General features: G+C 39.2%; 3 protein-coding genes across 9 annotated transcripts in view; 2 read left to right on the forward strand and 1 right to left on the reverse strand.

Moving 5' to 3' along the window:
* Positions 1-50971, forward strand: part of LOC135714821 (uncharacterized) — a 464202-nt gene extending 413231 nt beyond the window's left edge. The window contains exons 10-16 of the mRNA XM_065238233.1: positions 10675-11260; positions 11360-11536; positions 29010-29374; positions 29463-29555; positions 49308-49485; positions 49580-49591; positions 49663-50971. Of these exons, the coding sequence (XP_065094305.1) occupies positions 10675-11260; positions 11360-11536; positions 29010-29374; positions 29463-29555; positions 49308-49485; positions 49580-49591; positions 49663-50638 (2387 nt within the window). The 3' untranslated portion in view covers positions 50639-50971. The remainder of the gene's footprint in view (positions 1-10674; positions 11261-11359; positions 11537-29009; positions 29375-29462; positions 29556-49307; positions 49486-49579; positions 49592-49662) is intronic.
* Positions 50972-94636: 43665 nt separating this feature from the next.
* Hr83 (Hormone receptor 83) lies at positions 94637-95618 on the forward strand (the record flags this gene model as incomplete). The annotated part of the gene is made up of 3 exons (XM_065238520.1): positions 94637-94842; positions 94950-95053; positions 95231-95618. Coding segments are annotated over 3 exons (687 nt in total), but the record flags the coding sequence as incomplete, so codon positions are not given.
* A 60-nt stretch (positions 95619-95678) lies between these two features.
* loco (locomotion defects) lies at positions 95679-243553 on the reverse strand. 7 transcript variants are annotated; one of them, XM_065236791.1, is made up of 7 exons: positions 188059-189958; positions 165457-165486; positions 106070-106411; positions 105375-106000; positions 104217-105310; positions 103665-104153; positions 95679-96649 (listed from the first exon to the last, which is right to left on the reverse strand). In XM_065236791.1, exons 1-7 carry the CDS (start codon positions 189811-189813, stop codon positions 95928-95930), a joined length of 5058 nt encoding a protein of 1685 aa, XP_065092863.1. In that variant the 5' UTR covers positions 189814-189958; the 3' UTR covers positions 95679-95927. The 7 variants fall into 7 exon arrangements, 6 of the variants coding, with proteins under 6 accessions (XP_065092863.1, XP_065093102.1, XP_065093152.1 ...); XM_065237030.1 differs by lacking the exons at positions 165457-165486; positions 188059-189958 and adding exons at positions 122688-123612; positions 150305-150443; XM_065237080.1 differs by lacking the exons at positions 165457-165486; positions 188059-189958 and adding exons at positions 122688-123612; positions 149911-150217.
* Between the last annotated feature and the right edge of the window lie 240 nt (positions 243554-243793).

A 243793-nucleotide genomic window follows, 5' to 3' on the forward strand; every position in this document is an offset into this window, starting at 1 on the left:
ACGGCTGCAGCACTGCCATTCGAGTAACATATGCCACCTACACATAAACCCGAGGCGGACACTCGCATCTTCCTCGTCGCATATGTTTATAGGGACGTCAAAGTTGTCGAATGTGCTGCTGCCTAGTACCTATAAAGTCCGTAGAGATGGAATTTACTTTCAGCTTCATTATCGTCGTCAACCACAGCCGCACCAGTAGACCGCATCACTGCAATCATGTCGTAATCATTACGCAGCTTCGTCATTCATGTGCCTTGGTGATGACGTCTGCCGATGTCTATCGAAAAGTGCAATTACCATACTTTCATGATATACATTCTGCTGCCCAGGGCTGATCTCCTGTGAATTTTCATGAAAGACGAGTTCATGTGCAAAGGATTATTTTTTCCAGCATATGTATATCGGAAAAACGGAATTACATCTTGAATTTGTAGAGCGTTGAGATGGTCGACTACCTATTCATATGGCAACTAAAATAGGTACGCAACTGCTCGTTCTACTGATTCCTCATAAGGAGAGACATTTTCGTTATTTTCTCTTCCTGTCGTAATTCACGTGAGTGCTTCGATGAAAGTTGCATGTACCGGAAACGACGAAATTTGCTTTTCGTTGACGGAATATGAATTACTTACCTACTCGCAAGGTGGTGCTTATTCAACTGTGAACAGCAGTTCCAAAAATGTGCCAAGCTTGAGGAATAGATCCGAATGGGAATTTATTGTGCACATTGTGCATTAGAAACCGAACAGTGTTATTTTTTTATCTTTATTTTAGAAAACCCAACAGAGTGTTATTCATCAATAATTTACTTTCATTGTATATTTTCGACACAAACGAAATCATACTTGGTTTGGTTATCTTATTAAAAAGATTTGCAGCCGTAGGCTGGTTCATCTCTGTTGGAATCATACTTACCAGAACTATGTAAAGAGTCCCTTAACCCTCAATTGCCAAAGCTCTTCTTTGAAAATAAAAGAATAGTGACACAAATAACTGAATTTTTCAACAAATGCTGTCAATGTATGGAAAAGCACACAAATTATGTGCCATTGCAGATTGTCTGGAGCAGGACTCTACATTTTCGAAGTTCTGAAATGAACTCGAGTATTCTTTCATTCATGCAACGTGTGCGTAAATCATTTCCATAACTCCTACCTGGACTATCAGCACAAACGAAAATGACAAATAAGCTCGCTTAGAACGAAAGGCTGGCTGTGGATTTTCTCTCTAAATCCCTTTCACCGACACTGTAACCTATTTTGTGTTTTTATGCGATATGTCGATATTTAAGATTTTTTTTTTTTTTTGATATATATGTGGATGGAAGGTAAATTAAAAATACTACGTGTAAGCTTCAAGTTCACCAAACAGCTCAAAACGGCGGCGTCTGTTCTCCATGTTAGGAGCGGCTGATCACCGTCCTAGTGCCAGCGTGGGACTCTAAACAGAGCTGTCCACGATGGGGTCCCGGCAAGACAGGGAGTTGGGGTAGGCCCAACAAGCCGCCCTGGACAAAAAATGAAGTTGCAAATACTGAAGAAAGAAATACGGATCGGAACAATCGGCACAGACCTACGCGACGAAATAATGACTACGATTGGAAACTCGGAACATGGAACTGCAAATCGCTTGGCTTCCCGGGCTGCGATAGGTTAATCTATGACGAACTTCAACCACGCAATTTCGAAGTCGTAGCACTGCAGGAACTTTGCTGGACGGGACAAAAGGTATGGAAAAGCGGGCATCGAGCGGCTACTTTCTACCAGAGCTGTGGCACCACCAACGAGCTGGGAACCGGCTTAGATGCGCCAACGCGTGATTGGTTGGCAGCCGATCAACGCGAGGATGTGCAAGTTGAGGATTAAAGGCCGTTTCTTCAACTACAGTAACATCAACGTGCACTGCCTACACGAAGGGAGACCCGACGACGAGAAAGAAGCGTTCTATGCGCAGCTGGAGCAGGTGTACGACGGCTGTTCGCAACGAGACGTCAAAATTGTCTTCGGTGACATGAACGCTCAGGTAGGGCGGGAGGCAATGTATAGCCCGGCAATCGGGCCAAACAGCCTGCATGTCGTATCGAACGACAACGGCCAACGATGAGTGAACTTTGCAGCCTCTCGGGGTATGGTAGTTCTAAGTACCTTTTCCCCCCACAAAGATATCCACAAAGCCACCTGGAGATCACCTGACCAACACACAGATAACCAAATCGATCACGTTCTAATCGATGGGAAATTCTTCTCCGACATTATCAACGTCCGCACGTACCGCAGTGTGAACATAGATTCGGACCACTACCTAGTTGCAGTATGCATGCGCTCAAAAATCTCGACGGTGCATAACACACGTCGAAGTAGAAAGCCGCGACCCAACATTGAGCCACTATGGGATGCCGGAGTTGCCCAGGACTACGCACAGCAGCTGGAAGTTGCACTACCCACGGAAGAGCAGCTTGGCGCAGCTTCTCTTGAAGATGGCTGGAGGGAAATCCGTTCCGCCATAGGTAGTACTGCTGCAGTGGCATTAGGTACTTCAATCCCGGACCGAAGAAATGACTGGTTTGACGGCGAATTCAAACTGTTAGTAGAGGAGAAGAATGCAGCACGGGCGAGAATGCTGCAACACCGCACGAGATTGAATGTGGAGCGATACAGACAAGCGCGGAACAGACAAAACTCGTGTTTTTCAGAAGGAAGAAGCGTCAGCAGGAAGACCGAGATCGCAAGCCGATGGAAAATCTGTACCGCGTAAACGACACACGGAAGTTCTATGAGAAGCTAAATAGTTCTCGCAAAGGCTACGTGCTGCAAGCCGATATGTGCAAGGACTTGGACTGTAAACTTCTCACGACCGAGTGTGAGGTGATTGAGAGGTGGAAGCAGTACTATGACGAGCACCTCAACGGTGAAGCAGCAGAAAACGAAGGTGGCACGGCAACAGACCTTGGAGCACGCCCCTGATCTTCAAGAAGTTGAGGAGGAGATCGGTCGGCTGAAGAACAACAAAGCAACTGGTGTAGATCAACTACCAAGTGAGCTATTAAAATACGGTAGTGAAGCACTGGCTAGAGCGCTGCACTGGGTAATTGCCAAGATTTTGGAGGAAGACATATTACCGGAGGACTGGATGGAAGGTGTCGTATACCCAATCTACAAAAAGGGCGACAAGTTGGATTGCTGCAACTACCGCGCGATCACACTGCTGAGCGCCGCCTACAAGGTACTCTCCCAAATTCTATGCCGCCGCCTGTCACCATTTGCAAGAGAGTTCGTGGGGCAATACCAGGCGGGATTCATGGGTGCCCGCACTACCACGGACCAAATTTTCGCAATTCGACAGGTTCTGCAGAAATGCCGCGAATACAACGTGCCCACACATCATTTGTTCATCGATTCCAAATCCGCATACGACACAATCGATCGAGATCAGCTATGGCAGATTATGCACGAGTACGGATTTCCGGATAAACTGACGCGATTGGTCAAGGCGACGATGGATCGAGTGATGTACGTTGTTCAAATATCGGGGACACTCTCGAGTCCCTTTGAATCTCGTGTCTGCTATTCAACATCGCGTTAGAAGGTGTCATCAGAAAAGCTGGGATAGACACGATTGGCACGATAATCAGGAAGTCCATCCAGCTCCTTGGCATCACCGATGACATTTGAGATGATGGCGGAAACGTACATCAGACTGAAGGCTGAAGCTAGACGGATTGGACTTGCCATCAACGCATCAAAGACAAAATACATGAAAGGAAGAGGTTCTATGGAAGACAATGTTAACCTCCCACCCCGAGTTCAGATTGACGGTGACGAGGTAGTCGATGAGTTCGTATATTTGGACCACCGAAAATGATACCAGCAGACAAATTCAAAGACGCATTATGGCAGGGAATCGTGCCTACTTTGGACTCCGGAGCACGCTCCGGTCTAATCAAATTCGCCGCCGCACGAAGTTGACTGTCTACAAGACGCTGATTAGACCGGTGGTTATTAACGGCCACGAGACCTGGACTATCCTCGTGACCAACGCGCCTTTGGTGTTTTCGAACGGAAGGTGTTCTACGATGTTCTACTAGGCGAATGAATAAACGAAATGCACAAGCTGCAGGGAGAACCATCCATCGTCCACATTGCAAAAATTGGGCGACTACGGTGGGCTGGGCACGTCATAAGAATGCCGCACGACGACCCAGTGAAAATGGTTCTAGAAAGCGACCCAACAGGAACAAGAAGAAGAGGTGCGGAACGGGCAAGGTGGATCGACCAAGTAGAAGGTGACCTGCGGACCCTTCGCAGACTACGAGGCTGGCAAACTGTGGCCATGGATCGAGTAGAGTGGAGACGACTTCTTCGGACAGCAGTGTAGTGGTAAGCGTGATTACCTCTCACCCCAGCAGGAGGATTTAATCCCAGTCGGCGCCACCGGGATGTTCTGAGGCATAACATCTCTGATCATGCCTTCCTTCGGAAGGGAAGTAAAGCCGTTGGTCTCCGGTTCATGAGGTGATGAGTCGATAGGTAGGATCCAGGTGTGGGAGCTGCCTCCCTGGCATCGGTAGCATTGATGATCAGCACGGAAAACAAGATCGACGGAAAACAAATCAAGTAAAATAAATGTCCAACTCGAAACTTTCACAAAAGGTTGCATTTTTCATAAGCTTTTAAAGAAAATATTTAGAAGGGTTCATTTCTGGATAAAGTTTTCATCTCTTTATTTAATTTTTTACACAAAATTATCCGAATTTTGCAATTTTCCAAAAAGCAAAAATGTGAATGACTGTCCATGACAACATTTCAAAAGGGCAACATTTTTTTAGTAAACATTGGCTTTAGCAGTCGATTTATCGCGATTAAAAGCACACACACATGCAAATTAACGACACCAACATGTAGAGGAGTCCTGGTGAATGTGCGAGACTTATAGCGAATCCGAACTTTTTGTCAGTGCGAACCTCGACCCGTGCCAGGTTTTAAAAACAAACGATCAAACTGACGTTTGCTAGAAAACAAGCAGACCCAATCTTGATACCCGATCCAGGTTGGAACTGAATAATAAACGAATTCGCTATTAGTGGAATACCTATAAGGTATAAAGAAAGAGTACACTAATGTCGTTTTCGTTTTTGTGGTGTAGCTACACCGGTGCTACACTGCCGTACACCGAAATATTTTAGGGTGTAGGTATAGGATGCACCTTTGTTTACAAATAAATGATGTTGAGCTGTCAAAGACTCGCGCTTATTCCTGCTTACACTACATCAGTGCTACGCCGCAAAAACGAAAACGACATAAGTATATTCGGAAAGTTGCGATGGTTTCTTCAGTCCAGTCTTAGTACAAGACTCTGAAGAAGTGTGCACATTTTAGACGAAACACGTGTAGTGGAAAGTAGATGAAGACGGACACAGTAGGAAAAATGGAGTCTTCTAATAATTTATGAATAAAAATATTATGTAATAATTAAATGATGCAGCATCGACATCAAACAAGCAAACTGTCAAATTTTTTAAACAAAAACACAAAAGTTTTCTTCGTAGGCACACTAGTGAATGTAATTTTGCGGCTTCGGATATTTAGTTATACATCTTGAAGTGTTTGTTTTTCCTTCTTTTTCCTATGTGAACGAGTTGTTGGGATTGTCAAGCACACATCTGGTGAAAGAACGGTAATTATTTTAATTAATTCTCAATAATTATGAATGTTTAAAAAATAGCTATGCAGTGAGGCATAAAATCTCTGATCAGGGAAGTAAAGCCGTTGGTGCCCGGTTCATGAATTGATGGGTCGATAGGTAGGGTCCAGGTGTGGGAGCTGCCTCCCTGGCGTCGGTAGCATTGGTGCTCAAAACAAGATCGACGGAAAACAAATCATGGAAAAAAAGTTAAATTAAAGGTAAGTCAAAGTTATGTTAAAGTTAAAGTTTAGTTAAAGGAATGTTAAATGTATGTTAAAAATAAGTAAAAATTAAGTTAAAGCGATATTAAAGTTATGTTGAAGTTATGTTAAAGTTAAAGGTAAGTTAAAGTTAAGCTAAAGTTAAGGTAAAGTTAAGTGAAAGTCCATCTGAGGTAACCGATCAACCTGCACGTAGAAGCACTACCTCGTAAGGATCCAGAGGTAATGATTCAACAGCTAAACCGACGTTCAAAGTATCACCAGTAGAGATACTGCCGTTGCCTAAAATTGCAACCCCGAGGGTCAGCAAATGAAAACGGCAAACAGAGAAACCAGCAAATCTGATCAATATGCCGTTACTTTGAGAAATGCAAATGCTTCCAAAGACATCCAATCCATTAAAAAGGAGCGAAAGCGATCGTCGAAATCCAACCAAAAGTAATGCAAGACCGACACTTTATTTGATAGCCTGTGTGACATCCAGTGTATCTCAAAATTTAGCGTTCAGCTGTCCGTACATTTCATAAAAACAGTTGTTCGAGCAAAACTTAAAAAGATAGATTTCTAAGATTTTGGCTGCTGGCTCATCAACTATTAAGTGGTTATCGGTATAGTATTGGGCTTATTTGGATGAGTGTGTAAGAAGTTAGAGTTATTTTAGAAAAACTAGATTTCCCAAGGGGTAAGTCACTCAGCACATTGTGCCAAAATTAAATTCGGCACAGTTCAGGCACATCCATCGGCACACCTTCGGCACAATCTCGTAGGCATTGGATTGTTGTAAATAAAATGGGAGCATTGCTGGGCAACTGTCATTGAAGTTGTTCACAGCATTACGTGCTGTTTTTATATTCAGGAGCATCTTCTAATTGAATATACCAGATTAACTCATACCAGGTGTTCACTTATAGATCTAAATACGAAATGTAGGTTCTAGAGTGGGCTCAAGAGAAAGTGGCAGTTAATCAGACCCATTAGTATCTTTTATTCAAATAACGCAGCAACTCACACAAAACAAACTACAGAAGTCTATTCATCATCCTCTATAGTCGGTTTCCAACAATGTTCCCCACCGGTTCCAACTCTTTCCGGCCACTGATAGACCGTTGCTTTCATATCACGAAAGACCTAGGTCTCTGGTCTGCATTTGAAGGCATAATAAAACCCTAAAACACAGGACTTTTATTATCCTATGCACAAAACACCAAAATTTCGAACACCCGCCACTTCCCGCGTCATCCTCAATCCGATTTATCCTTGCGATTTCAAACCAAAACATTCAAAGTTCAGAAATTCCGGGTTGCTGGGATGGATATTTTACAAACAATCGGCACACTTGCGGCCCACTGACAAAAAAGATGACCCAAGATTGGTGTGCGGAGTGACCTACCCCTTGAGATTTCCTAAACAAAAAACTCATTTTCCTGAAATACAATGAGCCACACATATTGAAACTTTGCTAATCTGTTGTCACACTAAGATTTTGTTTTCGTGTAAATTTTACCAGCTAAACGTTCGGTAAAACTTCAACCTTCATTTTAAAGTCCATTGAATTAAAAAAAAACGATCAAATCTTGTAATTTTAGAGTAGATTTAGTTTCAAAGTAACTGAAAATCAATTGAATTAAATTGCATACATTTTATCGAACAGTTCAGCTGTTCAGATTTCAGTAAAAATTACCGAACCGGGTAGATCTTTAAAATGCCGCTAATTTTACTAAAATCCGCCTACTATATAAAAAAAAAGGTTGAAAATCGACCGTTTTACTGAAATTATTCAAACTTCATACATACTGTGCCAATAAAGTCCAAAGCTTTACTGATAAATAAATAAATAGCTGTTCAACCACTAGCCAAGTCTTTCAAAAAATTGCCCATTCAGATGTACGCTCAATTTTGAGATACACTGTATGTGGTTGCCAATTTTCGGATTAGAATGCAAGAACGGGATGGGAAATGTGTTTGCAATGCTTTTCTTGGTTCCACACTCAATGCCGCTACTACAGTTTGCCGAAATTGTTCCTAACTTGCAATGATTTTCTCATATGTATATGAATTGCTTTTATTTCTGGCCGTGTCTGTTTTTATCATTTACCATCACACGCAAGGAGTAGCGCTTCAACCCAGTGTAGATGAATTGCGTTTGCTTTGAATTGAGTTTGTTCAGTGTAGATGAATTGGGTTTGTTTTCGCTGTTACGTACGAGTGAAATGAACAAATAAGTACATTATGCAACAACGAATACGCGTTTGTTGATATTCTCCAGTGCTTGATTATCCAACCCAAAAAAGTGAAAATCATATATGTATTCACCAGTTTCGTCTCAGACACAGGTACAGTCGGATTTTGCTTGTTGGGCTAACTTCAAGGGGGCTAAGTTTCAGTTGGGCTCCCAAGCCAAGCGTCACTTCTAACAGTGCTGATTCCTTTTCGAAATTTTAACTGGTTTCATGCAAAAACCGGTAGACGAGTGGAGTAATGATACAGATTATTTCAATGCGATACAACGAGTTGCTTTCTTGATGGTTGTCAACGATATGGTGAAGCTAATTTCTGACTTATCTAGAAATCCACCCGAGACCTAGTTCAACAGCAATATTTGCTTCAAAGGATAGAACAGCATCGAAAAGAGTACCCTGAGAAATCGTAGAATATATTAAAATGAAATATAGTCATTACAATCCAATGACATTTGTGTGAATATATCTGACTTTGTATATTGCACCAAAAGAGTAGGGAATAGAATGGGAGTACTCGCTTTACAACTGCTCTTATGAGATTGAGCAAATGTTTTTAAATAACCCATCCGAACAACTCGAGCAATGGGAAACTCTGAAGTTATTTTAGTCTTTATCTATACTTTCATTGATATAAGTGAGGGCCGGAAGGCATACAGTAACCCCCCCCCCCCCCTATATCTAACTACGCCTATTAAATGGAGCACATGTTTTTGAATACATCTGAACATTCCAACATGATAAGATCAGAATCACCGAAGCTATTGCAGTTTGAAGCTTTGCTTCCATTTATATGAGTGATGGGGGCGGGGGTATAGTTAGCCGTCTCCCATCTCTTAATATGCCTATGAGATTGAAAAATTGTTTTTGAACCTACCAAATCGATAGAATAAGAAATTCCGCAGTTATTTCAGTTAGAAACTTTACTTAACCTTACGATGTTATCTATTTTACCACAGTATTAGGAAACGATACTTATGTACAGCAAACTGGTCTGCTATATAGAGTATTTCATGAGACGTCTTGAAAACCATCACGGCAACCGAATTCATGTAGGGAAAGTTATGGTTTTAAATACTGCACCCCATACGGACCACTAGTGCTATAACTGATGTACTTTCCATGTATCAAGATCGTTCAGCGATTTTGGTGTATTTTCACAAAGTTTAACGCGCCTTTATTCTAGTTAAACAACGCACCGTGTTATTTTGTCCACTGAAACTTACAATATATGAACATATTTAATATTCCACCAAATAAATCGATTAAAATAGCAACAAAAAATTGCATACATGAAAAATGTGGAGACCGTTTACCAACAAATTTAAATTATTTTTTTTTTCTTTATTTAAGAGGTTTTCAGCCTAATGGCTGGTTCACCTCGGAGTATTTAAATTAATTATAGATACAATTTTGAATGGCAATTAAAAAGAGCATATTTGGAAGGATATTAAGATTGCTAAAACATTCAAAGCATCAAAAATATACTGTAACGACGCGTTAAAAAAACGAAAATGCACTGTACGAATCCTTATAAGAGGATCTAACATGACACCAGTCTCTTAAAGAATATTTTAAGGTTTGTTTTTCTTTGCCAAGTTTTAGAGAATAACATCACACACATAATCGAAAAATAATGTGATTATAAAAAAAAACTTTTTTTAACTTATTTTCGATACAGTCCCTAGTAAAAAGATTATAGGCTATCAAATTAGCAGTAAGATACAAATATGATTTATGTATTGATATAGTAATTTACGCATGATATAGTAATTTACGATTCTATCTGTGGATGACTTGGAGAGTGAATCCGGCAAAGTTGTAAGTGTTGAATCACATTATATTTGCTCTAAAGAGAATGGATCGAAAAATAACATCTCTTAACTCGTTACTTGTTCACCTAGCCTAGTGAGTCTACCCACATAAACTAAAACGAAAGAAGAAACATCGTATTGTAGCCACGCATTAAATCAAAACAACCCAGAATAACACAATTCCGAGTATCCATCACAAAACCGAAAATCTCTGTTTCACAAATCCCACAAGCAAAGACGAACTCGGCTTTCCGATCGGGTTCCATGAATTTTTCCCGAAATCCTCCAGCACGTCTCGTATCATCACGATGCGGGTCACCACAATCACACATGTGTTACCACAAAACGAAAAATAGGCCACAAGCCAAAGCAAATGCAATTTCCCCAGTGTGTACACTATGATTATTAAATTCAATATGCTCACCACTCACAGAACTTGCATGTTTATGGGACCTGGTGAACCGTATCCAGGACCCACTGCATTCGGTGAAAGCTTTCAACAGGCATTATTGTACAATGTGCTCATGCAGCAACTGTTTTTTTTTTCTCACGGAGGCTTTGCTAGGATATTGGAAATTCGTGCACAGCAGGGATGTGCACCACCAGCAAATTCATAACAATCGACATTAGAAAATTGATCACCACTACCAGCCGTTGTCGTTCATTGTTCGTTCGTTAAAAATTCATTCCTATTCTTTGGATATTATTTCCCATTTTCAGGTTGGCTGAATGAGCCCACCCGGACGGCCCTGGTGTTCGAACATTGCTCCCGTGGTTCGTTGCAGGACGTGCTCGTCATGGACGAAATTAAGCTCGATTGGTCCTTTCGACTGAGCCTGCTGACTGATCTGGTGCGTGGGATGCGTTACCTTCACGGCTCACCGATCCGGATCCATGGGTCGCTCTCTTCCCGAAACTGTATCGTGGACGCACGCTGGGTGTTGAAAATCACCGACTATGCTATATTGAGCTTCTACGACACGCAAGGCATTACGCCTCCGCCGAAAAGTGCCAAAGATCTCCTCTGGACCGCACCAGAGGCACTGCGAGCCACCAAGGGCTACCCCAAGGGAGGAACGCAGGCTGCCGACGTGTACGCGTTCGGAATCATCATGCAGGAGGTGGTTGTCCGAGGGGAACCGTACTGCATGCTGTCGCTTTCACCCGAGGAAATTATAGTGAAAATCAAAAAACCACCCCCACTCATACGCCCGTCCGTGTCAAAAGGGGCCGCCCCACCGGAAGCCATCAACATCATGCGACAGTGCTGGGCTGAGAACCCCGAGATGAGACCCGATTTCGTAATGTAGGAATAATGCACTGGAGTGTTTCGAATTACCTTTAGTTTGGCGTGTTTGATTGTGATTGTTCATTCATGTATTTTCTTCTCTCATTGTTCAACCAGGATCTGCGAACGTTTCAAGCAACTGAACCATGGCCGAAAGGTTAACTTTGTGGATACCATGTTTCAAATGTTGGAGAAATATTCAAACAACCTGGAGGAGCTTATCCGGGAACGAACCGATCAGCTCGATATGGAACGCAAAAAGACTGAACAACTGCTTAACCGGATGCTTCCGAGGTAGGTATATGACACATACAGGTATATGGTTAAAAATATCATTCTCATTCGATTTTAAATCATTCTCCCGAAATTTGAGCTCATTTGGATGCGAACTACACTGGCCCTTTGAAGTTTATATGGGAAATGTGAACTTTTCGTTTTCAACGTCCTACCACTTCGCCATAATGATCTACGGAAAAGTGTGCAATCAGCTACAACCAAGACCACTTTTTGATTAAACATTAAGCGACTACATTCATGGCAACACTGCATCTTGCACTTATGACATAGTAGCTTAGATGTTTTGCCCTATTCTGCGCTCCAACCACACCAATGTTGCCTGCTGAGCAGTTTATGGAGCATGTCAGAATAATCTCATTTTTCTAATAAGTCAATTAGTCAATAACTTATGATCCTCAATTCAAATTCGCTCTTCAGCAAAGTTGAAAAAATTTCACATTAGTACAAATAGCAAACTTTCCCGTAGATCACTTCAAACTTCAAAGGGTGAGTAGTGCAGTATGAGTTCTCATCCAAATGAGCTCAAATTTTGGAAGAACTACCAGGACCTGATTTAAAATCGATTGAGTTTGGTAGAGCAAAATCGATATTTTGAACCGCTCTAATACATATAGTGCCGGTACTCGTATATCTGTTCCATTTAGAAAAAAAAAACGTTTGGAGAAAATTACGACTAAGCGTTTTTGAATAATTTGTTATTTAGCTGCTACGTGATTAATGCAACATAAATGTATCGCTGGTAACTTTAATTTCATATATAGCAGCTGTCTTTCGATAGGATACACTCCTGATCATAAGCTTGGGGTCACCCTAAAAAAACAAGCAAATGTGTTATGTTCATGTCTCGATCAGTTTACGTCCTATTGACGTTCTCTTTATGTCATTTGAAAGGTAATGAATAAAACTTTCTTTGTAGGTAAATGGGTCAACATAATTTTTTTCAATATTTGTATACACCTAAAGTTACAAAAAATTTCAAAACTTACTCTGAAGAATCATTATCTATTTTTCATAACTGGGTTGGCCAAATTTTGAAACAAAAGTAGTAGTAGAACCCTTATTCTAATCCCAGTGGGCAACTTTTGTGAAAAAAAATGGAGCAATTATAGTGATTCACTATAGTAAGTTATCAGTCCACATCGTACTTACCGTGCGGATCTGTTTGCTTTTTACTGAAAGAAGATTAAGTGCTACCTAAAGCCTACAACAAATTGGACAGCACAGCACTTTTCAGTACTCAAAATTACCTGTAAATTTTCTAACTTGTTCGACTCTGCGATCCTTGTTTGAACCCTATCCGAGGTAATCCCGCTTGCCCATCAACTGAGAAAATTTCTCTTCGATCTGTAATCTGCTTGGAAGTCGCAGGCGCCTTAGCGCAAAATAAATGGGCAATCTCTTGATCCCCCTTCTGATGAAATTTATTTGAGCAAACAATTTGATATGCTCACGGATGATGAGAATGATCCACCATCCAGGCAACATTCCAATAAACTTTCCCATCCAATTGCCAAGAAGGAAAAGATTCCCCCTATTGTGATAACCACTTCCGATTTCCATGCTCTTCGCATGGAACTTTTGAATTTCGTGAAAGTTAAGTTTTCACTACAAATTGGACGTCGGGGTGAATGCCGTGTATTGGCTGAAACCTTGGACGGATTTAAATGTCTTCTCAAGATCTTACTGAGAAGCAGCACACATTTTTTACTAACGACACCAACACTGAACGTCTGTTCAAGGAAGTCATGAAAGGACTGCCCAGTGGTGAATCCCTGGATCAGATCCACGATGAACTGAAAAATTACCTGGAATTATTCCAGCCCAAGAAGCCAAAATGCAATCCCGTCCTGGCGATTCACGCAACGGGATTTCTAATGATTTTATTTAGTTCGCTTCAATTAAAGTGAACTAAACAACCAAGCCTTATGCTCCATGTCCGAGTGAAGAAGGAATACTTCAGGAAGACTGAAGGAGATTTCCCAAAACCGCACCCAGTGCCGAAAGTGCCAGGGAAACCAATTGCTACGTATGCCAGCTAAATGCATGAATTATGGTGATTCCTCTCAGGCAATGAACGACTATCCTATGAAGGAAGATCCTATGCAATTGAACTGTTCAAATTTTCGTGAAAACCACAAAACGAATTTTTGGGAATGTAAGACCCTCAAAGCGATCCTTCAATCTCGTTCTAAGTGACCGATGGGAAACGCTCCACGTTCCCGACCAGCTATTAATTTTTCTTCTGGAACAAATTTTAAATTTTTAATTATGCTCTTGAATATTTGACTACTTCTAAAGTTGAAGCAAGAGCTGCCTCAGTACCAAAATGCGAGGTTAAATTCGATTCAATTATAATAGACGACGATTTTCAGCTCTTGATCCGTCTTAAAAATGTCCGTAGGAGACAATATCAAAGAACACGCGATCCTGCCATGAAAGTGATCTGGCGGGATTTGCAAAAACAAATTAAAAAGCGATTCTCTGTGCTGAGGATCAAAACTTTTGAAAGAAATGTGTATAAACTAGACCAGAGTTCCAAACACTTTTGGAAACTCACAAAAAAAATTAAAAAAAAAACCTCAAAAGCCTATTCCAGCGCTTAGAAAAGGTAGTGACATTTTGATCATTAATTCGGAAAAAGCCCAGAAACTTGCTAGGCAATGCTAGAGTTCCCATAATTTTATTTTTGGTCTTACGAGTCCTATTGATAATCAGGTTGCTCGGGAACATTTGAATATTTTTTCGTGGGAAAATATTTTTGATGATTCCTGAGGGACTGATTTGTTTAATGTCCTCATCAAAAACTCACAGAGAGTACCTTGTCCTTCTTGGTAAAATTATTTAACAGATGTTTCCATTTTAAAATACCTTCATAATAAATGGAAAAATGCAAAAGTTGTTCCAGTTTTCAAGCCAGATTTCAGTCCAATAATTTTGCTTTCTTTAATGAGTAAAATTAAAAAAAAAATATAATTTTGAATAGAATGATGGTTCATATCAATACAAAATCGATTTTTGCAGATAAGCAGTTTGGATTTTGCCATGGGCATTCAACCATTCATCAACTCTTAAGAGTTACCAATTCAATTCATTCAAATATATCTGAAGGTTGCTCAACTGGATTTGCTAATTCTAGACATAGAAAAAGCATTTGACAGTGTTTCGCATGAGGGTTTGATTGCTTAATTAAAGAAGCTTAATTTTCCACTCTACATTATGAAATTAGGTCAGCATTATTTAACTGATAGAACTCAGCAGGTAAATAATCAAAATTTGAAATCTGAACGACTATCTGTTAGAGCAGGAGTTCCTCTGGGTAGCATTCTATGGCCTATATTGTATAACATTTTCACTTTGGTCCTCCCTGATTTGCCTCAGGGTTGCCACAAATCTTTGTTCGCCAATGACACAGGCATTTCCGCTAAAGAAAGAAGTCGTCGTGTAATTTGCAGCAGACAACAGAAAAGTTTAGATATTTTCGCTGACTACGAGTAACCAAGGATTTCAGATAATTAAAAAAACTTTTTTCTATAAGAAACAAATTTTCTTGAAACACAATGAACCAAACTTTTTGAAATCTTGCTCATTTGTAGTTATGGTCTTTCATACGCCGCTAATTTTACTAAAATACGTTCTCTACCAAAACAGATTCAAACTGAGCGTTTTACTAAAATAACTCAAACTTCACACAGGCTCTGCCAATAAAGTCAAAAGGAACACTATTAAATCAATAAATAGTTAAATAAAAGATTGACCAAAAGTTGTTCTTGTATGATGTTTTTATGTGTTCAAGATTTTCAATTTGTCAAAAGTTTGCGTTTTTCAGAAGCTTTGTTAACAAAAAAAAATAAAAAAAATTAACAAGATAATTTTATGTAAATTTTCAACTCTGTTTTTGATTCTTTCCTTAAAATTACTACAAAAAATTTACCGTGTATATTTTTCCTAAGACCCACCGGTGAAAACTAACGGTTTTAATTTGGCTCACACTTGACTAGCCTATCGGCCCCAAGTACATCGATTAATGTACCCCTTTCTAGTTGAAATTCTAGTACTATGTTTGTTTTGATTCGCTATGAAATTTTGACAGATAAAATGAGGGGTTCGTGAATTTTTCTATATACGAAATACGCTATCAAGGATCAGCAAATAAGGTAGTGGAATTAAATGAAAATTACCAATAATTCTCTCTCTCTCTCTCTTCACATATGGGACTGATTTGCGAGTATCGGCAGTTTCTGGGGATTTCATATTATAGGTCAAATGAGGCTCAGCCGTATCGATAAATGTCATGTTGTGTCGTGCACAGAATAATACAATAATGAATAATTGGAAATAAATGTATTGAACAACTCCATACAGGAAACAGATAGACAATTATGCCTGCGGTGAAATTAATATTCAACCCACACAGTCGTGCAACCTGTTGACATTGTAGACGCTTGCATGAAGATTTATTGACCTGTGCAGAAATGTATACGTCTCTCATACACAATTGACGTCAATAAATAAATAAATTTTCGCGTAACATTTTAAAAGGGCCAATCAGCTTTTTTAAACGAAACTCGCAATCCCCTGTTCGCGTGAATCGAAGCATACCTATGCAAACCAACAACACCCTCGGGTAAACTCTCCCCTTTCCGATAGTTCAATTTAACCAAATCTATGCAAAATTTCAGCAATATATTAAGTCAATATTTATCTTCACAGTATTGTACATAGCTACATTGATTTTCATGAAATGTGTGGATTGTTTTTCGTTCAATCCTATTGTATGAAAAATTTGTTTGTTCCGTTGTTTCCGTCAACTGCATGTGTCAGTATACCTCGTCAGATGCGTATAGTCGTAAGGTCTGTAAACCACATTAATCCGGACACCTTCAAATCACTGTAACTTTTAAAATATTGCACGTAGAGTGGACCCCACACGATTGCATTTATTTACAATAATCGTATTGTCAATACATTCTATATTGACGTCAATACATCGATATTGACAATATTTTTGAATTCACATCTTCAATATTATTTTCAATAATTTGCCTTATCGTCTATATATGGTACGTGTGAGGTTCGCTTAGGAGTGAAAAATTTTGCTGACCTATAGCAAATTGTCATTGATGAAAAAGACTATGATTGGTGTTTACATCAGCGTTGCCAGATATGCTATTTATCGGTATTTAAACCGATTTCCGAAATAGATATCGATATACAGATAAGGTTCCACAGAATACCGATTTTTGAGATTTTATACCGATTTACACCGATTTTTTTTTAAATAATCAAAATTATTATTGCCTGCCCATGCTCGAAATTCGGAGAAAATTTTTGTGATAGACTTGTATCTTTTTGAATACCTCATATTTTTGAGCCACTTGTGATAACCACTTCCAATTTCCATGCTCTTCGCACGGAGCTTTGAACTTCGTTAAATTCAAGTTTTCACTTCAAATTGGCCGTCGGGGTTAATGCCGTGTATTGGCTGAAACCTTGGCAGGATTCAAACGTCTTCTCAAGTATCTTACTGAGAAGCAGCACACATTTTTTTACTAACGACACCAAAACTGAACGTGTGTTCAACGTGTGAAAGGATTGCGCAGTGGTAAATCTCTGGATCAGATCAACGATGAACTAAAAAAAAAATACTTGGAATTGTTCCAGTCCAAGTAGCCAAAATGAAAATGAAATCCCGTCCTGGCGATTCGACCAAGCCTTATGCTCCATGTCCGAGTGAAGAAGGAATACTTCAGGAAGACTGGAGGAGATTTCCAAAACCTCACCTAGTGCCAAAAGTGCCAGGGAAACCTATTGCTACGTATGCCAACTAAATGCAAGAATTATGGTGATTCCTCTCAGGCAATGTGAAGGAAGATCCTATGAAATTTAAGTGTCCAAATATTGGTGAGATTTTATACCAATTTATACCGTTTTTTTTTTTTAGTAATTAAAATTGTTATCGCCTGCCCGCGCTCGAATTTCGAAAAAAAAAAATTTGTGAGAGGCTTGTCTCTTTTTGAATACCTCATATTTTTTGAGCCTTCAAAATTCTAAACAATCATCTCCAAAGATGCCTCATGCTTGATACTCTTTCGACTAATGTTTGCATTTTCTCATCGTTTTTGTCTATCCATCAATCGAGAAATAGTCGGTAATTCCTAGGGAATCGAGAAATATTTTTAAACATTATTTAACTTCCGGAAGTTTTTATTCATTTTTAATCTTCCTGCAGTTTCATCCAACTTTTCCTGGAATTTTCTTCCACCTTACCTTGGAAGCTTCTTCAGCCTTCGCTCGAATGATTCTTTCATCTTCTCGCGCCAGTTTTTTCAACTTTCACGGAACTTCAAGGATGCTATCAGATTTTTATTTCTGATACACACTAGCTGCAGGAACATTTAAGAAGCTCTGAAACTTCAGTAAAGTTCAGACTTTTGTGTAAGTTTCGATAAAATAAAGGCAGTTTCATTAACTTCTGTTAATATTCGAAAACCCGGAAATTTCAGCATAGTCCAGCAAACTCCAAGGTTTTTCCGAGCTTCTTCTGGCTTTTCCTGGAAATGGCTACTTCTTGAAATTTACTTCCGGTTTCCGAAACTTCCTTTGGATGTGACATCCGATTTTTTCCGATAGTTTATTTAAATTTTCGCCACAAGTTTCTCAATTCGTGTCTTGGAAGTTTCCCGGATGTTTTTCCAGTTTTTCTCGAACTTCATCCAGGAGAGCTTCGTTCGTCTTTTTCTGAATGTTTTTTCAACTCCATTCAGAAGCTAATTCAAACATTCCCCAAAGTTTTCTTCCGGAATTTTCCGATCATAGTTCAAAAGTTAAAATTTTGCTTTGATTAACGGCTTTCTCAGTCTTAAAACACTGAAACGATAAGGATGTAATCTACCGGACATTTCGGCCATTGGTTGTGCTTTTTTCAAGGGAAAAAATTGTTTGTCGTTTTTTCAATAGTTTAGTCGTTGTTGTGGCTGATTTTCCATATTTTTTTAAAGAGTGTTTTAAGACTGCGAAAGCCTACTCAAAGCAAAGCAATTCAGCTCAAATCCCAGTCGCAAACATCGTTAAAATTTTTGCTTTCAAAAACGGCAAAAATATAAAATCATATAAATAGTAAATACCGATAAATACCGATTTTTTAATACCTTTGATACCGATAAGCTTTGAAACAATCTGGCAACGCTGGTTTACATTCCATGTTTAGTGTTCAAGATGGCGACAAATGAAAAACACATGCGCGAGTGGATTTTGTACGGACGTAATGCAATTCCTAGCTTGTCAATACGGGAACTTGCAAAAACATTGGATTTACCTTAAACTACTGTTAACGGTGTATTCAAATCATTTTGGGAACGTTTGATGGTCGAGAGGAAACCGATAAGTGATAAAACCATTGGACGAGCTGATCCTGTCATGGACCGAAAGGTGAAGAGGATATTGAAGGAAAACCCGAATCTCTCTGTTCGAACGGTCGCTCGTAAAATAGGAATGGCACCTGGTTTTGACAAAAACTCAAAACAGTATTTGGGGCTGAAGTCGAATGAAGTAAAAACAGTTCCAAATCGCAACAAAAACAGAATTTGACAGCAAAATCACGGGATCGACGTTTGTACTCTGAATATTTAACGAAGTTTGCATGCGTTGTTCTGGACGATGAAACTTATGGCTTTCTATTCTGCTATGGCCAAAAATGCTACAGCTGAGTATTCCAGGACGACATTTCCTAAAAAAAATACCTACCTACGTGTCACCAAAAGAGTAAATCTTTCGGGTCACAGGCACAATCAACAAGGAGATTTACCAGAAAGAGTGTCTACAGAAGCGATTGCTACCCTTCATCAAAAGCCACAAAGAAAACCCTTTGTTCTGGCCAGATGTGGCATCATGCCATTATGCTAAAACTGTGATGGAGTGGTACGAAGCAAATCAAGTGAATATTGTACCAAAAACCGCAAATCCGCCAAATTGTCCAGAGTTACATCCAATCGGAAGCTTTCTGGAAAGAAACAAGTAATCAAAGATATTAAACACTTACATCAAATTTCGACAAAGACGGCCACCACGGTATCTGAGGAGTCATCATTACTGATGGTGTTCCACTTTTAGGATACCATTTTACTCGATATGACGTGCATTTAGATGATGGATAGTATCATGGATACCAATCGATGGGCAAGCAGAATTACCTCGGGTAGGGTCTAAACAAGGATCGAAGAGGAATGATAGTCGAACAAGGTAGAAAATATGCAGGAAGTATTGAGCACTGAAAAGTGCTGTTTAAATTTGTTGTAGCAGTAATACTTCCTGAGCGGCGCCGGTAGTGTATTGGTAAGCGTGATTACCTCTCACCCCAGCAGGCCTGGGTTCAATCCCAGTCGGCGCCGCCTGGATGTTCTGAGACATAAAATCTCTGATCACGCCTTCCTTCGGAAGGGAAGTAAATGCGTTAGGAAGGGAAGTTAAGCCGTTGGGGAGGTAAAGGCTTTGGGACTAAACCAAAACCGGATGCGTATCAATCCTGTATTCGAGAGGATCATCAAAACAACCGTCATCTGGTTGCAGCTGTCATTCGAAGAAGCGTTTGCTTTTGACGGGGCACGCTATGTCTGAAAGCACTTTTTTGCAACTATTAAGTAACTCATTTTTTCTTCAAAGGAATTTAGTATTGATCATAACAATCAAATCTGTGAAGGTTTTAAAATATTCCATCTTGGGTTTTTTGAGAAAAAGTGTTTTGAAGTACACTTAGCCATTTATTAAGGCGTATATGGACTATTGAATATACAAAACTGTTACGGATCGAAACAAATTCAGCTGAAAATGATTCAAAAGAGATTAAAGTAGTCAAAATACTATGTTTCAACGGTATAGTAAGATTCCTTTTTCGGTACCATAAGATATCGTAGACTTGTTATGATCTCATAATGTTTGTATTAATAAAATAATTAAACTCTTGCAAAAATCTATGTTTTCATATTTTACAATATGGTCTACCGGAGGTTTCGATAAACCAAAAAAAAAACCTATGCACTCAGCCATGAGTTTATCACCGAAACAATGTCTCATAGTAGCATCCATATTGTCCAAAACCTTTAGTTGATGATCAAAATTGCATCCTTCCAAAACTACACATTTATCAAGCAATGGCGTTTATCAAGTACCAACAATGGCAACCAGCGAATCCAAATTGCGCATGCTGAGTTGCATTTGCGGCAGCCACCCAATTTGAAGCGTTATTGGGATCATTTTTGGCCGCGTTGTCTATCCTCATAGCTGATATGAGGCCTGGCTGGATAGTTATTAAATGCTGGCCTTATCAACACTCAGATTAAGATCTTTCTTATAGCTGAGTAAATCTTCGTGAGAAATCTAAAACAAAAATCTGACTGTTTCAAATTTAAACCCACTGGTCTTCCTGCGACGTTTTAAAAACTAACCTCGGCTTGTTTTTTTTTTGTCATAACTGCAGCGGTTCTCAAGCTTTTTTCGATTGCGACCCACTTTTAGAAATTGTATAAGCTCGTGACCCACCAATATTATAAGGAGATGTAATTAGGCTAAAATGATGTTTAAAATCCATGATACCCCAAAAGATAAAATGACAAGAATCGACAAATTTGTGGTAAATCGGTAAAACCATCCAAACATTATCTGAAGACTCTGAAAGAGCTATCTAAACTCATGAGTAACATAAAAAAAAATCAAGTATCAAACTACAGTCAACTCTCCACAACTCAATGTCCGCTAACTCGATTTTGAGTTTTAGAACCATAGTAAACATTATTTTCATGGCTACTGTAATAGCGATTTTGTATGGCATTGTTATTCTATAACTCGATAATTCTATAACTCGATGGTCCCTTGAATATCGAGCTGTATAAAGTGCAATGTAATCAGAAAACCACCTAATAACGATGTTAAAAAACAGAGTCAAGACCTTCTTTTAACTCCAGACTGATTATTAAAAAAAAGCAAAATAAAGGCTTTCAATCGCGAAAAAGGCCTCAAAACGCTAACATGACTTCTACAAATCTTATCAACAGCATGAAAATGACAACTCCTATAATAATCATGACACGTTAGAATACCCAAAAATGGTCCAAATAAGTCAAAATGGCCTAGGCTTTCCAAACTGGCTGTATTATGCCAAAATGGCTTTTAATTTGATTACCCCTGCATAATTTCAAAATCAGAATTATTCTACATGCTAGTTAAAAAACCTATGATCAACAATCTGGATTTCTGCGACCCACCTGAGGGTAGCTTGCGACCCACTGATGGGTCGCGACCCATAGATTGAGAAACGCTGCTCTAATGCAAAGTGATCCTTAATTTCGTCAGCCAATTCGGAGAGATTCTGAAGTTTCCGATTTTCACTACATGCATGACGTTTCTTAGGAGAAACCTGCGTCAGACATGATTTGCAAATGTCTACACACCTCGGCAGTTAAAATGTTTTAAACTTCTTGTTAACATCTTTCTCCTGGATATTTGTGAACCTCCATTTCCATAAACTTATTGTTTATACAGGTAAATGGCAATGTAACATGCGTGAGCCGTAATCACGATATTTTTTTAGGTGGTGAACTCTCATTTTTTACGCCCTTCCACCCTGCTCATGCCGTTGATCACATTTCATAAGGGACGCGTAAAAGAGAAAGATATATATCGCAACAAATTCTTTCTATTATACCTGTTTTCAAAGACATGGAGTGGAAGTTGTTCCCGATGAGACAGTTTATAGAAGCTACATTCAAATTCAAATCCCTATTCAGAAGTTTTTCCTTGATTTCGATGAACTTCGATGAAATTCTTCAAACTTTCCTGATGATCTTAGAACGTGTGTGTTGTGTGAGTTTGTCATTTTTTTTTTTTTCCTGGATTTCTCAGATATTTCTTTAAGTTCACAGTACTTTCCTAATGTAAGTAAATATTCCCTGTAGTTCACAGACCATCCTAAAATTTGCAAAAAAAATCCTGGAGTTTAAAGAACTTTTTGCTGAGCATCATTAAAATTCAAATAATGTTGCTACAGTTCACAAAACTCTCTTATCTTCGTAGAACTTACCAGGAAGACAATAAACTCATCTGAAGCTCACAAAACGTCCCTGAATTTGGCAGAATTTTCCTGAAGTGCATAGAACTTCTCTGAAGATCGAAGCACATCTTGAAAGTTTGAATAATTTTCCTGAAGTTTGTAGAACTTCCCAAAAGTTGCTCTGATTCTTTGGAGGAGCGTCTTTAAAGTTTGCAGAACTTTCCTTAAATTAATCACAGTCCCCTATAGTTCGCGGAGTTTCCTAGAAAGTTGCTGAACCTTCCTGAAAGTTGCCTTAGATAAAATAAGGGAACTGCAAGAAGCTCTAAAAAAGCTGTAGTAATTCAAGATAAGGGCTACTTAAACATACTGGGCAAGAGTAGCTAACCTCGTGTGGGTTTCATTCCTTTATTATGGGCATTATCGGTAAAACGATTTTTAAACAAATTTGTCATGGTTACCAGAATTTATTTTCGATCTATTTATTTTTAAAAATCTAAGCAAATTTTCCACCCGTCAGGATTGCAAACGCCACTTTCGCCACTTAGTGAATACGGGACACAAAAATTTCGGATACTTACTATCTCCTTTATTGAGCTCCGATAAAAATGTTTCGACGATCGTCACTAAGCGGCGTGAATTATTTTTTTACGGGGTCGCTTTTCCGAAGTACAGCAAGCGAATACTCTATTTTCTTCGTGAGATCATTTTAATTTTTCCAGATAAATGATTGATAAATTGTAGATAAATCTCAAAAAAAAAACACTCGACACAGGACGAAAATCAATGCCTACTATGATAACGTGGCTGTCTTGAATTGTCCTGCTCGTTTTCTCTCTCTTTTACTCTTATGAGGGAAGAGAAATCATACAAGAAGTTGTTCTAGCAACATATATTAATTGATTTTGTGCACACTCGTCATAACCAATACGGATCTTACTTGCGAGTCAAAGAGAGCTCTTTAACGCCATTTGGATTATTTAAATCAACTATTGAACCTTGCTTGACTGCATTTGTTCAATTCGTAATAGTTTGGTATCGGCAATAGTCGATATATGCTTTTATAATCGGCGTTGTAAATTTAAAAACACTCTTTTTCAAAAAACCCAAGATGAAATATTTTAAAACCAGCACAGATTTGCTTGTAAGGATCAATACAAACACCCTGTGAAGAAAAAACTGAGGTACATAATATTGCAAAAAAGATGTCTTCAGCGTGCATAGCGTGCGGGGTGTAGTCAACATGACCTTTCCTAAAGATTTGGGATTTTTTATGAAGATTCGTTAAGTTCTTTTTCTAGTTCTTGAAATTAATCTGAAGCTAATGAAATTGTAGTGAAGTTTTCTGATCTTCATCTAAGTTCCTGAATTTAGTGGAACTATCCTGAAGATCTCGAAACTTACCCTTAGAGATATATGGACTTCTCAACGTTCTGAACTTTTCTGTAGCTCTTGGATCTTCCAGAAGTATTTGAAACTTCTTTAAATGTTTTGAATGTTGCCTAAAATTATTGGAACATCTCTGAAGTTTTTAAAATTGCTATAAGAGCTCTTAACTTCTCTGAATTACTTAGAACTTCTATGAAGTTTCTGTTATTTTTCATGTTAACATGTTAAAATATGTTTAGCATTTTTTTTTTTTTTTGAGTTAATCTTCCAATTTATTAAGCGTTTGTTTTAATCACTAGGGCGAAGAAATATGTTTTCACTTCGAGAGCACCTAGTAAAAATTTGATAAAAAAAAGCTTAATGTCTTTGGAAATGTAGGTACCTGTTTTCACCGGAGCACCTGACCATAACATAAGGTGGCCCAAATAAAAATAAACTGTTAGTATCTGATTAGCGCAACAAGTTGTATTTCTAATGACAATAGATCATTTTTCAATGCGCATCTGTAGGTATATAGATGAATTTCCAGCATTTTAATTTGACATTAAATGGCGCTGATTCAATCTTTGATCCCCGTCCAAAAATTCCCACAGCTTGTAAAAGAGAAGCACATGTAGATCGATATTTCTGCACCCAGTTAGCTTTAATTACTAATAACAGATCGATTTTTGGAGCTGTTTTTTCCCCTATGTTGGGGACATAATACCACCGTTACCATTACTTTGATATATTGTGGTGTATCCTCTTTTTATTTATGCCATAACGTAATGGTAAGCCACTATTGTTTGAGTAACTACCACTACTGTTGTAAGCAATTATCCCAACCAGGTAATACATTCCTTATGAAATTTATTACCTGATTGGGAGCAGCAGCCCAGATTTTCCAAGACCCTCATCAAGATATCTGCATCGTTTATGAAATAGTGCAACACAGTCACACGGCAAATGTTCAGAGCTTTCGCTTTTTAAGTTACAAAAGCGACATTTATCTTCATGAAGTTTACCAATGATTTTCAGGTGATATTTACAGTGTCCTGTTATCGAACCAGCATATGTACTCAAATCTTTTTTAGAAAGATTGTGTAATTTTTGTGTATGAAAAGTGTTCGGCTTTATAAAACGTTTAGATTGGCGAGAATTTAAGGTACTGGCTCAGTTGTACTGTACCTTTGTTTTTTCCTAGTTTTCCATTTTTAAAGCACAAAATGAAAGTCCAATAAAAAGGTTCAGGGCCAATGAATTTCGTGGATGACCCTATTTTTGCCAATTGATTAGCTTTTTCGTTTCCTTCGATTGCACAATGATCAGGAACCCAATAATGGTTAACCGTGTTTCATCAGGACAGTTGCTGTAATAGTTTAGTACATTCCCATATCAGTTTTGACGTGTAAATTTTTGATTTCTAAGCATTCAGCGCCGATTGAACGCTAATCTAAGATGGCATATATTTCAGCTTGAAAAACTGTCGGCCATTTTCCCATGAAAACCGAGAAGTTAACCCCAGGGCCCGATATTACCACCAAACAATATTATCCATTATGTTTAAAAAATAATTATCCAGGACTAATATTCAGTGTTCCTGCATCCCAGTCAACGTGAGTCACATCAGGAACTTGGAAAATATTTTGTAGGATTGACATTCAATCCCTCTTCTTTGCACCACGATAGTGTGACTTTTAATGCTATTTGCATTATGTCGAAAACAACTTTATCGAATTTTGCACGGACTATAATGATAATGTTATCCGCAAACCCAATTATTTCGAAACCTTGATGCTTTAGTTTTAAAAAAAAGGTCATCAACAACTAGATACCACAGAAGGGGATGAAGAATACCTCCTTGAGGACAGCCTTTTACAGTTGCTATTTTCACTACTGAATCTCCTAAATTAGCTGATATTTATCTTTTGGATAGCATTTCTACAATCCAGTTTATTATGTTTTTTTTTTTTAATTATTATTAAAACCACGATTTCTCATAGCGCTTATCATCGACGTAAAAGATGTATATTCATTATCAAGAAACGTTGCTGGTAGAATAAGAGTATGAAGAGCTGTTATTGTTGACTTGCCTGACTAGTGAGCAAATTGTGTCTTACATAATGGTTTATTAAGAAGTATTTCTGATTAAACAAATTCATCTATGAGTTTTTTCCATTAATTTCAAAAATATTGATGAAAGGCTTATTGGTCTAAATGATTTTGGTTAAGATTTGTCTCTTTTTTTGGCCTTTGGTATGAATACCACTCGGGCTTGCCTCCATTTTTTTTTTTTTTTGGGTGTGTTGCCAGATATACCGATTTGTCGGTATTTATACCGATTTCCGAACTAGATACCGATATACAGATAAGGTTCCTCAGAATACCAATTTTTGAGGTTTTATACCGATTTATACCGTTTTTTTTTTTTTAATAATCAATTGCCTGCCCACGCTCAAATTTCTGAGAAAATTATTGTAAGAGACTTGTATCTTTTTGAATAACTAAAATTTTGTAGGCCTTTAAAATTCTAAAAAAAATCATCTTCAAAAATGTCTTATGGATACTCTTTCGATTAATGTTTCAATTTCCTCGCCGTTTTTGGCTACCCATGAATCGATAAAAAGTCGATGGCTCTTTCTGGTAATTCCGATTCCTCTCGGAAACTTATTTCGACTTCCTTTGGAAACTTCTTCAGCCTTCGCTCGAATCATTCTTCCATCTTCTCCCGCCAGTTTTTTCAACTTTCCCGAAACTTCAGGGATGCTTCCAGATTTTGATTGCAGATCCACACTAGCTGCATCAACTTTTAAGAAGTTCTGAAACTTCGGAAAAGTTCAGACGTTTTAGTAAGTTTCGATAAATTAAAGAATGTTTCAATAACTTCTGTTAAAATTCTAAATCCCGATCCGGCGAATTCCAGTGAACTTAAGGATACATCATAAATATTTTGTCATCAATCAATCTCCGAAAACTTCAGCAATGTTCCGAGGGGTTCATGCAAATTTAAGAAACGTAAGGGAAGTTACATGAACATAAGCACATTGTGAGACCATTTTATGGGAAGTTCCGTGCTTATTAATGGCAGTGCACTGCAGTGTTGATAACTTTTTAAAAATTAGAAAAATCGGGAAGATCAGAGAACTTTAATGCTGATGTTACAATAAATTCAAGAAAATTGTGCGCTTAAGAAATTTCGTAGTCTTCAAGAAAGTCTAGAGACCTTTAAAGTTAATTGGAGATATTCCGGTAGTCTCTTTATAATTAGGGAATTTCCAAGTATTTCAAAAATGATCAGAGTACTCCAAAACAGCATAAAATCCCTAAGTACATTTCAGGAATGTTCCAAAAACTTCAGAGGCATTGCGGGGTCTTCAGGGATGTTTATGACCATTTGGAAAATTTCTGGATCACTAGAACATCCCCCAGGAACTCTTTCTTACGGAATTATCTTCTTGTTTATTTTGACTGTTCCGTAAGCGCTATAGCTTCCAACTTTCTCCAGAATTTTTTTCCAATCTACCTTAGGAATTTTCTGCCTGCGTCTCCAGGAAGTTTCTTCCATCTTCTCCTGGAAGTTCAATTAAACTTCTTCCAGAAATTTCTTTCGCCTAGTTCTGGAATTTTGTCCAGTTGGTTTTTCTTTTTTTTACTTCTATTGGAAGGTTTTTCCGAGCTTCTTCTGGCTTCCCTTGGAAATGGCTATTTCTGGAATTTACTTCCAATTTCCGAAACTTTTCTGCCTTCCTTTGAATGGGAAATCCATTTTTTTCTGAAAGTTTCTTAAAATTTTCGCCAGCAGCTTCTCAATTTATGTCTCAGAAGTTCCGCTGAAGTTTTTCCGACTTCTCTCAGAACTTTCCTCAAATTTCCTTTAGGAAAACTTCTTTCTTCTTTCTCTGGATATTTTTCAGCTTCCTTCAGAAGCTAATTCAAACATTCCCCGGAGTTTTCTTCCGGAGTTTTCCGATCATAGTCCAAAAGTTTAAAATTTTCGCTTTCAAAAACGGCAAAAATATAAAATTAATTAAAATCGCAAATACCGACAAAAACCGATTTTTTAAAACCTTTGATACCGATAAGCTTTATAACATAAACATTTCCCAATAAGAAACTAGACTTGATTAATTCAACTAAACCAGAAATTATTATAGATTTACAATTTTAAATATGTGCTGGAAAAATTCAATCTGAGCCAGGGGATTTAAAAGAACTAAAAGAATCTATCGCCCATTCAATTCTAGAGCTTGTAAATATTCTAATGGCAAAGTTTTCAGCCTCTTCATTTGAAATTTCTAGCCCACATAGCGAGACATTTGTTTTGGTAGATCTATCACGTTCACCACAGTCTGAAGTTGGATGGGACCCTGGAAAATGGGTTTGCATCATCAGTTCCAGAGTTTCATTTGAGTTTTCAGTAAAATGTTCGTCAGTCTTTTTTAGAGTTCCAAAACCGTTACAATGATCTTTTGAGAGAACTTTTTGAAGTCTTTCAAGAGTGTTTCCTATGTTTTCACACATGTTTCTCCAATCTTTCTGCTTGGATCTTCTTATTTCTCTGTTATATTCAGTTAACGCCTTTTTATATTGAGACCAGTCTAAAGTAAATTTTGCACGGTTGAATAGTTTCCTAGCTTTTTCCGTAGTTTTTATAATCTGTCATTCCACCAGCAAACATCTCTATTAGTCGAGCGCTCCTTTGTAGGACAACTGGCATTGTAAGCCTGATTCATATTAGTTATTAAGTCATTAGCAACTTTTTCTAGCTGCTGGAGCGGAGCTGGTTACTCATGGAGCAACGGAGTGACAGGGCTGTTACTCACAAATATAATAAAAAACGCAAAACTACTAAAGTGAGCGAAATTAGACAACGCGTGTAATCATAACACTTCGCGGTAAATCAATTTCATATCAGGTGCAATACACATAAGTTCAGAAACTCTATTTGGTCCCCTTGTGATTTGACTTATTTGATGATCAACCGAATATATATATATATAACTGAATTTCGATTTAGTAGTAGATTGAAAATGTTAATCAATATTTACCGCCACTCCACAGCTCCGTTGCCGACCGACTCAAGCTGGGCCTCGCCGTCGAGCCGGAAGAGTTCTCCGAAGTCACAATTTACTTCAGCGACATCGTTGGCTTCACGACGATATCTGCCCACTGTACGCCCGTGCAGGTGGTGGACCTGTTGAATGACCTGTATACCTGCTTCGATGCCACCATAAACGCCTATAACGTGTACAAAGTGGAAACGATTGGCGATGCATACATGGTCGTGGGAGGTCTGCCCGTACGAACGCCAGACCATGCTGAGCAGATTGCTACCATGGCACTGGACCTGTTGCACCAGAGTGGCAATTTCAAGGTTCGCCACCTACCGGGTGTCCCACTGCAGCTCCGCATCGGACTACACACAGGTAAGACCTATTGATTCGATTGGGTGAAAGCAAGCGTTTTTCTTCTGTTGTTACAAAAAAGTAAATTTTTTTAACCGACCGTCAACAGGTCCATGCTGTGCCGGTGTCGTCGGATTGACAATGCCTCGATACTGTCTGTTTGGCGACACGGTCAACACGGCTTCCCGCATGGAGTCTACAGGTATGAAGGAGTTCAGTCACCCCATCGCACGCTAAGATGGTTCATGATTTGCGGTATCAGCTCTCGGAAATGAAAGGCATATTTTTAACGACTTTGCAAATCTGACCTTTCTGGAGAGTGTTGAAAATTACCTCAAATTTCGGTACCATTCCAGCACCAGCTGCCATAAATCATTCACCGCCATTATTCATCCCACTCATCTTCGTCATCATCGTAAAATTCAGCACGCACTTGATTTTCCTTTACGCTTTTGTCGCTGCCAGACCCGGCCAAGGCCGGGGCCAAATATTTTCCCAATCCGATGTAAACAATTTTTCAACCCAATATACCCATCGAATCCAGAGCGTTGTTGTCTCGGTGAAACAAAGTAATCAATCTCGCTGGCATCGCACCGTCACCGTCGATGGTGGTTGTTTTTCGAGGGTGCTCTCTTAAACATAGGCCTTCTAGGAAAACGCGAGAGTAACGTTCCTAAACAATTCATCTTAACCTGTCCCAACAGCGGACTCGTACTGTGCAGAGAAGTTTACCGACTCACCCATAAGTGGAATATTGTTTAGACTTGTGAGTCAGAGCGTACACAAATCTGTAAAGTGGTGAATGACCCTTCGAGGTATCTGGAAAATTTCCAGTTCCTGTAGAAACCATAAGTACCAGAAGAGGTTGGCGCAACATGGAATTTCAATAGTTGTTGGAGGCATTTCAAGAGGTAGAAAATTTTGTGATTCCAGTCAAGTTTGCAAGTGAAGTTTTCTGTACTGTGATTGTTGGCGATAAATGAAGAAAAAATCGTCGTAGGCGATTTGTCGATCGTAAATATCGCCTTCCATAGTGCCCACCTTTGCAAGCGAGTCCGCCTTCTCATTGCCCGGAATCGAGCAATGAGTTTACATTTATCTGCTGCTTGCTATTCTATCCATTCCAATCGACATAATTGCCCTACACGGTTTGAAAACGTTTTTACAACGCTCGAAACTTTTGTGAGTGTGAGTGTGACTTTTGTTGGCAGCTTACTTTTCTTCGTCAACCTTTCCATTTGAACTGCGTGTTAATTAACTGTTCTATTATCGGCAACTCGAAATCAGCCGTATTTTGTAGTGCGTATATTTCATTTGAAGACAAACCAGGTTTGGTCAGTCTTAAAAATGTAATCAGATTGAAGCTGAAGGACTAAGGAATCGTTTGAACAAAATCAGCCATGTGTTTTGTTGGGGAAATACAGTGAAATCAACGTTTAAATTGTATATGCCATTTTTTTCCGTACAACGCTTGCAAAAATACCGTTCATTTTTGATGATTTGACACGATTGCTCTTGGGCTAAGAAACAAACGAACGATAATAGATTATAATGTTCCCTATTTGAGAGGTAATAACCATTATCCAAACAGCTTGTCACAAAGAATCAAGCGAGCCAATAAAACCCTCCACTGAACGCCTACATTGTAGTTATGTGTTTCAATATGAGCGAACAAAGATTCAAGTATCTGTCAACATGCGAACTGACGGCGGCGGCGGATCGATAATTAATTTTATCTTGTTAATTATTTCCGGTCGCGTGATTTATATCGTTAGGAACAAGCGTTGCTCCTGATAAGACAGATAACATTCAATGCCGCCTTATCGGTACCGTTCACGTTGTTACTCATCCACCATGGGACCGTCAACAGATGTGATAGTCACACTTCAAAATAACCGAAGGGAGGAAGAGTTGTTTCCGCTCGGTTGGTTCATCCCTCACAACGATATCAGAGTGATTATAATGCTAATTGGATCTAATTGACTGTTTTGAAATAACCGCGATTTTACTGATCACAGTTGTTCCCGGTAGCAATTTAATCCCATCCAATTGGCTTCTTGACTGCTCGGAAGATCAAATTGTCAGGTGTACACATCCATCATCGACCTCATCCCGATAACGGATCTACCGGGTCACTCTGGGAAACGAACGTAGGTACGAGCACGGTTGGAAAAATGATTGATGAAAGTAGCGAAATCAAATTCTGACTTCACTTCTTGTTCCGTTCAGAGATCGGAAGATGTGTAGTTCCTCGGAAAGGTAAAATGTTGCACTGAAAAGGAAGAAGAAGAATAACCATTCCCCGACAGGTTCAGCTCCGATTGATATCTGTTATCCGAAGTTCGATTTCCGTTTGTTCCACTTTTCTGCGCTTGAATGGGAATCGAAACGTTCGAGAGCAGAATAAAAAGCCTAGCTAGACGGTTACCTGGAAACCAAAAGTGCCGGTACATGGCACGTGAGCCAAAACAGCCCACCGGACTGGAAAGAAGGATTCGAAGCGGAACAGTGAGCTTTTTACTGTTCTGTTGAATTCTGTGTTGAACGAATCAATCAAATATATGGCGTTAAGGAGCTTTAAATATTCCTTTAAGAGTGAAATTTACGCCAGTCGTTTGTAAGCTACATCTGTGATGTCACGTTATTATCCAGGGTAAAATTATACTTCAGCCTCTCTGCGAGAAAATAAGATTTGAACCTGGAAAAAATAATCAAGACCCTTGGAATGAGCTAGATTTTCACAATACAGTCACTTTGAAAAACAGGGAAGTCACTTTAAGGATCGTAGTGCAAATTTTTTGATTTGCAGCGGTATTTTTTTGGAGTTAATTTCTATGATTTTATGTACTTTTCAAGTGGTTTTAGTTAGACCAGTCCATTCATCGGTGGCGGCGGCGTGAAAACCATTTTTGCCTCGACGGCGGCGTGCATCGGCGTATTAAGACTCTTCCATACTGACGCAATTTATTCGCGGCTGAAAATTCGCTGATCAACCCAACGCGGCTTAGTTTATGCAGCATTTTTCGCAGGTTCGCTTTCAATTCAAGAGCAAATTTTCATTACGTCGAATGTAACAAAGGTAAACAAAGTCGAGCTATCAGTGTCAATCGATGCTCCTGCTATTACACTATATACTGTCTGAATATAGGATCACATCCCATTTTTAAATTTATTTACCAGTCGAATTGCTTTTTGACGTAATCACCTTCCGATCAAAATAGTTTTCGATGTTACTTAAGTCACCCGATTTCTATGGAGATGCCGTTTGCCTTAAGTAACAGCACTGAGAAACCCGTGAAAAGTGTACTTTCGTCGTTTTGCTTTCTCATTATTAAAGTGAATAAATCGAACTGTTTGTTGCTAAGATGATTTCGGTGGTCCTAAAATGATGAATGGGCTGCACGTAAGGAGACGTAATTGATAATTCTCCCGAATATCCTGGTAAATACACTTTGACTTAAGTAACAATAGGGGCCACCAAACGACGTATAATAACTTTTGACTCAAAAACCAGTATTTCTTAGCATGAACGCTAGCGATTTGCCTTTGTATGATTAAAACCCGGCTAAATATGTTAAACATTGCTATCACTATGAGATTATATGTGTTTAATTGGAAATAGGAATAACTTTTCGGTCATCAAAACAAAACTTTATTTTTCTCGGATCGGTGCGAATGTTACTTACGACATAATGAAAATTTGCTCTTGAATTCGTCTGCAGCGTTTTTGCCGCCGAAGAAATCAAGAGCGACATGTGAAAAGGGCATACAAGCTTTTTGTAAACAAACCTTGGTAGGCCCTCTTCTCGCTAACCGAGGCACGCCCACGCAAACTAACAACATCATCGGGAAGGGGAAACCTTCCCCTATCCGGCGATGTTGATGGTTTGCGTTGGTGTCATATGGGTGGCTAGAAAAGGGCTTAAGAATGTTTGTTTACAAAAAGTTTGTATGCCCTTTTCACATGTTGTTCTTGAAATGCAGTATCCGTTCTGATTTTTTTTTTTCTTTGATTTGTTTTCCGTCGATCTTGTTTTCCGTGCTGAGCACCAATGCTACCGACGCCAGGGAGGCAGCTCCCATACCTGGATCCTACCTATCGACCCATCAACTCATAAACCGGGGACCAACGGCTTTACTTCCCTTCTGAAGGAAGGCGTGATCAGAGATGTTATGCCTCAGAAAATCCCGGCGGCGCCGACTGGGATTGAACCCAAGCCTGCTGGGGTGAGAGGTAATCACGTTTACCACTGCACCACTGACGCCGCTTTCCTTTCTGATGTTTTGATGATTTGCATTGCCGAAAAAGCGTGCCAATCTGTGATTTCTTATGACAAAAATTATAATTGGAAGAAGAGAACCTCTGCGTACTTCGGGAAGTTCAATGAACTTCAGAATAGTTTTGTTAACCTCAGAAAAGGTCCATATATTTCCTTCTAACCCTTCTTACTTCAGAGTACTTCGAGGTATGTTATAAGATATTCTAAAATGTTTTACGAACTTCATAAAAATTCTACGAAATGTTAAAAACATATCCAATGGTCTTTTCTAAAATAATCGATTAGCTGAAAAACCTTTGAATAAGTTCTAATCAACAAGCAAAGTCGAAAAGAATATCTAAGAGACTTTATTTTAATTTTGATCAATTCAGGATCTTCAGAGAAGTACTAGTTCAACGTGAATAAATGAAAAACTTCCCTATGGACTTAACTGAAATCTTCGACTAGATAATTTTGGTTTTTTATTGCTTCTTAATAAGCCTGTCATATTAGAAGAATATCAGAAAGACAACATTTGAAATTTTGAATACTTGGAGATCTGCACAATGAAAGGTGATCTTTCTAGACCTTCACAGTTCGAAGAGTAGTGTAAATTTCTGTTCAATATGATGCACATTATTGGAGCATCATAAATCATATAAGTTTACATTATATTACATGTAAAGTTCTGGCACATTTCATGCAATGTAGCAAATATTGTATACAAAAGCCCATCTTTGTAAACAACATTGTTTAGAAGTTGCTCGGTTGCGTGAAATTAAATTTAAGTTTACGTGACTGAATGTTTGCATCACAATTAAAATTAAGAATTTTTATCTGTGTTGCTGCATTATAGAGATCTTTGATCAACTGAAGGCCTTTGGAATAACTCCAGATCAACCCTTTAACTTGACATAATTTTTACGATACATCATTTGAATAACTGGATGGATGTAGATCTTCAGAATATTATGTTATCAATCCGAATTATGTGATTATTCAAAGTACTTTATGGAAATGTTTGATCAATTAAACTGCCGGTAATCGCAAGTCAGTCCCATCTGCATTTTTATCAATTTTGAGTAAGCATCATCATTCAGTTTATCTCTCTATTTTTTTGGGGATGTGCAATTCAAAAAAGGTTGTTTGTTCAAGAAAAATGAAAAACAATACCAAGTCAAATTTTCCCACAGCGAAAAGTAACCGCAAGTCAGTCCCATTAAAAAAAAGGCTTTCATTATCTAAACTATAAAACAACGTCACAGATATATTTTAGGATCGCATCATGAGATTTGTCTCAAGACAGGTTATGTCCACTTCCCCTAGGGTATCTGGAACATGTCCGGATGTGGCCACTATAGTTCTTACAATACTCAGTTTGACCGCCAACGGATATGGCTTTGAATTCTCATGTGATTTGATGTATCGCTTGATGAATTTTTAAAAGGAATTACCACTTCCCCGGGGATACCCGGAACATGTCCGGGTGTGTCCAACATGGCGCTGGTTTCTCATCATGACTCTTGTTGATCTTATTTTCGAATTCTCATGTGAATTGATTTATCGCATGGTTAGTTTGGCACGTTTATGAAAAGCTCTGGTCTGATGCTCACCGGAATATGTTCCGGCCATTGCTCTGGAACCAGAAGAACAAATCCAGAAACATTCCATAACGTTCTATGGGACCATGGTATCTTTCTACTGTTCAATACTGTGCTAAACTAATGTAGCATCGTCATGGAATTGTGACTGACTTGCGGTTATTCTTCACATTGACGTTAAATGTAATCGCAAATCAGTCCCACTCCGTCTTTGTCCATAAAATAAAAATTTCACGATATTTCATCCAATATTTTTTGGTAAACATATATGCATTTTATAACATTGTACGTTTATTTTTAAATTTACCCCTCCAAAATAAGTTTGGAATCAGAAAACTTGTAAAATTTTTGAACGCCGTTTTCTCATTTTCAGTTTTTTATAAATGGGACTGACTTGCGATTATGGGCAGTAAAGGTCTGTCAAACAATTATTGATCAATCTGCAATCTTCACAGAATATGTTGAATCGTGATCTGAGTTATTGGGCAATAGAGACTTTCAGAATATTGTCTGATCAACAACAAGACTTAGCACCTTCAACTAAACAAGACTTCATTTGTCTGCCGTAATATATAGAGGACTTTATAAAGGGTTTTTGATGTAGTATTACGTCTTTCGGCAAAATATTGGGGGTGCAATTTAAAAAAACCAAAATCGACCGCGTTACGAAAAGTAGTCAGGATATAGGATATATCCTGATATGATATGATAGATAAAGTAGTCAGGATATAGGATATAGGATATAGGATAGAAGATATAGGGTATTATAACTCTGTAAATAGCGAATGAATATTAATTCTAAACAAGGCAATCGATTGGAATGTCATCTACGAATCTGATAATATGAACACTTAAGCAATTTTCAAAAGATTACTATTGAAAATTGCACGAATGTGCAACTGTTGCTTTAATAATGAAAATTGTTACAGATTGACTGCGAAAAGCGCTTTCCCTAACACAGATTTAAAAATCGAATTCATTTCGATCTCACCGGTGGTATCCAGTGATTATCATCAGCAGCAGCAAAAGCTGCCCGCAAGCGCGAGCTGCAGCCCAGAAGAAGTTGCACCGCTACTGATCGGGTTTCAGTTGCTTATCGTGAGTCGCTGTGGGCCAAGTGCGTCACCGTTCGAAACAGCATACAGCTGGCCAGCTTCATCTGTGTTGAACACCTTAATAGCTCAGCATTACTCAACCATCACGACAAAACGGTCCTTTCCAGGACCATTAAATAGTATTTTCTGGACACTTCTCGCATTAACTTTCAAATAGATCAATCTCGATTCTCTTCATCGACTCCCTCTCTCTCTCTCTCTCTCGCTTTCGTTAATAACTAGGCTCCAAAAACATGTGCAGCTGTAATTATCGTCTAAAATGCTTAATACAAGTTTTTAATTCTTAATACGCCAATCGATAGGAAATTTTATCTGGGAATCTGTTAAAATTAAGGCTTTATCACTTTTCAAGATATCACCGATTGCCTGCAAAAATCGCTTTCCCTAACACAAATTTCAAAATTGAATTCCATCCGGTCTCACCGAACGGTGTTCTTTCAATTACCGCGTGTGGTGAGTGGAGGTGATCTCCAGTACACAAAGAAAAGCTCCACGCAAGCAGCTAGCTATCAAGGCTGCCCTCAACCGCTGATCGGATTCAGTTGCTCGTCGTGAGTCGCTGTGGGCCATCTATGCCAACCGCGTAACCCTCGTTCCAAACAACATACAGCTCGTCAGCCTCATCCGTGTTGAACACCCTAATAGTTCAGCATTACTAAACCATCACGAATAAACGGACCTTTTCAGGACCACCACAAATTATTGTTGTTTATGAGTTAATTTGCGTTCGCCTTGGTGCCAGCCACATCACCCTCAAAGCTCTTGCATCATGTATTGAAGTGGTACTTACAAATTATCGCAATGACCGAATACCACATGACCATATCAATTAGCCAGAAACACTGCAAATTAACGTAAGGCTTTCTCTGGAGAAAAGCAAAAAAACTCGAATTTACAAATTTTTAGCCCCTCCTATTAAGAGAAATATGCCAAAAAGATCTTTCTGAATTATGTTAATATAAGGGGCTTAAAATCTGAATCAAAAAGCATAAACGTAGGTACTGTCCAGTATGCTGAGTTCTGTGATTGATGTGTTTTCCCTAATACATATTTCATTTCCGCATCACTATCATCTCCAAGAACATCGATGAAAAATTCCACAGCATTGTTCTAAACTGGCTTCCAAGCTTCCAACTCATCAATGCTTTCAAGACCACAATAAACACTGACTGATAAAAGAGTTAACTAAAGAGTTCAAGTAAGAGCTTGTATCCAAGACATATCGTCCAGGACACCGACAGAGGACCTCAAAAACAAGCTCACAAATTGTTTTTGATTTTCAACCTTTCGAACTTTTTTCACTGATAAAGAATTAAGAAATCAATTTAATATTTACTATACTTTTGCTGTAACATCAGAAGTACCTTTCGTAATCCTACGTAAATCTACGGTCGTGCCTTGGATACAACCTTATACATTTTTTTTTAACCAAAAGTTGGTCTCTGCAAAAAAAAATCCTGATTAACCTTCTCTCTGAAAGAAATTTCTTAGGCGCATTATTTGAATAGCTGACCTAAATTCCTGATAAATCTGATGTCATGAAAAAATATCCAATATACTTATTGTAGGTATTTGATCAATTGAAAGTTTTATAAATACTTACTAATTAGCCTGCTATGTTGTGAAACTATCTTGGAGACATGATTTGATATGTTTAATAATTCAAGATCTTCAGATTGAAATATGATCAACCAAAAGTATTCGCAAAGTATCAAAAAGGCTTTATGCAAGTATTTGATCAACTAAAGGTCTGTGAAAAGATTGCTGTTATAAATTTTCTGAGAAACATGGTTGGAATTATTGACCACTTTTAGATCGTGAGAATAATACCTGGTCATTGTCTTGACAAAATATACAAAGTAACTTATGATGGTCTTTGAAAAATTGAAAGGTTTTGGAATACTATCTGACTATCCTGCTATTTTTAAAAATACATTATTTGATGTATCGAACAATTGGAGATTTTCAGAATAATTTCTCATCAGCCTGAAGCCTTGAGAAATTAACCAGAAAAAAATATGGAGACCTCAAGTCATGATAAAATATACAGAGAACATGATGCATGATGGTCTCTGGAATAATTCCTGATGCTATGATACGAGAATATCGAACGGACATGATTTAATGAACAATTGAATATCTTCAGAAAAATATCTTATCACCATATGAATTATCCAGAAACATTACGCACGTCCTCGATCATCTTAAGGCCTTTGCAATAATTCTATATCAACCTACTTTTTTGCGACAATATCTTTTAGACATGATTTGATTTATTAAACAATTAAAGGTCTTCAGAATAGTAGACAGAATATTTGGAATATTTTTTGAGCCACCTGGAAACACGAGAAAATATCCAAGAGGCAGTAATTGAAATGTTGGGCAGTTGACGATCTACAAAATAATACCAGATCACCCTGAAAACTTCCAGTGGTCTTCATCAATGTCTTTGATCACTTTAAGGTCTTTAGGATAATTTCTGAAGAAACTTTGTATCATAACAGAAAATTTTCGAGGCGTGGAAATTAGTCCAAAGACTTTCGAGTGAGTAAGGATATTGAAGAGAGATCAGGTATTATTCGGAAGATCTTCATCTGTCCAACAATTCAGACTAATTTGTGAGTTAGCTAGTACCATATGAGAAAAAAAGTGATTTTGATTGATGGATAGCCAGATATCTCCAGGATACCTTATAATAATAGAATGGTATCATATGAGAATATCTGAAGAGTCTGGTGAGTTCATGTCTTTTGGCACAAAATTGACTCCGTTGGCTCGGGACCACTTCAACTCGTTTCGAGCGTAGTAGCAGGATGCTAGATCAGGCCAAAAGAGAGTTGATTCTTTGTGCTTCCTTATGAATGGCAAGAGACGTTGATTGTTCCGGAAGAGATGAAGGGAGCGCTTCCAAACTAACATTTGTAACCGTTTGGTCACAAATTCATAGGTTTTTGTCATTTATGTTATATATTCAGAACCTTCACGTTTCTTGTGCAAAAACAGCAGTATACCACAGAAGTGATAGGGTTCTGTACCGCTGTAAAAATGTTGTGCCGTTACGTTATGTCCACCATAGAGCTTCAAACAACTATACAAAACAAGGATGACGGGATGAAGGAAAATTGGAAGAAAAGAACGGCCATTGCCCAAAATCGGCCTCTTTCAATATCAGGCGTCCGTGTGCTAAGACGCATTTCAATTAGCTAAGTGCAGTGGTTGGTGTTTTGAACGATAACCAGGAGACCCCCCCCCCTCCCCGACTCCTCCCCCCCCGCCCCCCCCCCCTAGCAGCAGCTAGTGTGCGCTAGGGAAATTTAACGTTCAGGTAACTAAATACACTGCAACAAAAACCGTAGATTAATTATGCATTCGTCCGATAGGACCTCTTTTATGTTGGACCTTAAAAAGGTCATCCGTCAGCACACGGCCGGCTCGGGACACTAGAAACAGTTTCCGAGCCTAATTTTTAAGGACCTAAACACTATTATCTGGCCAAACGTAGGCCATAATCGCAAAGGAGTTTTCCCTTCTCGGCTTGACCAAGGTGGCCTTGCCACGGTCGACCGATCGTGCCAACGAAGGACGACGCTTGCCATCCCACCGTCCAGCAACACCCGCTGGCCCGTAATCCGCTCACTTCGCCAATCTGGCGAGAGTTCCGGCTGCACAGTAGGACAGGAGTCACTGTGTCGGCCATACCGATTCACCATCAACAGCAGCAGTGGTATGCACCGGTACAGTAAACAACGCGATTAGGCTATACGACACATATTACACGAAATTGTGAACACAGAACAACACGCACAAAATACAGAAAGTGGCGAATAAATGCGTTTAATGAAAAGTGAAAGTTCTTCGTTTTTGTATCGCGAAACCCTCTGATTACCCGGTAGCTAGCCGACCCTGGGTGTTCCGGAGCTTGCTCTTGTCGCCTGAGTCGACCGGGTGCTGTATGTTTGATCTCCGAGTTGGTAGTTGTACATTTTCAGCTTTATAAGCCAACTTTTCCAGCGTTGTGCTGTAAAGTAGCTGAAAAAAAGCTGCAGCTTCTGGCTAGCTTCTGCTTGTATACAGCTACAAGCAGAAGCTAGCCAAATAGTTTTGGAGAGCGTTTACTCAACTTTTTTACAACCATTATTCAGTTTGTCAGTAGCACTGAATAACAGCAGCCAATAAACGCTAATGTCACTTCTATCAACATTCAACTTGTAGCTGCCAAACAAAGCTAATAAAGTGAAAACATTACTCACTTGATGGCTGCTACACAACCAACCACGCTTACTCAATAACATAAACATCAAAAGTGCTTTTTCAACACAGTTCGAAAAAGTAGTGTAAAATTCTGTTCAGTATGATGCACATAAATGGAGCGTCACATATCATATAAGTTTACATTATATATCATGTAAAGTTCTGAGACATTTCATGCAATGTAGCAAATATTGTATACAAAATCCCATTGTTGTAAACAACATTGTTTACAAGTAGCTCGGTTGCGTGAAATGAAATACAAGTTTACGTGAATGAATGTTTACATCACTATTAAAATTCAGAATTTTTATCTGTGAATAACTAAACACCTGTATTCAGCTAATAAACTGTGTTTCTACTACTTTGGAAGCATTTTTATAGTCAACTAGGTTTACTCTGCTCCTTTACAAAGCTGAAGTAACTAGTCGAGAAAAGTGATTCATGTGCACTATTATAAATCATCCACTCAACGGTATTATTGTACAAAGTCATGTATATTTGTTTACGGCAATTCAAAGTATTGGCGTAGCAAAGTTGGTAGTGTCAAGATTTGCCAATACGGTCGTCTCAAGTTCGATTCCAGGTTTCGGTGCAGGGTTAATAATTTGGTGGTGTGCTTATAACTAATTTCGGTTAATTTCAATCTCACAGCAAAATAATCTCAATCAATTCCTCCAACGAAAAAAACTTAAATAATATTTAAGGCTTCAAGAGAAAGCTGTGTGGTGATTATTGGATAACCAGGAAAAGGTTGAATAAGCACCTTTCAAGTTCGCACACAGCTAAACAGCAGGATAACAACTATTTTTTATATAAATGAAAATCAACATACATATGACCGATTTTACGTGAGTTTGAATGTTTACTTCTCATTTCTGAAGAATCCTCGGACTTTTCTCTTGATACCGCCCATTAGATTCTGTACAACTTTCTTTTTAACTTTTCGTTGTGCTGCAGACCAAATTTTCTTGAAGCAGTCAACAGAGCTTGCTTCTCTTCCATCTAGCTTAAGATGCCGTTTAATTATCGCCCAGTATCTTTCGATAGGACGCAGTTCAGGGCAGTTTGGGCCACAAAATCGACAAAATCGATCTCCCGTTTTGAAATTCGAAGAACTCTTCAAGCCACAGGAGCAAATGACTTGCCACACCAAATTTTTTTTTTCCAAACTTTTCGGTTTGGATGTATAGCAGATCATCAGGCACATCTGTCCTCTGCTCAGCGTTGAAAAATTGCGACCCGAGAAGTGTACTTGTATCCAATTTGATGTACGTCTCGTCGTCCATCAAAGGATAACGTCATACAAGTTCCGTGACCATATTTTCGAAGAAGCTTTCTGTGAATCCGTCCTTTTGTGTGCTTTTTGCTTCTAGTAGGTTCTGATATTGTTACGTTTTTTTGTTATATTCTGAACGCTAATGTCCAATTTTTTGGCAATTTCACAAACGGAACACGGTTTATGCGATTTCAAAAGGGGTACTGCTGCCAGCTTCTTTTTCTGGTCCGATGCCCCCTTTTTGCGCCCAGCTTTCGGTAAGTCCTCAAGAAAACACGTTTCTCTAAACATCTTAACAATCTTGAACACTGTAGATTTACTGCACTTCACGCTTTTTGCCAATTCGCGAAACGACAATTTTTCTGAAAACCATTTGTGCAGAATTGATCTGCAAGTTGATGCTGATCGGACCCATTGTTCGAAATTTCTCACTTTTTTTATGTTTTAGGTGTTTTTCCAAAATAAACAATGTTTTACACACTAAGCGTTCACAACTTTTCGTTCGAGAGGCAAAAAGAACGGGTTTTTCTCCTCCGTCCACAATGTGAGATAGAACAGCGCCCACACCATAAGGGCTAGCATCTGCCGCGACCACTATTGGTTTTTGAGGATCATAGAGCTGTAACAGATTATTCTTCAAAAAAGCTTCTTGAAAAGCACTCTTCAAAATCTCTATCCCAGACAAAATTTAAATTTTTCCGAAGCAATCTGTGCATAACTTTTAGTTCTGCTGAGATGTTAGGTATAAATTTAGAATAGTTATTTAACAACCCAAGGTATGATTGCATTTCACTAATATTTTTCGAAGATGGAGCGTTCACAATTGCATCTTCTTTAGATTGGTTTGGTCTTATGCCATCTTTGCGAATAGTGTGACCCAAATAATCCACTGATTCTAGGAAAAACTTTTTTCAACGTTTATCTTCACGTTATACTGACTCAAGAGTTCTAGAACATGATCTAAAATACGTCTACACTCCTCTAATGTTCTTGCTCCAATTAGCACATCGTCTGCGTCGCAACCCTCTACTTTCCCCAAAATCTGATCCATTATGCTTTGGAAGATCGATGGTGCAGTTGCCACACCGAAAGGCAATCGAACATATTGAAAAAGTCCAATGTGTGTATTAATTGTGAAATATTGCTGAGAATTCTTTAAAACATTCAGCATTCAGCCCCACGAAGGTCAATCACGCAAAAGAATTTACAATTCGCCAATTGCGCGAAAATTTCGTCAATTCTCGGTAACGAGTAATGTTCCGATCGTATATAAGGATTAATTGTCACTTTGCAATCAATGCACAACCTCAAACTCCCATTGGATTTGGGTACAACCACTATAGGAGAAGCCCACTTTCTATGTGATACTCTCTTTAAAATATTCTCCTCACAAAGTCTGTTCAACTCGGCTTCAATGGCAGAGCATTGTTGAAAAGGAGGCGAATAAGCCACGTGGCAGATAGGACTCACGTTATTTTCTATGATAACCTCCACTTCGAAATCTCGAATGAAAGTATTGTCGTTACAAATTACATTTGGTAGTTTTTTTTTACGCGGCACGTATCCTCCGCGTAAAAAACGACTCCAGTGTATTTCAATCGCATGGAATGAATAAGGGAACATTCAACATGGTTCATACTAACGATGCTCTCCTTGAACTTAATCCTACATCCGGGCCAGATAATATCCATCCATGTGCGTCCAAGCAGCGGTCTGAAAGCCTTGTTACTTTCAATCACTACTAGCGCTAGCTTTATGCCCGGACCACGTTGGTTTTTAGATACATTTGCACTAAATCCCCCGATTACCTTGATTCCCTGTCCCGTTATGATTGAAAATTCATCGTTAATCTTGAAGAACGGAATGTTCGAAAACACTTTTTATACAAGCAATCGTTTATTCCCGTTGTACAGGCTCCACTATCTATTTCAAATTCAGCTGGTCGACCTTCGACGTATAACACTTCCGTTACCACTCTGCTTTTTCTCAATGGAGTTTCATTTTCCACCGAGTTCAGCTGCACCCGGAGGTTAGCGATTTCTTACACTAGGTCCTCGCCAGCATCAACCGTACCTACGGGTTGGTTTCTCCTGGATTCTTGACTATAACTACGATACTGCTTCGAACTTTTGCTGTAACACACGTTTGCCGTATGGCCCTTCTTACCACACGCGAAGCACTTCCAACTTCTCGCTGAACACTTTCTCTGTTCATGGTCGCACCCACATTTCTCACAGACTTTTCTCGGACATTTTGATTTTTCAACTAACAAATTTTGACCGACTTTTGCTTCTGCTTCGGTTTGGTTTACCGTATTGCACCACGTGCGTACTCAACACGTTTTCGCGCACCTTATTATCCTTTTCCGCCAATTCCCAAGCCTGCTATCGTACACACCGAACACGAACCTATCACGTAGCGCTTCTTGCAAACACGCATTGAACTCACACTTTTCCGCGAGAGCTTTAAGCTCCACTACACATTCTGCAACTGATTGACCCACTTTTTAATCTGCCTGATGAAAATGGTAGCGCTCGGAAATCTTATTCACATCTAGCCTGAAGTGTTTTTTCAGTGACTTCACTAAATCACTAGGATTCACTGGTTGCAAGAGTTTCTTTAGAATGGCATAAGTGTCCATTGCTAAATGCGTCAAAAGGAACGCCACTTTTCTATCTTCCGGGACATCATGTAGAGGAAAGTGTTGAATCATCTTTTCCTCATACACCTCAAAGTCGTCACCCGTTACGTAATTTTCAAACGATCCGAAATTCATCGATACTCTGTTTGTACCAGACGCTCCAGCCACGTCACCTTTACCTTCTCCGGTCATTTTTAACCTCACTATATACTGATAAGACCTCAACTAGCCAAACCGGAAATACAATGGTTGTTTCGTTAACAGATATATTAGAGGTACCTGTGCGAATTTCGCTGCCGCGGTAAACTCCATTCATTCGCTACCGCTGCCGCTGCGAATAAATTGCGCTAGTTTGAAGGTGGCTGTCACATGTTAAACTTCAATTCATACCAGAGTATTGTATAACTTTATATGTGACTTGTTAAAGATAACACAGATATAAAAATTGATGCCGAAAACATCGTTGTAACGTTTTGGAACACTATCGGAACTAGTGATTTTTACAATAATTATAACTAATATTCCTGAATTGGATTTAATTAACAGCCATCGAACGCCAAATTCAATTTATGAATTTACTACAATATTATTTAGGGAGTCTGAACACTTGCTCAGGGATACCAGGGATTTTGTATTTGTATTCTCACGTGATATATTATAGTCTTTTGATACATACTAACCTGAACATGTTCTGTTTGCATCTCCGGAACCAGCTGACGATTCATAAAATCTGGTCAATAGTAAAAATTAATTTGATCCTTTTTGTATAGTTCTGTGCAGTGTTTTGCAAAAAGCAGTCTTCTAAAATTTAAAAGTACATAACAGATATTTATATTTTCAAAAATGTTAAAGGCGGCGTATCAAAATTCATCACGGCGGCACATCGAGTCAAAAACTTCAGCAGCGGCAGCGTGTGAAAAAGTATCGGTGGCGGCGGCGTAGCGCGGCGGCGCACAGGTCTAGTTGTAGTGCTCGTGATTCAGGCAAAAAGCTTTAAAAATGTGTCCTAGTCGAGAGGAACCGATTCCGAAAAATAAAGTTTTAAAGTACCCTGTTGTGTTTTTTGAGGAGAAGGGGTAATCAACCTCTGCACACCGGCACACAATGACAAGTATGACACAAAATATAATATAAAACGACATCACTTTTTTCTGTTGACATTTTGCCAATCGTTGCTAAGGTTTACTACTTTGTTTACTTCAAAGTAAGGGGGAAAAGAAAATGTTTTTGTCAGTGCCATTTTTATATTTTTGTCGATTTTTCAGCGAAATGGTCTTCAATGGTAATCGGAGATTGTATAATTGACGAGATTCTCCGTGTCCTTTTGCTTTTAACGGGATGAATCTCTACAGAAAGTCCACACGGCTTTTGAAAAAAAAAACTACAAGGGACAGCCCTATGTGGTTGTAAGCAATGGTGACATAGGACTACGTGGTCTTACAATAAATCTTATTTGTTAACTGCAGCAGAAGCTTGTGTTTTGTGAAGAAATAGGAATTTGAGCGGGGTTCTCTCTGTTTACACTCTTTAGTATCACGCACTGACATAGATGGCCCACAGCGACTCACGAAGAGCTACTGATTCCGATCAATAGCTGTGCGGCTTCTTCCTCCTTCTGTGGATGGTCATGTGGTCTGCAGCTCGCTGTGTGCAGGCAACCTTTCGTTGTGTACTGGAGAACACCACCGCTCACCATGCGGTGAGTGAATAAACACCGTTTGGTGAGAGTGGATACAATTCAACTTTGAAATCTGTGTTAGGGAAATCGCTTTTTGCAGGCAATCAGTGATAATTTTCAAAGCAACAGTTGCTCATTCGTGCAATTTTCAATAGTGACATTTAAAAAAAATTAAGTCTTAAATTTAACAGATGTGTAGAAATATATCTGATCGATTGGTGATACAATTATTGAAATTAGTCATGGGGCAGCTGAGTTATTAACGTTCAAAATCTTTCATTTTTTTGTTACATGTTCCATTTTCGGTTTTCACAAAGTGTACCCCCATATAGAAATCATAGACGTAGTCCTACGTCAAAAATTGTTTTTGGGGAAGTCCAAACGTCCAAAAGTCAGAGTCACCACGTCACGTAAAATAGGCCAGAATACGTGTTACCCCCAGATGGCCATAGGATCCGGACCAAGAGCCAATTGTATGGATAAGGATCATTGCAGCATGCAGTTCCGATTGCAGCACTAATGTACGATATCAACTACAGTCCAGTGAGGAACGATGACTGTGGAAGCTGATGGAGTCAGTGAATCCCATATTACTGGTTCGCAGTCTCTCTACACTCATTGGCAATTGGCTTCGCTGACGGCAACAGGAATATTAAGAAAGATGCTGCTAACATAATTGTTAAGGTAACCACACAGGAGGTAACGGAGACAATCTGATGCACGGTTTTCTTGAACGCAATCGGAACCACCAGCAGTTTCAGGGCGATTAATATGCGATTCCGGCATGACCAACCAAGGATACTAAATATGAAGGAACAACAAGCAGATACAATGAGCAGTTAGTCATCAAACAACTGCAACCAGCATTAAGATCCTAGACTGACATTTGGATACTGTTGGGAATTATTGGATGGAAGATGCTGATGAACGTATTAGAAGTAACAAGTTGAGAGCCATGCATGATCAAAAAAAAGGGGATTTACAGTTTTTTGTAAATGACCAATCTCTGCGGTTTCATGGAGACAGGAGACCCTCCTGTTCAAAAGTTCTAAACCATGGACGAAGTAGTTTTATTCCACCATAAAAAAGTAAGAAGTTGTATCCAAGACACGACCGTTGATTTGACTTAGGATTACGTGCTTGGAATGAATATTCGGTGACTGTGCTAGGGAAACCACTTTTCCCCATAACGTTTTCTGATGACAAAACTATGCATTTTCTTGCACAAAATGCACCGTATTTTTGGTTAATTTAATAGATTATAGTAAAAAATCAAAAATTCATTGGAGAAATTTCTTGCTAAAATTTTGCAATCGCAAGATATTCGCGATCAATCATATAAATTCGAGATTTGTTTGCTTTTTTCCAGCGTCCTGGAGAAAACCTTACCTTAATTCGAAGTGTTTCTGGTTAGTTGACAAGGTCATGTGGTATTCGGTCATTGCGAGAATTTTTATGTACCACTTCAATACTTTAGCGCATTTGACCACAAACGTTTAATTGCTGGATACATGAAATTTTATTCTTAAACAACAGGTGGTCCTGAGAATAACCGTTTTGTCGTTATGGTTGAGTATTGCTGAGCTATTAAGGTGTTCAACACGAATGAGGCTGGCGAGCTGTATGTTGTTTGAAACGAGGGTGATGTGCTTGACATAGATGGCTCACAGCGGAATCTAATCAGTAGCGGTGCGGTTTCTTCCTCTTTCTTCGGTGAATGGACGTTCACTGTAGCTCGTTGCTTGCGGGCATCCTTTCGTTGTGTACTGGAAAACGATGTTCAACGCCACGCGTCAAAAGCATTGCTGCTGCTGCTGCTGCTGTTGCTGATGACGACCGACCGGACACCACCACACACGGTGATTGAATAAGCACCGTTCGTCGAGACCGGATGGAATTCGATTTTGAAATCTGTGTTGGGGAAAGTGCTTTTTGCAGGCAATCGGTGATAATTTTGATCTCCGCTGCAACAGTTGGAATTTTGTGTTATTTCCAATAGCGACCTGTTGAAAATTGATAAAGTGTTTTTTTAGCAGATTTGTAGATGACATTCATATCGATTGGCTTATTTAGAATTAAAATCCATTCGCTATTGACAGAGTTATAAGTGTTCAAAACCTGATCACTGTTCGCTACGCGGTCGATTTTCGTTTTTTGAAATTGCACCCCCAATATGTTGCCGAAAAATGTAATCCTTCGTCAAAAAAACGTATTAATTTTTCCCTGAACCACAAAAGCAATAACCAGAGTCGGACTTGATTTTAGAGTAGAGTTCTAGCGTTCAGAATCATAAGGGCCTAACTGTGATGATCAATTCTGTTCAACGGTTTTCTCTTTGTATTACTACAGTTAAGTTAACTAATTTTCCGATTTTTTCTAATGGAATATAGTAAATAGCTGTATTAGCTAGCAAAAGCAACATCAAACGCACCCATGTCAAATTCAACTGAGTTATTAACAAAAGAGAAAATCAATAATTGCTCTTAGGCCCTTATGATTTTGAGCGCTATAGTTCTAAGATTAATATGAAGATAATTCCGCGAATTCATATAATTACCAGTATAATTCTAAAGATAATTGCAAAGAGTTTCTTTAAAGTATGCAAAGTAATTCTGAGTAGAGACCTGTCGACAGTTTCAGTAAGCATTTTGTCATAATTCTGAAAATAATCAACCGGAAATTCTCAACAGAACCTCAAAGAAATTCATAGCATAATTCTAAATTAATCCTGATTGAACTCGAGAAAAAAAAAACTTTAAATGATATGTGGGATTATGGCAGCACAAAAAACTACCACTAGATAAAAGTTCATTATTCAAGCATGGTATAATGGAGGGAATGCTTTATGATATATGTAAAGTTTCATTATTCGTAAACCAACAAGAGTTTGTAGGGAAATAGAACCTGGATCACGCCATTTTAATGATCTAATTAATTATAGACATCGAATCAATGCATCATTTCATTAAACTGACCAAAACACCCATTGCACGATTGATTGCTCCTTTTCTATAATAAATCATTAAAATAAAGATTGTTTGCTCCATTCTCACGCATTCGTCAAATCATTTCACGTTTCAAACATGATAAACGTAATCGATGTTTATTCGCTTTATCCGTTCTGTTCCAACAGGTTCTTCGTGGCGCATCCATATGTCCCAGCAAACGTGCAACCTGTTGGAGCAGGCCGGCAGTTACATCATTGAACCACGTGGACCAATCGAGATAAAGGGGAAAGGCAAAATGCACACCTACTGGTTGCTGGGCAAAAAGGGCTTCGACAAAGTGCTTCCGACACCACCGCCAATAGGGTAAGTCCGATTGAATGAAAGTTCATTCTTCCCATTGGGATTATTTTTTTTTACAATTTGAAATCGTAAATTTTTCCATGCTGCCATTTGACAGGGAATCACATGGGTAAGCTCCTGACCACCACACTTAATTTCAATTGCATTTTAATATATAAATAACGTAATCGCCTTTTTCAGCCTCGACATTGCAATACTTCGAAAATCACTCTTTCAATCGGAACAGAACAATCAACAACAGTACACGATTGCCTCCGGTAGCCACAATGGCTCCACCGCCAATCATTCATCCAGCCATTCACCGTCGGTGACGGGTGAATCGATAGATGTGAAGGTGGAAATCACACCACCCGTAGCAAGCGACAACCCGCATCTAGCTCAGTCGATTTCGATTGACTCGAACTCGAGTAACGCCAACAACTACACACTGAATATGACCGATTTCCAATCGAAAACGGCCATGCCAAGTCCTCAGGCACGGAAATTGTCCGAGATCGTATCGGAAACGACATTCCTCAGTGCGACCTCCAGCTTCAATCGACTGAATCCATCTCCACCAGGCACGACCTCGACTCGGTTGATCAAACGAATCGAAGAACTGATGGACCTAAGCTCACCGTACAACTACTACAAGTGTCTCAGTCCCAGCGAAAGCAATCTGTCCCAGTGCACGGAGAACAGATTTCACGGATACCAAATCAATCGATTAGATTGCTCCAGCAAACCGGGATCAACGCGCTTCCTAAGGCGACAGTTTAGTCTGGACAAAGACGACGTTTCTTCATCGATGCATACCAGCCAAAAAGCCACACTGGACACAATCTCCTCCATATCGATCGACCGGGAACAGCTAGCCCGGATGGGAACCCTATCGTCGATTCCATCCATCAGTTCCACGACTTCCGTATCACTCGGAACCAAACAGCAGCGCACTATCCACAAGCAACAGTCGGCCAGCGTTGCCCAGGACTTGGAGAAAATCGAAGAGATCCCCATTTCTCCACAGTCGTATCTGCTGAACCACACCACCAGTAGCAATAGCACTTCGAGTCTAACTTCGGATGTGAACGATAAGACGCGGACACGGTCCACCGAGCGGACCGTTCAGAATGGCAAAGAACTCTGTCTTAGCATCGAAGCCCTCGGACTGAGGTGAGCGTAGCTGAACTTATTGCGGTCTGGTCATCCTTGGTTATCCAGTAGTCTGGAGCGATGAAATATGTTCATATGCATTTCGATTCAGGGTATCACAAATCAAATGGCGAATACAAGGCTGATTGTTTCCTAGAGATTCCTTAGTGCTGTCCCTTGAGCAATAGAAAACTAAAATGCAAACTAAAATCGTTGAAAAGTTTGATATCTGCTGTTGTAAACACACTGTATCGTCGGATGAGACGGCTCGATTCCAGCCCCAAGCGGATGGCGTAAATATCAATTATATTATACACATTGGCATTCTCTCCCAGTTCGTTGATTTGTTTGTACATACATTTACAACATGTTTCGAAGATTTTATTTTAATTTAATTTCCCACGCCTTTCAAAATGAGCGCAAACCAAACAGTGCGGCATGGACTGGTTCAAAAAGTGCTCCGTACCGTGTTTGAACCGTCATTTGGATTGTTGAAAACAATCCACAGTGAATTAGGTATCAACCGGAGTTACGATGCAGCACAGTCAGTACAGACGGTAAGTGATCAAAGAGTGTAGTGAACTTACCGAAGCAGTACCTACACTGTTTATTTTATCTGCCACCGGAATAGGTTTAGATTAATTTTTACGTTACAGCTAATAATAATAATAATAAAAAAATATCTTACGGTTGGCCTCTCCGGCCAGCATGGATCAGCAGACAGCGCAGAGTGGTGCTGGTGGGTGGATGCTTCGATTGCAATCAAGAAATGCTATTGAGCTAAGTTAAAGTAAAGATATGTAAACAGTACTCATTGGCAAATTTTATAAGTAATGAGGTGAAGTGTAGCAAATTCTTTGGTATTTTATAATACGGCTCACATGAGGCATGCAAATTCTTATTCTCAGTCTAATTGCTTTTATTATATCATGTCTCCTTTTTCTTAACGCCGACTCTCAACAAAGTGTTCTTTTAGCAGCTTAGAGCTTACTAAGCCTGTGCCGTTTTTACATTTGCTATATTCTGTGGCAAGTACAATGATAATATATCATGAAGGGTGATACGGTCAAAATTTGGTCAATATCAACTTGACGTATTTCTTTCAATTTTGCATTTAAAAAACCAGAACACCCCTCATTTTGAAGGTGTGTGTGTGTAGAATGTTGCTCCTATTTTGATTTTGGAATTCACTCTTCAGTTGTCAAAATGCCGTCCAAGCAAGAAGAGCAGCGTATCAAAATTTTGCTCGCGCATCGCGAAAATCCGAGCTACTCGCACGCAAAGTTGGCAAAATCGCTAAAAGTTGCCAAATCAACCGTTACAAATGTAATTAAAGTGTTTGGGAAACGTTTGTCGACAGCCAGGAAGTCTGAATCGGGGGGAAATCGAAAACCGGAAGCCGCTGAGACGACAAAGAGAGTTGCCGGTAGTTTCAAGCGAAACTCTAACCTCTCTCTCCGAGATGCCGCAAATAAGCTGGGTGTATCGTCTACAACCGTGCATCGAGCCAAAAAACGAGCCGGACTATCGACTTACAAGAAGGTAGTGACTCCAAATCGCGATGATAAACAAAATACGACGGCCAAAGCGCGATCCCGGAGGCTGTACACAACGATGCTGACGAAGTTTGACTGCGTGGTAATGGACGACGAAACCTACGTCAAAGCCGACTACAAGCAGCTTCCGGGACAGGAGTTTTATACGGCAAAAGGAAGGGGAAAGGTAGCAGATGTTTTCAAGCACATGAAACTGTCAAAGTTCGCAAAGAAATATCTGGTTTGGCAAGCCAACTGTACCTGTGGCTTGAAAAGCAGCATTTTTATAGCTTGCGGGACTGTCAACCAAGAAATTACGTGAAAGAGTGTTTGAATAAACGTCTGCTGCCTTTCCTGAAGAAACACGGTTGTTCCGTACTGTTTTGGCCGGATTTGGCATCTTGCCATTACGGTAAAAAGGCGATGGAGTGGTACGCCGCCAACAACGTGCAGTTGGTTCCCAAGGACAAGAACCCTCCCAACACGCCAGAGCTCCGCCCAATTGAGAAATGCTGGGCTATTGTCAAGCGGAACCTAAAGAAGACCAAAAAAACTGCTAAGGGCGAGCAGCAGTTCAAGGCAAACTGGCTTTCTGCGGCGAAGAAGGTGGACAAGGTGGCTGTACAAAATCTGATGGCAGGGGTCAAGCGTAAGGCCCGGCAATTCGGATTTGGAAAAGCGGAAGCCTAACTGAATATTTTTCCTGAATTTTATACTAATTGAACTTGAAAAAGGAATTTAATTTGATTTTTTAAATAAACGATTTCACCGATTTACACGCGTTTTCCCTTGACCAAATTTTGACCGTATCACCCTTTATGATGAATATGAGCCATTTATGACTTTTCCAAACATTGAAAAATATTGTTTCACGCATCATAGCGTTGAAAAAGGTCACCAACAATCATTCAATTACAACAGAGGGGTGAGAATGGAGTACTGATTACAAAAATAAAAGTAAAATTGTTTTCATTAATTACATTTTGTATATTACATAAAAAAATTTATGACGGTCACTGCTATTTTACTTTGGTTTGTTTTTTCCGTCGATCTTGTTTTCCGTACTGAGCACCAATGCTACCGACGTGCCAGGAAGGCAGCTCTCACACCTGGACCCTACCTATCGACCCATCAACTCATGAACCGGGGACCAACGCACAGTGGTCGGAAATGCCAATTTGGTGAACTTAATTGTTTTGTGGTCAAACCGTTGACTTAATCCAAAAACTGTCTTCAAAAGAATTGTTTACAAAAACATTGCGCATATTATGACGATTTTCAATATTTATCATGGCACACTAGGAAAAAATTAAGAAAAATAACTTTTTTTGCAAAAGAGATAGAAGGGTAATTTTTTAGGCAAAGTTGTAGTACTTACAAAAATATGAAACTTTGTTGAAGACATCAAATTTGTATGACGAATACTTGTGAAGATATGAAGCGTTTTTGATGGAAACCCCATTAAATTCAGTTTTTTATGTATAACTTTTTTATAACAGTTTTTTTAAGTAAACAATGTTGTAAAAATGTAAACAACATACAAATAAAGGGTGTCCACGATGAAATTGCCACACACAAAATTGATTCGCAAAATTCGAGTTTTCATCCGATTGCCATCAAATTTTCAGGGATTGAGAAATAATTATTAAACTTCATTTTACCATTTTACTCGTATTTTATCTACAGTCCATACGCAAATGCCCGCACCTTGGCCTTAAACCCGGCCATAAGATTCTGCACAACCTGTGAATCAACCGTTTTTTGCATGTAAACCCATACTTTCTTCAGTTCCTCGACTGTCTTCACTACCTTAGGTCGTTTAAGAAGGTGCTGCTTCATAATCGCTCAGTACTTCTCGATGGGGCGGAGCTCCGGAGTGTTGGGAGCGTTGAACATTTTCGGCACGAAATTGACCTTATTGTCCGCATACCACTTCAGCACGTCCTTGGAGTAGTGGCATGAGGCCAAATCCGGCCAGAAGATTGTTGGGACGTTGTGGGCCTTCAGGAGAGGAAGCAGCCGCTTCTGGAGGCACTCTTTTATGTACACCTGTCCGTTCATCGTGTCCTGGGTCACGAAGGGTGCACTCCGCTTCCCGCACGTACAGATGGCTTGCCAAACCAGGAATTTCTTCGCAAATTTGGACATCTTCTGAGTGCGGACATGCTCCGGAACGCTGAACTTATCCTTGGCCGTGAAAAACAGGTTGCCGGGGATCTGTTTGAAGTCGGCCTTCACATATGTTTCGTCGTCCATGATGCAGCATTCAACTTTCGTCAGCATGTTGAGGTACAACTTCCTGGCACGGGTTTTGGCGGACTTGTTCTGCTTCTCGTCGCGATAAGGGGCCTTTTGTACCTTGAACGTTCGAAGCTCAGCCTTAGTTTTGGCCTTCTGGACAAAACTTCGGCTTAGGTGCAGCTTCTTAGCCACATCCCTAACGGAGGCGTTCGGATTTCGGTTGAAGGCCCCAACTACGCGGTTGTGATTTTTGGTGTTGTACGGAATACTTTTTCCTTCACTTCTGGGCTTCCGATCGGTGGTCAACCGTTCCTCGAACCGCTTAATCACTCGCGACATCGTGGAATTCGCGATTCCCAACGTTTTAGCGATGGAACGATGCGAGAGATCCTTGTTCTCGTGATGAATGCGCAAGATTTTATCACGCACGAGCTGTTCTTTCGACTCCATTTCCGCGAGTTTTGATCACAGGACTTTAAAACTTGTAGGATGTAAATAATGCACTATGAACTAAATCCACCCAAATTTTCATTAAATTCTACCCAACGGTTAAAAAGTTAGAGCAATTTCATAGTGTGGCAATTTCATCGTGGACACCCTTTACATATTTTTACTCAAGACAGTATGTCGCTAAAATCATTCCTTTCAATGTTATAGTACTTTTTACATTTATTTTTCCTTAACTTCAGCTGCATATAGGGAAGAAGGTGGCAAACCGGGACACAGCACCAATTGCTCTTTTTAAAGCTTAGACTCTCTACTACAAAGTAGTGAAGGTTTGGTTAGCGCCAATTCATAAGTGAGTGAATAAGGTCACGTTGAATGTTCACGTGTTTGGCCTTTTTCTATATAAACATAACCCTCTCTCCTCATTTATGAACGGTAAATTACGGATTATAGAAACAGATATTATCAAACTAATCCGTGAACAACAAGGAAATTTTCTGTATGCATGCATTAACAAAAGATTTTCTAAGCCAAGCACTTTGTGTACACTAACTCCAGTTGTCAATATATATTTTGGTTAGAAAAGAGTGAAATTAAAGCGGTGGTGCAAAACCCTATACCATCCTCAACAAGATACTGCTGACTCGTGCGAATTCAGTTGGTTAGTGAGACAAACCGTTCCAATGCTCTTTACTCACAAAGCGAAGGCCACCCACGCAAACCAACACCATCATAGGATAGGGGAAACTTCTACCTACACGATGATGGTGTTGGTTTGTGTAAGCGGCCTTCGATTTGTGAGAAATGGGCTTTGGAACGGTTTGTTTACAAATGCTGATGGGTCCTTTTCTATTGTTGATCCAGAACGATTAAGATTGTAAGTGAAATCCTTCTACGTTTTGAGTTAGTCTCAACGCCCATGCATGCAAACATCAGAAAACAGATTTGATAGTTACACGGTAATACGCAAAATACTCAATAATGACTATAAAGGACTCAATAATGACTAAATACGCTCGTTTTATTTTATTCTAGAGTAAGTAACTTTTACTCAGTTTCGTATTTGTATGCTAAATGGCAAAAACTGACTAAAATCAATATTGAAAAGTGAGTAACATGTACTCTTATTAAATAAATATCGAACTTTAATATTTTGATTAAGATCAAATGTAATAAACGTCCAAAAAAATTTGAAATCCGGAGCTCAAAGTAAATTCCCCGTTAAATTACCACAAAGTTTTTAAAGAATTAAAGTTCAGAAGAGTGTTCAGCGAAACTGGTCTGGACTAAAGGGTTTCCCACATCAAATTGCATCACGGAAAAAAACGCTGTAGAAAATTATTCATTTGGCATTTTCTCTTGAAAATTTGGGTAGAAGTAGATTAGAGAGTATTGTTTACACTGTCGAAAGTTGGAAAAAATGGCGTCACCCGAAAAGCAACGTCGCGAATTGATTTTGCGCAAGCACCTGGAAAATCCTCAACTCTCTCATCAGGATATCGGAAAACAACTCGGAATCGTGCAGTCAACGGTGAGTCGTTTGATTAAACGTTACTACGAAATTCTGAGCATCGAACGGAAGGAAAATTGCGGTCATAATGGATCTTCTATTAATGATCAGGAACGTGGCGTTAAAGCATTTAAGCGGAATCCCAATGCTTCGGTCAAGGATGTTCAAAAAAGTTGAATCTGTCCAAGTCTTTCGTTCAGAGAGCCAAGGACCGGGAGGGACTGCATACGTACAAAGTGCAGAAGGCTCCACATCGTGACGAAAGGCATTATACGGTGCGAAAGTCACGGGCCCCGAAACTGTACACCCAGATGCTGACGAAGCCTCATTGTATCATCATGGATGATGAGACTTACGTCAAGGCGGACTTCCAGCAGCTTCCAGGGCTACCTACTGTTCTTCACCAGCACCAGCACAAGTTTGAATTTCCGCATGAAGGAAGGAAGCAGAAACTATCAAAGTTTGCCAAGAAATACATGATTTGGTAAGTGATCTGCTCATGTGGCAAACGGAGTGCGTCGTTCGTGACTACCGGGACTTTAAACGGGGAGATCTACCTCAAGGAGTGTCTACAGAACCGTCTGCTTCCTCTGTTGAAGCAACACGAAGGCCTTATGATCTTCTGGTCGGATCTAGCTTCGTGCCACTATTCAAATGTTGTCCTGGAGTGGTACGAAGTCAACGGGGTCACTTTCGTACCCAAGGACATGAACTCCCACAACGCACCGGAACTAAGGCCCATCGAAAAATATTGGGCTATTATGAAGCAGGCACTATGAAAGCATCCCAAGGAGGTCGAATCTGAGGAAGACATGAAGAAAAAGTGGGTTTCCGTACAGAAGAAGCTGCAGCCAGATGTTGAACAGAACCTAATGAGTGGAGTTAAGCGCAAGGTGCGAGCATACGGTTATAGTATTGAAGTTGAACAAAATAAATATGTCAAAAGCTTACTCATGGGATATATTTTATTTTCTGAAACTTTGAAAATGATCGGTCAACTAGATAGTTTTCTAAAGCTTTTTTTGCGTGATGCAATTTGATGTGGGACTTCCTTTAGTAACTGCCTTAAGTAGAAGTTGGTAAGCTTGATTCCGTCCAAATTTACCCAGGTCACGATTTTCTGAACCTCTGCAACAACTTTTTTGTTGCGAATTTCAGAATCTCAAGCTCAATCCCAAGGAAAGATCACTATGAGAGGATTTTAGGAGAAAATTGGGGAAGAATTTTATTTTATGAAAAAAAAAATGCTGCTAAATTGATACGTCAGTTGTGCCAGGAAGCAGCTCAGTCCATATAGAGATGTAAAATGTGTTACTTTTCGGATAAATAAAAAAGCAGCTGCAGTGGCCTTTCGGTAAACTTGCTTAATAAGCAGATTTACTACCAGTATGTTAGATAGTGTTTATAAAATTGAATATTTTTAACAATTTTGTTGGAATGAAATTAACGGATTTTATTTTGCTGCACAAAAATGTCGATAAAATAACTTCCTGTCAAAATGTCAAATTTACAAATCTGAGTAACTTTTACTCAGTGGAGCTTATATTGCGAAAACCGGAACTGAGTAAATACTACTCAGATTTTGACAAATGCATACATTACTCAAAAGTGAGTAAACATGCGGTTACTCACTTTAGGGAAGTTCCATTTTTAACGAAAGTGAGTGGAATTTTACTCACTTTGGATTAAATTTGAACGAGCGTGTAAAGTAAGCATTTTTAAGGAAAACGGGATTACCGAGCAAAGTCGGATGCCAAAATGTTATCAAATTGATTTCAAATTATGTTTTTTAAATCACATTGATAACATATTTTGATTTTCTTGTTTTTATATTTCATTGCAGTTGAGTTCATATATCTCACAAATTTCCGCTGCACTGATTCGATTCGTGAAATCCACACAGCATCGTACGGAGACCAAACGGCAGAAGCAAATTCAAGAATTGACCTAACTAGCGAGCAATACAGAGATCGCAAACACAGAGGGTCATCAAAATCGTTCGCTATCTTGAGAATAAATCCAAGTTGACGATTTGCTTTATCAACTATTTCCGAATAGTGCATTTTGAATTTGAGTTGATAATCCAGTACCACACCCAAGTCTTTAACATGATCAACCCGATTCAGTACAGTGCCATTGATAGTTTAGTCATGTAGGATAGGATTTCTCGTTCTTCGAAAGGATATGATACAGCATTTGGACACACTGACTGCTAGATGATCCAGTGCACACCAATTGACAAACAAATCTAGGTGTTGTTGCAATTAACGGCAATCATTGGTGCTCCTAACAACCAGGTAGATTTTCAAATCTTCTGCGTAGAACATTAGGCAGCAATTCAGAAGAACGTAGGACACATCATTGAAGAACAACGCGAATAACAGCGGCCCCAAGTTGCTCCCTTCCGGCACCCCACATCGAGGAGTGAAAGGTGCAGACACGGCTGATCCAATTTTCACGAACAATTGACGGCCAGTCAAATATGATCTCAGCCAACTACAAATTCTCGAAGATGCTCCTAGTCGCTCCAGCTTAGCCAACAGAATATCGTGATTAACTGAGTCGAACGCAGCCTTTATGTCAGTGTATATGCTGTCGATTTGACCTCCTTGCTCCATTTCGCTGATGCAAAACGACGAAACGACTGAACGTTGCGGAAAAAATCCATGCTGAGATTTTGAAATGTACGTTTTACAAGCCTGGAACATAACATCATTGAGAATTTTCTCAAAGCATTTGGATCCGGCAGGCAACGAAGTTATTCCACGATAGTTCGACACACCCACTTTACTGTCTTTCTTGAAGATAAGCTACATGTATGACATCTTCCAATCGATTGGAAACTGCTGGCTTCGAAGAGAGAGGTTGAATATAGCTTGTAGAGGTGTAATCAACATGCCACCACATTTTTTCAATATGCACGCAGGAATACCGTCCGGTCCAGGTGATACAGATGATTTCAGCTTCTTCAGCGCATTCTCCACCATCGTCTGATTAACATCGAAAATATCAATGTCGAATGCGTCCACAGGCAGGGACCTTATCGCAGTTTCAACATCCGATAGAGACGCAGTTGATGCCTGAAAAGCACTCGCAAATCGTGCAGCAAATAGTTCGCATTTGGCTTCTGCGGTGGAGGCAGATTGATCTTCCATGCGCATGGTAGAGGGAAAGCCGCTTTCATTTCACATAGTGTTTACAAAATTCCAGAACTGTTTAGGATTTCTTCGCAGATTGTCCTAAACACGTCTTACGTATCTACCGTACAAGTAACGGTTATAGCTCCGATAGTTGCGACTAGCTCGTGCAAACGCCAGTTTGGTGATGCCATTTTTGCGTGCCGAGAAGCGTTTAAGCATTTTAGATCGAGAATTGGACCCAGCAGGTTTTCTTCGAGGTCTTGACAACTGAACACAGAATGTGAAACAATCGCGCAGTATACTGTTGAAGCAACTAACAGCATCATCTACGTTGCTACACCGACAAACAGTAGACCAATCAACTTGAGAAAGCATAGAGTTGAGTGCGTCATAATCAACTTTACTAAAGTCACGATCATGTTCATCGACGTTCTCAACAAATGGAAAAAATTGCTGAACAATATACCGTGAAAACAAGAGCTGGATGATGAGGATCGATATCCACAACCGACTCCGGGGCCTCATCAACTGAACTGCAATCTGCACACGACTCGGCTTTGTCCACCGAGGATAATCTTGAATCAAGGAAAAAAGTTGTTAGGCAGTCATTTTTTAACTACGTGATTCTTTATCTTTTATTCGTTTTTCTCTAGTTTGAAATGGTTAAGACTAGGATTCTGATGCATAGTCATTATCGGTATTATTGCTTGATTTTGTTGCGAAGGAATACGTTTTTTACTGACAAAGAGGCACGCCTTGGAAGGGTTTTCCTGCACTCCGAAGTGTGTAAAGAGCGGGACGTTACAATTACAGTCAGATCCTTGCGATAAAAGCAAGAATGACAAGTGTGACAATGAGCGTCTTTCTAAGAAGGGTATATTGAATGAATAGTAATTTGTATTATATCATAGCAAAATCAATGATCTAAGTTGACGTCATCTAAGAACCAAATTTTAAAGAACCAGCAGCTAAAGAATGGAAAACTATTATAAAATCATATTTTACTTTTGAGAATTTGTTTGAAGCCATAACAAATCAGTTCCACAATAATTACACCAGCTTTTGGCATTTCGACCATTTGTCCTTTCGAATTGTTGTCCCTTTCGATCTTTTGTCGCTTTCATCCTTTTGTCTTTCGACCTTTTGTCTTTTCGACCTTCTGTCTGTAGACTATAGACAGTATTGGAAATGATTTGGAAAATTATTTGATACTTTTACATACTTTTAACGTATGATTACATCTAAGGCAAAAATGCAAATGATTGTTCCCGAGCATTAATTTTATTTTAAATCCTAGACATGAAATTAAATTTTTCATAACCTTGGAAAATTCCTGCAGATTTTTTTCAAGATCTCTGCCCTAGGCACAATAAGGCATAATAGAAACTTTTTTTGAACATGCAGACATGCTCTTTCTCCATTTATGCTGTAGCTTATTCAAACAATGACAATATGAAATCTAAAAATCTATAATAATCACAGTAATCAAGAGCACGCCAATGAACTTGAACTACAATCAGATAGGAAAACACAAGTTTTTCCGTTTTCCCTGGGGGAGGGTACAAGAATCTCAACAAAACAAACCAAGAATACAAACAAACCCAAGGAATACTGGTGGGAGACGTGAGATGAAACAAATCGAAATCAATATCCATACCACAACCGCTCAGCGCCTGTCCATGAGCTGGTCCATGCATCACCAAGTTCCGAATGGCATCAACACAGCACATCCAAACATCACCATCAACCTATCGACCGGTCGGCCAGTTGTGGGTAGGAGGATTGTGCGCTTCTGTCGAGAATAAATATATTGATTTCCCGTTGCGGCAGGAGGCGGCTATTGATAATGTAAAATAGAAAGCAAATATTGACATTCCCCGCCATCAAGGACTGGGCAGCAACAGTCGACGATGCTTAGTTTATCAATCAGAAGCAACCAGTCGAACACCGTTCGTTGTTGGTCGATTGGCGGCCAAAAATGCGAAGCAATTTGACAATCCCACACATCAGAATACAATTGGATGAGTTTTTGTTTTTTTTTATATTAATAGAGAAAATTATGTGAAGGGTAATAGCGCTAGGTCAATGAACCGACGAATGGTATTACGGCTAGTAGGGGTACCTGGGGTAGTATGCATCGTTTGAAGCCGATGGATTTTTTGGCGATTCAAACATGATTAGGCATCGGTAAAAGATATTACCCATTTGATTGAAATCAGAGCAAAATTTTCTGATAAAATTCTGGTAAGTTCTTATATGAATTTTTATTTTATGATCAAAAACATTTCCCTTATGCATTCAGGGCAAAATGCACTCCTAAGGTCGGGGCAAAATGATCCTTTTGTAAACAAGCTTTGTTTACGTTATATTCCGTCTTCAGAAACGGTCCGCAACGTTCCGAAATCTATTAATCGGTCGTGGACCTTTGTTACTTTACTTTACTTTTCCTGGTCCGACGTCCCTCAGGATTGCACCTGCGTCACAGTGTTACGCCAACTAACTCGGTTCGTGGCTGCTTGTATCCAATTTCTTGACCGTCCCACACTTCCTAGATCTTGCTCCACTTGGTCTAACCACATTGCTCGCAGTGCTCCTCTGCGTCATGTACCAGCCGGATTCGAGGCAAACACCATTTTTGCGGGATTGTTGTCCGGCATTCTTACAACGTGTCCCGCCTATCATACCCGTCCAGCTTTCACGACTTTCTGAATGCTGGGTTCGCTATAAAGTTGCACCAGCTCGTTGTTCATCCTTCTCCTCCATACACCGTACTCACATACCCCGCCAAAGATGGTCCTAAGCACTCGTCGTTCGAAAACACCCAGTTCACATCTCGTGCCCGTAGAGAATTACCGGTCTTATCAGCGTCTTGTAGGTACATGGTACATTTAGTACGGGGGTGAAGTTTACCCGACTTTAGGTCTTGTGGAGTCCGTAGTAAGCACGACTTCCGGAAATTATGCTTCTACGAATTTCTCTGTTGCAGTTGTCATCCGACGTCACCAATGATCCGAGGTACACAAATTCATCCACCACCTCAAACTTATCCCCGTCGATTGTCACGCTTCTGTCTGTGTGAGCCCTATCGCGCTCGGTTCCTCCAGCTAACAGATTCTTTGTCTTCGACGTATTTATCTTTAATCCAACCTTCTCTGCTTCACGTTTCAGCCTGATATATTGCTCCACCACGGCCTGAAACGTTCTTCCGACAATGTTCTCGTCGTCAGCGAAGTAGATGACTTATTGAAGATCGTGCCCGCATGTTAAAGACCGCACGTTTCATAATACCTTCTAGCGCAATGTTGAACAGGAGGCAGGAAAGACCATCGCCTTGTCGAAGTCCTTTGCGAGTTTCAAACGGGTCCGATAACACACCCGACCTTCACGCAGCACTGTACACCATCCATCGTAGCCCTGATCAGTCTGGTCAGCTTCCCGGGAAAATCGTTCACGTCCATAGCTCTTCACGGTCAATAGTATCATAAGCGGCCTTGAAATCGATGAATAGGTGAAGCGTAGTAACTTGATATTCACGACACTTTTGGAGGATCTACCGCAACGTAAAGATTTAGTCCGTTACCGATCGTCCGTCCACTAAACCGACTTGATAACTTCCCACAAATCTGCTTGCTAGCGGCGATAGACGACGAAAGATGATCTGGGAAAGCACTTTGTAGGCCGCGTTGAGAATAGTGATCGCTCGATAGTTTTCACATTCTAGCTTGTCGCCTTTTTATATATTGGGCATATTGCTTCCTCCTTCCACTCCTCCGGTAGCCGTTCTGTATTCCAGATCCTGGCTATCAGTCAGTGGAGACAAGTGGCCAACTTATCCGGGCCCATTTTAATAAGTTCCGCTCCGATACCATCTTTACCAGCTACTTTGTTATTCTTAAGCTTCTCTCTGTATCGCTCCACATTTTGACGGGTTCCTTGGTGCAGCATCCTCGCCCACGCTGCGTTCTTCTCGTCCAAAACCGTCTGACACTCCTCGTCGAACCAATCGTTCCGTCGATCCCGCTCCACAATCCCATTGGCACCTTCAGCAGCGCCGGTAATGGCTGCTTTCACGTTGTTCCAGCAGTCCTCAAGAGGGGCTTCGGTGAGCTCTCCTTCATCCGGCAACGCTGCGTCGAGACATTGCACGTAATAAGTTGCGACTTCGGGCAGCTTCAGTCGCTCCCGATTGTACCGTGGCGGGCGTCAGTACCGAATGTTGTTGGCAACGGAAAGTTTTTGGCGCACCTTAACCATTATAAGGTAGTGGGTCGAATCTATGTTTGCGACGCGATAGGCCCTGACGTCGATAATGTCCGAGAAGTAACTTCCGTCGATTAAAATGTGGTCGATTTGCGATTCTGTCTGCTGCGGTGATCTCCAGGTGTACCGGCCATATGTTCTTAGAGGTGGCGAAATCGATGAGTCTGAGGCCGTTGGTGTTCGTTAGCTGGTGAGCGCTGACCTTTCCTATAACCGGTCTGAATTCCTCCTCCTGGCCGACCTGAGCGTTACGATCTCCGATAACGATTTTGACTTCATGGCTTGGGCAGCTGCCGTATTTCCGTTCCAACTGTGCGTAAAAAGCGTCTTTATCGTCATCGTCACTTGCTAAGTGAGGGCTGTGCACGTTGATTATGCTGACATTGAAGAAACGGCTTTTGATCATCAACTTTCACATTCTGCTATCGATTAGCCACCACCCAATCACGCGCTTCTGCATTTCGCCCATCACTATGATTGCTGTATCCAGCTCATGTGTATTACCGCAGCTGTGGTAGATGGTATAACCATCCCAATACGTATGTACCAACGATCCCTTCCAGCAAATCTCTTGCAGCGCTAAAATGTCGCGGACCCTCAATAAATCGGAAAGAATGCGGGTACTTCCCAATAAATTGAGAGAATTGCAGTCCCATGTTCCGACTTTTTAATCGTTAGTCCGTTTTTGGTGCCTAGGTTTATGCCGATTGTTCCGGTCCGTATTTACATTGCTTGCTTCCTGTACTGTAGTTTTTTTACGGCTGGCTTGTAGGGCCTGCAAAAACCACCATTGTCTTGCCAGAGGACCATCGTGGACAGCACTGTTTAGAGTCCCACGCTGGCACGAGGACGTTGATAAGCCGCTCCTAACATGGATAGCAGACGTCGTTTTGAGCCGCACCTCCATGGTGAACAGACGCTTGAAGACTGCACTCTCCCGAGAGAGGAGTCTCCCCCCACCCCCACCCCCCCCTTCCCTTTCAGTATACGACCAAGGTCCCACCGGGGTTGGTTACCCGATCTTTCCTATGGTTACTCGTACCCCAGCCGGCACCGTGGGGAGATAGGGATAGGAGTAACTGGACAAGAGGCTAAGTGACCACGCCCACAGAGGTGTTGGGGTCTATGTTATAGCTGCAGATACGCGAAGTATCGATGGTACGCATTGTCCAGCCGTTTACCAGCCAAGTGGACCTTTGTACAATAACGATCGGAACTGGAGGCTGTCAAAAACGAAGACGTTCTTTTGCCTCAATTGGTCATCATCATTAACCCCGACTAGTGACATTTCCAGATTGTTTTATCAATTTCTTAAATCATGTTTTAAGGTATTTTATCATAGTTTTCATGTGTGTTGCGAATATAAACAACTTAAGAATGCTTAAGAGAATTTAGGCAATACATGACATTCCCTGTTGATTCTAGTTTTATCGAGAAATCACCTTGGTTTCCTTAACTGGTGCCTTTTACTCCAGGAACCCCTACGATTATTATTTTGTGTGCTCATTTCCCTATGAATTTGCCGGAGAAACTTTAATGTGATAAATGTGCGTACTCGTAAGTTCACGAGGAAGAGATGATAACCCCCTTAAATGTAATATAAAAAAGAATACATAAGCTCTGTAATCAAGGTCACAACCGACTGCATAAAATAACAACTAATGAATGTAATGATGATAGTTTCTTCGGCTAGATGTAATAGCTCTTCAGTTTAGTTCTGTAACCTAGTTCCATTATTCCCTTTTGGATGTTACTGTGCGTCATAAACGTGACTAAGAGCAATTTGCTGTAAATGTCGTATCGCACTGCAAGGTGGGCGGAGCTAACAAAATCGTGATCATTAGGGATTAGTAAGTAGTCTTCAGTATGAGATTTATCTTTTTTTTTCAATCAGTTCCTTTTTTCATTTATTTTAGGCTCAAATGTGTCAAAATGCTCTACGGAGCCGAGTGATTTAAGTTGATTTTTTTTTTAATATTTGAAAGTAAGAAAGGTTGTGATTAATGTCACTATAATCATAGTCTGGTGGATACAACGACGGGAGTCAATTTGAACTGTCACTTGCCGAAGTCAATCAAGCATGGCATTTTCTAATTTGAACAATGTGTTGAAAGTATTGTGATCGTGCTATAATTAAATCAAACAAAGATGAAATCATTTTAATTTATCATTGCATTCCTGAATGCACTATTATTCTACTAAAACAATCATCAATCAATTTAGATTATTTTTGCGTTTTTCGCTGCGAACATCGACGCGGTTAATGCAAAGGCAACAACAAATATACTGATCTTTTATTTTTTAAGAATAAAAGGCAGTTTGGCAAATGCATTGCAATTACGTGTTGATGGGTGTAAATTTAAAGATATTTTGTTTAAACATTTCCTTCAATTCCGTATAAAATTGTTGATATTGATATTGATGCTGTGCAGACAAAATATGATTATGTTGCTCAAAAAGAAAACGTTCTGCAAAGGCTTGAACATTTTCACAGGATGCCCGTTATTTATTTAAAAAATCAAAGATTCCAGTTTGCCGGATTTTGTATCCGTCGTGATTAGTTCACGAGAAAATTTCATTAGGTCGCAAGCAACAAATGTAAGCAATGGCTTTCAACGTTCTTCTTCTTCCTCCTCGCATGTCAAGCGTATTACTTATCGCATATTACCTTATTGCGTGCTCTCAACTTAGTGTTCAAGATGCACTTTCACAATTATTAATTGAGAGCTTTCGATGCTTGTACCATTTTTTGCATTAGTATAATTGTCATACTCTATTATGCCCAGGAAAATCGAGAAATTTGCGAACCCGCAAAATTCCTAGACCGGACCGGGAATCGAACCCAGTCACCTCCAGCATGATCTTGCTTTATAGCTGCGCCTTTACCGACTGAGCTAAGGAAGGCCTTTTAACGTGTTTTCCGAAACTGCTAGCTCGGCCATGTAGACTAATAGCATTATCAAGTAGAGACATATTTCACCTTCCTGAAGGTAGTGCTAGCGGCGTAGTCGTGCTATAAACTCCGTAAAATTTACATTTGTTTTTTCTTGATTTGATTATCGTCGATCTTGTTTTCCGTACTGAGTACCAATGCTACCGACGCACAAAGGCACAAATCTGCATAAAGACGGCCAAAAACATGTTGTACCCCTTTATGACGGTTTAGAGACTAGGTGTCTTCGGAGAAGTTGCGCAACATGATATTCCGCATCTTTTAAAATATGCACATGAATAATCATTAAGCTATTATTACACATCCAAATTCTAACTTTTTGCAGTTACGAGATAACGGGTCCATGTCTTCGACACAGTTGCGGAACAGTTGATATTATAGATGATGATGGTCCCACCTCTTACCCCTACAAAGGTTTGAGCTGGACGATTTATCTTTAAGATAATTGAATATGACATTTTAACCAGGTTGGCAAACAAAATCGAACTGGTTTCAGTTACAGATATAAATTCCCTCTAGAGTTAACAGTTGCTTCACAGCGATATAAATGTGGAAAAGCTCAGGCGTCCACCTCTTAGTTCGCCTTTTTGTCCACCTAAAATATTCATAAGTATTACAAGCAATCAAGAGTTAATGAACAATCAACAAAGCATCCTATTACACTAGTAACCCCGCAATCTGATGCTATCATAATTTTCAGCAATGTCAGGAATGCTCACGAACCCCCAACATTTGCCAGAAAACTTACTACTAACTCAAGGTATCTTCCAAATAAGCTTCAAAATTGCATTTTTTTTTTTTTTATCAAATGTTAAATTCAGTCCTCTATATCCGTAATACGCGCGCGAGGCTCAAACCTTTGTAGACTACTATTTTTTTTACTACTACTATTAAATCATATATCAAAAATCCATCATCACCATCGTGGCGAACAAAATAGTTTTTGCAGTGCTACAATAATTATTAAAAAGTCGTTATAACAGCTATCCATACAAAGTAATCCGTTAAAAATAACTTCGTCAAGATACATAATTTGTCAATTCATAAAAAAAAAAATCACTGGATAACCGTTCAAAAGACAGTTTTAACGTGTGAAATGCAATGTCTCTTAAATTCTGCTTATGTTGTTGAACGTTTAATGTGTCTAGGCATCGAATTGAAAACATTTATTCCTTTAAAAAATAATGAATTCTGTGAAGCACAAGTCAAGAAATGTGGTGTTCTTATTTCATCCGCGTTTCTAGTATTATATCTATGATAGTCACTTCCTCTTTCAATTCGATCACACAAATATCGAGGCAGCAAACCGTTAACTACTTTAAAAATGAACACCATAGTCAAATATACAATTCTTTGCTTCACCGACAACCATTGTAAGGCGTCTAACATCAAAGTTGAGGAAGTGAATCTATTACATCTCAAAATCAAACGGATTATTTTATCCTGCAAGCGCTGTAATCTCGATATTTGTGTTGCATTGGCCAGAAATAAAATGGATGGGCAAACGTCTAGATGAGGAGAGATGATTGATTTGTATAGCTGTATTTTACTGGCAATAGTTAAATCGTTTTTCAGTCGACATAGAATTCCATACTTCTTGGCAATTTTCTTGATGACATTGTCAATGTGAGAGTTGAACTTAAGTGTGTCATCAATAATCACGCCAAGATATTTAATCTCCCGAACGCGATCAATAGTCTCATCATCAATTACAACAGAGACGTTCTCATTTACTCGATTCCGCGAAATTACCATAAATTTAGTTTTACTTGTATTCAATTTTAACTACTTATACTTCAACCATCTACTTAGAGAACACAAATCTTCATTCAAGTGTAAAACGGCATCATCTAAATCCTTAGCTGCAATGAATAACACAGTATCATCTGCAAAAAGATTAATGTCGCAAAATCGTAAAACACGTCGCAAGTCATTAATATACATAATAAATAACAGGGGCCCTAATACACTTCCCTGGGGCACTCCAAGGTTATTCCCCACGGGACTGGAAACAGAATCATTAAAAACAGTCCGTTGAGTTCTGTCGGACAAATAGCTTTATGAAAATTTGCTGATGACACCGGGTTTCTACATCTTAACACTAAAGGGATATAATTGATTTTCTTTTATGTTTACCTTAATATTATTTTTTGAGTAAATTAGTGCTTTTATCAAACTTGATCAATTCATCATGATCTGAGAAATTTTTGACATCATTGTAGTATAAAACTTTGCTGAATACACTAATGCTTTTAATTGGCACCAATGTGATATACAGCCCATCAAGCGTTTTTGTGACGGCATATTTAAAGAGGGTAGGCGGACCTTGTCGGGGTCTAATGCCAATTGTATTTGGAAGATTACCTTATAAAATAGTGCTCCTGGAAATATAAGCATTGGGTACCGAGGGGTACTTAGTTAAATCTCGATATTTTCAGGAGTACTACTTTATACGGTAATCTTCCAAATACAATCGGTCTTAGCCTCGCCAGGTCCCACCTACCCTCTTCTAGGGTTGATGAAAAAAAACAATATTCTGGTAGTCCTAAAAGAAAATCAATTATATCTCTTTAGTGTAAGGATGTTGAAACCTGATGTCTTCAGCTAATGTTCATAAAATCAACTGTTTTGCAACTTTGGCGAAGACATAGACCGGTTACCTCGTAATTGCAAAAGGTTTGAATTTGGATGTGTAATACTAGCTTAATGATTATTCAGGTATGTATTTCGAAAGATGTGGGATATCATTTTGAGCAACTTCTCCGAAGACACCTTGGTCTAAACCCATCAAAAAAAGGTAGACAATGTTTTTGTCCGTCCTATGGAGATTTGTGCCACTGTGCGAGACCAGGGAGGCAAGGACCAACGGCTTTACCATTACGCCATTAAATTGATTCGCTGTGACATCTTTATTCTCGTAACCACTTCTAAACTTCAAGTGCACAAATATCAGCTTCTACGACACGTGCAACATTTAAATTGTTACTCCACGTTTGCTGCACTGCAGCATTCATGAAGTAGCAATCTCAGGTGAAATGGGGCATCGATCTCTGATATTTGTGCAATTGAAAATTCGAAGTGGAAGTGCATATATAGCCTACGTGGCGGCCATTTGTGGACTCAACAAGGAATCACCTTAAGCCATTGTTTACATTTGTTACTAAGCAGCTGTCCATATATCACGTGGGGGTGAGAAGCTGCTATGCCACATGTACAGATTTATCTGTAATCATACAGATTTTTCTCAAAATTTTAGTACGGATATCTGTATATACTGATTACAGATTTTTAGATAAAAATAAAGATTTAACAGATTTTTCTAATCGGTGCTAAATATTTATCATTCTTTATTATATTAATTAATTTCGATAAATAATCGTTTCTTCCTTTTCGGTACCTTGAATTCAATTTTCAAGCACCAAATCTAAATCGGATTTTGAAGTAAATAAAATATTATTGTATTATCTTCGATAATTTTGAAAGCACTTCTCAAGTTCATATGTTCTGTTTTCTGATTTCTCGGTTACGGGATATTAGTTTCCATTTCTTGTTGTTTAATTAACCTTGGTGTCAGGCACATTTTTTGTTTGTCGGCTCGTTGAACAAGCTGTTATAGCATGATTGACCGACGGCGTAGGCTACTCCGTTATTGCCAGATCAATTTTAATTACACAGAGAACCAACAGATGATGCACTTCCACGAGAAATCACTGGGATGTTGGATAAAAGGGTTAGGTATGCAGCGAAGTTCGTTTTGGCAAACGGTACACTGAGTTACAGTGATGGGTTCGAGTAAAGAAAACAAAAAAGGTGACTAACGAATCTTGAATGTGAAGGAGCATGAGATTAAATTCGTTCTGTTCTGCTCAGTTCTTTCCTTTATTTAACGTCGGCCTCTGTTCCGCAATCTAGTGCCAATCACCGACGGACATCGATTGCCGTCTCAAAGATCTGTGCCGTGATGTCGATGTCATTGGCGAAGCCAATAAGCTGGATGGACCTCCTAAAGATCGTGCAACTCGTGTCTATCAAAGCTCTTCTTATCACACTTTCTAACGCAATGTTAAATAGCAGACACGAAAGCCCATCACCTTGCCATAATCCCCTTCGAGATTCAAAGGGACTCGAGAGTGTCAAACCTGCTGAATCCCGAAAATTTGGGCCGTAGTAGCGCGGGCACCCATGAATCCCACCTGGTATTGCCCTACGAACTCTATTGCAAATGAAGACAGGCGGTGGCATAGAATTTGGGAGAGTATCTTGTAGGCGGCACTCAGCAGTATGATCGCGTGGTAGTTGCAGCAATCCAACTTGTCACCCTTTCTGTAGATTGGGCATACGACACCTTCGATCCTCTCCTCCGGTAATATTTGCTCCTTCCAAATCTGAGCAATCACCCAGTGCTGCGCTCTAGCCAGTGTTTAACCATCGTATTTTAATAGCTCACTGGGTAGTTGATCTACACCTGTTGCTTTGTTGTTTTTCAGCCAACCGATCTCCTCCTCAACTTTTTGGAGATCAGGGGCCGGTAGCCTGTCGCCTTCTGCCATGTCACCTTCGTTTTCTGCTGCATTGCCGTTGAGGTGCTCGTCATAGTACTGCTTCCTCCTCTCAATCACCTCACACTCGTTCGTGAGAAGGTTTCCGTCCAAGTCCTTGCACATATCGGCTTGCGACAGCTGCAATAAAACTACACTGGAGTCGCTTTTTACGCGGTTTTTTTTTACACGGTTTTTTTTTACGCGGTTTTTTTTTACGCGGATTTCGGAATTTACGCGGTTTTTTTTTACGCGGATTCCGGAATTTACGCGGTTTTTTTTTACGCGGATTTTAGTTTTTTTTTACGCGGATTTCAGAATTTACGCGGTATATCGCTTTTTACGCGTTTTTTTCTTACACGGTCTTTTTTTACTCGGTTTTTTTTTACGCGGATTTCGGAATTTACGCGGTTTTTTTTTACGCGGATTCCGGAATTTACGCGGTTTTTTTTTACGCGGTTTTTTTTTACGCGGGACGTATCACCCGCGTAAAAAGCGACTCCAGTGTAGTTGGCTATATTCAAAGTGTTTTTTATGTTACTTCATACGCGAAGTTAACGATTTTCAGAGTTGGTTGGAAATGCTAACATGAAGCTTTAGTGTGATGATTTATTAGCTAGAGAATGATCTTTAGAAGAATGTAGGTGGATAGTTCCGTTAGAGTACGGCAGTATGAAAATTGAATAGAAGTTGAAAATGAGCGAAGGGCCATTAAAGCGACAGTTTTTTTCAAGATGACGCACATTTTTGCCTAGCCCGTACGATGTACGCGGGGACTTGAAGTATGTCTCCAAGTCTCTCTCTGAGATGATCACGTTGGTCATGACGAGAGGAGCAACACAATAGTTGGGTAAAGAAGAACTGCATTATAACACACCATCGACTGGAAATGCTCTCGCGACGTGGGGCTTTAGGTAGTGATGAAAACGTCGCTAGAACTATTCCACAGCCGCAGTCAGTTTATGAGCAACAAGAGGGACGCACATTTTTGCCTGTGGACTTGGAGACATACTTCAAGTCCCCGCGTACATCGTACGGGCTAGGCAAAAATGTGCGTCATCTTGAAAAAAACTGTCGCTTTAATGGCCCTTCGCTCATTTTCAACTTCTATTCAATTTTCATACTGCCGTACTCTAACGGAACTATCCACCTACATTCTTCTAAAGATCATTCTCTAGCTAATAAATCATCACACTAAAGCTTCATGTTAGCATTTCCAACCAACTCTAGTTGGCTATGAAACATCCACTATAAAACAGTGATAAGTACTCAGTTTCAACTTGTCAAATTGTTAACAACCAGTGCCACTTTTTCCATCATAGATTCATGAAAAAGAATCTTGGCTTCCGGCACTTCCAAACGAAATGTACAGAAGAATTTCAACCAGCTCCAGAAAGTCTCCCAAGTAGCACACTTCAGTCTCAAAGAGTCGCAGCAACTTGATTGCGACTGAAATAAGTCACATAGAAGTTTCCTCAACCGATTTGCGACATGTGTGCTACTCGGGCTACCACCCCACCACTATTTTGAACTATCTTCAGTTCTTATAAATATACCGGAAGATTAAACATTTGCCAAACTGCGCCTCGAAACTTCTTTGTCCTGGCCAAATTTGCATTCAAGGAGCTTCCATCAATTTTAAACACTCGCCTATCGGACGTTTTGTCTTATTCTTCATCTTCTCTGGTGCAACTCAGTTGAGGTCTAGTCTGTCAGACTATATACCCTGTGAATATTATTTTAAGATTTCCATCCGAGAACATTATTGAAAATCGTTAGTTTTATAGAGGGTTTGCAACGATAATGTCACGACCAAGTAGATTCATTGCTCTTATAACATGGCGCGCCGGTGGTGAAGTTAGAAGCAGGGATCGGGTGCTACTCAATTTTTTGCGAGTAAACACACGCTGTTGCGAGACTGCACTTTCATTTCCAAAGAGACGTGAAAGAGCATTTTAAATCGTGCAGCACACTTCATTCTTCTTGTGTTGGAAAGCTGCCGCCCCAACAATTTTAAGTCTCTTTCTCTCTCTCTTTGTTTCTCCGACAGTGTACTTTCTCTATAACTGTAGCGTTGTAGCCATTCGAACCTCATCGTCACTGTCAATTGAGTCACTCACTTTCATTTGATATTCGACAATGGAGTATGGAAGAAATCCAGCATAATGGTCCCGAACAGACATGTCGACCTGATGTTGGATCAATGTAAGGCAAATTTAAGGGGATGTCGACCCAATTTCGGATTAATGTCGGATCAATTTTGGGTATATTTAGGATCAATGTCGGGTCAATGTCGGGTCAACATCGGGTTGGGGTTTGATAGAAGTCAGGTTGGTGTCGGGTTGGCTTAGATTTTTCGCCGAAATGTTGGCCAGAGCTAACCCCCCCTGTGAAGAAAATTACACATCGATCTTAAAAAATCTCTTTAGGAAAAGCATCAAAATTTGTATTTTCCTACGCTTTTAAATACCATACAGTCACTGCAACATTTATTATATGAGCGTCAACCTCAAATATGCAGCCATTCTTGTAAATCTCTGAATCACATCTCTCCCGATTGAAAAGTGCTAACTAGCACCTGAACTGTCCAACTACTCTCTCCTAAATATGAAATCTCTCTCTCCTTAGTCTCTTTCTCCTTTCAAATATAAGGGGTTGTTCATAAACTACGTCGACAGGTTATGGGGGGGGGGGGTTGACAATTATCCACGGCCCATACAAATTTTAAAAAAAATGTATGGAAAATTGTCTACGCAGGGGGAGGGGGGTCAAGAATCCCAAAAAAAACCGTCCACGTAGTTAATGAACAGCCCCTAAGGGACGCGCTCCCTTATTTTAGAGTAGCACCAGTGTTTTTTGCACCACTCTGAGTTTTTAGTCGATCCCTGGTTTCAAGCGCGATTGCCTCTCAATTCAAAAGGCCTGGTTTCAATCCATTCATCGCCTCCGGGATTTTCTGAGGCATAAAATCTCATCTCTGATGAAAAAATAAAAAAGGATTTATAGCTGATTCTTAGCAAAGCGTTATAAAACTGCATGAATTTAATATTACTCTTAAAGAGGTAATGAGTGCAATTTCACCGTTTCTTTTTTATTTTCAAACTTTATATCCTAATTATATTAACCGGATCTTCAGCATCACTTACAAAAGACACTAAATGAATGATGCCCTAAGGAGATAACTATCTCTAAATTTAAAAAACACAATTGACCCAAAGAATGCGTCTACACATTGTTCCGTGAGATTACAGACAGATAGAAATAATAAATTAATATCAGATCACGATTTTGAAACCGTCCACCGCGGGCAGCAGTATTCATTAGAAATCAAACCTATGCTAACTAATGTAGCTAATATCCACTCATAAAAACGAAAACCCTCTTAAAAGAAAAGCAACCCGTTTCTTTTAAAGCGTGTGTATTCTAACATTTAGAACTTCCTCGTAAAGTGGTGTAACCAAGAAGAACAAAAGGATTCCGATTCTTGATCACTTGTAAAACTACCAAATCGTTAACGTCGATATGATCAACGATGTGCACCTGCAATGCTGTGACGTTTCCTGGAAATGTCACGCCCACGTAAGCCGCATCTTGACTGTTGAAGATTTTTTTCAATGCTAAACCTGATAAATTGTTAAACCTGAATCTAAAATCCAATGCGGATACCGTTGAACTTCAGCAAGTAACCATGTTCCATTCTTTCGAAGAGTTTATATGAAGCTTTATATACACTGGCAGAAGAACGTTTGTTAAAATACTTTATAAGATCTAACGATAATTAAGACGATGATGCATTGTTGTTAGTTTTTATTTTGATAGGCAATAAACAATTGTGTAACCCCCGGTTTTTAAATGTGAAAGCAACGTTGTATACCTTTTGTACAGTAGTTTCCGACACACTCCCTCTAGAATAAAATCTAAAGAAAAAAAATGAATATAAATACCAATATATCATCCCGTGCTGTGTAGAGTATATTTATATGAATGTATTTATTTTTGTGATCTAACAAACCAACAGAATCAAATCAAATGAGAAGGTAAATAAAGCAAACTACTGCTACAGCACTTCACTAAATGGGCCTTTATTTTCTGCCGATTATGAATATCACCAACGTCCGGTCCTCGTCATCGGTCGTGTCCTGTACGAGGTTATCGCACCATCGTCCATAAATACCAATAGGTACTTAATGTCCTCGTTAAATCACTATCATCATAAAGCGCAACACGTCGATTCCGACCCCCCGGCGGAGGTGGCACGCTGTTATGTTTGACACTTCACGACACGGGTCGTTAAAATAATTCGAATCGTACCCAACCCTTTGAACAGCCACACACGTGTTATTTTCCATTCACACCTCCCCTGATCACCACCTCCACTGCAGTCAGACAGTGTAGCTAAACATAAACAAAGCGTGGACGAGGAAGGAAAACAAACACCAACCCCACACTAGCAGCGATGGGGAGCCGTGAAAAAGCCAACGATGACAAGCGCCGATCACCACGGGCAATCTGATCCAACCCGACCGAGCGAAGATCAGATCGTGGCGCTAATAGAATATGAAATGGTGAAAATTGATTGAGACACGCGATTGACTTAATCAAACATTCCCGTGCATTTTTATAGGGGTACAGTAATGTCGCAATTTTGTCAGCCCTTCCGCGCATCATACTTCTATCTTTCAAACCTCTCTCATTCATCTTCAAGATGGATACTTAAGATATCCTTTGGTTTAATAAGACCACAGAAAAAGGGTTGTGTTTCGTAGAACATTGGAAAAAAAATCAAAAAGGAAGCAGACAAAATTGGGTCATTACTGTATTTGAGATTTTCCTTCCAAACAATGCACACTGGGCTAGGGACCGAAATTAGCAAGACAAAACCTCTAGCGCATTGGGTTTGCATTATATTGAAATGGTGTCTTTGGCAAAGTTTCTCGGTTTAACATGCGCCTTCATCTGGTAATGGAAATTAGTTAAAATTTTCTCCGCATAGATGGTGCTGCGATACTCACTTTCTTATTTCACATGATAGAGGTTTTATGTCTTGGAAAAAGTTGAAGAACATTAAAAAATATAAAAAAAAATGCCGAAAAACTCAAAGTTGTAGGTCTGCAAATAACAAAGATATAGTGAATATTGTAAAATTTAACTGAAATTTACGTCTTTAGTACAATTGTCCATACAAACAACAAATCCTTAGTTTTTAACGCCTTGTATCTTTTAAGTTGGATAATTTGCAAGTTTTAAGGAAGAGTTCCCAATGTTTTGGGTCGATACAAGCGAAATAGTAGCCAAAATAGAGAAAATTACCATGATTTTCATAATCCAGTTTCTCGAAAAGTAGCAAGTATTAGCAAAAAGTCATTTACTTTCTTAAATGTACCATTTATCACAAATCAAAGGTGAAAGTTTGCCAGACATATAATTTTATATATTTGAGATATCTGAATTCATAGACTACAATGTTTATTCAAGCAGCTTCGCCAACGCACGGCATGCGATGGAAACGATAGAATTTGTCTCTTATGCTTCGCTAGCTGCACGTTGGCAAACGCTGTACTAATGTATGCACTAAGCTTCTTCATGTATATTCTCGAACATGTGTGCGTGTGAGAAAAATCGATGATGATAGTTGATAGAGCAGAGCACGGTCCCTAACCTCACTTTTTGGTGCCAATAATTTTGACTCTGAGTAAAAGAGATGGCAACAAATGGGAGCCAAAACAGACCACCCAAAACTGTCAAAATTTATGGGCGAGAGAAGAGTGTAGCAAATCTTCGTGCACTGATCTAATGTTGAAATGAGAATACACATGTACTACTTGCTTATTGACTAACTGAAAATGTAAGTACGAAAACGGAAGTTCACAAATCGCTTAGATTTCTAAAAGCAGACTTTGATGCACGTTATGCCAAGTCCTGCCGCAACAAGCGTTTGTTTTTTCCAAAAATATACAAAATGGCTGGATTCCCACTTCAAACTTCAGGACGATAGTCCAAAGAACAATGTAGGTGGAAAACCAAAAAAATCTTTTTGTGAAGATAGCCAAAGAACAAGGTTAAAAAATTGCCTAATCAAGTGCCAAACCAGAGATCGAACGATTTACAGCTGACGATGCTTTGCGATTTTTGTGCAAAAATGATCTTACAATAAAAGAAAATTTCAAGAAAATAGGACTGAGAATAAGTGAACCGTTGCCATCTGGAGGTACGTTCATTTTATCGTCTTGTTAGGATACACATTCGAACACATTTTCATTTCATCAGGTGATAGTAATGATGGCAACACCACCAGAAGATTATTACAGAAACCAGAAATAATGGCAAGAATTACAGGAATTGAGAGGGATATCCTTCGTTGATTCGTTACAATTCTGTGTGCGCTATCAAGCAAGCTTGAAATCGACGTAAAGGGATTCGAAACCTACACAGAAGAGACTAGAAGGTTGTTTGTTCATTATTATAGTTTTTACCCTTTGTCACCTACGGTACACAGGATCTTGGTGCATGGACCGACAATCATAAGCCATTGTGATATTCCGATTGGTTTATTATCCGAAGAGGCGCAAGAGCGACGAAATAAATCCATCAGAAAATATCGGGAGTACCATTCTCGACAATTCAGTCGTCTTGCTAACATCGAGTATTCCATTGCTGACCTCTGACCGGTGATGACAGTGCAGAAACAGTTTCCTTAAACCAAGAAAGAGCAATTTCCAGAACCCGTGCAAATGCTGTTGCAATAATCGACAATGCAAGATAACAGGTAATTGTTAGAATTTAAAAAAAAAATACTTTGAATCTAGATATCTCATCACACAAGCACACATGTTCGAGAATATACATGAAGACGCTTTGTGCATACATTAGTACGCTAACGTGCAGCTAGCGAAGCATAAGAGACAAATTCTATCGTTTCCATCGCATGCCGTGCGTTGGCGAAGCTGCTTGAATAAACATTGTAGTCTATGAATTCAGATATCTCAAATATATATAAAATTATATGTCCGGCAAACTTTCATCTTTCATTGATGATAAATGGTACATTTAAGAAAGTTGATGACTTTTTGCTAATACTTGCTACTTTTCGAGAAACCAGATTATAAAATCATGGTTATTTTCACTATTTTGGCTAATATTTCGCTTGTATCGACCCAAAACATTGGGAACTCTTTCTTAAAACTTACAAATTATCCAACTTAAAAGATACTCGGCGTTAAAAATTAAGAATTTGTCGTTTGTATGGAAAATTGTACTAAAGACGTAAATTTCAGTTAAATTTTACAATATTCACTATATCTTTGTTATTTGAAGACCTAGAACTTTGACTATAGACTATTTTTCAATGTTCTACAACTGCCGAAGACATAAAACCTCTATCATGTGAAATAAGAAAGTGAGTATCGCAGCACCATCTATGCGGAGAAAATTGAAACTAATTTCCATTACCAGATGAAGGCGCATGTTAAACCGAGAAACTTTGCCAAAGACACCATTTCAATATAATGCAAACCCAATGCGCTAGAGGTTTTGTCTTGCTAATTTCGGTCCCTGGCCCAGTGTGCAATGGACATTAGGGTGTTTCATTCTGGAAAAAATATTAATATTTTTGATAGGCCACGCCATAGTTCAGTTCATAACACAAAAACAATCATCTGTGCAAAGAATCAGCTAAATTGGTCAACATTAAGAGGTCGCGCTAACGATTTCAATTTTGTTCGGGATTTTCGTCAAATTTGTATGGGAGAAAATGATGACCAACTAAAATCATGCTAACTTTTTTCCTAATGAACCGATATGCATTAATTCAAAATATTGTATACTTAAAACTATAATGAACAACTTTTTTAAAGGATGCAAGTCAATTTGATGCTTCAGAAAACAGAAATTGGCTTTCGGCACTCAGATTGCAGATAAACCTTGATTTGAGCAGACAATCAGGTATGCTGATAGAGCAAATTTCATAGTATGCTTTGCCAGATTTTTTTACCTCAATGTTTATAAACATATTGTGCTGTCATCTCTGGATAGAATAGTGACATGGAGTTGAGAAGTAATACGGAGAACTGGTTGATCGGTCAGCCCATTACCAGGTTCACCGGTGGAAAACTTCCGAGTAACCGAGAAGTACTGCAGCTCTTCTTTTTTCATCGCGCACAATCTTGCTCCACGATACGACAATGCTGCTGGAAGGTGGTTCAATCGGCAAGAACAAGTTTGGATCAGAGCTCGTAAAACTTCACGATCGGTGGACAAGCATAAAAATATAAAATATTTCTCGCATTGACGAAAAATTTGTTGTTCCTTCACATGGTACATTTGCATGAAGGGCATCATTCTTCGTTTTTGTTCCGAAATTATTCCATTAGCAGTGATGATTCTACTAACTGACGAACTGTTTCCGCATAATTTTAACGACGAAGATTTGTATAGAAACTAACAATTAAACAAATGGTGTTCGTTGCATGAAAATGATTATATATAAGAGAAGGTGTTGAAAATTTAACTAACACCCGAAATAATATTTGGATTTTTTTTTTTTTTCTAAAATAGGGGTTATTCAAAGTTACTGCTGAAAGTTGGTTGTTTTTCAATCATTCCCTCTTTTTTCAACAGTGAACAAAAAAATAACACTTAACAGTTTCAATTTATTTTGGTTTATTTAACAGCCAATGATTATTATAATTAGTTTCGTAACATGTATCATTACCATCTTCCTTTCCTCTCCCCTCTCTCTCTCTATACCATACGCAATTTGTACACGAAGCCGTATATGCATTTGTGAATATAAATTTGTGTAAATGAAGTACCGTTAAACGGGGTATCTTTGATAATCCGGGTAACTTTGATAGTATTATATAATGATTAAATTTACTCTCTGCCCTTTTTCTGAATTAGAAACTTTGGTTCCAAATTGTCGCCTAGGGTATTTCTGTTGATATTGTATATAGTTTTTTATATACTATGTGTTACATATTTTTCAAACATATTAAAAACAATTTTCGTGTTTGTCGCCTGTTTGAAAAAAAACACTCAAACCATCACTTATGAAACGTATTTCCGATATCTTCTTCTTCTCCTTTGCATTTCAAGCTTAATGCATATCGCATATTAGCTTATTGCGTGCTTTCAACTTAGTGTTCTAGATGCACTTACACAGTTATTAATTGAGAGCTTTCGATGCCTGTACCATTTTTGCATTGGTATAATTGTGTGGCAAGTACAATCATACTTCTATGCCCAGGGAAGTCGAGAAAATTTCCAACCCAAAAAATTCCTAGACCGGGAATCGAACCCAGCCACCTCCAGCATGGTCTTGCTTTGTAGCTGCGCCTTTACCAACTGAGCTAAGGGAGGCCCGATATAGCCATCACAAATTCAATGTTGTATTCGTATTGCTTATGATTTTTTCTGATTATATACTCATTCAAAGTTCCATGTTTCAATAACTAAATTGTCAGAGTTTCACGCATTTTTTCCTACATTTTTCGAGCATTATCAAAGTAACCCCAAATAAAAATACTGATGTTCGGTCCAACACTAAAAAATACTGTAAATGCTTTAATTTCCGTTCAACAAATTACCAACGAATTAACTCCTGGATCCTCAGTACATGTATTAAAAATATAAAATTTGAAAAACATTCATTGGTGTAAAAATATTTAGAATATACTTAAAAAAAAAACTATCAATGCTACCCCATTTACGCTGCAATAAAAATATACTGTTGATGATATTCTATGTTTCAGAATGTCGTTCCTCTTAGAGCAATAGATTAATACCGTTCCTTAATTTAGACTATTCTTTGATACTTTTGGGAAATTCATCTTGTCTCGTCGTTGGCTGCTAAGCGCTTGCAATATTTCAAGGTCGTTTCGAGGTGCGGAAAGAGGAGATGGTGCTTGAAACCAGGCTTTGACATAGATTTTCGCAACGAATATGCAAAATTTCGTTATTTGCTTAATTTCGTCCTTTGTGAGACTAGACTGGTCTTTGAAGAGAAAAATCTTCAAGCACTACAAAACTTTGCTCATCCATCGTGCTCTGTGAACAGCTCCAGGCTTCTTCAAGGACACTCTGTCTGCCGGTGTTCCTCCCAAAAACATCATACAGAGCTGTAAAATCTCCCTGTAATCATCTCTGGGTTGGAATTGCTGTAATTAATAAATACAATGTAACGTTCAATATGTTTGTTTTAATTTGCATTGAATATACCGTTAGCTGATCAAAATCAACCACATCGCTAGCATTTTCAAAGAACTTATATATTTTCTTGTTTGCCTTGATTGTCTTGTAATCATCTGAAAACTAATTAGAAAAATGGGTTTTATGAAGGCTATTCGGTAACCAACTGCTCAATTATGTATAAGATCGATTCTTTTGGTTCGATTAATCGATTTTTTGAATCGATCTCAAACACGAAAAAATCGACTGGATCGATCCTTTTCATTCGATTTTTGTTTCCATAAAAAAAAATAGCTGTGCATTTGCATTTGCAATTTAATATTGATTTTGTTTGTCTTCACCTTTGCACATACTTGCCTTGAACATGGACGTTGAGCTGGTGGATACATTTGCTATTTCAACGCTCCTTGATCCCAGTTTCAAGACACTGTAACTGGAGTCTTCAGCTCACGTTCGGGCAGTTAAAATTGTGTCATAGCAGATCTATAGTACCGAAAGAGTATACCATGATATGCACTCATCCGTCCCCCCACCAAAACCAACCAGAGACCTGTGGGATATTCATGACGAAATGGTAAAGAAAATTATTAATCTACATGTGTACAAAACATTCACTTCTTATCCCAAGCAACATTGCGAGTTTTATTGAGTTTTTATAGTATACTACAAGTCTAAATCATGGTCTACAGAACCCTCATGAACAATGTTCACTCGGCTGTCGACAAAAGCAGGCCACTCTCGATGTGTGCTACGCGATCGTCTGTTTTCTCGGCAGCAACCATTGTGTGGTCCTCCTCATTGTTCTTCATCAGCAGTTCTTTCGGTCGATGCGTCGTCGACTTTGGAAATCAACCGTTTCGTGATGAGTGTGTGAGTGCTGACCACGTTTTGCGTCCATTGCTGCAATGGACGCGCTCTGACCCTCGTTGGCGTACAACAATTTGCCATACAATGAAACCACTGGAAGCGGCTCCAGTTCTGATGGAGGAGGCTTTTTGGATAGCGGAAGATAAAGTATTTATTGTGTTGTACCTTTTGACTATAGTTTTAAGATGTATTGTATAGTGACCAAGAATCCTCGGCTCTGTAAAGTTAATTCGGTTAAGCCTTATCAAATAAATTAATAAACAAAAAATTTCTGGCATCAGCATGTTTTCCCACATTTTGCCGATCCTTTTCAAGCATGGGAGAAAATCCGTAGTGAATATCCCCATGTATACCCCATTGCTCGAGACTATTTACCAAGAATGGTAACAAGTGTTCCGTCGGAGAGACTATTCTCTAAAACTGGTGAAACCACACAGAATCGATATCGGCTCAATGCAAAACACATGGTACAATTAAGGCCTATTCTCGAAAAAGATGCACCAGTCAAAAGAGTTCGCCAAAAATTTATTTTATGTCGGATTTTCTTGAAACTTTCAGAGAATGAACTAATACATATGGGTTATGTTTCGGCATAATTACTTTATTCAATTTCCTATCCATCGCTGAAAGCCCGCACCTTTCCCTTAAGACCCCTCATTACATTTTGTGCAATGGTGGAGCCGACCTTTTTGGTCATTTTCATCAATTCTTTCTTCAACTCCAGCTCGTTCTTAAACACCTTGGACGATTTTCGAACTTTGGCCTTCATTATGGCCCAAAATCTTTCCACCGCACGAATCTCCGGTGAATTTGGGGGGTTGGCAGTTTTTGGTACAAAAACAACGTTATTGTCTCTGTACCAATCCAACGTCGATCGCGCGTAATGGCATGATGCCAGGTCCGGCCAAAATAATGTCTCGCCTCCGTGGGACCGCAGGAAGGGCAACAGACGCTTCTGGAGGTACTCGGTGCGGTAAATTTCGCTGTTGATGGTACCCATTGTGATGTACGGTTTACTCAGTTTACCACATTGGCATATGGCCTGCCAGAGCTAGTATTTTTTTTTGGCGAATTTGTCCACTTTCTTCTTCCTTATGTCTTCCAGAGCATCAAACCGTGATTTGGAAACGTATAACTCCAGCCCCGATCTGCTTTGCGTCTACCTTGATGTTGGTTTCGTCATCCATAACCAAACACATCGGTTTCGTTAACCACTCTCGATACAGCTTCCTTGCACGGGATTTGGCCGCCGTGTTTTGTTGATCACGCCGGTTCGGTGCCTTCCGGACCGTGAATACACGAAGCTCAGCTCGTTAAATGGTTTGCTGAACGAACCAAGCTGAACACTTTGCCTTCAGAGCCGCGTCGCGAATCTAAAGATTCGGATTGCGCTTGAAATAATCCAACACCTTCCGGGCCTTCACAGGGTCAGCTGTTTTCGATTTTCTTCCACTTCCAGCCCACCGCTCGGTCTTCTGGGACTCCCTAAACGATTTTACCACACGAGACACAGTTGTATGGGTGATTCCCAGTTGTCTTCCGATCCATCTCATGGTCGCAGTCGGATTTTCCATAACGGCGCGCAAAATTCTCCGGCGATTTTCTTCTTGTTTCGATGACACCTCAATAACCACTGAACCGATTGTTATGAAATTTTGCACATGTAAACAATTCACTCCAAACTGGTTATACCCACATTTTCGTCAATTTTTACCCACGGATAAAAAAGTTACACACGGATAAAAATGGTGCATTTTTTTCGAGTACAAGCCTTAGCTTTCTTGGGATCCTTTTCGGATGAGTTTTGGGATATCTGAATTAAGTACTTTCCGTACTTACCTGCTTTTATACTCCGATCATCTAATTGTTTTGTGTCATATGTTAATCTTTCGTTTTTTTAAATCGGTCATTTAATACCAAAAAAACGAGTAATATAACCTTTTAAATCACTCACCTAACCAAGAGCAAAAACTTCCACATGTTAAATTGTTTTCGTTTTAAAAGCGTGATTCTGTTTTTAAAAATGGTACGCATGGACAGTATTTAAGCATATAAAGTGAATTACAATAGAAACTACGTCTTTAATTTCTATACTGGGGGTCACATAAAACAAATCAAAATTCAGACATATAACGAAAAATCCCAAACACGGACGCAACGATCGAGCGCAAATCGAACAAACGATACATTGGGCATGCTCACATGAGCGAGCTCAATGCTCGGTTGATCGCTCACATTTCACCAATGAAAGGAAGAGAGGAGAAAATCAGCAATAAAAAAACGCTTACCAAATCGTTTTCTTATTCATTTGCTTTCGAGCAACGGATGGATAAGCGTCGGACACGACGTATGAGTGTAACTGAACGCATCGCACCAAGACGAAGACGACACGACGACGAAAGCACCCACATCGACCGGAGGAAAGGCTTCCCGCAATAGGAAACATGGCTAGGCCACCATTAGACTGATGCAAAATTTGACTTTTTCGCTCCACAGTGCTTAAATGGTTTCAAATCGGGTCCTGATTAGCCTCCCAAAGTTACAACTCATTTGGTTAGAAACAGACTTCGCACAAGCCATTTGAAGTTTACATGTAAATTACTATGGGAAAACTCAACTTTTTGTTCATTGCCTTCTAGTCTTTTTCCATATTGAGCTGCAAAACAGTTCGATAGCCATGCTTATAGAAATTTTTTTCAGCTACAACTTTGCTGAAGTTCGTTTCTATGTAAAACGAAACAGGAAAAAGTTATTAATTATTTAAGAGATTGGTAAACTTATGACATGATCAATCAGCTACTCTGTAGGCAATACTGTATTTTGCAGTGTGACATAGTAGCCATGATTTTTGTGTCCTATTCAACGCCCCAGAAACACCAATGTTGCCTGCTGAGCAGTTGATAGAGTATGATCATAAGACATCAGCGCATTGAACCATTGATAACTTTCGATCCTTGCATTTAATCAAAAAGTGGTCTTCAGCAAAGTTATAGCTGGGAAAATATTCCTACAAGTAGAGTTGAAAGTTTTTGAAGCAGACCGATATGGTGAATTATTAGATAGATATGAACAAAAATCTTGGTTTTACCATAGTAATTCCCATACAAACATCAAATGGTTTGTGCCATCTCAGTTTCTCACCAAATGGGTTCAAATTTTTAAAGGAGGTTAGTCGGGATTCTATTTGGAGTCGCTTAAGTATTGTGGAGCGAAAATTTCAAATTTTGCATCACCCTAGCCACCATCATCCGGTCGGCATCGTCTTGCACTGGTGTGCTCATTTGATAAACAACCGGCCCTTTTCAGGACCACCAATTCAAAAACGGAAAGAGTTGAAAACTAAATGATCAACATATTAGTTTCGTCCACTAGCGGTCCTACGTCAAGCTTCCGTTCGTGCCCCTAGGCACCGATCCTTCTCCTTTTTTATTTGCTTGAGCCGTGGGTTGCATTTCAGAACGCCATAAAGGCAAAATCATTCCGTACTTTCAGAATAATTGTTGAAAGTGCTTTCATCGATATAAAAACGTTAAGGGCTGTTCATAAACCACGTGTAACATCTGTTTAGATTTTAGTATAGTTATTTCAAGCTGAACATTGCTTTAGGTCCTAAGTAACATTGACAAATTCTCTTCGTCAACTTTCTCTTTGCATCTCCACGGCCATGTAAAGACATTCCCAGGTATTTTCAGCTCATAGATCGATAAAAGAATCTTTTATATAGCAACTAATACGACAAACACAACAAAAAAACGGTTATATGCTCGAGTTATTAACTAAAGAGAAAGTCGACGAAGAGAATCGATCAATGTTGTTACTTAGGACCTAATGCAACGTCCAGCGTGATTTATGACATAGTGAACATAATGAGCATCCCACACTTCAGCTCCAAACTTTTAATTTTTGAAATCAAATTAATTGGTAGTAGTTAGGTCCAATATCACCATTGCAATGATTATTGACGAATTCATTTGTTTAAAACCATAAGAAATCCAAGGCTAAAGCACAGGAAGCTCACTAAGCCCCACATGTTCACTATGCCCCTCCTTCCCTTACTTACTAGTGGTATTGCATACATCTCTAGAGTCTTAATTGACCATTCCATCTTTTTTAACTTTTTGAAGAACCCTTAAGCATTGTACCAGATTGTGCCATGACAAAATTAATAAGTAAGGGGGAGGCTTGTCTTACTTTGCAGATGGAGGGTACCTCAGCTAAGATATTGCAAGTAAGGATGTTGAAAATAAATTAAGACAAATTATTTAATTATATATTTTGAGCTGTTCATAAACTACGTAGACAGTTTTTTGGGATTTAGGATAATTGCCGATGCATTTTTTTAGTATTTGTATGGGCGGTACACAATCACCAACCCCCTATCCCACAGTCCCTCTAGGAAAAAAAGAGGATAAATCGGAACAAGTTCACGGTTATGTATATGTTATTTATAAACGTCATTATGCACAGAGTAATAAAATAGAAATTTCCCGATCCAGGAATTTAAATATTTTTATTTTAAAACTTAGTCAGGTGTTCGAGGCTCTTCAATTGGGTTCAAGATCTCTAGAAGTCTGAAGTATAGGAAATTTTTCAGGATTATAATTTTAAAGATCCCAAAGCTTGTAAAGTTTTAAATATTCATGTAAACAAGCAAGATAACTATCGCATTGAATTGAAAATCTTCTGTATTTCATAAAGTTCTCTTCAAGGAAATTTATACAATCAAAAATAATAATGTAATGTTACAGGCAAATATTCGAAATTAGATCATTCTCTCAATCATACTATCATTCATGCGAACAAGAACGTCCAAAAATTAAATGTCATCGCCCGAACGACCCATCCCTTCGCCATCCTTGACCGTCTGATCCCCTTCCGGTTTCTCATAATCGTACAATCGTTAAACAAAGTCCCAACCGTGGAGGAATTGTTGTCAATTATGTTTAACATACGACAAGCGTCCCCTTTCTCTGATTGCCGGCATTAGACACGGTGGCGAACGTCTTCTTTGTATGATTGTTAACTGTCACACATGCCTCCGGGCCCCGGGCACTGGGGGCAGCAAAATGACTTGGTCATTTCCCCTATTGTTTGCCCAGGCGCCCATTCCATCCACAATAGTGTGGCTAGAATGCTTTCTCCTTCCTGATACGAAACGTGTCGATGTGTAAACATGCCAGGCATGGTGCTAAGATTTCCAGATTTTCCTTCTCCGATAAGGCGAAACGAATGTGTCGTCAGTTCGAAATAAATAAGTCATGTTAACACATACCTTCAGCAAAAAGGACATCATGGTTCGGTCTAGGTGCATTGGATGAACGATTGGCAGTTTAGTGGGCACTTGAGAATACCGATGAATCTATATAAACGATGGCCAACCGGTCCGGGAATGCCACAACTAGTTTCGCTCGAACGGTGGCTCCGTATTGAACCCAAGTAGGCTGAATGGCATCCGCCATGGTTTGTAGGGTTTGTGGTGATCGAAGCTCCGGCAAGCACTACGGATCCATCTGCTGTGATGGGTGCTCTTGCTTTTTTAAACGGAGCATCAGAAAGCGGGCATTGTATACCTGTATCTGTAAGTAGCGGTTAGTGATTGTTCAGTGAAAGATTTAACCAACGATACATATGTGTTCAAACAGCTGGTCAAGGAGGTTGTTCGGTGGATAAGGCTCGAAGAAATTGGTGTCCTTTTTGTAGACTTCAGAAGTGCTTTCTAGTGGGGATGAACGCAGCAGCCGTGCAGGAAGAACGGGGACCTAGGAAAAGTCGAAAACTGCATCCTCGAATGTTGCTGAGGAAACCTGTGGTGTTCAAACTTTCCACGGAGTTATCAGTAAACGGTAAGTTTGATCATAGTAAAGATACAATTTTTTCACGTTTTATTTTTTTTTTCAACCCTTTTCTTGTTCCAAATTCAAAATAAATTACATTTCATTTTAACCTAGGTGCTCCAGTTACTACAGTAACTTACCAGCCTTAATTGTTATGATATATAGCTAAGTGTTTTTACATTGTTCCTGTCTTGGCAATTCAGTATTTTAAACAGGTTTTTTAAACCTGCATGTCAGTATAACAATTGATATCATAAAACTATAAACTAAAACTAAATCTTATCTAAGTATAAAGGGAATTAATCGTTGCAATTGAGGATTGCAACGATTTTTGCCTGAAATTATTAATTATTTTGTTGGACATTTGTTCTAAGGTCTCAACATTCGAAATTCTATGTACTTCGGTTGTACTGTACCAGGGAGGCAACTTCAAAATCATTTTCAGAATTTTGTTCTGAATCCTTTGAAGTGCTTATTTCCTGGTAGTGCAACAACAAGACCATATTGGCACAGCGTAAAGCATGGCCGGTCTAAAAACTTGTTTAAATATTAGAAGTTTATTCGTCAGGCAAACTTTGGATTTCCTGTTTATAAGAGGATACAAACATTTTATATATTTGTTACATTTGGCTTGAATGCCCTCAATGTGATCTTTAAAAGTTAATTTTTGGTCAAGTATTAATCCAAGATATTTCAATTGGTTTGACCAGGAAATTGGAACTCCGTTCATAGTGACTATGTTACTACTACTAGGTTTCAAAGCTCTAGGCTTATGTGGAAATATTATAAGTTGAGTTTTGGGAGCGTTGGGAGAAATCTTCCATTTTTGTAAATAAGAAGAAAAAATATCTGTGTCATCAGCGAACAAAGATTTGTGCCAACCCTGGGGCAAATCAGGGAGGTTCGAAGTGAAAATGTTATACAATATAGGCCCAAGAATGCTACCCTGAGGAACTCCTGCTCTAACAGGTAGTCGTTCGGATTTGGAATTTTGATAATTTACCTGCAGAGTTCTGTCAGTTAAATAATTTTGAACTAATTTCATGATGTAAAGTGGAAAATTAAACTTTTTCAATTTACCAATCAAACCTTCATGCCAAACACTGTCGAATGCTTTTTCTGTGTCTAGAGAGCAACTCCAGTTGAGTGGCATTCAGATTTGTTTGAACGAATTAAATTGGTAACTCTTAAGAGTTGATGAGTAGTTGAATGCCCATGGCGAAATCCAAACTGCTCATCTGCAAAAATTGAGTTCGTATTGATGTGAAGCATCATTCTATTTAAAATTATCTTTTCAAAAACTTTACTTATTGAAGAAAGCAAACTTATTGGACGGTAGCTAGAAGCTTCAGCTGGATTTTTATCCGGCTTCAAAATTGGAACAACTTTTGCATTTTTCCATTTATCAGGAAAGTATGCCAAATGGAAACATCGGTTAAATAATTTTACCAAGAAAGACAAGGTACTCTCTGGGAGCTTCTTGATAAGGATATAGAAAATTCCATCATCACCTGGAGCTTTCATATTTTGAAACTTTTTAGTTATAGACCTTACTTCGTCCAAATCAGTCCCCCAAGAATCATCAAAAATATTTTCCCGAGAGAAAATATTCAGAAAATCCCGAGCAACCTGATTCTCAATAGGACTAGTAAGACCTAAACTTTAATTATGGGAACTCTCGAATTGCTTAGCAAGCTTCTGAACTTTTTCCAAATTTATGATCAAAATTTTACCACCTTCTTTAAGCGCTGGAATAGGCTTTTGAGGTTTTTTCAAAATACTTGTGAGTTTCCAAAAGGGTTTAGAAACATTATTTTCAAAAGTTTTGTTCCTCAAGGCAGAGAATTGTTTTTAATTTGTTTTTGCAAATCCCTCCAGATAACTTTCATGGCAGGATCGCGTGTTCTTTGATATTGTCTCCTACGGACATTTTTAAGACGGATCAAGAGCTGAAGATCGCCGTCTATTATAATTGAATCGAATTTAACCTCGTATTTTGGAACTGAGGCAGCTCTTGCTTCAACTATAGAAGTAGTCAGAGATTCAAGAGCATAATTAACTTCATCTTTGGTTTGCAAAGGAATGTTTGGATCGAAGTTATATTCCATAAATGTTCGATATTGCTCCCAATCAGCTCTATGGTAATTGAAAGTAGAGCTGTTGGGATTACAAATTATTTCTTGGTATATTTCAAAAGCTACTGGAAGGTGATCAGAACCGAAGTCAGCAAAGGTAACCAATTAGCTACAAAGTTGACATGAATCAGTTAAGACCAAATCAATAGTGGAGGGATTTCTTGCTGAAGAAAAGCATGTTGCGCTGTTTGGATTTCGAATAGTGAAATAACCTGCAGAACAATCATCAAACAGAATATTACCATTGGAATTGCTTTGAGCATTATTCCATGAGCGGTGTTTTGCATTACAATAATAAATAATTTAGCGAGACATACTTCAAGTCTCCGCGTACATCGTACGGGTTAGGCAAAAGATGTGCGTCTATCTTTAAAAACTGTCGCATTAATGGTCCTTCGCTCATTTTCAACTTCTATTCAATTTTCATACTGCCGTACTCTAACGGAACAATCCACCTACTCTCTTCTAAAAAAAGATCATTCTCTAGCTAATAAATTATCACACTAAAGCTTCATGTTAGCATTTCCAACCAACTCTGAAAATCGGTAACTTCGCGTATGAAGTAACATAAAAACACTTTGAAAGAATTGAGACCTATGAAGGGGAAGTTTCTGAAGGTCACCCTTGAGAAAATTCTTTTGCTGGTCTACGCATTGGAATGGCAAATAGGCAGCTATAAACGTAAGTTGTTCAAATTTTGTTTAAACAGAAACATCCAAAGTTTCAAAAACTTTGGTTTCAAATGACGAAAGAATTCTATGTTTGATTCGTCTATGAACAATGATGGCAACTCCACCACAGGGTCCATCAAGACGATCATTTATATAAATCACATAAAATGCGTCCTTCTTAACCTTATGGTCAGGTTTAAGGAACGTTTCAGTTATAACGACAATATGCACGTTATGAACTCTCAAAAAGTTAAATAGCTCGTCTTCATTATCTTTAAGAGATTGAGCATTCCAATTTAAAATATTTAATGCTTTAAAATCCATTACTGAATTTCGAAGTCATGACAATATTATTTGCAAATTTTACTCCAGTTTGAATAGCATCAAACAAGGAGTTAGATTTAAGCATATCAGAAATCATGTCAATTAATGATTTCTGTAAAAATTCCATTTTAGGGGCAGTAATGCTTCTTAAGTCAAAATTGTCAAAATTTCCGTTAGAACGTTGGTTGGTATTTTGATTTCTACCCGCTGCAATAGCAGCATAGGTAGCTCCATTAACTCGCTGAACATTGTTAGCAGCGAGGGGAGTAGGTACAGATAAAAAATTTGAATCAGGGGTGATATTTGTACCTAGGGGTACGAATGTAGAATTTGTTCCTCGCTGACCGTTGTTAACAGCAGACGAATGTGTGTAGGATCGCTTTGCGAGTCTTACATTCCCAAAAATTGGATTTGTGGTTATCACCACAATTTGAACATTTAAATTTCTTAGGATCTTCCTTCACAGGACAGTCGTCCTTTGAATGAGAGGAATCACCACAATTCATGCATTTAGCTGGCATGTAGCAATTTTTAGTTCCGTGACCCCATCCCTGGCACTTACAGCACTGAGTGAAGTTTTGGAAATTTCCTCCAGTCTTCCTGAAGTGTTCCCACTTCACTCGGACATGGAGCGTAAAGCAAGCTTTTTCTAAGGCCTTAAGGTTGTTTAGTTCACTAGACTTGAAGTGAACTAAATAAAAGTCATTAGAAATCCCGTTGCGTGAATCGTCAGGGCAGGATTTCATTTTCATGATTCAACTCCTAGTAATTTTGCCAGTTCATCTTTGATCTGATCCAAGGATTCACCGCTGGGCAGTCCTTTCACGACAACCTCGAACACGTTCAGTTTTGGTGTCGTAAGTTAAAAATTTGTGCTGCTTCTCAGTAAGATACTTGAGAAGACATTTAAATCCGTCCAAGGTTTCAGCCAATACACGGCATTCACCCGACGTCCAATTTGTAGTGAAAACTTAACTTTCACGAAATTCAAAAGTTTCATGCGAAGAGCGGTTATCACAATAGGGGGAATCTTTTCCTTCTTGGCATTAAGCCGGGAAAGTTTACTAGAATTTTTCTTGGATGATGGATCATTCTCATCATCCGTGAGCAAATCAAATTGATTGCTCAAATTAATTTCATCAGAAGGGGGGTCAAGAGTTTGCCCCTTTCTTTTGCGTTTAGGCGCCATGGCGGCAGTAAATTTTTATCCAAATCGACTTCCAAGCAGATTACTATAAGAATCTGAAGGATCGAAGAGGAATTTTCCAAATCGATATCCAAGAAGGATTACCTCGGGTAGGGTCCAAGAAAGAATCGAAGAGGAATAAGAGTTGAACAAGGTAGAAAATTTTTTACAGGTTGAGCACTGAAAAGTGCTGTTTAAATTTGTTGTAGCTTTAGGTAGTAGTAACACTTCCTTAAGCAAAAAGCAAATAGATCCGCACGGCAAGAGAGCACGATGCGGGCTGATTCACGTTTTATTTATTTAAATCAATTACCAGCCCTAATTTTTTTTGTTGATTACTTTATTTCATCGGGCTCACCCAAATTAAGTTTGGGGCTGTTCATTAACTACGTAGACAGTTTTTTTGGGATTCTTGACCAACACACCCCCCCTACCCCCCCTCCCCACCCTGTGTAGACAATTGTCCATACAAAAATTTTAAAAGTTGTATGGGCCGTGGATAATTGTCAACCCCGTCAACCCCTCCGTGAGTTTCAATGTGTTTTCAAAACAGTTCACTTTCCACGCATTAGCTCGTCATCATGCCTTACTTTCAAACATACAGAAAAGGAATATTTTTTACATTTATTTTTATTTTCATGCTGTAAAATACTGCTTTAATGTGTAAACAACACGTTAGTACGCCATTTATCCATTGGTTTCACTAATATGTTTGAATAATTGACGAAATTTGAATAGATAAATATGATCATGGTTGGACCTACGCATGATGATGATTGGACCTATGTGTTTCCTAAGACGGCCACTAGGTGCGCTTCGGTTTGTCTACATCCTTCATGCGCAGCTGATTTGAAATTCGATTTCGTTTTGGCCGAGTGATCAGTTTCTACGATTGAAAAAAATGGCTAAAAAAAAGAGTTATACGGCCGAAAATTTTCAATAGGCTGTTCTTTTAGTAAGAAATAAATCACTTACCGCGTATCAGGCACTGAAAAGGTACAATATAACGAAAACGACACTTCACACAAAAATTAAGGGAAGCCACGGCAAGAAATATGGAAGGGAAATAGTGTAGAGTGTTGATTTAGAGAACCAGCTAGCGGATCTGGTTTGTATGTGCGCTGCTTCTGGTAGTTCCAAGACGACCAAAAAGATCTTGGAAGCTGCTAAAGACCTTGCGTCACTAGTTGAGCGTAAATTTAAATGAGGAATTCCATCGTCAGGTTGGCTGAAAGGGTAACCACCGATTTCCGAACTACCACGAAAGCGCCGAAAGAATCTGTTAATATGAATTTACACTAAGCACTTCTCATACATCTTCTGTGTGTGAATTAACTTGAAATAAAATGTTAACAAACTAAAACTTGCTAACTGAAACTTATTTCCGAAAAAAAACTCCTTGGAGAAAAAGAACTATAAAACCGGAATTAAGTTCTGATATTCTGTCATTTTAAGCCCCTAGCACCCAGAACATGCCCGGTAGTGGCCAATATGGTCCAAGGCACTCAATTTTGTTATTGATCTTGTTATCGAATTTGGAAGTAATGTGAAATGTCGCGTGATAGGTTTTATTCCTTCCATGTCAAAATTAGGTCCATGTTCCATATACACTGGAATTTGTTCCGGCCATATCTTCGAAACCAGTTGACCGATTCCAAAAATATTTGATAGCTTTCAATGGGACCACAATACCTATAGTTTGATGTAAACAATTCTTCAAATCGGGTCAATGATTTTCGAGAAAATGAGCCATGATGAATAGCTAATGCGTGGAAAGTGAACTTTTTTAAAAACGAAGTTAAACTCAAATTTCTTGATTTTTTTAAAAAGCAAATTCATAAAAAAAAAACTGTATGAAAAGGGGTTTTTCATGACACCAATAATCACTAAACAAAGTTTTTGAACAAATATGGGCTAAACTAGCATTTGCAAAAATAGGTCCAACCATCATCATTTTTTAGGTCCAACCAACATCATAATTCTTTGCTGAATAAAAACGTTTAATAAAATCGTTTGTTCATAATATTTAACTTTTAATATTATTATTAGAAACAAGAAAGGTAGATCTGTCCACTAATCACGCATTTTTTATAATTATATGTTGAATTCATAAAAAAAATACGACATGAATGTTGACGTCGTGTGAAACAGGCCTAAATAGATCCAACCATCATCAGTTACCCTATTTTAAATCTTATTCTCTTTCCGACATATAACAGATAACCTTCCGACGCAAATCCTCGTCCAGGTACTGGCGGCATGCATCCGGCAGGCTAGGGCAAATGAAAGTTTCGCCACATTCACCCATGAACAGCAGAATCAAATCCTGCGACACGTTTGGTTCGAATGTTTCATCCTGCGCGTCGCTAACTGGTCCATCGATATCTCCTCCATCGTGGAAAGGTTCGTTTGCATTGATGATAGTTGGAGAACCTCAATAAATTGTTTTATTTTATGATTTTCCTCGCAAAATTTGATAAGTCGACACTTTGTTTTCTTATCACAACCAGATGTGCCGACGAGCAACTTCGAACGATTGTTCAGCACACAAAAGCGCTACAAGTGGATCTAATTGAACTTTCTCTGCTGGAGACGATGATACTTTGCCGGAAAGGTAAACATCTAGTTTTATTGAATAGCTTGTAGCTTGTAGGACTCATCCGATATGGACGTTGTCCACTTTGGTGGCAAAACTTTTCCAAAGTCCCATTTCTTTCCCCTCTATTCTCCCGACTCAACTGGGCAGGGTTAAATCCTTCTAACCCATCGTTTAATCTCTCGTCCCCTCCAGAGTACGCCCTGAGTGCGAAAGAAGCTCAACAACTGGAAAGCACATCCGAGACAGCATTGATCGCCTTAGGCCACTACAGCATGCAACAGATGAGCATCGTTGGTCCTCCGTCTGCAACAGCCGCAGCAGTAGTGTCATCATCGGTATCTTATCCGAGCAAAACAATTGTTGCTGCCACTAGTACTAGTGCGCCGATGCCCAACAGTGGGGCTAGTTGCACCATACCAATGTTCCTACCGTTTTCGTGCTACCGCTTGGGCAGACTGCTGCTCGGGTTAAGAGGTTTATCTATGCACTGCTACGAATCATCGGTACGTGCCATGTTTCATGAGGTCACCGGCGATGGTCTAATGGAACACTTTATAACCAAATTATAGAAAGAGCGAACGATACGTGCGGGGTGTTTGTGACAACGTTTTGTGATATTTCCATGTAAAAACAAATGTACTTTTGAAAATTATGTGTATTTTAAATATATAAATCTTTATACATAGTCAAGGGAAAACTCTCTGAAATAATACAAGACATTCGACAGAAAAATAAATAAAACCAGTTTTATGAAAAAGAATACGCACACAAAGAAGGTTCCACTACAAAATCGCTTCAAAAGCGTTGTTTTTCAAATAAAAAATCTGTTCACATCTGTCAACAATGTAAGAATTCAATTATCCTAAATATATATCTCTTTCCTTCTCTTTTACACGAAGCTGCTTGTTGCGTGATCCAGATAAACGCTTCTCGTCTGTGACTGCTTCTGCTGCTGTGATTGGGACTGCCGTTCCAGCGAGCCCCCCTGCTGCCCGGACGATCGTCTTTCTCTACCACTGCTGTTACTATTGCTACTACTTACACCATTTTGACTACTACTACTATTACCACTAATACCGTTCCCGTTTGAGCTAGTAGATAGGTTACATAAGCTGGTGCTCATAGTGCTACTGCCGTTGTTGGAGCCCGGTGGCGCGTGACCCCAGTTGGACGGTTTGATGGGAAGAATTTTTGGCTTCGGTGGCAAAGGTGGCGGCCCTTTCAGATTATCCGCATCGCTGCTACTACTGCTGCTGGTGCTGGTGCCAGTGTTGCTACTGTTGGTACTGCTACTGCTGGCACTGCTAGTGCTTGCCGTGAGGTTATGATGATGCTGCTGCTGCTGTTGCTGCTGTTGATGATGGTGAGCCATGCCATGATGATGGTGGTGGTGGTGGTGATGATGATACGGATGGTAGTTGCCAGAGGAATTTGTGATGCTGCCATCCGGTAGTTCACTACTGCATCCGTTGGCGGGTAATGATGGATCGTAATGATCACCACTGCCGAGGTGAAAGTTCGATCCTCGATGGTGAGCCGTACGGGAAGATGGTGACAATTCGGGTGAGTTGCATGCATTAGCTGGGCCGTGGGTGAAGACCAAGGTGGTGTCTGGAGGAGAAATAATAGCAGAAGGGAACATTGTTGTAATTCGAGACTTGCTTCTATGGAACATTATAATAGTTTCACATGATGAACAAAGCCAAGCATCCACAATGTGGATTCCACATATAGTGCTACCTCAGCTGCAGCTTCCGTGTTGACTAATGCTATTTACAAGAATTTGAATGAAGCATCTTAAATGTTATTGCATCTTCTCTCTGGCATATTGAATTGCAATTGGAACTTACTTATTTGTCATATGCAATATTAGGCCCTTTGCGATGAGAGGCAATCACGCTGGACACTACACCACCGGCGCCGCTATCGCTTCGACTTGGTTACATAATTTGGCCCCTGGTTTACCTATGTTATTTTATTTTTTTTTCATATAGCTTAAAGTTCAACTTTGAAAAAACCGTTTCAACTAACCCCGGTGTACCTAAATTCCAGAACAACATGTGAAAAGGGCATACAAGCTTTTTGTAAACAAACCTTCTTATGCCCTTTTCTCGCCACCCATATGACACCAACGCAAACCTTTAACATCACCGGGTAGGGGACACTTTCCCCTTCCCGATGATATTGCTGGTTTGCGTGGGCGACCCTCGGTTGGTGAGAAAAGGGCCTACAAATGTTTGTTTACAAAAAGCTTGTATGCCCTTTTCACATGTTGTTCTGGAATTAGAATACCTCATCAAAACAAAAGCGACAATTGGTATAGAGCAGTTCCACGCCAACCGGCGAATCGATTTTATTTTTGATGTAAGATTACGTTTTTCGACAACATATTGGGGGTGCAATTTCAAAAATCCAAAATCGACCGCGTTACGAAAAGTGGTCAGGGTTTGACCACTTATTACTCTGTCAATAGCGGATGGATTTTAATTCTAAAAAAGCCAATCGGTTGGTAATTTTTCTACAAAGCTGCTAAAATGAATACTTTATCAATTTTCAATAAGTCACTTTTGAAAATTACACAAATGTCCAACTGTTGCAATGGTGATCAAAATTAGCACCAATTGCCTGCAAAAAGTGGTTTGCCTAACATAGTCGCCAAACCTTAATAAAAAAATACCATACCCGAAAGATAACCAAAATGGTCGAACTATTGCACAAATGGTTTTGATGATAACCTGAACACGTCGTTAGTCAACATAACCATACAAATTGTATTAGGGAATATTGATACCGAGCACGGTCACTACGGTCAAGTTTTGGATTCAACCTCTTAATTTTCCTCACTGAATTCCATGAAACTTCGCCTAACTGTTCGCCCCCCTCCCATTTTTGTGCCGAAATTTGGCCATTTTGACTATCGCTTAATTTTTCAAAATGGCGTATTTAATATTTTTCAATACATAGCACGAAAACGGCATCATCTAATTGAAATGATGTCTCAGACAAACTTGTAAGAAACTTGTTTGCCTTTAAAAAAAAACATACACACCAAAACAAATCATAAATTTTCATAAAAAATTTAAAAAAAAAACTGACAAAAACTGCAATAACAAAAAAGTACATTTTTAATATTTGAATAGGGTAAGTGTACCAATTGTTTGCCCAAGATGTTTCCATTTAAGCCCTATCTTGAATTTCAATTTTATTCATTTTTCACCAAATTTAATTCTATGCAAGGCGAGAACATAGATTATGACATATATCTATTTATTTTAAATTTGAGTTAGTCACTATGACCATAACTGGTACATTTACCCTACTTTATGTTTATTTGAAAGCTTATCAAAAATGCAAAAACAATTTTCTGGACTAAAAACTATGTTTTCTGCATGAAAATCAATAACAATTATTTGTGGAAATAAAATCAAAAATTGTACTAAAAGTTGATGTTCCACAATTTAGGACAATTTTGAAGTCTAGACTAACATTTGAAAATGGCGTAATTCCATAATGACCATATCGAGAAAGTCACTTCCAAATTTTGACGACCTAAAAATTAATCCTATTTCACGACTTTCCATTTTCTGGATGATTTTATAAGCTTGTCATATAGTCAATAGTGTAATCTATCATCATGCATCACAAAAAATTCAAAACAAAAGCTTTCTTTATCATGAAATTGAGAAGAAAACATCATACCAGGCATAACATTTGATAACGGCACAAAAGCATTTGTAAACAAACATTCTAAGGCCCTTTACACGCGAACCAAAGTATGCCAACGCAAACCAATACCACTTTCGGAAAGGTGATAGTTGTCCCTATCCGATGATGTTATTTGTTTGCGTGGGCGTACTTTGGTTCGCGTGTAAAGGGCCTTAGAAAGTTTGTTTACAAATGCTTTTGTGCCGTTATCAAATGTTATGCCTGATACGCCCTTATAATTACGGATCTTCCGCCCTTTGAACTGCCAACACTGGTAATACGCCAGTACACCCTCGGATTTTTTTTTGTTAGTTGTTCCGCCTTGGTTCTTCATTCGCAAATTTTGTGAGAGTGGAATTACGCCCGGAGATTTTTTTGGTCTTCTTTTATTCGTTGTTTACACGTGCAATATCAATTGGATGCATTCCAAATGAGTCGGGCGTGACTAGATACTACAGAATCAGTACGTTTGGCATATTAAACCAGATGCATCATAGAGTTGAAAGTTGGAAATGCGCCATGTAAGAAGTAACGTTTTTGTTGATTTGAAGTGATATTTCTTCTAATTTTTCGTGTTTATCGCGTAGTTTGTAAACTGTTCTCTCTATATGTGGCAAAATATGGTTTGTTTACATTCTGGCTCTTCCGCCCCTTTCAAATGTTAGTCTAGAAGTGTCCATTTCAGAAAAGTTAGCAATTTTGATAAGCACGCATGATGAACATAAGTTTTTAAATTTGAAAAAAAAAAACAGAGTGGACAGTGAGTTTTCCCGGTTCAAATCACAAAAATGTCCCGATTGTTACTACACTCAAGTATTTTTTTTACACGGAGCCGAAGTAAACTCCAAATAACGAGTTTATTTTTTGCGATCCTGGGAAATACTATCAAATACCCAACAATATATGTATTTTTGGAATCAGGGTGATGTGTAGGGACCGGAAATCCATGTCTGATGCCATTTTGATATCAAGATAGTGGCTTCCGGTTATAGAAAAAATGAAAAATACTGTCAAATACCACACAATATGAGTATTTTTGAAATCTAGGTGACGTGTAGGGACCGGAAAACTATGTCTAACGCCATTTTGAAATCGTTACAATATGCCGGTTGGAGAAAAACTGAAAAATACTGTAAAATACCCCACAATATGGGTATTTTTATAATCGGGGTGACGTGCAGAGTCTGGAAATCGATGTCTGACGCCATTTTGAAATCAAAGATGGCAGCTTCCGGTTTCATAAAAACTTGGAAATTCTGTCAAATGCCCTTCGATATGGGTATTCTTGGAATCAAGGTTACGCGTAGGGACTGGGAAGGCATGTCTGACGCCATTTTGATATCCAAGATGGCGTCTTGCGGTTAGAGAAAAACTGAAAAATACTACCTTATGTGCTTATCCTTGACCGATACGCGTATTTCGTCTACAATGTGCAAAAAATACTGTCAAATACCCCACAATATGGGTATTTTTGGAATCGAGGTGACGTTTAAGGACTGGATGCCATTTTGAAATCCAAGATGGCGGCTTGCAGATACAGAAAAACTTGGAAAAACTGTCAAATACCACACAATATGGGAATTTTTTGGAGCCGTGCTTACGTGTAGAGTCCGGAAATCGATGTCTGACGCAATTTTGAATTTCAAGATGGTGGCTTTCAGTTAGAGAAAAACTTGAAAATTCTATCAAATACCCATCAATAGGTATTTTTGGAATCGGCGTGACGTGTATGGACAGGAAATCCATGTCTGATTCCATGTTGTTATACATTTCCGCGACTTGGTGTCTTCGGCAAAGTTTCTCATTATAATAAGGACCATCTATTGACATAAACAAATAGTTCAAAATTCTTCCGCAAAGATGCCGTAGGCTGTGGAGTTTTGACGCCATTTCAATGTATTAAAAAAAAAATTAGGAAAAAAAACATGTTCCACTGAAATTAAGAAATCTCAAAAACACCAACATATACCTCTCTCACAGACAAACAGACATAACACATTGAATATTTCTCACTGTAAAACATCGTCGCTAAAACATTACCGCCATCTGTTCAATACACTGTGGTGGGTAGTACCATAGAGGTAACTCTAAGACAAGAAGGTCCCGAAATAACGTGCTCAACTTTTTGGCTCAGCTCTGGTTCTCGCTTCGGTCCAAAGCTAATCGATTCACCCCTCGAAACATAGGAAAATCCACTAACCCCTCATTTTATCTGTCAAACTTTCATAGCTAATCAAAACAAACATTGTGTAGTAGTAGAATTTCGACAAGAATGGGGTACGTTAATCGTTTGCTTGGGACCAATAGGCTAGTCAAGTAGTGAGCCAATTTAAAATCGTTAGTTTCGTATTGATTGTTGGTAGTACGCTGAACAGATGGCGGTAGTGTTTAAACGTCAAACGCAAGGGAATTGAATATGCGCGCCACAGGGTGCGGTACTACCAACTACGATACTTTTAAATTGACCGTTAAATGCTTGTTCGATGACAACTTTCGAGTGTTATGTCTGTTTGTCTGTGCCTCTCTCATATTTTGATATCTTTTTTATCGAGTATTGCTTAATTTTTACTGAAAATGTCAGGTTGCTATTTTTTGCGCTTTGGAAGATAATAAAGTTACAAAATTGCTGTATTTTCGTTTTTTCAACAATATCTTTAAAATTTGAAGCTTAAACCGGTATGTTTCTTTACAAAAGTTTTTTTTATATGGATCTGCATAAGAGAAAAATATAACATTATATGGTTGTATGCAAAAAAAACGAAACAGAAAGAAAAAACCATATTTTCGACATTTTTTTTTCTTTGACTCCTTATAACTTGGAACCAGTAGGCTTTTACGTTTTCAAGATAAAAAACTTTGCCGAAGACATCAAATCTCAAAAACGTCAGAGAAAGAAGTTATATTGTGGCTCCATCTATGCGGAAGAGTTTTGAACTATTTGTTTATGTCAATAGGTGGTCATAATTATGATGAGAAACTTTGCCGAAGACACCAAGTCGCGGAAATGCTTCATTTCGAAGTTATTAATTTTGCTCCGATAGATTGCATTCCTGGCCCAGTGTGCAATGTGATCAAGGAAACATTGTTGCAAATCTTGAAGCAGGAGAGGATTTAAGAAAATTTCTATAAGGCTTTTTTTAATTTATGTCTTATACAAAACATTTAGATTTACTTTTAGAAAAACAAAAACGGAATCGTATTTTTTAACAATCTGGGGCTGAGAAAAATCCTCAAAATGAGGGATTTTGAATAATTTCAAGATTCTAGATTTGACCAAATCAATCAAATGGTCAAATTTCAACGCTCTGGAAGTAGTAAGAATGTTCAGGTTTCAAATGTTTTAAAGAATAATCTATTCTATTCTGACGCAAATACCTTAAATTTTTGAGGAAAATTTAAGTGTTTATTTCAAAGATGTGCTGGAAAGGATTCCTTCAAAATTCTCGGAAATATTTTAAGGAGATTTGTCAACCTAATTCTGAAATGATGTCCGATGGAATGCTGAGATGGATTCTTATGGATTTCTGGGGGATAGAAGTTGTGAGGAGAACTTCATGGAGGGCGGGGAGATACTCCTCACCTTCCCTCCAGAAAAGGGAGTTTTTGGTAAAGCAAATGATTAATCCGATTCAAGCTTTCCTCAAAGTTGACCTTTGCTCGCTTTCTACTCTCTGTAAACAATTTTCAAACTGCCGTACTCTAACGGAACTATCAACTCTATACATTCATCTCCTCATCTATCGTATAAAAATAACACTTTAAATCTGATATTTGTCGATAAGCATCTTCAACTATGTAAATCGTTAACTTCACGCATGGAGGAAAACATACCTGATAAGTTAAACAAAATAATTTGTTTTTTACCGTTATCAAAATAAAAGAATTCTCGTATTTTAAAAACATTCCAAAAACTTCAACAGTGCTCCGTTATTTGTGTGACTACGAAATATTATAATATTTCACTACTACTAAATAAGCTTTTTACCGATTTGTGCTAATATGTTTGGTATCTAATTGCTGGCAAACAAAATGAAGTTATTTTTCAATCATCTCATCAACAAACCTGCTGCGAACAGTATTTCTTATTTTAAATACAATTAGGGACATATGAGCAAGGGTAAAAGTTTACCTACATTTTGTTCAAAAACTCAATTTTATATTTGCTTCAAGGCTCAGGGGGAGGGCGCGGTTGAACCCTAACCCCCTCTCTTCACTGCGCCAATGCTTCACACTCTTTGAATAAACCATGTTGGGCTTTCGTACAGTTTTCATGGTGTGAATCGAGCTAATCTGAAACCATGAATACAAACTTAAATGGTTCGTTCATTTTTTCCTCGATTTTTTGTAAAATCATGGGGACATTACTTTGACTGTCCCACACGGGTATTTTTGTGCGTAGAACATGTCCTACCTGTTCCACTCATTTCCAGCGCCTCTGATAGAGCGATTGGAAAAATTACTGGTATTCTATCTCTGACATTTTCAACTCTTCACATACTACGCAAACGTTGTAAATACTACAATTTCTAGCTAATTATTTCTAACTAAACACACGAATACTGAATGATTCCAAATCTGATCTACATGAATGATCAAAACGTTACGCAAAAGGCTAAAATGAAAAGAAACGTAGACTCTACTTCACATACAATGCCTCATAAACGACATATCGAAAGAATAGTGCTACTGATGGCAGTGCAAAACAAAAACAAAAATGACACAGAGTACCCTAGAACCATACTGATAAATACCATATTTTATGTAGGGTATCGTTGTCCGGCCTTACATTTCAAGAAGGCTCCCTCACTTAACACTCATGATCATCTCGATAACACTTGAAAAGCTTCCTGTTTTAACATTGGAAAATTAGAAGAAAATTTCAATAATCTCTCACAATCATCGAACGGTGCGTTCAACCTACCCGCGTAGCTATTCTCCGACTGGGACCCATTTCCATTATCGTCCAGCATCAACGGGGAAGCGTTGCACCGTAGCGAAAGGTTATTCAGATTGCTTTCGCTGGATGCCGACTGAACGGGCCCACAGGGTGACGTTGGACTGCCCCCGCTGCCTGCGCCCAAACCTCTGGTACTGGTGATGGACAACCGTGGTGCCGGTTGAGGTTTATTGATTTGCTGCAGCGATCCACCATTTGTACTGGAACCCAGTGGGAACTCAACTGAAGAGCTGGTAGTGAATTCCGGTCGTTTGACGCCCGGTTTTCGCGAGAGCTTCGAAGGTTGGGGACCTCCGATGGACGCTGAGGTCGTCGTCGTAGCCGGCGTCGACTGGCCACCGGTTGTAAAGTTTTCCTTATCTTTAAGAAAATCGGGCAGCTCAAAGTTGATTTCGGTACCGCGTTGATCCTCCAGGCGGGACCGCTGAGCACGTTTGAGTCCTTCGAGAAGTTCTAGAAAATAAAAACCATTAGAACCGGTTCTGGTTTAACAAATCCAGTAAATAGATAAATTACCATCATTCTGCGATCGCATAGGAATTTGCAGCTTCACACCAGCTTTCAGTTTGGCAATAATAGGCTTCTTGGTGCCAACGTTATTCACACTTTCGCCACCATCATCGGATCCTGCGGTAGAGCATTTCTTGTTTTTCGCTCCTCGACCGCTTTCCGATGGGGCATTTGACCCCCTTCGGCGGAATCGATCCCTTCGCGTCGACGAACTATCCGAGGTGCAGTCTTCCGGGACTTTCCCGTTGACGATTTTCCCATTCATCAGCTCGTTGAATACCTTATTGGTAATTTCATCCAGCATGTTCAGTTCTTGCTTAGTATCATCCTTCGGATCTTCCTTGCTCTTCAATTGCAAGTTGTTATTGTTGTTGTTGTGCGATTGATTCATATACATGTGTTGTGATTTTTTAGCTATATAGTTGGAAGCACCCCCATTAGAGGAAGGCATCGCAAAACTGTGGGGCTGGGATTGTGCCTGCTGATGGTGCAGTTGCTGCTGGAAATGGTTGATAATCTGCTGGTGCTGAGAGGTAGCGATTATAGGAAGCGGAGGTGCTTGATTGACGTATGCTCTTTCCGAACGGGATGCGATGGTTCGCGTTAGATCCTGATGGAATTCACTCTCGTTTCCATTGCGGACCTGCAACCACAGCCCATCGACACTCGTCACCGGATAGGTCATATCCAGATAGGCATCCTTAGAATAGACGTTCATCTGATCCAGTTCGTAGTTGTACTTCAGTAAAATGGGCCGCAACACATCTCCCAGCGGTTTGGTGGCCTTACTTTTGACGGAAATCATTTTTCTATTCGGTAAACTCAACTTGAACACCACCCGTTGATCGATGTTCACTTCCTTTCCGGCAAGACTAGAAGACGGACCGTCCAGATCCAAAGGCTTGTGGTTACCTGCCAGGAACGCTTCGTACGCATTGTACACGATGCCTCGCTTATCGAGCAACCGTTCGACTAGTTCCTTGATGGTTTCATTGGAGCGTGTCTGAACCACCGTCGTTGCTCCATTCGATAATATCACACGGCACAAGGTGTTGCGGGTGTCGTCCTGATCGTACGACTTGCCAATGGCGGCATCAAAACTAAAAGATTTATTCAAACGGCATTAGTAATTGATAGCTAATAGCATATCTTTATCAGACTCACCTGGCTAAGGAACTTCTAGAACTATGAATATCACTAGTAGAATTGGTCGAAAGGACCTTCAACGTATTACTGCTACCTCCGGTTCCACCTCCATTGGAGAGTGAAGATTTTCCGCTTTCCTTCCTCCCCTCCTGGTCCGCACGGTCCTTGGACTTGCACCTCGTTTTGCGGTGCCATGGAAGCAAGGACTTCCGCCGTCGGTCCTCCGCGTTACTCAACGACTTCTTCAGCTTGGTTGTGCTTTGCAGGGCAAAGCCAGTTCGCAGCAGCGGATCCAACTGTTCTCCAGGATAGGGCAACGGATGTCCCTTTGCTTCTGCATCCTGACACGTCTTGTACATGTCCGACTTTATGAAGCGTTGGTAGCTATCGAATTTCATCAGATTGAAAATCTGCTTCTGCGCGGCCGCAAACAGTGTCGGTTCCGCCTGCGGCAAATGTTCCTTGGCGATATTTCGCGCAATCGAATCCACGTTGACTGGTTCACTGCAGCCGGATTCCAGGTGCTTGACAAAGATGGCTTGCGCTTCCTTGGCCCGTTCCTCGCACTCGGTAATCTGTCGGTAGCGCTCACATGCCGTCCAGAAGTAGATGTTTTCAGCGGAGAACTCCTTCTTGAGAAATTCCTGTGGGCACAAAGAGTTTTGTTAGAAATCGCTAGCAAATAATTAATACCTAATTCTATAAACACTCACCGAAAAAGTGTGCAGACCAGCTGCATCCTCCAACAGTTTCTCGAAGGACGTTCCCCACGAAGCAACCCCAGGTGGGCCACTGTAGCCACTGGCCGTACCACCGGTAGTCTGCGTTGAATCCGCGGTCACCGTACTGGCAGCCTCGGCGTACGGATTGTAACCGCTCTTCGTCGAACTGTAGTCATCGTCGATGGACTTGGTGTAGACATCGCTCTCCGAGGCTGCCAACGAAGAGGGCCTTCGGTGGGACGAACCGGGCGTTCGCTGGTCTCCGGACCGGGACCGCAGCGATGATTGACCCCAGCGACGGAATGGGGAAGCATTGTGGTTGATTTGTTTGTTCTGAAATTAATAATTAACGGCGATAAATTAACGCGAGTCGTAATCGGACGAATTTTTTTTAATTTTGAAATGATGGACATTGCATGATGCGCTCCTACATTGGTATTTGGCTAGGACATTTGGTAACGCGAGCAGAGAAATAAAACAAAATTTGATATTTTGATATAAGCGTTCTTAATAACATGATTTGACAACCGTGTGGTCAAGTTAACAGCAATCATAACAAAGCATAGATCTAAATGGTATCTGAAGGATGTTAAAAGAATATTAATCTAGCTTTCATGATCACTAATCAATGTATGCGTTTTATATTGGTGTTTGTGAATAATAAGCAAAAAAGTACAATAACAATATTCGACGATCTATTAGCATACAGTGTATCTCAAAATTGATCGTACAGCAGTACTTAAATTTTAGAAAAACGGCTCTAAAGGCACAAGTTAAAAAGATACGTCTCTGAATGTTTGACAGCTGACTCAGCATATATTTATCAATTATTGGCTCAGTATTCGGCAGTTTTGGTTGAGTTTTCAAAAAGTTAGAGCAATTTAAGGAAAACGCAATTTTCTTGAAAAACTTTTTTTTTTTTAATAAAATGAATGTAACTTCTGGAAATTTTGCTCATTTTTAGTCGTAATAAACATCATTCATCTGCCACTAATTTTACTAAAATTTGTCCACTAGGTAAAAAGTTGTAAATCGAGCGTTTTATTAAAATAAATCTAACTTCTTACAGGCTCCACCAATAAAGACCAAAATTATAGCAATAAATCAATAAGTATCTGCAAGCAGCAAGTATCCTGCTTTATTTTCCCATAGCTATTATTTTATTAAAACCCACTGCAATACTTCTAAGAATTACTTCTAGAAGTTATTTGATAACAAGTTTATTTCGACTTAAACAATAAATGAAAGTTTAAAAATAGCTTTCAGTGGTAAATGTACATGCTCTTTTCATCAAATAGGGGAAATGGCTCTAATGTTGGCCTATGGATCTAAGATTGGGTCCATCGCTAAAAATCTGTTATTTATCAATTTTTTCTAGATGATCGCGTCATTGCAATTGAGACGGTACTAATGGATATTTTTGGTCGCCATTGAAAATTTATTCGATATATATTATTATTTTGAAAATATTATGCTATCCGATTTTACTCGGGAGCCCTACTAGAAAGGTAGCGTTCACGAGCATTGCAAAGCTTGAATTGATGAGCTTGTTACACCGCGCTTGTGAAATATTTTACCATTACACCGTAGAAAGCTCTCCGGATGCTCGAAAGCACCTACAAGCTACACGGTCGTTCAGACCAACTCAATTTCTTCAAATGTGGATTTACTGAAAAGTGAGTTGAATTTTCCAGGCTTTTTTAGGAAAAACCGTGAAAATTTTACTCAGTGGAAGAATACACTAATAGACTGAGTGAAACCTCTATCGATTTTCCTCATATCCGAGAAGTTTTTCCTGGAAAAGCCCGTGAGTCGGTCAGATCATCCGTGCACGCACAAGCTATGCTTCACCCAGAATCAATGAGAAGCATTGCGGAAACCGATGCGATATCATATATCATGTAAGAATGGATTAACCAAGGTTGCAGCTCATTCCGAAGATGTTTCACAAATAAGGTTGGATTACATCGTAAGACTTTTCAAATTGTTACAACAAATTCAATCGTATATGATGTTAATTCAAATCGTTTAAAAATAAATTAAAATTTGCACGTATATGGCCGCCACTTTTGTACGCGTAGGCCATGTTTATGCATTCTTTACGATTTGTTTGTTTGTTTATATGTATGTGTATCACAAAAACAACTTTGAATATATGTGCATTCTGTTTGACTGGGTAGTTTTCAAATGAGACTATTTTGGGGCTCAAATTGGGTTTAAAAATGTGGTTACCTATTTATCAGGGTGGCGACTGAATTTAAGAAATTAAATTCCCGGTTTTCTGCCGGTTACCCATCATATTTTTCCCGGTTTCATACAAGCAGCTAAATATGGTAAAAAAGGATCACCGGATTTATTTCAGCAATTTATGTCACTGAAAAAAAGTAGTGGCATTTTATTTGGAATGCAGAAAATCGGAGAAACCTCCCTCCCTCTATTGATCATCAAAGTAAATTTCCAGAGATTCAAAAATTTCTATGTTTTCAGTTTAGATAGTTCTATCAAGTCAGAAACTAGAAATGTTGCTAAAAGGCTAATTATCATGCAAATTTTTCGAACACCACTAGGCTGTATTGATGGATTGAGCAATTTTTTTTTTAAATCATAAGATCCACGGAATAAGATTTGATTTCTCACAATAGGATTTTTTAACATTACAACATTTTCAATCATTTCAAATATGGTGTATTTTATAGATCTCATATTTAAAAAAAATGCTCTTGGACTTTGCAATATTTAAGGATTCTGACACTCTGAAGCATTGGATAGAGATTTCTGATGGGAATGCCAAAGCAGTTTTGAAGAAAATTGTAGATGAACTCTAGGGATGACGATAAAGGAAGTATGGAGAGACTTTCAATGGAACTTGAACAGAAATTTTAGATAATTTTGAGAATTATTTCACGAAAATTATAAGGTTAACTACATAAGATTTATATTATGGGAATTATGAGTAGTGTTCAAGGGAACACAAAACCATATAGGAAGGGATTTAAAGAAGCATTCCAAGGAAATTCAGCAGGAGATGCAAATGCGGAATGATATGACTACAATCCTGAAACTACACCTAACGATCACCTACGGCTGAAAGTTTCTTAGTGTTGGTTCTTAATATTCTTTGGTCGATGAATCAAAAAGAAATTTTGATGAGAGCTGCAACAAAATATGAATAATAATTCCAAGGGAATCTAAAGCTCAATATAGCGAGAAAAAAATCTGAACAGAAGTTTAAGCTAGTTTGATGATAGTTTCCGGAGTGTTCCTAGAGGATTTAATGACAATTTTGAAGAAATATCAAAAAGGTAGGGAGGATTTGTCTGAAAATTTTGAGCATATTTTCATAAAGACATAAATTCTACGGAGGGATTCCAAGAGATCTTCTTCTTGAGCATTCAAGGAAATTCTGAAGGAAATTTTTATTGAACTCTGAGGTGAAATCCACGAATGTTTTGGGCTAACGCTTTTTTATATTATAAAAGGCACATCACAAAATTTCCAGGAATATTCCAAGCGAATTGTAAAGATGGATGGATGGAGAAAAGTAAAGCAATTTCTCACTTTAAGAATACAAAGACGCATGTAGAGTTAATTCCAAAAACTGTTATGCAATTCCTAAAGTGTTCTGTACCAACTTCTTACTTTTATGGTAGAAATTTATAGGAATTACCGGAAAAAAAAACATAAGAAGATTGAGGTGAATCCAGAATATAAAAGTAATTCTGAAGCCATATTTAAATGATCATATTCCTAACGTGCAAACATATCTTGAGATAAGCTTCAAAGACATAATGTAGTTAAGTTTTCGATTCCATACAAAAATTTAAGATCCAGGATTAACAAAACATGTCAAGATTCAGAGACTTCAACAAATTGCAATTTTAATAAAAATTATATGTTAAAGTTCCAATCAAATTTCCAGTTATTTCCCAGTTTTTCCGGATGATATGGAATCCCGGTTAGTTCCCAGTTCTCCCGATTTACACGATCCTGATTTATGCCTGGAAAGTGCTTGTAATGAACACTCATAACAATTAAACGTATTGTGATTAACTTTTTAAAATACGTAAGCTCCAAGAGGGAATCAACTCTGGACACCTCAATCTGTGCCCATAGTTTTCACTGTGCCGAAAGCTATGCCAAACGCTTTGTCGAAGCTTGTCAATCAAGTATCCCATGAGTTTGGCAAACCTGAAGATTTAATGACTTTTGTGATTGTGCAAGAAAACGAAGCGTGATAAAAAAGATTATGAATGCAGCCTCAAATCACTGCTGCTGCACGGAAATTTCACCAGAATAAGCAAACCACACCAAATCTGTACTAAGAAGACTGATCGTAGCCCTGGTGCATGCCGGTTCCTTAGCTATACCCCGTCGGATGGATTCCAGAGAGCTGAATGTGGTTCTTCATCCGTGGCGTTGACTATGGAACAATATAACAACGATAACAACTGCGAGGTGGAACTGTTCAATCGGCTGCAAGCGGAGGACGGCTACATGAAGATTAGCGGGGATTTTGAAAAAAAAAAGTTTATCGATTTCCTCGAGGTGTCGAATGTGATTCTGTTGTATGCCAAGGGTAAGGTTCGAAGGGGTTAAGGCTCGGGTTTAGGTTGTTGAAATGTATTCAGGTATACCTTGATGTAACGTAACTGTTACTTTTGACTTCCATCGCTGATTTCTAGCTACCAATCTTTAAATCAAGCAATTTAATAACACCATCGAAAATATGAGACAATCATCCATCTTTTGTTCATGCCAATTTGAATAATTGAATTGTTATTTGTGAGATATCCACGATGAAAAAAGGTATCACAAATCTAAAAAAAAATCCTATTTTTTCAAAATTTTCAAGGAAAATTCACGTGCAAAAATATTTTTTTATAAATCATTATGGCGTAAAGTTGGACTCAAAAAACCACAAAACATCGAATTTTCGGTTTTGCTGAGCGTCCAATTTTTTTTCATGATGAGATAGAAAAAAATATTTTACATGTAATTTTTGATAAAAATCTAAGGAAGAAACCGATTTTCTTGGATTTTTGGTAATTTTTATTTTTTTAGAAAAATAAAAACGTACTGATAATTTTTTTTTATTTCCGGTCCGGTAAACATCCCCTTACAGAAAGCCTTTCTATTATGTCGAAGACTGCGCAATAGGGTATCACAATATTTATTGAACAAATCCTGATTACTTAAACAGAGTGAGCTACCGGTGGCTATGAAGATCGCTCATCCGAGGAGGATGATTTGTATGACGCTATGTATTTGGCCACCGTGCCTGTGGAATTGACCCATGTAAACCATGATTTCTGATATTGTCGCTACCGGAAACGACAAGCAATTGTTGCAATCACGTTGGTTGCAAAAGTGGATAACCCTGAGGGTGATCTAGTTATTGCTGTTGCTGGTTATGATCTCGGCGCTGCTATTTATCACCACACTTTAACAACTCTAGCAGGGAATTAGACAAAGTACTGACTACAGGAGAGATCCGTGCAAAGTCCTATACGCACCACGAAAAAGTCATGTAAATTTCGGTTCCCTTTTAACATAAGAATCAGTTGAAAGAAACGAGAAAATCGATTCAATCAAACGTTCTCTTTTTTTTTTTCCTTTGGTTTGTTTTCCGTCGATCTTGTTTTCCGTGCTGAGCACCAATGCTACCGACGTGCCAGGAAGGCAGCTCCCACACCTGTACCCTACCTATCGACTCATCAACTCATGAACCGGGGACCAACGGCTTTACTTCCCTTCCGAAGGAAGGCGTGATCAGAGATGTTATGCCTCAGAAACATCCCGACGGTGCCGACTGGGATTGAACCCAGGCCTGCTGGGGTGAGAGGTAATCACGCTTACCACTACACCACCGGCGCCGCTTGAAATGTTCTCTTCGTCAACTTGCTTATGTTTCGGTTTGAGAACACTTAATTTTACATGAAATGTTTCATTCAAAGTGTTTTTATGTTACTTCATACGCAACACAATAGTTGGGTAAAGAAGAACTGCATTATAACACACCATCGACTGGAAATGCTCTCGCAACGTGGGGCTTTAGGTAGTGATGAAAACGTCGCTAGAACTATTCCACAGCCGCAGTCAGTTTATGAGCAAAAAGAGGGACGCACATTTTTGCCTGTGGACTTGGAGACATACTTCAAGTCCCCGCGTACATCGTACGGGTTAGACAAAAATGTGCGTCTATCTTGAAAAACTGTCGCATTAATGGCCCTTCGCTCATTTTCAACTTCTATTCAATTTTCATACTGCCGTACTCTAACGGAACTATCCACCTACCTTCTTCTAAAGATCATTCTCTAGCTAATAAATCATCACACTAAAGCTTCATGTTAGCATTTCCAACCAACTCTGATGAAATCTCGATGAACATTTCAAATGGTCCTATCTGCTTTGATCGATTCTCTTAATCGACTTTCTCTTTTCATAACCACTGCTATGCAAACAGATTTCGCGTTAATTCTATCACATAGTTTGATAAAGGAGGTTCTTATCTAGCGCCCAAAACGTCAAATACAACAGGGAAAGGTTTTGCAGCTGAGTTATTGACGAAAGAGAAAGTCGATGAAGAGAATCGATCAAAGCAGATAGGACCATTTGAAATGTTCATCGAGAAATGTTTGTTTACGTTCCATGATTTACTTCCAATATGGATTACGTCTCGTGTAAAATAAGTTATTTCTAAGTGTGTAGGTTTGACTTCTGACCCGAGATACGATCGTCTAGTCTGATAGATTTATTAAATTCATCCTGAAGCGAAGATCAGCGATTGTCAAAAAAGTGCGAAACCATTCAAACTATTGGAAAATCGTCAGCAAAAACAGTGATGGCATTTTATATTATATTCTGTGTGATTCTTGTCAATTTGTGCCCTAGATGTGTTTCGTGCCCTGATGTGTTTCGACACAGTGTGCAGAGTTGATTACCCCTTGGTAAGCTCCCATTTTAGCTATTATTCTAAAGAATTGTCCATAAGCCACGTAAACAGTGTGGTAGTGGGAGGAGGGGGTGCCGGAGTGTCTTGGTCTTCTTCTTTTTTGTAAGGACTGAGCATAGAATGGTGAACGAGAAAGTCAAGGCGTGAGAATTGCCGTAGAACCCTATTAGTGTGAATAGCAAAAATTGCAATTAAACGGCGCTCATTTAGAATTTGGTTAACTGGTATCCCTACAAAGAAGCGCAATGCCATTGAGGTAAACCATTTGTTCAAATTTTAAATGAGCGCGGATTAATTGCAATTTCAGCGATTCAAACTAACAGGGTTTTACGATAAGTGAGTGAGTGAGTAGTGAGAAATGTGTTAGTATATTAGTGCAACAAATTTTCCCGGGGGGTATACAGCTAGTTTTAAATAAAAATATATGAACGACTGTCCACGCATAACAGAGAGAAGGGGATCTTAATTCTATCTAAAACTATCAACGTAGGATCAGGTGGTCTTTCTTGAACCAAGAGGGAATTCGGACTCAAATTATAACGTTGTTAAAAGATCAGATTAAAATAAAAAGTCATGGCTCTTTGACTTGGACACAATTTCAGGATTCTGATACTTTGAAGCAGTGGCAAGAGAATTATAATGAGAATGAGAAATTAGTTTTGAGTAGAATATTAGAGGAATTTTTGAGATAATCCTAATGGAAATCTGTGGCAAATTCCTATAGAATTTGAATAGAAATTTTGGGTAGTTTTGAGAAGTTATTCAAGAAAATGGTAAAGAAAGATAAAGGTAATTCCAAGGTAGTTCTCAAGAGACAATTATCGGGATTATGTGAATAATTTCAGAGAACTTTAATGTAAATCGGAAGTACTTTGGGGCCTCTCTTAGCTCAGTCGGTAAAAGCACAGCTACAAAGCAAGATTTCCGGTCCGGTCTAGGAATTTTTTGGGTTGGAAAATTTCACGACTTCCCTGGACATAGAGTATGATTGTACTTGCCACACAATTATACTAATGCAAAAATGGTCAGGCATCGAAAGCTCTCAATTAATAACTGAGGAAGTGCATCTATTATTATTTATCTTTATTAGGGAGGCTTTCAGCCTTGGGCTGGTTCGCCTCCAAGAGAAGTGCATCTAGAACATTAAGTTGAGAGCACGCAACAAGCTAATATGCGATAAGCAATAAGCTTCAAATGCGAAAAGAAGAAGAAGAAGGGGAGGGAATTCGGAAGTGGATTAACGGATTTACCCTGCGGCTAACTTAATGCTGATATGACTACAATCCTGAAACTACGCGTTATGATCACCTCACATACGACTCAAAATCGCTTGAATGTTGATCAATCAAGCACTCAAAAAGAAATTCTGCGCTGCAAGGAAATATGGATAGGCGGCGCCGGTAGTGTAGTGGTTAGCGTGAATACCTCTCACCCCAGCAGGCCTGGGTTCAATCGCAGTCGGCGCCACCGGGATGTTCTGAGGCAGGCAAGTAAAGCCGTTGGTCCCAGGTTCATGAAATATAGGATCCAGGCGTGATAGCTGCCTCCCTGGCGTCGGTAGCATTGGTGCTCAGCACGGAAAATAAGATCGACGGAAAACAAATCAAGGGAAAAGAAATATGGATAGGGTAGAGCGCTACTTCGTCGTAATCGCCCATTCCGTTCTATCGATCAGAAATCATGATTTCACCGTGCACATATCAATAATAGGTTTGTTCCGATGCGTTAGCTCATTAGCTACAACATAAATCCTATTAGATCGCATTGTATGAATATTTACGCTCATTGTTCTCAAAACAAAAGAAGCGCTCCTAACTAAACCCCTTTTTCTACGTTTATCCGTAGGACGAAGAAAATCTAATGGCGTTCAATGCGTTAGGACGGAATTGAAAGTCGTAGGACGAATTTAGAATGAAGAAGCAGTATTAGATTTAAAACAATATTTCAACAATTTGTGACTCTTAATAAAATCCAACGTATGGAAAGGTGAATAAATTTAGAAGTCATCTTTGACAGAAATATTTCATTTTTAGTTCAAACCCGTTCAAAAAAGAGATGTAAAGCGCGGGTTGTGCTTAGTGGGACGGAAGTTAGATCAAAAACCCTAATAGTTCCAAGGAAGATTTTTAATATAGCTCAAAAACCTCATTGCAGAATTTCAAGCTAGTTTGAAGATAGTTTCAGGAAAATTCTTAAGGGGGTACACCTGTTGAGACCAATTCAATCACTTCGGGCTTCAGTATGTAGTTATCCCAAGTGACATTTTAAATTTTATGAAATACTACAAAGCTACTATAGAACAACATTCATAAAACCCTGGTCAAGACTGCTTTGCCATTGATGCATCCACCAAAACCTCATTGATACTAGAATCTGTCTAGTTGGCCCACTCTGGAAAAGGTTCTGAAGGGTATATTTTCGAAGCTCTTCAAGATTGATTTACTGCAAAATGGTTGTACGATAAACGCATTGAGATCCATTTCAAAACCGTATTTAAGCTACAATAAAAGCTATTTGGCAACAATTAAAACCATTATCCGAGCCATTTACCCTAGCTGCTTGCTAAGATCACTAATTCCATCCGATCTTATCAAAATAATTAAAATAAAAACTGATCGTATAAAAATCCTGCCGAATTTAAAAATTATAAAGTAGTTCTCATAAAGTGGCCTAGTTTTAGGTGCCATATAAAATTTGATGTGAAATGTACGTGAAAACATCGAAATACTTGAGTCCGCCCACGGAAAACATCGATTCTACTAATTATTTTACATTAAAAAAAATATATTCTTCAGATCGATCATTCAGCTTAGCCGAAATTTTTATTTCTCATGATTTTTGCATTCCAAATATTTTCTCATTGCTAAATTAACTAAAAAAAAGTTATATCCAATGATATATAGATTGAAAATTGAAGATTGTAAAAAACAAACAAAATAATTGTAATATGGCGGAGGCATAGACGATGATTTTCATGGGCCATTTGTGAAAAAGTTATTTTGCTTTTAAGAAATCCTTAACAAATTCATAGGGTTTTGTCATGGTTTTTGTAAAGAAAACTTGTAGACTGAATTGTATTTATCTAAAGCCAATTTGGTTGATCCTAACCCGTTCAGATTTATGGCAGCATTTATGGCGGCAATGTTGCCTACAAAATGTTAAACGTCAAAGTTTGTTTATCTTTCGATAGTTGCGCTGTGCGATTCAGCGTTCTTCCAGGCGATTCTCTCCCGATGGCTTGGAAGCAGTTACTCATGAAGTGTTCACAACATTTCGCATTTCGCACAGCTGTAACCTCGATCATTCCCGAAAAGATCCCCTTCTTCCGGATGGTTCTGGAAGTGCACCATCAAACGATGCAGAAATGTACGGTTGAATGAATTTTTTCCAAGTGATGACCCTTTCATCAAATAAAATCGCAGCTATGGATCGGAAACCAACTAGTGTCCGCTAACTGAGAGGTTTCAGTGGTTTGCTGTCGGTACTGATGCAAGTTATTCCGATCTTCATCTATTCGCAAGGTCTGGAGAAGGCTGGCCTGTTTTCAGACTGTTTTGACAATGGTTTATTAATTTGAGGACCACGCTCACTTCACTCTTCTCCACCAGATGCTCAGTCGTTGATGGTACCCGTTCCGCTGGACGTGCTAAACTAAATTTTACTGAAATCGATTTCCCTTCGGTCGTTAGCATCGCTTGAATTTTTCCTCCAACTTCGTTTATCCTTCGAGATATCCTTGTCATAAATTTGGTTTTTATTCACTATGAGGATCCATCCTTAACGTTCGATTTGTAAACAGAGGAGATTTTATGATATGCTTTTAAAGGCCTAAAAGGTAACAATATATACATTTTACTCTCATTTAAAACCGAATGGTTTTATGATTGCCTTTATAATGATAGAACAGGTTTATAGAGTATTTTATCAAGACAATAATAAAAAATTGCTAATGAAGTTTATGATTGATTTTTAGAACAGTTTTATGGTGGGATTGAGAACTACTTTAAATTTAATTTTAAAATAAGACAGTTTTTGTCTTCTCGCCAGAGGTTTTTAAAACAGCAAAAAAGTTAAATACTAAGCAGGAACGTTCCGAGCAACTTTGATCATGGTTTCATTCGTACTTGACTGGACGAACTCTTCGAGTACGACTAGGATCTTGTATCTCTTCTAAATACGTTTACCAGCACCTCTGGAGTACCTCAGGGAAGTAACCTGGGTCCACTTTTGTTATTCTTCAACGATGTAACAGCTTTGTTGGGAGTAAAATGCAAACTAGGTTGTCTCTAAGAAAGTTATAGCTATTCAAAGATCAATGTTTCGAAATAAATGTCAAAAATCACTTTTCCTGCCAACACTGCCGGTGTTCCAATGAAAGTCAGACTCCAAACTGAAATAACTTCGAAGTTGATAGTCTTATCGATTTGATATTTTGAGATGAATTATTCAAATACAATAGATCTATCTCATGCGTAGTTGAAGAGGGTTCAGGGGTTACTTCAGGGGTTATTTCAGAAGTAAACTTTCAAATTGAAATAACTTCGGAGTTTCTTATCTTATCGATTTGGTATGTTCAGATGAATTATTTACATTTCTCAATTCTCAATCAATCAATTCAAGCATAAATTTTCAAATCGCCGTATCTGCTTTTGTAAACAATCACTTCAATCGACGATTTGTCTTAACCAGGGTTGCAAATACTCATTTCAGCTAAAACAATGTTTTTTTGAATTTTGAAATAATTAGATGCCTTGGTAAGATAAAAGAAGAGGTTGCAAAAAATGTGTTTGACATATTAAACCTGTTTATTTCACTTCATGAGAGTCACAATCAGCTATTTTTCACACACTCACTCACTCACTCAGCGATCAGCAAATCGCTGATTTTGACTCATGGAAAGCAAAATTTACTGGTTTTATGTTTCAAACGCATACTTTGTAACCTCTTCTTGTAAGTTACAAGTAAAACATGTCATCATACGATCTTTTGGTTTTATTATTTCGAAAAACATTATTTTAGCTGAAATGAGTATTTGCAACCTTGGTCTTTACTGCTAACTCACCCACGCAAGAAAACACCATCATCAGGCAGGGGAATCCCTCTCCTACTAGGCTGGTGTTGCTAGTTTTTGTGAGTGAGCTAGCAGTTGGCACAAATCGTCGACTGAAGTGATTGTTTTCAAAATCAGATACGTCGATTGGAAAAGTTACGCTTGAATTTCTCAACCTCAGCAGAGGGCTCTCTAACTACGCTCATGAAATTGAGCATTTTTTTTTTAGAATAATTCATCTCAACAGACCAAACCGATAAACTTCGAAATTATTTCAGTTTGAAATCTGACTTTCATTGGTACACCGTGATTTTTGGCATTTAATTCAAGCCATAAATATTTAAACAGTTGCAATAACTTTTTTTAGAAATATTCTAGAACGGTTTATCTGTTGGAAAAATTGTTATGTACTTCCTGTACTAAATGTGTACATAGTTAGCAAAAAATTAATTTTGATATCACATCAAAGTGTATGCACTTAAATCGTGTCGAAAATATGGTGTAATATTACTTGCCAAAAGGGACAAAATTATCATTAATACAGTGCATCAACTGACATTACGCTGCTTTTACTTTATTCGTTTATTTTTGTAACCATAAAAATTACATGAGATTTTCGACATGACTGAAATGCATGCTCTTGGATGTAATAATAAAATTTATTTTTTGCTGTGTACGAGATAATCAGTTCCTATAGTACTACTTTTTCACACATCATTGAAAGTCTAAAGTGTGAGGGGGAGGTAGCTCATCGATTCTTCCGGTTCGCCTCCTAGCATCGTGCTATAAGGTACCAGGCGATAACCAGGGTAGTTGATCGATAGCTCGATGACGTCATTTCGTTGGCGTCTGCAATGGAAAATTCTCATAGCAGGCGTTGACGATGGGACGTTGTCGAGTTGTTGAATAGCAACTATCGTGGTAACTCACCGATTACCTGTCGATCTGCCAAATTTGGAAAGACGTCTGCATTGAATTGTCTCATATAATAATATTCCGCCCACTATATCACAAGAAATTGCGAGTAGCTGAGTGGAATGGAGATAAGTTAAGCATTGGGTACAGGACCAAGTCTCCCCTGGGTGGTGCCAGAAGATGAGCGCAATAGAATCATCAAGTTGCCATAAGGCACGGAATGAGACTATTGCATGGCTGGGTAGTCAAAGTCTTTCATTCGTTAGTCATTTCAGGTGGATTAGAACAGGTTTAGGATTAGGGTGGGCGTTGGCCAGATTTGGATTTTTCAGATATAATTTTAAATAGGACCTAGATTATTTAATACACTAGTAACCTCAACTTCTCTCACAATGTTTCATTGTGACTAATCAACACTCAATGGGTAAAATATCAAATTTGCGGTAAATTTGAAAAAAAAAAGGTAACTTGGCGTGTAGAGCGCACTGCCCACTGGACGATTCTGAAGCCTGACCAAGTGAGTGGGTTACGGGTTTATTTGATTGTACGTCATTTCCAAGTTATATATAGATACATTCATACCATTGGCATTTTGTATTTGAGATAAGACAGAGACAGGATGTGGAGGGCCTGCTTAGGGGGAGCGTAACCCATGTTATGGCTTCCATTTATTAAATAGTTCAGATAGGCTGGAAATGATAGGTTCATGGTGAGAAAATGTACCATATGGTGCCCGTTCACTGATAAAAATTAGATTCAAATCGTCAGGCCCTGCCCTGAAATAAGGGGATTGACGATTATTTGTCAAGTTTCATTTTGCATTTGCATATAATTGTAAGTTTAGGTTTGCTTTTGTAATTGTAAGATAGATAGTTTGGCTGAATTGAAACAATGAGTTGTATAAACTTGACGAATCGTACCTGTAAAATAGTAGTAGTTACAGTGCCGCATTATCTAACAACCACTGCCTGCAACTAATGTTGGAGGGGTCAGCAGGGCTAATTACGGATCAAAACTAACATAACTCTAACACTGAAATGATCCCGAAACTAACGCTCATTCATTGCACTTTGAGTCATAAAGTAGTTTTATTTATTTTCCTACTAATCTATCTACACACTTAGTTTTTTCTACCGAGCTCGGCTGTGCGGGTCTCGGCGGGAAGGGGGTTTCGCTGAGATCTCGGCGGGAGTGACATTTGATTGCTGAGTCTCGGATAATGCCTTTTCTAATAATCTGCCTACGTTTCTTTTCTTTGTTATCTACTTTATCCCCTTTTTATTTTTCTGCTTTTCTTTCCTCTTCTCTTCTTTTGTTTTGTTTGTTTACATATAACTAATACTAATACCTCCTTGTTTTCTCTATAATTTGTCTACTAAATATGTCCCACCATCACGATGAGAGATGAGCTACCGTACATGGTACACGCTCATATACACTCCAAAAATAGTATGCCGCAAGTAAGTATATCACAGAGGCAACTAATGATCCAGAAACGCCGATAACGCTGAAGATAATGAGCTGTGGTGATTTATATGACTATATAGTATTATTTATTTATACTAACCTAAACACAACGTGGGGTGACCCAAATCCAAACGATCACTAACCAAAATAATAGACTTATCTTTTTTCAGCAGGTGTAATTTCGTTTAGTTCTGTTTCTCTCTTTTCAGCAAAACAACTACAAAAAAACCTCTATAACTCTTCTTCATTCTTTTAATCCCCTACTATCCCCTATAAATGTATCGGAAACTAGTGGGACAGTCTGTGCAAACAGAAACAGACCTGCTAGTGGAAGAAGGTCGTTATAACTCGCTTAACTCGTACTCGCACTCGCTTAACGGTAGATTGGTTTACAGTGGTCGACCAGGGTGTGTGCTGATAAATTACAAAATAACAATTACATAATTATTTCATACATCAGCTTGAATTGCGTTGATCGATGTTACATTTTTTTTTTGCTGTGCACTACACCAGCCAGCAAAGTTCAACAATCCATCGTTGCTTATGCCTTTGTTGTCGTTTGGAACCAGTTTTGCGAGGTAGGTGACGATTGTGCGTATTTGTCGCGTAACTTTTGAAAAGGGCCTATTTATAGCCTGAACAATACGTAAAGAGCAAATTATTATTATTATTATTTAGCTTTATTAAGGAGGCTTTCAGCCTTGGGCTGGTTCGCCTCCAAAAAAGAGCAAATTGAAACATTGAACGTCGCGTGAAATTGGAACTTAATGAAGGCCTAAGTACTTTTTCGTAGTTTTTAGTTTTCGGATTTGAGAGATCGTCGGTTACAGTGGCCTGCTTACTGAGCAGGAAAACGCGGTCCCAGGTCCTTACATATCAAAGAGATTTATGGTAAAATCGCTTGTGTATCGTGTATTTTGCGAAACTCGTTGTTGTCGTTGATTCCGGGTTTGAATGGATACAAAAATTTGAGCAACGGTATTATGTGATATGAGGGGCTCGGTGGCCTTAGAGCAACCGTTTTTGCTTACTGAGCAGAACATCATGAGTCTAATCTCAGGCCCATCCACATTCAAGATTCGTCAATCGTTTTATTTGTTATTATGACTACATGGTAATAACAGCAACTCGGTGATTAAAAAGGTGCCGTCTGCCTAATGGCAAACGTTTTTGCTTACTGAGCAGAAGACCGTGGGTTTAGTCCCAAGCTCCTTCGCGTTATATGATCGTTAGGACATCAATTCAGCTTATCGTTTACCAAAACGAACCCTGCTGCAAACCCAACCCTCTCATCCAACATCCCAGTGATTCCTCGTGGAAGTGCAGAGGTGTTCTCGGCTTCCATCAAAACGAGTGTCATGTCAACACAATCCTTCCCATTCCTTTCTTGACCTGTGTTCGGGCGTGGCCGGCGCTGGTATTGCCTAATTTAAGATCACCAGTTTTTACACATTGAGGATGATTGCTAGTCCCAAGCATTATCTATTGGTTCTCTGTGTAATTACAGCTGATCTGGCAATAACAGAGTAGCAACCGTGGGCGGTCAATCAAGCTCAAGCTCAAGCTCAAGCATCATTGAAAATCTAAAGTGTGTTAATATTACCTGTATACTGTTGAATTAATCAAATATTAATCATTGAATGCACTTTAAAAACTTACAATGCAGTTTAAAACGGAATAAGGTACACCGGGCAAGTTTAAAAGCACGGGGAAGTTGAAACGGTAAGTGTATCTCTTAGCGGAAGTGAATATGCACTGTAATTATTTTTGAGAGGCATTGTGTTCGACCGCAAACTACTAGATTAGATATAATCTCAGTGATTATTCACTTCCGCTAAGAAATACACCTACCATTTAAACTTCGCCATGCGTTTCAACTTGCCCCGGTGTACGGTAATAAAGTTATCAACGCCAGTAGCTGTAGTTATCGTTTAACCCATGAGAATAAGACTGATGTTTACCAAGTCTGTGATAGGTACGACATTTATATCGTGAACTTAACTACTGCATACGTCTATCGTGTAAAGAAAATTTGCCCTATTTAGCTAAATCACTCCACGGGCCACGCAGTAAACCCACTTCGGGCAATTTCATATTGCTGCAATCTACCATACAATTTACTTAATCCATCACATATTTCAATCAACAATTCATTACGTCCCTTCTATATGCCACAAAACACATCATCAATATACACAAAAACACAACCCAAGTAATTTGCTTACATCATCGTGGTACGATTGAGCTTGTTCCGTCAAAGACGACCCTACCATCGTCATCGAGGGCACCACCAGTGAATTGTCCTCCGACGAGGTATCGGTGGTGGTCGATACAATCGAGGAGGCCGTCGTCGCACCGCCACCACTGGACGATGACGAAGACGTTACACTGTTGTAGATTTCATCCTCCTTGATGAAACCCATCACAAAGTTGAGATGATGATCGTGAGTGCTGCTTGTTAGGAGCATGTTCATGGTCTGTGTGGCTGCTGCTGCTGCGGGGCTCGACAGTGATAGCGGAGGTGGTGGCGAGCTTAGGAAGTTTCGTCTTCGCTGGTACTGCTGGAGTTGCCGCAGAGCACTGCCAAGGCCCCGCAGCGAACCGCCACTACTACCCAACGAGGATGGCGTGGAGGAGGATGATACCGAGAGCGGTGTGGCCGACGACGTCGGAGAGGTTGATGATGAATCGCTGTTATTGTTGTTAATTGTTGTTGCTCTTGCTGCTGCTGTTGAGTGTTGTTCATTCATTCGCATTCACTTGTACACCGGTTTTGCTTTTTTAGTTTCGACTTATTTTGCTTTATTTTTAGAAACGATCACTTTAAGCCTCCTAATCGCGTTTGTTTTCTTGAGCTTTTCGTTTTCTTCTCGCGTGGCAACGGCGGAATGGAACTGGTTTCCAAATTATGCTTTTTTGCACTCCTCCACTACTAGCACTGCGGCTTCTTTTCGCTCTGTTTGCATCTTTTCACTCTACTAATTGTTTTAATTTAGCGTTATTATAATTTAATGCATATTATGCTTCACTTTTTTTCAGTTTCTTCATGTCCTCACCGTTTGACTTCCTTCATTTTGAAACCAACAAAGTCACATTGCTTCCGTGAGCTGCGGGGCTTAGTTTCAAGATAAGCACAAACGCTAAAGAAATCTGCAAATTCAATCCGACATTATTTGGCAATTCACAAGTCAAATGGAAAAGACAGCATTCACTTAACCAGTGGTAGTCCGTTTTTGGCTTCGAAAGATATCGGAAAGAGGATAAAAAGCAGGAGACACTTGGGAAAAAATAATACCCGGGATGCAGGCGATTATTGCGCACGCCAATGTCGATAAAAATCAATTGAATTAACCAACCTAACGGGTGCGGCCGTTGTGCTGTTGTGACGAGGAAGAACCTGTTGGTAAGGTACTTTCGGCAAACGAGGACAAAAATAATAACTGTCACGTTTAATGCGATTCCCGAAACTTACTTCGAGTTCGGAACGTCGAAAACATGTCCAAGAAGTTTTGGGCTTCGATTGGCAGTTTGGAGAGAAAATGTCGTTGAAAAAGTGCACAACCAATGAAGGGGTGCGAAATCCTGGTCCTGACATCGTACAAAGTATCCACCAATAACGGTGAAAAACAATCACCTTTCTCCAAAAATCAATTTGATAAACAAAAAATCTATCAACGTAAATTTTCTTGGACAGATTGATTGGTCACCCCCACTTATTTCATCCACCGTAAAAGAAGCATTGGCATTTTTCCGCATTTTATTAGTCACTTTTTGGTCACTTTCGGAGACTTTGCCATTCCTTCTTTCGACGTGGTACGGTCAATATTTATTTTCACCGCTCTTCAGTCTTCACCACTTTGTAATTTTATGACCTTTGTATTGAATTGCCGTTGTTTTCGGTCCCAGTTTCAAGAAAGTAGCTTTCTAAAAAGTGCACAACTAAATTTATTTTATGCTAAGCTTTCGAATGCAAATTATGCTAATCAACGGGTGGTTAGCCGTAAAATCTAATCTCGTACATGTAAAAGTAGAGAGAGAGAGAGTAAGATCATACAGTAGCGTCTAAGCCGAATCAAATAATAGATCGTTTTGCCCGTGTGCTACTTGCATCAGGCGAGCCATGAGCTCCCACCATAAACCGATGCTAATGGCCAAGGAGACCCCGGCACAGCAGTGGGAAGCGCTCCAGCAATTTTAATGATCGCTATCCAATCATGATAACCGCGCGATCGCTGAGAGGCCGACGACGACGACGATGGTTTTGATTGCCATAATTTTCCGCTACCAGTTTCCTAACATGTGCGAATCCTTCTACTACATTCCGAACAGCCGGTGCACAACGCGGTTATCTACGGTCGGAACTACTAGTAAACGAACGAGGTGGGCAGGTTTTCAGTAGGTTTGTCCTTATTGGACGAATGTTCTGCGGTAGAACGAACGATCCCCTTATTCTGTGAAGCGAGTGATTTGAAGTTAATTCCAACCGTGCACATAATCGAAGAAACTACTGAGGTGCTGTCCATAAACAGGGTGTTTACTCGTTTTGCTTAGTAAGATTCCCTGAGTTTTTCAGGAATTTTATGGACAATGTCCAGGTTTAAAAGAAAGCTTATGAAAACATTATAATTTTGGGAAAACAGCAACTTAAGTGGCACAAAAATTTTTAAGACAGACAGTCATCCCTAAATTCTCTTTGAATTTTTAAAGTTTTTCTAACCAGATCACTGAAGCTTCCATGCATCTCTTTAGAATTTCCATGCAATTCACATCAGAAATGTCTTAAAATTATGCTCAAAGTTATCTTGGAGTTCTCCTACAAATTCTTCTAGAAATTCACTTTCCTAGATTTTTTATAGTTGCCGTTGGAATTGTCCTCGGATTCCCTTAAAACTCTTGAAGATTCATAGGAATTGTACCCTCAAAGTTCAATTATCTTGGTATTTTTCACGGATCCTGGAATACTCTTCACAATAGTCATGGAATTTTCCACGGAGCATTCTTCTCTGAACTCATACAATTGACTTGAAGCTCTAAGCAAAACTCTCTTAGAATTCTTCTCTGGAATACCTTGGTGTTAACCCTGGAATATATTCTAAAATCTTCACAAAGTTCCTTGGAAAAATCTAGAATTCTTTTAATAATTATTCAAAGTGACTGTATGCTGGAAGGCTTGAACATGCTTTTTTTTTCAATTCTTTATTAAAGAGATTCATCTCTCTGGCTTGAACATGCGCATAACAGCTAAAAGGCTTATTTGGGATGTTATGAAACTCTGAGATATTATAATAATAATGTTTATATGTTAGATGGAAGAAGCGGAGGTGAAGTTTGTGTATGACACGTAAAACCTGTCAATTTCGCTTCCGGAGTGTCAAAACTAGCGATTAGCTATAGCAAATAAAGCTTGATCGGAAGCTGCATTTGAAGGTGTTGAGAATGATTAGGGCAAACCCAGGGCTGTAGGATTCTGATATCGCAAATAAATTCAATGCCAGCCAAAACACCGTCAGAAGGATTCGTTAGCGAGAAGTATTTCGGTCTTTTCAGGCCAGTAAACAACCAAAGAGTACACTGAAGAAGAATCTAGTTGCCAAAAAACTTGGATTATGGGCATCTGGGATGGGATCAGCTATGGCAGATTATGCACGAGTACGGATTTCCGGATAAACTGACGCGATTAGTCAAGGCGACGATGGATCGAGTGATGTGCGTTGTTCGAGTATCGGGGAAACTCACGAGTCCCTTTGAATCTCGGAGGGGATACGGCAAGGTGATAGGCTTTCGTGTCTGCTATTCAACATCGCGTTAGATGGTGTGATCAGAAGAGCTGGGATAGACACGAGAGGTACGATCGTCAGGAAGTTCATCCAGCTTCTTGGCTTTGCCAATGACATCGACATCATGCCACCGAACTTTGAGACGATGGCGGAAACGTACATCAGACTGAAGACTGAAGCTAGGCGGATTGGACTTGCCATCAACGCATCAAAGAACAAAGACAAAATACATGAAAGGAAGTGGTTCTACGTAAGACAATGTAAGCCTCCCACCCCGAGTTCAGATTGACGGTGACGAAATCGAGGTGGTCGATGAGTTCGTGTATTTGAGCCCACTGGTGACCGCCGAAAATGATACCAGCAGAGAAATTCAAAGACGCATTATCGCAGCGAATCGTGCCTACTTTGGACTCCGGAGGACGCTTCGGTCGAATAATATTCGACGCTGCACGAAGTTGACTGTTTACAAGACGCTGATGAGACCGGTGGTCATCTACGGTCACAAGACCTGGACTATGCTCGTGGAGGACCAACGTGCCCTTGGTGTTTTCGAACGGAAGGTGTTGCGTACCATCTACGGTGGAGTACAGATGGATGACGGAACGTGGAGGAGGCGAATGAACCACGAATCGTACCAGCTGCTGGGAGAACCATCCATCGTCCACAGTGCAAAAATTGGGCGACTATGGTAGGCTGGGCACGTCGTAAGAATGCCGCCCGACGACCCAGTGAAAATGGTTTCAGAAAGCGACCCAACAGGAACAAGAAGAAGAGGTGCGCAGCGGGCAAGGTGGATCGAGCAAGTAGAAGGCGACCTGCGGACCCTTCGCAGACTACGAGGCTGTCGAAGTGTGGCCATGGATCGAGTAGAGTGGAGACGACTTCTTCGGACAGCAGAGGACAACAAGGCCTTAGCCTGATTGGTAAGGTAAGTAAGGATTATGGGCAGCGTCCCGGACAAAAGTTCTATAAAGCCACTGGTCCAGGTGATGTCCCTAGCAAGTTCAAATTCGTTTTTGCCGATAAATTTGCAAGAAAGTTTATGATCTGCGGACAAAAAACCCAGATTTTCGTGACACACAAGACTATGGATTCCAAAATGTACAAGCAAGAGTGCCTTAAAAAACGTATTCTTCCGTACATTAAGGCTCACGCTGGACCTGTAAAGTTTTGGCCTGATTTGGCAAGCTGCCACTACAGCAGAGAAGTTCTACAGTGGTATCAAGACAACGGGGTTAATTTCTTCGAAAAGGACATTAATCCACCCAACTACCCTCAATTCCGCCCAATTGAGAAATATTTTTCCCTATAAGTCATCTAAATTCACGGGCTTTTCGTTGTATTCTTTCGGTATTTTAGAATGCCCGCCTTCTCCCGGGCTCCCGGTTAAATGTCCGAGCAAAGTCTGAAATCAAATTGAAAACCAAATTTGATGTTGTGATGATTACTCAGGTTGCAGTCGTTTCGGTCGTTTTAACGGTTAACATATTAAAATAAAAAACAACAAAATCTTCCTGTGATGAAAAATCCAGGGCGTCAGAATATCAGCTTCAACCAAAATCGATGCGACGAAGAGACTGCTAGCTTTCTTTTTCTGTTGAAGTCGAACAGCTTCGCAGTAGACTAGAACCTCAGTCGGCGTCTAAAAACAAATTTTCAATCGCTTGTCTCTTTTTCTCCCGTCGCTTCATTGGTCTTTCTTTTAAGCTTAGGTGAAACGGACGAGTGAAATAGCGCTTGACTGTGATAGTTTCGTCTTTCACGAAACAATGTAATGTCAGCATAACTGCTCCTAATTTGGGCCCATACATAAATTCAGGAATGGACTAAATTTTCAATAGCGACCAAAAATATCCATTAGTACCGTCCCAATGACGCGTTCATCTAGATTAAATTGATAAATAGCAGATTTTTAGCGATGGGCCCAATCTTAGAACCATAGGCCAACATTAGAGCCATTTCCCCTATGTTTAATTTTTCTTCCATCCACATAGGGGAAATGGATGTAATATCGGCCTAAATGTCCCTTATTTGGGCCCATACATAAAGTCAGCAATCGACTAAATTTTCAATAGCGACCAAAAATATCCAATAGTACCATCCCAATGACGCGTTCATCTAGATAAAATTGATAAATAGCAACTTTTTAGCGATGAGCCCAATCTTAGATCCATAGGCCAACATTAGAGCCATTTCCCCTATTTATCAAAAAAAAAGTAACGAACACGGGACATAACGCATATTAAACAAATTGCAAGAGTGGTGATAGAGTTTTGGTGAAAGGGATTGGAAGCCAAAAGTAGTTTTCGTTACCTCTCGAAAATCGACATTACTTTCATTGAAAGTGATGAGCAAAGCATCGACGAGGAAATCCACAGCCAGTCTTTCCTTCTGAGCGTGCTTCTTTATCATTTTCGTTTCATGCTGATAGTCTAGCTAGACGTTATAGAAATGATGCGTAGAACACGTTGTATGAAAGAGACAAAACTCAAGTTAATTTTAGAGCTTCGAAAATGTAGAGAAAATGTAATAATTATTCTCCTATCAGTGAGAGCAAACTGAAAACTCAATTTTTCCTGTTAATATCAAAGCAAATGAAAACAGTTTGATGTTGAATTTCCATGTTAAAATTCTAGGTTTTTCCAGGTTTAAAATTTAAAAAAAAAACCTGGTTTTCCAAATCAAGTTTTTAGAAAATAATTTTTTTTTATTCATGGATTTTAAGGAGATTTCTTGTGACATCCTTTTTTTGCATTACAGTTTGCAATTTTACAAGCCAAAATATTAAGATTTTTGTGAATACACATAGCAGGGCTGGAAGCAACCACTGCTGTTAAAAAATATTGATTTTAGTGACCATGTTGATGAAATAGGTGACCAAATAGTGACTTATAGTTGTGAAAATAGTGACTAAAGTGTGACCTAAGAGTAAATTTTTATGAAAACTCTTAGGAATTTCTGAGGAGCACAACTGCTGTGAGCTTCAGAGGAAAATTCCAAGGGCATTCTGAACATAATTTCATAAAGTTTGTGGGAGAAAACGAATCCGGAGTATAAGTCCTTGGGAACATTTTGAAAATACTAAAAGGAGGATTAGAATTAAATTTGAGAATAACTCCAGGATATCTTCAAAGGAATTCGGAAAATGAATTCGAAGAGTTTGCCAAACAAATTATGAGAATAAATCTAAGGAATTTTGAGAAGAAAGCCAATGAATTCTTAGGACACTTTCAATGTGAGTAGAATTCCAAGGGAAGTAGTGAGATTGTAAAGGAAATCTGAAATGATTTCAATGAATATTCGGAGAATATTTCCAAAGGGTTTCTTTTTGTGGAGTATTTCAAGGTAATTCCAAGGAAAACTAAAAGAAAATTGAATTCGGAGGATAGCTTTACCAAAATTTTGAGGAATATTTCAATGGAAATCTCCGTTGAATATGGAATGGACTATTCTGAGGTTTTCAGAACTACTTGAAAGTTCCCAATTTTCTTCCTGCAGTTATTGAAACTGCCTTGAAGTTCTTTTGTAGTTTAAAAAACTAGCCTGAGCCTAACAATCAAACTCTTAAACTTCCCTGAACTTTTTAGGACTTCCTAAAGTTTTCCCGGTGCTTTCCTAAAGCTCTCAATTCTATTGAAGATCTCGGTTCTGCTAGAAAATAAATGGAATTCCCAAAAGCACCTTTAAATTTCCCTTAAATTATCTGGACTTCTGTGAAGTTCCTGAAATATTTTTGAAGTTTTCATAAATTCTCTGAAGGTCTCTGTACTTCCTTAAATTCTCGGAACATCTTATGGGTTCTCGATTTTTTTTTCAGCACATCATGAAACTATCCTAAATGTTTCTAAATTTATGATTATAGATCTTTAAACTGCCCCAAAAGTCTGGGCTAAAGTTACGGAAACTGGTCTTAAGATCTGAAATTCCCTAAAGAGCCGGAGGCGAACCAGCCTCAGGCTGAAAACCTCCCGAATAAATAAAATTTAGCTTAACTTAACTCTCTAGATCTAGCTTTTCTGAGGTGTTTAGAATTTCTTAACAATTTACGCAATACCTCTCAAGTTTTATATATTTCTCAAGTTCACTTGACACCTGTGAAGTTCTCTGAAATTCTAGGAACTTCATAAAAGTTCCTGGAAATTTTCGGATGCAAAAAGAACCGCTTTGAGGTTCTTAAAGCTTCCAGTAAGTTCCCCATATTTTCAGCGTGTTAACTTCCCTTATGTTCCCGCAGTTTGTTTATGATGGAGCTTCACCAAAATTCTCAGCATTTTCTTTCATTCCTCAGAACTTCTCCAAAATTGCTACAATTTTCGTGGGACTGCAATGAAGATTTTTGTGGGACTGCAATGAAGATTTTTGTGGGGCTGCGATGAAGATCTCTAATCTTCCATAAAGTGAATTACGAATTTGAAATAAATAATAAATTGGTTTTCCTTAATTCACACACGTTGAAAATTTTACATATCTTGAACTTGTACTTGGAATACGAAACTTCAAGATATTGAATATTTTTAGATCTTGGACGTTTTTCTTTAACTTTTTAAAGTGAGAAATTAAGTAAGTGCTAAACTTCAACATTCAATGGATTTGATTATAAAGCTGTTTCTTTAAAACTGATTGCCATGTTTGAGTTGATTACTGTTGTTTTTGATCTTCCAAAAAAAGCATATTTTGGACGCATTTTAGAAATAGCTTTCTTATTATAAGTTTGGAATCTAAATATCCATTAAAGTTCTGGAAAAATCTGGAAAACTCAGGAAATTATTTAGAAAAAAAAATAGTCTTTCTCTATCTATGTACAGAGTATAGATAGAGAAAAACGATTAAACGTCACAAAGCAAAGAATGATCAATCTTGAAATAAATTCACGCTAAAAAAGTTAAAAATAGTGACTGATTACAAGAAAAAGTGACTTTAGTGACTTGGGCTTAAAAAAGGAGACTTTGTAGTGACTGGCTTGAAACTAAAAAGTGAATCGCTATCAGTCCTGACATAGCTTCAGCCACTTTTTGCTGTTTGCTGCGGAGAAGCAAGTAATGTCTGAATTGTACAGTACTAAAACCCTCTTAAACCTTGAAATTTGTGTTCTTGAAATTGCGATGCGTGATATGAAAAAGACCTCTACAAGGAAACACCATGATGCTTATATCAATCAAATTGAGAATTCGTTTAAAATTTCCGCAAACTTAGCATTTAGCCTTGTTATAATAAAATCGATCTTATTTAAGCAACACGCATATCATGTTTAACTGCTAAGGCTTGAACAATGTAAACACATCACAAGTAACCCAAAGTTCCGCATTCAACGATTAAAATCACTTCCAAGTTCCATAAAGTTCAAATATAGTTCCTACTAAACCTTCAAGTTCCATTAAGTTCAAATAAAGTTCCGACAGAACTTTCAAGTTCCATCAAGTTCGAATAAAGTTCTGACAGAACTTTCAAGTTCCATAAAGTTCAAATAAAGTTCCGAAAGAACTTTCAAGTTCCATAAAGTTCGAATAAAGTTCTGACAGAACTTTCAAGCCACATGAAGCAATCCGCACAAGTCTTTATTAGTAACAAAATTTAATGTACGTAAATATAAAATGATTAGTGGCTGGAATAAATCATAATTCTTATATTTATGCAACATTCTATCCAAACATAAAAAAATAAAAAGTAATTTCCTGGATTCGAACCCGTGTATTCGGCATGCGATCTACGATTGTTAACCACTACGCCACAAGTGTGTTGGAATACCATGCGGACAAACACCAATTGAAAATTCATTATGGTGTTGTGTTTCGTATTCAAGTCAGTCAGCTGGCACTGAAAACTCCAACATTAGACGGGACAACAGCTCACTTTAATATATCTCAGATGACGTAGCGGTTCGTGCTGGGCTCTCACGCAGAGAAGGACTGCGTTCAATTTTTCAAACAGCTCAAATTCTCTACTACTCTGCTGTGATAAATCAATACAAATTAATACCAAACTAATAACTTTCATAAAAGTGCGAACTTAAATATAGAATTGGTTTAGAGGACAAAAACCTTTTTTAATTTATTTTCTAAAAGTTCCGTTCAAGTTCTGCCAGAGGCTGCTTAGAATGCTCTTTAATGGTGGTACCGGAACTTTCAAGTTCTTATAACGACTTAAAAATGAGGCTGCTTAGAATTCTATAGACCACCTTCAACCAAGCTGCTTAAGCCATAAACAGCCTTTTATCAGAACTTTTGGTTACTTGGGACCTAGATGGAGCACCTAGACTAAAACATGATTATAAATTGGTTTGTGTTTGGAATCGAGTTTGAAACAAATATAGAATTAATATAAACTTATGTAAGCACAATTTTGATCATAACAAGAATTAAAAATCAGGTTTTTAAAGATTGTATGAACAACGCAGGTCTATTAAGCTTGAAAAAACGCTGCAATAAGTATATTGAGCTCCCTTAAATTTGGACGATTTTGTATGATTGTATTTAAACAGATCAAGCCGTTGAGCCCATTTTGTAGTTTTAAAAACATGTAAATTGGAGTCACAATGACGTCATTTATTGACCACTAACGGCAGTCAAGGGATGGTCCATTAGTTATGTCACGCAAAATTGGCCCATTTTCAACACCCCCTCCCCCCTTTGTCACATTTTTTTTTTCCTAGATATGTTTTCCGTCGATCTTGTTTTCCGTGCTGAGCACCAATGCTACCGACGCCAGGAAGGCAGCTCCTACACCTGGACCCTACCTATCGATCCATCAACTCATGAACCGGGGACCAACGGCTTTACTTCCCGTGATGTTATGCCTCAGAACATCCCGGCGGCGCCGACTGGGATTGAACCCAGACCTGCTGGGGTGAGAGGTAATCACGCTTACCACTACACCACCGGCGCCGCTTGTCACATTTTTGGTATGGATCTTAATTTTTTTTTTGTATGGCTCGTCACAGTTTCCAAAACTTTTAGGGTGTGACAACTTTAAAGTGTGGCTAAAAGTGTGACATAATTAATGGACGAACCCCAAGTAGAATCAGAAAGTATTCAAACTTCCTTTCTTACTTCATAGGAGTATTGACACTATTTCTATGAAAGTTGTGAAAATTGTTGCAAAAGCTTGTATTTTGACAGAAAATGCATTTAAAGATTTTGAGTGAATCAATTATTGGTAAATTCATTGACTCAAGCGAGCAGCGAAATAGCTATACGTCAAAGCTAAAAGAAAATTTAATAAGTGTTGATGCTACCAAGCAGATGAATTAGATACTCAGAATTGACAGCAAATGAACGAAATAGGCAAGAAACTGAAAGATTGGGAAAAATGTTCTCACCGACTTAACTTAAGTAAATTTTATTCATCTTGCAGCACATTTCTTGTTGTGTGGATGTCTTAGCTGGAACGAAATTATTAGTTTTGACTAGGTTATTTTTCTGGTACATTTATCAAATTCCTGACTATTTCCCGGATTTTTCAAGCGAAAATAAATTCCCGACGTTTCCCGGTTTTCCTGATTCACTTGTCACCCTCAGAAAAATTAATTTAAAATTGAGGCTGAGATTTTACCATTTAAATTTAAATTTTTCATGAAACATTGTTTCAATTACCTTTCATAACAAGCCCATACAAAACTCATTGATATTTCACTATTGAGCGTTAATGGGTTAGAGGGCTCTAGACGTATATAAGAAAATCAATGTTTATCATATTCTGAGCTGTCCCATATATTGTGAATATGAATAAACTGCGAATCACTCACCGGATGCGAGCAACAATTTTCCGACTGTCAAAATCGTTTCATCCAACAAATTTCAACCGTTTTGTACCTACTTCCGCATCTTTGAAGCTTGTGCACAATGGGAAGTAATTTTTTACGCCAACCACAAAAAATACCGCATGTTTTACAAGCATGGTAGCAGCAGATTGTAGAAACAAAAAAAAACTAACCCGAAGTATCTCGACTCGACGTTTAAACCAGCCGTGACTGTTGTCTGACTGCTGCAGCAGTCAGTGTGCTGGTGTGCTTTTGGCCGATTCAACGAGGGAACCATAATTCAATCAAGGGCACACGTTTAGCTACAGCTTGATAACAGATTTGATTTATAAACGACTGTGATGATGTTGATGATGATGATGCACCAACCAAGTCGGTTGTTCTCACACCAGAATGCATGATGTCAGTTGCCCCAATAGGCTGTCTGCAAGTTGAGCGAGGGGCCTCCAGAGGTTATCAAATGATGCCCCAGCTGTTGTGTAATGCGACAACAAAATAATTTAATTCAATCAAATGGATTTAGAAGAGACATTTTTGACTGCTATGAGCAATAAAAATTCAACTGAGAAATGAATGGTCCACTGGTTATCTGGATTAGGAGAATAAACGAGGTCAGCACTTCAACACTCTTTCAACGCAGAGGTTGATATTCAAACCAGAAACATCGCACGGATCACGATCTAAAAGGCCCGGTCTCAGTCGTTCTATGAAATGAAGAGGTAAACGAAATGCCACAAAACAAATAGCGAAAAAGAAACGACGTATCGTGTATCGCATAGTTAATTACCATACTAACAATGGGCCGAGAGCTTGTCTCAAGATCGCCTGTGCAAAGGCATACTTACATAGACACTTCGTTTGCATTCCAAAATGAATTGGTTTTCTTCGAAGCGCTGTGCGACTTAATTCACAACACCAGAGGAGATTTACCTACAGCGAGAGCAACGACGGAAATCGGCGAGAAATTTCGCAAACAAAAACACAAACACGCTACGTGACATCTTTCCCTGCAGCCACTAGCGCCGACTGCGGCATGGAACAATTAAATCTTTGCGCTACGTACTTTCCATTTGAACATTAAATACATATAGCAGAGGTGAAATTGAGCTTGAAAGTTCATGTACCTGCATTAAATGAACTGGACGGATTAATTTACTACGCAAATCGATGTAGTTTCTACGAATTAATTTCGCAATTGAGCCATCAGCTGATCCATGTCAGATGACATCATTGGTGGCACATGATTAGAATCGTGACGCCGTAACCGCGTCGAGCTTAACAGGGAACGTTTCGTCATAATCTTTTCGCTGTGAATTCAAATGCGATAAGAAATCAATGTTCATTATGTATGTGAGTAAACCGAAAGAATTTCGACCTTGGTTCCATCAACCCAATTTAATATCCCAGAGTTGAACCATTACCAGTGTTCGGAAAATCATTCTCAAATCTCATTAACTGAGCCTCCCTGCGAGAATAAACTCACGTGCGAATGCGGCAAACAAAATTTACGCTTGAGATTCTCATGCATATTCACGCACTCACACTCACAACGCCAAAAAATCATTCCAGCTTTAAACTCATAAACACCACTCAAACGTCAATTGATGTCATGCCTATGCATGTTGTGTTAGTTTTCCAACCCCTGATGCACAAACAAATAGTAATAAAAATGAATAACATCAAAATATAAAGCATAAAGTATACCCAACCTATCACAAAGTGTCGCCTTAAAACGGTTGCACTACACTAAATTGTTGTGACCAGAAAAGCGACGTCAGTAGATAGTCCAGTTATCTTACATTTCAATTATTTCCATTCCGCCTTTCCTGATACGGAATTCCCGAGAACATCAAGGTCTGTGATCGCTGTGCATGATGATGAGTCACAATTTAAAAAAAAAGGTATGATTAGTTCGAAACCGTTTCGTCACTTCGTTTGTTTGGTTGTTTACAGCAATACCTTATGACAATGACCGAGGGGAATGTGCGCTTTATGAAAATGCACACTTTGTACGATATGGTTTGTAAGGATGATTGTACTGCGGGGATATTTGCCATAAAACGATCAGCAAAGGCTACTTCATGTTTATTTTTTTCCTATTGGAACGAAAATGTGATAGCCTTGTTCTCAATTAAACAGCAACACACACCAACTAACTACCAAGCCGGAGGCGGCGGATTCGATTCCCAATCTGGTCAAGAAAATCATTCGGGTTGGAATTTTTTGTTTTACTTCCCAGGGCATTGCACTTGTACATTGCTAGGCAGTTGGTATGGAAAGCAATCAAATAATAATTCTGGAAGTGCTTCAAAGAAAACTAAGTTAAGAGTAGGCATGAGCTACACCCAACCGGTGGATGTAAGATTCGCTTACAATTATGTGGGATTCATCATCAGAGGATGTAAGTGGAGACCGCATGAACCAACGATGCGATATACCTAGCTGCGGTCCAATGCAAGAAAATTGGAGACCGAAAAATGTAGAGTGTATTAGTGAGGTAAATTTATTATGTCGAAAAAAAATAGGAAAAAGATTGCCGACTGGACTCGAAACCACGAACGTTGCGATTATCAGACCTGTGCTTTCTCCACTGCTCTCTCCATGCTCCTGAATATGGATAGCCTAAAAGCAAACATGAAGCGCTCATTTTCTCGCATACTCGACTTCGACTTCTGAATAAGGATAGCCTAAAAGCAAACAAGAAGCGTTCCTTTCCTCTCACACTCGACTTCGTATGCTTTTTCTGCTGGAGAGATTCGCGGCAAGGGTGTGCGTCGTTCTACCATGTTATGCATAAAAATCAAGGCAAATGCTTGCTTGTGTAGGTGAAAGCACAGACAAAACACGAAATAAAAAAGGCATAAAACCATTACATCGCCTGTAAGGTCAACTTCTAACATTCGCTAAGATGTTCATAAACAGAGGATGATAGGAAATGGAACTAACATTCATTGTAATAGATTTTTGGTTTGCATGTAGTGTAAAAGCACGAAAGCCAGGATGGAGAAGAAGAAATGAAACGGTCGTCCAGGTGTTTCTGTCTCGTTCATCCCTAAATCAAACATTTGTTAAAACATTTCAAAGTTATCTGAGCAACGATCAAATTAGTGGATCAGTACATTTGAAACATAAATAGGGGAATTAACGTATTCTCAGCGTCACGCACACATATGACGTGTTTTTTTGTTTGCATTTACAACGTTCCAAGCTTCTCAGGTGAGTGTGACTATTGTCGGCAGTCTCTTTTTCTTCAGCAACCTTTCCATTTGAACTGCGTGTTATTAAGCTGTTCAATTGTCGGCAACTCGAAATCAGCCTAATTTTGAAGTACGTATATAATTTAAAGAAAAATTTGGCATTGCTCTGGCGTAAAAAAATTAATCAGATAGTAAAATTAACGTTTTAATTAAGGATGTCGGAAATAGTCAATGGATACGGAAGCTGACATTTGCCACGGTATCAAACTTGAAAACAACGGAAAGTACTGCCAAAACATGATCAAATTTATGATCTCCCATTTAATTCTCTCGGTCTAACGTTTTAATCCTGATAGGGATTTCCTTCAGTGATGCGCGTTGTTCGAGTATCGGGGACACTCTCGAGTCCGTTCGAATCTCGAAGGGGGTTACGGCAAGGTGATGGACTTTCGTGTCTGCTATTCAACATCGCGTTAGATGGTGTGATCAGAAAAGCAGGGATAGACACGAGTGGAACGATCTTCAGGAAGTCCATCCAGCTTCTTAGCTTCGCCGATGACATCGACATCATGGCACCAAACTTTGAGATGATGGCGGAAACGTACATCAGACTGAAGGCTGAAGCTAGGCGGATTGGACTTGCCATCAACGCATCAAAGAACAAAGACAAAATACATGAAAGGAAGTGGTTCTACGGAAGACAATCCCTCTTATTCTGCGAGTCACGTGACTCTCTCTCACCGGTGAGGTGACAATTGTCACCTCACCGATGACAGAGAGTCACGTGACTCGCAGAATAAGGGGGAATGTTAGCCTCGCACCCCGAGCTCAGATTGACGGTGACGAAATCGAGGTGGTCGATGAGTTCATGTATTTGAGCCCACTGGTGACCGCCGAAAATGATACCAGCGCAGAAATTCAAAGACGCATTATGGCAGGGAATCGTGCCTACTTTGGACTCCGGAGGACGCTTCGGTCGAATAAAATTCGCCGCCGCACGAAGTTGACTATCTACAAGACGCTGATAAGACCAGTGGTCATCTACGGTCACGAGACCTGGACTATGCTCGTGGAGGACTAACGCGCCCTTGGTGTTTTCTACGATTGAGTGCAGATGGATGACGGAACGTGGAGGAGGCGAATGAACCACGAATTGTACCAGCTGCTGGGAGAACCATCCATCGTCCACAGTGCAAAAATTGGGCGACTACGGTGGGCTGGGCACGTCGTAATAATGCCGCACGACGACCCAGTGAAAATGGTTCTAGAAAGCGACCCAACAGGAACAAGAAGAAGAGGCGCGCAGCGGCCAATTGGATCGACCAAGTAGAAGGCGACGTGCGGACCCATCGCAGACTACGAGGCTGGCGAAGTGTGGCCATGGATCGAGTAGAGTGGAGGCGACTTCTTCAGACAGCAGAGGACAACAAAACCTTAGCCTGATTGGTAAGGTAAGTAAGGAATTTCCTTCAGAGGTAAATATTTAAGCATTCTTGTCTAAATTTAGCCTGCCGTGTTGTCTATGCTGGCTGTTGTCATGAAATGTGGTTCTGTGTTGTGAACATGAACAGATTTAGCTACTTAAATTCGACACTGTCCAGAGAGACCTTCCCGGTATCTATTCCGTGGAATTAACAATAGCGTAGTGTGGAAGGCTCATTAATTCGAATAAACCAGGATTCCGTCATTCGCCATGTTCTAACAATATCTGGCACAAACATGTGGTTTCATTGTGTCCTTCACACCATTATGGGGCATTTAAAGATTTGCAGTGGCAAAACTTCTCAAAAACTGCCATTAAGTTTGCTGACAAAAAAAAGAACTTTTGCCCCACCTCATTCTAGTATCAAATTTCTAGAATAACGATGAAGAATTCCGCAAATAAGACTTTAAGAGCACAGTATCAGCTTCTACGATACGTACCACAATGAAACTGTTATTCCACGTTTGCTGTACTGCAGCATACATGAAGTAGCAATTTCTGATGAAATGGGGCATTAATTTCCAAGAGGTGTGTAATTGAAAATTCGAAGTGGAAATGCATGTATAGCCTAGGTGGTGGCCATTTGTGGACTCTACAAGGAATCACCTTAAGCGTTGCCAACTATACGAATCATTTTGTAACGCATCTAAAAAAAACAGCTTGATCTATTTACTGGATTTGAAATCCATTGTGAAAAAAACACTTCAAATTCAAACAAACAACTCATGCATTTCATCACAAAGAGGCAATGAAGACTGAGACTGCTCTAATAAAAAGCAATTATGCACATAATGTTCTTTTTTTTATCATCGCACATTGTTTTGCGTTCTGTCGTGCATTTCATTTAATATCATTCATTTTAATTAAAATACCGCATGGCGATTTGCTTCGTGTGTCGTCTGCATCAGCGCTTTTAATGCCTCATGAGGAGAACTGCACCGTATGCAAAAACAGTATCTCTTTTACAACGGTTGATTTTGAGAAATGTGCACTATTTGGGCATTCAATTTGAGTCTTGAAAATGACACTCGTAAATGTTTAGTCGAAATCAGTTTTAATTACCCTGGAAGTGAAATCTTCCCAAACATCAAAGAAAACAAAACCGATCCGGATCCAGATCGTAAACATCGTCTTGAATGTGTCACTCATGGTGACACTTTTTCATCACAAGCTCGGCATCTCGCTTGACCGAAACTTCAATAAAAATGTTTGATTTACGATCAGTGCTCCGCCGGCAGAGGACCAAAAATGGCATGAAAAGACCCGACTGCTGTCACGTTCGGCGGCGGCAGTCCATAAATTCGGTAGCTTTACTGCTTATGGCAGCAACATGCAACATAGTCTGCTTAAGTGGAGCGGTTTGTAATGTGGCTAAAAGAATGCCCACGAAGGGATTCCACTCCCTTCAATGATTGAAATTTGATTAAAATCGCACTGATCACATTTCGATTCGAATTTATACCGATGTAACAGTTGATGCGGCCAAGAAGCATTTTCGGAGCAAGAAACCAGTTCCCGTTCTCACTTGACTGAGTCTGACTGAAATTTACGTGGGAATCTGAGGGTATGATGGGTGGAAGAATGAAAAGAATGGCCGGAAATGGAGGAGAGACGGCGCACATCAGACGTGTAGTAAAGTCCGCGATCTTTTAGAGTAGTAAATCTAGACAGAAAGCGTCTCGCGTGTGTTTATAAACAATTTAACACGTTATAAAAGATGTGAAAAATAGCCTACAAACACTCGACCGTTGTCTCGACTAAGTCGCGTTTACACGCCATCTGGCGATCCCGTACCTCCGATAGACTCCGAAATAGCAGTTTCCCAAATGGTGGAATTAAGCTAATCGGATAATTTGCCCTTCACCACCGCCACGTCCAAGCAGAACTAATTGGCCCGCTTGAGCATTCTCGATGCGATTAGAATACATGCAACTTCAACTGGGGAACGCTGAACAGCTGAGACCCATTCCGAGGTTGTCGTCGGCCACAGGAAACTCACCCGAAAAGGAAATGGAAAGTGCGACGTATATCTACTTTACACAGCCGTAGACGGCAGCAGCAACAGAGATGAAAATATAGTTGAGAAATGGGTCAATTATCGGATATTTCGTTGCTGAACTCTACGGCGACTGACTCTCGGGACCGTCCGTGCCGATGGCCGTCGAGGCCAATTATGGAACCCCATCCACAACAGAGCGAGAAAGAAAGAGAACCGAGAGTGCCTTCATCGATTGGGGCTTTTCGCCGGGGCCCGGAGGGAGCATCAACCTGCATCCGTTTGCTACACATTCCGAGTCTAACCGAGTGTGCAGCGAACACAGATTGAGGTTATACGCTCTTACTTGCGCCCGTCACTTGAAGTTTGATGCTTGAAAATGAAATGCAAAAAAAACACAGAAACAGAAAATCTTTCTAATTAATGATAATCGATTCAAATTGGTCTCTTGGGATTCACGACTCAGACTGACATTTGAATTGAATTCGCCGAGCTGTGGATCCATGCATCTTTTCCAGCGTCATGAATTTCGTAACAACTGTCCGTAGTTAGATGGTTGGCACTGTGCTCGTTTGGACCTAAGTGCGGAAAGGGCATATACAGCGAAAAAGCATTCATCTTGGGTTGTTAAGTATGCTAATTTTTACCCTCAGCGGTTAATTATAAGTATACCTTTCGGATCCGAGTCTTGTTACGCTGCATCGCTTGGGGCTTCTTGGAGCCTGAGTAGGAGTGTTTGGTGAGTGTGACTGATGGCATCGTGACCTACAAATTCGGTGTGCCCGTGTTCGAAATATTTGAATTCCGCTGGTTGATCAGGTGAATTCTCTCCCGCAGCAAGCAGAGCACGTAACCACAAACATTGGACCGTCGGCTTTGCAGTCAGCCGAAACGAGTCTGTCAATCAACATTTTGCTCATTATTATGATATACTTCATAAGCAGGTTTTACGGCGAGCTTAAAATGAATAAATATTGCGCGGCTTGACGAATGGAACTGATGTCGAATGGGTAATATACGTACGTAATATACGGTGGCGTGTCACTACTAAAAAACTATATAAATAGTTACTTTCCGTTCAGATGAGAGGATGTTGATTTCGTAATCGGAGTGTTCATGTAGTAGCTAAGTCTAGTTACAAGGCAGTTTTGAAAAGCTTTGTTTTAAACCAGGCGCCAAATGGAAGGTACCATGATCACATAGACTGTCATCGAATACGTTTGCCATCGGGAATCTGGCTAGAAAGTATTTTAAAATGAATGCTATATTCCTCGTCATCGTGTGTTTTGTGAAAATTGTCGTCATTTTCGTCGGTCCCGAGTTGAATTGTTAAAACAACAACTCGGTCAAAAGAGGTGTGATTTGATATGAGAGGTTCGGTGGCCTTAAAGCAACTGTTTTTGCTTACTGAGTAGAACTCAGAAGATTCGCCAGCCGCCTTTTTTTCTAAACTCGTACAAATCACTTTGATTCGGCGTACCGTTTGCCAGAAAGAACCTTTCTGCATACCCACCCCTTTTATCCAACATCCCAGTGATTACTCGTGGATGTGCAGAGGATTTATCGGTTTCCAAGAAAGCGAGTATCACGTCAACACATTCCTACCCATTCGTTTCTTGACCTGCATTCGGACGCCAGTTTTTACACATTGATGATGATAGCTAGTCCCAAGCATCGTCTGTTGGTTATCTGTGTAATTATAGGTCATCTGGCAATAATGGAGTAGCAACCGCGGGCGGTCAATCATGGTCATGCTCATGAGCAATAATCTAGGCTAACCTCCCTATGTAACCATACTTTTTCTTGATAAAAACCAATTCGTTCAATGTCAATCGAGATCTTCAAGTTAACGATGACAGGAGCACATACCGTGGTAGAGGTAACAATAGCTGCAATTTGCAAACATACGACTGAATGCTTTCCTTCAGATAACAACTTGAGTGCGATACAATCGATAGAACTGTTTCAAACACATCGGATACACCTCACCATCCCTCTCCAACGCGGGAGTTTGGTAAAGAGAGATGATCAAACCGATTGGTACCTTCCTAAAAAAAATTCCTTGCTCGCTTTCTACTCTCTTAAAAAAATACAATTTTCATACTGCCGTACTCTAACGGAACTATCAACTGTATACTTTGACCTCCTCGTCTATCGTATAAAAAGTACCACTTTAGTCGGCACTAGCGAAAAGAACGACACTATCTAAGCTGCCGGGAGGATTTTTTTTATGGAGCGAGATTAGCGAGATTAGTATTTCCATTTCCGACCACAATTTTTTTTTTTGGAATCAGGAATCAGTTTAATGGCTGATGGCGGAGAATATTTTTACGCAAATATGACGGAAAATATGATTATCAGAATGTTCATTTTTCACTTATGTTGAACGATGCATGAAGAATGTTGGCTTGTCTTTGAATCCCAGGATGGTTTTTCTTTCCCCTGCCAGAAGTTTCTTTTGAAATTTCCCGGGAATATATCCTCTTTTCACAGGATACTTTCAATGATTTGAATTTCTCTCAGATTTTTTTTCTAAAATTTCTTCTGGTTTTCCCTAAAAAAGCGTTTCCTCTGTGTTCTCTCCGTAATTTCATTACATTTCCCTCTGGTATCTTAAACCAACTTCTCCTGGAAGATTCTCCAGATTATCCTAAAAATTTCTTCTGTCAGCTCACGAAAACCCTTCTGGCTTACGTTGGAAGATTCTTCCGACATTCTCCAGAAGTTTCCTTTTATCTCTAGAAGTTCTGCCAGACTTTCCCAAACGATTTTTTTCTTCTACTAACTACTGGAAGCTTATCTCAAGGTTCTACTGGCTTCTGACATCCCAAGAACTTGTAACCGACTTGTTCAGGAAGGTTCTTTTCAGTTCCTTCGGAGAATTCCACCCAACTTCTCTGGGAGCTGCCTTCGGAATTCTTCCAGAAGTCTTTCTGGCAGCCCGTTGGAGTGTCTTCCGACTATTCCCGAACGTTTATATTAACTTCTCTCAAAAATTCAGTTTTCCTGGAAATTTCCTTCGACTTCCTCCAAAAAAAAACATCTACCTTCTATTGAAGAGTATCTGATTTCCTTCTAAAGTTTCCAGAAACATTATTCCAACTTCGTTTTTCCCGCAGAAGCTTCATCAAACATCTCATGGACAGGGTGGCCACTGAATTTAAAAAAAAATAAATTAACAGTTTTTCCCGAGTGCCCAACATATTTTTTCCGGTTTCATATGGTAAAAAAGAAACATGACATGGCTGATTTCAGCAATAGGCGTCACTGAAAAAAGTGGTTAAGGGATTTTCTTTTTTAGGCAAAACCGGAAAATCAACTCAATTGAAAATTATAATTTCATTCTGAAAATGTGTAATGCTTTGCACCCATTGTAGCACAAAAACTCTTGCCTTGATCAAGCTTAATAGCCTCAGATTGTCCTCAACATGTCGCTGCAACGGATTGGGTGGATCGATAGACAAAGTCGCCGTTGCGCATCTACGGGACTGCAAAGAAGCTCCTTCCAGCAACATGATCGCACAATTGATCAAAAGGACGAGCCACTAAACAGGAAGATGCCCCAATGAGCGGGGAGAAGAGCCCGCCCTTTATCCACGAAATGCTACCAACAGGGAGTTGGCATTCCCACTCTCTCCGTCCAAATCACTTCAATCAATTGCCCTGATGCTCCCTTCCAATCTCTGCATTGTTTTGTAAATATATATGAGCAACAATAAAAATTTAAAATTTAAAACGATCTCACCCACTTTTGCTGTTTCTTTATCCTTCTGTCCAATTTCGTGACTATTTGTTAACTCGTTGTTCTTCTCTACATCACTGCCAGTCGCTTCTAGTCTCCCATGTTATTTCTGATAGATCGCAACAGATTGTCAGAAGTAGTGACGAAATTAGAACTACTTTTAAAAGCCTCAGTTACAAGTCAATTTTTTGAAGGCACTAGGCTGAACGCTACTGGGTCGAATAATTGGACCTCTTGTTATACAGTGATCGATTGATAGAAGGAAGTTTTTGAAAATTACATAGGAAAACTAATTTCAAGGGAATTCTGAGGAAACTCCAACGAAATTTGTGGACGAATACTTTCAAAATTCTCAAGGGCATACCAAGAGATTTCCAAGAAATATTTCAAGAGCATTTAAAAAAAAACTTTGAAAAGAAATTAAAGCACATTTTAGCGAGAATAATAAAGAATACGAAGATAAATGTAGAGTGAAAAATCCCTAAATTTTCAGCACAGAATTCCAAATTTACTATGAACAAACTTTCTAGGAAGTACCTGAGAGAATCATAAGATTATTCTGAGGAATTCTGAATGTAACTCTCACACTAAATCACGATCGCAAGTTCAAAAATGTATTAAAGTGACTATAATACAAAGATAATCTTTGAAGTCATTTTGAAAGTATCTTAAGGAAATCTTCAAGAAATGTCCATGAGATCCAAAAGAAGTTAATTAATTCAAACATTGAAAATTGTACAAAATCCCGTACATAGAAAATCAAGTCCAACAAATTTGAAGATCCTGGTCTAAGAAAACTGATTAAGATTATTGGACTATTATTGAGAATTAACCATCAGCCGCTGAAACTATATGAATTATCACGTATCTCTGTTGTTCATTACATAGCAAGTGACAACTTAATCATATTTTGTCGTGGAGTGTTGTGGTTGTGAGATGGTCGGTAACCCTGGAGAGATCGGTTTGGCTTAATGAGCAGAATGTCATTGGTTTAATCCCACGCTCTCTCACAACAGAATAATCCACCATCGATGGGATCATAAATTTCGGAAAGGGTGTATGCGTGATCCAGTTTGGAAGACATTGTTGGCTGCTTTCAGAGACGTCGCTTCATTTGAATAACTTTTCTTGAGTCGGTCGTAGATTGTGGTAATGTAAGAGGAACGGTGGCTATAGAGCAACTGTTTTTGATTAATGAGTAGAAGATCATAGGTTAAAACCCAAGCCTCATTACATTACTAAGTTAATATATCCAGGCCTCTATTGTTGAAATTCGTTAAAAACAGAAATTGGAGGCACGATTCAAAAAAAAATAAGCATATTTAGATAAATGTGACGTACGCCTGAATCGGTTTGGAACACATTGTTAACTACTTTGGATGATTTCATTCTATTGTAATAGCTTCTTGTAACCGATAATGAACGATCGTCGGTCGTAGCTTGTTGTGATGTAAGGGGCACGGTGGCCTTAGAGCGACCGTTTTTTCTTACTGAGCAGAAGATCGTGGGTTAAAACCCAAGCCTCTTTACATTACTGAGTTGATAGGGTCGCGTCATTTGCTTAAAAGGTTTTAAAAGATCGCATCACTTCCAATGTGAATCCAGATCTAATATACCCTTCCCACTAACAACAACGTCCTTCCCGTGACAACCGTGAAGATGCAGAGGTATACTCGGTCTCTAGTAGCAACATTTGTTGAAATAACAATCCTTTCCTTCCCCGATGACCGTAAGGACGGCGCCGTTATTGACCTCAAAAATATGGATATTCCGGATTGTGTACACTGAGAATGGATTGCTAGACCCAAGCCCCATGCATATGGTTCTTTGTGCAAATTTCGCTAAATCTTTTCAATCACGGAGTAGCAAGTACTGAAATGTATGGTCGTTTTTGCTCATGCTCATGCTCACGCGGCAGATCCTGATCCAATGTGGATGGCCCTTTTGGAATGCGATCTTTGGGGGTATTTATAAGAACATTGTAAAGAAATATTCCTAGGACAGTCCTCGATAAATTTTGAAGATAATCTCAATGTTTAGAAGAAATCCAACTGAATTCTGAATAGAATTTAAAATTAATGTTTGGAGAATCCTTTGGGAATGCTATGTTGAGTTTCATGGAAATTTCCTAAAAAAAAATCCTGACGAAAATGCCATGATAAATCTGTTTAGATTTCCAAGATAAACTCCGAAGCAATTCTAAGGGATATTCTAAGCGTAAATTCCGAAAGATTATCTTTTCAAGAGAATTATCACGCAAAATGATGAATCGGAAAAAGTCGACCTTTACCGATTTGCATAAAACTTTGGCTGTTTTGTTAGTTGTATTTTTTTTTTTTTTTTGAATGGCGTTTTTGTAATTTTGCAATAGATTGTAGCATGAAAACGTCACTTCTGATCGAAATGACGTCTGAAACAAAGTTGTAGAAAAAAAGAAAGTCTTCCGGAGAAAAAAATATACACGGTATTTTTTCAAAGTAATTTTGAGAAAAAATCAAAACAAAAATAGTGTTTAAAAGTAAGTGTTTGGGAAAAATTAAAATTAAAATAAAACTCACATATCTCAAAGAATATTAAATAATTATTATTTAAAAAAAGCTTATTAAAAATACAAACTTTTGGGATATTTAAAACTATGGACATTTGGAAATTAACAAAAATCGTTGAACAAGAACTTTTGGTCAAATATTGGAATATTTTGCAAGAACGCTTTTTATGTAATTTCTACACAGGAAACAATATTTGAGACATTCCAAATCGTTATATGTGCACATTAATACATTGAAATTATACGATTGTTGTCAATTTTCAAGTGTTTATTAATTTAAATGTTTCCAAAGTTTGCATATTTTGATAAGCCTTATTTAAAAAATAAATAATAAATATTGAAGATTCACTTTTTGAGATATTTTATTTATTGATTTAAAGATTTATTGAGAATATTATGGGGGAAGTGGGGCACTTTCACCATAGAGGTGCTGTGCCCACCCCCTAAATATCAACTAATGGAATGTATTTCACAAACATATTTTGCAGGTTTAATGCTTGAAGCCTACTGGAAATATTCATTTAATTTTATTCTAAAAAACTACTATTCTCTAGTGCAAATATTCGAGAAGGGTAAAACTAGCTTAAAATTTCAAACTTTTTGCAAGATTTCTGAATCAGAAGATATGGTTTATCAGCAGTTTCTAATTTTTAATCTTATCATCGGGGCAATATGAGCCTTCCTCATTTTTCTACTAAAATTCTCGGATTTTGCATTATACATTCCCGCCATTACATTAAAACTTGAAAATCATCCTCACCGAAAATATTTACTCTGGCAATTTTACCTGTTCATAACAGGCTGTTTCAAGAGCTACCTTATATTACAGTCATTTTGCTTAAATTTTTAGTACATGCCATTTTTGTTTAGCGTGTGCTTAGTCAAAACTGGAAAACATGTACTACCTTTCATTTCTTGCGGGCAAAAAACAAATCAACAAAAGACGCATTCCTGACACACTCTGCTACGTTATAAACTATCTAAAATCTGGCATACCGCAAACACAACTTTCGAGCGAATAGGTAAACTGGCAAACGGAAACCTGTGGAAAACAATATCGTTCATCATCTCCGTGGAAATGCACATTTCCACATTCAAAGCAATCATGGGATACCGGTGAGAAATTGAAGAATGAGACAAAAGACGCACAAAGTAGATTGAACTCCATTGTTGTTCCCAACTCTGCTTTGCCTTGCTCGTCGTGGAGAAATTGATCGCGGTGGCTTATTGTCTTCTTGCGGTTCATTGCAACCAACATCTGACACCTGGCGTGGTCGTCCTACCGTCCCGACGGCCGCTCACAGCTCATTGTTGTCCCCCACCCAATTTGGTTTCACATTCACAAGGGGACCAACAAATACGATGACGACAACGACACGCAATCTAGCGGAACTCAACTTCGGAAGGTACCTATAGCCAGTTGAGCTTGGTGGTGCTGCTGTTGTTTGTGTATCGCTCTTTCACGGTCATCCACCAACAACGTCCACAACGGCTGTATGGGGGTGCGGAAATAATTAGGAAATTTTGTGGTCATTTCCTTTTGAGCACCAATATATAAAAAAAAAACGAAAAAGCACGGTAACGTTAACGGTGACTGACAGAGTGGCTCAAGTTGCGTGCACTAAGGTAATTTACTTTTAACTTCCACCCGTGGAAGGTTTGGCTGGCAGTTGTGTTTTCACACATCTGATCGAGGGTGGGAAGTGGTTTTGCGTGTTCGTTGTGCTTTCTCCGCAGGGAATGTGACAATGGTTGGCAAAGGGGATGTTTGATGAATTGAGATGGATTGTTTAATTCATCAAACATCAGCTTTGCCAAGTAAAAAACTATACTCAATAATATTAAATGTACAATGACATATGCCAAGGTAGACTAAGAAACCTCTTAATTGATAGCTTTGGAAATGTTCAAAAAGCATTTGACACAAGAGTAAAAGTAGGGTAGAGTGTAAAAAGTACAAAGTACTCAAGAACAAAGCATACAAAGAATCAAGATCAAGCATTGTCAGGTTGCAAGGCATTTCAATCAAAATTAAAGTCAGCACATCATAAAAGTAAAAAAAAAGTTGAGTTTTAGCAGATACTAAAAAAGAGAACAGATTCTTCACAGATTATGTCATGTTTCACAGTTGCGGACAGTGAGTTCACATTCACCCATCATATTTCATACTGGCATATAAAACACAATAGAACCACCCGACATCCAACCCGTGAAAAATATCACCCATTATCTTCCTTCTACATTTAACCATTTTGGAAAGTGGTGGTACGCGCTCTCCCACCACAGAGAGAAGCGCCCAATGTTGCAAACAATGCCCTGGACCAAATTTCCCACGCATTCTTCTTCAAATCTTGTCACCGGTGAGCGCCACGGCGCAGCATCGCGCTCATTTGCACAAGCACACAATTTGTTCCGGAAACTTTCCCAACCAACAGCGCGCAGCACACGTTAGTTAGGAGCAGCTCACACGTCCCATTAAATAGACAGCTTTTATTAATCCACTCCACCTCCTCCCCCATCTACCGATTTGAAATTTAATGAGATCTTTTAAATCGCTTTCCCTTCCTACGGTCGATCGTCCTAAAGTCGAGGAAAACCTTCACACGGTCGTTAAGGTTTTCCATTCATTTCTGGCTGCTGCTGCTGCTGCGCCTCTCAAGGTTGTCGATCAAATTATGTTAATTTTTTAATTTTTTCATCACCGCAGCAGCCCGCGCACAGTCAATTTTGGAAATCTGCTCTCCATTCCTCTTCTTCAACCTGCCAGCCGGTATCACCGTGTCTTAATCAAACAGATAGGCTATCAACCGGCCGTGAATCTGATTCCATTTTTACTATACGCGTTTCGTAATAATCAAAACATTGATGGTTTCACTTATTCGCATCCTCTTTCAGTTTTGCTGCTATACTTTTCGACATGATGAACATGTTTTACGGTTTAACACTTGCCAGCTATGTACGAAATGCTTGCAGAGCACGCACATCGTGCTGACAGGCTGCGATGCTTGCTACTCTTGCGAAAAAAAAATATTGCTTCAATCACTGTTATTTGAACGTACACCATCTCACGATCACGATCAGGCCTGATGGCCCAATTTTAAAATAACGTTAAACAATCTACACGCTTCAAGAACATCGCCGCCACTCATCAGAACACAATTTGCTAATCAAAGAACATTCTTCCGTTTGCCTCTGTCATTTCATACGATGCAGTGCACATCACATAGTCAGACAACGACGATCCGTAATTTCCCAGAATCGTTAATTCTTCTCTTTAAAATCAACGAACGAGCATCTAAAATTCTTCCTCGCACATCACAACACATACACTTCAAACACAAACCGGAGATGATCAGCGACCGAAGGCACGATCTCCTCCGCCCGATAATGGTCAACAAACTGTATCCCCCCAAACGCAACGGACAAATCGATACAACCGCGGCACTGCACACAAAACACCCGAAAGGAAAGAGCACGAACCGACCGTCAAGGTTTCTAATGCGAAACTAAATCCCCATCCATGGTCGTGATCGCATTCGAGCCAAGTTTTCGCGTTCCATAGAAATCAAACTCTCTTGTCGCAACAATCTCTTGCTCAGTTCAACTCAGCGAGGTGATTCATTTCTTGTGCTCTCACTGGTAGGCGGCTGACGCTGGCGACGGACCGCGGACGATTCATGCCAAAGCCAGACGGTAGATTCACCACGACCAAAAGGGATATATGAACGAGAGTGGAAAGAGTGAAGTGTATGAAAATGAACATGAGGGGGCCGTGGGAAATGCAAACGGAAGGTCTATAAACTCGTTGTTGGTATGATACAATGAATTTTGAGGCTTGTTTTGGATGAATCAGAGAGCGAATGAATGACGGTAGATAGTGGTGCATGTACTAGGAGCATAACTTGTTAGATTCAAAGCAAAAATTAGCGACCGTTTGAATTTATGCAAAACATAATTACAAAGCGATCAGTATTGTTCGTTTCTATTTAGCATTAGTGCAATGGTGTTTCATCTATGCTACACAGCAAAAACAAATAATTTTGATATCCACATGTGGATGCACTTCAATCGTTTAAAAAAAAAATTATTATACCAGTGTAATATTACTTGCCAAAAAGGACAAAATTATTATTAATACAGTGCATGAACTGACATTACGCTGCTTTTAATGCATTTGTTTATTTTTGTGGCCATAAAAATTACATGAAATTTTCGACATGATTGAAATGCATCCTCTTGGATGAAATATTAAAAGTTATTTTTTGCTGTGTAACCACGATGTAATATGAGCTCGCGAATAACGAGGATTATGCAAATGTGTGCAAAATTCAGGAAAGGTTCACGATAAATTTAAGCAGAAAAGCTGTTGAAATTCCCGAAGAATATTTGGTCTCGCAGGAAATTCACATGTACAGGCTGAAGAGTGTTTTTTTTTTCGTAACAACTGGCACCATCAACCAAAATATGTATTAAACCTGCTCATTTTTACAAAAAACTATTCGGGATCACACCGGTCAACCAAAATTATTGTTTCTCATGTTAAATTGAGCATCTGGACAAGTTTTCAGCAAAATCGGTGATGGTTTAGTGATGTCAATTTCGTGATTTTCAAGTAATTTATGTCTTAAATATGTGTACCTCGTGACTGAAAGCATGTAAACTACTGTAACAACTTACATAGGGTAGGAGTGAATAAAACGCCTCACCGGGGCAAAATCCCCCTTCTTGCATTTCTATGAATATAACGTTTATTTAAATTCAACAAAGATGGAAAATCCAAGTTATTAGTGAAAGCACTGTACTATGCAAGGTTGACAGCTGTCAAGTGTCCGCACAGCAAAAACTTAATTTTAATATCACATCAAAGTGGATGCACTTCAATCGTGTCGAAAATATGATGTAAAATTACTTGTCAGAAAGGACAAAATTATCATTAATACAGTGCATGAACTAACATTACGCTGCTTTTATTGCATTTGTTTATTTTTGTGGCCATACAAATAACATGAGATTTTCGACATGATTGAAGTATATCCTCTTGGATGTAACATCAAAATTTATTTTTTGTTGTGTAGAATAAATAATAAAACCATAATTCTGAAAAGCTTTCTTCCGCTGCAATTTATTGCGTCATTACGATAAGCAGTCAAGCGATATAAAAAAAACTAGTCAGACTGGGTTGTTCTATAGATCAATTCCACGCCAAAACGGTCAGTCACCTAACTCGACTATCTTCGATCCGCATATTTGCAGTATGATAGATTAAATATTTTCCGCAGGTGAGATATAAGTATATTAGTTTTTCGCCTGCTCTCAACTTAGTGCTATTTGAAGCACTTCCACATTTTAATTGAGAGCTTTCTATGCCTGTACCATCCTATGCCCAAGGAAGTTGCAAATGTTTCCATCCCAAAAAATAATAGATCGGAAGGGAATCGAACCCAGCCGCCATGGACTTGCTTCGTAGTTGCGCCTTAACCAACTGAGCTAAGGGAGGCCCCTTTCCCGATTCCCGAGAAGCTGTTCCAATTTCCCGGCAAACAATTTTCAAATGATTTTCGGTGAAAAATACTAGAAATTTCCCAAAGGACTCAAAGGAAACTTCTTAGCAGACAGTTTGAAGAAATTCCAGGTGAATCTGAAAATCGTCTAGGGGAAATCAAAAAAAAAATTCTGGAAGAAGTCGAATGAATTTTCCGAGGGCAGTTAGATGAAATTTCTGGGAGAGGCCAGAAAGAGCTCTAGGGGGAATCAGAAGATATTTCGAAGTTTTCGAAGTAAAGCGATAAATAAATATCAAAGAAATCGGAACAATGACGAAAAAAAAAAATGATTAAATTAAAATTAAATTGAAGTAACATTTTAGCTGATTCTTATTATCTACTCATTGTGCTTCATTAAACTTCCAGGGTTTTCCAGAACTTTTCGGATAATTTCCATGTTTACAAGAAAGTTGTTTTTCTAATTGCCGTAAAAAATATGTTATTTTTTGTAAAACAACAACGAATTCAAAAGTTTAAAGAGATTAATTTTTCAATCAAAACCGCTAAAAGTTGAAGATTAACATTTCCTTATATAATATAATATTAAAGCTTGGGCTTAGAGTATGATTGTACTTGCCACACAATTAAACTAATGCAAAAATGGTACAGACATCGAAAGCTCTCAATTAATAACTGTGGAAGTCCTTCAAGAACACTAAGTTGAGAGCACGCAGTAAGCTAATATGCTATAAGCTTGAAATGCGAAGAAGAAGAAGAAGGTTTTTGGTTAATTTTCCAGGAAAAGTATCCCGGAATGTCCCAGCTAGGGAACACTATATCTGTGACACCCTGCATAAGAACCAGCTAAAATGTTTTAATTCCATTTCAATTTAATAATTTAATAAAGGCATAAGAAACCCCTATAATTTCAAATAATATTGGTATATAAACAACATAGATACTCCCCTTCTTAGATCTTCTCATCATCAGGGAAACGTCTTCGTTCAATTTCGAAATCTATAGGAAACCAACAAACACAAAGAGAGTAATACCAAGCACTTCAAACCATTCCCATCAACACAAAATGGCCGCTTTTCACCACATGGTTCACAGGATGCAAACTCTTCCTCTTAGCGATACAGGCAAATCAAAGGAAATAGCTCACATTTTTGAAATCGCTAGACTTAATGGGTATCAAGAAAAAACAATTCAAGCAGTAATCGATAAAAGAACAAGGGATCATTTTAGGCGTATTTCGACAACTCTTACACCAGTAACTGAGGGTTTAAAACGGGTAGCGGTGAATTTCGACAAAAACATTACCAAACCATTGATTTCAAAGTTTAGAAGTTTTGGCCTCGATTTAGTATTCAGCAGTAGGATAAATCAGCTGAAGTCACTGTTAGGATCAACTAAAGATTCAATAAATGTCTTAGGGAAAGCCGGAGTCTACAAAATCTCTTGTCCAGATTGCAATAAAATCTACATTGGTCAGACGAAAAGGACTTTGGAAACAAGGTTTAAGGAACACATCGCAGAGGTAAAAAAGGCTAACAAAGAGATGGATAAAGGGCTTCATTATGAATTTAAATCCAAGGTTGGAGAACATATCGTTAAAAAGGGGCACAATTTGACTAAGGAAAACATTAATATCCTGCGGACTGTATCTTCACCTTGGAAACTAGACGTAGCCAAAAGTCTAGAAATATTTAAACATAATCCATCAACATTGCTTAAAATAGAGATCAAGGAAACGGATACTCGAGACTCTTTAGCATGCTACCTAAAACAACACATCGTAGCATGCCTCTACCTGTTGGAGACTGAATTTAGGTACCTGTTTAGGTCAATTTTGACATGGCAGTGGATACCTGCTGATTTTTAGTACCTATTGATTAGTATATAACTCGTAGATTAAAGATGGATTCTTCAGTGGTGTTGAGTACTTGGCACTGATGAAGTCTGCAAGTAGTAGACGAAATACGCGTATCTGTCAAAAGATAACGGAATTAAAAGGAAATAAACCAACCCACTCAAAGCTCTTCATAAAGGGATTCCGTTAAGAGGTTCGACACATTTAAAGGATAGATACGTCATTAATATTGACGGCAAGATTTGAGTTGATCCTATTGTTCTGAAACTTACTGATTTGTTACAAGTTCTCAACATCAGTCAGGTTAACTTTGACATAAAGTTATATTAAGATACATGTCGATGGTATGTGGTGTGGGGCATGTTAAAATTTCTTTGTCTGGCATACTATACCTTTAGTATGCTCATTTTTGTGTAGAAGTAAATTATATGATAGATGGAGCATATTGCTCCGCGTAGTTGAAAAACCTAGAATTTTGGGTGTTGCCGAAATATGTTTTCTAGCTTCTACACAGCAAAAAAATAATTTTGATATCACATCAAAGTGGATGCACTACAATCATGTCGAAAATTTCATGTAATTTTTATGACCACATAAATAAACAAATGCAGTAAAAGCCGTAAAAGCGTAATGTCAGTTCATGCATTGTATTAATGATAATTTTGTCCTTTTTAGCCAGTAATATTACACCATATTTTCGACATGATTGTAGTGCATCCACTTTGACGTGATATCAAAATTATTTTTTTACTGTGTATGTAAACTAGCTCCGAAGGAAAAAATCATTACAAATTATTCCTAACTTTTAAAGAAACAGATCAACGTGATTACTCCGTTAATTGAAGTGAAAACGGTACAAATATATCCGTTTTTCCTTAAGGGGATCGTATTATACCTGTTTACCCTGTTTACCCTACTAATGTAATGTAAATATGTTATCTACCAACTCTGTAAGAAAAATGTGTCGATTTAAAATGATTTTATTGCATTTTGACATACACAGTTCGTAGTGTAAATTTCTGTCACTATGATGCACATAAATGGAGCGTCACATATCATACAAATTCACGTTACAGATCGTGTAAACTTATGAGTCATTTAATGAAATATTCTAAATATTGCATGCAACCATCCATCTTTGTAAGCAATTTGCAAGTTGCTAGTTTGCGTGAAAAGGAAGTTTACATGCTTCAATTTTAGCATGCATGTCATTCACAGAATAATTGATAAAAATCTAAAGCCACAGCGGCAATGAGGTAAACAAAGCAAAGTATCATTGCTTTTCACCACTGAGCCACATTTTTAAACCTTCATGTTAATGGAATATCAAAGCAACCTGAATCAGAATATGCCTCAGTATCAGAACGTCAAAATCAAAACATGTTGCTGAATGTAGGGAATCAAAGCTGTAGTAGGGGAAGTGGATGCAATGTCGGCCTGAATGCCCCTTATTTGGGCCCATACATAAATTCAGCAATCGACTTAAATTTTCAATAGCAACCAAAAATATCAATTAGTACCGTCCCAATGACGCGTTCATCTAGATAAAATTGATAAATAGCAGATTTTTAGCGATGGGCCCAATCTTAGATCCATAGGCCAACATTAGAGCCATTTTCCCTATATCCCTACTTTTCACTGACGACTGAATGTTATTTGACTAATGGATGAAAATTGCTCATTGCACCTTTGCCTAGAATTAGATGGTATACCGGATAAATCTCTAGCACGAAGTAAATTTAAGCACGTTAGCTAAAAAAAAGGGCCACGCAATCTAATACCCCGTTCACATAACAGCCTATATCACGTAATATAGGCTGTCTTGCAATGAGCACTCATACATAGGATTTCCAGTGAAAACTAGATGTATGAGTGCTCATTGCAAGACAGCCTATATCACGTGATATACGCTGTAATGTGAACGGGGTATAACGGCTATGAGCTCTACACCAGATTTAATTGTCTGTTTTTGTCAAAGATTGTCCCATTCCTTCCATAATTCCATAATAATCAGCATGAGAATTAATAGGTACCACAATTCAGTTTTGATGTTTATGCAGATGTGGCACGTGGAAAATGTTCAAATAGTTTCGAAAGTATATTCTGCCTTATTACAAGATTGTTGCAACATTATTTATTGTTTCTCTTCAAAACGAGTGAGAATATATTTTTCAAAACAAATATTTCACCATATTCTGTGGTCTCGTTGCTTCATCTTAGCTGCTTCAAATAACATAAATTGTGTTTTAATCAACACGCTACTGATGAATTTTAGACACTCAATAGCCATGGAAATCAATAAAAAAAAGTTCACACCGAAGTAAGGGGTATCATCGAACTCACAACATTCAGATTGCATGCCCCTGCATTCGTTAACGTGTCCAAATTGGCTTCATGTTAGGGATCCATTCGGTGTAACACCTTATTCCAGACAAAGGTGCAATGAGCTATTTTTACCCATCAGTCAAATAATCATCACTGAAAAGCAATGCTACTTTGTTTTGTTGATCTGATTGCCATTCTTCCTGACTGTGTTGTGCAGTGGAAAAAAAAACCTCATATTGGATTTTTATTACTAAATCTGTAAAAGTCTTATTAAAACTATGTTTGATCGAAATGTCGAGAAAAGTGCAAGGAACATTAGAATTTAAAACATGGCGTGTTAAAGGGCAAAAACTATTTTCTATATGCCCAGACATCATATCAAGAAGACTTGCAACACTGCCGTTTTCTCATACGACCACTATGAAACAGGCTCAATCGCGTCATCTACCGTTCAAAGATAACTGCTCTGACCGAATATGATAGCAGAGCCTCCTACCTCAGAATAGAGGTTTGTGTATGTCTAATTTTCCTATCTTTTGACGTAGGACTACGTCTTTGATTTCTATATGGGGGTACACTTTGTGAAAACCGAAAATGGAACATGTAACAAATTAAGAAAGATTTTGAACGTTAATAACTCAGCTGCCCCTGGTCCAATTTCAATAACTTTATCACCAATCGATCAGTAATATGGCTACGCATTGATAAAAATGCTTCCGAATGTTGATTTTCAACAAGAAACTATTGAAAAACTGGTAAATGTTCAGCATTGTCCAAAAGCGTCGAATTAACTAACAAATCCACCAATTACCTACATGCATATGCTGCTTCCCCAGCATAGTCGTCAGAGAGTAGTAAGTAGACGAAACAAGTCGAAGTGGCATTCGCCTCCGATCCTCGGGCGCGTGCGAATAGGGAGCCATGTTCAGAACCAAACGCAAATTCTTCGAGATAACCACCATCCGTCGTCTGGCTCGCCGTGGCGGTGTCTGACGTATCTACGGTTTGATTTACGAGGTGTGCTGAAGGTGTTCCTGAAAAATGAGATCCGTGATGCTGTCACCTACACTAAACACGCCAAGCGTAAGCGGCCATGGATGTCATCTACGTTTTTGAAGTGACAGAGACGCACTCTGTTTGGTTTCGGAGGTAAATCATCACCAACATTGGAAACAAAACGGCTCTTTTCAGGGCCACCAATCTTATTACAGAAAAGAGTAGGAATAGAATTCATCTGCCTGTTTGTCCATATTCAGAACCACCGACCACACAAAATGCTCATGTTATCAAACTGGAAGCAGGGATACAAATTATTTTGATCAACCTTGATCAACTTTTAATCGCCACGGCCGGATATTTTCGATGGAAGAAGCAACAATCTAGCATCTAATTCGACGAAGACGGCAGGAAACATTTCTGGATCAACAATAGAATAGGGCCCATCAGCATATGTAAACAAACCGTTCCAAAGCCTCACAAATCGAAGGCCGCTCACACAAACCAACACCAACATCTTGTAGGTAGAAGTTTCCCCTATCCGATGATGGTGTTGGTTTGTGTGGGTGGCCTTCGCTTTGTGAGTAAAGGGCTTTGGAACGGTTTGTTTACAAATACTGATGGGCTCTTTTCTATTGTTGATCCACATTTGTGAAGCCGAATATTTACGAAAGAGAGTGTCGATGATGAGAATCGATCAATGTAGATAGGACCTATTGAAAAGTGACGTGTTTTCCACTGAGCTCTAATGCTACCGACGCCAGGGAGGCAGCTCCCACACCTGGACCCTACCAATCGACCCATCAACTCAACCGGGGACCCACGGCTTTACTTCCCGAAGGAAGGCGTGATCAGAGATGTTATGCCTTAGAACATGCCGGTGGCGCCGACTGAGATTGGACCCAGGCCTGCTGGGGTGAGAGGTAATCACGCTAACCACCGGCGCCGATATCTTTCAAGGTGATATCACGGTGAATGAGAACGACCCAAATTTGAGTTTAGTTATCTCAGAAATAAGAAATAAAGTGCAGGAACTCAGCGATGAGTAAATTTGCCTCATGTTTTCGCAGGTTTTTCCAGGATTTTCCAGGGAAAAATACCCGAATTTGAGAAGTAAAGATTGGATTCACTCAGTCTATTGGTACTACTACGAGACTGAATAAAATTTTCGTCAATTTCCTCATTTTCTGCCAGATTTTTGAGGTTTTCCACACGAAATCATGAGACAAATTTACTCATCGCTGAGTTCCTACACTTTTGGCGATTATGAGTGAACTAAACTCAAATTTGGGTCGTTCTCATTCGCCGTGTACGCAAAAAGAAAATAGCCAGTGTCGCTACTTGATAGCAAACTACTCATAATGGGAGGAGTCTTTGTAGCTTTTATACCACTTGGTTGCACATTATTCTGCTTTAACCTAAAAAATATAAAGCAACGCTGCTGTCTGGTATCAGCTCATTAGCTGCTTGAACGTCAAGCAGTACAGTTCGGTCTTTGCTCGCTCTGTCGAGTTGTTCGATTAATCTATAGTTTGTTACAAACGTTCGCAGATATACTGCACGTCGCGTCGTCAGTAGTGTCGGTCGCATCGCGTGATGGGAAGACAGCGCTCTCGTAGCAGACTCCGTGAGCAAGCGGAGAAGAAGAACAGTGGTGAGGGTAGCTCGGTACCTACCTCAAATAGGTACGCTACTCTGCCCACCGATGTTGGAAATACCAACCCAGTCCCGGTGAAGCGGACGAAAAAGAGGAAGAAGAACCTAGGACAGTCCGATGGTACGAGCGGACGCGACGATGTTACCGCGACGAACGCCAGCGACATCGGTGATTTCGGCGACGCCGTCGAAACCGAGAATTCTGCCGGCCCGAGTGCGGCGAAAGTCAAGCTTCCTCCACTGGTGGTGAAGGTAGTGCCACTCAAGACGCTCATTGGCGATTTCGCATCGCTGGGCATCGCAGCTGAGTACAAGATCAGCAGGATCGGTACTAAGGTGATGCTCCGGACGAAAGCGGAATACGAAATCGCAGTCAAATTCCTGAAGGATTCCAATGCGGAATACTTCACGCACGACATCCCCGGTGAAAAGCCCTTCAAGGTAGTCATCAGGGGTCTACCGGATGTTGATCCCAAGGCGATCGAAGAAGAACTCAAGGACCGGTACAAGCTGGCCCCAATCGCTGTCTTTCGGATGACGAGGCGAGACGAAAACGTGAAGACGTACCCGGATTGCCTTTTCCTGGTGCACTTCCAGAAGGGAACGGTGACGCTGAATGCGCTGCAGGCTATCCGCTCAATCTACACCATAATCGTACGATGGGAGCCATACCGTGGCGGCCATCGCGATGTGACCCAGTGCCAACGATGTCTGAACTTTGGACACGGCACTCGCAACTGCAACATCAAGCCACGCTGTAGCAACTGCGCTCAAGAACACGCCACTTCCAACTGCCCTGCGGATGGAGCCGTGGCGTTAAAATGCGCCAACTGTGGTGGTGCTCATCAAGGTTCCGACAGACAGTGCTCCAAACGCGAGGACTTCAAACGCATCCGAAAACAGGCGGCAACTAACAACCAACCAGGACGCAAGAAGGACAAAGTCCCGACATTTCGGACGGAGGATTTCCCACCCCTTCGTGCTCCTCAGCAAAGGCAAGTGAATTCGCGGGTGCATTCCACTCAAGCAACTTCCGGTGATTCTGCTGGCCAAAGCTCTCCATCCCCCCCTGGATTCTGGAGACAACCAACAGCGCAAAACAACAACCCCGATCTGTTCTCAGCGGATGAACTGATGGAAATCTTCGTCAACATGTCCGGTGCTCTTCGTAAGTGCCGCAATAAGCCCGAACAGATCCAAGTGCTCGGTAAGTTCATCATCCAGTATGGCGTCTAAACCGCTAAGTATCGTCACCTGGAATGCTTGCTCTGTAAGAGCAAAAGAGATTGAGCTTGCCGACTTCCTCCGCAAGCACAGCATCGACGTGGGCCTTCTAACCGAGACCCATCTAAAGTCCGGCGACAGCTTCTGGTTGCCTGACCACAACATTATCCGGCTTGATCGCACCAGCTCCAGGGGGGATGGTGTTGCGGTCGTCGTCAAGAAAGGAATAAAATACCACACTCTGTCCCATATCCGCACCACTATCATCGAGGCCCTTGGTGTGGAGGTGGAGTCGTCGACTGGATACGTCCAGTTCATCGCCGTCTACTGCCCTCGACAGTGTGCCGCCAGCAGTGGACTAGCGGCTAAATTCAAAAAGGACCTTTCCACCATCACCCGTAACGGTTCCCGCCTCGTAGTAGGAGGAGATCTAAACGCTCGCCATGAGGCCTGGCTTAACTACAGGCAGAACCAGAACGGTCGTCTGCTGTTCGACCACTCACAGCATGGGCTGTACTCCGTTTGGTTTTCGGATGAGCCAACATTTATCTCACCGGCGGGCAACCCATCGACGCTAGACCTGTTCCTGACAAATATCGGCTTGTCCAAGCCGGTAGCCTTGAACGAACTCAGCTCCGACCACCAACCGGTGGTGTCTGAACTGGGCTGCAACGTGGCTCCTGCTTCATGCCTGCGCAAGGACTATCATCGCGTAAACTGGGCCCAGTTTGGACGCGTGGTAGACAGGCACATCATCGACAACCCGCCGCTTGATACCGTGGAGAACATCGACCGAGCGTTGGAGGGACTCCACCAAGCCATAACCGTGGCTGACGAGGCGTGCGTCCAACGAGTTCCTGTGAGGGGTAAGTTTATTGCTATTGATTCCCACACCCAACTCTTAACTCGCCTGAGAAATGTTCGTAGACGCCAGTTTCAGAGGACTGGAGATCAAGCGGTGAAACGTGAAATGGCCGATCTGAACAAGGAGATTGCTTCCAGAATGGTCTCACTCCGGAACGAAAGTTTCGGGCGGCTTGTCCAGAATCTGGACGACCGCTCCAGACCATTCTGGAAAGTTGCCAAGGTCTTAAAGACGCACCCTAAACCCATTCCGCCACTAAAAGATGAAAATGATGACGATCGGCTCATAATAACCCCTCAGGAGAAAGCAAATGCGATTGGTGAGCATATTGCCAAATCGCACTTGCTTGGCTCCAACATCCAAAGTCCGCTCGAAGGTCAGGTTGAGCAATGCGTACTCAACCTCGATTCCTCCCCTTGTGCCATCCCTCCGGAGGATAGAATCACAGTGGAACAGATTTGCTCAGCGCTGAAATGCACCAAAAACATGAAGGCCCCCGGGTTTGACGGAATATTCAACCTAGTGTTGAAAAATCTCAGCATGAAGGTTCACTCTCTGCTGGCTGCTGTCTTCAACAGATGCTTGGAACTGCACTACTATCCAAGTATCTGGAAGACAGCGAAAATCATACCTATCCGCAAACCCGGGAAGGACCCAACGCTAGCTTCAAGCTACAGACCAATCAGCCTCCTTTCAGCGCTGAGCAAATTGTTCGAGAAACTCATTCTCAATCGTTTGCTCAAGTTTGTCGAGGAAAATAACATTCTCCTTCCGGAACAGTTTGGGTTCAGAAAGGGGCACTCCACCAATCACCAGCTAGTGCGGGTGATGAATAACATCCGAAGTAACAAAGCTGTATCCAAGTCCACAGCCATGGCCTTGCTAGACGTTGAGAAAGCGTTTGATAATGTCTGGCACAATGGGCTTGTATACAAGCTCTGTAACTTCAACTTTCCATTACATCTGGTTAAAATCACCCGTAGCTACCTCCAGCAAAGGTCGTTTAAGGTATCGTTGAATGGTTGTCTTTCAGACACGTTTTCCATCCCAGCAGGAGTCCCGCAAGGCAGTCTGCTGGGCCCCTTGCTTTACAGCATTTACACTTCCGACATTCCTCCCCTTGGAGACGGTTGCGTGTTTTTCCTGTTCGCAGATGATACCGCAATAGCCGTCAAAGGAAGGATGCCTCGCGAAATAGCCAACAAACTTCAACGATGCCTTAACGCCTTTGCTGATTATGCCACCACGTGGAAAATCAAAATCAATGCTTCCAAAACACAAACAATCATGTTCCTCCATCGACAATCACCTAAACTAAAACCGGCTCCCTCTTGTACTGTAATCATGGATGGCACAAGGGTTGAGTGGTCCGCCGAAGTAACCTATCTCGGGATGTTGTTTGACGAAAAGCTCCTATTCCGCTCGCATGTGGAGAAAACCGTAGTCAAGTGTTCCGCCTTAGTTAGGTGTCTGTATCCGCTGATTTGCCGCAGATCCCGCCTCACAAGGGTGAACAAACTGGCCGTCTACAAACAAATCATAGCACCTGCGATCCTCTACGCAGCTCCGGTGTGGGAATCATGTGCACAGACTCACAGGAACAAAATTCAGGTAGCTCAGAATAGAGTGCTGAGGATGGTTCTTGATCGTCCTTTCGACACTAGAATAACAAATTTACATGAAGAGGCAGGCATTGCCAAAATAGATTCCAAAATCAACGAAATTAAGACTAAATTTGCACAAAAATGTAATTTATCAGAACATGCTTTGATAAGCAATTTGTATATAGTAGGTTAGGTGTACATAGTAGTTGTAGGTTAGTTGTAGTTGTAAATAGTAGTTATAAGTAGTCTCCTTTTTCCAATTCAAATCAAACCAATCCCACCAAGGTGGTCATACTTTAAAATAGGCCTGATAGGACTAGGAACTGTAAATAATAATTAAAATCTCAAATGTACTAAAGTTGAAAAGACGCATCTGTGTCACTTAAAAAATTCATACATGTAAACCACACAATCACAAGAAATAAAGATCATTTAAATGGCAAATGGCTGGTATCAGCTCATTTTCGCTTCGGACGGCGTGGTCAGCAATAGCAGCAGTAGGTCGTGGCAAAGGAGGTGCCAATCGTCATCGCAAATTCTTCGAGATAACCACCATCCGTCGTCTGGCTCGCCGTGGCAGTGTCTGACGTATCTCCAGTCTGATCTACGAGGTGTGCTGAAGGTGTTCGTGGAAAATGAGGTCCGTGATGCTGTCACCTACTCTAAACACGCCAAGCGTAAGTGGCCATGGATGTCCTCTTCAATAAAACGGCCCTTTTCAGGGCCATCAAGCTTACATCAGTAAAGAGTTGGAATAGAATTTATCTGTGCTTGTTTGTCCATATTCAGAACCACAAGCTCCCAACGACCACACAAACTTGGAAGCAGGGGTGCAATTGATTTGGATTGATTCTCGTAATCAACTTTCTTTTTGAAAAAGATTACTACAAATTTGGATCGCCTACAATTCAAAAACGGAAAGAGTTGAGATAATAGATATTTCAGGCATAACATTTGATAACGGCACAAAAGCATTTGTAAACAAACCTTCTAAGGCCCTTTACACGCGAACCAAAGTACGCCCACGCAAACCAACAACATCATTCGCGTGTAAAGGGCCTTAGAATGTTTGTTTACAAATGCTTTTGTGCCGTTATCAAATGTTATGCCTGATTTGATCAATTAAAAGAACATAATGCTCTTCACATTTATTCCGTCCACTAGCGGTCCTACGTCAAGCTTCCGTTCGTGCCCCTAGGCACAGACCCTTCTACTTTTTTTTGTTTCACCTTCGCTTTAGCGCTGTAGGGTTTTCTATCTAATTTCTATCCTTTGCCTCTCTATCTAATGTCCATCCTTTAAACCTGTCAAAGATGACTTCTTAATTTATTCACCATTCCATACGTACCGCTGGATTTGATAAAGAGTCACAATTTGTAGAGATATTGTTTAAAATCTTATACTGCTTCTTGATTCTAAATTCGTCCTACGAGTTTCATTTCCGTCCAAACGTATTGAAACGCCATTAGATTTTATTCGTCCTACGGATAAACGTAGAAAAAGAGGATTCGCTAGAAGCGCTTCTATTGTTTTGAGAACAATGAGCGTACATATTCATGCAATGCGATCTAATAGGATTTGTGTTGTAGTTAATGAACTAACGCACCGGGATTATTGATTTGTGCACGGTGAAATCATTGCTCGGAAAAAAAATCCGTTCCCAAAAACGGGAACGGACCGTGAACTAAAAATCACGGCCAGCTATCCAGAACAAAATTTTCTCAAATATACACCGTGAACTATGGTTCACGGCTGTGGTTCACGAATATGGGAACTCTTTTTTTCCCGTGTGATATTATTGATCTTGTCTGATCGATAGAACGGAAATGGGCGATTATGACGAAGTAGTGCTCTACCCTATCTGTCTCAAGTCTGAAATCTTCCAAAAATAAAAAAGAAAATAAACTTAACAGTTAACTTTTCTATAAGCGGCAAAGCCCCGTGGCTCAAAATAGCAAACCGAGAAAAAGTGTTCTAAGTTTACTTCACATCATTTCTACTTATGCATTGGAATGTCCTATTTGGTTTATTTTTGACTGATTTTCAGAACAAATTTGTTTAGCTTAACCAGTGTTATGAAAATATGAATGATGGTAAATCTCAATTTTGACCACAAAAATTTCGCCGCAACACCTCTACCACCTTTCAACGCTGCGAAACAAGTTCACAGCAAACGTGACTACAAGAAATGGGCTCACTAGGTCTCGATTTGCTTGCACGTTTCATTAAGTTACCTTATTTCGTCTAGTGTTCAAATCAAGCCAAATATTTATTGTTTACATCACAGCGAACAGCAAACGTGAATGAATCTTGCGTTGATCTAAGTAGCAGTTTTTATCACCCCCAACGCAGGGAAAACAAAAGCAACTTTGTTTGAAAACACGCATGACAACAGAGCGCACAGTACATACAAAACATTATTATGTCCACCATTTCAAAAACATAAGCAAAAAGTCTTACATTACTTACATCATCAGCCAACAAGTTCTGTTCACTCACCTGAAATGGAAAGAAAAGAGCATTAGCGATAAGTCAACACTTTTTTTTTAATTATTTTCGTTCCGCATCAATCAAAGCCAAGCGGTTTGAGGAATTGATCGAATGGTTTGCAATAGCCTTTATCGAAAGGGGTAGCAACAATAGCAAGAGAAAAGGCTCAACAGAGGGCTCTTTTAAACCACCTGGCTCACTATCTATTCATCCATGTTTGTGGCCCATACCACAAAAGAGCATCTTCAAATAATGCTTGAAATTAATAGTAGTTAGCCGGAGTTACGGAATTCAGTTACTACCTATGTACCGAACGCTTATTCAGATTAAAGCAACCCGCAGCGATTACAACACCGTATTTGGATTGTTACCAACCAATATGAGTAAAGCGAACTAAAACTGAAGGTGTAAGAGTTAAACCAACCAGCGATAAATAGACGGAAATTCGTAAATAATATGTGCCCGAATGCGTGTGGAGAGGTGCCACCAATAAAAAAGGCAATGGCCTGACGAAAGCTAAATTTCGCCAACCAGACAACTATTCATTGCACGTGCCCATAGCAAGTGAAACCACGTAGCTGCCCAGCCCATGCCAACCATTAGAAAGAAGGTGTGTTTTTGGTTTGCTCGATTATGTCATGGTTGGGTGCGTTACGGGCGGTTGTAAACAAGCATGAAATATCGCTCGTATCTTAGAATTTGTAAACTGATAATTAGAAGATTAAACAGCAATCGGACCTCTGGCGGTGGTTCAGCTACCAGTGCTTTTTCAGCTCGAAACTTTCTCCGAACAGAAAGGGAAACCCAAATAAGGGTTCGATGTTTCTTCTGCAGCAGCAACAATAACAAAAAAAAGATTGGATATTTACGTACCCTAAATGAGTAGACGAAAGCCAGAAAGAATGAAAAGCGAACGAAAGAAAAGTTAATGGACGATAGAAGACTGAAATTGAAGTTGATGAGAGACCAGAGAACAGCGTGTCGTCTTGAAACCCAATGTCTATGCAAATCCAAAATGATCCAATAATTGAGTCAATTTGCTAGACCTTGTTTCGATGTGTCTGTTCTTTTTTTTTTCGACAGACCAATTGGACCGTTGGTTGAGAAAAATTTGTAAATAACCATAATTTTCCAAAACAATAACGGTAATTATCGTCAATCATGACAACCACGAAGAACGACACACCTGTTCATAGTCATACGAAACCATTCCAACATTGCTTTCCGATAGACAGACCGGTAGAAAGGTCAACTATAAACTATGGTGGAGGTCCGATTCTCAATTCTGGTTGGTAGTTTCCTTGAAAACACGAAAGACAAACATTGTTGCTAATAAGTTTACCATGAACCAAGAACTTTACTAAACCAAATTAATGTCGATGTTCGAAACATAATGTGTTGCAGCAGCGGGCGCAGCCAGGATTTCAATTTTGTAAAAATTACACGATTGAAAAGATATTTTTTTATTGAAATACCAGTGACCTCATGGGAATCAATTTCCGCTAATTATAAAAAAAAACTATTCGAAATTCTATTTCGATTTCCTGGGGAACAGCTAAAAAAAACCTTATTATACACTTTTACTAAAGAGCACTTCCAAGCCAAATAGCAAAAAAAAATATTTCAGACTTTCCCTTCTCCGATTTACATGAAACTTCGCATAATTGTTTGTTATGGTCAGTCATTCACATTTGATTTGATTTCAACCATTTTGAATCGAGCAAAAAACTTCAAAATGACGAATTTAATATTTTTCAACAAATTAACTCGAAACGTTTTTTTTACTGTGTATATTTTTCCTGGAAAGGCATTATGTTTTGAATTTTTTTTTCAGACGTCATTTAGATTGGAAGTAACGTTTTCAAGTTATGATTTGTTGAAAAATTGAAGCCATTTTAAATCTCGCAAAAACTTAAAAATGTGGTGAATGATTGACCATAACAAACAATTATGCAAAGTTTCTAAATATAGTAAAAAGGAATGCCAAAGCAAGCAGCTTTCCATTTGTGTTTACAAATGGGTTGACCTGTATTAGACCATTAGCAAGCATTTCTTCGGTAAGAGCCACTTCCTGCTCCGTTGATGAGTTTGAAGGCAGATACCCGTTCATGTCCTCGTCGAAATTTCAGAGTAAATTAGAGAGATTATAATCACCCAGCACCATGATGTTATCATCGCTTAAAGACGTCTCTGTAATATGCCGTATAGCTACGGCATGTGACTTGTAGAGATCCGGACCTGATACAGGGTGAACGTAGATTTCGGAGATGAATAGTGAGTGGTTCTCCAAACTAATTCGAACAATGACCTGCTCGGGCTGGTCACAGTTTTCCAACGATATCAAAAAGCACGACTGCACAGATTTGACTGCTATGAGTGATAATTGACTGATTGAGATTCATTGCAATCACAGCGGAATATTTGGTAGTCCGTCGAAATTTAACAGTCCGATATGTCCGGTCGAAGCCAAGTTTCTGTTAAGACCACTACATCATAAACTCCAATAAACATGTTGATAGTTATTTATTTTATTTATTTGATCACCATCTTCGACTACGTCGTACAGACTCATTACTTAAAACCTAATTTAATCTAAACGCCTTATTCTAGCACTAAACACATGTTTGGTCAAAATAAAATCAAACTCGCTACAAACATCATTAAAGGAACGCAAACAAGAATTAAAACAATTATTGAATCCAAAGTTCGTTCTGTGAAATGGAATTGCAAGTAACGGGGAATTACGGAATCGTCGAGGAGGAGTATTCCATGGAATCAGTTCCAGAAGTTCAGGACAGTCCACGTTTCCTGTTATGAGGTCAAAGATAAACAGTCGTTGCAATTTGAGACGCCTGGCAGAGAGGGATTCCAAATCAATCAGCTTGCATCGGTCGGGATAACTTGGAAGATTGACTGGATCATTCCAGGGGAGCTGACGCAATGCAAACCTTATAAAACTTTTCTGAATCCTTTCAACCGCAAGGATATGCGTAACGTAAAATGGAGACCAAACCGGGGAAGAATATTCTAAAATGCTGTGAACCAGCGAGCAGAATAGCGTCTTGAGACAATAAACATCGGTGAAACCAGAAGCATGACGACGAATAAAACCAAGCACAGTATATGCTTTAGCAGTTACGATGTTTATGTGTTCGTTAAACCTTAGCTTCGAATCGATCGTAATACCTAGATCACAGATTGAAATTGCACGTTCTAGAGAATCCGGCCCCATGTAATATTGATGGTGAATAACGTTGTTGCAGCGAGTGAAGGATATTATTTTGCACTTTTTGCTGTTTACGCGCATGCCGTTGTCACCGCACCAGACTATCACACGATGTATATCTTCTTGCAACGTGACACAGTCAGTGGGAGAAACAATCACACGGAAAAATTTCAGATCATCGGCAAAAGAAAGTTTGGATGATGACAGCATGTCACACAGGTCATTAACATAAATGATAAAAATAAGAGGACCGAGAACACTCCCTTGTGGCACGCCAGATGGTATGTTGAAAGTCCTGGAGCGTGCGGAATTCACCATCACGAAAGCATTGCGATTAGACAGGTATGAATAGAGCCATTCAGTGATCCATGTCGGAAATCCAATGTGGTTCATTTGGCAGCGATGAGATTGTGCGGTACTGTATCGAACGCTTTCGCAAAATCAACATAAACTGAATCCACTTGTTGCTTCGATTCTAAGCTACGGGATATCGCTGATACATAACACATTAAGTTCGATGTTGTTGAACGATGCTTCATAAAGCCGTGCTGACTGTTGGAGATGATCGGTGCAGCAGCTCTGTACAAAACGGTGTGGATCAGTTTCTCAAATACCTTACTGAGACTACAAAGTATGGATACACCTCGATAATTGGTGACACACTTGTAGCTTCCGGATTTATGGATCGGTACTATGGACGCCATTTTCCATGCATTTGGGAACGTTCTGTCTTGGAGCGAACGGTTGAAAACAGCAGCGATGGGCGTCGCCAGCGTAGCGGCGCAGTTCTTCAAAAACACAGGAGGCAAGCTGTCTGTTCCGGGTCCTTTCTTTGAATCAAGCTCATTGAAAACTTTCTGTACTTCGTCTGGAGAAAACTGTATACACGGTAGATTAATGTTATGGGACGGTATCTGTTCAAAACAGTTTTGACGTTGCACGGGTGATGCTTTACTAAACACGCTTTCGAAGAATGTAGCAAAAAGATTGGCTGCTTCTGAGCTTGACCGAGAAGTAGTTCCATCGAAGTTGACTGAGCCAGGGATTCCATTTCCAGCTTTCCGTTTCTTGATGAAGTCCCGAAGCGTGAAGGATTTTGCTTGACGGTTGACTGAATACTGAGCAAATAGTTTTCATGTGTTGCAGAAAGAATGGCTTTGTACTCCAACTCAAGCTCACGGAGTCTAGCTTTGTCAGACCCAGTTTTTGTAAGGAAATATCGGTTGCGCATCTTACGTACATTGTTACGAAGGTTACGTAGCTCAGGAGTCCACCACGGTTGGTTGAAAACAGATATCGATTTTTGTCTTTTTCGAGGTACATGACGGTTGATAACTTCTGAGAGAGATTCGTAAAAAGCTGATAGCATCTGATCTACCGTACCATTATTCGATAATCGTTCCCACTCAATATCCATAAAAGTAGAGTTCAACAAGTCAAAGTCGCATGCCGAATAGTCAAATTTGAAACAATGATCATGATCTTCAAGTAGTGTTGGTGCGTCACTCTCGTCAAGTAGTAAAATAACTGGTGTGGATGGTTATCTATAGGCAACAGCGGAGAAGATGGTGCAATCAGGTCAAGATATTCCGGTAGATTGGTAAAAACAAGGTCCAGCAGTCTGCCATTTGTGTTGACGAAACTATTAATCTGTCTCAACCCGTTGGCAAACATTGCTTCTGTAAAGTTCAACTCAGTATCAGTAGATACATTCGAAGGAATGAATCCATTAATGTCCTCGTCAAGATGCCATCGCAAATTAGGAAGGTTGAAATCGCCAACCGACAAGATTATGTCAGACTCCGATAGACGATCTGCAACAAGTTGCACTGCATTAGCATGAGCAGTATATAACTCGGTACTCGAATTAGGTGGGAGATAGATAGCAACTACGTAAAGCGAACGAAGTTGTGACTTTATGCAAACTGCGATTTGTTCTAGTTCATTACAGTTAGCCATCGAAACAGATTCACACTCCAGTGTGTTCTTAACCGCAATCAGCACTCCACCACCCCGCAAATGGCAACTGGTCAATTCATTGCGATCACAACGGAAAAAAACGTAATCAGACGAGATTTCACAGCTATCAATATCTGCACGGAGCCATGTTTCCGTAAAGACAAGTACCGTGCCGATTCAAATTTCGGACACTTAAACTCGAATTTCGGACACTTTTAAAAGTTGATTATCTCGGTCGAATATGATCCACATGTCTTGTAAATTTTAAATTTTTTTGACTAGTGCCCTCCACGATCATCTAACATTATTACTTTGTTTCTAACTGGATGTAATATTTAATTAAAAATGAAAGTGTCCGAAATTTGAATCGTCCGAAATTTGAATCGGAACGGTACGTCATAATCACAACTGGACAACAGCAAACGCAGCTGAGCAATTTTTGTGCGCAAACCCCTGACATTCTGGTAGTACACAGAAAACATGCGATCTGAAACACGCTTCGTTGCGATGGGCACTTCGAGATGCGACGCTAGATGGTATGTTGGCATGCTGGGTGAAACGACGCTTGTTGCAACAGCTTCGGTCAGAGATGTTTCAACAATTTCAATAGCTTCGGTTGGAGTGTGGCAGCTAGAAGCGATGGACATTACTGGAGGAGAAGTATTCCAAATGTGTGTATACTTGCCTGCGATGACGGTTTGGAAGACCCCTTCTCCATTCTCATACACAGGACCGGGATGACTGCTGAACACTGGCAGAAGTGGCTCGACTGTAATGAGGGGATTAGGGGCTTCCATGAGGATTGCAGTCGTGCATCCCGGTGCCGGAACAATTGATACAGATGGTGAAAAACGATCGTGAAGTGGTTGACTGGAAACGTCGGAAGTATCAGGTATATCATTTTCGATATTGAATACATACTTGCCTGTAGTAGTGGCTTGGAAGACCCCTGCTCCATTCTCATACACAGGACCGGGATGTCTGCTGAACGCTGGTAGGAGTGGCTCGACTGTGATGAGGGGATCAGGGGCTTCCATGAGGCTTACAGGCGTGCATCCCGGAGCCGGAACGGTTGGTCCAGATGATGAGAGACGAGCGGGAAGTGATTGACTGGAAGCGTCGAACGTATCAGGTACAACATTTTCATTAATGAATGCGTACTTGCCTGTAGTAGCGGATTGGAAGACCCCTTCTCCACACCCAAATACAGGACCAGGACGACTGCTGAACGCTGGCAGGAATGGCTCGACTGTGATAGGGGGATCAGGGGCTTCCGAAATGCTCAAGCTAGTGCGTCCCGGGACGAAGCAAATTAACCCAAGTCCATTACAGGAGTGGCTGGAGAAGATGTTTGAACTGGCAGCAACGGTGTTATTGGTTTCCGGTACTTCAAAGGAACCCGAAATTTTTGGGATCCGTAATCTTCAAACTCCCTTTTTTTAAAATAGTAGATAAAAAAATACTGAATCCGAGAGGTTCTCCATCTCACTATCATCAACTCGTACCGAAGCAATCTCGGGTGCATTCATGGGGCGGTCCTGCATTCGTCTCTGCGGGTTCGACAAAGTTTGATTAACACCACTGGAATGACGACCAGTTGTCGCGCTGGAATCGGAGGGCGGATCTGACAAAATACTGCTTAGAAATGCATCGTACTCACCTTGAGTGGCAGGTTGGAAAACCCCTTATGATATGCTACACTATGCTATGCTTTAGGCGTTTTAAGGTTTACTAAGGTTTTATTGTTTAATATAAAGAACAAAATCGCTCGTACATGTGCGAGAACTCGATCGGAGAGGTGTGAAATCAAAAAAAGTGTAGCTAAGTACTGCAGGGAGAAGATATTAGGATCTATCCCTAGCTACTATTGTAGAAAATCGTTACTGATAGACTTGGGCGGAACGCCACGTAAAAAGTAATTCGTATAGAAAAATATGACATACGTTTGACCCGGTTTGGAAAACATTGTTACCTGCTTTCGGGGACGTCATTTCATTTGATTAGCTTCTTGTACCCGAGCTTAAACGATCGTCGATCGTAGCTTGTTGTGATGTAAGGGGCACAGTGGCCTTCGAGTGACCATGTTTGCTTACTAAGCAAAAGGTCGTGGGTAAGAACCCAAGCCCCTTTACATTAGAGGCAGTTCATTATGTACTTAGATCGTTTTCTCCCCTTCACAATCGTCCATTTTTTGTAAGGATCGTAGACGCTTACAAGGTGGCCACTGGATTTAATAATTCCGCCAAACAGCTAAATATGATAAAAATACTCCAATTTGTTTTATAGATGTTGTACAAGAGCGACGTCTAAAGAAACATGATAAAACCAAAACTGTTACGTGGGACATAGATTATTATTTCTGACTTTTGACCATTAGGAATGCGGTCTGTAGTTGCGAGATCAAAATACGTAGTTTACAAGGGAATTTATAAGAGATTTGTTAGGAAATTCCTAGAAGAATGTCAACGGAAGAAATCCAAATGAATTCAGAGGAGAATTTAAAAAAAAATAGGTAGGATGCATTGGGAATGCTAAGCTGTATTTCATGGGAATTTTTAGAAGTATTCCAGACATATATATCCGAAGGGTAAGTTCTCAAGAGAATTATGGGGAAAGTTTTAAGCGTATTCTCACGGGAATTATTGAGAATAATAAGATAAAGAGTTTTCTGGGGAGGATTCTTAAATTAGTATTATTCTTCTTCTTATTCTTCGCATTTCAAGCTTATTGCTTATCGCGATTTAGCTTATTACATGCTCTCAACGTAGTGTTCTAGATGCACTTCCACAGTTATTGATTGATAGCTTTCGATGCCTGTACCATTTTTGCATTTGTATAATTATGTGGCAAGTACAATCATACTAGTACAAGGGAAGTAGAAAAATTTCTAAACCGGACCGGGAATCGAACCCAGCTACCTCCAGAATGGTTACCGACTGAGCAAAGCGAGGCCCCAGAAAGAATCATAATATTATTCTGGGGCACCCTGAAAGCAATTCTTGGGATGACATATTGGGATGATTCTAAGGAAATTATTGAGACAATTCCAAACATAACTATCTTCAAGAAGTCTAGAAATTATTTAGTTAATTTAAATATAAAAATATTTTAAAATCCCGGACAAAGAAACTCAAAATTGAGGATATGGTAAAATTTGTAAAATTTTCAGTATTTGAACCTAAAAGCTGTTTAAAGTTTTATACTTACCACAACAGATTTAAGATTCCGGTATAGGACAATTCTTCAATAGGATAAGTCTGACTCGCACGACACGAGTCGAACACAATCCTCGAACCCCTAAGCCTGATCGGTAAAAACACCTCAGAACTTTGAAAATGTTCACGGTTTCATATGACTTTTTTTAATGATTTTCAATCCAGGACTGAGAAAAATTTAGTTGATAAGTGTTTACCTCTGAAAAGTGCAAATAAATATGTATAATACGTCGAGCGAAGTAAATAAAACCGAAGAACAAAAGTACATGTACAAATTAACAGCATTCGATGAAAATATAAATTAACATATTTTGAGCTGGCATTCAAATTCCCAGTTATTTCCAGGTGTTCTCCGGTTCGTTTCGATTCCCGGTTGGTTCCCGTTTCTCTCGGTTTTCCGAGAGAACGACGTAGTTGTTAACATCCATAGAAAAAAAATCTAACCATTCAAAATCATGTAAAATCGAGTATGTATTCTTTTACAACGATCCAAAACGAGGATACAATAGTCATTGAGCCGATAAATATAAAATAATCCCCTAAAAGCTAATGTTTACCCATCCCACTTATGCACTAATTCTCATGTCAATCAACAGCCGTTATTGAAACCACATGGATCGAATGTAGTGCCTCATTTTCGGAACAACACACCACAAGTGCACCTTATCATCAACGATGGTTATTTCGGGGTGTTTACTTTCCATGGATACTTTTTTGAAAAACAGAGAATGCATGTACACCCAACCAGGAAATGTAAGATTTTATTACAGATTTGTTTGAAAAGTATGCAGAATGTGTAATGTTTGACCACATGAACATAATTAAATAATTTTGTAATTTTTATGTTAGCCTAATTTTCGAACAAAGTTTGTTTTCCCAAGTGCATTGCGTCTAGAAAATCGTCCCGTGAAGGTTTTATACGAAAATATGTATTCTGGAAAAACTTGCTTGTATGCAAGAATCACTATTACATTTGTTGTCTGAAACATATGCAGAGTGTGTAATAAATCCAACCTTACATTGGTTGTAAGAGAATTTTTTTTCGGTTACTTATGAGATAGGATAGATGTTTTTTTTTCAAATTAGCTCAACCATGCGAATGCAAAATCATGTAATGAAATAAGTTGTGCTAATCGTTTGGCAAACAAATACAACAAAATCCGTTAATATTTTTATATGAGTTCAGTTTAACAAATTCACGTTTGCAACCCTTTTTTACTCATTATTTGCAACAATAAAGCAAGCAGTGATGATACCGGAAGAGGCAGAGCGCACTCGGCTGTCACATTATTCTGTTTTGAATAATTTATTCCGCTCTTTTTTATCCTTTCAATGATTAAATAACTGAAATGAACAACGATTTCGTACCTTCCACTGAACGCCTATGAGAACTTCAGGCTGTTTTAGTTGATCGAAATGCATACCGAAAAGGAGACAAGAACAAAAACCGTTTCTCTCTTCCAAGCTTCTACGTTTCCACGCTAGTTGCAGTACAAAGCATGTGTCGGTGAAGTCTTTTTTTCGCTCATTCACTGATGTCTTTTGAATACAACTTCCGCCGACGGACGGTGCTTCGTAGTCGTCGTCGTCGTCGCCGCTGCGTTTATATCTAATTTCTCACGTCGGGAATGCTCAAGAAACACGAGCTCCGATTGCGAAACTCATGTGAAAGGGGTTTGTCGCGTGTGGCTTTTTTGGTTGGTGTAGAACTGTATGTACCATAGGTGTAGTACACAACAGTATCCGCAGTGCTTTCAACTGCGCTCTAATGCCGGGTAATTGAAGCACTGGTGGTAGGTACTAGAAATAATTTTCCCATTATCTGAAAGGCACTTACAAATGGCCTGCCTTTCCTGGTTCATCAAGACGCACCTTAGCCGCCATTTATTAGTCGGAGTGATTGTTTGGACGTTGTTAGCGCAATTTTAACACAGATTATGACGAGTTTAACCTGCGAGTTAATGACAGTAAATAAGAGCGGCATCTTTTCAAAACCTACGCGAACGGTGTTGTAGAGAAAATCCCAGTTTTCACGTTAAAACAAAAAGAATGTATAGTTTACAAAACATTAGACCATTTCACGCTAATCTTGGACTTGATTACCTGTGATTTTGATGGAAATCTCACCCGCCCACAACGTTGGTTATTGAAATACACCTACTCTGCACATTCTTTTCTGTATACGCTAATCATTATTTAATGACAGGTAATCAGAAACTCAGTCAACACCTTCTTTCTACACTATTGAATTCGCTTGCTATCGACCCAGCACATGTTTTTCTCACATGTAACACGTGTTCTAATCGGCTCGAGCGGGTATCAGCTTACGCACCTCAGATTTCCTTTTAATTACGAACAACTGATCCGAAAGAAAAGCGTGCCTAAAAATGTGACTAACCATATCGAGCTACGATCACGGCCAAACCCAGAACGGTCTAATCTGACACACATGTTTTTTTTTCCTTCTAAAACCTAGCAACAACAGTTATTTGAACTCTGCGGAGAAAATCCAACGGAAATTTAGCATTTATGCCCCACCGGTGGAATATTTATCAACAAGCGTACATACTTGCATTGATTGTGAAAAATGCCATAAATTATTTGCTCTGATGTTTCTTCTAGTTTATCCGGATTGCTTCCAGGCGAAACCGGCCATTGGTTCGAGGAGAGGGGATAAAACAAATGAATTATTTCTCCTTGCACTTATGATGATTGTTCTATCATATCTCTGGGCACCAGTTACCACTACTGCATTCATGTCGGCCCGAGGTGATTAGAAGTCGTTGGGTTTTTCTACAAAGTTGGCTTGTTGCACCCAGAAGTGAACGGGGCATTCGACGGAAAGTTGACGCTGAATAACAGCAACAGTATTCAGACTTTGGGTGTACACTTATACATTGCGTATGATTTAATTCAGGCCTCTGGCAACAAATCAAGCGCATACAATGTAAATGACCTGTCAGAGAACTTGAATTCCAACGATACCCGTTGCAACTGCCCGTAGGGCGAAGTGTTTCAACAAATAGTATTGGAATACTAGCACCCGTGGAAGCTCATTTCCTCATTTATCACCGAGTTCCAATCAAGAAGACATTTTGAAGATCCAACCATGATCATACCAGTAGCGCAGGCAACCTCAATTCGTATGCAATGCTAATGTACATCACATAGCCCACTAAAGATAAGGTTCAGGCCTATTGTGATGGTCCTTGAAATGGGAGCCTGCTAGGCGGTAGGTCGGTAGGTAAAGTAGGTCTACTGCGTTCCGTTTCGTGCTTCGATGCACACGAGTAGTAATGCACTTGAAATGGAAGCTTCCAACCGAAGCGGTGCCAAACAGCCTACGACAGAGCGAGCGGTGTGGTGAACTCTGTGGTTGATCCAGTGACTCAGTGAACTCGTATGAAGGTGCTATTGTTATTGTTGAAATTGATGCGTCGAGAACAATTTCACAAGGTAAACTCAGATGCGATTCGCCAGCTTAAGAAAACTTATTTGTTTGATTCCAATGTGTTGCGTCCTTTGGTTTACTTATTACTGGTCGTCGCTGTATTTAAAAAGAGATCATTTTGAGTGTGTCGGGCAAAATGCAGTCATGTTGGTTCCAAAGAATAACAAATCATAAGACGGCCCACATTCATATGGGGGAAACTTTTTATTATGTTTTTCAACGGACCAACTCCTAGATTTATCCCATTAGGGGGGAAAATCACTCTAGAAAATCTTCAGCTCATTCGGATGTTACACGAGCTGGCGCTTTTGATTTTAAATGTATATGGGGATGTTGGTTGAAATGTATGGAGAAATAACATTCCTACACTCTTTCGTGCATAGAACTGGTTCAGCAAACTCGATTAAGCTCATAAGCTCATAATTTCAGCACACGTAGCTTAAACTATAATGAACAACTTTGCTAAAGACAGCATCACTATTCAAGTTAGTATTATGGAGATATTAATTAATTATGTGAATTCTGCACGTGTCTCAACTAGATTACCACAAAAAATAAAAGTTCATATTTTCCACAGGCCAACATCCTGGCTCGTGTCTTTTGGTGCGATAACCACTCTTTGATGGCGGTAAGCTCCAACTCGGATTAACTTTTAATACCGTCCCTGTTTGTATGATCTGAAAAATGTTTGCTCAGAATTATGTTGATTAACTCTGATGTCGACATCAAACCAGCCGGACATTCTTGATCGGGATTTAATCCGAGGATAATACCGGTTGGAGCTTACCACCATGAATGTTCCAGTTCTTTTTGACGTTACACGGCGCTTTTGGTTTAATGTTCATATAGGAGATATGGTTAAAATTTTCATGTACATAATGCTGATATACATTCAGAAGCGAATATCTCAATAAACCTAACTGCGGATTCATGATGCAATCTTGAGCAAAGTTGTTACTCATTTATTGAACTTCAAGTTTTGAAAATCTGGATCAAATCAAGAATAAGATCGAGTGTAGGAGTGTAATTGTATGTAAAGGGTGTCCCACATCAAATTGCATCAGGGAAAAAAACGCTGTTGAAAATTACCTAATTGACCTTTTTCAAACTTTCAGACAATAAAATATAACCCATTAGTAAGCTTTTGGCATATTTATTTCATTCAACTTCAATACCTTAACCGTACGCTCGCACCTTAACTCCACTCATAAGGTTCTGTACAACATCTGGCGGCAGCTTCTTCTGTACGGAAGCCCACATTTTCTTCATGTTTTTCTCAGATTTGACCTCCTTTGATGCTTCCGTAGTGCCTGCTTCATAATAGCTCAGTATTTTTCGATGGGCCTTAGTTCCGATGCGTGGGGGGGATTCACTCCAGGACAACATTTGAATAGTGGCACGAAGCTATATTCGGCCAGAAGATCGTAGGGCCCTCGTGTTGCTTGAACAGAGGAAACAGCCGCTTCTGTAGACACTCCTTGAGGTAGATCACCCCGTTTACAGTCCCGGTAGTTACGAACGGCGCACTCCGTTTGCCACATGAGCAGATCGCTTGCCAAATCATGTATTTTTTGGCAAACTTTGAAAGTTTCTACTTCCTTACTTCCTCCGGAAACTTGTGCGGGGCGGTGAAGAACAGTAGCCCCGGAAGCTGCCGGAAGTCCGCCTTGACGTAAGTCTCATCATGCATGATACAGTTTCCGGGCCCGTGGCTTTCCCACCGTATTTTGCCGTTCGTCACGATTTGGAGCCTTCTGCACTTTGTACGTATTCAGTCCCTCCCGGTCCTTGGCTCTCTAAACGAAAGACTTGGACATATTCAACTTTTTGGCCACATACCCTCACCGAAGCTTTGGGATTCCGCTTAAACGCTTTCACGACACGCTTATGATCCTGATCACTAATAGAACATCCATTCTGACCGTAGTAACGTTTAACCACATGCCTCACCGTTGACTGCACGATCCCGAGTTGTTTTCCGATGTCCCGATGAGAGAGTTGTACACTCTAAACAACATCTACCCCAATTTTCAAGAGAAAATACACAATGGGTAATTTTCTACAGCGTTTTTTCCGTGATGCATTTTGATGTGGGACACCCTTTATTTTATCCGAATTCGCCATACAAAATTCAAACTAAAAGCGCCAGCTCATCTTAGAACCAAAAGAGCTGAAACTTTTGGATAATGGTTTTCTCACCTAAAAGAACAAATCTAGGGGTTGGCCCGTGGAAAATTAGAGCTTATCAATATTGTTTGTTGTTGTATGAATACAAAAATTGTTAGTGGCAAAAATTGACCCAGAGTTGCACAAATTGCATTCCGCTGCACAATGGGATTTTTTTAAAAAGTCATTTAATGATAGGATATTTAAAGAGTGTGCCGTTTAAAATCCACACACACTCAAATTGCTCTAACTTTTGATCCGTTGAGTAAAATTAATTTTTTTTTAATCTTTATTTTGGTGATTTTTAGCCTTAGGCTAGTTCATCTCTTAGGTAAAATAAATTGAAATTTTTCGTAGACATAGTTTAATGTGTATTGTTTACACTGTGTGAGTTGATTTCATCAGGTACGCAAAAAATTTCAAAATAGCCCCGAAATAACAGTGCGTGCGTGAAAAAGTTTTGCGCGAGTACTTTAAAATTAAGAAACGGACTGTTGATGTTTTAATTGTTTTTATTTTTCTGAAAATTGTACCGCTGAGCCTTGAGTATTTTAACTCTTATTTTCAATTTGATACATACGATTATGAAGGACAATTTTAGCTTTGAAATGAAATCTATTTTATTAAAGTCGAAAGACATTTCACTTAGTAATCAACTGTAACACAATTTTAAGCACTAAAAAATAGGGTAAAATTTCTTATTTTTGCCTAAAACTACCCGAAAATGATTCGTGCCGTGCACAACCACCTAGGCATTCTACTTCTAGTAAAATATCTCACTTTTGATGTACAAATATCTCATCATATCCAGCGGCATTAAATGCCTATTTTTAAAAAAATTTTACATTTTGCATTATGTTTTATTGTGTTAACCAAAACAACTTATTTTTATTTACCGTGTGTATTTCAGGGTAGCTACTGGATTTGAAAAATGTAATTACAGGTTTTCCTCGGAAATTCCGAGGATTGTCCAAAAACGTAGAACATCAACTCTTAGTACAAATTTAGAACTAAGATCGGAGAGGTGTAAAATAAAATGCAAAATTGACAGTAAAATATGATGTATGCTCAACCAGGGTACAAAACATAGTTGAGTCCTACTGAGAGAAGATATAAAAATCTATTCTAGGCCGCCATTGTAGAAAATCCTTACTGATAGAACTCGCGCGGAACTGTACGGAAAAAAGAAATATTTTTAGAAAAATTCTTAATCCGTGGTTGTGGTTTATTGTGCTGTAAGTGACACGGTGGCCTAGTGGCGACCGTTTTTGCTTACTGAGCAGAAGATCGTGGGTTCTATACCATGCTCCTTTACATTACTTAGATGATAGGGTCACACTATTTGCTTACCATGCATTTAAGGATCGTGTGAAAGTTAATCAAGATCCAATTCACCCTTCCCACTAGCTAAAAGGTATTTCCCGTGACAACCATGGAGATACAGAGGTATATTCGGTCTCTAGTAATAACGGATGTCGAACTAACAATCTTTACCCTATCCGATGATCGTAAGGATGTGGCCGGCACCGTAGTTGACCATAAAAGTACTGATAACACATACACAAGGTCGAATGCTACTGGGTCATTAAACCTCATGTTGGAAAGTAATAGATTGAACTTTGAAATTCTCTTAGAAAACAAAGAGATTCAGCGAATATTATGCGGACTATCTACGGTAGAGTGCGGATGGAAGACGGACCGTGGAGAAATTGCAAAAATTGGGCGACCCAGTGAAAATGGTTCTCGAAAGCGACCCAACTTTAACAATAAGAAGAGACGCACAGCGGGCAAGGTCCGAAGCAACACACACGTTCCATAACTGTTTATATAACCTTTGTATGACTGTGTTTGGTTGTAAAGTTTACTTAACATAATTTTATGAATCTGTGTTACTTCCGGTGGATCGATCAAGCAGAAGCCGACCTGCGGACCCTTCGCAGACTACGAGGCTGGCAACGTGTGGCCATGGATCGAGTAGAGTGGATACGATTTCTTCGGACAGCAGAGGACATCAAGGCCTTAGCCTGAACGGTAGTATGGTATATCAGGCAAAAATAATTGAGATCTCGGACTAAGAAATGTTTGATGATAACGAACTAAAAAAATGTTCATAATTCTGGAACACAAAGTTTCCAATATTTTGAGGCTGGGTCATTCTTGAGCTAAAATTATGTGGAAAATTCCTAACAAATGCTAAAGATAATTCTAGAAAAATTCTGCGAAGAATTCCAAGACAATTCGAATAGAATTTCAAGCTTACTTTGAGAAATATTGTATGAAAATTTTAAGGAGAATTACATGACTTTTTAAGTAGTTCTTAAGAAAGAATTATAAAGAGTGGAGGCATATTTGAAGGAATTTCAGGTAGCATTCTTAGGGAATGCTGGGAAGAGTTTTTTTCCTTGATTTGTTTTCCGTCGATCTTGTTTCCCGTCTTATCGATCCATCAACTTATGAACCGGGGACCAACGGGGGCTTTACTTCCCTGATCAGAGATTTTATATGGATTGAACCCAGGCCAGCTTTTCACCCCAGCTGGTAATCACGCTTATCACTACACCACCGGCGCCGCTAACTGGGAAGAGTTGAAAGTGAATTAAACATACGATAAGCTTAAGCTTAAGGTTGCAAACATGCCACTATCCATAATTATCAAATTAAATATTTTCATAATTCTCTATGCAAACAATGCGACTACGTTATACTCATCCAAGAGAAGGCCACTTTTTATCAGAACCGAACCACGGCGTTTCTATTAAATGTTAATCAATAAATACATCGAACTGAAAAATGAGGGCTCAGCTTCTGAGGACTACCGATAACGATTATAAGAAGGGAATCGAGTTCATTTCAAAAATATCACGAATTCTTGAGAACTATGTGAGTATTTTAAGGATCTTCTGGGTGGAGTCCAAATAAATTCTCAATATACAAAGAGAATCTTGAGTAGCAGTCCAGAGCTTAGCTCAGCTCAAAAGTATTCTGAAGAGAACTGAGGGATTTCTGAAAAGAATTTCAAGGGAAGATTTTCAATTCAAAAATGAATTCCAAGCAAGAAGAATTTCAATAAAATGAGGTAAATTCCAACGGAATTTACAGTAAAATTCTAAATTCTTGAACTTTAGCTACATTCTGAAGAGAATCCTAAGGTTTCTGCTTTCTAAAGGGTATACTAAGGGAATCCTAAGGAACTTTTCAAGGGAATTTTGCTAGGCATTATGGAGAGTAATTTAGGAAAATTTTCAGCGATTTTTCGTTGAAAAAACTAGACCTGTGTACCGACCCACATAGAGTCGTTAAATCAAAACACCAATGAGTTTTTCATTGAAAGTCTGAAATGAACAGCGATTTTTTCTCTTTTCGATTCTTGTGACGCAAATTTGAGAGCAGATGTTCGTCTAAGAAAACAACTTTGTTTTACACACCTATAGGAAACTCAGACTCTTTTCTAACAGTTTCTTCAAGAAAATCAATGTTTCGCCAAGTGAGTGCAGAGCTATTAACAAATGAGCAATTTGTGCGAAAAGTTGTTATAACTGGCATTGAGTTCTAAGAACCACATTGGTCACACCCAGATATGTTCCGGATGCCCCTGGGGAAGTGAAAATAATCTGTCGTAAACCTTAAGACTTCACTGTGCACAAACTATGTATACCTGTTGTATGGCCATTTTTATATGATTCAATGCATTCAAGTGTAATATGGCCAAACATTAGGTTTTAAAAGTTGGTGAACAGAACACCGTAAAATTTCAGATAATTTCTTGCTATGCAAAGTTACCTAGGGTTCCTCGAATGATTATGTTATCCAGAAGAACTTGATGAAATACTTGAGAATTCTAAGCTAAATGCAATTTTTAATAATTTGTTTGACGTTGAACTACGTCTTTGTGGACTATACTGGGGTGCCATTCAAAAAATTGTGTGACGAAATAGTGTCAGGTTTTGAATCCTTATAACATGGTCATTAATAAATGAAATTCAATTTTAATAACACCATTTTATTCAGATTGAATGTAAGATTTGTTTAATTTAAAGATGATAATTGTTTATCAATGGTAAACTATTTATAATTGATCAAAGTTTTCAGCCGTAATCATTTACGTGCTCGATCGCTATGGCTATCGAGAAAACAGAGAGATGAGCCGGTACCACTTAGTAATTTTTGCCTTTTTTTTCTATACATTAACCTACATCAGAAAAAAAACTGAAAAAAGGTGTTGCTAAGAATGCTAATCTACATGCTTAAGTAAGGAAAACGTAGAAAATTTGACAGCATTCACATGAGGTTACTGTTACTGAAAATGCAGCCAACCTCCATTTCAGAATTCCAACAACTTTTCCAATGTTTCAGAGATTTCAGCTATTTTTACCAGGCCTTAGGCTTGGCTACTTCCCCTCGTGCTGGAAGTTAGCTTAAGTCTTACCCATCCGGAAACCTGGGAAGGATCCTTCCTTTCCTTTCAGCTACAGACCTATTAGCCTTCTCTCAGATAAGCTTCTTGAAATGGTGATTTACCGGAACTCGTGGGCTCTCCCTGAGGGTGGAACGTTGTCTGTGTTTGCAGATGACACATCCATCATTTACAACGGTAGGGTCATCGGAGTTCTCACTGCCAAACTTCAGAGAGGCTTGTCCTTTCTTAGTATTTCAAAAATTGCATGTTCCGTATCAACGCAGTTAAGACCAAAATCATCATTTTCCCACATTCTCTAGACTTGTTCCGTCAGATAATAATAACATTCGCTAAAACGGCTCAATGGTGGAATGATCCAAAGAGGTTGTGTACCTCGGACTAACCCTAGACAGGGAGCTTAAAACTAACACTAAACGCAAAATCCTGATGTGATCACTATACCAACTCATAAACAAGAAATCCTCCTTGTCTCTGAAAAATAAAACAACTAAATAAACAACAGGATTTCCTAAATGTTATCGAATATGGTATGCCAATCTAGGAGAGTTGTTCCAAATGCCATTGCCTAGAACTGCAAATGATCCAGAACAAGATCCTTGGGGTAATTCTAAACAGTCTCCCACGGACTCGAAATTCTGAGATCCACCTTCTCGCTAGAATTTAGACATTAGAAGAACGGAGGGTATTCATTCTGTCTGAGATCAGATCATCAGATCATACGTGATCTAGCACGTTAGGTTAATTCAATCTTAGTAGGGAGAATAAAGAAAACTAGTTGACAACGCAAATATTAAATTAGAATAACTAATGATTAAAAATGTAGAGCCAGATAGGTCAATCAATTGAAATGTTAAATCAATGTAAAATCAGCATCAACAGAAATAAAAGAAATTAAAAAAGGGTGGTTGTTGCATTGTACACTGAAAAAAGAAACTAAATCAGAGAGGGGGTAACTATAACCCAGTTGTGAGTCACTTTTACTCATTCGTATGGAGAAATTTCTCAAAACGTAGGCCATTCAGCGCATGAGTAACCTACTCTTTCAAAAAATGTCTCCATGCGAATGAGTAAAAGTGACTCACTCTCTGAATAAAATCAGTGTAACTTACAATCTCGGCTAGAAAAAATAAAGAAGTGATTCAGATGCATAAGGCCTATTGGATGGTCTTAACTTGAAAGCACGACCAGAAAGCAGGTTTATGTATTGAGTGAAGTTATTCGAATGGAAAAGACCTATCACATGATTGGACTTTCAGTTCAAAATTCACTCACCATGCAGCACTAGTGTCATTTGATTCAAAAGGCTTGCCTAAGCAATCTAAATTCACTGAAATCGAATCTTATTCAGAGAGTGAGTCGCTTTTACTCATTCGTATGGAGAAAATTCTAAAACTGTAGGTTAGGCTTTTAGAAATTTCTCCATACGAATCAGAAAAAGTGACTTACTGTCTGAGCTAGTTTCGTTTTCAGTGTTTCAACTAGATAGGAGGTTGCTGTCTTTAGTAAAGTTATTCAGATGGCTAAGACCTATTGCATACTGCTCAGATTGAAATTCTCATAACTGTTGGCGCTTATGTACCATTTGACTTCTGATCGGGGCGTCACAATATCAACTTCAATCGACAAAATCGATGCGACGTAGAGACTGCTAGCTTTCTTTTTCAGTTGAAGTCGAAAAGCTTCGCAGCATTCTAGAACCTCGGTCGGCGTCTACAAACAAATTTAAAATCGCTTGTCTCTCTTTCTCCCGTCATTTCATTGGTGCTCTTTCCACCCTTTATGCAATTTGCGTTGCAATTTTTTTATCGAAAGAAAAAAAGACAACAAACTATGAAAGTTATTTTTTTTTTAATAATTACTTTATTTGTACAGGCTCAATCAAATAAACTTTACAGAGCCGAGTTATCATTTTCGTTATAATCTGAAAGTTTTGAAAACTATAACTATAACTAGAACTTGTATGTATGGGCTTTAATCCAATCTATTTGGAGTTTTTGGAGTTTAATATGCTACAATGAAGCAATCAAATGGACATTCCATTTATTAAATTACAACATTTGTTATTTTGTAAACTTTTTATTGTGCAAAGCCACTTGTCTGTCATAGTTCTGAAACATAAAGATTTGTGATGATAGATGCACTTTGAATCCTAATGTTGTTTTATCCTTACTAACATAACTAAGTTCCCGAAAGTTGGGTGAACATGTTTGGAACCTGATTAATAATAAAGAAACTGATTTTCTTATTTAAAAAATTGAATCCTAATGATAGGATTTATTCAATAACCACCCATTTCAAACATTTTTATAATGAATTGTTCATTCTGGATTTCAATTTCAAAATCATTTATTTTTTTATTAATATATTATTGAATGGAGCAACAAAAAGAATCTCGTAGTCCTACGACAACAATGCGGTTGTGCTTTATTGGGGGCCTTAATACGCATTGAAAGAGCAGTGGGTAACAGAGTTGTAAAGTTGACCCACCCTAATGTAGAGTACATACTTGAAAAAAAATGCTAAGAACAGCAAAACGTAATCCCGTTGGATCCTCCTAAGAAATGTATTTGTAACAGTAGAGTATAAATTGCTGAACAAAAGGACGATAAGATTAGCTGCTAAAGCATGTTAACCTGCAAGATACACCCCTTTAAAGATAATATTAAAAAATTATAAAAAAGGACGTCAATCCTTAAAACAAAGAGATAGTCATTTACTTCCTGCTGCAAAAATGTGAATATTTAAAGCATTTACAACTTTGTACAGCATTTCAAAAAAAAAATTGGAGAATACAAAGTAAAAAGCTATGGTAAAAGATGCTTTTTAAGGGGGTACTACCACTTGTACTCCATTTTCACCCTATAACTTCGTCCACTTGAGAGATAGAAAATTTTCGTCTGCAACAATGACTTCATCTACAATGATTTCATAGATGTGCATCAATTTTAATGAAGTATTAAACAGTTAATTTTTTAACTGAGTATACACAAGCAAAAAAATTTCATCACTCAAATAAAGTATTTTAAAAATGGAGAAACGTTCTAGAAGACATTGCTACACTCAATAATTTCGTCGTAAATAGCCATGCCCCACATTTTTTGATTTCGGTCCACTGTGCGGCATGACTTCCAAGCGCATTCCTATTGTTTATTATAGCTTTATCCACGAGGTCTCCCTTAGCTCAGCTCCCTCAGCAAGGCCACGCTGGAGGAATTTTTCGGTCTAGGTCTAGGAATTTTTCGGGTTGGAAAATTTCTTGACTTCCTATAGAGAATGATTGTACTTGCCACACAATTATACTAACGCAAAAATGGTACAGGTATCGAAAGCTCTCAATCACCAGGGAGGTGCATCTAGAACACTAAATTAAGAGCACGCAATAAGCTAATATGCGATAAGCTTGAAATGCCAATAAAAAGAAGAAGATCCACGATATGTTTAGCGGATTATCCAGAATCCATAATTAAAATTAAATCTTGCTCAAAACATTCAATCACATACGCGGAAAACCAGCCAACCAGAGTGATCTCGGTGCGATCGTCATCAAATAATTGCTTACGACCTTCCCACAACGTGTTACCACGATAATTCATCAACGAATCGATTGTTTACAAACAAAACCTAGAAATTAATCCGTGCGAACCGCTACAGCCCAGCCGCAGGCGGCAGACCACACAAATTCACGTTCGTGCTCTCTTTCTCTCGTTTTCTTTCCCTTTCAACTTTTCATCATCAGATATACCTTGGCATACGAATTAGATTATAGTTCAAGCTATTTACTACTACTAGGCCGCAAGCCGCCGTATTTAGCGGCTAATTATTGACCTGCTCTCGTTTTTTCCTCTCGCACGTTGCTCGATATAACCGCTCGCATCTTTCTTGGTTGGATTCCAGCGAAATTTGCCCCACGAAAACAATGTATGTATCTTCCCATGGTTTCGATCTAATAATAGACCTACGCGGAAACCGGACATGAGCATCGCTCTTCTGTGTAACGCGTTCGCATAATTTTACTACAAAATTGGTCTCGCTTTCAAAGCGAACCCGATTGTTTATCAACAAACACCGAAAGCGGGGTGGATTTCTAGTGAAACCAATCATCCGTAACAACATAAGCAGAGTGCGCAATGTGTAGGTAGATACTTACGCCGATCTTATCCAGACTTCGAAGCGAAGCCTCGTGGACGTTGTGGAAATGGACGTGAGCTTCCTTCATGATCGGTTCTTCCTCTTCGTCCGATTCGCCAATGTCGGATGTCATCGGAGTACAGCTGAGACTTCGCGCCTTGCAGTGGATGGGATCGCTTACGGACCGCTTCATGATGCTGGTGGTGCTCGCAATGAGACCATGCGCTAGCTCAGATGCCACGTTGATCGCTTGCGGTGGGTCGATCTTGAACGTGGGAACGATTGGTGAATGCATCTCGAAGGAAGAATCCGGTGAAATGTTGAAATGAACCAAGCGGGTGGCAACGGGATGCGAATCAAGTTCATCCTCTTCCTCCACGTCCGAGTGGGACGGTTCACATTCATAGGAATAATCAAAATTCTCGCCCCAAATGAGCGTACGATTTGTCAGGTCTGCTATACGAACGGTGCAGGACAATCGACGGAGGTTTTCCTCCGTCAGTGTTGGAGAACCGCATCGGCTTGCGTCCGAGCTGTTGTCACTGGTTAGGGATCTTTTGCTTTGGAGCGGCTTCTGCACCCCTTCCAAACTGTTACTTTTCTTTTTGGATGAGAAGAAGCTGAGCAAGTTGGAGTGGGATGGTTGTTTTGGGATTTCCGAGTTCCGTCGCTTCTGGAAGCGCTTCCGCAAAGCTAAGGGTGTTTTGAGAGCTTCCTCGAAGAAAGCTTTGGTGGAGGATGACTTCCTGATTCTGGTGGGAGTTTGCGGAACCGGGCTTTGAGAGTTGGGAATGTGTGTTGGTTCAGGAAATAGTTCTTCCGGGTTGAATGGTTCGACCTCCTTGACCGGTTTTGACTGGAGACAAGTTTCTTCCAGTTTTAAGCTTTCCCTACTACTGCACGTATCGTACTGATCCTGCTCCATCGATTCAAAATCCGAATCAATGAAGGACGCATCTGCCGGTGGCGTTAGCAGATTTAGTTTATAATCTTCGACTTGTTGCACTTCGTCCCGATTTTCAGCGTGGGCTTTGATCGGTGTAGAACTTGGTAGAGTCACAAATGCACGCGAATGATTATCAACTTTTGACTCCGTAAATTGCACACTTTTCATTTCATCGCTAATCTTTGGCTTCTTGAACACCGAGTCGTTCGCAGTCGTGTCCGATCCTGACGAACTGAGACAGTGCTTTGTATCTGTACTATTTTCAATAACACTTAAATCATTCTGCTCCAAACACGAACGTTCACCTTCACGACACACGTTTTTGCAACAAACACTTGCATTATGATGGCTTAGATCACTGAGATATTTCCGGATTTCCTGATCCGAGTCATCACCCACAAGGATCTCTTTGGAACTTTTTAACTTTGGCGTTTCACTTGGCACTCCCAGCAGCGATTTGAACTCCAACACATTCTCAAACGACGAATCGTTTGCCGTTTTCAGTAGTGCCATAAAGTTTTTATTGAGTATCGGTTCCAGTATCACGGCTTGATTGGATCCCGAGGGACATTCGAAAACACTCTTCACACTGGTTGTCACCTCTAGCACACTACCACCCGGATGAGCGCCGTCACCACACTCGCATTTCTTCATCGTAGCACTTCCATCCGTCTTCTTCGTCGTATTTGACACCAACGTTTTCATAATAATCGTTATCTCGGAAGTTTTGGTAGTCGTGACATTCGACGACGGAGGAACCACGTTCTCCATCGGTTCCTCACCGCTGCTAGTGGCGGTTGCGGCGGCGTTTTGCGTATTACTCGCCATCGCTCCTTATCAACACAATTTTTTATTTACACAGTGATAAGCCCTGTAGGTACTTTCTTATTGCCAAACACAATCGTTCGCCCTTCGCACTACGGCAAATCTATCCCACTGGTGAAAGATCCAGAGTTCTTGACACACATTTCTTCGGGAATAAAGTGGATCAAAACCTGATAAATAATGTTTAGATAAATTCGAACGCCTCAGCGCAGCAAAGCTGCTGACTGCGTTAGTTTCCAAATCGGAACTGAGGTTAGCGGTTTCTAGACGCAGATCGCTGCTGATCGATTCTCTACAGCACAAGCACACATACACAACACACCGGTTAATCATAAACACGCGTAAGGAATAACTAATGCGGCTAATTACTACACGACCCGCGTACACGTTAGTTAACGATCGAACACAATAGAATTATGGGAACCGAAGAGGGTTCTAAATGGACATTGCATGCAGCGGATCAATCACTGCTCACAATCGTCAACCCTATGCAACAGCGTACTTCTATCAATGCAATTGATACACTGGCATATTTGGTTTCCCGGCTCAGCTCATCCTCCCCGCAAGCCCATACTCCATCCCAAATCCGCCCATTGTGTCTCGATCCCAATTCCCGGACACCACCAGCTGCGCACGGGTCAGTCCAAAGATAATAGCTATTACTGCGTGATCCGAAAGTCACACTCTCCACCACCTCCGGTTCACGTTCAGTCGACGAACGTTAAACAAAAACAATTAAAAAACAAAACTTCCAGATTGCAAACACTGACTGCGCGTCATTAGCTGTTCGACCAAAAATATACTTAATGATGATGGCTATCTCTACAACTTGGGTCGTCCAATTTTCAATTATTTACGAGACAACAACATTCGATCGTCTCGTTGATTCCGTTTGATCCGAGACCACCTACTTAGGAGGAACTTCGAGCAGTTGGAATGGCTGTGAATTGTGTGCGTCATTTCTGGCCAAAAAGGAATTATTAGCCTATCTTGGCGAGATTGGTGGTGTACATGCTAATAAGATCGATGGTTGTCGATGACTAATCCCTTTTTTTTAGAAAGACCAAGGAAAGAGACGCTGACAACGGATAAATATGCTATGACTAAAATAAGAAACAATTTCTATTATCAAAAAGGCTTAAAATTGTACATTGTTTTTTTTATAATAAGACCATAAAGCATAATTAAAATGGTGGTAGTGGTTTAATTCTTCAAACAAAAATCCCAATGTCTGGGAACACGAATGCTCATTTCTATGTCCGAGGATACACAAAATGTTCTCATACCAGGACCAATGCTGGATTAACATATGAAGACATATCAAGAAGAATGGTAACTTTGCCAGAATCCAAGCGACAGATACAGTAGCGCTGCTCTCGAGTGAAGTAGTTAGGCATTGAGGGCGATTGCAAGTCCGAAGAAAACATCTGCTAGTTCTTTAAGCTATCGAACCTCGTTGATTTTACCCTTTTTTTTTCCTTGATTTGTTTTCCGTCGATCTTGTTTTCCGTGCTGAGCACCAATGCTACTGACGCCAGGGAGGCAGCTCCCACACCTGGACCCTACCTATCGACCCATCAACTCATGAACCGGGAACCAACGGCTTTACTTCCCTTCCGAAGGAAAGCGTGATCATAGATGTTATGCCTCAGAACATCCCGGCGGCGCCGACTGGGATTGAACCCAGGCCTGCTGGGGTGAGAGGTAATCACGCTTACCACTACACCACTGGCGTCGCTACCCTTTTTAATATACACTCAGGTCTTTTTTTACACGGGAGATACGTACCGTGTAAAAAAAAAACCGTGTAAAAAAACCTACGAGATTTTGATTTTTCGCATGCTTAAATGTTTTTAAAAAATCGAATTTTGATGCCATTTGTAATTAGAGCATGATATGGTCCATATAGACATATTTTAAAAATTTCTATATTTACACCAAAAATTGTGATTTTTTTTAAGTATTTCATTCGATTACTTATAGCTTGAAACGGATAATGTGATTGGAAGCAAGTCGATAGGTTGTATCGTTGTCGAGAAATCGTTAAAAACGTACCGTGTAAATCGTGGAAAACCGTGTAAAAAAAACCGCGCAAAAAAAAACCTTGTGAAAAAAGACTTCAGTGTACATACTTTTTTGAATTTGAACCCCTCTAATCTGTATGCCCTTCAAACTAAAAAAATGCTGTAACGACGTTTAGCATATGTGATGAGGTCATGCACGAATTACGTAAACATTTTTTTAGGTCAACATTAGAGCCATTTCCCCTAGCTACTAATTGTCAAATTTAATTTTAGATAATTTTTAGAAGTCCAAAATTTTAATGTAGTAGAATTATTAAATTATACTAAGATACATGTAACTTTTTCGCCGGAGCCGGTGGTATAGTGGTAAGCGTGACTGCCATCTCACCCCAATGGGTCTGGGTTCAATCCCAGCCAAGGTCGGTGGAATTTTTCTGAGGCATAAAAATCTCTGGTCACGTCTTTCTTGGAAAGTGAAGTGAAACCATGTGTGTTTGAATCATCACAATAAGTTGCAGCAACTTCTTTATGACTGAAATAAGTCGTATATAAGTTTCTACAATTGATTTGTGACAAGCGTGCCACTAGGGTGGGTGCGATATCCTACGTAGGTGTGGAAGCTGCCTTCCTGCACATTCGATTGCCGTCAATGGATGACAATCGATGTCCGTTGGTGATTGGTACTAGATTGCGGAACAGAGACCGACGTTAAATAAAGGAGAGAAAACATGTAAATTTTTCAAAGGGCACTAGGCCGAACAATACTGGGCCGAATAGATCTTTCGACTGAATTTATAAAGTGATAAATTGAACTAATAAATTCGTATATAAAACAATAAAATTCACAGAATAACATTTAAGATCTCGCACTAAGAAATTTGATGAATTTTACATGAAGATGTTTTCACGATTTTGAGGTAACGCCAGTTTTCACATTCTTGAACTTATCAAAATTTCAAATATGACAACATCTTACACTTTAAAAAATTATGACTCTTGGATTTGGACAAAATTTGAGAACTCTGACACCATGAAGAATTATATAGAAAATTTTCAAAAGAATGCCAAACGAGTTTTGAGGAGAAAAAAAAATACTGAAATATAAGTTCCCGGTTATTTTCCAAAGTATTATGACAGACTATTTTCGGCAACACAAATTGAAACACTATTCTCACTGGATTTTCTTACGAAAACACTTCGCTGAATGCATGCAAACGATTCTTTATGCTTTCAGCTTCAATTTGACTATATTTTTACCACTGAGAAAAAGCAATCTAGCAAGGTTTTCTTGAAATGAAACACACGCACTACAAATTGTAGCTGATTTCGAGTTGCCGATAATAGAACAGCAGATTTACATGCAGTTCAAATGGAACGGTTGCCGAAGAAAAACTGGTTGCCGACAATACTCGCTCTCACTAGAGAAGATTGGAGCTTTGTAAAAGCGTTTCAAACCAATACTGCATATGTGTGCGTTCCTTAGAGAAAAAGGCTATAGAAAGAAGGTCGCTGCTTAGGTTGCCGAGAATACATAAATTCCCCTACATTGAGAGTAAAACAACAACAAATTACGCCAAGTAATTCCCAAAAGTCTATTATGGGGATTATGAGTAGAATTCCAAGGAATTCTAAGGCAAATCTAAAGGAATTTCAGGGAGCACTTTAATTGGATTCAGAAGAAAATATAATATCCCATAACACACATGATATAAAAATCCTGACACTACTTCTAATGATCAACTACGGCCTGAAAATCACTTAAATGGTAATCAAACTATCAAAGAGATTTCTGGGAAGAGCCCCAATGGATTATTGACAAGAGAGCTTACGACCAACAGCTTACAAAAATTCACAAAATTTCAAGCGCATTTGAAGAAAGGTTTAAGGGAATTTCTAAGAAAATGTCATTCAATTTGCGAGAGGGCTCTAAAGAGAAGAATTCATTGGGAATTTTAAGCATATCTTGAGGTAGAATCCTAAGAAATAATTTAGTTAAATAAGACATATTTTTCAAGATCCCGTACACCGAAGTTTAAGACGCAGGATGTAGACATTTTTCAAGATTTTGAGATTTTCAGAATAAATTCAATGAATCGGATCTAAGAAAGCTTTACAAGGGTTAGAAATTTCTGAAACGTTTGTTAGTGAGAAAGAATGATAGTCTCATAAGTGTAACAAGGGTGTCCATTCAACTCCAATTTGTCAAGTCCCTTTTTTCCCGGTTATGAAAAACAACCTAATTTCAATGAGGAGATACATCTGTCACTTAACTGATTCAATCCCACGGGGTCTTATGTGTTACATAAAAAACTGTCGAAAATCACCGTTCAGTGATAGTCATATAATTTCTTCAGCAGCAAATACTACAATACGTCTTCTTTGCAGCAAAAGTTTGAGATGGGATTTTCATTAACATATTGATGAACTAGATCTCCAAAATCTCATGGAATTATGAATTCGCATAAAATCAAAGATTTCCCTACAAATATGTTGCAGGGTAGCCACTGAATTTAAGAAATTAAACTCCCGGTTTTTGCCAGGTTTTTCCTGAGGCCCCAACATATTTTTCCCAGTTTCATATAAATAGCTAAAAATGTAAAAAAAAAGGAATACCTGTATAATTGATTTCAGCAGTTGATGTCACAGGATAAATAGCAACGACATTTTAGATTTAATACAGCAAGCCTGAGGAACCCTACACACTTAGAAATACCTAAACTTACACGTGACGGAATCTATCTTTGACATAAAGGATGAGACGTAAACAAACATGTCATGTAAAATTAAAAGCTCCGAGACCGAAAACTTCAAAAATACGTTTGATTGAGCTGAATTTCACGTCTATTATGATTCAATTTTATGTCAAAATTGACGCTCGTATATGTCAGTCTCAGAGCAGCTAAATTTACATCAATTTTTCTAGGTGTGTATTACACCCCTCTGTTGAGAAGCAACGAAAAATTTCCAGAATTTTTTTAATTTCTTAGGTTTCATAATTACTATAATCTTGATATTTTATTAACGTCTGGAATTTTAAATGTTCTTAAATGTCACAGAATTTTTAAAATTATTTATGTTACATTTAAATTATTCAAAGGGCACTAGGCCAAATTTGACAGATCAAGCGTACATTTTTTTTAGAAAACACTGAGATCAATGGAATAGCATTTGAACTCTTGGACTATGAATTGAGGGTGAGGCTAGGCTAGGCCAGTTTCTCACATTCTTGAACTTTGCAAGAATTATGACTTCAAATATGGTGTACTTTAAGGATCTCAGTTTTAAAAAGTCTCCTGGACTTAAACATAATTTTAGGATTCCAACACTTCGAACTCTTGGCTAGATAATTGTGATGAGAATGCCAAACGAGTTTTGAGGAGAATTGTAAAAAAATTCTAGGTAAAATTATAAAGGAATTCTGCACAAATTTTCAATAGAATTTGACTTAAAATTTCAGGTATTTAAAAAAAAATGCAAGGAGTACTATAGGTGAATAGCGGTGCTGGTGGTGTAGTGGTAAGCGTAACTACCTCTCACACCAGCAGGCCTGGGTTCAATCCCAGTTGGCATCGCCAGGATGTTCTGAGGAATAACATCTCTGATCACGCCTTCCTTCGGAAGGGAAGTAAAGCCGTTGGTTCCCGGTTCATGAGTTGATGGGTCGATAGGTAGGGTCCGGGTGTGGGTGCTGCCTCCCTGGCGTCGGTAGCATTGGTGCTCAGCACGGAAAACAAGATCGACGGAAAACAAATCAAGGAAATAAAATACTATAGGTGAATTTAAAGGTAGTTCTGAAAAGACTATTGAGGGAATTATGGGTAGTATTCTAGGGAACTCTAAAGCAATTTGGAAGGCATTTCAAGGAGCATTTTAAGATAATTTTACAAGCCTATTAGACTTCAATCCTGAAATTACAACTTAATGATCACCTAAGGCCGAAAATCACTTAAATTTTGATCGATCAATTAATCAGAGATAAATTCTAATGAGAACTGCAAGGAGATATGGATTATTTCAAAGGATACTAATTCTAAACAAAGCTTTTCGTTGCACAATTTTAAGCTAGTTTGAAGATAGTTTCAAGAGAATACGTTAAGGAATTAGAATTTTGAAGAAAAAAATCAGAATGTTTCTGAGTGTTTGGCAGGAAATTTTCAGCATATTTCCAAAGCAACGCTGAGTAGTGTTAAAAGAAATGTTCAAGGAGTGTTTTAAGAGAATTACCAGAAAAGGTCAAGAGATCCTGAGAGTCTGAGAAAAATGTACACGAAACGATTATTATATTCATGTATTTCACTTATACATTTTTGCCAAAACACAGCCTTATGCATTCCATAAGACAAACTACATAGGTCCTATAAGAATGCATAAACGGTATGTGTGACTATATTTCATTTGCCGCATGATCTTCATTAACTTTTTGCAAGACATCTTCTTATTAGTTGACTAATACATTTTATGAAAAATCGACAATAGAAATTTGCCAAAAGGTATAAGGGATTTTCTATCCGTATATATAGAATTCTTCATTTTTGGAACAATTTTTCCTAAACTCCAAATGGCATACCACGAAATTCCCAGGAATATTCCAAGCGATTCGTAAAGCTCATAATAGAGAGCAGTTAAAGAAAAATATCGCGATAATTTTTAAAAATACTAAGATAAAGTGAAGAGTGAATTTCACGGGTTTTCTGGAGGAAACTCTTAAAGTGCTCTGTACAGAAATCTTATTTTTATGGAAAAAAAAATCTAGGGAATACCAGATAAGAAACATAAGATTATTAAGGGGAATCCTGAACGCAAAAGTAATTCTAAAAATATTGAAATGATCCTAAAGAAATTCATGAGAAATTCGCCAAAATATCCTGAGATAAATTTCAAAGAAATTATGCGGTAAATTTTTAGATTCCATACACAGAATTCTGAGACGTTAGCCGAGAAAAAACTTCATATTATCCTGGAGTTTAGTTCTACAAGCCAACGGAGGCGAACCAGCCTCAGGCTGAAAGCCTCCCTAATAAAGAAAACTTAATTTCTACAAGCCAAATAACATTTTGCGGAATAAAAAGATATGTTACCAAAATATTTATGATTTTCCATATTGTCCTGGAGATATTTTACACGTTGATCGAAATCTTGTTCTGATGTCCTCCCTGAATGTTTGAACATTTTGCACTTCGCGGAGCTTCATAACATAATTTCAAATGTTAAAATGTGTTAAAACAAATAACATTTTTGTCAATCATCCCGGAGATGTGATCTTAAAGTTCTGCAGACTCAACAAGGTATTCTTCTACGATGACTCGACTAAACTTTTAGAACGGGTAAACCTTCGTGGAGCCCCATAATATCATGTTTGGCTTATTAGGTTCTCCAAAATGCCTGGAATTCAGATCTTGATGATACAACAGACTACGTGACTTCACTAGTGACAAAAGTTACTTCGACTCTCGGAATAACCAATTTGTTTCCCGATTTGTCATAGAAATTCATGGGTTTTTCCCGGTTTATTTCTCGCTGACTTCTAATTCCCGACTTTTCCCGGTTTTCTCGATTTCACGGTTCACTTCATTGATAGTTTATGAGATCTTAGACTCTAAGATTTTCTTCTTCTTAGTCTTCTTCTTCTTCTTCTTCTTTATGATTGAAATTTTTAGCCATCGCATACTTAAGTAAATATTAAACTTCAACATTCTAAAGTTTTGATTGTACATTTGTTCTCTTAAAACTGATCGTCATGAGCTTCTTTTACTGATTGGTATGGAGATTTTTTTTTAAATCGTAGCTTACTCATGCGTTGAATGACCTACATAGATCAAAATTCTGAATTTTAATTGTGATGTAAACATTCATTCACGTAGACTTGTATTTCATTTCACGCAACCGAGCAACTTGCAAACAATGTTGTTTACAAAGATGGGCTTTTGTATAAAATATTTGCTACATTGCATGAAATGTTTCAGAAATTCACATGATATATAATGTAAACGTATATGATATGTGACGCTCCATTTATGTGCATCATATTGAACAGAAATTTACACTACTTTTTCGAACTGTGTACGCTTAAAGAAAAATTTTCATACCAATGAATAAAAGTGACTCACACCTGAGTAAAAGTTATTAACTCTCTGAGTTAGTCTCGTTTTCAGTGTGCAACGCAACGAACACCCCTGTTTATCACTCGGTAGCCAAAAAATGACTGCAGTCAAAGTTTCAACGTTTCCCTTACTTAAGAATTTGGGTTATCATTCTATGCCACTCCTTTTTACTTTGTTTAGCTGATGTAGGTGAATGAATAGCAAAATGCTACGATGTCCACGCTGCAGCGAACAAGTTCTAGATCGACCCGTCCAATGTGCAACGCTGAATGATTATTCGGCTTCGGCTGGTGTTGTTAGGGACCAACTTTCTCTTGGCTGTGTTAGGGGTGAGCACCTTGCGGTCGAAGAAAATGTTTGAAAAATTTGAATGTTTCCATACTTCTTAATTTTTAGCTATTTAAATATTTAACATTTATAATGTGTGACATACTACACAAATCCTTTAAAACTGACGAATCGATCGACATACAAATCATCAAAACACTGATTATTTATAAGTTATAAGCATTTAAAGTCTGATCAATTTTCGTTGCATTTCCCTGGATTGGCTTCCCGAAAGACGTAGTCCTACATCAAAGAAATAATACACAGTACAAATAGAATCGTAATAATTTTCCCTAAAGATCACCATAAACAATTCGCGCCATTATAATAAATTCTGCAATTTTTGCGACATCATTTAATGTTCCCGCGATTTTCATGACAATCCGCGACAAATCCGCGAAAAAAAAAGCCTGTGCCTGTTGTAACAGCTCTGCCAATATAAAAGTTTAAATTGTAAGCATATGAGTCATTCTGTACTGGTAATATTACTTCAAAATATTTTGCAACTAATAATGGAAAACTGGATAAAATTTGAAAAATATCTAAAAAACTGGAAGATTTCAAAATTTAACTGTTTGCGGACTGGAAGAATCCAGTTTAATCTGCACAGTTCGAAAAAAGTTGTGTAAATTGCTGTTCAATATGATGCACACAAATGGAGCGTCACATAGCAGGCGTAACATTTGATGACAGCAAAAAAGCTTTTGTAAACAAACTTTTTAAGGCCCTTTACACGCGAACCGAAGTACGCTCACGCAAACCAACAACATCATCGGATAGAGGCAACTCTCACCTTTCCGAAAGTGGTATTGGTTTACGTGCGCGTACTTTGGTTCACGTGTAAAGGGCCTTAGAAAGTTTGTTTACAAATGCTTTTGTGCCGTTATCAAATGTTACGCCTGATATCATATAAGTTTACATTATAAATCGTGTAAAGTTTTGAGACATTTAATGAAATGTTGCAAATATTGTATACAAATCCATTGCCCATCTTCGTAAACAATATTGCTTACAAGTTGCTCGCTTGCGTGAAATGAAATACATGATTACGAATTTTTAGCTGTGTGGAATGTTGGCATCAGCTCGGGCATCACTGCTCTGTACATCATAATACACGATAAATAGAAAATCGTGATAAATATTCCTTAAAACAATTCGCACCATTACAAAATTGTTTAAACAATCCTTACAAATACTGTATACTTTTATGCAGATTTTTAATAAAATCTTACATTCTCTGGTTGGATGTTGGTCACAAATTATAAGCCCTCCCCTCTTAGAGAGTGACGTACTTTATGAATATCTCATTATACAAATCCAAGATCATCAACATGTTACCCACTGACCCATAGAAAGCCGCGTGCACCTGCGATTCAAGAACATCGATCGAAACCATCAGTTCACGAAACTAACATTGCATTGGAAGCGAGCCGCAGTACAAGACGCCATAAATAATCTCTAAAAACACGCTTATTCCTCTGCTTGCACCGTGTTGCGGTTGATTAAAACCCTGTTCCTGTTAGGATTGCAAGTCAGCAGCTGTGCGCTTGTGAATGTTATTTACGTTATGGGGTTATGATGGCATACATCCAGAAACCGCTCGTTTCACCAATTGCGTACGAAAATGGCAAATAAACGCTCGTTACACACGACCGCTATGCTCCTTTCATTTCTAAATGGAACTGCGAACAGCTTTCGCGATATCGAATTTCCGCGCACTATTCACTTAAGTGTATGTGGGTTAGTCATTAAACAGTTGTAGTTTGAACGGTGCCATACTGTTGTATTCCATCAATAGACTTCGTTGAGTATGTCGTAGACAAAGCACACGTTTATCACCATCAGAGTGGTTTGAAGTTGTTTCACATTTCACGACATTTGTGCGCGATCTTTCCCATACATTTGAAGAACACAATCGGCGAGTATATCTTCGGATGATTCATGTTTTCAGCGGTGATCACTTGTACGAATCATCACACAAAAAACCGTGAGATACACACTGCAACAAACTCGTGTAGTCAAAACGAGTTTCGAGCACGGATATGGATCACTTTCCACTGATCATGCCATTAAAAATCACTCCAGTAACTCCAGTAAGGATTCTGATTACAGACGGACTTAATTCACTAATCAATACCGCACTAACTTCCGAATTTCGATCCACCGTCACAAACATCCGCAGGTAAACTGACTGAGTCAGCCGCCCGATCGTGTCCGGTGCTTGGGGTCCCCTATTGCTCGGAAACTAATTCCCTTTCGATCGTGCAGCAGCAGTTACAACGACGGCAAGGAAGAAAGACAGGCTCACACGCGAGCGCAAACTACCGCAAGCTAAGGTGTTTCTTTAAGGCATACGTCGTCCCCGTGTAGGCAAAAGGCGTATGAAAAAAAAGGAAAGAAAGAGTACGACTACCCTCGCACACCGGACCGGGTCCGGATGAGTGAGTGGACTGACAAAATTTCTTTGGAAACGAATCGACTGCACATCGACACAGGCAGACAAGTGCCAAAAACTACAACCTGCCCTAACTAACGATTTCGGTGTGCGCGGGTGGAGGAAGAACAAAGACGTAGGTAAGAAGTATTTTTACCTTCCCATTCCAGGCTGCAGCGGGTTGTCTGTCAGCTAAAAACAAAGTAACGTAGCAATAGATTGCTGGACGGGAGGTGGGATGATCCTCGGCCACCGCAAGAAGCCGGGTGTGTCGAATATCGTAGAATATTGGACAGGGCAGGTTGAAAGATGTAGGATAGCAAGAAAAAATTTGAACGATCTACAGTTACCTTCAATTATTGGTGAATGACGTTGATTTCCATTCCATGATATAAGCCGACTGTGCTAGAACGACCTCCACTAATTGGACTTTTCAAAGGTTTATCTGGATGTTCTAAGTGAGCAGCCTTTGACCTCATAGGACAAAGATCCTCTCGGTTATTAATGACATGGCACGACGTCGAAAAAAAAAATAATTATACAATTAACTTAAAATGAAATACAATTACTTCAAAATCTATTGCTGAAAATCGATCTTATTGTAAGAATATCATACAAGTAAAATTAACATATTGCTATTGCCGACCCCTGGATTAGAGAAATTAAATTCCAGGTTTTTTTTCCCGGGTGCACGTCATACCCACAGAAATACCCACTTGAATCAATTTTCATAATTAAATGTAATTAAGCTCCCAGTTTGCATCCTATTGTAGAAAAATTGTTCCATTGAAAAATTTCTTGGTTACATTTAAATTTTCTGAAAGGCACTAGGCCGAACGTTATTGGGCTGTGGGTCCTGGGATCGAATGTTATAAAGTGATATATGGGTCATTCCAAATCAAGTCATCGAGCAAATGCATCGGCCCTCTCCGATTTGAACCAAAATTGGTGGGTCTACTTATTTTAGATCAAAACTAAAAACTCCAAAGTTTTGTGCCAATCGGCTCTGGGGGCCGCCACCCCCTTTTTTGCCTATTTTTAATAAGCACCAATTTTTGCTCTTACATATCTGTGAAACCAACAAAGATACACGACCTTGAATACCGTTTTTGAAGCATTTTAAACGTACAATCAAAGTTTGTGACCGTAATTTTCCTACAGTGTTGCCAACTCAGTGATTTCAATTTTCAATTGAAAACTTGATATGCAAATATCTCAAAATGACCCCAAATTTAATAAATTTTGATGGCGCCAAAGTGTTTAGCAGACTATTTTACATAAGAATCACTTAATGAGAAAAAACAATATGTTTCTTTTAGGAGACTTTGAATTTTTCAGTTTAAAAGTTTTTAAAAATGATCCATTGGTAGGGTAGAGAACTACTTCGGCCTAATCGCCCATTTTGGGCCTATCGAGCAGAAAACTTCAAATAAATCCATGATTTCAGAGTTAACAAGTTTATCATGCGTTTGGTACGATACTTTAGTTAATAAGCTACCGAACGAAGTCAATGAGAACGCGTTATATGAAGGTTTGCACCCATTGTTCCCAAAAACAAAAGAAGCGCTCCGACCGAATCAATTTTTATCTTCATCCGATAGGCCGAAGTGAATTCATTGGCGTTTCAATGGCGTTTCAATGCGTTAGACTAACGGCGCCGGTGGTGTAGTGGTAAGCGTGATTACCTCTCACCCCAGCAGGCCTGGGTTCAATCCCAGTCGGCGCCGCCGGGATGTTCTGAGGCATAACATCTCTGATCACGCCTTCCTTCGGATGGGAAGTAAAGCCGTTGGTCCCCGGTTCATGAGTTGATGGGTAGGTAGGGTCCAGGTGTGGGAGCTGCCTTCCTGGCACGTCGGTAGCATTGGTGCTCAGCACGGAAAACAAGATCGACGGAAAAAACAAACCAAAGGAAAAAAAGCGTTAGGCCGAGTTTAGAATCCGTAGGCCGAGTTTGGCGTCAAGAAGCAGTGTTAGACTTTTGAAAATATCTCAACGATTGGTTTCTCTTTATCAAATCTTACGTACGGAAAGGTAAATAAATTTGGAAGCCATCAGTAATAATAACATTCCGTTTGGTGCTAAACTGCGCTAGATTAAGAATGACTAAGTGCGGGTTGTGCTTAATAGATCGGAAATGGGCTATTTAACCCTATATTCTTGAAAGTTGTTCAAACCTATCAAATCTGTAAGTACTTATGATGAAGATTTGATCCTTATATCTTTATCTTAAAGGTTCAACTTACTTTGATGCTTTTTCGAAAAATTCAAGAGCAGTTTTTTTCGACGCATTCGACGCACAAAATGCAATTTGAGTTTTGTGGAGAATTATAGAGGATTTTTAGAGATGATTATGTATAAATTCGTCTAGAAGTTCCAGGTTATTTTGAGAAGTATTTCAAGAAAATTGTTGAGAACATTAGAGGTGAACTCGAAGTTACACTTTACGAAAAAGTCATGTAAATTTCGGTTCCCTGAGATCGACACATGCAAGCGGCTCTAATGATATAAGAACCAGTTGAAATAGACGCGAAAATCAATTCAATCGAACGCACTTTTCGTCGTTTGGGATATGCTTTGTTTTAGGAACACTTCATTTTACATGAAATGTTTGTTAACGTTCCACGACTTACGTCAACAATTAATTACTTCACGTGTAAAAATAGTTATTTCTAAGCGTGTAATTCTGAAGATAGGTACTGAGAGGAGAATTTCAGAGAAATCTAATGGAGCAGCGGATGGATCAAAACGCATAACGAAAGGGAATTGCTGGGCGGTGGATGAGCTACGAAGAAGAGGGGAGGGGGCAGTGAGTCTGAAGCTGTGGAACAGAGTGGATCTGGTCAAGTTTTGTTGGTGTTCAGAGGAGTGAGGCACGTTGTTAGAAGGCACTTTTGGAAGATGTGTGAAGAGCCTATGAGGCGGTGATACTGACCGACGATAGAGGCGTCTTCTTTTATCGCGGCCACCGGCAAGTTGCGCTTATCGGAGAAAGATATTTCAACCTCTGGGACAGCTAACGCCCGTGATCTCCCGGGTTTTAGGACCTTTACGTCAGTTCACACTACCCGATAGCCACCAGGATCGGTAGCTTGACACACACTTAGATTTTTTTTTACAGGAGTCAGTATTTTTTTCCTTGATTTTTGGATTACTGAAAAACTCGGTTAAAATTTAAATGACTGTTATTCGTAAAGATTGGATAAAATCGACAAATTTTATTTTTCATCATTACACGGGGTTAACAAAAGTAAGTCTGTAAATTTTCGTAACACATTTTATCAACTTTAAATTTTTCACAGATTTTTTAAATTTTACCGAAAAGTTCCGCAATTCAAAAACTCAGCAAAAATTACTGACTGGATAAGTGTGCATCGACAGCGGCTGGTTTCTCTATTGCGGTTAAATCAGGCAATTCGAAACCGCCATCCGGCAATCCAGGATATCTCCTAAGCCGCAGACGCCTATTAGTCTTAGTAAGCCACCACCAGCAGTGTCTGGCATTTCGAGGCCGCCATCGTACGCGGCCTCCCACGTGTAGAGCACCCTACATCTAGCCGTCAGTCCGGCCACCGGCATCCTCTAGTACCGGTAATCTGCCACCGATAGCGGTAATGGGGTTTTCGGTGCTATCCGTAGACTCCCATGTGTCGGGCATCCTGCGTCTGCCACCATTCCTGTTGCCGAAATCTACCAGCGACCGCCCCACGAGCTGCGCTGATCGTAGATCAGCTTGCCGATAGCCACCTTCGGCCTCCACCATCAACCGCGGTCATTCACGTGCTGGACGGACTGTCCCCGGGAACCTTGGATAACCTCAGCCACGTCACCGAAGTCGACAAAAGCGTAAGTGTTCCACCTCCCGCCCGCCGTTGGACCAATAAGATCAATAAATTGAAGGCCTAATTAACTCTTTTTGTAAGGTGTCGCCTGTGGTGCCCACCCCAACGACTGCCGACTGGCTGAGGCCAGCAGTCAAAGGCTTAGGCACGTCCCATTCTGGAAAGGCGAAGAATCTCCTGGGGTCAAATAGTAGTGAGTTTCATTCTATAAAGGAATTCGGAGGTGAATCCAAAGATAATAAACCCTATGACAAGCTTGTAGCGATCATTTCTTATGGATTTTCATGATTATCTATGCAACACTTTAACTACGTAATACCAAAGGCGAAGACATCATATCAAGAAGACTGGCAACTTTGCCAGAATCCAAGCGACAGATACAATAGCGCTGCGCTTGAGCGAAGGTGGAAGCAACGCATAGAAAAAAAGAGCAACTACACAAACCTTTCTTCTGAGGATGTAGTCTTTGCTATCAAATTAGTTCGAAGCATTTACCATTGCGCGGCAGATGACGCGATTGTACCTGTCTCATAGAGTTCGTATGAGAAAATGGAAGAGTTGCCAGTCTTCTTGATTTGTTGTCTTCGGTAATAATAAGCCAAGAAGGGTCCCTTTTGATACCTTTTATTTCTTTTCAAGAAACGAACCAGCATACGACTGAAAATATCTTAAACTAGCTGACCCGGCAAACGATGTACTGGCTAGTTGTTTGATATAAACCCGTCGGGGCCATGACGAACGAAAATAAAAAATAAACTTTCAAATCCGTCAATCCGTTCCTGATGTACGAGAACCATTTAATTTTTATTTATAGATAAGTCAACCAATCAATCAATCAACCAAAGAGCTCCAAGCAAATATTAATCATAATTCCAAAGAAATCTAATTCTAAAGATAGCTAAAAAAAATCTTTGCTGAATTTCAAGTTAGTTTGAAGATAATTTCAAGGGAATTCCTAGAAAACTGTTTAAGATTTTTTAGGAGTTTTAAAGGAATTTCCAGAGGGAATCTAAAGAATCCAAAGGGAATTTTCCACAAACCTCCAAAAAATTCTGAGTAGCATTACAGGGAGATTCATAAGAAAGTTGCAAGAGAATCTAGGGAGAGTTTCAAAATAATTCCAAAGAAAAATCCAAGGAGACATTCTCTCAAGGGCATTTTGAGAAGAATTTCAAAGGAATTCCGGGGCATTCTGATGTGAATTCCAAGGTAAATTTGGGACAATACCCTTTACTTCCCAGAAGGTTTTGGTTGTATTGAGATGCAAAAATTTGTTTTTGAAAAAAGTGCTAAAACAAAAGACGTTTCATACAGCCTAAAATTATCGAATTCTACAAAAAAAAGTTTTACTTTAAAATCAATGCTTATTCTTTTTCAATAGTTACTACGTTGAATCATCAAGAATACATATGGACCAGCATAATGAGCACACGGAGAAGCCCAAATAAGTACTGACTCTTTAATGATACATTTACAAACATGAGAGGGACCGAAAAGTTGTGGATCACCTGTGCTACCATGGGAAGGAAAGGGTTACGGGCCGATTTATTCACCTCCGCATAAATCTTAAAACAGGTTTACCCATATAGTTAAGCCTACTTTAAGGCTTAAGTGAAGGTGAAGAAGAAGGCTTTAAAGGAATGAGACATTTTCTAGCGTCTGTGACAAAAGCTTTCAAGGTTCAAAAACATATAAAGTCAGTGACGTTTCCTTAACCTTAATCTACCTGTGCACCAACTCTCAAAACATAAACAATTATCAAAATATTGCTTGCAATGGATAGATATCGAGTAAACTAGAAGATTAAGTGTATTTTTCAACATATTCAAGTATGAATACGGCATTAAATCTGGTTTTGAAAGTTGGTGCACAGGTAAAACGTGAGGTTACAGGACGCCACTGTATAAAGTTACTCAAAGTGCTGGACATTGGACACTTTTGAAATAGTGATGCTAACAAAAAAATCAAGTGTATGATGTTCCCTGGAGTCATTTTTGGTGTGAGTACTGAATAAAAGCATAAAACAAACTTATTTTTCTAGTAGATCTTTTTTAAGTGTAAAAACAAAACCGTGTTAAAAAACCTACCAAGATTTTGAATTTGCACATGCTAAAATATTTAAAAAAAAATGATTTTGATGTCAATCGTAATTATAGCACGCTGTAGTCGATATAGACATATATCAAAAATTTATTTATTTACACCAAAAATTGTGATTTTTTTTAAAGAATGCCATTCGATTACCTATCGCTTGAAATGTTATCGAGACATCTTTAAAAACGTACCGTGTAAATAGCGACTCAGCGGCACTAACCGTCTAAAAAAACGTGTAAAAAATCGCGTAAAAAACCGTGTAAAAAAGACTTGAGTGTACAATTAATAGTAGGGTAAGGTGAGGCAAGGTGGGTCATCTACTTAACTTATTTATTTTATAGATTGTCAACATCAACAAGCAGCTTGTTGTTACAAGCTCAATTCTCAAATCATCACACTGTGGAAAAAAGAGCTCGTAATCGTACTTAGTTAGATGGCGCTAGTTTGAAGGGCAAAATGGACCTCTTCCTGAGATTTGCACAAGATGGGACCATCACCAATCGATTCCTTGTATTTTTTACATAGATATACGTATCTTGTAGGCCTTCAAACTAGCGCCATCCAATTAAATACGATTACGAGCCCATTTTTCCCACGGTGCATCATTGGGATTGCATTGAACGTGTTGATTTTGACAAACAAACAAATTCATAAATGTACTAATTAATGATAACTCGACTCTGTAAAGTTTATTCGATTGAGCCTGTACAAATAAAGTAATTAAAAAAAAAATGTACTAGCTGACCCATCTTGCTCCACCTTGCATGGTTCAGGTTTCTTCGGAAAAAATGATGTTTTATATGGTTAAGATCAGGGCTGTTAATCGTTAACGCCTTCAATGGAAATTTGTGTTGAAGACGTTAATGGACGTTAACGTCATAAACAATTAAGATTTATAACAACCCCCTTGTTCTATTGTAGATTTCCCCATTTAGCATAGATTCTATTGTGGAAACAATCAATTCTATGGTTATTTTATCGTTTTGGACATAAATTGTGTGACTACAATACATTTCATTGTACCTCTACGGTTCTTTTTCTTTACGGCGATATTTGAGGTCAACCATTTCAGCCGGCACTGTACGAAGGATCGTACTGCAGTCAGCAGGTACTCGTAATAACCGGAGGGAGCTCATGAACATGACGACATGTGTGTTCTGTTGTAGGTATGTACTGAACTCCCGCGCGCGTAGGCCATTTACGTATCACTATGTTCTATCTACGGTCGTCCATCCGACGTGCTTTGACGCACACGGTCAAGATCAACCCCTCTGTGAGCTGACTACAGAGGAAAGAGGTTAATCATACCATCATACGGTTGTATTGACTGCGCTGTCTCTTCCGCATGGGCAGAGTCACACCACCAATGAACGTTCCCGTCCGTCAGTCGACGTTAATCAAAGAATTTCTGCGGGTTCAAATGCCTGCCATATGTCATAAGTAGTGTTAGTCATTTTCGTCATCAACAGCGAGATTGACGACGACGACGGTGGCGACGACGCAAAGCAAAATGATCATCTCCAGCTGATTCGGAGCGAACGAGAGCAAGAGCGGTTATTTCTGTACTTCTTCGGAAAGTGAGTCAAATCGGCTGACTTGTGCTTGTTCGAAAAATACAGGGGATTCTTATGACGATTTCTGTTTTTACAACATGAGGAATTTATCTTCGTAGAATAATAATCTTCTTATAATCTTCCGTTCGTAAATAGATCCCGGGTTTGACTAATCCGATCCTCAGATACGGTGGTGGTACATACCTTCCTCAAAATTCACCTTTTCATGATGCTCTTAAACATATACAAAACGAAGTTTTAATGATTCCTTCCCACTCTACTGGGACCTGGAACGCCGTAATAAAAGCGAGCACTTTGCATTTTTGCACATGGCTCGGATTCGGTCCGCCAGTAGACCGGCACGGCAGCGCCGGAGAGTTTCTTATCAGAGTCCTTTCTTGTGCGTTCTCCTTTTTGAAATTATCTTTGGTTTTTTTCGCTTTCTTCCGTACGAGTACACATAATAAATTCAGAATAATCAACAACCACAGAGGGGTAAGAAACCTGTTGCAGCAAGGACTGTTGACGAGAGAAGTTAGCAGGATGTTATATATTATTGGACTTTTAAAAAAAAGTATTAGGTACGGAAAGTTTGAGAGGGTGCCGTGCATAAAGGGTAAAATATAATATTAGAGCAATGAATAAAAGGCAATCAGTAGGGAACAGGTGATATAAGTTAACGGAACACCTTGAGCGAAAGCTACATATTTGATATGATCAAGCGATCAAGTAGATTGCGCTTCTTACCACTGAATTTAAGAAGTTAAATTCCAGGTTTTTTCCCGGGTGCCCCACATATTTCTCCCGGTTTCATATCAATAGCTAAATAGTATTCCAGTGCATAAATGCAGAATTTCATGCACGTTTGAAGATATTTTCAAGAGAACTCCTAAATATTGAGCATATTTGCAAAGAAACTAGAGGAAATGGCTCTAATGTTGGCCTATGGATCTAAGATTGGGCCCATCGCTAAAAATCTGCTATTTATCAATTTTATCGAGATGAACGCGTCATTGAGACGGTACTAATGGATATTTTTGGTCGCTATTGAAAATTTAGTCGATTGTTGAATTTATGTATGGGCCCAAATTAGGGGCATTTAGGCCGACATTACATCCAATTCCCCTAAGAGTAGTGCAACAAGCAATAGTCTAGTCTAGTCTAGTCTACACATACACAGCCAGTACTTGAAAGAATCCTGGAAAATGATACATCTATCATTTTTCTTGTCATTATTAATGCCTGCTGCACATCAAGGATGTGAAACAAACAATAAAGCGGCCAGGCCTACTGTGTAGCGTTTAGTTAATTTTTGTGGAAGTGAATGTTTACCATGTCTACTTAATAAGTATAGACAGTGGTTAACATTTAATCCACAGGTAATCAAAGAGCGGGGACATACCGTACCAACCGCTCCGTATGCAGGATTTGAAAATAGGCTATATAAATCGTTGGGAGTGACAGAGCTAAGAAAGTTAATGTACACTCCTTGGTTGTCCGATCTCCTGGGATGGAACACAGGTATTTACCCCTTGTGTTCGAGCGTACAGTCCTCCCTCCGTACAAGCGTGGACGGCACCGCCAACCCACTGCCATCCCTCAATCGATCCAGCCGACCTCAGTCGAAGGACAACAGAGAGCGGTGTGCGGACGTAACCTATACGGAGGGAATGCTGTATTCGCCTAGGTTATAGCGCCCTTGCTCGCTACCATTTTCTTCTAGCGGTTGGGACCTGAGCACTAACTCTTGTCCTAGCCCTATATGGCATATGGTTATAGCGCCATTACTCGCTTTCTGAAAAGAGAAGAAGGGAAGGGAAGGAGAGGAAAAGGAAATGCGGAATTCCTTTCCTCATTAGTATTTGTATCGTCAACTTTTATGAAAACTATATAAATCATTTTTCCTTGGTCAGAGGTATTATTACGACATTTGAATAAGATTGTCTTATCATTTGTTATTCAAAATTTAATGTTATAATGATCAACATAGCTTTGGATTATCCAATATAAATCGGTAACACTGTCCTGCAACCGATGATTTTTCTAATCCGAAAACTAAAAGTTACGAAAAAGCACTTAGGCCTTCATTAAGTTCCACCTTCACGCGACGTTCAATGTTTCGCGGTTTGCTCTTTACGCATTGTTCAGGCTATCATAACAAGCTATGACCGACGTGACGATTGCTTAAGCCCTGGTTAAACAAGTAAACAAGTTATTAAAATGAAATCATGTTCCCGAAAGCAGTCAACAATGTATCTTAAACCGGATCAAGCGTGCGCCCTATTTTTCTAAACATTCCGACGCGTTCCGCCCAATATTTATCAATTACGTTTTTCTAGAACAGTAGCCTGGGATAAATCCTAATTCGACCGACACGTGTTTGTTGAAAAATGATATTCTGCCTAATATCAGTAGTCAGTAGTCATTAGGAAACCTGTTACTATATTACCACATATGTATCCTTCTTTCATGAATTTGTTTTACGAACATGATCTAACACAACCTTTTTCTATGACAAAACTATATTCTGATAAAATTGGATCATTGCCTAGACCAACTATTGAAACTAAAGAACAAAACAATTGGCCACGTGTCTGGAATAATATTAACTTAAAGAACCTGAACTCAAATGAAAAATCTATTCCTAATTTACTTTATAATAGGAAAATTGATCACAGAGCTCATTTGTATCGCATAGGTATTGCTGACAACCCTAATTGCTTATCATGCGGATTCCTCGAAGATCTTGAGCATATATTTTGTAAACGTTTTTCGGTCAATCAGTCATGGAACTATTTTATTAGACATTTACTAAACAGATTTGATCCTCGTTTAATGCGCTTCTTAACCTTTTCCAGTTTGATAGCTCCAACCTTAGAAGAGTTTAGCAGGGATGACAAAATTATGATTCTAAGAAAATTTGTTCAGTTTAGTCAATATATTTTGGAAACAGAATGACATATGATCTCCTTGCCTAGCTTCAAATTCTTCTTAGAAATAAATGCCTGTAATTAGTTTAGAATAGCTTAGCTTGTAAGACATGTTTATATGTTAGGATTAGAATAAAGATTTTATAAAAAAAACAGACTAATTTTGACACATTTGACTGATGCAATTTTTCATTCGTTCATTTATTGTATGTATCTACAATCACACTCGTGGTATTATGTATAAAATCTACCTGTATACGAGAAGAAGCGAATTTTGAGTTTGCTTAAACGGTTGTGCAGTTTACTCATAAATCGGAAATAGCTCAGGAACTCAGCGATGAATAAATTTGCTCATGTTTTTGCAGGATTTCCAGGAAAAAAAAAAATTCCCGAATATGAGAAAAGTAAAGATTGGATTCTCTCAGTCTTCATAGACTAAGAAAAACTTTGCCATTTTTTTTTTTTAGTTTTTCCAACGGAAAACATGAGGCAAATTTACTCATCGCTGAGTTTCTGCACTCTTTGCGATTATGAGCAAACTGAACTCAAATTTAAGTTGATCTCATTGGCCGTGCGGGATAGTCCTGAGAATCCAAGAAATCATGGAAAAGCTCGCTCCTTAATTCTGGCGGAATATTTCCCCGTTTGAATTGGTCAATGACATTTCAAACGGCTGCCATGCCACGTGTGTTTGTTTACAATCTAACTCCCACTGTCTGGCAGTGGCATTATGTATGAAATAAGTTCTTATGAACGCAAGAAGCTTGGACCCGGGAGTTAGACCGTAGCTCAAATAGCCTCTAGATAAAAGATTGACGGGTATTTAGTAATTTAAATGATCGTCTCAATTTAGAGGGATAAGTCCTGTCCAATCTTCCTAATCTTGTATTTTTAAATGGCTGCATCTTTGAATATTTCCGGGCCGCAGGCCGCACGCTGGGAAGTGCTGTTATAGAGGAAAGAGGAACTAAAAGGCAAATAAACTTAGCTGAACGTTGCTGCGCTTTATTCGGAACGGAGGGCACCTCATGCAATGGAAAGGGAAGGATTTGATGATTTTCACTTATTCACTTTTCAACACAACTTCTGTACATTCAATTAACACTTTTTAACACTGAAATTGTAAATTTTCCACATTTTTACAAGAACGAAAACGACGCAGCAAAACAAAACACGTCATTTTCGCAGCGATGCCTACTTCGATCCGGAGTCATAAGAGTAGTGCAACAAGCAATAATGCCGAAAGTATTGAAACTTCTGTCAAACTCCATAAGCATTTTTGAAGTTTATATCAGCAAATGCCGATTAGCATTATTAAAAATTATTAAAAAAATTCACAGTTGCACGATATACATTTAAATTAAGCATAAAACCAACTGCGATTGAGCCGAAAGGATCAATTAGTTAGATGAGTCATTACAAAGAAAGCAAAATGTGTGTACATAGACAACAACTTTGAAAACTGGTATAACTCTTCACATAATTCCATTGGAATATTCTCATTTTGAAGATAATAATTATCCTCAAAAAAAAATCTTATCAAATTAATTTTGAGAAAAATATCAAAGAAATCGTATTCTGAGGATGATTAACAAACAAATTTGAAGAGAATTTTAAAGAAATTATTAGGATGGTTTTAAGAAAATACACAAGGGAATGAAAAGTCCCTGAGGAAAGAAGAATTTCAAAGGAAATTTATAGAAATTTTTTAAAGGAATCTTATAATCTGAACAGAATATTATGAAGGGTTCCAAGAAAATTGTTCGGTAAGTTTCAAAGGAATTTGAAAGATAATTCAGAAGCAATTAAGAGCATAGTTCAAAGGAAATTTTCTGGTACTTTTAAGAAGAATTCCATGGTAATTGTTGAAAAACGTTGAAGAATAGAACACTAATAAACATATACTTGAAAATTATTATAAAAATGGGGTTAAAGCTAAACGGAGCTGATGGCCTTTTTTTTTCAATACAATCGATCTATTTTTCCACCAATCTATTTTTCTTCTTTTCCAAAAACCCCTTTTCTTCTCCATCGCTTCGTGTGCCACAAGATGCAATCATAGCGTTAGTGCAGCTCCAGTGGCAAATCTAACATACGAACGTAATAAACGTTGCCCTCGTAAGCGACATTCATACTTCAACTGTTTTTCATCAGCATAATTAGGGTTGTTTTGGTAGTAAAGATAATACCGGCCGATTTGCCGATGCCGGAACTGGCATGTGAAAATACCGGTAATTTCGGTACTGATCATTAATTAAACTTGCATTGTAACATGCGCACACATCTCAATCACAAACTGAGGTTCGCGACATAGTTAAGATTTACAAAAAGTTTCCGGTGAAAAAAGAATATCGTTCTACAGAAAGAACTGAGCTTGATTTCGGATTATAAAGGGTGAACACGAAATTATTGCAACACTTACAAATGGCTACATCTTTATTCCTACTAGGCGGAAATTATCCAAACTTTGCATAGTTTCTCTTTGAAGTGTCATCTCACCCCAATGGGTCTTGGTTTAATCCCAACCGAAGTCGGTGGAATTTTTCTGAGGCATAAAAATCACTGGTCACGTCTTCCTTCGGAAGGGATGTAAAGCCGTTGGTCCCGGCCCATGTGTGTTGAATGGGTGCGATATCCTCGCAGGTATGGAAGCTGCCTTCCTGCACATTTGATTGCCGTCAATGGATGGCAATCGATGTCTGTCGGTGATTGGCACTAGATTGCGGAACAGAAACCAACGTTGAATAAAGGAATGAAGAAGAAGAAGTGAAGACGCGTGAAAAAATTGTGTACGCTCACATGGAAAATCCGAAGCTGTCCAATCGTGCTTTGGGAAAAATACTGCATATCAATAGTTCAACCATATCAAGAGTTATAAACAGGTTCAAGAACCGATTGACATTGGATCACAAGCACGGAGCAGGAAAGAAACCGGAAGCAGCATGTAGGAAGACGGAGGGAAAGGTGAAGGTTATTTCACCCGAAATCCCAACATTTCAACACGTGATGTTGCCAAAAAAAAGTCGGTGTTTCGCAAAGTTAAGTGTAGAAGGTCAAGGCAAGAGCTGGATGACATGCATTCAAGGTTCAAAACTTCCCAAACCGCGATGAACGCCAGCAAACTGTTGCCAAAACCCGCGCAAGGAAGCTCTACCCGAAAATGTTGACCAGATACAGTTGCTGTGTGATGGATGATGAAACATACGTCAAAGCTGACTTCCAACAAATACCAGCATAGGAGTTTTACACCGGAGAAGATAAGTTCCAATTCGATGGTCGTTTCAAGAAAAAGAAAATGTCGAAATCAAAATACCTTATTTGGCAGGGTATCTGCACCTGTGGAAAAAGACGTAAAATATTCGACACGAAGGCACCATCAATGGTGAAATTCACAAAAATAAATGCCTCTAAAACGTCTGCTTCCATTTTTGAGGCAGCACTGTGAAAACCATTGTTTTGGCCGGACTTAGCTTCATGTCACTATTCTAAAAGTGTGCTGGAATGGTATGCGGTTAATTCGGTGCATTTTGTCCCCAAGGACATGAATCCATCAAACTGTCCAGAACTACGCCCAATCACAACCTATTGGGCCATGATGAGGCGGGAACAAAGAAAGGCCAAGAAGAAAGTAAAGGATGCAAATGACATACGGAGGAAATGGATAAAAAAATATATAAAATGGTACCGGATACGACTGCACAAGCTCTTATGGATGGCGTGAAGCAAGTGTTGGGCATTTTATCAAACAACCCTTTAAAAAAATCCAATATATGTATACTGAGTAAAATACACCCTAAAATTTTGGTTTTTATCTGATAAATATGTGAAATTTGAGAGCAAATTAAATGTGTTGCAATTACTTCGTGTTTGCCCTTTAAGACCAGGTGGAATAGCTAGCTTGTCATGTTTAAAAAAGGAACTCAGAAGTGCGATACAAAAACCGATGATCGACCTGAAAGCTGATAAAAGTGAAATCTTCACGGCTGAGAAATCATGACTATAGCGGCGCCGGTAGTGTAGTGGTAAGCGTGATTACCTCTCACCCCAGCAGGCCTGGGTTCAATCCCAGTCGGCGCCGCCAGGATGTTCTGAGGCATAACATCTCTGATCACGAAGCAAACCCGTTGGTCCCCGGTTCATGAGTTGATGGGTCGATAGGTGGTAGGGTCCAGGTGTGGGAACTGCCTTCCTGGCGTCGGTAGCATTGGTGCTTAGCACGGAAAACAAGATCGACGGAAAACAAACCCAAGGAATAAAAAATCATGACCATGCTCGGCATACACAGTTTTGGTCACGAATTGCTCATTTGTTAATAACTTTGCACACAGTTGACGGAACATAGTTCTTTTTGAAGCAGTAGATAAAATAGAGTGTAAGCTTGTTATAGATATGTAAAAAAAGTAGATTTTAATGGTAGTAATAAACTTTATTTGTTTTTGCGTTGTTAAAATGAGGTGAGAAATGCTCACTTTACATCTCGGAATTTAAGTGTTGAATTGATTAGTGTTGATTCAAATGTTAAGCTTTACCTAATCTTCGCATAACTATTGTAAACTATGAGCCTAATATATCAATTACTTTAAAGAAAAATAAATTTCAACATCTGAGTGAAAAGTTATTACCAAATGAGCAGTTGGTGTGTACAACTGTGCATGCCAAGCATGATCATGACTACCTAATTCTTAAGTTTAATTTTCAAAAACTTAGTTTATATTAAACAAAAAATATATAATCTTTAATTTAAGTAACCGTATGATAAAGTTTATTAATTTTACCAATTATTCCATTGAATTCCAGGGTTTTCCCGGTTCCGTTTCAAATTCGCTGGCCTGAATTATGAATTTTTGATTTGTAGATAATGAGTTAATCACAAAGTTTAATACGTACTCACACTGTAGTGTTGATAAATCTTCACAAAACAACTTACCTGTAATGAAAGTAAAAAATACGATGATTAACGAAGTGAAAAGAACTGTAGGAATAAATATTCGAACGTTTATCAGTAGGTGTGCTATCGATTGTTTATAAGGAAAATTTTGAAATTTTACGAACATCAAAAGCTGCCACATATCAAAATAATATAAAAACCTACTGGACAGCACAGAAAATCCAGATTGAGAACGATTCTCTAGCGGCGCTGGTAGTGTAGTGGTAAGCGTGGTTGCCTCTCACCCCAAAAGGCCTGGGTTCAATCCCAGTTGGCACCGCAGGGATTTTCTGAGGCATAAGATCTCTGATCACGCCTTTCTTTGGAAGGGAAGTAAAACCATTGGTCCCCGGTTCATGAGTTGATGGGTTGATAGGTAGGGGAAAACCAAGGAAAAAAATTAAAGGGTTGTGTTCTAGACACGACCGCTGTATGACGTAGAACTATGCAAAAATGGTGTATGTCATGCATTTTTGACTATATTAAACTTTATCTTTTTTTTCAAGTATTTCAATGTTTCGGTTATGGTTCAAAAACTCGCGACAATTCATGTTAACATATTCAGACCACCGTTCATATTACGCATAAAATAAAGTGTTTAAATTCAATGTAATGGTTAAGAATTGACAGAATTTTCCCTACCTAACTACAGTGGGTTGATCAATGTTGAGCTATTTTCCTGTGATAAAAGTGCACTAAATTCGACATCGACATCGACTACAATATACTATATACTATTTTGTCACACTTTTTTGTTGATTTGCACCTCAGTATAGTACACAAAAACACCATGCATGTTGTGGAATAAAAAAATTCCCAAAAAATGCGCTTTTTTCAGTAGCTCCATCAGTTTTAAATTAGGACTCTGAAGCAGAGAAGAGAGTGAAGGTTTCATTTTATGCTAACGCAACAGGCAGTTGTTTTCCCTATCAGAAGACGGAAATCAATATTGAACAAAATGTTGGTTCATTTGTCAGCGAAGTAGAGGAGGAAGGGGTAAAACAATCATACATATCTACATTAAGCACCTCTTTGTTCTCCAATTTGGAGGACAATCCTAACATAAAATTATCATGCATCATCATTATGTACTTTACAGCGTGTTCGTAGAATGATGCAAAATTGAATATTGTGATCTTTCTCAAATCAAACGTTTGGTTTCCAATAAGTAGGTGCTTAGAACAAAATTAATTGAAAATTGGGGGGATTCAGCTTTTGAATTTCAAAGTCAGAACAAAAGCTCGTATATAGGTTCTCCACCTGTAAACGGTACATGTACTACCGAAAACTACTATATTAGAAATAATCTCAGTGGTTATTCACTTCTGCTAAGAGATACATCTACCGGTTCACTACGTAGACAGTTTTTAGGGAATCTTGTCCCTCCCTCTAAACTGTCTACGTAGTTAATGAACAGCCCCTTAGTTGAACGGGACACCCCATCGCTGGTTGTCAAGGTGATCATGCCGTGATCCACCTTTAACCACTGACTTGCTCCTGCTCACTTCAGAATGCAGTGGCACGCCGTCCGAAGCGGTAATGAGCAAAGGCACGACAGCAGCGCTGTTTTATATCTTTTCAGGTTAAAGCAGAATGATATGCAATCAAGTGGTACTCGATTATGATGACTTTGTTTGGAAAAAACGGTAATTTCATGAAAACAGTGATTAAATTATCATTTGCAGTTTGTTTTATGAAAAATTTGAAAAAAAAATATATTTCAGCAGATTTGTAATTTAATATCCTATCGATTGGCGAACTAAGATTTTATTTTAATCTATAAATGACAAAGTTACAAGCGTTCAAAACCTAACACTATTTCACCACACATATTTTTTCATTTGCACCCCAGTATGATTCAGCGGAACAATTTATATAACAGCTAAAAAACTAAGAGGCTTCACTTGGAATCCCAGAGGACCTGTGAAATGTTTTGCTCCACAGTGCTCAAACGGTTCCAAATTGGGCCCTGATTAGGCTCTTAAAATTTGAACTCATTTAGTGAGAAACTGGCTTGGCACAAACCATTTGAAGTTTATATGGGAATTACTATGGAGAAACTATAATTTCGGTTCATATCTATCTCAAAATTCACCAGTTCATTCTACTTTAGAAAATGATAGCTGAGCTTGTTGAAAATTTTCTCAGCTACAACTTTGTTTAAGACCACTTTTCGATCAAATGTAAGGAACAAAAGTTATTAATTATTAAAGTCACTGATGTCTTATGATTATGCTCAATCAACTGTTCAGCAGGCAACATTGGTGTTTATGGCGCTTAGAATAGAGGACAAAAATCATGGCTACTATGTCACACTGCAGAATACAGTGTTGCCCACAATACAGTTGCTTAATCTTGCCATAAGATTATGAATCTTTTAAACAATTAATAACTATTTAATTTGACGTTTGGCTGAAAAACGATTTTCTGCCAAGTTGTAGCTGATAAAAATTCCCATAAGAATAGCAATAGAATTTGCTAACAGTACAATATGTAAAAAGGCTAGAAGGCAATGAACAAAAAGTTTTGTTTTCCCGTAGTAATTTCCATATAAACCTAAAATGGTTTGTGCCAAGTCAGTTTCTTATCAAATGAGTTTAAACTTTCGGAGGCTAATCAGGGCCCGATTTGAAACCGTTTGAACACTGTGGAGGGAAAATTTCAAATGTTGCATCAGTCTAATGCTCAGGCATGGTAAATCATTTGCATTCATTTCGTGCATTCATTTACATTCATTTGCCTCTAACTTTTTTTTTTTCAACAGCATTCCGCAAAATGATGTATTTAGCTTTTATAGGTTTTGATATTAGCTACAACTTTTCTTAACAAGCCAAATCCATATCTCTTATGCATGACGAACCAGAGCGAACAGAAGCACTACTGTTTTTCAGTGAATGTATTTTACATTCACTGAAAAACAGTAACAAGTTCTGCCCGCTCTAGTTCGTGATGCATAAGAGATACAGATTTGAGCTATGAGCAAATGTTGTAGTAAATAACAAAACCTGCATGCTCACTGTCGATTTGTCTTTAGTTATCAATATGGCGTCCAAGCAAAAGGAGCAACACATCCAATTTTTGCACGAGCATCGCAAAAATCCGAACCACTCGCACTTCAAACTGACTTCAAACAGCTTCCTTGCTTCCTTTTCAAGCGTATGAAACTATCAAAGTTTGCTAAGAAATATATAGTTTGACAGGCTTGTGGTACCTGTGGCTTGAAAAGCGACAATTTCATTGCAACCGTGACTGTCAACCAGGAAATTAACATGATCGAGTGTCTGCTGCCTTTCCTGAAGCAACACAATTGATCCGTGCTGTTTTTGGCCGGGAAAAATGCCATGGATTGGTATGCCACCAACAAAGTGCAAGGGCAAGAACCCTCCTAACACTCCACCCAGGCTCCACCCAATCAACAAATATTGGACCATCGTCATGCGGACCGGAAGCTTAGCTGAATATTTTTTCTGTATTTTATACTAGCCGAACTTAAAAAATAAAAATAATTTTATTTTTTTAATAAAAATTTTAATCAATTTACACGCATTGTTCACCGCAACAGCCCATTGTACCGGTTACCAGTAATGGTAGTTAACACGCTACATTACACCAAACGTTACAGGCTAGATATTTTAATTAAAAAAAAACCATAAACGGAGACTGAATTGTAAGTAGAAAGCCTACAATTTAATTTCTGCGTTTAGTTATATAACCGTTTAGTATTTATAAATAATTCACCTCATAAATTCAAATTATTGCGCTGTAATTTTACGATATAAATCCGAAATTTTTCGAACAACACTATCATTATGTATCCAACCAGTTTTGTTTGTGTTCTCCTTAATCTCGTATCGCATATCAATGATTCTCATTGTCCCTCTCTCTATAATCCTCATCTCATCGCATTTGACGGCTTGTGCTTCCCGTATCAACCGTTTGGTGTAATGTGTAATGTGGTTACTGGTAACCGGTACAAGGGGCTGTTGCGGCGAACATCCTCCCCGCGTGTCGCCATAGCTTCCAGTTTGGCGTCACCAGAATTCTCCACGTCCAGCACAGCCAGTTTCACTGCAGGTCTCTTCAGAATCCCTCTTGACTTCTGCCCGGCAAACCACTCCATCCTTGCCTGGGATCACCCGAGCTACTCGTCTTCTCATCCAACGGTTCCTTACGTTCTCGTCTGCCACGAATACTAGTTCGCCTTCCTTGATTGATGAATCTACGCGAAACTGCACCAGTGCATGCTACACCTAGGTTTGAAATCCAAAACCACAAAAGTGATTACTAAAAAATATTCCATACTCTTTGACAGCTAGCAAAACGTCATTATCATTTTCACATCATTTCCATCTGCTGGCCGACCGTAACGTAGATTCATCAATTGGTCTTCCATCTAGAAACCACTTTGTTCGCCGAGTGATGGTTGGCAGGTACTCCACTATCCAGCGACGCCAAAAGTTATCTAGCGTATGTTGCACCATATTCCAGCTATTCCATCATCCGTCGGGGTTTTCGCAGGTTCACGAACTCCGTTGGAGCTTAACATCAAAATATGATTTGGGGTCAAGGTTTCGTGATCAGCCGTTTCCAAGGGGATGTAGGTAAGCGGTCACGAGTTAACCATACTCTCTGCTTCTGCTAACACGGTTGCTAGTGATTCCTCATCCAACTTCCGGACTGCTGGAATCGATCCTAGAGTAGATTTTACGGCCCGAACCATCCTTTCCCAGCAACCACCCATGTAAGGTGAATTATTTATAAAACACTAAACTGTTATATAACTAAACGTAGAAATTAAATTACAGGCTAGATATTATAATTAAAAGTATTCTGTTGTGACTGGTTTGCTGTTGCTGGAAGAACTCAGAGAAAATCTGTCGCAACACGCATTCTTGGTTGACCAAATTTTTATCGTAACACCCTTTAGTAGGTATTGAATACAATAAACTAATTTTCTGATAAATATCGACCAAATATAGCTCTAGTTATGTCAAGTTTAAAAACTTTACAATATATATATTTTTTATTTTAAGGAACTTTTTATGCTTAGTAGTATCAACAATCAATACGAAACTATCGATTTGAAATTGGCTCACTACTTGACTAGCCTATTGGTCCCAAGCAAACGATTAACGTATCCCATTCTAGTCGGAATTCTAGTACTACACTATGTTTGTTTTGATTCTCTATGAAAGTTTGACAGATAAAATGAGGGGTTCGTGGATTTTCCCATGTTTCGAGGGGTGCATCGATTAGCTTGGGACCGAAGATAGTACCAGAGTTGAGCCAAAAAGTTGAGCACATTTCTTCGGGACCTACTAGTCTTAGAGTTACCTCTATGGTAGTACATATTCAGCTAAAATATTACAAAAACAATTACATACCCGAAAAATAATTGTTTGGGATGATCTAGATTATTTTGAAGTTTAGACCTTTATCTTGTTGATACTTTAAACACAGTATTAGCAGAGACTCAAAGAAGATCTTATCCAAAGATATGTCTCCAAAAAACCTCGCAGAGCCGAAATACATGTTCAACAACTTTGAAAACGTTATTTAGGGTCATTTTTACATTCAAATCAGTTTCAAAAGACATGGGGTCTTCTAGTTTCTCTGATTTGTATCCATTGGAACCAATATTGCTTTAATCCTTTAAATTTGTCGAACCTCTTAACGGAATCCCTTTATGAAGAGCTTTGAGTGTGTTGGTTTATTTCCTTTAAATGCCAAGTGGTATTGAGTAGTTGGCACTGATGAAGTATGCAAGTAGTAGACAAAATACGCGTATCTGTCAAGAGATAAGCAATTATAACGGAATTTAAAGGAAATAAACCAACACACTGAAAGATCTTCACAATATTGCTTTGTTTGTTAAAGTTTTGAAAGTTGTTGAACAGGTAGGTTGAGGTTAGGGCGACGCCACTGCATTATATGAAATCAAAAACAGCATATACGAGGAACTTTAAGATCTTAAAACTTCACAACTTTTTAACTACTAGAGCGATTTTTTATCCAAATGAAAGGTACATAAAAAGGATACCTAGAAAGAATATGAAGCAGAAGGTCAAATAAGTTTTAATATATTAAAACATCAGAGTTGGTTGGCAATACTATCTACCATGAAGCTTTAGTGTAATAATTTATTAGCTAGATAATGATCTTAGAAGAGGGTAGGTGGATAGTTCCGTTAGAGTACGGCAGTATGAAAATTGAATTTAAGTTTAAAATGAGCGAAGGGCCATTAATGTGACAGTACAAAGTCAAACGCACACCTTTTGCCTAACCCGTACGATGTACGCGGAGATTTGAAGTATGGCTTCTATTAAAACATTATTTTTTTTTTGATGCTCGAGATCAATGAAACCCTAGTGTTTTATATTTTGTTTTTAAAGTTCATACTTTTTTACTTAACATTTTCTTCGTATTTCAGGTATATTTTTTGAAAATATTGAGTTTTATGGTTTTGCCTGAAAACTATAATTTATTTTACTATCGAATTTTATTGAATCATTAAGAACATATAGTTGTACAGGTATACCTCGATATAATGTTACTGTCACTTTTGACTTCCATTGTCAATATCGCGCTAATAACAATTGAATCATAAACATTAATATTACCACTAAATGGAGGACTATCTCATGGTGATATTACTTTGCTTGTGAATGATAATTTGCGGGAAATCGTCGATGCAAGTCAAACGTGACAGTTACGTTATACCGGGGTATACTTGTATTAAAAAATAACCAAATGAGCTGATTTTCTGTAGATGACAAGATTATGGTTAGCTCTAATCACATACATAAAAACAGCTCAATCGGATGGACAGCCGATAAATTGTGGTGGATGGCGCTAATCTGGGGATTCCTATATGATCTTGATGCTCTACATTACATTACAACTACATATTCCGCATGATGTAGTACAATACCTCGTTAAATCTGAAGCACATCATGTTCTGAACTCGCAGCGCAATTTGGGGCATTTTGTTAATACAACTTCTTATCTTCCTTGATGTGATGAAGTCACACGGAGCGTCATGGATTCGTACAATACATCTGAACATACAGCAACATTTTGTTGAGCAGAGTATCAAGACCAAATCTCACATATCCCACATTATGTAATGGGGCTACACAAAGCATTCTGGGCTCACAAATTTAGTCAAGACATCGTCCAACACCTCTTTGAATCTGAAAAACGTCAAGATCTGAGCTTCAGGATAATTTTGAGAATGTTAACACCGTTATATACCTCACTGTTGAGCCTGTAAACATAACAATGTATTATACAGAATGCTTTTGGGTCTAACGAAACTCTAAGGGATCAAACATACGATCAGGATACTGTGTACTACTTAGGGACATCATATAATACTTGGTTGAACATGTAGAACTTCAAATGGGAATTCGCTAGGAGCGCTTCTTTTGTTATGAGGACAATGCGCTCCAACAGGATTTATGTTGCAGCTAATGAACTAACGTATCGGAACAAACCTATTATTGATTTGTGCACGGTGAAATCATTGATATTATTGATCTTTTCTGATCGATAGAACGGAAATGGGCGATTACGACAAAGTAGCGCTCTACCCTATGTGTTACATTTGGAGTTATAAATCTTTTCGACTGGTTGCACTTCGTTACGGCCATCCAGTGAGCCATCACCCTTTGTTCTTCCCAGCGTTTGAGTTCCATTTTTACCGTACAGTTTGATATTCCACAGTATGGTTCTGGGACAATAAACGGTGAATTGGGACCTAATATTTTCTCCTTAGGCAAACACTTACACATTCAAGTATGGCCACGATTTCCGTTTGAAACACTGTTGGACAATATCCCATCGCTACTGAAATATTTGTCCCAGGACCAAAGGTTCCTGCACCTGTTTGCGTTCCAATTTTTGAGCCATCTGTGAAAAATATGATTGAGCCTTGACGAACGCTAGGACCACCGACTTCCCAATCCGAACGCAACATTTCACATACGTTGAAGAGAGTGTCATAATTGTCCTCTGGTTTCATCCAGTCTCCATTCATACTCATCACTGGTCCTCTTTGGAAATATTGTAAAATGCTTAGGTGATCAACCAGGTCATTAGGCATGACTTTTTTAGACCTTTTGAGCCTTAGAGCACTTCTTTCCGCTTGCATCTAACGCTTTTGATGGGGTGCTGCGCATCGCACCCGTTATAGCAATACATGCTAGACGTTGTGGTTTTGCCAGCTTCCTCTGTGCGGTAGCCTCTTTCGTTTTTGGCCACCACACTAACGAAGCATAAGTTACTTTTGGACGGATTACTGATGTGTAAATCCACATTGTCATTGTTGGTTTCAAACCCCATTTTCTACCAACAGTTTTGGAGCATAACCACAGGGCACTGGTTGCTTTGTTGAGCACAGAATCAATCTGAGCATTCCAATTCAACTTGGCATCCAATATAACTCCTAGGTATTTGACCTGTTCACTAAGATGGATCTGTTCTCATCCAAGCTTAAACTCCTTTAGGTTGAACTTCCTCTTTCTAGTAAAAGGAACCGTTACTACTTTTGACGGATTAATGTTTAGGCCCTCCTTAATACTCCAAGATTGGGTAAACCTTAGAGCTTGTTGCATTCCTGCTGAAATGATAGCGTCAAACTTTCCTCTAACTACGATGACTATATCATTCGCAAAGCCCACAACTTCGAAACCTTTCGCCTCTAGGCTTCTTAGAAGATCATCTACAACTAAAGACCACATTAGTGGTGAGAGGACTCTTCCTTGAGGACAGCTTTTCGTTGCGTTTACTGTTATAGATGAGCTTCCCAGCCCATAAGTGACTTTTCTTTTTGCAAGCATAGTATAAATCCAGTTGACGATGTGCGTGTCGAAGTTCCCTTTTCCTTCATGGCGTCAACCATAGAAGAGTAGAATGCGTTGTCTTTTTGACCTTACTGCTACAACATATAGAAACGTTATTTGAAGAAAACTTTGCAAATTTATGCTGGTTAATTATTTCCTGAGGCTTTGGAGATTCAGGCCGTCAAAGTGTTTATGAATATCCCAGGGCATAGAAGAAATATAAAAATCTAGACTAATTTAAACAGGGCAAGTGGCAAATTTTCGGACCCGAAACACCTAGAAAAGTCATATTTCCGATACTCATAATTTTGAAAACTACACATTAAAAAATTAATTTTAATTTCACATCAAAGTGGATGCACTTCAATCGTGTCGAAAATATGGTGTAATATAACTTGCCAAAAAATTGCAAAATTATCATTAATACGGTGCATAAACTGACATTACACTGCTTTTAGTTACTGCATTTGTTTATTTTTGTGGCCATAACACACTCTGAAAAAACATATTATATTACTATGAAGTCTTACCGATAAATGTTCTGTCGAATGGAAACCGCACACCAAACTGCCCAGCATCATATGGGATATACCAATCCAGCTGGCAGTCAGTACGTTAAACTTGTGACGCTTATGAAACACACTTTAACACTTGAAACTTTAATCTTTGAATACCCGGCACTTGTAGAGCACAGCTTCCAAGAACGAAATCGCTATTTCTCTTTACGTAACTTTAAATCTCAAATAACAAAATTCTTGAAATATACATTTTTACTGCGCACCTCCATGGGTAAATATTTCTTTGTCACCAATTCAATCAACCTCATGACACTTTCGCCTATCGCCTATCGGAAACTGATAATGAGGGCTGATGTCACAGACTAACAAAACAAAGGCAAATGAATTTAGAATGTGTGGTGTCTTTCTGCTTCATGTCAAGATAGGACCCGTTTGATGGAGCAAACGTTTGAAAATCAAGTTGGCCGAATCGGGACCATTTGATGCACAATTTACTGCAACGATTGCAATCACTCCGAGGAATATGCTGCTGCATAACATGTGGTGTAAATCAGTATAATACAAGATGAAATGTGATCTCGTTGAGCGATTTCTTCGTTTACGATGGATAAACAAAATAATCAAGCAGCGAATGGACTGCAAATTGACTGAGAATTGAGGTTGATGTACTGTTGCAATCTGTCTTACTATTCTTAGTTTAGTATATATTCAAATTGCCACCGTGACAAACAAATGGGCGCCGCAGTCGCCATTCAAATTGACCTAAAGATCAAAGTCTTTTCCGGTTATTAGCACCGACGAACAACAAAACAAGCGACAGCTTCTATCATCGGTTCCTTGCCCGACCATCGGTACCATCACCTCAGCATGAAAGCACTCAATTGATTCCAATTAAAGCCATTTTTAATTCAATCAACTTCAATTTCCTCCACTTGCACAGTCGCCTATATTTATATTCATTCATGCATTCCGCATCAGGAGAGGATAGACAGACACCCATCCCGTATCGGCTTGGTACTTCTGCTACACTGTCTTCGTAAACGTACGCAATTCCACTTGAGTCATGCTTAGAAACTAATAACACTTTATAAATTAAACCAGAAGCGGAAACAACGTTGACATTCCCATAGGGATCCACTTGATGAGATAAAACACGCATTTTTTTGTATATTTCTTAAGCAGTTTCCTCCGCAGGATCACATTTCACTTTCGTCGTAAATTGACCGTAAAACCTCAAGACTTTCAATTTCCACCAAATTGCGGCTACCGTATCAGGCTTCAATCACGCGATCCTTTGGTACCGTTCAAATTCACTTTCGATCACGATGGCAAGGCTCACACGCGATCTGAAGACTGCTCGTTCCTCTGTTTTCGTTTTCGGTGGACCACCACGATTCGAACCCCGCGACCGCGCACTCTGTACTGAATTGAATCTCTAATTGATCGTTCCTCATTACAAGAGCTCCAGTAGCTAAATGTAAGTACAGTGAACGTGTGCGGGTGCTGACTGTGGCATTTCTTCGCTTCATTTGACTTATCTTGGGTTACTCTCCCATTCCAAGATGTATGCATGCCTTTCGCCAGCATCCTTCAGGGTAAAGAAAATAACCAGATGCCCCCCCGTACGCACTCACGCACGAACACACTGTACATCAATATGGTTCATGCGAAGCGGGTAGCCCCTCGAATCCATGGTGCGGAATATTTACGAGTACGTAATAATATAATGCCACTTGTGCACAAGCGATGATTGAAGCAAAACCAAAACATACTCGTTTATTTAAAGGGAGTCAACGAAACAAATGGGGCACCTTCTTCTAGGCTTTTTCCAGTTCTTTAATGAACGTTTTACCACAGACAAACAGACGTAACACTTCATTATGGATCATCGTTCACGAATTTAACGACTGATTTGAATATTATCAATTCCGCGAATTGCACACTGCAGCGCTGGCATCGGATCACTTTGACGTTGCTATATAATCTGTTTACCTTGCATGCAGCATTCGCGAGAAGCTCGAGAGATGTCGCTACTGATGTTCTTTTTTATTGAGGTACAATGTTTTCAAAAAAAAAAATTATTCAACGATATACGTCTGTTTGTCTGTGGTTTTACTGGCTCTCCTAAACATATTGTTCTTTGAAGGGGCCGTCCAAATACACCGTGGACACAAATATATGGATGTTTATTAGCGATCAATGCATTCAGAAATAGTTATTTTAGTGACCATGTTGAAGAAATAAACAACCAAATAGTAACTTATACTTGTAAAAAAGTGGTGACCCACACAAGCAAAAAATAAATTTTAATATTACATGCATGGATGCACTTCTATAATGTCGAAATTCTCATGTAATTCTTATGGCCACAAAAATAAACAAATGCAGTGAAAGCAGCGTGACATTACGCATGCATTGTATTAATGATAATTTTGTCCTTTTTGGCAAAGTAATATTACACCATATTTTTGACACGATTGAAGTGCATCCACTTTGATGTGATAGCCCTAATAAAAAATAACCATAAACGAACGATAACCCAAATCATTGAACTATTCCACAAATGGTTTGGATGATACCCAGAACACGTCGTTAAGCAAATTAACCATACAATTTTTATTAGGGAGGGGGAATAGATGTAACGGCTTAAAAGCCCCTAATTTGGACCCATACATAAATTCAGCAATCGACTAAATTTTCAATAGCGACCAAAATATACATTAGTACTGTCCCAATGACGCGTTCATCTAGATAAAATTGATAAATAACAGATTTTTAGCTATGGGCCCAATCTTAGATCCATAGGCCAACATTAGAGCCATTTCCCCTACCAAATTAATTTTTTGCTGTGTAAGAGACGATTAGTAGTCGTTCTGATGGCACACCAAATAAATGTTAAATATTCTAGACTTATTAAAATTGAATCTCATAAACACTTATGTACGATATGAACCCTTAAAGCGAAAGATTCAATAGACAGTTTAAGATATCTTGCTCGTAGTACGGAGGAATAAGGAGCAACCTCTGTATAGTGATCTGTAAGCTGCTGTGAGAGCTGTGGACTAGTGGGCTAAAAGCAAGTCCCGACAAGGTGACAGATAGCCTTAGTTTCACGTACCCACTGCAAATAGTAGATGTCGCCACACAACATAAACAAAGGGATTGTCCTTCACTGTCGCAATGACATTTCTCTATTGAGTTCTCCAAGCAGGATCTCACGAACACTACACTAATAACATAATTTTACACACACTAGCGTATACTGGCATGTGCACGGTAAGAATCAAACATCCATTTATGAGTAAAAGTGAACCCATTGTCAATAAAAGCGGCACCACTAATTAATGAGTAATTCATTATTCCAATTAAGTAGTAACTGTTAGCTACTGTTAGCAGAAACTCATTGTTGTTAAAATAATTTACTCATTAATGAGTAAAACCACCTTTATCAAAACTGAGTTAACCTTTACTCACAAAAGGGTGCTTGACTGTTACAGTGCAAGTGTAGGGTTTGTTTTCGTTTTGTTGTTTATTTTTACTTTAGAATGACAGTTCTTACAGCAAACAAAAAAATTTCTCACAGCTAACAAAAAATTTCATCTCACTAACACACGCAAATAGCACCAATACGAACCCGGCTGGAGAGGACTATGGGAATCCAACCTTTTGTTTCTCCATGTGTGGATGTCAAACAACAGGCAAGAATGCTGTATATGATAAGTGCGAATTTATTATTTTCGTGGTGAAATGAAATAATCCAAACAAATTGAAACCGATTGATGGAGGTTCATTTTCTTATAATATCAAATGACAATAAAAATACTTTGCTGTCTTCTGTTTTATTTTGCTCTTGAATATAATCATACTACAGATTTTTTTTTATCATAGTGGTGCGATAAAGGCTTGCCATGAGAAAGTTTACTTTCCTGTGTTTCTCTATTCTTGCAGTTTTGCTGGGTGACGAGGAACATTTTGTAGATCCATTTTAAATTGAAGAAATACATAAAATTAAATGAACTAAATCAAATAAAGGTCTCACATAAAAATATTCCTCGCCAAACTTGAAGCCTCAAGAAACAGATGAGTATAATTAGAACACTCTTACTCGCTGCACAACCATTCTTTCTTCGTTCATCATCGACGATAATAGCAATAGCGTTGAAAACACTCAAAGTATCGTTGTTCAATCCTCATTTGTTCAAGTTAATTGGATGACAATAATATATTTTCGTTTTACAAATCATATGTTTAAGGTTCATATGGTTCTGTACTGCTCAAATAAGTTTCATATAATGATTATGAATTGTGCATACTACTGAGAATCAAAGCGAAATTTTTAGCTGGCATCACTGGAGTTCCCATGTCGCTACACTCAAAAAAGGCCACACGTTTGTTCGAAGTGTTTAAACACTTGATTTTCATACTCACAATTACATTTATTTTAAGTGTATTTCACCATGCTTCAATGTGTTCTACACGTTAATTTCTAGTGCTTCAAACTTTGAAATGATGATAATCTTTCTCTATCAATGCAAGTGTATTGCACATTGAATCACACTGCTGTTCAAAACAGATGGATTTAAAGTGTTTTGCATTTCAATGCTATGTGAATTGCATGTTCTGCAAGGTCAACATCGAAAACATGAGTTGTAACTTCATCCTTATCAACCAGCCTCATATCACATAACATATGTGGAACTTCATGCAAAAAGCTGACTCAAATCTGACCCCTTATTTGTTTTGCCTCAGTGGTATAACTGGCATAGTTGGACATCGATCTGTCAAAATTTTTGTGATATCGACACTGAGCATTCATAAAGACCAATGTCGGAAACATAAATAATGGGTTCTTGCGTAAATGTCTCTTAAGTCAAAGCCAATACATGTAAGCCACTAATTTTATCGGATAGGAGGACTCTTTCTCTACACAATCGTGGTGTTGGTTTTCTTGAAGGAGTTTTCATTTTCGAGAAATTCACCCAAAAAGTAATTGTTTACGTTTGCAGCATTGACCCTTACGAAAGTAAGCATTGACGTTGACGGCGACTCTGCAACTGTTTACTCCTGGTAAAATCCCATAAGGGAAGGTCCATTAATTATGTCACGCAAACTTGGCCCATTTTCAACCCCCCTCCCCCCTTTGCCATATTTTTTATATGGACCTTAATTGTTTTTTGTAAGGCTCGTCCGAGCGCTAGTTTCCAAAACCCGCCTCCCCCTCCCCCCTAAAAGTGTGACATAATTAATGGACGATCCCTTAAAGCTTAAAGGGATCTGACAATCTGTGCATGAAATCTAGCGGACTTTGTCTTATATATCTCTTAGATATCTGTTCATTCCTCCAGCAAGCCGCCGTTTATTTACGCAAAGATTGACAACATCATATGGGATTGTCATAGGAGTGAAAGGGTAAGGAAATGTTCACCAAGTTTCACGCACAGACTGATGTTTACTTATGGGATTTTACCATAGGAGTGAAGAGTTACAGAGTGACCGAAGAGGTGAATTGTGTCAATAGTCACGGTAATGCATAATGAGATGGTGTTCGTCCGCTGTTTAAATGCTTGACGGAGTTTGACGTGTGGGCATTCTTTTTTCGACTAGCTCGACAGGGGGCTTTTCAAAGGATTTTTAAGCTAGTACATAATTTCAAGTCGCTCAGAAGCCAATCTAGAGCGTTGTTATTCAGTAATATTTCCTATTTACAGATGCATTATTTTTTTGTCTTATTGGTTTGCATTGGATTCATGACGGAAATTATGTTAATTGAATATAATATAATAAAAACAATTCGTTGATTTGAGGTGAGGACGTTAGACTTTGATACAGCTAGCTAGGAGTCCCACCCTGGGACCTTAGCCATAGTGGTCGAAAAAAAGTTTTTTTATGATTGTTTGTAGCTCTTCTTTTGCCTTTTCAATCAACAAGGATCAACCTTACCATGTTTTTTGTTAAAAAGTAATTGGAGTAGTTCTTTGTGTTGGGATTTTTGAGGAAATTTCAAATTGACGGCAATTGAGAAACATATGGAAATCTTGGATATTGCAGGTGTCGATAAGCACTCGATTTCATTTATCGTTCTGCTTACAAAATTCTTGCAAATGGAACGATGCAAAGTCAGCTCAAAACACTGAATATTTTTCAAATGGTACTTCTGACTTTTGTTCCAAATTTTGCTGCTTCTATCTGGACTTTAAAATGTAAACACTCAATTCCAAATTGACGCGGTCATGTTTTTCCTCCTACGAAACCTAATGAAATCAAAGTTTGATGCAATTGGTTCCAAAAAAAATTGAAAGAAGGAAATGTTACATACATGTTTCTTCTAAGTTTACTACAGTTTTGCTGTGTGAATCAAGGTGATGAATTTGTTAAAGTTAGCTAGGGGAATTTACGTATTCTCGGCAACCTAAGCAGCGACCTTCTTTCTATAGCCTTTTTCTCTAAGGAACGCACACATATGTAGTATTGGTTTGTTTACAATCTTACAAACAAACAATTTCAGTCGAAAGAATTGTCAAAAACTGTTTTGAAACGCTTTTACAAAGCTCCAATCTTCTCTAGTGAGAGCGAGTATTGCCGGCAACCAGTTTTTCTTCGGCAACCGTTCCATTTGAACTGCATGTAAATCTGCTGTTCTATTATCGGCAACTCGAAATCAGCTACAATTTGTAGTGCGTGTGTTTCATTTCAAGAAAACCTTGCTAGATTGCTTTTTCTCAGTGGTAAGAATATAGTCAAATTGAAGCTGAAAGCATAAAGAATCGTTTGCATGCATTCAGCGAAGCGTTTTCGTAAGAAAATCCAGTGAAAATAGTGTTTCAATTTGGGTTGCCGAAAATAGTCTGGCATGCCGAAGCCGTCATTTCCCCTATATAATTATAAATAAAGCACCTAAATGGTAAAGGAAATAGTAAGACATGAGTTCAGGAGTGCTAGGAACACATGGAATTATAAACCATTCAAAAGAATTGGCAAGCCCCTTGATACCCTTTCTCATTTTACAGCTGGTATAATCAATTTGACAAATCGATGTCCTTCTATACCACTTGAAATCACTGAACTGGGTTGATTTTTGATGATCGAGTTATACATATCAGGCATAACATTTGATAACGGCACAAAAGCTCGGAAAGGTGATAGTTGCCCCTATCCGACGATGTTATTGGTTTACGTGAGCGTACTTTGGTTCGCGTGTAAAGGGCCTTAGAAAGTTTGTTTACAAATGCTTTTGTGCCGTTATCAAATGTTATGCCTGATATGTTATGCGCTCATATATAAGAACAACCGTGGCTCAGTGAGATCGAACGAAGACAACAAGAGCAGCACAACCCAACAGCCCAGGATCAAATCCCAAATAAAACCCATTAAAAAAGGCATGTGGGTGTTCTGCCCAGCTTCGTTCGTGCCCTGGCAACTTCGTTCATATATTTGTCGATTCAATTTTGGAATCGGTAAAGTAGAATACAGGTATACTTCGATATAACGCAACTGTCACTTCTGACTTCCATCGTCGATATATCACAAATAACAATTCAGTCATATAAATTTGGATTTACCAATAGATGGAGGGTTGTCTCATATATCCGATGGTGTTATTACTTTGTTTGATTTAATGATTGTTAGCTAGAAATCATCGATTGAAGTTAAAAGTGACAGTTACGTTATATCGAGGTATACCTGTATTGTACAACATTTGAACTATGATGTGCAAAGTGATTGATATCACCATGTGAGGCACATAGACTCCAAGTGTGTCACAATCCGAACCAATAATGTTTAGGCATGGTCAACAGCATAAGATTCGCTCATGAAATAGATGTGTTTCTTAATTGATGAATCTACGCGAAACTGCACCAATGCATGCGACACCTAGGTTTGAAATCCAAAACCACAAAAGTGATGATGTACTAAAAAATATTCCATACGATTTGACAGCTAGTAAAACGTCATTATTTTCACATCATTTCCATCTGCTGGCCGACCGTAACGTAGATTCATCAATAAGTGCACAATATGGCTTAGTGAGCGCGCGACAATAAGATGAATTTTAAACTTTAGTTTTGTTTACTGTACATCATTTCCGCATTCGCCCTTTTCAGATAAAACTTCTGAAGTTTGTGAGTTTGACAGAACCACCAGCACCAATTTGCCGGGGTACACTGGCAATATACTGGAGCTGTCAAGTTGCCCCCGAGATGGCTAAAAGCGTCGGTTTCAAAATCTCCGCAACAAAATCCAACACTTTCTATTGCTGTCCAAACGCCACAGGGAGCCCAGCAACGATATCTGCATCGATCGAGTGGTTGTACCGAAGACGACGCGAAGGAAGATCATTGGCTATTCTCTCGACCGGACGATCACTTTCAAACAACATTACAAGACAGTTAAAACTTCATGCGACTCTAGGGTGCGTATTTTGATAATGATCGGGGTTAGGATTCCGCGTGGGCAACGTGACTCTTTGTTGAGCACCGGTTCGGCAATCATCACTTCGCGGCTTCTCTACGGCATTGTACTTGTCAGCAAAGTGAAGAACTCCGTGATTCAAAATCTCGCACCCGTCTGTAGAGTTATGATGTACGATATGAACCCATAGATACAACCCTGATAAGTATGAATGTATTAATGTTGCCTTACCAAGTACAAGACTGGTGAGTATTAGAAACCGAGCATCAGTGAGGGGGATTGATATACAGATAGTCGTGAAGAGTGGACGTACTGCGGATTTGGTCGGGACCACCATTCGATGAGGACTCAGAGCATTTTCTATTTGCGATCGGTGAGGATTCCCTGGCAGTTACGTTAGACGAAATAAGAGCCGAAACCAGCAAAGATGAAATCTTAACCTCCGTAATCAAAGCACTAGAAACTCATGAGTGGTCGGAAGAGCTGTTTCGATACCAGGCATTTGCAAATGAACTGGGAATAATTGAAAATATCGTGGTTCGAAATGACAGAATCGTGCTGCCTCAGAAATTGAGATCAAGAGCGTTGGACATAGCACACCGTGGTCATCCAGGAATTGTCTCCATGCGCCGCAACCTTCGAGAAAGAGTGTGGTGGCCATGTATGGACCGCGATATAAGTGAAAGGGTGCAGAAATGTTTGGGATGCACAGCTGTTAGCAGACAGTCTCCGCCGGAACCGATGCTTCGAAAAGAAATGCCTCAGAGAGCATGGCAGGAAATCGCGATCGATTTCTTCTCAGCAAAGGATTGTGCAACTTTTTTGGTAGTTGTGGACTATTTTAGTCGATATTTGAAGGTAATTGAGATGAAGAGCACCACGGCCACAAAAACGATCGATGTACTCGAAGCGATATTTTATGATCAGACCTACCCTGAGACAATACGCTGCGATAACGGTCCTCCTTTCTCCAGCGAACAGTTCTCAGTATACTGCCAAAATAAAAATATTCTATTAGTAAGAACGATTCCATACTGGCCTCAGATGAATGGCCTGGTGGAAAGACAAAACCAAGGAATTCTAAGAGCTCTGCGTATTGCAAAAGTGACGAACAGCGACTGGCGTAAGGCACTTTCTGAGTATATATACGTTTACAATACTACTCCACATTCCGTCACTGAAAAGGCTCCACTTGAGCTTCTAATGGGGAGACCAGTAAAAGACCTGCTGCCTAGCCTTAGTGCTGAGGCGGATTTGCGTTACGAAGGAATTCGAGAGAACGATGCAATAAAAAAGATGGCTGGTAAGATATACGCGGACAAACGGAGACACGCGAAGCAGTCCGATATTACAGTCGGAGATTCGGTGATGATCAGAAATTATGAGAGTGGAAAACTAGAACCTAATTTTCGACCTGAGCGTTTCAAAGTGATTGAAAAGACAGGAAGCGACACTATTGTTTCAAACGAGGAGGGTGTGAAATATCGTCGACCAGTCGCACACCTAAGAAAGTGGCCTATTCAAAGAAATACATCTACGGATTCATCTACAAGACCCCAGGATTCTTCAAAAGATACCGATCAACGATTGAAACCTGACTCGTCTTCTCAGATTGCAGGAGCTAAACGTATGTCAAGAGAGCATCACGCAACAGGATCCCATAAGTACCAAGAAAACTCCCAAGCATTACAGTCCGTAAATTGATTTGTTGTTTCTTTGTAAGGATTATTTGGATAATAAAAGTTATGATCCGTTCAATTTGTCTGATACACTTATACATATTTTTGAGTATGGGGAGGAGAAAGGATGTAGAGTTATGATGTACGATATGAACCCATAGATACAACCCTGATAAGTATGAATGTATTAATGTTGCCTTACCAAGTACAAGACTGGTGAGTATTAGAAACCGAGCATCAGTGAGGGGGATTGATATACAGATAGTCGTGAAGAGTGGACGTACTGCGGATTTGGTCGGTGAAATAAAACCCCTGAAGAGGACTTTACACCGTCTACAACCGGATGGTCCGGTTCGCCTCTGGAGCATACGTTACCAGCCCGATTCCAGCGATTATGGCTGAAGCGGGCATCTTACCGTTTGACCTCCAGGTTCTTCAGGCTTAAGGTCGTGTTGCCATTCGTATGCCAGAGAAGGAGCACAGAAATGACAACCTTCCTGTTGTACAACGAGCAGCCGATCGTCTTATGATGGTCTCCCAAACATCGCAGAGCGCACGCGTTTCACCAACTGAAGTTGGCATTAATCCAAGCCAAGTATTGTATGGGACGTAAAACGGCAGGTGAAAACTGGAACTCCCACGGATACAGTGCGTCCCATTGTGCAGGAATTACTTTGACACCGGATTGGTTGTCTACACTGACGGATCAAAGTGTGACAACGCAGTAGGTGCAGGAGTATTCTGTGGCCTTTGCTATCAAATCGGCTCTCAACACGGGTATATCTAACGAATTGGTCATCTTGTCCGACTCGGAAAGTTGCGTTTTGGCCATTGAAAGCGGAAAATCACAGCATTCCTGGATCCAAGAGATCGAAAGGGTGATACCAAACCGCCCGATACAACTTTGTTGGATTCCCGGCCACGCCGGCATTCGTGGCAACGAAGAAGCAGATTGACTCGCCCGCGAAGCGCGCAACAGTACGCCACCCAACGTTGCCATCCCGAGAAAGGATGCAATCAAGGCAATGAACAAAGACACCAGACAATTCGTCTGCTATGGGAAGAACGCTGGGCGCAATTTACGGAATTCAAGTTGAAGGAGGTTAAACGTGAAGGCATTGGCCATACAAGGCTTACACACGAGTTTTTGCTGAAAAATCAACACCGCCGGTTTGCGAATGCTGTGGGACTGTCGTGGATGTCCGCAAAGTGATTTTGCACTGCAGAAAGTTTGAAACAGCCAGAGTAAAATACGATATTGATTCAACTAAGTGTACCCCATTAGGCATTAATACGTTAGGCATACGGACGTTAGGCATACGGACGTTAGGCATACAGACGTTAGGCATACAGACGTTAGGCATAATGGACGTTAGGCATAAAGTCATTAGGCATAATGGACGTTAGGCATAATATACGTTAGGCATAATGGACGTTAGGCATAAAATACCTTGCTGCTGTGCAACTCTTGAAACCTGTTTCGAGCATGGTAAACAATGCTTAAATTAGGCTAAGCGTTGAATAAAAATATGATACAAGTTAAACAAACCTAGTTTATTTAATAAGCACAGTTTGGAATCCATTATTAATCATATCATAAGTGACGTAGCTACATATTTACTTAGATCCAAAATTAGTAGCGATAGCGGTTAAGTAGTCTGGCAATGAAAACTCAGCATAGTTTTGAATCTTGAAATCAATTACGTCTAGAAATAAAAAAAAATCACACATTTGTTGTAAAATATTCTTACACACATATTGCAATTGTCAAAGAAGAAAAGGTTTTCCTCAAAGAACAGCTCATGGTAAAAAGAATGGTGAATTCTGTGATTTTTCATTCAATAACAAAAAAACAGCTAAGGTTGAATAAAATATGATGCCAAAGAACAGCTCATGAAAAATGAAGAATGGTAAATTCTGTGGTTTTTAATTCAATAACAAAAATATATACCTGCTGCTTCCAGGATTTCCTGCCATACTTTTCGATACAACGATTCTGTTTTTGTTGTCATCAGAATAAAAACTAGCGGAACCGTCTGCTGATGTAAAGGAGCGATACTTCCATGAACAGTGACGAGTTTCCGAAACAACAAACAAGGAACTGTGGCAAACGTAGCATCTGTAACCCAATACTTTGCCTGTCCAAGACGTCACAAGTTTTCATGAGTTCCAAAAATTAAGGCTCTTTCATTATTGTCACCGAAGTCAGCAATCAATAGAACGTCCCCATTATCATCCTTCTGGAATTCATCGGGTAGATTATGCCTAATGGACGTTAGGCATTATGCCTATCGTCCGTATGCCTAACGTCCGTATGCCTAACGTCCGTATGCCTAACGACCGTATGTCTAACGTCCGTATGCCTAACAACCGTATGCCTAACGTCGTGTACCCGATTCAACCAGCCTACATGCGCGTTATGCAACGACGATGACAAGGAAAAGCAGTTGCTGAAGTTTCTGCAGGAAGTCAATATGTATCGAAAAATCTACAGGAAAAAAACAGGAAGTGAGAAGATGATGAAGAGGAAACAGAATAGGACGGAACGGATGAAACGTGGTTAAGAAGACGGAAGAAGATGAAAAGGATAACAGCATGGAAGCAAGAAGAGGGCAAAAGAAAATGTATAAACTGAGAAGATGATGGAGAGGAAACAGAAGAAGACCGAGCAGAAGAAGATTAATGGAAATGTAACTGAACGAAATTGAAAGAAAAAAGGTAATGACGGTGTTCTGGTACATACATGTTTCCCATAAATTTTAAATTTGAAGTTTTTGAAACTCTGCACTTGTTATGTTATGTTATAAAACTTCAATAAATTTTCAAGAATCTGGAGTCAAATTTCTTGCACAGTTTTAAAGGCTCATGGAATGTTACTATAAAATTTCTAGCGACCTCATTCCAAGGGAGTTCTGGGAATAAATGTTTTGAGAAAACCATCAAGTGTAATCTGCTTTCAAACGTTTCATGTGAAGCCTAAGATAGTTTTGAGTAGAAGTTAAAGTAAACGCTGAATTGAATTTAAAGAAAATTTTAATAAAAACTCATAGTAATTTCTCAGGAGCAGAACTGCTGTGAACTTCAGAGGAAAATTTCAACGGCATTCTGAGGATAATGACATTAAGTTTGTAGGAGAAACCGAATCCGGGGCATAAATCCCTGGAAGGTTTAGAAGAATACTTAGTGAGCGAGGGGGATGCTAAAAGGAGGATTACAATTAAATCTGAAAATAACTCCAAAAGATCTTCAAAGGAATGCTGAAAAGAATTCCAGGAGAGTATTATGTAGTAGTATGAGGAGAAAGAAGAAATTTGTGAGGAGAAGTGAAAATGAATTCTAAGGAGACTTTCAATGTGAGTAGAATTCCAAGGGAAGGAGTGAGATTCAAAAGGACATCTGAAATGAATTCAATAAATGAGCGTAAGTGAATCCAAGGCCGATAGTAAAGTAGGGGTTATGACTGACTCGTCACATGCAGGCTACATGATCGCCATGGGAAGGGATGATAATTAGAATGAGGTGGGTGGTTGAAAATTGTTCGGATCGAGTTGGCCACGATGCTACAAAATGATATGGAATATGATAGCTGGAAATCATTTGAAATTTCTAATGAGTTATTTAATTAGATATATAAATTCATTATTGAGAGTTCTGTTCTGCTTTGAATCAATAATTATATAATGATGCTTTCATATAAATCCGGCTCAGAAAGGAAGAGGAATGAAGTTTCCCATGAATTTAAAACACTTTTTTTTTCGAAAATTATTCCAACATAAAATGATCCTATTTTGGGAAAAATTCTATAAAATTCATTGCCAAACAAACTCGAAGTGGTAAGAGAAGAGGGGAGGTGATAACATGCACGGCCAATCATACCAACTCAGCGACTGAGATTAATTGCCTCAGAGAATTTTCTTTCCATACGAAATTTACTCAGATTTGGAATAAACTGCAGTTACTCACAAGCTATGAGTAACTGCAGTTTATTCCACATCTGAGTAAATTTCGTATGGAAAGAAAATTCTCTGAGTTAATTAATCTCAGTCGCTGAGTTGGTATGATTGGCCGTGCGTCGTTACTTTCAAGGGGGTAGCCAAGAAATTGTGACCATATTTGTCAGACGGAGGAGATTTAATTATGGGCAAATTTTGCGTGACATAATTAATTAACGCTCCCATAGAGAGCTTTCTATGCCAACCAACGCCTTCATTTGTGTATTGTGTGGCAAGCACATTGACACCAGGGTTGCTTCCACTCACTGGCTATAAAAAAAAAATTTAGATGTTATAATGATAATAAGTACTTGTAAGTTACAACAAAAGGTTGTAAACTAGGTGTTTAACACAGAAAACCTGTCATTATTGCTTTTAGTGCGTCACAATCAGCGATTATACGATTCGTGAGCGCTCACTCTGAGTGAACGCTCGCGAGTCCTAAACGCACTGAAAGCGAAATTGACAGGTTTTATTTTTCAAATTCCATACTTTCCAACCTCTTCTTGTTTCTGACAAGTACAAACTATCATAATAGCATCCAATGATTCCATAATTCTGAAAAACATTTTTTTATAACGAAGTGAGTGGAAGTAACCCGATTGACACTCTATCACCGACGAAACTCCATACCAAGGGAAGTCGAGATCATTTCCAACCCGAAAGATGTTCTTGACCGGACTGGGAATTGAGCCAATTCTAAGACTAAAAAATGAAAAAAAATATATTTCCCCACTCACCTCATCGTATCGCAGATCCGGTTCACTGTACGTTCCCTCCAGAATTTTGAATCCACTCAACCGCCGCTCCTGCTTCTTGGTCGTCTTATCACACACTTCTGCCGCACTACTAATCACCACACCACTACCACTGTCCTCGTGCTGCTTCGAACTACTTCTCAGTTCCTGCAGGCTACCCCAGATGGCGGAGAAGCCACCACTGAGCCTCTTTGTTGGCCGACTTCTTCTCTCACCACCCCCGCCGTGTTCATCTTTCCCTTCCTTGCTCGACTTGCGGACATCGCCCGTCGAGGTGGAAATATTCTCGAAGCTCATCGAAATCGGTCGCGCCAATCCAAACACCTTCGGGCTGAGCTTGTACGACATCAGCTGCGAGGATCGATTAGAAGAGGACCCAACGGATGCGTCGTCCGCTGTAGCGCTTTGTCTGTTACTGCCACCGCCGCCGTTTTTGTGGGAACATGCTTTCTTTGAGCGTTTGACCGGTTTTGCTGGCTGCAGGAAGATATGTTCGTCCTCCGCCGGTAAGGATGATTTTTTTGGCACCAACGTAAGATCGTCAACGGAGAGCGGATCCTTCGAGTCGAAGATTTCCTTTTCGAGAGACATGATCACATCGTCGCATGATCGAGCCGCCAACATACTATTTTTGACGTTGTCCGTGTTGTAGCGTTCTAGGTCGAGGAAAACTTCTTCCAGCTTGGGAACATCAATCGGTCGTTCCTGGACGACATTACCCAGTTCGTCAATGGTCTTTCCAGATGTCCATCCGTCGTTCAATATGGGAATCTCCGGATAGACTGGCTCATATTTGAGCGGTTGTTGGTCGTTAAAATTGTTGAGGGCATTGTCTTTTCTCGGAGAGCGATCGGACGTGAAGGCTTTTGGATCCGGACGTGCTCGAACGGTGAGGCGATCGATGCCGGAACTAGATGGATAGCTATAGTCAGCGGATTTCGATTTTCCATGGTAGATTTGAAGTCCAAAATGATCGACACCTACGGTAGAGCGTATGTTCCGGATAGGATCGAGTTTCGGAGGAAGTTCATGTATAATTCCCGTTGGACGACTGGGTAGAGCACCAAATGGGACAGATTTGCGAAAATGTGCTCGTACATTACCAATTTGATGGTTTGGAATGCCCGGGAAATCCACCACAAGGATTCGATCGGAAATGTTACGACAATCGTTGTGGAAACCTATACCGGAGTCTGAATTGCTCGAAGTTGTCGTAATTTCGCTATGATTACTGGGTTGTGGAGAATTGGAGACCAGCAAATCGTGAGGATCATCAATGGCTCGCGGATTCAGCCGTGGGTCGTTGAGACCTCGATGATAGGCACGAGGTGGATGATCTAGGTTTAAGCTTCTGGCAACTGGCGGTTTGCCGTACGGTACACCTTCCGGTTTGATCGGAGCCTTGAGGTTGTACATACTACGAATAAGGTTGACCACATATTCCGAGTTACTGGGGAATTCCAAGCAGATGTTCGTGATGGGATCTTTTGTGCAGATTATCTTGAAAAGCTCGGCCTTTTCCAAGTGGATAGGGTGTTCCACCAGCTTCGAGTCTATCACAAAAACGTGACAACTGTTGGAAATGACAACATCTTTCCTCTGATTCAATATATCGGAATTTTCACACATCAACCCATCGGCATAGATCGCAGATGTTACGAGACCAAAATATCGATTATCGTTTTCGCTACTGCTGCTCACATAGTTTAATCGAACTGACGAGTATTTTGCAATCACTGCGTTACTTGTATTGATCAAGTTCAGGCAGGATGGAAGAATGGTCATGAGGACGGTCGTTGGATTGCGTTTTTCCTGTCTCATCTTTCTGATGCAACTTCTCACCGTTTGCAACTTAGAGCTAGTAGCTATTTGCTTGGGCATTTCGATTGTTCCGAGGTATCCAACAATGGCTTTATACTCCAGCGACATTTCCTGTCCTTCGCGTGGCTGAGACGGCCCTGCTGTTGGTTCATTTTCTTGGCCCAGCTGAACCGAACGGACCATTGCACTGACGTTCGATATATCACAGCTATTACTCGCATTTGGGCTATGAATTACGTTGTAGGCCGTTGCTGGGGAATCATTGACCACTATGGCGGTGGCACTTTCACAGGTTCCCACCAAATCGGCCTGAGGAATGTTGGACTGTTTCCCAACGGTAGTTGTTCGATTGAATTTCGTCTTGTGATGAGGATACTTTGGCCGGGCTCGTTGTTGACTGCTATGAAACATAATATCCTCATCCGAACTATCCGAGTAGTAGTTCTCCGCTATTGCCATCTTGATCGCTCCGTACGTGTTGCCAATCAACTGCACCACGGCTTCGTGTGGCAACTTGGACACATTCAACCCGTTGACCGAAATCAGGAAATCTCCAGCTCGTAAACCAGCCAGGTCCGCTGGCGAATTTGCTACAATGCAGGAGAGTATGCATGGTTGCTGACCGGAAATTGTAAATCCAAACCCGTTCAACCCTCGATTGACCTCCACTGTCCGGATACCATAACTGGGACGTTTTTTTCTTCTCCTATGGCCGTTCATATCGATTGTGTGTTCCCGATCAATCTCTAAAACCTTAAAAACCAAACTGTTTAGTAGCTATCCTTTTCAAATCGAGGAAAATTGGAAAATTGTAACGATGTCAAACTCATTTCACCCCACTCAATACGGTTTCTTGCCTTCCTCCTCGGGTGATCCACCGATCGTTCAATTATACTGCTGCTACTGCTGTTAACCACTGCGCTCCGATGGATGTGTCTGCATTCCTTTCCACTATTTACCACGCATACACATGTACAAAGTCTTTAACTAGAAAGCTGTCATTATCCCCGTCCGTGCTCAAGTTCAACAATCTCCGGCCAAAGTTTCACTTCATCGGCCACCGATTCCAATAACACTGTCTATGTTATCCTTCAGGATTCCTATTTTCTTCCAGGAATATCCAATATTATACACAGCACTTTCCAATGTTTTTTTTTTTCTTACTTGAACACGCACACACAGGTCGAAGAATTTTATGCTGCTGCTCTCATCTCGCGATATTCATGAAATTGATGCTGCGGACCCGTTCCTTGCTGCAGGCGAATTGAAGTCACTCGACTCTTTCTCTTCTCTCGTCTTCGGACGGAATTTTTCAATTTTGCAATCGACTTTTTCCACCGCAAATCCGTTCGAATTTCACCGAATTTTACCGAAACGATTAACTTTACATCACAATCAAACACCTAATACTATTTTCCGAGGGAAATTCTACTCCACAATTGAAAAATTTATCACCATAAATCGCGCGACATAAACACAGCCAACAGGGTCGAGATTTTTTGTGGTTGGTGGTTTCTTCTTTTTTCTTAGCATAATCCTCCTTCACTTTTCTTGCAAGTCTTGGCATTCTTCGCTTTGCTACATTTTTCATCGCTGTTTTGCTTTTTGGCCGTTTTCTTTTGCTCAAGCCGTTTGAGTGTTTTGACGTTTTGTTCCTTTTTTTATTTAAATGAATGAAGCGCGTTCACGGTTTTTATATGCACAGGTACACGGAACGAAAAAAAGTACCTA

Source organism: Ochlerotatus camptorhynchus, unplaced genomic scaffold, assembly GCF_037179485.1.
Source record: "Ochlerotatus camptorhynchus isolate MF236.1 unplaced genomic scaffold, CSIRO-AGI_Acam_v1.1 ptg000004l, whole genome shotgun sequence".
In the NCBI taxonomy this organism is placed as follows: domain Eukaryota; kingdom Metazoa; phylum Arthropoda; class Insecta; order Diptera; family Culicidae; genus Ochlerotatus; species Ochlerotatus camptorhynchus.

What these genes read in the sequence shown, in the direction of transcription:
- loco (XM_065236687.1), bottom strand. Translation starts at nt 242,782, where the DNA reads ATGAACGGCCATAGGAGAAGAAAAAAACGTCCCAGTTATGGTATCCGG. An exon ending in CTGGTCTGCACACTTTTTCG is followed by an intron (nt 106,001 to 106,069) that starts GTGAGTGTTTAT and finishes TTGTGCCCACAG; the next exon opens with GAATTTCTCAAGAAGGAGTT. An exon ending in TCTAGAAGTTCCTTAGCCAG is followed by an intron (nt 105,311 to 105,374) that starts GTGAGTCTGATA and finishes TAAATCTTTTAG; the next exon opens with TTTTGATGCCGCCATTGGCA.